This window comes from Motacilla alba, chromosome 1A (genome assembly GCF_015832195.1).
Source record: "Motacilla alba alba isolate MOTALB_02 chromosome 1A, Motacilla_alba_V1.0_pri, whole genome shotgun sequence".
NCBI lineage: Eukaryota > Metazoa > Chordata > Aves > Passeriformes > Motacillidae > Motacilla > Motacilla alba.
This window is the reverse complement of record NC_052031.1, coordinates 49,248,310-49,530,528: the sequence shown is the minus strand read 5'-3', so window position 1 is coordinate 49,530,528 and position 282,219 is coordinate 49,248,310. Positions and strand designations below refer to the sequence as shown.

At 46.9% G+C, this 282,219-nt stretch overlaps 5 protein-coding genes and 1 long non-coding RNA gene across 15 annotated transcripts; 5 read left to right on the top strand and 1 right to left on the bottom strand.

Annotated features, from left to right (window-relative positions):
- Positions 1 to 21,498: 21,498 nt before the first annotated feature.
- MGAT3 (beta-1,4-mannosyl-glycoprotein 4-beta-N-acetylglucosaminyltransferase) lies at positions 21,499 to 44,905 on the top strand. Of its 3 annotated transcripts, XM_038153919.1 has the most exons (3): positions 21,499 to 21,818; positions 38,159 to 39,677; positions 39,828 to 44,905. In XM_038153919.1, exon 2 carries the CDS (start codon positions 38,160 to 38,162, stop codon positions 39,666 to 39,668), a length of 1,509 nt encoding a protein of 502 aa, XP_038009847.1. In that variant the 5' UTR covers positions 21,499 to 21,818; position 38,159; the 3' UTR covers positions 39,669 to 39,677; positions 39,828 to 44,905. The 3 variants fall into 3 exon arrangements, with proteins under 3 accessions (XP_038009847.1, XP_038009845.1, XP_038009846.1); XM_038153917.1 differs by having other exon boundaries at positions 21,501 to 21,818; positions 38,159 to 44,905; XM_038153918.1 differs by lacking the exon at positions 21,499 to 21,818 and adding an exon at positions 32,388 to 36,907 and having other exon boundaries at positions 38,159 to 44,905.
- A 7,629-nt stretch (positions 44,906 to 52,534) lies between these two features.
- MIEF1 (mitochondrial elongation factor 1) lies at positions 52,535 to 62,586 on the top strand. Of its 2 annotated transcripts, XM_038154782.1 has the most exons (6): positions 52,535 to 53,197; positions 54,532 to 54,680; positions 54,790 to 54,970; positions 56,950 to 57,212; positions 57,625 to 57,687; positions 58,294 to 62,586. In XM_038154782.1, exons 2-6 carry the CDS (start codon positions 54,537 to 54,539, stop codon positions 59,098 to 59,100), a joined length of 1,458 nt encoding a protein of 485 aa, XP_038010710.1. In that variant the 5' UTR covers positions 52,535 to 53,197; positions 54,532 to 54,536; the 3' UTR covers positions 59,101 to 62,586. The 2 variants fall into 2 exon arrangements, with proteins under 2 accessions (XP_038010710.1, XP_038010711.1); XM_038154783.1 differs by lacking the exon at positions 57,625 to 57,687 and having other exon boundaries at positions 52,536 to 53,197.
- A 9,573-nt stretch (positions 62,587 to 72,159) lies between these two features.
- ATF4 (activating transcription factor 4) lies at positions 72,160 to 75,219 on the top strand. The gene is made up of 3 exons (XM_038154534.1): positions 72,160 to 72,622; positions 73,455 to 73,769; positions 74,285 to 75,219. Exons 2-3 carry the CDS (start codon positions 73,553 to 73,555, stop codon positions 75,127 to 75,129), a joined length of 1,062 nt encoding a protein of 353 aa, XP_038010462.1. The 5' UTR covers positions 72,160 to 72,622; positions 73,455 to 73,552; the 3' UTR covers positions 75,130 to 75,219.
- A 2,474-nt stretch (positions 75,220 to 77,693) lies between these two features.
- LOC119708312 lies at positions 77,694 to 81,472 on the top strand. Its single transcript, XR_005259034.1, has 2 exons — positions 77,694 to 80,076; positions 80,686 to 81,472. It is a non-coding gene; the product is annotated as an uncharacterized LOC119708312 (long non-coding RNA).
- Positions 81,473 to 83,270: 1,798 nt separating this feature from the next.
- RPS19BP1 (ribosomal protein S19 binding protein 1) lies at positions 83,271 to 85,749 on the bottom strand. 2 transcript variants are annotated; one of them, XR_005259033.1, is made up of 5 exons: positions 85,652 to 85,749; positions 85,423 to 85,563; positions 85,037 to 85,134; positions 83,601 to 83,930; positions 83,271 to 83,498 (listed from the first exon to the last, which is right to left on the bottom strand). XR_005259033.1 is itself a non-coding variant. In XM_038154535.1 (4 exons), exons 1-4 carry the CDS (start codon positions 85,698 to 85,700, stop codon positions 83,796 to 83,798), a joined length of 423 nt encoding a protein of 140 aa, XP_038010463.1. In that variant the 5' UTR covers positions 85,701 to 85,749; the 3' UTR covers positions 83,273 to 83,795. The 2 variants fall into 2 exon arrangements, 1 of the variants encoding a protein (XP_038010463.1); XM_038154535.1 differs by having other exon boundaries at positions 83,273 to 83,930.
- Positions 85,750 to 117,160: 31,411 nt separating this feature from the next.
- CACNA1I (calcium voltage-gated channel subunit alpha1 I) lies at positions 117,161 to 281,708 on the top strand. 6 transcript variants are annotated; one of them, XM_038154692.1, is made up of 38 exons: positions 117,161 to 117,806; positions 117,937 to 117,970; positions 130,753 to 131,054; positions 196,392 to 196,503; positions 197,503 to 197,636; positions 213,892 to 213,989; positions 228,677 to 228,836; positions 231,043 to 231,358; positions 231,987 to 232,079; positions 237,920 to 238,229; positions 240,118 to 240,515; positions 247,498 to 247,649; positions 248,249 to 248,434; positions 249,112 to 249,229; positions 249,690 to 249,845; positions 250,291 to 250,381; positions 252,320 to 252,522; positions 253,658 to 254,074; positions 254,951 to 255,051; positions 256,109 to 256,232; positions 257,095 to 257,163; positions 258,043 to 258,227; positions 258,567 to 258,693; positions 259,751 to 259,876; positions 260,332 to 260,421; positions 260,839 to 261,031; positions 262,132 to 262,283; positions 264,020 to 264,129; positions 264,732 to 264,865; positions 265,572 to 265,642; positions 268,499 to 268,577; positions 269,136 to 269,257; positions 269,945 to 270,283; positions 270,891 to 271,037; positions 275,253 to 275,369; positions 275,744 to 275,912; positions 276,776 to 276,972; positions 278,712 to 281,708. In XM_038154692.1, exons 3-38 carry the CDS (start codon positions 130,774 to 130,776, stop codon positions 279,414 to 279,416), a joined length of 6,582 nt encoding a protein of 2,193 aa, XP_038010620.1. In that variant the 5' UTR covers positions 117,161 to 117,806; positions 117,937 to 117,970; positions 130,753 to 130,773; the 3' UTR covers positions 279,417 to 281,708. The 6 variants fall into 6 exon arrangements, with proteins under 6 accessions (XP_038010620.1, XP_038010622.1, XP_038010624.1 ...); XM_038154694.1 differs by having other exon boundaries at positions 117,161 to 117,970; positions 275,747 to 275,912; XM_038154696.1 differs by having other exon boundaries at positions 117,161 to 117,970; positions 276,869 to 276,972.
- Positions 281,709 to 282,219: the final 511 nt, after the last annotated feature.

The window sequence follows — 282,219 nt, the reverse complement described above, 5'->3', positions numbered from 1 at the left end:
TGTTTTTTTGTAGGTAGAATGCAGGGTTTTCCCTTAATCTAGGCCATCTGGAAAGGTGTAGAGGCAGGTGGAGTTTGTAATGAAGTTGCCCTGTACAGGCAGCTGGTGGTGCACAGCTGGAACTCACAACTCTCGTGGTGCCTGGAAGATGCAGATGGACTCCCTGTGTCAGAGCGGGGAGATGAGCAGCGCCGAGAGGAGGGGTCCTGCTGGCTGCACACCGGCGTGAGCCCAGGCCTGGAATAGCTGGCCGAGGCGTCGGGATCATGGCAATCCTCCTCTTCAGTTCAGATTTCTGACGGCAGGCGGCAAGCGAGGCTCTTCCCTCCCGCCTCCAGCCGTCCCCTCAAGCTTCCCCCGCTCCCTGCGAGCCTTTCCCCAGCAAACACGGGAGGCCTGGGGCATGACCCGCAGCACCCGGTGCCTCTGGGGCGTTGCGGCGAGGCACCAGGCAAAGCCAGGAGAGGGCTAGAGGGGATTAGAGGAGAAGAGGCAAGAGGCAGAACTGGTCGGGGTTTTTTCCTGCCTTTATATTTGCATCCAAGTTCGTCACTTCAGGAAGAGGGGGAATGAGAGGTGATTAGGATGATGCAGCACGGGATGCTGTCATTAAGGCCAGTGTGTAGCCAAGCCCTGACGTGTGGTATGCAGGTTTGAGGAGCTTGTGGCATGACAGCCTGGAAAGTAGGAGAGGAGGATTTATCCCTTTGGATAAATTGAGTAGTACTGAGTGCCCAGGGGCAAGACCTGAGCTCACTGAGAAATATGTGGGCAGGATCAGAGCGGTGGGAAATGCCCGTTTCCTCGGAAGGCACAGCAGGGATCCCTTGTGTGTGTGGGTGCGTGGCTCTCTGCCTGTGCCCCCTCTGGGTCCCGCTGGCACGGCTTTGCCCCGCGGGATTCCGTGTGCTGCCGGACTGCCTGCAGAAGCTTGCGTTTCCCTGCTCCCCCGCGTAGTTCCCAGGAAGAATGGGCGTGCTGAACGTGCCAGCACAGGCACCTCCTGTCGAGACCCCTCCAGCCCTGCCAGGGAGGTGGCGTTCAGTGATGTGGAGGCAAAGGCAGCAGAGTTGCATGAGGTTTGATGCCTTGTCCCCAAGGCTGAACATCACAGGGGCTGGCAGTCCCTCAACCCTGTCCCCTGCCCTTGCCTCTGCCGTGCAAGGAGCAAAGAGTTCAGGTATCTGAGCCCAGCCTGGCCTTGCTGTCCAGGGCTGCTCCAAAATGTCATTTGACCTGGGGGCCCTATCCTCCAGATGGTTGTGTGGCTATTTAACACAACAGTGTGATCCCAGTATGGATTAAGATGGAGTTGGAAAGGTTTTGTCCTATTCTATGTTCCTTACCCTGGCACAGATCTCAATAGCTGTATAAACAAGTTTTTCTTGCTTATTCCCCCATCCCATTATCTCTGGTATTTGTGAACTTATACCGAGAACTGTTCCAATGGGAAATATTCCAGCAAGTGGATGCTCCAGAAAAAAGTTTAAGAATTGCCAACACACTTATATAAAGCAGATCACGCAAAACAAACTGATCCTTAGGCATCATTACCAGTTTAGGAAGTAGAAAAAAATAAAGTGGGTAGGAGCGGGTGGATCACACTAAGCTGTGCCTGTACAGCCTCTGGAAAAATGATGAGGAAGGTAGGTTTTGTGTGCACGTTCTGTGAGCCATGGCTTAGGAGTCCAGGTCAAAGGAACAGACTGAACATTGTGTGCAGGGGCAACAGGCTCATGAGCCAATATCGGTATTTAATATTGTCCCCAGGGAGCGAGGGGAGGATGCAGGTTGTAACAACAGTGGAAAAACCTCCTCTCCCCTGCCCCTTTAAAATGAAGGAGTGGCTGGAAGAGGGCAGACCCAGAGCGATCTCTAGAAACAAGAGCAGGGGCCTTTTTGCATTGCAGTGAAATTCAAAACCACTAGAAATGTAAAGACCTAGACAGCGAAAAACAGTGCAGCTAGGCTTCACAGGACTGCTGGAGAGAAGCTAGCAAATTAAGATCTGAATAAGCAGGATAAGTTTGTCTTATAGGCAGCTAGTATTATTTTTAAGAGCTATCCTCTGGCAAGACAAGGGTTGAAATGAGAAGTTCTATCCCTAGAACAGGAGTAGCAGGAATGCTTTGCATGTCCCTGAGCTCTGGTCACTGGCTGAGGATCATTGGAGGTGCTCAGACCAGTGAGACAAGCCTTTGGATGCCACCTGAAACTGAGGTTCTCAGCATCTCTGTGGCTAAAGGATCACCAGAGACTTCTTTATTTTAAGCTCTCCATTAGCTGAACAGCACACCCATTTATTACAAAATCTTTAAATAGCAGAGAATAGCTAGGAAGGGTCATGGCCAGCAGTTAATGCTCAGCTCCATTACATGGCCTGGGGGTAAGTCACACAGGGTTTGGGTTTTCTTCAGCAGTCAAGGCATCAGCTGAAGCTAAGACAGGCTGGTTTTTTCCGATTCACTTTGTTGCTTTTGTCACACCTGAACTTTCCAACAGGGAAGAGGCATATGGTGAACGAGTGCCACTTGATGCCACCAATGCTCCCTGGATCACACAAGGGTAATGCAGCATCCTCAACCAGAGTCCCTGCTCCCTCAGCCACCATGCTTGGAAGAGGAAGGAACGTGTTCCTCTCCCCTCTCCTCTTTTTTTTCCCCCCTACTACATCAAGGCTCTTAGTGTTAGCAGATCGAAGAGTTTGTGGCACCACTGAAAAAACGCCACAATTGGCCCGGTGTCTTCTCAGGGTGGAGATAGCCATAGCTGAAAGGTGAATCTGCCTAAAAGACATAAATATCATTTAATTCGATAGATAATAGGTAGTCATTTATACACAGAATAATCTGATTTTTCCTTCCTCAGAATGTCTGAGGAAGGGCTTTAGAGTAATCCTGTACAGTTCATTACTCAAGTGACTTGCCTTTCTCTGGTGAAGAGTATCACTGGCACCCTAAAACGCCTGTGCCCTTAACGTGAGTTGTAAATAAACCACCAGGGACAGGTTAGGTATTTTAAATCCTTTAGCTCTTTCTGTAAGTATAGGAATGCTATTCAGAGCATTCTGGCAAAAATTCAGCATGAGTACTTATACTCTGCCAACTCCAATCCCCTCCTGGAGTTTCAAATGGATACGATATTTATCTTCACTTTCCGTCTTAACTATTGTGTGTTGTCACTGTAGGTTGCTAAACAACTGCTGCCTCATCGGTGGCTGTATTTGCTGGCAAATAAAGTGAGCCCCATGTGTGTATGAACCATAAAGCTATTTGGAGCCCTTGCATAAGAACCCCAAGATACGTGTAAGCTGTTAATATTTATTATGTGGAGCTGAGAACATCACTGAAGATGGAGGGATTACAGTAACTGAGTTCAGGCTGTTGAACAGCCAGACAGAATGAAAGAGAAAACAGATGCCCTGAAGGAATAAGAGCAAAATGCATGAGGAATTTTCTGCATGCAGGATTAGACTCCAGTGGAGCATGGAAAAAAAAAAGGCTGGAAATGCTCCAGAGAGCCGGGCAGATAGGACAGAGGCAGCACTACAGCTTCTTGCTTGAGGTGAATCTTCCCCTCTATGTTTCCCTCAAGCAGGCATCAGTTCACCCATGGGCTTGCTGAGGTGCAAACAGCAGGACCCTGTGAGAAGGGACAAGGTGTTTCCAGGGCACATCAAAGAGGATTCCATCTTCTGGGATGTGCAATGCTTGGCCATTGGCCCTCTTGCTGCTAGGTGTTTCAAGAGCATTCTAAGCTGCTTTTTCTTTTTGTCTCATCTCTCAAAAACAGCACGACCTGGAAACTCTGCATTTCTTCTGCTAGCTTTGCCTGAGCTGGGCAAAGAGTTTTTCTCTTCCTTACAAAAAGCAATTGATGGTGGAGAACAACACCAGGCCCTTTCTGCAGAGCAACGTCCTCAGTGAACCAGCTGCTTTGATGTCCAAAGGACTGATAACAAGGACAGTCAAGACTCAGAGAACAAGAGGTTCAGGAAGGGCAAACAACCCTACACCTCCCACTTCAGAAGTTACAGAAATACTTCTGCACAAAACCCTTGTGGTTACTACAGCACTAAGGTGGCCATCACCCACCAAAGTATCTTGGGAAGCCACTGTGGCTTGTTTCCAAAAGTAGACACAAGCCCAGCCATCCAAAACTGAGGTTCCTCGAGGTAGTTGGGCGGTTCCAGACACACAGCTCAGAGAGTTCCGACCAAAGTGAAAACGGGCGAAGGCAGCAGCCTCCAACCTCTGATGAGAGCTGGTTGCTTTGGAAAATTTAGGACTCCTTTCAAAGTAGTGGGATCAAAACTGAGCTATTAGTGGTTTCATGCCTCAGAGATTTGGAAAGTCCCTGACTGCAGCGGCTCCAGCTGGCATTGAAGCACAACAGGTAGCTGCTCTTGTTCGCCTGTGCGCTCGGGGCTCCTCTTGCTCCTCAAGCCCCTTGGCGCCCGTCTTGGCTGCAAACCTGCTCAGCACAATGGCCAAACCCCCGGTGCATCCATGACCTCTGAGAGCCAGGCAGGGTCCTGCTCATACAGCTAGGGAGAGGGTTATCCCATGCACACGGGGAGTGCCCAGGGGGAGGGGAGAGCCCAGGGCCTCGTCTCCATCCAATCCCCAGACCTGCTGTGCGAGGGCCACCAGCCATCCGCGCCAGGAAAGGGATACCTCTGTGCCTAGTTTTAGGCAAAGTAGAGCAAACTGGCTGGGTCACCCAGTGTAGCCTTGGCTAAAGGTGTGGCATGGATGCTGCTGCAGGGTGGGTGTGAGGGCAGAAATGGAAACTCATCTCTGAATGGACTTGCCAGGCGCTGCTTGTTGGCTCAGCGTGGAGGATGGCCCCAGTCCTGCACACACGTCTTACGTAAGGAGAGAAGTGGCTCATCCCTCTCTTTGAAGCAAGAAACATACAGAGAAGCAGCTTCAGAGCTCATCCCTAAAACACTTACAGCTCTTAAATGCAAATGAGAGTCAGGCACTCAGGCAAAATAGGTTTTGATATGAATTCTTCATCCAGGTAGTTCAATAATTTTCTGAACTCCCCACCCCTTAATCCCAATGCATTCTGGAGCCAACTCTGCTTCTCCTATTGTTACTGTTATTACTTCTTCCAGGATTTCTCAGCTGCTGCATTGAGGAATAACCAAAATAGCTCCACAAGGGACTTCTTGGCGATCAGAAGGCTTGAAAGAACAAAATAACAAAGAAAAAAAGAAAAGAAAAGAAGAAAAAAAAGGCTAGATGAGAAATGGAAAGGTGAGGAGACAAAACCAACATGCAGTCAATAAAAGCTTTCAGAGAAGAGATAAGAGCAACGAAACACAGAATGGCATACTGCTTGCTAAAGGTGTGATGGGAATATGAAAAGTGCTTTTGCAAATGTCTGGAGGGGGAAAGAAATTAGAGAAGTGTAACCATTAGTAAATGAGTATGTGAGTGCATTATTCATGGCTGCAAATATCTGATCTGCAAAAGTGCAACATTTTTGTTTCTGTCTGCCTTTAGTGGCAAATTTAAGAATTTTGGATAGCAAGGATGTAATTAAGACCTAGTAAAGCAGCTTGTGCCTGCTGCAGCAAGCAAGGAACGTGGCAGCCTCCCTCCCAAACTCCAAAGGGCTGTTCACCTGCATGAAGTGACTCTGTGTTTGTAAAACTGCAGCTCGATTCAGTATGAAAAAATCCGAAAGAGATACAGCACTTAGGCAGAAATAAGGTACAATATTCAATGATTTAGCTGAGGCACGTATGAGCTGGTGCTCTTGACCATGGGACTTCATTTTTGGTAAGTCACTGAGGTCCTGCAGCTGTCTGGCACCGAGGGGCCCTTGCTGGGATCTCCTTGACCCCGGCAGTGTCTCTTGGAGGGGTGCAAGAGGACTATGCCGTGCCTGGAACAAGGTGGGCGGCCAAACGCGCCTGCAGTTTGCGGCTGCCATTGCCAACCCCACCACGAAGCCGCTGTTAATTGTTATGCTTGGCACCTCCAGACAGCCTGGCTACATCTGGTCGGCCGCCTGCCAAGCGCGCGAGCGGATGCGTTGTTCTGGGGAGACATGTTGCCGTGCTAATGGTCTTATGTGGAGTTTTAAGTGGGCTGGGGACCTGAGGCTCTCCAAGCAGGAGAAGCATTTCACTCTTCTCTAATTAGACCAATTTCTCGAGCCAGAGCATTGGAGCAGGGCTGTGGTTCCTGGAGAAATAGATGGCCCCGTGGGCTGTTCGCCAAACTGGCTGTGGACTTCACGGGATCCTCCATGCAGGGAAGCTGGGAGTCATGCTGCTGCAGTGAGCCTTTTGCTACAGCCCCTCCCACACTTCACTGCCAGATGGACACACGCTGGCTCTGTTGTCCTCGGGGCAGTCAAACCCCATGACACAAACCAAAACATGTGGCAAACATGGCAGTGTTGGGTTGATGGTTGGACTTGATCTTGGAGGTATTTTCCAGCCTAAACGATTCCATGACTCTGTGACAGGGGAGAGGTGTGAGGTCCAAGGGTTAGTAAGGTTCTGCATCCACTGGGAAAGCCAATTTGGTGCCCAGTCACACAGAAATGAGGGTGGTTTCCAGAAGAAGAGCAGACACAGCAAGTGGAGATCAAGGGATGAGAGAAGATTATGTTGTGACAAACTTTGCTTGAGAGGTGGCTGGTGTTTATTGAACCACAGGTGGGTGGCAGCTTCGACAGGAAATTTCAGCAGAGGATATCAGTACTTCTGTTTCTGAAAAAGAGAATGAAAATTGACAAGGCTATAAATACAGCTATGCAAAAACACGCTGCCTGGAGGACCTGGGCTGCGATGATAAATGACTGCTGAGTGCTATTTAGGGCACAGAGGCCTAAGGAAGTGCCAGCAAACTAAATATCCAGTCAAGCCTTGGCATCTTCACTAATGAGTTCAAAGGAGGATGGCAAAGGGCTCCAGGCTCCCAACTTATCCGGTGCTGATGAAGTCCCTGTGGTGGAAAATAGCTCTGAGAAGCATGAACTTCAGCAGTATCACGGCAGAAACACTCCCAGGCAGCAGTGCTGGGGTTGTGATGGCCTCATTAGAAGGCATGTTCACCAAACCATGTTAAGCAGATCATCTGGCGTGGGCACGTGGCAGGGAGGTAGCACAAAAAGGGGCTCTGGCACATGGCACATGGACAGACGGTGGAGACAACCTACTGACACATTAGGAAAATATAATGGGCATCAAAACCAAAAGGAGTTGGTGGGACACCACGTCAAACAACCTCCAGAGAGAAAGCCCTGTGGAGCTGGGATGGTCAAGCATCCTGATCTGCTGATTTCTCCATGCCCACTTCAGTGCCTACATTTATTTTTGCTAGCATGATCAAAAAAACCAACTCACAAGAGGGTTTCCAAATCAGAATAATTCCCTGGCTGAACACCAATAAAATTCTGACGTTTTATTCCCGCCTGGTATGTAAACACATTTCAAAGGGCTTCAGCAGCAGAGGAGAAGCAATCTCTAATCTGAGCAAGCTCCTGTGAGCTGGGAGCAGTGGCCATGCTCCCTGGGCACCGGCTATTCTGTGGGAAGGCGTCACTCCTGATCTGTGGGGAAGAAAGGCAGGAAGTAGCTCCAGAGTTTGGTGTTTGAACTTGCCTTGGACTGCTGACATTGCAGCTCTGTCACTGGTGGGCTGAACTCTGCAGTGTCCCCGTCCTCCAGCCTACCCCCAGGCTGCCCTTTGGCTCTTTTGGAGGAGCCACAGGAAACCAGGTCGAGGAGCTCATCTGGATTAAAAAAATAACCCGGAGGGAAAAAGAAATTTTTTTTTTAAAAAAGGATTTTTTCAGCCAGATCAGTTCCCCAGCTGGGCTTGGCGAATGGACTCACGTGCAGCAGAGCTGCTAGAGGCACGAGGTTTTGGAGTCATTCCCACCGTGGGGGTTGTGCTGTGGATGGCAACTGCAGAAGTGCAGGGGGCCTGGGAAACATCAGCAAGATGCAGCAAACCCCCCAGAGCCTTGCTGAGCTGGTACCTCGCAGGGACCAGGCACATGAGAGGCAGAGCGAGATACACATCTCTGAGGACTGGGGAAACTGGAGAGGAGCCAGCAGGTAGTGGCAGGGTGATGATGTGGGCAAAACTGGGGGTTTTGCTACCCTGAGGGTAGGAAAAGGCTGAAGAGTGGAGAAGAGAGAGATAGTGCTGGCATAGAAAGCTGAGGAGGGACTGAGTGACTGTGCTGTGCTGCTTGTCCTGGTTCTGGCTGCTTCTTGTAGCGTTGGCCGAGGTGCCCTGAACTTCCTCCCATCAAACAGATCCCAGGGCTGGCTCTTGCCAACACACAGGGAGGGATGCAATGTGCTAACAGACTTAGGGAGGCTGAGGATTATGAAATGGATTTAGTCCCCTTCTAATGGCTGAGATCTGAGAAAAGATTTGCAAATCACCCCATCAGAAGCCCCTGTTTCCACAGAACTAAGAACAGGGCTCCCCAGTCTTCTGAACTCAGTTCCCTTGTGCTGGTGGTGTCTGTTTGCAGAGATGTACAGCAATGTCTTGCTCATCCCCAGCTCCCTCGCTCTCCTCTCGAATCCCCAAATACCTCTAGTTTATCACTCCAGCAGCAGTGGTGTTCCCACAGGGGAGCAGGTGCCATCGTTGGCTAACCAAGGCATGCCAGAGAGACACTCCTACTCCCCCTTGTTCCGGTTACACTGAGCCCACAGGCTGCTTGGAAATGAGAGAGACCGGGGGGATCAGCCCCCTGAGGAGTGTATCCTCCCCACAGCTCCCAGGGAGGATCCACAACAGGGATGGAGTCAGTTCTCCATTATGTGCAGCACAGGGAAGGCAGCTGGGGCTCATGAAGAGCTGGCAGGAAGATGGAGGAGCTGAAGGGACACAGCAGAGTTTGCTCTGTGTTTACACAACGTGTCTAAAACACGAGGCCAAACCATTTCGTTATGACCTGGCTGATGTGCAGCATTTTGCCCACGGTGACTGCTGCTGGAGGGAGACCAGACACCCTCAGAAAGGCACCAGGACAAAGCCCCTGCAGTTCCTCCCACACCAGCACAAAAGGCCAGCGCAGCCTTGCAGGAGCAGCACCGCTGCACACAAAGCGTGGCGCAAAAGCACGAGGACGCGAGTGTCAGCAGGAGGAAAGCGTGCCTGGAGCCAAGCTGCTCTCGGCTACTTTGCAGGAGCCTGAGCCTTCATGCGTGTCCTGCTCGGCAGCTCCACAGCTTGTTCCTAAATACCGGTGATGTGCCATGCCTGGCCACTGCCCCGAGCAGGTTACCTGAAGGCAGGAGAGGATGATCAGCCTGAGGGGGTACGTGGGCGGCATGGAGTCGTCAAAAAACACCGCCATGGCCAACAACAGTAATACAGATCTTGCTAATTTAACTAAGCCCCTACATTAATTCATTGATCCATCATGCCTTGAGTAGAGATGGGCTAGAAGGTGTTTGTTTTAGATTATACACAGAAACTCCTGTGCTTCTGAGGAAGCTCTGCTATGTATCACGCCCAGGTGTGCCAATACATGAATTACATTGCTTAATATTCTTGTGTTTGGAGAAAATAGTACCAGCTTTTTTCCATTTGTGTTCTGTTCTTCCAGCCTCTGAGGTGCCTCAGGTAGCCCATCCAAGTGGTTCTTTGCAACCCCCAGGGCCCAGAGTTCCCAGAAAAGCGAAAGGGGCTCAGCAGAGGGGATGCAGCCAACAGACATCATCTCCTCACCTTCCTCCCCACCTCATCAATTTCCCCCATCCCACTGACACTAAATGCAATTTCACCGGGCCTGAGCTTGTTCTGTGCTCGAGGCATCCGTGGTATTTTGGATACACACATGTTCTTCCCACCCTCCAGCTTCCAAGACCCATCTAAAGGGCTGAGGAGGGGGCTGCAGCCACCACCAGCAGCAGCTCCCACAGCTGCTACTTGGCCCTGGGTGGGCAAAAGCTTCCCCTCAGCACATCTGGGAAGCAAAAGCTTCCCCTCAGCACCAGCACATCTACTTAGCCTCGGCTGTGAGCAGTGAGCTTCTTGCAAGCAATCTGGCAGCCCTGGGGAACTCAAACTAAAACTGAACCACAGAACATCACTCTGCATCCCCACCAGCTGCAAGGGCTGGGAAAGACCTTTTTAAATAGAGTCCACTGATCCCTGTTTAGTCTGGAGGAAAGCTCCAGCAACATCTAAAAGCTGCCTGCTTTCACGTGCAAGGATTGTTCACTACAGGAAAAACAGGTTTAAATAAGTAAAAAGAAAAATAAAAGAGCACTTGAAAGGGAAATAGTTCTGCAAATTGAGACCCAAAGAATCCCGGAGGTATTTGATGCTTGAACAGCTGAATGAGATGCCATTCTGCAAGGCGAAGCATTCAGACTCATTTATTTATTTAAATTGGCATGGAGATGCTGCTCAAATTTGCTGCCTGCAGCCATCCATCAGCCAGGATCCAGCAGGCTGACAAAAGCACCTCAGGCACAGGGGGATGCAGAGCCCCCCTCTCTCACTGCCTTCTTCAGGAGGGATTTCTTCCATGAGGTGGGCACGGCGCGGCAGTGAGGGTGGGCGAAGCAGGGGGCAGCTTATCCTCCAGACCCCAGGAATGCACTGCCCTCCACTCCAGCCACGGTTTCCCAAGTCAGATGCACTTGCATGGGTGGTTCTTGGGAGGCCCATGGGGACGGAGCCATCCTTCTCCCCCCCAGGCTGTGACACTTCTGTTATCACATCAGATGCTGTAGAAACAGCCCAGCAGGAAGGGAAGCAATAATTCTCAGAGCGGTTTGGCCTTTGGCCAACAGTGTGTAAGCACAGCAGTGAAACCCAGCTCTGGGGCACCTGTGAGATGGGGCAGCCTGTGGCAAGTTTCCCCAAATTAATTTGGGAGTGGGAGTTAGCAAAAGGCAGAAGCAGCCTGTCAAACCAGTCCTTGGAGGTGTTAGAGTGCCGGTAACACCTGTACCTGCCCAGGCAAGTCAGCAGGCTCCGGGATGGGATGCAGACCCCAAGCAGCAACCTGAAACTCTGGCTGATGGTCCAAACACGCTGTGGTCTGCTTAGAGGGAGTGCCCACAAATTGTATTTCTGCTTTTTCCACCCTGTGGTAAGTGGGGACAGAGAAGTTTTGGCCCTGGCATGGGAGAAGAGCCGAGGGAAGAAGTCAATAACTCTTCTGAGCGTTCTCGTCGCCCAAGCGCAAGGCCCCTCGCAAGGCAAGAGGGCTCCCAACACCAACCCACCAACCCACAGATGGAAAAGGTGCTGGTTTTGAGGGGTGGGTCCTCCAAATGCAGGACCCACTTTGGAGGTACCTTCTAGCCCCCCTCCTGCTCCATGGTCCAAACAGCTGCTGCAGTTGGTGAGGACAAATGGCTGTCAGGGCAGGAAGCAGCAGAAAATGGGAATTCATTGCATGAGGTTTGACAAGTCCACATAGGACCAGACCAGCCCATTTTTGGCCACCAGCCTCTCCCTGGCCCCTCAAGGCTCAGGATGTATAAAACATCCCACGGGTCACTGCAGCCTGTCAGGAATGACCCTCAAAAAATTGGGCAGATAGGAAAAGGGGCCATCATTACCAGCAGGGCCTGAGCTCAGCTGCAGTCAGAGAAGAGGTGTGTTGGTTGAAGCTGGAAATAAACGTGAGCTAAACCAAATCCAGGCTTTGTTTAACTGTGTTATATTCCTCTCTTTAGGGCTCTGCTGACATTATACGTTGTTTTCCAGACTTGCGCCAGACATTTTCTGTGGACACATTCCCAATGGTTTTCCAGATGAAGAGTTGTGATAAAAACCTGACCTATTATGTTGTAGGGCACTTCCTCTTCACCCTCACATATTCCAGGAATGGGATTTATTTCAGATATTTACAGCTGTGAAGGAATGGCACCTGGGTAAAACATCTCACAAATAAAAAAAGGAACCCTCCACAATTAAAATGCAGCTAAAGAAAACACGTGAAACCCGAGATATAGAACAAATCCCAGCTTGAATTATCTGGTTCCAAGACCTGTGAGGAGCCCATTGAGCTTGAGCTAATATCTATTCACAACATGCAGGAAGCAAAGACAAACAGGGGTGGCCTGGACTAAAGTTACATGGGCGCTGCATCCGGAGACGACAGCAGCCCCCTGTTCTGCTCTGACAGCGGTCAGGGCACCGACCCTGCTCCCCCTGTATGTGCCTCTCTGGTGCTGGCACCATGCTGTCCTCACACCTCAAAGCCCTTTTCAAGCAGGGCAGGAACACCACAAATGGGAGCACACAGCCCTCTGCAAACTCAGGAGCTTTTTGGTGACAAGACCTCAGGCTTGGAGGAAAACATCTCGGTGTACTCCAGGCCCTGTGGCAGCCCGGCCGTGCCGGTGTGTGATGCACCCAGAGGGCAAGAGGTTGGGTGAAGCACCTCCTGTCGTCCTGACCCCCAGCTCATCCCCACCAGGGACATCTGGTGACATGGCAGCTCCCGGCCAGGTATTTGTCCCACAGGAACCTGTCTGAGGGGTACACGCAGCAGCCTCCTTTGTGTTGCTCCCATGGAAGTGCCCCAAACACAGCAGTTAATGGTGACACCACACCCAGGAGGCGAGCCGAGGCCCGCCCTGTGTAGCGCTTTGGAGCAGGCAAACGTGCCAAAGCCTCCTTTGCAGCCCTAGCTGACCCACAGGGATCAGCTGGCAGCTGACCCTGACATAAAGCCACTGCTTCCTCCCTCTCCCCTGGCCCGGACAGCGCTGACACTGGCCAACCACCCCACGTGAAGCTCTGCTTGCACTGGCACAGGCAGCACGATCTGGGCAAGCAAAGGCCGGCCATGAAACAGTTGTGGTTAGCCTGAGCTGCTTTGGCAAAACAGGTCACTGACTGACCCAGTAATTTTGAAAGTGCCCAGGAGGAGGCCAAGCCTGCTCATGAGTCGGCTGGTGGTGACAGCAAGTTTGGCTCAGTTACCTTTTAACCCTGCTCAGCTGCAGGCAGCTGAGATTCAATCAGATCTTTCAGTGTCATTTCCTTTCCAGGTCTCATTTTGCTTTCCGAATTTTGTGTTTCCAGGCTGTTGGGAATCTGCCCTGGCTTGGAAGATGAGCAAGTCTCCATTGAGGGCTCTGTGGGGTCACAAGTCCCTGTGCAGGCAGGGACTGCGGGTCTCTGAGAGCCTGCCAGGCCAGGCAGAGTGTGCAGCTCGCGGCAGCACAGCCACATTAGCCCTGCAATAAACCATCCCCCTGAGCAGGGTTTAATGGTTCAGCCAGGTTAATGAGCCTGGGAGAGCCGGACTGGTTCAGGCCTCACACGCGTGGCTCACTCAGTGCAGCCCAGGAGAGCACCATCATTAAGCCAAGGCAGCCAAAGTTTGCCAGCTAAGAAACTGCAGTGTCAGAGCAGTCCTGCGATGGTGGCTCCGTTGGCTCTCCTGCCTGTGCCTGTCACCCCTGCCAAGACAGTTGAAACGGTTTTCTCGTGGATGCTTTGATAAGCCTCTGTATCTCACAAGTAATTCAGGAAAGAGCAATAAAATGAGATGTAGATAGGACAGGCACACAAGGGGGGAGCAAATGGCCCGTGTGTTGTAGTTGCCAGTTCCAGACAAACACAACAGTCCCCTCCTTGGGGGTCCCCTTTGAAGGGAAAGGCAGCTATTGGATTTCCAGGATGTCACTCTGCCCTGTGTCCCCCTCTTCGCCAAGGGTGGAGGAGCTGTGGGTCAATATGACCAAGGTGCAAGCAGGGGTGAGGCAAGCAGCCTGCCAGCACAGTGTAGGGCAGGCTGAGGTCTCCCTCATGTCCTGATTGTTGCCCCCCAGGGGGCTGCCCTGGCTGCTCACTGCTTGTGAGGGATGCCTTATGGGTCTTAAGGGATGTCTTATGAGTGCTGTAAGCACCTTCTGGTACCTGCATCCATCTCCTCTCTACCCATGGTGAAGGAGCAGTACCTTTGAGACAGCCCCACCCAACACTGATAACTCCTCTCCACAGTGTTATCAAAGGCCTTATCAATGCATGCAGCTGGCACCTGGTTGCAATAAAATTGGTTTCAAGCCTGTTTTCTTTACAGTTACCCATCTGGACATGCTTGCTTTAGCCACAGGGGCCGGGAAAATCAATCCCCCCCTTCAGTCAGCAGCAGTTTAACTCATCTGGCTGCAAGTCCCATGGTGCCTTTGCCTGGGCTGGAGGTTGGATGGGGGAAGGTGAGGGGAGCTGTTGAGCTCCCAGGGGAGGTCGGCTGCAATGTGAGCCAGCCTCACCTGGCACAGGGCTTATCAGGGGCTGCAGGGCTTCTGGCCCTACCCTCATTCCCTTCCCAAATCCACTGCCATGTCTCTGCATGTCCGGGTGGCCCAAAGTCCAGCCTGTGACTCTTTGATAGATGTGATCACAACAGACAAGAAAAGATGCTGGAAAAGATGCCAAATCAAGGAAGTCTCAGAACAACATCAAGGCCTAAGAGGGGAGGGCAAGGAAAAGCAGAAGGCATGGCTGGACTGGCACCTCACCTGAGACCTTCAAGGCAGAGATGTGCTTTCAGGGACGCTGTGGTGGAAACCACACCATAAGGAATGTGTCAAAGCTAGCTCCAGAAAACATTGTCCCAGGAGCAATTCTGCAAGTGTATGGAGATGGCCATGGCTTAATGTGTTTCTCCTGTCTCTGATTTATGAGAGTAAAAGTCACAATTCAGAGGTGTTAGGGCCATCCCCAAGCAACAGGCAGCCACAGAAAATCCACAGGTTGAGGTGAGCTCGTCTGGTCCTGGCCCACAGAAAAGGCCCAGCGAGGTCCCTTCTGGGTGCCTCAAGATAAATCTCTCCCGCTGCTGGTGAACACTTCAGGACCCCACAGCATGCACAGAAGAGTTACCTGCTCCTTCACCATGCTGCTTCACAGGGAGCTTGCTGTGGTTTCTCTCACTGTTTTCCATCCATGTCTTCACGGCTATCTCACTCATGTGCTGCCCAAGCAGCTCTCAGCAAACCTCTGGCTGCAAGCTGAGCACTACCGCTCGCTCAGCCAGCGGCCGTGCAGCCAAACAGCTGAGCTGCAGATACAGCTGGGAGTTCTGCTATGGCTCGGGGCTTCGCGTCATGGAGAGGATGTGGGCTCTGGGATGTGGCCATGTCCAGTCTGACAGCACCTTCCCCCATTTTCCCAAGTTTCCTCCTTCAGCCCCAGAAGGTACTGACTGCATTAATCACTGCCATCAGCTCCAGGCTCTGGGTCAGAGGCACGTGCCACTACAGTGCTGTGGCACTGGGGCTTTTCCTCCTCTGTGGGTGCTGGATGTGGGCAGCATCAGACACACTGGGGAGCACCCCAGAAGCTGATGGAGGTGAAGATTCATCTGGAATGAACGCAAACAGCAAAGGAGAACTCCTCTAGGTTACAGCCACCAGACGAAAACCATGCCAGCATGCAATTTTCCTTCCTGCCCTTGCTGGTAAAGTGACACTGACACACATCTCAGTACGCCCAAGCTCGTGGCTGGTGCTGCACTGGATGGGCCTTTGAAAGAAAGCATTTCTTGACAAATCCCTGTCTTGGCTGTGGTTACTGCCTGGGACAATGCTGGGAGGAAATACGCCGAGAGATACCATGACCGGTGAGTAACTTGACATGTAGGTGCTGGAATTCAGGTCTGGAAGAGGCCCCGCAGAGAGAATTAAAGACAGCAAGGCTGGAGAGAGCATATGATGGTCTTGTCTTCCCCCTCAGCACCTCCATGGAACCAGGACTTCCTTTTCTGATTTGACAGCTCCATTTTAGAGGATTTGGAAACTTTACCCAAGTGGCAAATGAGAAAACTCCCTTTGCCTCTGCCTTCCCCACGGTACTTTTCAGCTCTCCTTTGGGAGCTCCCAGCAGGCCAGAACTGCAGCAAGGGGGGACAAGAGGAGCACATGAGATGGGGAGGCAGCAGGCCCAGAGAAGCACGGAGGTGGGCCAGTTTAACCTGGGCCTGGTCTAGTGAGGAGGAACACAGAGTGAGTGTCTGCAAAATTGCGAACCGGGGGCTGGAGAGGGGTGACAGGCGATAGCTGCGGGTGCTGCGTGTGGAGAGAGGAGTACAGTTCACTTTTCTCCAGTTTTTTTTCTTTTTTGTTTTTTCCTCTCATGTTGTGATAATTATGTTTGTAAAAGCAAATTAACACTCAAGTGTGAAGAGCAAAACTCAGCCTTGGGAAGGAGGGAAGGAGCAAACTGTCTCCCTCCAAGGAGGGCATCTGCCTCTCCTTGACTGCAGTGACAGCTCCGTGTATCCCCAAGGCTCCCAGACATTCCTTTGGGGTACACATGGCTTCCAACATGTTCCCAGAATCCTTCTGACCCTTGCTGTTGCATCATTCACATAGATGTGTTCCTTTTGACTTCACCTTCATCTTTGCTTCATCCAGTTCTGCACACTGGTGAAAAAAAAATCCTCAGGCTTATGTGGTTTCCAGAGCCAAACAGTGATTACCTGTTGGTTCACGTTTCCATCACTGGGAGAGCTGGCATTTACTGACCCCCTGCACCCCACAGGGTGCAGGCTAACCCATGCTCAAGCAGTGAAAAGAGCTAGAGAAATGAAAGCAGACAACATTCTCCTTTTCTGTTTGCTGTTGCTCCCGAAGGGAAGACACCAGAAAACACCTAGCCAGGCAGCATTTCTTCCACAAGAAGAGTTTGCTGTCATACTCAGAGCAGGTGATTCAGAACAGGAGCATGCAGTGACATCAGGATTCTCAGTGCCCTGTGCTGCTTATATTCGATTGCTGTTAAAAACCTCCTCTGCCTTGCTGCAGAGATGCCTCTGAAGCCACTTTCTTCTGTTTTTTACGGTTGAGCTTTTTATCAAACTTATGTTGAAACATATCCAGTGGCTGCGAAACCAAACCGAGTTTTTGCTTCACCTTTCCAACAAGCCACCACCGACTTGGTACTACTTTCACTTCCGTTGTTCTTAGAGGCAGTGGTGGAAGCTCTCATACATCAAGTGGTCTGAAACTCTACCACAAAACAGAGCTCCATGCTAAGAAGTTTGCAGGCTGGAGGGGCATTAGCAGGTACATGTGGTGTGAGCTGGGCCTAGCAGGATGCCAGTGGTAGCAAACGCTCTTTGTCTCCATGCCCACTGCCCTCCTTTGCCCTCCCAGGTGCAGAAAGACTGGATTTTTCATGCTGCCCAGAATTGTTCTGTAGTAGGAGACGGGGATGAAATGCAATCTCTTTGCCTTTAAGATTGCAAACTGAAAAACAGCCAAATGCTATTTGCATTTCAGCAAATAATCCAAGGAGCAGGGCTGCCAGAAACCCCTAAATGAGAGCAAACAGTCCTTATCTGGCAAAGTTTTACGTTACTTAACACCAGTGCAAGTTTAAGGGCATTTGTTTGTTTCTGTTGCACACAAAGCATCTTTTCTAGGCGGATCCTGCTGTTAGGGTTAGTCCCTGAGTATTTGTACCAGCACTTGTTCAACTTCCCTCTTGCTCAACTACAGCCTGATTGCTGGAAATGGTGGTTGCCAGTGACTGTAATTTTCTTTGGATACAAGGCATCAGAGCACTGAAGGAGGAGATAAATATCATTGTCTCAGGCCGCTTGCATTGTGACTGATAGAAATGTCACTTTGTTGTTTCCCTCCCTGCCACCAGCAGTGCAAAGTGAACAAGGGCATCGGATTTCAAGACTGGTTGGCTCAAAGGAGAACTTTGTTTGCAGAGTCTAGCTCCAAAGGGCATTAAAAGGACTCTAATTCCAAAGGGGAGGGGGGAAAGATGTGACCTTTTGGTGATCTTCTGGAGAAAGGGCGACACTGAAAGTTTGGCTCTGCCACCATTAACTCTGCTCTGTAACTCACTGCGAGGGAGTTAACCAAATGTCAGTCACTGGCACACAGAGAGACCAAGAATCACTTACCAGCATTAACCACAGGGTGAAGAAAAGTTGCTTAATAGCAACGGAGCACATGCCCTTGGGTGCAAACCAGGTTCACCCCAAAGTGATGGAGAAGCGTCTTGCCATCCCCTGCCTTTGGCTGGCAGGTTGGAGCTAGCAGCTCCCCTGGGTTTGTAAAGCCCAGCATATGTCTGACACCCTGCCTGGAGGGTCTTGCCCACACCAGCCACTTTTGGCACTGCCCAAGAGGAAGAAAATAGGGCACGTCACAGATCATGGCCACCAAAATAGAAGATAAAAACCCATATAGAACAATATTTTGCTTTAAAGCCTTGTACCTGGCAAGGCAGAAGCATGGAGTGAGGAGGCGCACATCGTCACATGAGTGAGAGCACCACCTTGGCTTCAGCTGCAAACACAAAAGTGTCTCAGTTAGTAAACAGGCTCAGCTGCGGCTGGCTACTGTTTTATCTTGCTGCTTCCATCAGAATTCATTTGCATGCAGACGTTTGGATTTTTAGACCATTTAAGGTTAACTCATTGCAATATGTTAATCGGCTGTTATCCCCGGAGGAGCAGCCGGCGGGGGTTAGGGAGCGTGGAGAGCAGAAGTTGCTCTGCCAGCGGCAGGATGATCATCTCTGCTACATTCATGCCTGGGGTTGCTGCATGCCCAGGACGTCCCTGTAGTGTGCTCAGCTCCTTCCTGGCCTTACCAGCCCCACACATCGACCTGAGCTCAATCCCTCTCTCTTGCCCCGGAGAGGGGCTGGAAGCATCGCAAGCCATGCCAGAAGTGGTGCTTGGATGCCATGCAGCCCACAGGCACACATGAACATTCTCTTCCTTCCTCTCTTCCCTCCCCTCTTTTGGCTCATCATGGATCTCATCTGAATTGTTTTGCTATAAAATTCCTTCCTTGCTGCTGGTGCTGAGTTGGGTTGAAATTGGCCAGTGGATTCAAACCGTATCGTGGGCAGCTGATAGACAGGCAGATAGACAACATTATTGTGAGAGCTTCATTTCTGTAAGGAATCGGGCTTAAAATGACTCCTTATCCCAAGGGAGCTTATCCAGCATGTCTCAAACCGAAGTGCACAAACCAGGGAGAAAATGCTCCACAGACAGCAATGGTTGCAGTGCTAATTCAGGATCCACCGTCAGTTCTCTACCCTACCACAACCTCTCTGTTTGGCCTCTAGCAAATCACATAACTTTTCTGATCCTCTGTTTCTTTTATGTAAAACAGTGCCAAAGGTTTGGGGTTTTACCTTTAGGAGAAGGAATGATGACTGAGGAAATTAGAAATCATGAGGTGCTTGGATACTACATGTAAGCCTACAGCCTCACTCTGGTGCCATCAAAGCAGATAATACAGCAGTAAAAATATATAAAACTCCCAACTTCTGTGTCTCGGCCCACAAACCCAGAACCACGTGGCTTTGGAAACCAGGTCCCCCTTTAGAGGAGGTACAGATGCAGTTGCACTGGTGTGGAGGAGATACTAGCATGCTGTTGCATCGGGCAGTGTACTAGCACATGCTGAAACAACAGCCCTCTGCATCAGTCTGCTCTGGGGTTAGCTCAGGAAAAAAAGAGCAAAATCTTGTCTTTTCTCACACAAAGATTCAGAGGTGAAACTAAAATCCCACATTCCCCTTCACATTGCTGCATAGTGTAGCAGAGGGGCAGACACCTCAGGGAGGCTGCAGGAGCCTGTCTCTCTAGTTTGGAGTACTGAACGTGGCAAACACTGTCACAAGACCGAGGAGCTGTGGTATTGCAGGTGCCTCTCTGTGCACACGATGTTATTCTATCTCTAGGTTTGTGGTCTGATGCGCTTGAGCATTTGCAATCTTTGGGTGAGCCCGTAAGCCTTCAGTTTTATCACATTAACATGGAAAAAATGTTAGCTGTATTCACATCACCCCAGGGGTAATATTTGCAGCAAAGGGATAATGTTTTATGAGGAAAGGAGGTCTGAAATAGCAATGTTTTCTTCCCTTTAGTGCCAACCATCCCCTCTGTGATGGGTGTTCGCTGGCTGGGGGAAATGAATTGGTGATGGCTGACCATCCCTAATAGAATTTATACTCCCAGAGCTGAAATCACCCACACATGCAAGGCTAATGCTGTCACTTGCCAGCCATCTCAAAAAAACCCCAAAAAACAAAAAACCAAAAAAAAACCGCCAACAAAAAAACAAACCAAAAAAATAAGCAATCATGGACTCAACGCAAGTTGAATCATGGCTGTCAAATTCTTCACAGGGATGTAGAAGCTGGGGACTCCCTCCAAGCCCAGTTCTCTGCTAGGGACCCATGACTGTCTTGAAGAACATAGTCTTGTCAGAGAGCAACTTCATCCTGGACCCACAGAGATGGGGATGTTGTTATCTTCCCTGTGTATTCCCACCAATATGATATTGCTGTCATTGAGCTGGAGCCTTTCGGTGTCCTCAAGGACTTGTGCTGGTGCGCTGTTGTGTCTGCCACAAAATGACCTCTCTTATGTCGTGAGAACTTCCCTTGCTGTATCATTGTCTTCCTCCTATGTCCTCATTCCTTTCCCTCAATACTTCTACAATACTCTAGAGGCACTTCTGAATCCAGCTGACCTCTGGCTGTCTTTACTCATCCTTCTAGCTGAGTTTGCATCAGGGAAAATTCCCCTTCAGTTATGCTTTCTCTTTGCCTGAGCTCTGACACGTTCTCTATCTTAAGCCTTAAAACTCAAAATGTGGGTGACCCTTTCCCATGGAAACCCTATCTGGTGCTGGCCAGGCAGCAGATCAGAGTGTAGGGCACACTCTTGTGCCACAAGTGCTCAGGAGAGGCAGTGGCAATTTGACAGAGTCACTTCTCACCTTCTCCCCAGCGAGCTGCCCAGCGTGCCCATTCGATAAATGGCAAGTTGGAGAGGTGCTGGCACCGAGGCTTTGTTTGTAATGCGCCGCTTTTCCAAATTCCCATGAAATGTCGAGGAAGGGTGTACTCTAATTCTGCTTCCTTTGACCTTTTGCTCGCTCTTGGCTGCAAGGAGTGAGGTCCCACGGTTGTGTTTCAGCATGTTTGTAGCGGTGCCGTTCAGCCAGGGGAGAGGGGGTGGTGGTATTATGGTTTGGCTTGGCTTTGTTTTCCTTTCCAAAGATGGGCCCAACGTGGAAGAAGGCAGGGAAAAGTTGAATTGAGAAAAGATAGCTTCTGCGGTTAGGGTGCACGACCGGGAGTCAGCAGACGCAGGTTCTATTTCTGGCACCGCAGCAAAACTTCCTGATGTCGCTGGGCAAAGCAGCTACGCATCCCCACCTCGCCTCGCCTCCATCCCGCCAAGCAGCGAGTGCTCCCGCCCTCGCTGGCCCCCGGGGTGCGGGGAGAGATGCTGAGGGGCGGCTCTGCCGCGGGGCTGCGGGCGGCACGGCGGCTCTGCCTCGGCCCCGCGGCGTCCCCGGGGGCACCGCCTGGCCCGGCACTCGCTACCGCAGCCCGCCGGACAAGCCACCCCCGGCCCTGCGCGCCCCGCCGGCCCCACCCGCGGGGCTCCTTTGTGCGGGAGGCGGGGGGCGGCCGGGCCGTGCCCCGGGGGGCGGGCGGCCCGCGGCGGCGGCCCGGGGGGGCGGGCGGGCGCGCCGGGGGAGGAGACAGGCGGTGAGGGCGGCACAAAAGGGGCTGCTGCAGCCCTGCCCGCTGCCGCCGGCGGGGCTCGGCTCGCCGCGGCTCCGCAGCGCAGCGCATCCTTTCCCGCGGCCGGGAGGAGGTGCCGGGCCGCTCCGCGGCGGAGAAGGAGAAGGCAGAGGAAGGCGGCGGGGGGCTGCGAGCTCCGGGCTCGCCTCTCGCCTCGCCGCGGCCGGCGCCGAGCCATGCCGGGGGGCGGCGGGCGGGCTGGGGGCGAGCGGCAGCCTCGCCCCGCCGGGGGCCCGGCGGGCACCGACACTGCGCCGGCCGGGGGTGAGTGAGCGAGCGGGCGGGCGGCGGGGCTGGGGCGGCGGGCAGAGCACGCCCTGGGGGAGCCGCCCCGGGGCTGCGGGCAGCGGCGGCGGGACCCCCATCGGTCCGTCCCACCCGCCGCTGTCGCCACCTGCAAGTTGTGCCTCGGGCCCGGGGGTGCGGCGTCATCCCCTGCGAGCGCTGCCGGAGAGGCTTCCCCCACCGAGCCCCCACCTTCGCGCTCTTTATTTATTTATATTAGTGCTATTTTTTTATTCTCTCCCCCCCCCCCCCCCCCCCCCCCCCTCCTCCCCACCCCCCCATAATCCCGGCATCCCCTGCTAGGGAGCATCGGCTGTGGGGAGGAGGGAGGTGATGCTGCCAGCCCCCTGCCTGCAGCGGAGGGCTCGCCGGGGATGGAGGCACCCTCCCTCCGGCCGGGGCACTGCAGCGAGGGCCCATCTGCTGCCCGGGCTCGGCTCGAGAGGAGGGCACGGGCTGGGGATGCGTGCCAAGCCTGCAGCAAGCGAGAAGGAGTAACAGGAGTGCGTGCGTGGGAGGGAAAACATCCATACAAATAAATGTGTATCGTCAAACGTCCCCCGTGCCCTGCTCTGTCTCCATGTCAGATGGCTGCAGTTCCCCTGTTCGGGGCTGGCCGCAGAGGGACGCGGGCACCCAAGTTCTCCCCGCTGGTGCGGGGCTCTCGGGTTGTTTGTGGGCTGGAATAGCTGTGTGTCCTGCCGGAGTGACACGGGCTGGTGTACCTCAGTCCTTGCGAGAGTTTTGCTCCCTGGGCGAGCGTCACAAGGTTGATGGGGAACGCGGCATCTGCTGCAGCTCTAGAGTTCCTCAGGCAGCTCAGTAAGGGAGGGAGCGTGGCGCCGGATGGAGAGAAGCTTCTCTCAGTGCCTCAGCTCGTGGTTTTCCTTCGGGGATTTCCACATGCTGTGTTTCCTCCAGCCGCGCCTGGGTCGCACGGGAACCCCGCCTATTTCCCAGAAATTGTGCTGGGGTCTTGCATTTCTCCTTTGCACCCTAGGGCAGAACGAGGGGTCAGGAGCATGCCTGCCCTGTCCCCAGAGCATAGTGTGGGCGCTGAGCACCTCCTCCTATAGAAGAGCCCTCCAGTTAATTCCAAATCTCTCTTCTTGAGTGGGAAGTTCAAGCCTGTGAAAACACTCAGTGGCACCCCTGCTAACAAATATGACTTGAGTCACCAGGAACCCCCAAGCCTGTGCAAACTGAATTTCAGATTCCTGAGTACTCTTGCCCCTGTGTCCCTCACCTTGGCAGGGTGTGAGTCAGCAGGAACTTTTCAAATTCCTTCCCCAAAGGGTGTCTCTTGTGCTTTATGGGTCCCTCCTGCAGCAGTGGTGTTTAAGTCCAGCTGGCGCCTGTGATTTAGGAAGCGCTTGCAAGTTCCTGTTGCTGCAGCCTGGCTGCTGCAAATTTCTCAGAAAAGGGCAGAAATCAAGCAGGATCTACCATTCATTGCTTGACCCTCAGGCAACAGAGAGACATTTCTGAGGGGAGGAAGGACTATGGGTGCCCCTACACTCCAGCAAACCTCCAGTTTTCCTAAGCCCTCCTAAAGACAGCTCTATCACCTGTGCTTGTTTCAGCCCCAGTACCAATGCTGAGGATGTGTCCTCCAAGCTAGAGTGGGAGAAGAGCAGTCCTTTGAGCTATTCCTGGGGAGGGAGTCTCCAGCCTGCCTGTAGCACTATAAAACAAGAATTGAATGAAAGCCATTGCAAACTGCAGAAGAGGAGTGAAGCTGTGGCTCTTCTACTGCCTGTTGTAAAAGTCCCTCAAAGATTTACAGCTCCTCTATGCTCTCAGGTGATTTTGCAGTAGCAGTAAGAAATCCACTGCAAGGTATAGCATTCCTCCCTCGAGGACTCAGTTATACCTGCATAGCTTGTTTATTAATGCCCTGGATATGCCAATTATATCCTTAGGAGAGGGGATGGATTCAGGCTGGCTGCGGGTGTGTTTTCTTGCCAAGTTCCTAATTTGGTGGCCCAACTACTGCTTTTTGTCTCGTATAGTTTTGGTCCTAGGTGCTGCTGTGGCTCACCTCCATTAGAAGTGCCCTCTGCACTCTTGTTTCCAAAGTGGTTTTGGTGGCTGAGTTGCCTGCCTGCTTTCCTGCCTCCCTGAAAATGCTGTTAAGATTGGAAAAAGTTGCCTGTGTGGCACGCAGGGATTGTCTTAGTAAGGAGGTCAGGAAGAGCAGGTGGAAAATAGTGTACTTGCAGGAATGTTAGCTTCAGTAGATGCTCACAGCTATGAATTTACCTGGAGCTCTTGTGTCCAACATGACAGAGGGATAGCTGGTCTGCAGGCTTTGCTGGGGCTGCGTGGTGGGCACAGAGCCCGCTGAACCTTGGCCAGGCACATGGCAGGCACAGACACACTCGGCGTGTTTGCCTGAGGAGCGTACCTGTGAGGTTTGTGTACTTGTGGGCTTCCTGTGTGCCTTGTGTTTACCTTTCTCCTCCTTCTCCCACGCACATCTGGCTAAGTGCAGTGTGACACTGGGGCCTGCCAGATTGGTGTAACATGCTTGCTGCATGCCTTTGAGGGATGCTTGTGTGACAAATGTGGGTGGCTGTTTGCTGGGTGCGTGTAGCAATGCACACAGGTCCTGCTGGATGCGCTCGCCACAGAACACAGGCACTTTTGCTGATTTTTATGGCTGCAATAAATGTAGAGCATGTAAGCAGTCATGGGTATGGCAGTTGTTCCGGGCAGTGCTCATAGATGTTGTTGTGCATGTACCAGTATGGGAAGGGCACCTTAGGCTGGACAAGTTCCTCTGTGTCCCTCCCTTGCTTTGACCTGTCAGCAAGCAGAGATAAACTCTTGTCTCGTGGAAGGGTTTATAGATGAGATTTCAGCTTGCTAAGTCTGAGCTTCCTCCCCTCTTGAGAACAGCATCTTTGAGGTGCACCTGCTATCACAAATTGACACCCCTACACCCCCCAGCCTCTGTGCTGGATCATAGAGGTGGAGGAAGGAAGTGGGGGAGTTTGGTGATGGATAGATGGGGCAAGCTGGGCCAGCATTCATTCCTAATGGCTGATTAGGCTTTAGGTGGGGTTAGTTGCTCTAAAATGAGCCCTTTGTACATTGTTGGAGTCAGTGACCCAATCAGTGGGATGTAGCTGGAGGAGGTGGTGCTAACGAAGACTGGTACAGCTGTCAGTAACTCTGGCAGAGAGGAGGGCGTACTGACTGGCACAAGAGATGTCTTCATGACTTTGGGTCAGTGGAGGTGCTCAAAGGGCTGGTTCATGTTACCAGCCCTGACTACAGAAGCAGAAAAGTGTGGGTAGTTGTGCCCACGTGTTTTCTGCTACTGTCACCCATCAGTTCTGCACAAAAGGTTAGGCTGCACTTCACGAGCGCAAAATGCCATCAAGACACTACAATGAAACATTACAGTGGGATCTGAAATCTGGGGAAGGTAGGCATGTGGGACAGTGCCATCTAGGGGGATGTGGGGAGTGCCTTAGGAATGCCTGGTGTTCCCAGTTGTGGATGTTCTTGGAAAGGTGGTGACATATCTGCAGCGCACATGTGAACCGTGCTGTCGTGTCAGTGATGCAGGCTGGCCTTGAGGAGCCATGACAGAACTGCATGGAGGGGCCAAGCCTGGCATTGTGGGCAGTTTTGGGTTGGGTTTGGGGCGCTTTGATAGCATTAGGTGAATTTCTTGCAAGGACTGGGCTGTGCCACAGCAGCAGTGCTGGGTGGGGTGCCAGGACCAGCTGCTTGTGCCAGGGGCCAGGGCAGAGTTGCTGTCACAGAGCCGGTGAGTTCCCCCTTCTCCAGGGGAAAGTGAAGAGAAATGCTGTGTGCTGGAGTAGTGGAGTAGGATTTACAAAAGCACTCTATGCCTGCAACCCTGTGGAATAAACTCCAGCTGCATATCTGATGAAGGCAGAAACATGATTTGTTTACCTTTTTTTTGATTTCTTTGTGTTCCTTGGCATGCAGACCCTTTACTTCCTGAAGCTCTTCCTGAAGTACAACAGGTACCTCCTGCTCTTCATTCCTCTGAACACCTGTAGCATGGTGGGTGTGTTTTTGTGCTCAGAAACTTGCTCAGTAGAGCTGAGAGGTGAAAGGGGGTGCAGCACTGCACTTCAGGGTTTCATCAGGCAGGCTGAAGGGAGCAGGCTGCCTTACGAATGGCAAGGGCTTGTTCTAGAGTTGTGATTTTTGGAAGTGAGTTATTACCTGTTTTAGGACAGCAAGAGTTATGTGAGCTGCTTGCTGTTGAGGCCTTGGCCTTTTGTACCGAGATAAGCTGCCTGTTCAGCTAAGGGGGTTGATGACCTCAGCTAAGGTTCCTTGTTTCCCCACCAAGGGGAGTGACCAGGTCTGTATCTAAATTGGCTTTTTTCAAAACGTCAGCCATGGCTGTGGGGTATGACCACACTGAGCATTGCCTGAAGTTTTCTTCAGCCTGAAATGCTCAAATTGCATGCAAGAGGAGAGGGGAGAAGAGGTGGTTGTGGCTGACCAGAAGAGAGCAAAGCAGAGGGGGCTTCTCGACTTTCGGAGGATCATCTCTGTCTTGCATTTTGACAGAATTTCTCTCCAAGGACCTTGAAGCAATCTATTAAGCTTCTTTTACTTAGGTAAGCCCTTACCCAGAGTAGAAAAGTCTCTCATATTTCCCACACAGGGAAACTGAGGCATGGGGCAGAGCTGTGCTGTGCCCAGTGGCAAATGCAGGGGCTTGTCAGGAGAGCAGCAATCAAAGTGCCACGCTTCCTGTACTTGCTTTGCTGCTGGCTGTCTCAGAAATCCTGGAGAACAGCTGGGTGTGGGTGCTGAGCCAGAGGTTATCGATAACTTTCTAGTCATCACTTGGGCTCTGCAGCCCTTTTCACCACAGATATCGGCTCCTTCTTGATCTGCTGCCTAATCTATAATGCCAGCTCCCTGCTGTCTTTCTCTCAGAGAATCCTTCTCCCCTCGGTGTGTAAATCTATACAGGTTGGGCTGGGGTTAGCGGGCAGGCTCAAACTCCATGCTCTCTTCAAGGCTTTGGAGTAATTTTTATCTTGGGGTATTATTGCTGCATGTCTCCTGCATGAGAGCAAAGCTGCAGCAGGCAGGTTTGGAGCACAGCTGAGACACCGATGCAAATCAGCCCTGCTGCATGGCAGCTCGCAGCTGTGACACCTGTGAGCTAAGCACAGGTATCCCCTGGCTTGGCATGCAGATACGGAACTGGACAGAAAGCCAGGGAGACAGCATGGCAAAGAGTCGTGAAAGCAAGTCTCTCTCCTAGATGCTGAGCCCTTTAAGAAGGGGAAGGTAGGCTAGAGCCCTGAGATTTTAAGCTGGTTGTGCTGAGGCTGAAGAAAGGGCTACGGTAGTGCTTTCAGTTCTTCCTTCCTCTAACACAGACACTTCTAGCTGGGCAGCCGGGAAAAAGAGGAGGATGGAGGCCTGTGCAGGCTGAGCACGTTGGGCACGGACAGATCTTGGAGGCTGCAGCAGATAGGAAAGGTAGGGTTTTGGAAGAAGGATTTGGCTGTAGGGGCTGAGAGTGCATGGTGCTCACTGTGTGTGAGGAAGTTGTGTTCTTGTGGAGCTTGTGGCATGAGGGCTGGCTCTGAGGCAGAGCAAAGGGCAGGGTAAATGAGGAGAGCAGTGCCCTGGGGTGATCAGCGTGAGCTGCACTCTGTTGCTTAATGACCCCATTTCCAAGGGAAACTTTGGAAGCCCTGATATTCAGGGAAGCAGGATCTCCTGACGGCAGAAGATTGGGGCAGCAGAACTGACCATATTTCTCTCTGTCTGAGCTTTCAGCTCAGCCTTCCTTGTATGTTATTTGTGTTATCAAAACTCTTCTTTCTTTACCACTCCAGAGATTTTTTTTTTGGGTTTTTTTGTTCCCTTTTCTCCTTCTCACTTGCCCCAGCAGTCCTTTCTTCCCTGCCTCACCGTGCCAATGCTGTCCAGCTGCAGCTTTTGCCAGCTAATCTGATCCATGGAGGCAAGACCTACTGAGCAGCCTTGCTTGAAGGGGACAAGATTTTCTACAGTTGCTCCTGGGGCCATGTGAGGTCTCTGGAGAAGAGGTGGATTAAAAGAGCTGCTGTTTCCCCATCAGCCCTGTGTCCCCAAATACCTCCTCTCGTGCCGTTGCTTGGTGCAGGCCTGGCTGTGAGCAAGTGGCCAGTGTGCTCTCAGATATGTGCTATTGGCACAAAGCCTCTGTGGCCTCAGAATCCCTATCTAGCAGCAACTTCTGGAGGAAGGGTTGACCACACCTGCATTCAGCTTGGCCGGGGGTACGATGGGATTGCTTTTGCATAATTTAGCAGTCTCTTGAATTATTTATAGTGCAGTTGTGCACTGGAACAGAGTCTTCTCGTTTCCCGTGAGCACTGGGGGGGAGGGAAGGAAGGGGAGTTTGTCAGGCATCCAGAGTCTATCACTTAGTGATGAGGAAGTGCTGTGGGCTTCCTTTCTGCCTGTGTTTGTTTGCATATGGCTCTGTGCAGCTGAATTGCCCCAAAAATGCAGTTCTGGTTTCTGTATCGCTCAGGTGTGTGATACTGCTGACCATCTCTGTGGCTTGGGATTGTGGGTTCCTGAGTTCAGAGCCTTGTCTTTGCAGTAAAGAGACTGTGTCAAGCTGGAGACAGTGAATCTGGTGCTTGGATTTGGTCCCTCACTCAATTACAGTGCTGGAATCTTCTGGACTGTTCTCTAAAATATTTAGATGCTTGAAAGCATTTTTCTTCTTTCAAAGGCCCATCTTGTCTTGCCAAAGTGCTTTTTAGATTTATCATGGCACAGTCCATTGGACTTTGCACAAGATCACTGGGACCCGAGCGCTGCGTAGACCAGGTGGTTGAGTAGCAAACTGTGCAGCTGAAATTCCCATCACTTCTCAGTGATTAAACCCTGAAGAGAAGCTGACTGGGGCAGTTTGTTACAGGCTCTTGCAGCAGTGGAACATCACAAAGATGAGCTGGGTAGCCCAGCCATGTGTGAGTTTAATGCCCTTTGTCCCTCTGCCTCACTGTGGCGGGTTGCTGCACCACACAGGTCGGCTGTCCTGCTTCTGCCCTTCTCGTCCAGTTGACTTCAACATGACCCCAACTCCCCTCCTACACTGCACATCCTTCTTGTTCATAACCAATTTTCATAATGTGCTTACACAAATTCTGTCTTTATCCCTTCCTTCCTTTTTGACCTGTTTGTGGCAGCTGATTTCTCAGAAACACAGTTCCATATCAATGTTTGTGTTACTGAAGACCTGAAAGGGGAGGAAGAGGGCTGAGGGTGGAGAAAGAAAGAAACTGTAATCAAGTGATTGTGGTAGTAAACTGCTCTGTCTATTGTGCAGTTGAGCAGAAATGCTCAGCTTCCTTGTTTTTATTTGCATGGTGTGGCTTTCGTGCTTGGGGCAAAGTTGGACAGGTAATCATCACTGTATGTTCCCAAACAAGCTGTGCTGTCCCATCTTGCCCTGGCCTGGTTCTTGGTCTCATCAGCCTGAAAAGAACCCATTCTTCCATCAGATGGTGTTACCTCTTGTCAGGGGCATCACCATCTGGCTAAACACAAAATTCCTCCTCATCCTTCTCAAGAAATAAGGCAACCTGAAGGAAGAATGTGAAGACAAGTGATCCCCACAACTGTGTGATGTCCAGGATGGCATTTGATTTTGCTGATGAAGACAAACTTTCTCCTTCTTTCCCCGTAGACCTGCTCCTTGTTCTTTCTGCTTGGATTAACCTGGAGATCAGGGTACTGCTTTGCTTAGTGAAAGGGAATGTTTGTGCAGAAGTAGTAAACATATTGTTGAGACTCAGACCTGCTGCAATGCCTGTAAACAAGGTCCAGTTGTCTGTGGGAGGCAGAAGAGAGATTTATGTGACCGTGAGTTAAGTGCATTAGGAAGCTTTTGATTTCGTTCTGGGAAACTGCCCCTTTTCATGGTACCATATGCCTGTTATCGGCATAGAGCTGTGACTGCAGAATTGATTTGTGGGGATTAAATCCAAGGGGCTGCAATGCTGCAATCAGAAGGATAACATAAGCAGGAGGTTGTCTCTGTAAGCCAGAGCCCCTGAGCTCATGCCCTTTGTCCACCCCAGAGGTGGGAGTCTGGGCTGACTTATTCCTGCCTCGAGGCGAGGCACTGAAGAGCTCTCTGCCATCAGCCCTTTCTTTCCGAAAATAATAACAAAGTGAAGTGGCAGCGGGGGATCCAGGCAGCGCTGTGTCGAGGTCTTGCCTAAGTCTTGAAAGAGGAAATGAAGAACAAAGGCAGAGAAGACAAATAAATAAGGGTCTGTTTGTGGTCCAAGAAAAATTCCCATGGGCTTGTGTAACATTCTCGGGAAGATGTGACACTCCCTAGGCTGGAGTTAGTTTTTGAGAAATGAAAGGAAAGGGGGGGAAAAAGGCGAGTGAGCAGCGGGGGTTGGGGAAGGGGAGGAGAGAAGGAGGGAGAGACATCCTAGAGAAACCTCTCTGCATGGAGTCAGGTTTCTGCGTTTGTTCCTGGTGAAGAGGGGTTAATGCTCTTTGCATGGGATTGGCTGGTCACCAGACTTTCAGAGTGGAGGGGGATTCGGGGGCTGCCAAGCAGGACCCCTGTGGCCTGAAAAGGAGGGGAGGAGGGGAAGGAAGAGGCTCTTCCAAACAGTAATAGATCGGCTACTGTGGGAAAGTGAACGCACTGCCAAACCCCGAGTAGTCGGTGATGGATGGGGGAGGAAAGAGGGTGGGGATGGAGGGCTAGCTCTTCTCCTGGCCACTAGGATCTTGCTGCTATTCCATGACCTCTCGTTATTTATTGTCTTCCTGGAGTTTAATTATTCTGCTCCTTGATCCATCTTGGGGACCCTTTATCCTGGGGATGCACAAACAACTGCCACCCGCTTCAAAAATAGCTGGAGTTAATGTGGGTGCGTGGGTCTGTGCGCTTCACCCATCACCATGGCATCAAGTGTTTCTTGCCTCTTTCCTCTTTTAAGTGCCTTGCTCTGGGCTCACAGGACACACACTTCACCTTCCTCTGGGCTCTTCAATCTGCATCTCCCTGTTGCTTGGGCTGTCACACAGTCCCTGCTTTCCTTTGCACAGGGTTTGTGTGCCTGATTTGGTGCATCTGCCATGCGCTCTTCACCCATGGACCTGCAGGTCTGAGGGTAATCTGGACTGTTCACCTTGGAGTTGTTCTCAGGATTTGCGGCTTGTACTCCACTTGCTTGACCTGCATGGAGTGCCTGCCAGGATCTGCGTTGAAAGCAGTTGTCTGCTGCTGCTGGTTCTTCCATTTCCTTCCTTGAGATGTGCTCCTTCTCTGACGCTTCTGGGAAGAATTAGTGAGCTCATGGTAGTTGAATGGGGGCCTTGTTGGAGATTTGGTTAGATGAACAGTGCCTACAGTTCTGTAATTTTGAGTTTCTGAGGATGTATCTACATCTATGTGTTTTGATCAGAAGTGAACTGGTGAAATTTAGAAAGTTTCTGCTGGTCATCTGCTTGTTCCCATGCCTAGGCGTTTTCTTCAAGTTTATTTTTAACCCAGTTAGATCTGCTGCTGATATGGCTGTAAAAGCAGACTTTCATGTGATTGACAACTTGAATTCATACAACTGACAACTGAGGGATGGGTAAGCTGCGATGGTGGTGAGTGAGGGGGGAGAACCTCTGACACAACAGCCTGTGTTGTCACATGCCTCACTTGAAGTCTCTGAAAGCTTTATTTGGTTTTGACCCGTCCCTCTTTGCAAGGCACCAAGGGAGATCTTGCATACTTGTTTGATTACCCCATGGTCTGTCTGAAGACATAAGTTGCTTTTTTGTGTAGTGTTGCCCTTTTTCCCTTTCCTGTTCCTCATGATGGAGTGTCCCTTCCCTGTAAGACAGCAGAAGACCTAACCAGCTCTGTTTTGCAGTGACTGTCTGCAGTGCAGTTGGAGCAGTGAGCAGCAGCAGTGCTGTGTTTGGCTGGGAGAAGGGCCTGGCATCCTGGGTGAGTGCAATGAGCAATGCCTCAGCTTGCCCTCTGATGTGTGGAGAGGCCCAACCTTGGAGCCAAGTGGTGACATGAGCTCCAGGGCCATCACAGCAGACCTTGTGGAAGAAGATGAGATGCCTCATGGAGACAATGAGCAGGGCTGAGGAAGAGTCCTTCCAGGATATCAGACTTAAGTGAGGGAGAGAGGTGCCGCTTCTCCTATAGCAGAAAGAGCGCTCCGACTAGTGACGCTAAGAAATTGAAGGTGCAGCTTCTGAGAACCTCTGAAGGATTAGAGTGTGAAGAAGTATCTCTGAAGCAGTGGAAATTCCTATGGTGAGACTGGATTTAGCTGGAGAGAGAAGATTAGCTTCAAGGGAGCCCAGCATATCTGAAGGATACTGAGAAGAATATTTGATTGATTCCGGTGGAGTTGGAAATCCAGCTTAGTTTCCTTTAGCATGCAGTACTGCACCCTTGTGACGTCCAAGTACTTCTTGGATAAAATTAAATTGGTGTCTTGTAGGCCATTACTGGATTTCACTAGTGTTTTCTAGTCTTTTCAGAGATCTTCTTTTAAATTGGGGGTTGGAGAATTATACAATTATGCTGCTATTAGTAATATGGCAGCCACAGTAAGAACAGTCTGTTTGAGTGGAGGGTTTTATAATGGACTCTGAAGGTGTTCAGATGTTGGTCTGTTCTGCTGACTTCTGGAAGATAAGTCTTGAGACAAAATCCTGTCAACAAAGACTACTTTATCTCCAGGCCCCTTGTGTTCTGTGTGGAGGGTTAAGAGCTGCTTTGTCCCCCAGTGTGTGGCTGTGTTGCTGCAACTGGAGGTGTAGCATCTGAAATAAGCAAGGCTTAGTCCACTAAAGGGCAGGACAAGACACTTGAGAGAACAGTTGAAACAATGAAGGTCCATGGGAAGTGTGGATTATGAACATACTGTGCTTGCAGAGGTGAAGAGGTGAGCAGATACAGCACTTAAAAGGCTGGAGGCTTTGTGTTGCATCCATCTTAGTTTCTGTGTGCAGCAGGTAGTAGCTGCTGGTGTGGAGCACTTGGGTCTCCTAGAGGAATGCATAGAAGAGATACTTGGTTTGTTTGTTTTTGACTGTAGATGCTGCAGGTCTGTTGAGACTTAGCAAGGTCTTGCACACAGTCTGGAGGCTTGTGGTTGGCATGTGCCTGTCTTCCCTGGGAAGGGGAAGGCAATGCCTTTCTTTGCGCTGTGCTGTCACCCTTCCCTGGCCAACCTCAAACCTTAGTTTTGTGTAGATTCACCCTTCAGCTATCTATTTTCCTCGGTCTGGTTTTCTTTCTGATTTGATGAGACCTATTAGTGGTGGGTGGATGGCAGCTCTGGGAGGCAAATGGGAGTTACGGTGGCACGCTGTTGAGTGGTTACCTTACCACTCTTCTTACCTGTCTGCAGAAATGGAGGGAAGGTGCTTGGGACAGAGCCTTGCTGTTCCTCAGCCTGACCTTGCTTGGGGAGTGCCCGTGCTGGATGGCTCCATCCAGCTGTTTGGGCTGGCACCAAGTCAGTGGCACCTTGTGGTCAGTTGCCTTGAGGCTGCAAAGGAAACACAGAGTGTGAGGTATTGCTGTTTTGCATTAGTGCTGTGGGCAGCAGCTCTTGATGAAGGACACAGAAGAATGTTTTATTCTGTCCTTGGAACTTGCAGGGGAGCTGATATGGACCTGCTTACATTGAAACCACCTTGTGCTGTGGCTGGCAGAGCTTCTTGCTGACGTCCTTGTAGCTTGCAGTCCCTGAAAACACCGTGGCTTCCTTCATGTGAGAGATGCTGAACCCTAGCTAACTTCTGGTACATCCTGCTTCTCTCAGATTTTCCTGCAATGTAGGATAATCTTCTCTTCCTACCCTTAAGCAAAGTGCAGTCCTGCTGTGCCTGAGCTTGCTTTAGTTGTTGACAAATACTAAGTTTTATGGTTTCTCCTTCTGTGGATGTTTGCAGGACAAAAGTAACTTGAGATTTTTTGAAGTGTTTAGAGGTACTGTGGCTCTGATGCCTGCTTGGTTCCTGTGCTTGAGGATGGCAGGTGGACCTAGTACTTCAGAAACGTGGAGCCTGTTCCATTTGTCTCTAACTGGAGCAGAGAGAGTTGGGCCCTCTGTGTGGAGTGGGGGGGTGGAAGTCATACTGGGTTTTTAATCTGCCATGTGAAAGCAATTCTAATTTGAATTACTGCTTTGTGTTGAAGTGTCTGAGTGATCTGCAAATATGTTACTGCATGGGTGTTATGGGATAACTTTAGGCAGAGGAGATGAGCATTATGGTATCAGGGGAAAACCAGAAGCTTCTGCTCTGACTTGTTCTCCACAGCTGCGTTCTCCCTGTAACCATGGGAGAGGTCTAAGGAGTCTTGAGTCCCATGCCCTAACAAGATGGGGTAACAAGCCTGTATCCAGCAGCCTGTTGTGTGGCCTCTTGCCAATGTGGTGAACTGCCAGCTCTTATCAGTGCATATCTTTCTCTCTGGATTCTTGAAAAATAAGTATATTATTTCAGGATGGTATAAATCAACTTGTCACTAAAATGGTAACAGGTGCCTGGGGATAACTCATGTGCATAACACTTCTAGCTTTTCTCCTTTTTTGAAAGCACTTCCCCTGCATGGTAGAGAAAGAACTTCAAGCAAGGAAATATCAAAGGGGTCCCTTACAAAAAGAAGCTTTCAGCTTGTCTCTCCAGGACTGTGTGTTGCTGAAGCAGTCTATAACTGTGCACTCCCTAAAGAGCTTTGTCTTAATGGAGCTGACTGTCCATACTACTTCAGGCTTTTTCTTCTACTTGAACATTAAAGCTTTTCTTGCTGCTGACAGCAACTTGATCACTCTCCCAGAGATCAAGTTGACTCTTTCCCCCCTTCCTCAGTCAAAATTGTCAGAAGGGAAATACCTCTTCTTGCTGTTTCTATGTTCCTGGTCGCTGATGCCTGCTTTGTGTTGGAGCAGCTGGGCTCTTCTGTGACAAACTGAGACGTCTCCCTGACTGGTACCTCCTTTTTCATTTCCACCACATGTAAATGTTTTGGATGGGGAGGGTGGGGAGTCCTCCCTTGCTGGCCTTTGTCTCCAGCTAGCTGCCACCAGACATGTCTTTCACTGCAGGGCTGATCGGAGGATATGGGAAGGGATACATGCTTAATGGTGTTTAGTGTCTTGGCTCACCCAAGGGTGCGTGAGTGTTCTCCACTCCCTGGCAGAAGAATCCTTGGCATGTGAGAATGAAGGTGGTTCCCAGGGAAGAGATTTTGAAAAGGACACACCTTGCTTCTTTGCTTTCCCTCTTCCAGGAGGGGTTAGGAAATGGGTTCGTGTTCCCACTCCCTAACAAAACCAACTGAGCAGTGAAAATTGCCTCCTGGGCGGTGTCGGCAGCGGAACAGCAGAGGGTACTGCAGGGCCAGCTGGCTGGGCAGAGCGGCCGGGGAGGGCTGCGCACACCAGCCTGGCGCAGGGGCCGAGGCAGCGCAGCCGCGCCCGCAGCTCCTTGTGCCCGTGGCTGAAGAGCTGCAGAGCCGCATGCCGAGCCTGACAGATACTGATGTATGCTAATGTCAAGTGAGGAAAATATGCTTTGCTTCCTAAGACCATGCGTCCTGCTATGTTGACACGGCGTGCTACATCTCAGAAAGCAGAGCAGTTTGTTGAATGTCAAGAGTTATGGCTTTTTGTCTGGGAATTTACTGCGGCATGCAGAGCATCACAGCCATCTGAGAAGGTGGTATGCCTTGTGTGGTTCCTTCAGCACTTGCCTTCAGCTCTGGGCTGGCCCAGAGGAAGCTGGCTGCCCTGCATATGCGTGTCCTGTAGGAACTGGAGCAAAACCAGCATTACCTGGCAGTCACTGGGATTGCTGTATTGGAGCAGGTCAGCTGTTCATCTTGCCCCGGTTTCAGCATCTGAGAGAGCAGCCTGATGTCTGGAAGGAATGCCTTGGAGAGGTCACAGGACACCTGACTAGAGAAAGCTGTACTCATTTACCAGTGAGGGACACTTTCTACTGATACCCAGTCACTGCTAATTTTGTGGCGGTTTAGCTTCCTTGTGCCCTTCTCTTCCCCAGACTTAAAGACGGACTAAAAACTGGTGATGTGCAAGGAAGAGGCACTGAATAGTCCTCTGTTTTACAAGTGATCTTGCAGCTTCTGCAAGACATTAGCAGAGCCTCAAGAAAAAGCTGATCATGGATAGAAAGAGATGCTCATGGTGTCTTCTGCAGCCCCTTGTTTTGCCCTCATGAAGAAAGCTTGACAGCAAGCCCCAAGATGATCTTTTATGGCTTTTAACAGAAGAACATCCAGCCCCTTAATGGCTGGGCCACTACAAAGGTGATGTCCAGAGCCAGCACCCTGCCCTGCCGCTGACTTGTGTTGTGGCAAAGTATATCAAAACCCCTACTAAACATTAACCAATAGAATCGAGCTCCCTTTCCTTTTTCCTTGTTTATTTTTCTTTCAATTTTTTCACCTCCCATGGCCATGCTGTAACTTTTCTACCAGCTTCAGGCTTGCAGTCCTTCAGTCAGAGCTTAATCTGGCACTCCTTGCCCTGCCACCTGAGCGCTGGGGACAATGTCAGTGGATGGTGACTTCCGCTAAAAATGTGACTGCCAAGTGTCCAGGAATGCTTTGCTGGGCTGTAGGGTATGACTATGGACAGCCCCTCTAACCAAAGTCCGTGTCAGAGCCATTGGTGGAAAGCCAGATACGTTTTTCCTTTGGACAGTTGCCATCTGTCTAAATGCTTTATGGCTTTTCACTTTAGTATTAAATTCTCCTCAAGTTACTCAGTAAACACACTTTGCTGTATTTTACCTAATACCCTCTGAAGCGGTGGGAGCTGGTTGGGTTCTTCTTCCCTCTGCCCCCACACCTGCCCACGTGTGGGGCAGCTCCCCCGTGACCCCCAGGAGCAGGGACTGCCTCCAGTGAAGGTGTTGCTGGCACCATGGTGTGCTGGGTGGAACCTTTATAAGTGATGGTGCCTCTCAGGAACTTTGGCCCTGGAAGGGAGACTGCACCAGGAAGAGAACCACCAGAATGGAGCATGTGGAGGGTATGTGTCACATGCGTGGGGATCTCTGCCTCTTTGCCTGTCACTGCAGGAAGGGTGTCGTGCTCCAGGACAGCCTCTGCCTTGAAAACTACTTTTGGATCACCCTTCTCCCATGCTCACTTTTGCCCCAACTTGCCTTTCCCTAAACAGCAGGTGGTGAACACCTTTTCTACTATCCCTTGGTGAAGCACTGTGTGAGATTGGTTTTTGGTTGTTTTGGGGTTTTTTTTGTTTGTTTGGTTTGGTTTTTTGGGGGGTTTTTTTGGTCCTTTTCCTGAATTGTAGTCTTCAGTCACTTCTCTGCCTGACAGCAGCTCTATGTTCCCTGCCTGGGCTGGAGGAGGGGAGGTGGTGGAGGGGAGGATGAAGGCAATGTTTCATGTTGTTTGGAGGGAAGGGCTCTGCACCGCTGGCTTTTTCCTGGCCTGACATGGATCCATCATGATGGCACAGTATTACTGGCAGAGACAGGTAGGCATTTATTTTTGTCACCGTGATCCAGATGTAGAAAAACCTCAGCATCTGGTCCACAGAAAGTGAAAAGCAAATGGCAACATATGGAGATACAGTGGACTTAAGAATCACAGGTGGGAGAAGAGTAAATGTGACAGGATCTTAATTTTATTTTTGTTTTCCTGTCCTCCATGTGAACTTGGGCAGTATTTCCTAAGAACAAGGGTGGTTTTTTAGGGTGTGTGTTGTACAAACACTGTAAAGATCTGGAGAGGGTAGGCTGCCTCTGGCAGTGTGACTAATGATCTCGGTCCTTTAAAACTGCCTCTCTTGCACTGATCATGTTTCAACCATGCCCCCCCCAACTCCCTCACCCTTCCTGTTCTTTTCATTTTCTCCCAACCCTCTGGTGATGGACCTCTGAGGAGGTTTACATTGATTTAATTTCCATTGGTGAATAGGGGCAAATCTGCCAAGTGTGGTGAGTTCACTAGATCATGAATTCCTGTTATTCTGGATTTCCTGTCTTTCTACCCCACTGCCAGTGCCATTCTTGTCTTTGTGGATTTATGAGACTGATCTAGCAGAGGTTCACCTTGGTGTAACCCAGCTGAAGCAAAAGGCCCACTGAAGATGGCAGGGGATGGGGGTGTAGTTCTTGGAGTCAAGTCTCTAAAGATGCATGCTGAATTGGGACCAGCATTCCTGCCTTCCCCAACCTATTTTTCTAACAATGGTAAACTTTCTGCACCTCAGTAACTACCGAATGTGACTTTCCTTTTCGTGGCTCTTCCACAGGATGAAGATGAGACGCCATAAACTCTTTCTGACTCTCTGCATGGCTGGTCTCTGCCTCATCTCCTTCTTGCACTTCCTCAAGGCCCTTTCCTATGTCACCTTCCCCAGGGAGCTGGCTTCACTTAGTCCCAACCTCGTCTCCAGCTTCTTCTGGAACAATGCCCCCGTCACGCCTCAGGTCAGCCCTGAGCCAGGGGGTGCAGAGTTCCTCCGCACACCCCTGTACTCCCACTCCCCCTTGCTCCAGCCCCTGTCTCCCAGCAGAGCCAGCGAAGAGCTGCACAAGGTTGAGTTCGTGCTGCCAGAAGACTCAACGGAATACTTTGTCCGTACCAAAGCTGGTGGCATTTGCTTTAAACCAGGCACCAAGGTGTTGGAGAAGCCACCCGTGGGAGGTCGGCAGGAGGAGCGAGCGGATGGCGCAGCCTCGGGGCGGCCAGCTCGGAAGCCGCTGAGCGCCAGTGGAACCAAGCGGCGCAAGTGGGTGGAATGTGTGTGTCTGCCGGGCTGGCACGGCCCCAGCTGTGGCGTCCCCACCGTGGTCCAGTACTCCAACCTGCCCACCAAGGACCGCCTCGTGCCGCGGGAGATCCCCCGGCGGGTAATCAATGCCATCAACGTCAACCACGAGTTTGACCTGCTGGATGTCCGCTTCCATGAGCTGGGAGACGTGGTGGATGCTTTCGTGGTGTGCGAGTCCAACTTCACAGCCTATGGAGAGCCGCGGCCCCTCAAGTTCCGCGAGATGCTCCTCAACGGCTCCTTTGACTACATCCGCCACAAGGTGCTCTACGTTTTCCTGGACCACTTCCCCCCCGGTGGCCGCCAGGATGGCTGGATTGCTGACGATTACCTGCGTACCTTCCTCACCCGGGATGGCATCTCCCGCCTCCGCAACCTGCGCCCGGACGACGTCTTCATCATCGATGATGCTGATGAGATCCCGGCCCGTGATGGCGTGCTCTTCCTCAAGCTCTATGATGGCTGGACAGAGCCCTTCGCCTTTCACATGCGAAAGTCGCTCTATGGCTTCTTCTGGAAGCAACCAGGCACCTTGGAGGTGGTCTCGGGCTGCACCATGGGGATGCTCCAGGCTGTCTATGCTACCGACGGGATACGTTTGCGACGCCGTGATTACTACACCATGCCTGGGTTTCGGCAGTATGAGAACAGCACTGGACACATCCTGGTGCAGTGGTCGCTGGGCAGCCCCCTCCACTTTGCTGGCTGGCACTGCTCCTGGTGTTTCACCCCAGAGGGGATCTACTTCAAACTGGTGTCAGCCCAGAATGGGGACTTTCCCCGCTGGGGTGACTATGAGGATAAACGAGACCTCAATTATATCCGGGAGCTGATCCGGACTGGTGGCTGGTTTGATGGTACTATGCAGGAGTACCCCCCTGCTGACCCCAAGGAGCAGATGTACGCTCCCAAGTACCTGCTCAAGAACTACCAGCGGTTCCGCTACTTGTTGGAGAACCCCTACCGAAAGGCAGAGGGCGCTGGGTGAGGCCACCAGGTGGGAAATCGGAACTTCAAAACAAAGGGAAAGAGTCGGGTGTTTTCATCTGTTCCTTTTCTTCTTTTGTTTCCTTTGGTTATGGGCAGGGTGTGCTGTTTTTCTGGGGTCTCTGCCCTCCCTCACTTCCTCTTCTTCCCTTCATCCCAGGGTGATGCCTGGGAACCCAAATTCCTCAGTCACGTGAAGGGAGACCTGGACAGGAGGAAGAGAGATGTTGAGGACCTGCTCTGTAGTAGCATGAAGACTTCCTTGCATCTTCTGAGTCTCTCCTGCTGGCTGGAGAGAATCTCTGCAGACAGCTGGCAGATTTTCCTCTGGGGGAGGCTGAGAGGATCCCATAGGGAGAGAGGGCAGCTGTTCCCATCCACCCTCATCCTTTGTGGATTGGAGCAAGCATGGATGCAAGCCTGGGCTATTCAGTGAGCGTGTGAGTCAGCAGGCACAAACTCTTGTTGTGTGTGCAGATGTGTGTCACTGGCATTTTTTGGATGAGTGAATGTGCAAAAGCATCTCAGTTTTGGTTTGTTGGTTTTTTTGGTGGTTTTTTTTTTTTTTTTTTTTTTTTTTTTTGTTTTTTTTTTTTTTTATACTGCTATATTCAAAGGGTATTTTGGGGAAGGGAAATCCTCTGCTTCCAAGGTGTCCTTCTCAAGATGCAGCCCCTTGCACAGGCTTAATGCATTCTGTCCTGGGCTGGATCTTGCCCCACTATTCTGCCAATCCTGGAGCAGATAGATAGGAAGCAGAGGAGAAAGCTGGGTTTGAGGGTTTTTTCTGCTCATTTTTCCCCCTGCCCCCTCAACACTGCATGGACTTGTCCTACAGAACCCAAAGCATCTTCCCTGCAGTACATGCTTCTGTTGGGGCTGGGATAAGCTGTGGGGGACTCAGTCAGATGGTGGGAGTGTACGTTTGCAAGTGCATGGTTGCCTGTGTGCATGAGTGCTCACATGCATGGGTTTGGTGTGCACCTGGGTGTTTATTACCAGTACTGGGGGGGAGGAGGACATAGTGGGGCTTGGCTCTGTGTGCTTGCAGAAACTGGTGGGATCCAGAAGCTGTGATCTCAGTGTTGGCATGGATGTCTTCTTGGGCAATTCATAGGAGAGGACCAGGGATAGTGTTGGCTCTGCACAGCAGTGCTACACTTGTGGGACTGCTGCATTCCTCTCTGGCTGCCTCTAGACCCCCACATGCTGTGCCTGTAGCAGGGCTGCTGCTTACATGTGCTGGCTATTCCTTCTTACCATGGGGTAATAAAAGGGAGAAGAGGAAGGGTAAAATTCTGATTGTTGTGCACAAACAAAGCCTGTTAAGCACGGTATCCACCTGTCTGCCCTTAGGGTGTGAGGGGGCTTATGAAGAAAAAAGCCATAGGCAGATTCTTCCTGGGGCCTAGAGACTGTGTGGGGACCACAGTGCAATCCGGAGTGTGTGCAGCCCACATCTGCAGCCTGGGCCATGCAGACAAGACCATGGAGAGGAGAAGGGGTTTCGGAGTGTGCTAGTTTGCAGCTGGTTGGGCTGGTGTCTGCTCAGGCATGGGCAGTGAGGATCTGGCCTGCTGTTTTATTGGATTGTTCAGCTCACTGAGGAGGCAGATTCTTGTCTCCACCCTTACCACCACCCTTCCTTAGCAGATGGCTTGACGGGGTGCCCAGAGGCTGGGTCGTAGTGGGCAGAGGGTGAAAATCATAATGAATTTGCTCTCTTAGCCTTGCAGTGGAAAGACTGACTCATGTTCCAAGCAGAAGTCATGGAGGAGGATAAAGAGGAAGGCGTTGGCACAAAGAAGTGTGGCCCTTCTGGCCAGCTGTTCTAAAGCAGGAGGGTTTTCATTGCCCTTAACTCCATCAGGGTTCCATGGTCCTGTGTTGCCCAGCACGTGCCACCCTTGTGCTTCATTCCTACCTATGTCTCTCTCTTTTTTTCCTTCCTAGTCCCCTCTCTAGAGAAGAGAAAATTGTCAACAAAAACAACTTGCTTGCCTAATAAGGCAGAGACTGGAATGAAAAGAATATGAATGTCTTTTTATGATCAAATGGAGATGCAGTTTACCTTAGCTCCTTCCACATGTTGTGTGCCATAATGCTTCCTTAGAAGAACTGAAGGAACCTCTTTTTTGTTATCATTTTTGATTTCTTAAAATTACTGTTCTCAGTTCTGTCGTGTCTTCCCCACAGGCAGAGAAGCCCCTTTGGGAACTGGGTGGACAGACAAACTTTGCTAGGAGAACACTTTTCCTCCAAAGGGAAGTTATGGCTTTTTAAAGACCAGACTTACTGATGTAGCAGGAGGAACTCCTGTCACAGTGATGGGGTTCTGGTGCTGAGCAACTGTATGGAGGTCTTAGGTGTAGAGAGATGGTACAGAAGTCGAGTCCTAGCTGAGAAAGGAGGAGCCTGTATTGAGCAAGATGAAAGCCACAGCACTGAGGATGCAGCATGGGGAGAAGATGCTTTCCCCAGGGACAGCTGGAGGAGAGCAGGTGTGTTAGCTCATGCAATTCAGCAGCAGCACAGTATGGAAGGAAGAAGCCATTTCTCATTTTTACTCTGAGGAGGGAGCCTGAGGTCTGCTCTTGGACCTTTTGGCTTTGCTTTGTCTCAGTGATGATAACACAAGGTCATTGCCAGGCTTTGCTGGAGGCAAAGACAAGCCAGTCTTTGCATGGATGCTTTGGCAGCACCAGAGCCCCCCTTCAGCAGGAGCTGAAGTTCACGTGTGGTGAAGTTCACGTGGGCTGCACCTCCTTATCTCCCACAGTGGGAGCAGCCTTTCCTCTGATATCAGCCCTTCCCATGCACGGCCATCCTTGGGGATTTTTAGTGCACAGCAGTCGTGGTTTCAGTGTTGAGGTGTGGCCGTTGTCTCTTGGGAGTTTAATAAGCCCACAGCTGCAGTATCTGCTTCTCCCATTGCTGAACTACAGCCTGTTGCTTTCCCTCCTCCATTATTTGCTCCACACTTCCTCTTCTCTCTCTGATTTGTCTCTCCCTTCTGCTCCCTTGGGCTGGAGAAGAAGGTGTTGCTGAAAAAGGAATGCTGGGGCTCTTGTGCAGAACTCCTGCCCTGCCTGCCTCCTGGACTTACTCACTTCCTTATTCTTAGGAAATTAAATTGAAACCAGACTTCTGATGTAGTGGGAGGAAGGGGCTTTACAGATGAAATGCATTCTTTATTGTTTCTCTTTCTCAAGAATTGTTTAAGCATTTTTTGATTTAAGGCCAAACCAGGCAATGTTTGTCTAATTTGTCTGGCTAACTCTGTGTTTATTATCCTTAGGGAGCTAGAGTGCTTGTCATTAAAAATCTTCTTTCTTGTCCCTGAAGGGAACAGACACTACTAAGCTGGCTTTCACACAGTGATTTTCCAAGGTGGTGGCTTGCCCTCTGCTCAGCCTTGCCTGTGCTGCCTGCTGGGACCTCTGCAGCCAGCTCCAGGTGGGACAGCCACCCCTCCAGGCAGCTGCCACAAGAGGGAAGTCAAAAGTGTGTGTGTGCGGTGGTGAGAGAGGCAAAGCAGGAGGCAGGTTTGTGTCAGATCCTTGTTTCCCAGTGCTGGACTCTGAGGTGAGCACTGAAGCTCCTTCATTTTATCTGAACCAGGTTCTGAGATTTGAGAAGGGAAAAGCCAAGAACCTTGTCCTGGCCCTGGGCTGGAGCTGGGATCAGACTATCAGAGCCTGATGTCTGTAGGTTGTTGCAGCCCATGGGGGCAGTGGGCAGTGAATCCTGCTGTCCCTCTTGGACCAAACTGTCCAGTGGATGGAGGGAATACATCACCAGCCCTCTTCAGCCTTGTGCTTTTTCATTCCCAAAGCCTTTTTTACCTTCAAATTGGTAAAAAGTGGGGCCAGGAAATAGGTGAAGCAGTGTGTTGCACACTCAAGCCTTGCACTTCTTTCTGTCTGTCTTTGTGCTTCACACCTAGAAAGAGATTGTGTGCCTATGCATGGCTTTGGACTGGAGAATGCCTCTTCCTCTTTTGCCCCAAGGGAAAGGAAAGACATGGGCTTTGGTGCACCTGCAGCAGGTGAGCTTGCTAAAGCAGAGGGAGTAGGGCAGGTGAGACCTACTTGCCCATCTGGGCGTAATGCCACACCCAAGTGACAGAAAAGACGCGGTGACTTTGTGCCTGTGGTTGGTATGGAGGATGACATGCTCAAGCCCACTCTTGCTGTTGCTTTCTCTGATCCCTGTGTCCTGCTGAGGTGTTGTGGTTGTGCTGCCCAGGCCAACCTACTTTGTGTCTCTGTGACGTGCGAACAAGGAAACCGAGTTGGCATGGAGGGAGAGTGTCAGAGCAGAATGGGTTTTCATTCCCCTTTGCCTGCCTTGCTGTTTCCTTGTGGGATGGTGTCTTTTCCCCTCCTCGGTGTCCCCGGGGCTGTGTCGCTGTGTCCCAGCTCCTGCTGGCAATCTCTGTGGCTGCTATGCCTCTGCACTGTGAAGACGAGTGTCCAGGGTCGCTCCTGGTTCCATTAGTGAACACTGGTGGTGGAGAGGGAAGGGACGGCTCATCCTGGCTTCACTGACCTGTAACCTTGGTGAGAAAGGAGAGAAGTGACTGGGAGAATGGATCCTGTATCTCTCCATCATTGTGTTCTCCCTACCCTCCCTAATCCCCTCCTTTCTGATTTCTGAGACATTGGACAAACTCACTCCTGTTACGGAAAGGGAAGGGGAGCTGGAGGGTAAGGGAGTGGCAGGAGGTCCTCAGATCCAGCATTGAGAAAGAAGAACTGTTTCTAATGCAATACACTGACATTTTAAAGCTTTGGGCACTACAGGTAATGGATTAAGAAGGGATCTGAAATACTCTAAGAATTCAAACAGCTGTTTTTTCCTGCCTGTGTGGATGATGATGCAGTATCATCCTGGAGGTGGTCCAGCAGCACTTCTGAGCCTGGGGTCCACCTGGACCTACTGCTGATGTTGCTCCTGGAGGGGCTCCAGGACACCCTGCTTTGGAAAAAGAATGCGTGGACTTGCCAAAAACTAAAAAGAAAAGAAGAAATAAGAGCATCTGCAAAGCTCCTTTCAACTCTGTAATTTATAAACAGCAAGTAATAATGAACTTTTTGTAAGGATAAATCAAATGTACATTCTGAAATCATTTTCTCTGTAAATGGTTGGATTTCATTTCACCCTTAAAGGGATGTTTAAAAGGAGGAGATAATAATAAAAATTTTAAAAAATTTACAAAGTATGAAAAGAAACCAAGATGTGTGTGACAGCTTTTGTTTCTGATTGCCTGGCCAAGGGGGCTGCTTTGAAAGTAGAGTGAGGGAGCTTCCTATCTTGGTAGAACACTGTTCCAAGAAGGGAGATGGAAGGGGAACCTAGCTGGTCTGGGGACTGATTCCTGATTTTGTAGGCCCCTGTCAGAGCCAATCTGCTCATTAGGTGAGTATGAACGTGTAAAGGCCCATGAGTGGGGAACGATGGCTGCTAAGTGGCTCTCAGCTGGTGGACGTGGGAACCAGCATCATCTGATAAAATGGTCCCTTGACACCATCTTTGCTCCTTTAGATGCATCCATTTTCCAAGTAAAGCCCTAGAAACCCCAGAGCCTCAAATCAAACCTTCCCACTGCAGAAATGCCTCTCTGGTGGCTAACTTTTGGCACGGTGCATGAGAGAACATGACCTCCTTGTTTTGGTTTATTTTTAAATCTGTCTGCTGTAGTTTTGGCTGTTCCCATTACTTGGTATCAAAGCCTGGTCCTGCTCTGAATCCTCCTAACCATCTGGCCTCTGCAGTGCTTTTGGCAAGGGCCTTTTGCAAGCTCATGTGCCACCTACAGCTATTTAATTTTTTACCTTTTGAAGTGTCTTATGCTTCAGGTTAATTCCTGATTCCATTTAGAGATAGTGACTGTAACATCATAGGTTATTTTCCTCATAATTATTAGCTCCAGTGAATTCCCTTGTTTTTCTTTCATCCATACCAGTCTAATGTTCTCAATTCTCCTTTTGTGGAAGGGTCTCATCAAACTGGAGGTTTGTGTTGTGCATTGCTGAATGCAATTCTGCTGTTTCCATGTCTGGATCAAAGGGTGTGAAAGAAACCTGCCATTCAAAATTAGCAATTAAAATTCTTTATTTAGAATTTTTAGCATTCTTAGTGATCACTGTATTTTTGTGCCTGAACAGGGGCTAATCTAAAAATAGCTGATGACCAGCATGCTTGAAATTTCAATTTTTCAAGAGGAGAATTATAAGTCTGTAAGCACAGACCAGTGGCAACTTAGTGAGACAGTTTAGGAAATTACTTTGACTAGGTCAAAGGTTTTCCCACGTTATTTTTCTTGCCTCTAACACAAAATCCTTACTGACACTTATTATTTTAAAAAGTGACATGAATGACATTTCTTTTTGTTTCTTGTGAAGTTTTAAAAGACCTTTATCCCTGGCAAGTGTGAGCTTCTGCTGCAGGAGCTTCAAGCGCCTCTGTGAGCAAGAAGAGTTGACTCTTGGACAAACCAGTCTGGGGTGGAGACATTCATTTGCAGGGGCAGGGGCGAAGCATGTGGCCCTACCACAAGCCCCATTTTCCATGTCAGAAGGTCCCTCAACACACCACTGCAGCACGCATCCTGGGTATGCATATGGAGCCTTAAGCACCGTGTGGAATCAGGAGCCTGCAAGCCATCTGATGCCAAGCAATCCTACGTGTTTTGCAGGACTTCAGTACCCCAGCAGGTGTTAGATGGGGTGGTGCATCCTGGAGGAGCTCTGGTGTGACCTGCCTGGAAGTCAGTGGTTTCTCCCAAGCGCTTGCTCTTTGTCATGGATGTCTGGTGCTCATCCTGGGCATTGTGCAACACTGCTCAGTGGGGAGGCTGGCAGGGACCCTCTGGCTCTGGCTTATGGAGGGATTGGCTCCAGCTGATTCCTTATTGATGCCTATCCAGGCTAGCTGATAAAAGGGATAGACATGCTGTTTCCAAACACCAGGGTGCTTGGAAACTAAGTGACTTCATTATAAACTTAAGACACCTTTCAGAAAGCTGGAAGGGGGATACCAGACCCCATTTTGCCAGCTGTTTGTTTTTGTTGCTGGGATACGTTTGTTCCCTGTGTAAGGACATGTTTTAATGTGCTGCTTAGCAGGGACAGTTAATTTCCAAGTATTAATCCAATTTTATATTATGCTTCTAAATCTTGCCGCTTTAGCAGCTCAGCTGGGGAAGCAGTGAGGTCTCAGCTGGCTGGCAGGCAGCCCGTGGAGCAGCCAGGGAGAGTCACCCCAGCCCCGGAGAGGAGAGCGTCACCAGCAAATGGCTTCATGCTCACGTGCCCCGAGCTGCAGGCACTGGCTGCCCTGCTTTCCAGAGCACTGCCACGGAGAAGATTTGGCCATGGCCATGGCAGAAGGGAGGCATGTTCTGCTTCCTGGCAGCAGTGCGTGTTCCTGAGGCTCCTGGGCACGCTGAAGGCAAACCTTCACTGGGGTGAGCTTTGCAGGGCTTTGCTCTGTCGCTGCAAAACTGTCCCATCTAGAGGAGGGGCTCCAGATCACTGAAGTGAGAAGCTGACATAAGGAATATAACCCATGGATGCTTGGTTGAGGAGCCTGGCATGGAGCCAGGCTGCTGCAAGCTCTGTCTTTGAAGCTGCAGCAGGGACAAGCATATCAGCAAAAAGATAAAAGGATCAGCCCTCTTCAGCTAGTTTTTGGGACATTGCTGTAAGCATCTCTGAGATCCCCAGACATGAACCTTTACTTGGAACTAAGGAGAATCTGGCAATCCAAACATTTTCAGCATTTCTGTGTGTGCTTATTTTTTTTAAGCAAAGTGAGAAGTGAAAATAGTCCTTACTGTCTTTTAAAATATATTACAGCTATGTAAGAATACAAATCTTTCAAGGCCATATCTCTCCTCACCCTGCCAAATGAAACACAATATAAAACTCCATTGTTTTACTCTTGTGTTTCCTGTGCCTTACGGCTTGAACAATGGATCCTCTTGGCTGAAGTCCATCCCAGTAACGATTTAATTTGGGAACACATTTCACCTTTCTAAAAATAAGGAAAACTGAGAAGAAGAGCAAATAAGCTGAGCTGAATAAAGATCTGAAATGACTTCTCCAGGATCTGAAATTTAAGAAAATATGTTATCCAAGGAATGCATAAAATAAAATAACATAAGCTTGCCTCTATGCAGCAAACTCTTTCCTGGCATTTTAGCCCTGTTCTACAGTCTGGACTTCTTCCAAAGAGAGAGCAACAAATCATCAGTTATATATATATTTTTTTCCCTCAGACACTTACTAAGAACCAGGCATAGACACAAAAATAAAAGAATGTAGAAAACATCTACCCACTTCTTTTTGCTTCGCAGTGTTTTTAAAGCTTTTGTCTCAAACTGTTTCCCAGAAGTGAATGTCAGACCACGGCAAAGCCAAAACCAGGTAAATGGGACAAAAATAAATCTAAGGGCCTGTGACTTAATGGGACAAGGTGTGCAATCGGTGCCTTTGCTTAGAAAAAGAAGAGAAGCAGCAGGATACAACAGCCATGCCATTCTCAGGTGGTTTGTATGTACATGGGATCAAACCACACCTGATGCTAGAGTCCAGGATACCCTTACACAAACCAAAATCCCATGTTCACGCCGAGAGGGCTTCATCCTAGCACACAGCAGGCGAAGGAGCACAAAAAAGCCTGAGGTCAGCATGTGCAGCTCAGCTCAGGCAGGTGGTACCACCACTTGCAAGCCCTCTGCTCTCTGCTGACACTTCCCCTGCAGAAAACAGGGGCTGTCGTAGGGATGCAAGACTGCAAGGACAGCAGCGCTCACCAAAGCAGGGTCTCTGAATGGCTCTGTAAACCTCCTGCAGCATGCAGCTGGTGCAAAGTGAAAAATGGGGTGGGGGAGGCTGGGGGATAGAATCTTACCAGTCAGGGAATAATGAGAAAAGTCTCCAACAAACCCAGCCATGGAGAAATTTGTTTGAAGAAACGTGAGCCGTGCTGGGAATGAAGGTGGGCACAGACCAATTGTAAAAGCACTACAGAAGCAATTTCAATGTGCTAGGTAATGAAGCTGAGCCTCCTCAGTGGCTGTCAGTGCAGCCCCTCACAGGGATGGCAGCTCTGCTTCACACAGGAGATCACCTGCTGCTGATGGTGTTTGCAGCCCCCTGCACTGCAGGGATGGAAGTCCATGGGTCTGAAAAGCCCCACTTCAGCTGCAGCAAGGCTGGGACCTTTCCCTTCTTCCCCCTGTCAAAAACACACCCTGAGCATGGCTTCCCAGATCAGATATTTGTTGTCCCTACTAAAGTGTGGGTTTCAGCTCTAAATCAGGAATGGTCCTTGAAAGGTGGCTGTGAACCAGTGGTCTCTCCTCCCTCACCACGTTTTCCCACATGCACTCAGCATCAAAGCTGCTGGGGCTTCAGGAAATGAAGCCACGTGTGCCACCCTTGGGCCTCCGCCCCTCCTGGCTTGTCACAGCTGGAGAGCAGGATCTCAAATGTCATTAATCCTTGCAACTGCTCAAGAAAAGTAAAGAAACAGAGCTGTTGAAGGGGGCTGAGACTACCAAAAGACCTCCTACGAGGTCCATTTACTAGAAGACACTAAAGATGTTAAGCTCAAGCTCAGATACCGTTGCTGGGTCACTATCCATCTTCCCCCTCGCATTTTAGAACTGCTTTCTGGCTCCTCTAAGAGACCAGCCTTCTGGTTTGAAGCACAACTTGTTTTCCATCCCTGCCCAGCCCCTCCAATATGCCATTTGCAGCTCCGAGGCTCATATTCACCTTCCTGCTGCCCAGGGAGGGTTTGCTGGCTGGTGACAGGCAGCACAGGGAAGTCTCCCCTGGCTGGGAATGGTCCTGCCCTTGCAGAATAGGTGGTGGGAAGCCCTGGGCATGGCACTTGGTCCCCAGGAGCAGAGGCTGCAAGCCGGGCTAAGGGCCAGCCATTTGCTTTTTTAAGTGGCCACCAAAGCCTGTGGCAGTGGCTGCTTGAGTGGGAGGACTGGCTGCAAGCATGAGAAGACCAGCAGAGGAGTGGCAGCTCCAAAGACCCCCAAGGAGGCAGGGGACAGGAGGGGAGGCCGTGGTCTTATTCCAGGTAACAGCACGGGTTACTGTGCCCTGTCACACATACTGCCTTTGAAATTTCAAGCTCACTTGGTCATTTCAAGAAACAAAGGTTTTTATTGTTCTCCAGGAGCACAGCAAAGGTCTGCTCTCTCCTCTTTGCCTGCACCTGGCCCTGTCAGGGCAAGTAAATTCCCCTTTGTACAGGGATACAGGCTGGAATCACAGGAGGAACCCCGTTCCCAGCGAGTCCATGGACAACAGGGTTCTGCAGGCAACGGGGCCCTGGGGCCCGCGGGGCAGCACAAGTCTTTGGGGTGCGGGGTGGGTCCCACCAGCTGTGTGCAGCGGGTCAGCAGAGTTTGGGAAACCCTGGAGACGGGGGATCGTGCTTCACTGCCTCAAGGCAGAGTTCAAAGGTACAACCCCCAGCGTGCCACCAGAGGCCGGGCACTCGCACGGCACCCGGAACGGGTCAGCCGTGTGCTGCTCGGCCCTGGCGCTCGCCCTCCTCTTTGCAGGAGAGAAGGGCAGGTTGAGGCCCCTGCCCACACAATGCAGGCGTGGGCAGCCCCGAGGGGGCAGCGGGCACGGCTAGTGAGGTCCCCGCAGGGGCTGGGGCACTTGGAGACACTGCACAGAGTGAGTGGAGGAGCTCTCAACGCGCACACACAGCTGCTGGCGAGGGGCCCGGGTGCTGGCAGCCAGCCTAGGGGGGAAAGAACAGAGAGAAACACCAAAGCAGGCACAACCCAAGGGGCTGGGCTGGGAAGGGGGCCCTTATGGAGGTGGCACTCTTTGGCTGCCATGGCAGGAGGGCAGCAGGGAAGTCCATCACTGCTTGGCCCGACCCAGCAGATCCCATCGATAGTGCTCCAGGGGCTTGCCACATGTGGCTGCTCAAGTTTTGATCCAGACTTGGGAGTTTTGGAGACTGGGCTCGTCACCACACCTGCCCAGGAGTGACAGAGCCCGCTTGTGAGAAGGGAAGTATTTCTGAGGATTAACAACCCAGGGAGGAAGCAGGAAGCCGGGAGGAAGGTCAAAGATCAATTTTCATTCTGGCAGCAGGTTAAGAGTAGGGAATGTGAATGCTGCCTCCAAGGTCTCAGATAGCCCAGTGCAGGAACTGATGATCTGGAAACAAAGATGAGCAATATACCGAACATTTTTAAAAGTTGACTCAAAGCTATTGACTCTGGAGGAGATCAGAAAGGACTTAGTAAAATGCAAATGTGGCAAATGGGGAACACCACATATTTGCCAAGGATCAACTGGGTACGTGCAAGGTCAGAAGAGGGAAAAAAACTGCACATAAGAATTACAAAGCTCCAGATGTTCTCTAGCAAACCAAGAAATATTATGGATGTCATACAAACCCTGGCTCTGAGAGTAGCTGCAGGTTAAAAAAAAGCATACACAAAATACTAGCATGCAGAAGGAAGAAGGAGGGAATAATATGGAAAATATGATAATGCTATTATGTAAATGACTAGCGCGGCCTCTCTGGGAATACTGTCTGCAGTTCAAGTAAGCTCTTCTCAGAAAGGGCTGATTAGGGGCATGGCAATTTCGCTCACAGGGAGATCAAAACGATTGGGGTTGTTTATCTCAGAAAGGAAATGAACAAGAGGAGATTGGCATGGAGTGAGCCAGTCCAGAGCTTCTGTTTTTCTTCCTGTTCAGTTCTATCACTGTCATATCTGGTGTCACTGAGAATCGTGTGAAGTGATGTGGCTTTCCTCTGTTACACACCATTTGCTCTTTCTCTCACCCTCCCTTCCAGGGGAGGCACAGCACATTATGTTTTATATTTAGGTAGGACCTGGGGAGGAGGAGATGGCTAAGGAGAAATATATATGCCCCAGAGACGCCTTATAGTAGAGAAGGTGAGAATGGAAAAGTGGGGTTTACACCTGGACAGTGGAGCAAGAAGTTCTGGCTTTGGGAGTCTCCTTCTATCAGCTCAGGCAGACCCCAGAGAGGCTGCCAGCTACTGCCCTCCCAGAGCCTCGAGACTTCCTGGCCAAGCCCTGGTCTCTGGGGGTTCCTTGGAGATAAAGAAAAGGAGCTTGAATTTAATAAGTTAGTTTGTAAAAAGCATCCCAGAAGTCAGAAGTACCTTGAGGTGCAGCATCGACCCACTGCTCTCTTCCAGGGGAGGGTCAGGTTGGACATTAGGGGGAATTCCTTTGCAGAAAGGGCGATTGGACATTAGGGATGGGCTGCCAGGGAGGTGGTGGAGTCACGGTCGCCGGAGGTGTTTTAGGAAAGACTGGACCTGGCGCTCCGTGCCATGACGTGGTTGACAAGGTGTTGTTCAGCCAGAGCCTGGACTCCGTGACCTCAGAAGTCTACTCCAAGTTAATGGAATCCGCGATTCCGTGACCGTGGCACACGGCAGACACGTTGCCTCTCGGGGCCGGCAGCCCAGCGCGCTGTGCTGCAGCACACGGAGCCCCGGGCAGCGGGAGCCCCACACGGCACACGGAGCCCCGGGCCAGCGGGAGCCCCACACGGCACACGGAGCCCCACACGGCACACGGAGCCCCGGGCAGCGGGAGCCCCACACGGCACACGGAGCCCTGGGCAGCGGGAGCCCGGGCTGCCGAGGAGCCCTTCCCGGCCGGGAGCATCCTGAGCTGCTGGGGTGGGCCGGGCGCGGGCAGCTCCCCTCCCGGCCGCCAGGGGGCGGCATCGCCGCGCCGCCGCCGCCCCCGGCCCTCGCGGCTCGCTGCCCGCGGCGCCGGCGCTGCCATTGGCGGGCACGGGGCGCGGCCCGGAAGCGGAAGCGCGGCGCTGCCGGGTGACCCCGGGAGCGGCCCCGGAGCGGCCCGCGCGCAGCCCGGTGAGAGCGGGGCGGCCGCGCTCCTCCCGCGGGGCTGCAGCGGCCCCCGCGCCCCGGCCCGGCCGTTACCCCGCGCCGTTGGACAGGCGGCCCCGGCACCGAGCGGGGCCCGTCGCGGAGCGGCAGGCGGCGGTCTCTCGGGAAGGGAGAAGCTGACCCGGATCCCGCCCTCGGTCACTCCTCTGCAGGTCGCCCGCCCGCGCCGCACAGCTGTCCCCCATGGCCGCGTGGTCCCGGGAGGCGGTTCTGACTCTGTACCGGGCTCTGCTGCGCCGCGGCCGCGGCCTGCGCTACACCGACCGGGATTTCTACCTCGCCTCCATCCGCCGCGAGTTCCGCCGGAACCAGGGGCTGCAGCGGCTGGAGGACAAGGAAAGGCAGCTGGAGAAGGGGCAGGCTTTCCTGGAGAGCAGGCTCGGGGGCCTAGTTTAGAAATTCCCTGTAGCTCCCACCGGTCCCACGTACCTCCCTCTTCTTTCCAAAATCTCCTCGCCAGAAGAGATGATTAACACTCACTGCCCACCACTTTCTTGAAGAAGTCCTGAAGGTGCTTCCACAGGCACTCCAGGAGGGCTCTCCTGTTCTCTTCACAAATGCATTAGGTCACAGGTAGGTCATTTACAATGATGTAGCCGTGTTCTTCTTGCTGCTGTTACAGTGAGCTTTGTGAAAGTGTGGGGTTTTTTTCTGCTTTGGGATGACAAGTGAATCTATTCTTGGTTCATCCAGGCAGGAACATTCCTGCTAGCTTGGCTTTAGAAAAAACAAAGGGCAGTTTTCAACCAGCCAGATCAGGCAGGTAGGCTCTGAGCCTTGGACGCTGACTCAGAAAACAACCCTAAAGTCACAGTGCAGGAGTTTCTTGGTGTTTTCAGGCAGGTTCACTGGGGATCCCCCTACAGCTACAATGATGGTAAAGGGTGTTTTACAGGATCACAGAATCATTTAGGTTGGAAAAGGCTTCTGAGATCATTGAGTCCTATCCTTGACTGATATCCACCTTGTCACTAGAACATGGCACTGCCTGTCATATCCAAATTAAACACCTCCAGGGATGGTGACTCCATCACCATACTGGGCAGCCCATTCCAATGTCTCATCACCCATTCTGTGAAGAAATTCCTCCTGATGTCCAGCTTGAGCCTTCACTGCACAGCTTGAGGCCATGTTGGCCTGAGAGACTCTTTAAATTTGAGTCTCAAGGTCAGGTTAAATGGAAATTTGAGGACACAGAAGTACACATGTAAGAAAATATTCATGTCAGTGTTTTACATGATTTGTCTGAGAGTTGAACCCACCAGCCTCGAGGGCAGGAATAAACATCAAATGAAGGCAAGGGAGCTGTTCCTTTTATGATGTGTTGCAGTCTCTGCTGTTGATTCTTGGGCGTCTTTGAAGTATCTGGGATTGGACACTGTTCAGAAATTAATCTGTGAATGGAAGCTCTAAGACTGCCTGTCAGTTCTTGGGGAAGATTCCACTTTGTGCCAGACAGTAGACCAGTCCTGTATTGCCTTGTCTGTAAGCAAAATCACACTTGTTACATTAGAAATTACTACGTAAGTTGGATGTACTTTGGTTGAGAAGCACAAATTGCCTGAGAAATGCCTGGATAGTTAGAGGGTTTTGCTTAATATGCAGGATTTTATTGCAAAATACTGTGGGAGTAAGTTTTACCTTATTTTATTAAACCTATTCAATCATTAGAGACCTCACATCAAATTCGGGTGTGTTCCCTCAGGCCCTGGACCTTGCTTGGTCAGTAGTGTCCTGGCACTGCAGGGAACGAGCAGCTCTTTGAGGGAAGGTGATTGGAGAGGGTGCAGGGTTGGGTGGTCGTGGTAAAACCCGGGAGCAGCGGCGGGTGTGAGGTGTGGGAGCAGGGGGCGATCCGTCAGGGCCGCGCGTTTTGTCCCGCTGCGTGACGCTCCCGCTCCTCGCAGGTGAGATGGCAGGCGCCGGGCAGCGCAAAGGGAAGAAGGATGACAACGGCATCGGCACCGCCATCGACTTCGTGCTGGCCAACGCGCGGCTGGTGCTGGGCGTGGGCGGTGCCGCCATGCTGGGCATCGCCACGCTGGCCGTCAAGCGGGTGAGTGCGTGCCGCGGCTGGCACCGGGCACAGCTCTGCCGGCGCGGTGCTGGCAGCGGGTAAAATGCCAGCGCTGGGCCCTCGGTGACCCGAACTCTTCTCGATTTAGATGTACGACCGGGCAATCAGTGCTCCCAGCAGCCCCACTCGCTTGAGCCAGTCGGGAAAGAGAAGCTGGGAAGAGCCAAACTGGCTGGGCTCCTCCTCACGCCTGCTGACCCAGGACATGAAGACCAGCCTCAGCCGCTCCCTGCAGACCCTTCCCACTGATCCTTCAGCTGCAGACACTGGTAAGAGGCATGGTCATCCTCCTGCATCACAGAGTCATCCAGGCCAATAAACCCTGTATTTGTTTATAGGAATGCAGAGGAAGGAAATACCCTGTGCGGCCCAGGATTTTTTATGTTTTCCTTTTAAGCAGGTCCACTGGTAACTTCAAGAATCAGAACTGATATTGGGAACTAGTCAGTAATGGTCATCTATTTGCACTCTTCATTCCTCTCATGACTTCATGGTGTGAAGCTTTATTCTCCCTAATTTTTGCTCTTTCAATCTGAATATCTAATATTTCCTGATAGAAAGCTATTCCATTTGTTTCAAGCAATCTGCGGCCTTTCTTTGGGTCATTCTAGTTTGCTTGCATCTTTTTAAGGGGAGAGTATTGGAGCTGTGAATGTACTAGCAATTTATAACAGTATTTCCTGTATTATTGCTACCATTTTCCAAATGATTTCTGGATCGACGTTTCCCTGTTTAGTGCTGCTTATCACTGTGTTTCTCTCTTATAGTCTATAGGAAGTATCCTGTAGTTTTCTTTCTGGGTGGGATAATCAGTAATTTAGAATCCAACCATGTTTTGTTACGTGTGGTTGGTTCTTTGTTCTCAATGGTTTTACTTTCTATTCCAAATCACTCATTTCAGGAGATTTATACTAAGAGATTTAAACTAAAAATCAGAATCAAGCTATTAACTTGATTTCCAGATTATTTTAAAGAAAGTTGTCTTTGGGATGGCAATAGTTTTTCTGCTGAGGAAACATTAAAAACTAGACAGCTGTGTTAAATGGGGTCTAGACAATTTGATTGAGGTCCCCAAGCATATGGGCATTGATGATGATGTCTTAAATTCTTCAATTAGAAGTAAATTTAACTCAGTTTGGAAAAGTTTTGGTTTTTTTTTTCATAAATAGGCAAGGAAATCCAGTTCCCTATGGTTTAGTGCATTATTTCCTTTACACAAAAAAAGCTCAAATCTGTCCAAAATAACACAGTGGGACAAGAGACAGCAGCTGCTGAGGCTGGGCTAGATGGGTTAGTGTACAGCTTGGTCAGCCATTCCTCACATGCTGTGTGGACAAATCATCAAACAAATCTGCAACAGCCAGTGCCAGTGGGGCCACTGACTTGGGGATTTCTCCTGCACCCCTTAGGTATCATAGCCCTTCCAAAGTTCTCTTAGATCTGTAGTTCCCCTTTAATTCTCATTGTTAACTTCTGAAACTCTTCGCCCACGTTAAGAGAAATCTGAAACAGATGGGAAGCACTGATTTTATTTCTTTGGGAAACCAGTCAGAAAAGAGGGGATTCAGAGAGTCTATGCAGGTCAGACATTGTTTAGTCATGCAGATGGCAATGTAAAGGTGGCCTTGTGTTGTTGCATTGTGCCTCTGAGTGGGCTCTCTGTCTTTTTGCAGTGAGGGTTTCACGGGGGTATCACTGGAGCTGAGATGGCCCCAGGATCTGTCAGCTCATCATCCTAATAACTGTGCTGATCAGACTTCCTACAACTGTTTCATTTCCAGGCGGCACAGTCTTCTCTGATCTCATATGCTAGTCAGGACTGGGTTTCACTGGTAATTTGTAATAATCTGTTTCAATGTTAAAAACTCAAAGATATATGGTGGTTGTTCACAAGTGTTTTATTCACTCATCTGGCATCACACTGAAAGCTTTTGAACTGGTAACAGCACTGAATTTTTGATGAAATTGAGCTGAGGTATTGCCCACGTAGCCATTAAAATTACATCCTTTTATACAGTATTAGACTGGCTAAATTTCAAATCTAGTAACTTGTTTTCATCCATTTTGATGCTCTTACTAGTATGTTTTGAAGTTCCCTCAGCATGCCCCTTTGGAGCGGTAGCTGCGTAAAGCCTGCAAAATGTCCGCCAAGGGCTTTTTGAGACCTTCCACGCCGCGGATTCTGTTCTGCGCAACGCTTCACAGCGAAATCAGCTGCAACCTCAACAGTTTTCCTTCTGTCTTGCAGACTTCTTTCGACCCACAAAGCCCAAGCCATCTGCCAAGAGGAGTCAGGTGGAGCTGAAGAAGTCTCGCCTTCGCCTGTCCCTGCAGGAGAAGCTGTTCGCGTACTACCGGCGGCGGGTGGCGATCCCGGCGGAGGAGCAGGCTCGGGCCAAGCAGGCGGCTGTGGATATCTGCGCGGAGCTGCGCAGCTTCCTGCGCGCCAAGCTGCCGGACATGCCCCTGCGGGACATGTACCTCAGCGGCAGCCTCTACGATGACCTGCAGGTAACTCCTGGGGACGCATCGCGGCTCTTGTTCAGGAGGCTGACCACGCCGGGGCGTTTCGGGCTTCCCTGTTGGCACTGCTGGCTCAGCACAGCATTCCTCAGTAATAAGGCCCCTGGTGTTGCCTTTCCCACTGTGGAGCCAGGCGCTGATTTTCACAGTGCTGTTTGAGCAAGCGTGACCAGGCTGCTCTGACATCGTCTGCAAAGCCTTTGCTCTTTGCGGGTTAATTTCTCCAGAATATCTCAGTTTCTTCTTTTAGTTGTGTTTTTCTTGCTGTTTCTCTGCTACACATCTGTTTTCTCTCCATCCCTCTGTAACCATCCAAATACATTCTCTTAGAACTCCCATGTATTCATGTAGGTCTTTCCTACCCTTTTTTTTTTTTTTTTTTTTTTTTAATGCATGACAGACCTGGATTGGACAGCAGTCCCTGCTGCAATATCTCCCTGATGGCAAGATGCCCATGGCTATAGTGAGTGATTCAGAGGCACACTTCTTTGTTTGAATCAGAGCTCTGGAATGGAGCATGGAATGTCCAGTGAAACTTAGACCTGGGGTCTTAATCACATTGATGAAAAGGGATCTTTAATGACCTTTTTCCAAACAATGTGGCAGACCAGGTGAGGGCAGTGTACCTAGCTGTAGCATTGGATTATTAAACCATGGCAACGGAAGCTTGTCAAGAAACGTAATACTCTGTCTCCTGTTTGAATTGTCATGTGGTGTTGCCGTGCCCTAGGCCAGCTGCACCTCACAACCAAGGAGCAGACTTAGAGCAATGAGGCAGAATGATTCATCTATATGCAGTCCATGTCAGGTCTCTAAATAGTACATACCACGTAAGCACTAGCTTCAGCTATACCTTGGAATTATCCCTGATGATATCACTGATGGCTGGAAATAGTCCTTCAGAATGCCTTTTAACAAAGGGAGGCTGGGAATCCCACGCAGAGAGGAGAGCGAGACAGCTGAATCCTTATTCCAGGTTCCTTTGCACAGAAGGCTATCTAAAGGTGGTGAATAAAATGAATGTGGAGAGAGAAAGCTTATTCTTACTGACTTTTCTCTCTTGTGAAAGGTAGTGACAGCTGACCACATCCAGCTCATTGTACCTCTCATGCTGGAGCAGAACCTGTGGTCGTGTATCCCCGGGGAGGACACTATCATGAACATTCCTGGCTTCTACTTGGTGCGTCGAGAAAACCCAGAGTATTTTCCTCGCGGGAGCAGCTACTGGGACCGCTGTGTGGTGGGAGGTTACCTTTCCCCCAAAACTGTAGCAGACACCTTTGAAAAAGTTGTAGCTGGGTCCATCAACTGGCCAGCAATTGGGAGTCTCTTGGACTATGTGATCCGTCCAGCGGCTCCCCCAGCTGATTTGACACTGGAAGTCCAGTATGATGCGGATCGGCATCTTTTTATTGACTTTCTACCATCCCTGACACTGGGGGACATCATCCTCGTTGCCAAACCTCACCGACTGGCCCAGAATGACAACTTGTGGCGACTGAGCCTGCGGCCAGCGGAAACGGCTCGCCTCCGCGCCCTGGACCAGGGGGATTCTGGCTGCCGCTGCTTGTGCCTCAAGATCTTCAAAGCGGTGTGCAAGTTAAACCCAGCTCTGGGACACCTCACTGCCAGCCAGCTCACCAATGTCATCCTGCACCTCTCCCAGGAGGAGTCAGACTGGTCCCAGGACATGCTGGCTGATCGCTTCTTGCAGGCACTGAAGGGGCTGATCCGCTACTTGGAGGCAGGTGTCCTCCCTAGTGCCCTGAACCCCAAGGTGAACTTGTTTTCAGAGCTCACCCCCGAAGAAGTGGATGAGTTGGGCTACACCCTCTACAGCTCTCTGTCGGAGCCAGAGGTCTTGCTGCAGACGTAATGGGGCCTTACCTAGGGAAGTGCTGATAGGGTTTAGCCAATGCAGACTTCGATTACTGCGAATTATGTCTCCTCCACTTCTCCCTGTCTCCCTCCCTCTCTCTCTTCACCACTCCCCCCTTTTGGTTCATTAGTAATTCCTGCTGTGGAGTTGGTGCTCCCACTGAATTTCTTGGTGCTACTGGTCCATTTCCACCATCTCTGCCCCAACAGGTACCCATTGGCTAGGGAAGAGAGGCTAAAACTGCAGCTCTGAGATCTTCACATAAATTCTGCTGAGTTTTAACTGTCTACCAAAAAAAAAAAAAACCAAACTATGCACTTCTTTCTTCTGTAGTACACTTACTGCAGCAAACCCTTTTTGGTCTGAAGAAGGTGGAACTGGGCTGGTAAATCCAGTGATGATTTTAGCAGACTTGCACTGAGGTTAATTTCCTCCAGCCTGATTTTGCCCTATGTTTCTTTTTCTCTGCTGTCCCACACTGTCTCACTTTCCTTTCTTTTATGTCCTTTTGGCCCAGTCATGCAGGGCAGACTGAGTGAGATACTTTGGATAGGATTCTTTTTGTATTTCTGAGTGGATAATGATTACACTGGCAATATTTAGGGCTGTAGAGCTTGAGATTGGAGAATTCCCGCAGCTCCTGCTCCCGAGGAGCCTTCTCATCCTTTGCAAGCTGGGTTCAGGATTAAGGGCCAAAATTTGTCCAGTCTGCTGCAACACAACGTCCTGTACAGGCAATTTTTGTTGAAGCTGTCACAGGGGAGGAAGGAGCCTTTGTGGTCCGGCTGTGTGATAAGGCTGAGGGAGCAGATCTTGCTGTTCCTGCCTAGCCAGATCTGCTGGGAATGGCCTCGGGAGTGGAGAACAAGGCAGCTCTTCAGTTGTCTCTGGCCTAGAGGAAGAGAGGGTGGTTATAGGGGAGGGGTAGGAGACACACATGGGAATGGGGATTTTTTTTTTTTTCCATCTTTGTCCCAAGAGCTTATGGCTGTTTTGGTTTACTGGAGGTGGAAACAAGACTGCATGCCTCAAAAAGGGCTTTGGAATAAGCACACACAAGCCAGATTCTCACCAGCTCTAAAGGCTGTGAAGGCAATAAACTGAACTGGTGACATCAGCAAGGTTCTGTCCCATACAGTAGTATTAGGGTACATATACAAAGCTGGCATTTAGGGATATATTAGCTTTGCCATCTGCTCTGTGTGCTTTAGTCTCCTCCCCAGAACTGAGGCTGTCCGTCCCCTTCCTCATTCCCACGTGCTGACTTTCCAGTGCTCTCATTTTACAAATACTCTTAGAAAACTGGTGAGGGCACACCTTCCCATTCCATCTGCTTGGACCTGTTGGCAGTGCAGTTCTGCTCACTCCTGTCCATGGCTGCTCTCAGGCTGTAGACTCTTCATAGTTGCATTCAGCCACCTGCTGTCTTCAAAAAGTGGGAGAGAAGGTGTCTCCCCGAGTGTGGATCTCTGTACATATCTCAAAAAACCAGCATAATTATTGTTTCAGAAACATGTTTGCCTTTTCCCTGCTTTAGGAGCTTTTTTCACCCTTGCTGTCCAGCCTCCTTAGCCAGTGGAGAGGAGTACTGTAGCAGCAGAGTTTGGAGGGAGCAGGAATCCTTTTCTCCTTTTCTTCTCCCTTCCTCTCAGGACTTCCCCCATCTTTGACCAAGAAGTTTCAAGGTGAATTTCAGGAGTGGAACCACGGAGGGAAGTCTTTCACCCTGGGTTTTTTTTAGAGGCAGTGCTGGTGAGGTGAGGGAGGGAGCAATTTCTCAGACAATCCGTCCATTTTAGCCGGTGTGTCGGATAGCATTCTGTATACAGTGATAACGCAACGTTGCATTTTAAATTATTTAATCCTTAGGGTACTGGTATTTTCTAGACTGCCAGATGTGTACTTTGGAGTCTGTGTGTGTGTATATAAAGTCTGTAGTCTATCAAAGGTTAACAGGAATCTCATGTGTATGACTTTGTGTTTTGTAAGTTTTGCAGCAGTCAGTGTTGTTCACCTGTTGATTGCTCTTCACTCTGGTTCCCAGATTTTTTCCCCTCTTCCTTCCCTTGCCCCCCACTGCCTTTCTGATGTCAGCCTTCTAACCCTAAAAGCAGACAGATGAGACTTGGAGCCTATAGGCTATTGGGGGGAATTCCCCTTGTTTTTAATTACTTGAAGGTCAACAAAAATATTAAAGTATCTGGGTTGTCAGGAGTTCCCCCAAAGATAATTTCTTCAGTGTGATGTCACCCCTCACTTGGTGCTGACTCCAGTACTGTGGTCTTTACATTTTAACAGCAGTGTGGTTGAAAATTATTAAAACTCTAGATACAAAAAAGAAAAGGTGAGATATGACTTGAGAATAGTTGTCACATCCATATCTGTATATATAATTTTTTTACACGAATGCTTTTACTTCTTCCTGGCAACCTAATGAATTAATATTTTATGGCCATTTTTTTGCTGCTATTGAGCTCAATTAGTGTATCAAATGGAGACTGAAGCTGCCTTTTTGCCTTTTTTGTAGACTCTGCTCCACTTCACTTGCATCAACCATCTCCATCATTTCTTCCCTTCACTTTTGCCCTCCTCTGAGCTAGCCACGAGCCTGTTCTCAGGAGGCAAATGATCACTTCCTACAGGCAGCCACCACAGCAGGCAATAGCTGCCCTGGCAGTGGCAGTCTTGACAAAGGCCAAAGATGGGATGGGTCACAGGGACACTGCAACTAGGAATATTTTAAGAGCAGAGTCAGGTGTAAGAGGCAATAGAAGCAGGGAAGAATGTATAGGGAAAGTGTGCAGGAAACGTCCGGTAATGCTGCACCCAGCCTGTGGGTCAAACAGAATGTTGCAGAGTCTTTCAAACTGGCACCTTTCAGTATTAAATGCAGTACATGTGTTGATGTACAGCCTGGAGGGCTGGCTTACCTGCAGGTAGGCTCCTTCCTGGTCAAATCTGTAGCACAGAGCAGGAGAACCTAAAGCTGAATGTGAAAAGGGCAGCTCCAGGCCACCTTCCTGGCAGAGTGGCTCAGACAGATTGATTGTAAGAGGCCCAGGGCATGCATTGGGCTGGTGGCTGCCTCAGCTCCAAGAATGTCTCCCTGTGTGCTGCTGTAGCTTAGCTCACACAAGCTTCCCATGAGATTGTCGTCTTATTCTCTGTAACCACAGGGGGAGGACCAACTTGCTCAGCTGTGGGTTTCACTGCTGCTGAGCTCCACTGCTAATCTTTCAAGTCAGATGGATTTATTTTCTTGTGTTTAAAAGCAATTATGGAAACAAGAGGCTGCTTTCTGCCCCCTGGCAAGCTGCCATCGGGGCCCTCATTCTTAGCATGTGGGCACGCAGTGAGAAGCAAAGAGATGATGCCTCATCTCTCCCAGGCCTGGAGGCTGTGGAGTTGCAAAGGGGAAAGTCCAAGTGCATGATCTGTGACAGAGTGTGTGGAATTCTGAAATAAAATTACTTTCCACGGTAACCTGGTTGTCTCTGGCATGTTTATAAACAAAGGAACATCCCTCTCTGCTTTCATCTTGGTGCATCACCTTCATGCTGATATAATTCTGCACCACACCAGTGCTTGGGGACTGACTTGCCCCTTGCTGATTCACTTGCTTTCCCTGTGCAGCTCTGGGCACTCAGCACTTTGCAGCTTGTCTCGAGGGAGCAATCAGCTCGGTGCAGCAGCCCCTGGCAGCTTTCACACCAGTCACAAGATGATGCGTAATGGTGGTGCTGAGCCTCTCATCCTCTCCAGCAGTCTGCGTGCCCGGACAGGCACCCGCTTTTCATGTGGCTCCCCAGACTTCAGAGGCTTCCGTGCCTCTGAAATATTAAACTTTCCTGTGCAGGCTCCCCCACCCTTGTTCAGTCACACCCTGGTTTTTGTGTGCCAGGCCTCTCCCCTGCCAAGTGCACGCCTCTCTTATCCAGGCATCAGCCTTGAGGCACTGAGGAAGCTGCTTCGCCAGGGGCCCCTGTCTGGTGTGGTGAAGTTCTTTACAGTAAGACCCAGTTTTATGTGCCTGCTTGGGAAGGTGGAGTGGAAATGTTGGATGTCAAATAACGTGTAAAGTCGTGCTGCTGTTGATGGGTCACAGGCTTCTTAATTCTTGGAAGACAGGCTACTGTGGCAACATCCTGTAACACTTGTAATGGGGACTCTGTAATTAACTGTTTTAGAGGGTATTTTATGATACAAAGGGAGTCTACATCTCCAACTTTTTTTCTAATATCCCGTGCCTGTGTTGTTCTGGGGTTTTTTTTCCCTTTACTCTGTTCTGTAGAAACAGATCAGATGAGATCAAGCACATTTCATACCATACAGAGTCTTACAGGAGCAGCTAAAATAAGCTGCTCTGTGAAATCTGTGACGGGTATTACCCCCTCAAGTTAAAGCCACTGGAATGCCTGGAGCCTGCAATACATGGCTAATAGATGCAGTGGTTTGCACCTTTGCATAAAAGCTGTCCTGGCATGAATAGGGAGGAAAGATCAAAAGATAAGTGTCTGTTTAATGTAAAGAAGAAATAATTGAGGGGAGTGATGATAATTATTGCAAGTATGGAAAAAGTTGCTACAAAGAAGAAGAACACAAGTAGTTCTCCAGGCTGCAAAGACTTAGAATCTCTTTTGTTCTTAGCCTAAGGAACAAACACCCTAGGAGGAAAGTGAATTTTGGAATAAGTAAAATATTTTGCCCACTTTGTTATATAACCACAGCCCTGTCCTGGATGTTAATGTAGCTGAGTTTACGTTTTACTTATTTACTTTTGCATCTCTTAATTTTAAAAATAAAGGCATAAATTCTAGCCTATTTTTTATCTAATCTTGAACTGGGGAAGAAAGGATGACTGAACTCCAGATTTGAGATTATCATGCTAAACTGTTGAACTGCATTAATAATGGGGTTTTTTTTATTCCCAAATACTTTGTTGCATCCACAGTTTTTTAAGGTTTAATATTCTAAACTTTAGAAAAGCTGCAGACAGCTGCTGCTTTTTAAATTTAGTCTCACAGAAAAAAAGAAGAACCTCTTCCAAATGAGGAATTTTTCTTCCAGATAAGATATGTTTGCTCACTACCTGCACTATTCAATGGCTCCAGCATGGCTCACTGAATCTGGGACTGGATCTTGAAATGTGGGGCTTTGCCCACAGATGCAGCAAGGAAGAAATGGGAGATTCTTCCTCCTACCAGTGAAACCCAGTATTGGCTTCCAGCCCCAGGAGAACTGCTGCTGTCCAGACTATCAGGGAACTGTTTGAGATATCTGGATTTTATCTTCTTTATCCTTGTCAGGCTGAGTTACCACCTAAGTTTAGGACCTGAAGGATTCAAGAAATATCCTTCCCCTCCCTTTTATTCTTTTTTCCCCCCTCTAATTTTTTTTTTTTTTTTTTGTAACATTCAGCACCTTCTTAGAATAGGTTTAATATCCCTTGCACAATCAAGGATACCTTTTTTACTAGCATACTTTGAGAAGGACAGCATTACTCACAACTCAAGGACCCAGAAATGTGCTGGTGAGAGGCTATTACTTCTTTCTTTACAGTATGTGATCCTGTGGAATACACTTGCAAACAATAAGGCAGAAGAGGGTGGTAAGAACAATGGGTAAGGCAGGGAAGGTCTGAAATCATTCTGTAGATAGGAAATGTTCTTGTCATTTTACAAAAAGCAAAGAGAGTGGGACACACAGTTTGACTCAAGGAACTCAAACTTCTCATGATCTTAAGCTTTCCTCATGCAGAACTCAGTTCGGAACCAAATCACACTAAACACACCAAAAGTTGGATTGATTTTTATTTTGCTGCCCTGGTTCAATTTCCCTGGCTCCTGTGGCTAAGTAGCTCTTTGATCTGTCTGTTAACACTCAGTGCTAAGCTTCTCAGGGGAAAAAAAAATATAAATTCTAACCACATTCTTTATGAAAAGCCTTCTCCATATAAATAAAGGACAAAAGTGGCTCGCTTGTGTTATTTGTTTTGTTTAGGATTTTCTTTTGTTAGGCAACAATTCCCTGGCTTCAGTGTAATTCCACCTTTCCCCTTCCTCTCTCTGTGGTAGAATTGTCACTGTTCTACAGAAGCACACGGGTGATACTGTCCCATAAGATATCCCACTATAATGATCCCAGTCCTGTACAACCCTCTTGTCTCGTTCTCCTCAGCATTGTAAAGGACAGGCCTCAGAGGCAGCAGACACAAGGGCACAGATGGCAAATGTTGGATTGTGTCGGCTCTTTACCTCTCCCACAATGGGCATTACTTCAAAACTCCTAGGGCCCTGGCGGGCTCCTTACCTCCCTTGAAAGGCAAGAAGCAATTGTTCCTGGAAGCAGTATGGCAGAATGACATTTTTACCTTCAGATTCTGCAATTTATTTAGCACAGGGGACCTTGGAGACAGTAAGTACCAGCACTTACATGGATAATAAGATGTGAATCATACGTAGCTGCTGCTTGTTTGCAGCAGCGGTGAAGCGCTGGCAGAGGTGGGCTGCAGCCAAGGCAGTACAAGGCACAGCAGTCCCGGAGGCTGCAGAGCTGCAGCTCCCATGGTGCTTGTTAGAGAGCAGGCTGGCAGGGGCCCAGCTCCCTGGCACTCACAGGAAGGCTGCTTTCTGCTGAGGCAAGGACGTGACCAAGGCACAAACCTTCTCTTTTCCAAATCACTGCTTGTGGTTGTGAGAGAGACAGTAGAAAGCACCTAGTCTGGTGCCTTTTCTTAAACAGGGAGCAGTGAGCTTATGTTTTGGGCTAGGAATCTTTCTCCTCTCTCTCTTTTTTTTTTTTTTTTTAATTTTGTATTTTTATTTCTTTTTCTATGTAAAACAATATAATGGATGAATAATGATGTGTCTTCAGTCCATCACTTTGCACTGCCAAGGAGGATGTTTGGTGTCACCAGCAGACTGGTGACTCCCAAGCTTTGTGCCCTGGGACAGACTTACCCTTTGTGAGCCTGCCCTGCCTAGGGGAGACCTGCATTTCTGATAAGTGCTCAGCATCCAAACTCCTCATACTGAGACTGCATGACTTAGGTGAATGGCTCAAATGTTACCTTCCTGAATAGCACCAGCATTGCCTCAAACCCAGAGATGTCTCCTCCTGAAGCCTGGACACAGCCTCAACAGTCTCACCCTCTGAGTGCCAGAAGAGCAGGCCAGCTGTTCCTCCCCAGCAGAGCTGGGCTGCTGTGGGTGGCTCCTGACAGACCTGGGTTTAGTCTCAAACCAGTTCTCTCTGCAGTCAAGCACAGAAACCTCCTCCCATTAAGAGAACTGCAAACCTCCCTCACCAGGCACCACAGCAATGGCAAGAGGGCAGGTGGTTGAGAAGCCACAGCACCTACTCAATATGGTACTTTGGCTGCAAAGTCTCCTTTGGGGACTATTATCCAGCCTGCCTGTGGCCAGTCCACCTGTAACACACCTGAGGAGGCTCTACTGAGGCCACCCGTCAGTCCATGTACAAGTGCAGGGAGCAAAACAGGCTGAATCAAAGTCTTCTGAAAGAATCTTTCTGACATAATTTGCCAGATCCCCTAACACAGAGACCTTAGGAGGGAAAATGGCATTCCTTCAGGAAAATCTACATACTCAATGGTATCACAATTGTGTCAACATCCGCCAGGATTTTTTCTCTCCTCCTTTGTAAACAAATATATATTAAAACAGTACAAAGTCTGCTGGTAAATCACTGAGGAGCTGCTGCCTATGGAGAGTGGAAAATTATTACTGAATAATGGCTGCAGCATTCCTCCCCAGGGACCTGGGCAGCCACAGCCTCAACAGTGACTTACCCTCAAATGAGTTTCAGAGTTACATCTGAACACTTATTGTGTCAGTGTTCTTGCTGAAGCTGCCTGCCAGCACCAGAATCAAAGAGATCTCACACATCCCCAAAAGATCCCTCGAAGCTTCCCACCTGCTTCAGCCGAAGCTGCCGGTTTCGGCACCGGGTTCAGGAGTGCAGTGTAACTGCTGCTGGGCTGGCACAGCAAGGGGCCCTCGTGCTGACTGCTCTAAGGGCCACTGAGACACTGAAGGAGAGCTCCACTGAAGTTAACTCACTCATTGGTGTCTGGGCTGAGATGCTGCAGTCTCATAATCCATACCTGCTTGTCAGGCCTCGGCTCTTGCTAAAGTCACACTGGTAGAAAATAAGCAATGTGCATCGTCACTGTCCCTCTTCATCCTTTTGCACAGAAGGGCACAAGACACCTGGCACGTGTGACTCCAGCAGATGCTGATAACCTGCAGGTGCATACATTTTGATAGACACTGAGCACACAGTCTGCAGGGGGGTCACATTAGCTACAGGCCCATGAAGAACAATAGCTGACATGAAATGTGTTTCTGTTCTTTTATTGCTTGGATAACTGGAAGGCTTTTGTTTGTGTGCTAAACTGACACATGAAGGATTATTCTTAACCCCCAAGTCCTTTCATCATGATAAAATAAGGCTGGACAATGAGACAACTAAAAATATCCCCTAATGGTCTGAACAAAATTCAGCATCCCCTCCTCTCCCTCTTTCACACATATTTTTTGCTAAACATCATTTTCAGCCAGTTGTAGCTTTGCTTAGGAAACTCATGCTTGGGCAAGTTACAACACACCTCCCTCTTACCAGATTTGCACAATGTTTTTACTTGTGGCAGCTGGCCACAGCCTGGCTGATTCTGAGTAACTGAGCCTCTGGAGACAAGTATTTGGGAGCCATCAGCATGAGCTTGGCATGACCAAGTTTGTTCAGTAAGAAAAATGTAGATGGACAACCAGGGTTGTTTCCATAACTGTGTGAAATAATTGAACTGTAAGTTGCAAATGTAAATTGCAGATTTAATCCTCTTTTTTATTAGTCTCATTTCTAATGTCAGGGATGTTTACATAGCAGGATGGAAACAGAAGACAGTGAGGGAGTGGGTAAGCAGTAAATGATTTATTAGAGATTCCATTCGGTGTACTAGTCCAGAACAAATGAGGCAGAGCATATGGATAACTTATTTTGTATGTAATAAAAGATGGATGTTAATACCTCCCAGCCTGATCTTTAATCATATATATTTGCTTTTTGATCTAATTTTAAAATGGAACATCTATAAAGAAATCCCTAAAGAGCTTACAGTGAAAATCTAGCAGAAAAGATCTTTCATATATCTGTTTGTACCACATGAGGAAAGAAGCAAGCCAGCACTGTGAATTAGTCTGTGCCATAGAGGTTGTAGGTAATTCTCCCTCAAAATTGCTCAAAATGTCTCTCTGCTTTGCCTCATTCCTCCCTTGTGTTTTCCTCAGCACTCTGTCTCCAGGAAAAATTCCTGCTAGTGTCTGGAAATGCTTTGTTCATTGAAGTGCAGGGTAAGGCTTCCTGTCCCTCCTGAGGGAAGGTTCAAAGGACTCACAAGAATCCCCTTGTGCCTTGCCCTCACATTCCCCTTCTGCAAAGCAGGCAGTGCCCCCTCCTCCCCAGCCACCCCAGCAGAGCCCAGGGCCAGCAGCAAGCCCATCTGCTCCCCCTCCGGGGCACTGAGGCTCCGTGGGGGCCCAAAGCTGCCTGCCCAGCGCCACCATGGCCACCGTGCACTCTCCCAGTGCAGTCAGCCCACCTTGCCCCTGGCTGCGGCTTTCCCAGCACCCCGGAGAAGAGCAGACATCTGTGCTGCTTTTACTTCTGCTGGTTCCCCTCCTGGCCCCAGCCGCTCCCACTCCTCCCAGCACCCTTGCTCCCCTGCTAGAGAGGCCCACCAGCTTCTCTGCCGCCGCCCGTCCCTGAGAGCATCCTGTGAAGCCAGTCTAGACTGTGTGAAGGGATGTTACTATGGAAACATTTACGTCCTCGCTGTCTTTGGTATGCTTACTAACAGCATTCAGCATGTTTATCTCCTGTATTCTTGCTGGTGGAAGAAGAAAAGCTTATTTTCATTGCAATGTTTACTTTTAAAAGTAAAAAAAAAAAAAAACAAACAAAACAACAGCAAACAAAAAACAAAGAGGTTATTAAAGCCCATATATTGACCTTCCATCCTAATGAAGGAGGAAGGACAATGAAGAGGATTAGTTTTCCACCTCCTGGTGATGCTGTTTGCTGGAGGTAGCTCTCTGCAGTGCTGGATTTTTCAGGGCACTTCATTGCTTCCCAGCCAGGCCCTTGGCCCCTCTCTTGCAGGGAGCTCTGGAAGAGCAGCTCCCTCCTCCTGCAGCTGGCCCCTCATTTCTGCGTCAGGATGGATCTTGCTTATCCCAGGAGTTCCCTTTGCTGAGGCTCCCAGGGCAGGAAAATAACATCCATGGTGATAAAGCTGTTAACATGACAGCAGGACTTGCGTGCAGGACTCACCATGCACACAAATTGGTGTTCCCTCAGAAGCCACCATTTTGTGCTGGAAATAAAATTTTCTTCAGAGCTGCTTCAGTCTCTGAGCAACAAATATATTATGTAATATTGGAAAGAAATTATTTTTAGACACTTTTGAGTTCGTAAAGAGTAGCTAGTAATCCTGTGCTTAGAAAATACTTGTAATTTCTTTTGTACAAAAATTCCCAAAAATTGTTATTTGTGCTTAAAAAAGAAGTGTCTTCTACCTTGGTTAAAAAATCTAGACACAGTAGAGATATCACTGACATAATGTCTGCAAAAGAAGAAAGATAATTTATGAAGGAGTTGGTGTTGTATGTAGGTCATTAAATGATTTAACAACAGTTATTCTGCAGTGCTGCAGCAAACAGGGAAAGATATGCTTTTCTCTAAATGGCTGGCTTCTGGTTGATTTCACTTTCTGGATTGGAGATTGTCACAGAAAATCTGTCTGGAACTCATAATACAGACGAATTTCCACCTCAGTTCACACACAAAAGGGAAAGCAGGCAGCTAGGAAACAGGCAGATCTGGGTTAAGTTCCTCATTGCATACTTCATTTTTGCTTACGTGATTCTTGCGCACACATTCCCAGAGTCCTTTCAGAGAAATCCATAATTATCTTTTCAGGATGAAGGATTGGGTGTATAAATATTGGATGCATTTCTGTTTGTTTAGCTGCTGTTATGGTCATAAAATCACCCTTTTCACTTACAGGAGGGGAAGGCAGGCAGGGCAGTGGATGTGAGAGCTCTCCCTCATCCAGTGAGGACATGGAAGTGCTGTCCACCCATCCACACAGCCAATCACCCACTCAGCTTCTTTAAAAGCTGCCGCATCCTCTCAATTTTCCTTTGAGGCAAGATCTGCCTCCTCCATAGTGTATTTATCAGAACAGTTATCTCAGACTGCTCGACTGCTACAGTGGTGTTTGTTGGCATTAGAGGACATTTTTCTCTGCCTTCTCTATTTTAATGAGTCATCTCAAAATATGTGCTTGCAAAGAAATAAAGAAAGAAAGAACCAAAACCAACCAATCAAAACAAAATAGCAACAAACCAACAGGTAGGGAAAATTGCCCTTTTTAATTCAGCAGCCAGTGTTCACATTACAGATGTCATACAGTGACATACTCTGCTTTGTAGTGACAGTGCTAAGACCAGACTGCTAAAAGGAAAAATTGGGTCACATTCTGTCTTTGCAAATCATCAACCAGTTTTTTAAGACATTCCAGGCAGTTAGACCTGAGCAAAGAAGGCAATGGCTATGGCTTTACCCAAATACTACTGAGGCCTGAACTGGAAAACAGTGGAGCCTTTTCCAGAAGTAGCTGAGAGCAAGTTGAGCTGCAGGACGATGATGCTTGAAAAAGCAAAGTCCTACTGCAGCTCTCAGAGCTGATGGTGCTGTGAGGCTGGCAAAGTAGAAAAATCAACCTTTTGAAGCTGGGTAACTCTGACACAGTGAGGAATGACACAGGTATTGAAACTCCCAGCTCACCAGAGCTGTCCAGAGCTTGTGTGAGCCCATTGAAAGGATGATGAAGGAACCGAAGCCAGTGGAAAACTGTTGACCCCTGTGAGTTTCTTGCTGTGAGCTGTCTCAGTGGGGGCCAGGCCAGATGGTGGAACTGTTTAGCAGGAACTGCGTAGGGAAAGAGTTCTGACTTCTTTCCTAGAAGCGAGCTGATTTGGGTCAGATAAAATGCAAAATCGCACTTTGAAAGCTACCCAAGGTGACACTGCCCTTTGTAGCCGCGAGGCTCTATAGGTGATCAATTAATGCTCACACCAGTCGAACGGTGTCTGCAAAGAGAAGCAACTGCATCAGCATGGAACTGCACGGCAGGAGACGACATTTTTATTCCTCAGCTGTGGAATAACCAACTTAATTTTCAGCCCTTGCATGGGTTGAAGGCACTAGCTTGACTGATACTGTCGGCTGCCCGGCAGCGCGGCTCTGCAGCCGCGCTCCTCAGAAGCCTCTCAGCGTCGGTGCGGCGCCATGGCCGCCGTGAGGCCGGCAGGCTGCCGGCAGACGCCGTCCTGCACGCACACCAACAGCCCCGGAGAGCCCCTAATCTACGCGCTCCATGTGTGGGGCAGGCAGGGAGGGAAGGCAGCGCGTTATCTAAGGGAGCAGGAAGCCATGGCAGGCTGCCGCCGCCTCAGGGGCGCCATGCCAGCGCCTCAGCCTGGGTCGCAGCCGCCAGTTCCCTCCTGACCTCAGCGGGGCTTTGTGTGGCGAACAAAAGGAGCCGTTGGAAATCGAAGTGGGGAGCACACACTGCTTCGAGAGGGGCATGTCAGGGGAAACGCAAGGCTGCCGTCGGCGGGCGCCATTTCCCCGCCCGGCCGCTCGTTCTCGACCCGTTCCCAGCACCATCCTTGTTTCCCCCTCCCCGGCCAGCCGCCATTTCTCCACCCCGCTGCTCCTTCTGCTCCCCTCCGCCTCCACATTGGTCTCCTCCGAGCCCTGGCCAATCACAGCTCACGGGGCACGTGAACCACTCTCCCGGTAGCCAATGAGCGCCGCCTTTCCCACGTGGTGAGCTGCGTGACGTATTCCGCGCGAGCTCCGCGTCTGTGTTGGCGGGTAAAATTTCCCCCCCAACGCTCCCCGCGGGGGGAGCGTCCTCAGTCTCTCCGGTCACGTGGCACAGCCGCACCCGAAGTGGGGGTGTCAAGCGCGCATGTATACATCATATAGTCCCTTCTTGACTGTCCCGTCGTGGGGCTGTGGTGTCTTGTCGGCGGCTCCTGTGTTTTAACTCCTAGCAGAACGGCAGGAGAGAAGCCCACAAAGACAGGCCATAGGCCCTGAGCTGCTGGTGACAGGCAGGTGACGCTTGGCGGAAGGATACCTCATCGCTGCAGCGTGTCTGGAAAGGCGTCTCGTATATAAAAGCGGAGCGGCGCGCGTGCCACCTCATTGTTTCCTGTCGCCGGAGCAGAAGGTTGTGTGCGTGCCTCTGTCAGTGTGCGCAGCACCTCCTGCGCGGCGCGGATTCGAGCAGCCACCCCCCCCGCCCCACTCCCCTGGCCGCCATGGCTCATTAAGGCGGCAGGGCCAGCGGCGGCATCGGCCAGTGCAGCAGGCGCAGCAGCAGCGGCGGCGGCCTCAGCACATCCCCGGCATCTGCAACCATGGCGTGAGTATCGTGTGTGAGGGACGGCTGCTCCCTCTTCTGTGTGTTCATAAGCGCCCTCTTCTTGAAATGGGCCTTTTGGGTGGGTTTGTTGCGCGTGTTGTGTTAGTTCGTATCTCACGGGGAGCGGGGGGAAATCCCTAGGTATACCAAATTTATACTTTATTACATAGTTACGCCAAAATGGGTGCGAGGTGGGGAGACCTTTCTAGAGCTCAGTACCCCCCGGGTGCGGCGAGTGTCAGAAATAGCAGGAAATGCCATTTCGAAGGAATTTACGAGGAGCGTCTAGGTTTCCCATGGTTCGAAAAACCTTGCTTTCGAAAAAATCTGGCATTTTATTACGTAGTATTTTTTCTCTGGGATTTTTATGGGCGTACAGGGACTTTTCCAACGAGGGTTTCTTAGCTCTCTCGAGGGAAAGCGCTGCTGTATGTAAGGGAAAATGGGGCATTAGCGGTGGTAGGGTTCTGAGTCTAAGGATTACGTGCTGGAATCGCAGATAGATGGATGGGGGTTATTAACATTACTAGCGGAGCCAGACGAGTAAGTATTGTAGTAATGTAGCGTTAAGTCTGCCCCGGCCACCGGGGCGCAGCCCTGCGCGGCGCTGGAGCCGCGGTGGAAACGTGGCAGGACACAAAATGGCGGCGGGAGCGCGAAATGGCGGCGGTGGGCGGGGCCGGCCCCGAGGGAGGCGGGGGACGCGCTGCAGCCCAGAAATAAAGAAGTGACATAATCTGTGGAGTTCCGCCGTGTTCGCTGGGGTGCCCCGGTAGAAAAGGCTACTATGTTGGTCAAACCAAATACTGATGAGTGTAAGTTCTGTTCGCAGGTTTTTCACGGCACCGCACAGCAGCATTGCTGTAGTCGACGAAAAAACCTTCTACGTGTCCACATCCTTCGACGTCAAAGCATTAAAAGCTGACGAAAATGAGCTTCTTGAACAACGAGATGCTGTTGGGGGATTCAATATCCCCCTTCAGCCAGCCGTGTTCGGTGGCTGAGGAAAGTCTGGGACTCCTAGATGACTACCTGGAGGTGGCCGAGCCCCTCGGTTCGCATGGGTTCTCCAGCGACAAGGCTAAGGCAGTCTCCTCCAATTGGCTTGCTGTGGACAGTTTAGGCAACACCATAGATAGCAGTCAGGGTAAGGTATTACTTATTTTCGTAAAGGGCATCCGTTATATAGTGCCACAACATTTAAGTTGAAATTAAACTGCTAGGTTTTCTTAAATCTGAAGGCAATCTCACGTGTGTAACCTGGGCTTGGAAAGAGTGTACACTACACTGCTTATCCTACACATGGTTGCTGGTTATAGTAATGTGCCTCTTGTGTTTGCCTTAGAATAGCATGGCAGCTGTCAGTGGTACGGTTTCTTGGCAGAGGTAACAATAAGAAAGCATAGTTATGTGTTGTGAATGTCCCTGAATTCTTCTGGTACTTAAATAAGGGGGTTGGAATGTCACAAGAGCTGATTACATTGTACCTGCAGTTTTTAGGAGATTAATGAAAGTATTTTTTCCTGATGGTACACTCTTTGTGCTACAATACACAAGAGAGGAAAGATGCTGAGATGATGAACTCATAGATTGTTTTCATAAGCTTTAGTTGCACTGCGTGATGGTTTACTGAAGTGGTAATTTATTTTCTGTATTGTGCAGAGGATGCCTTCTCTGGCATGGAGTGGATGGTGGAGAAGATGGATCTGAAGGAATTTGATTTTGATGCCCTGTTAGGTATGGAACATCTGGAAGCCACCGTCTCACCAGACGAGCTGATGGCCACGTTGGAAGACACGTGTGATCTATTTAATGCTACCATCCAGGAATTTCACAACAAAGAACTTCCACTGAATAACATAATCACCCATCTCCCCGAATCCCCCGTTGGAGCAGATCCAATGGCCCCATTGGCTTCCCTTTGGTCTTTTCCCCTCTCCCCAGGGTCTCTGACTTCCACTTCAGACCACTCATTTAGTTTAGAACTAGGAAGCGAAGTGGATGTTCTGGAAGGAGAAAGAAAGCGGGAGTACCCCACTGTTGTGGTGGTGATCACCAAGTCTGAGAAAGAGGATGAGAACCACTCTGATGATAGTGGAATATGCATGAGCCCAGACTCCTACCTGGGAACCCCCCAACACAGCCCCACCAATTCAGTTGGATCCCCCAATAGCAACCAGTTCCCTGCAGATGCCCCTTGTGGCTCTGTGCGGTCCAAACCATACGATCATCCTGCAGAGAAGGTAGTGTCAGCAAAGGTGAAAGGAGAAAAGAAAATAGATAAGAAACTAAAAAAGATGGAGCAGAATAAGACTGCTGCCACGCGTTACCGGCAGAAGAAAAGGGCGGAACAGGAGGCACTGTCTGGGGAGTGCAGAGAGTTGGAGCAGAAGAACCAGGCCCTGAAGGAGAAAGCAGATTCCCTTAGTAAGGAAATTCAGTACTTAAAAGATCTGATAGAAGAGGTCCGCAAGGCCAAGGGCAAAAGAGCTAGAGTCCCCGAGTAGGCTAGTCAGCAGTGTTGTGTGCATGTATATAAGCTTCCTGCTAAAGCTGTGTATTGCTGTCTAATAAATAATTTTGTAGTAAATGTGCAATGATGGTGTGTGATGAGTGGTACCTGTAAAACCAGCATGACTTGAACCACGCCTAGGTGTAAGTACAAGCACAACAAGCTATTGTGTGTCTGGTGAGTGCAGTGTGTCACTTGTGTGTGTGCTGCTTGTTTTGGGTATGGATGCAGTGTGAGTGTGCGGAGTGCTTTGAACTGGAGCGTGTGTAAAGAATCTCAGTTGACCTGTCCCCTCCATAACTATCCTAAAGAAAGGGCATCACACTGAGGTGCCTCAGGGGTTTCAGCAAATTTTTAAGCCCATTGAAACAAGTGAGATAGGGGAGTCAGTGGACAGTAATATGTGGTGGGAGGTGCTTATTTTCATTGGATATTTCTCAGAAGGGAGGAAAAGCCTCCAGGGACAGGATGAAGTTGTGAGCCGTGGTTAAAGAAAGCTTGCTAGTAGCTAAGTCCAGAGCAAGCACCAGTGCTAACTGCCCTTGGGTTGCAGTTAACCCACGGCCCTGTGGGTCTCCCTGGTGGCCGCACCATAGCGGGAGCTGTTGCCTGGCCCTGTCAAACTGGTGTGAACTGGGCTAGGTGGATGGGCTTACTGTAATGCTCTCACTGATGGGTTACGTTCCTGTATCAGTGTGAAAGTGCTTCAGCCAGCCACTGATGAGTCAGATTTTAAACTAAATATAAATTTGCCTTTACTTAACCAAGGCTATAGCGAAGTTTGTAAAACTACTTCAGCTCTAGTCCTACCTCAGCTGGGCAGGGAAGGCACTGGTAGGCTGGAGCAGCACCTGTGTTAGTGTGGGGGTATTGGGTGTTAAGGACTTGGGATGTGCCATTTTTAACTACTTCATGTGTGTTCATTTTTTTCCTTTTTTTTTTTTTTTTTTTTTTTTTTTTGGTGCTGATACTCCCTTGTAACACTGCTTAATCCCTTTGGCATGTGGACACGCCACTAGGGTGGCTTCCTGAGCAGCTGTGCTCAGATGCCTGGACATCTGAGCCTGGCTGGTACACACATATGCAGTGCAGTGACATTAGGGCTCCAGTCCGTGCTGGAGTGGGGAGGGAAAAGGTCCTTAAGGGAACCTTGGAGAGTGGTTTCTCCAGTTGTAGCCTGCTGGGGTCTCATGGTCTCTTCCATTTGAGCTCCTTAAGCCCTCAAGTTAGGGCTGCAGTGGTTCATCCCGGCTCCTTGCTTAAGCCATTAGGTGAGGTGGGATAAGAGCTGTGTGCTGGGGGCTCTGGTGTGCCAAGGCTGCTCCTGCCGATGGATGGTGCTGCTGGCAGCAGGATGGTTGCTGCCCTGTAGGGCTGAGTGGGCCAGGCCCTCAATGGCACCTGTCTGTGCTTACAGCTGTGCCTGGGTGCTGTTTAAATTACAAGAAGGCTCCCCATCAGTTAGGGCTCATGCCATGCTGTGAAGGGGGCGGATAACTAAGACCCTCCCCTGGGCATCATGAGACAATTTGAGAAGTCTCAAACCTCCTGGGTAAGGGCACTGGTGACCAGCTACTGCATGGATGGGATGCACTGCAAACTGGAGACTGCAAGCAGGGACGAGGGCCTCTGTTGTGGTTTAGGAGGTAGACCAATGTAATAGGTTTCCTTCAAACCAGCTGCATCAGCCAGGTTGGGGCTGGGGATAATTAGAGGCAGAAAAGCCCCAAGGTTTTAGTCAAATTTGCACCTGAAATGTCATTGCGCTTAGTCTCAGCTGAGCCACAGAAAAATGGCTGTGAATCTATCAGCTGGTGGTTTCCCTGTGCAGGGAAAAACCCTCCTCTCCTCATACTGATTCCCCCTTTCCCACCACAGGCCAACCACCTCCTCTTCCTTAGAGCCATAGCAACTTCTGCTTACATCTGCCAGGTCTGAGGGACCATCTCCTGTGTTCTGCTACCCTAACTCAGTTCTTCTGAAGCCTGAAAAAAGTGGCAGCACTTCAGCACATTTACCCCCTCCCCACCCCCGTCTGTGGGGTGTGGAGGGGATAAATGCTCGGGCATCCCTGGCAGGACTGCCTGGCAGGACGGCCTGTCTGTGAGCTACTTGTAGCTAAAACAAGTTTTTCTCTGCATTCATGCTCTTCAGGCGGATGAGGCAGTGTTTGAGCTGGCCACAAGTACACGATTCTGCTTTCTACAGCCCTGCAGAGGGTACGCAAGTCCAATTCACCAAATGACGCTCACTCCAGGGAAGGAAGATCAGAGCTAGAACAGCTGAGGAGGAATGCATGATGCATCCGTGCTGCTTTGCTCTCTGCAGCTGTGTGTGTACTTTACAGAACTCCTTACAGGAGAGCCAGAAACCTGCCCTTAAAGAGCAGCCAGCACTGTCAGTGCTTGCTGAGCTTGTGGCTTTGTGGAGGCAGCCCATATGGCAATCTCCTGCAACGCCTGCTGAAATGACGCTGTGTTTCCATATTTAGTAACTTAGTTAAGATTTTACAGGGGCTGGAGATCAGGGCTGACTCTTCCTCTGCATTTTTTATCTAGATTTTTCCTCCAGGCTTCAGTTAGGCACAGCAAGCATCACGCCACTTGGCTCTGCAGCCCAGCAGCTTGTCCAGCCTGCAGCAGGAGCCAAGGAACGCCCAGGACACCGTCACAAGCTCCAGCCCACAAGGGTAAAACCTCTGATAGCCTCCTGCCTAATACTGATTTTATACTTTGTGAACTGCAGGAGCTCTCTCCTTTTTCTCACAGCCTCACAGAACAAATGTGCTTCAACTGATTCCTTGCAGCTTGGCTAGAGCATGATACCATGTCCAGAATGAGATTGTAGCACATGAAATGCAGGCTTTACCTACCCCTGCAGGAGGCTAGTTCTTCTCCATCCTTGGAAACAGCAGAATTCCCCCAATCTGCATTATATAAAAGCTGTTTGAATCTGAATTTGGCACAGCTGATGGGATTTCTGTCTCAGTTATTTTTCCTCTGAATTAAGGGCAGCGAGGTAGACTTCACAAGCACAGCGTGCATGACCCTCAGGCTCCAATCCCTCAGCCAATTTTGTGCTCCATGGTAAACAGGAGTCCAATATTCCCCCCACATCACCAACCAACCTCTTACAGTTCACTGCTTGCAAAGCCACTTCTCACAAGCTTGTTTCTGCTGTTATAATATTTATAACTATAATATTTTATAATAATATGTTATAATATTTTATAACTACCTTCCTCTTCACCCTGCCTTTAGAGAGATGCAGGTGCATGCCCTTCGCCTTCAAAAGGAAAACGGGAAGCCACCACTGCAGATAACTTCTTCACATGCGTGCGTGGAGAATCAGTTGCACCTTTGCAGCAAGCTTACAAAAATAAATCCACAGCTGCAGTGTTGGGGAACGGAGAAAGAATGATGATAAAATCTTTCAAATAGCTTTTGCCCTGGCAGAAAGCCCAGAAATAGCTGCAAGGACATGCTGTCCTTTGGGAGATTAATGCTCCTCCAGTGCTCCCAAGCTGGACTATAGAAAGAAAATGTGGCTTATTCTGATGCAGTTTCACACAGTGCTAGTTCATTCATAGCCTTTTTTGGGGGGTGGGAAATCTATACATTTTTGGCCAGAAGAATACCAGTTTTCTTTATCTTCCCATAGACTTAGGCCTTCAGGGAAAAAAAAAAAAAACAAACACAAAACCAAACAGAATCTCTATTGTCCTTCCTATAGGCATAATTTCCATCTTGTGCATACTAATTTTTTTCTCAGTATGGTCCAAGTAGCTTCTGGGGATATCCTACCTTCCTCTGTCCTGCTGTATTCACAGCCTTGCCATGCAGTGCTGCTCATAAACTCTTGTTACACTTCATTTCCAGTGCAAAGGCCATCTTGGGTTCTTAACATGAGCATCCCTTGCTGGGCCAGAAGTGTTCACCTTTGCTGGCTTTCTCACTGAAATGCTTCAGACCCCGTGAATTAACTGAGGAATTCAGTCCCCTGACCTAGGCAATATTATTTTGGCTGCTCAGGTATCCCAGGTATGCAGTCTTTGTATTATTTTCAGTGCACTCATGCAGTCAGAAGTGAATGAAGTCACTGAATAAAGGAAGCTGGCTGCACCCACAAGCTCCTGTTTCCCTATTACAGAGATGCATGTTCTCCAAGTGATGGCCAGCCACCTCTCATTTCTCCTTCAGCTGCTCTCTTCCTCTCTTTTGCACGCACACACCCTTTTAAGGAACGGCAGGAGCGAGTTCCAGGCACAGCAGATGCATCAGCCTAATTTATATACGGCAGAGAATCTCCTAGTCCTGAAATGCCTCTGCATCTCCATTGCAGTGTGCGGGCAGGTGGAGAAAGAGCCCTGGTCTTTACCTCCCATTAAAGGAGATAAATGATCTTGCTGGCATGCAAACACTGCAGCTCAGGACAGACCAGCTTGGCTATGTTACTGCTTAGCCCTGCCAACAGCTTATTTCTTCAGAAAAAGGTGTGTGTAACTCTCTAGACAGCTGCAGAGCAACCTTCATGCTTTTTGTGTCCCCCACCCCCACCAGTTAGTGGTTGGCTCTGTTAATCCTATTTAACATAACTACAGATAGACATGCAAGCGTTTAATCCCTCTCCAACCTACCAACCCTTCAGCCTGCCTTGGCTGGAGTTGCACATTTTGAGCTGTAAGCAGACAGTAGACAGTCTGCCTTCTTTCACACTCCTCATTTTGACTTGAATTGATGGGTCTTTATGTCTCAAAATGAGGAACTTCCTTTCGCTGTAACTTTTCTGAGTTATTCAGGGCCCTGCTGCCATGTATCTGTTTTTGCATTAACCAGTCACTTCCTGAAGCGTCCAGGAGCCTGTAAGTGCTGTAGGTGCTCATGCTGTGTTGATCACCAACAAGACTGAAACGTAAGGCAGTCATGGAAAAAAACGCCAGAGGGTAAGATTGGCTAAAGTATTTAGGACTCTCCCCCTACCCCTTGATTTTCCCCTATAGCTTTTTCAGGGTTTTCAATCTCATTTGCCTGATCAAGTTGATTTGCAGCCAAGTTTGTTACTGCTATGTCATTTCAGAGGCAAGAAGTTGGTGTCCTGAACAAACATGTTTTCTTGGTTTACATTTGCAGTCCTCCCCTCTCTGAGACACACATAGTGCTGACAGTAGCTGTTGTTGCTTTCTGTGGCAAGGAAGTGGAGACTTGCTGATACAGCAGAGGCTGTATGGGCTGACATTAGTTTGTACCCACCGGAACAAATTTCCTTTTTTTGCTTTCCATTCGCATAAGAAGGGAGCAATAGGCCATTAAGAGGCTTGATGAATCTTATTCACACTAAGCTAGCTCAAGGCTGAGCATCTGGAACTATTCTAAACAGTTTCCCTGGAAAGGTTCTACCACGCTAATAACACTCCAGAGCTTCTATTTGCATTCATATTAAAGCTGCTGCTACTGCTGCCCATTCTGACTCCCTGCTTTGTGTGGGTGGAGATGCCCTGTAAGATGGCACCCTCACCAATCTCTAGCTCAGCTCCCTCTATTCTCTGCTGCAGGATGCTCAGCTGGTGTCGCAGAGCTGGGAAGGGAGCCAGCAGCCTGATGAGCTCAGTGAGCACGCGGCGTTGGCCCAGCAGCAGTGGGACACATCCCTGTGCCACGGCTTGCAGATGCGGGGGAAAGAAATGCTGTCCAGCAGGTCCAAAGGTTGCTGTGGCCTGCAGCCCGTCAGCTTCCAGCGTGGGAAACAGGTTGGAGGCCAACTAGGAAAAGCAGCCATGGCAGCTGCCACTTCCCTAACCCCTTCTTGTCTCTTCCATCGGGCAGAGCAAGATTATGGAAACATAGAATGGCTTGGGTTGGAAGGGACCTTAGAGATCATCCCATTCCAACCTCCCTGCCAGGGATGCCTTCCTCAAGAGCAGGTTGCTCGAAGCCCCATCCTGTCTGGCCTCACTTACAGGGATAGGGCGGTTGCTCCAAGGTAGCCACCTCCTGGGGTCCCAGCGCAGCTGGCATCCTCTGGGCGTGGCTAGACAGACAGCAGGGAGTATGAGGAGGTGCCTGGATTCAGCTTAACACCAGGCACGTGCAACAGGCTGGAACTGTTCTTCCCTCTCCTTTGAAGACATTCCCCTCACGGGCCACCACCTCTCCTTACCTACCCAGTATTCAGGTGGCATTACTCTTCTTTCCTAGGAGGTCATACCCTGCCGGAGAGGGGGAAAGTCAAGGCTGCAACATACTAGATGTTTGCCCTTGCAGACGGTATCTCTACCAGCCACCATTCACTTCTGCTTCTTTTTCTTCCTCCCACAAAATAAAGTTTAATTTATTTAAGGATACTGTTGACTCTACAATCAAGTTTAGTTTCAAATGGCAAAATTCAGTCTGTCAGGTAGCTTTACTCTCCTTGACAACATAATGCCTCAAGAAGTATGTTTATTACTTGTGTTGGCCCTAATAGTCTTTCCAGCAGGTAATAAGAGCTGCCACCCAATTTTGAAACTCCACTGATCTGGGTGTTATTATCTCCATGGAGAACTGCTCTGGGCCCCACTTTAAAGTTCTGTATTAGCTTTGAAAGAAGAGCTTTTCTGTTGCTCACATTTTGCAAACAAACAGGCTGGGTTTTGCACAAAGAGAGTGAACCGCATTACCCTCCTGCCCTTTTCTGGAGCAAGGAAAGATGGTTTTGCTTCCCTCAGCCTGCAGAAGGGCCCAGGAGCTGAACAACCACAGAAACAAGGGTGTGTAGGAGGAATGGGTAGAGGAAGAGCAGGAAAGGACATGAAGGACTTCTGTAGGGTCATAGGAAATGCCAAATACCGAAGATGAAGGCTTAAAACAAAATAACACCCCAGCAATCTACCTCCTTCAGTCAAGTTGTGGCACAGCCAGCTTTTCCACACAGTTAATTATCCTCATGACAGCTCCACACAGAGCTGCTTGTGTTAGGCCAGCTCACATGCACTGCAGCAGGCCCACAGTGCAGAAGTTCTAGGGAGACATGTGCTGAATACATATTTTACTCAACTAATTTTTCAAACAATAGTGCTTCCATTCTTTTAAGGTTTGTTGGATTTTTAAAATTTTTTAAAACAATTTTTGGAAGTAAGAACAAACTAAAAAAAAGGGGAATTGTTTTTTGAACTACTTACCACTTTTGGCTGCAGATAGTTGAACCTGATCCAATTAAAAGAAATCCCCTCCCACATGCTATTACCCAATTTCCAGTACACACACTTCAGTACATTCACTATTTATTTCCCCTGTCGGGATCTCATATATCCAAGTGACCTTTCCTCCTATGCAGACAGCAGGAAAAGAACTCAACAGAGGAGGCACAGAGTTAAAACGACAGCACCAGGAACTATAATCAAAGGGCAGAGAAAGGATAAGTGAATTCCTGCCTGTGCTGGCATCAAGCAGCTGCTGCTCAGGTCAGACAGGCCCCTTGTAATCAACTCCTGAGCTTAACCAAAGCTTGACATTAGTCCTTCTCCTTACCTGTTGTTTTTTTCTCCAAGGGAAAAAAAGGGAACACATTTTCCATCTTTTTAGGTAAGGGGCAGGATAAGGCAGTGGCAAAGCCACCCAAGAAGCACATTTAGAGTGGTTTAGCGAGGAAGTTTCTGGAACAACACTCCCACCTGCAGGGCCTTCTGTTTGTTACAGCTGGGAACTTAGTGGGTGTCTGAGAGAAAATAACTTCCCTTCAACCCAGCACCACAAGCTCATGCTCAGATTTTAATTTGATGCCAAGACTAACATCTGGGTCACAAGCCCTCCTGCCTACATGACCTGGCAACACTCAGCAGTGATGCCCTGATGGCATGGCTATATCTTGGTGGGACACTCAGCTATAAACATTCAAAGGACACTTTCTCCGTGTGAGAGCTCCTCCTTGGAGAAAGGGAAGATTGTGAGTAGCCAAAATGGAGGAGTCATCTCCATTCCAAGCTGCACTCTTTGAAGGCCTAAGCATGTCAGAGAGATGATTTAATACATGTGTTAACATAATTGGAGAGGCCATTCACACAACTGTGTCATCCTAAAGAGAGGAATGCTTAGATCACAGCAGTTACACAGCTTGTCTTCATCGCCTGTCATAATAATCACTACTACAAAGGCAAAGAGAGACAGTGTCTGCAACAATTATTTAATCAAACGACATATAAAAACTTTTTGCAATGATTGACAGCCCTGACAGGGGCTGTAATCAGAACCCAAACTGCAGGGTTACTCAAGTTTAACAGTCTTTCAAAGCATCCTTCCCTTCTTGATGCTGGTCTAAACATTTCTCCATTCAGATACAGTACTTTCAACACTCCCTGCCAAATAACACAGGTAGCAGGAGCCTTATATCCTGAGGAAGGGGAAAAAGATTTTTATTTGGCTTGGTCCACCCTTCTACATCAAGAATGCAAGACATGCTGGCTGCAGGAAGATAATTATAAGGATAACACACCTCAGAGTCAAGAGCACCTCCGTGGCTTTAGCTGGCCAGTAACAAGCTCTGCCCGGATGCAGAGCTGCTCTGCAAGTCCAACACAGAGGCACATCCCCCATGTGCCATCTCAAACATGCCAAGGAAATGCCCAGGCCTGAGAGCCAGACTGGAAAAGCTGCAGAAAGACTGGAGCTGCAAGAATCCCCACAATGTTTATGGGATCCCAAAGTATTCCCTCTCAAATTTACGGAAATCTTCCTCAGTAAACACAGTGCCTTCGGGCTTCTTCTTTTCTGTCTTCTCTGGAGGCTGATCTTTGGACTTCCTGCCTCTGTTCTGAGCAAGAACCTTCAGACAATACAGAAATGGAAAAAACCACAGTCATTGTTATCCAGACCAAACCACAAAACAGTGATTTTCAAGCTCACCTGCAGCATCCCTGCTGTTCTACAAGAACCCTGCTATTTTCCAGAGTGCCTCCAAAGAAAAGTGAGAGGCAAACCACTGATGTTAACCAAAGCAGGTCACTGGGACAACAGCAGATACCAATTTGTTATTTGGAGTCAAATATGAAAACTATTTTCTAGTAATTGTCACAGAGATAAGAACATGGATTTCAATTCAGAACTCTCTGAAACTATTACCTTCTTTTTTATCCCCTCTCTCCATGACACAAACTGAAAAACCAACAAGTTGGTGGAATTCCCTCAGCATTTTCTAATACACTGTCACCTCCTGTCACAATCTCCAGCCTGAAATACACTGGCCTAAATCACCTTCTTTGTTTATGTAAGTTAACAGCCTCTATCTCATAAAAACAGCCCAAGATTCTAGCATTGTCACTATTATTCTCTTCAAATCCTGGAATGAGACTACCTTTTGGGGAAGACCATTCAAGAAATTCTCAAGTTATGAGAAACACCATTTAGGAAGCTGAGTAATTCCTATTAGATGAGCCAGCAGCACATCTGCTTCCTCATTAATCAGCCTCCAGCTACAAAGAAGGCCAGTTTGATCAACAGTAATGAGAAGGCCCAAACAGGGCACCTCTGCCAGCTGAAACCCTGAAATATTTTTGGTAATTAAGAAAAGCCAACAGCTGTCAGGATATTTTGAGGATACTGATGTAGTGGGTGGTATTCCTGCCCATGGCAGGGTGGATGATGAACTGGATGATCTTTTAAGGTCCCTTCCCACCCAAACCATTATATGATTCTATGATTTTGACTAGTATCAGAGAACATTATAGGGGGTAGCATTTCAACATCAGTTTAAATCTTACTAAGTTATTTTGCCAGTGCACACAGAAATATCTCAAGGCCATCTGTAGACAGAAACTTAACTTGACTCTCTTGTGTAAGGTATAAATCTGGAAGATCCAGGGATGATTCCCATTCCCCTGTGTCCCTCAGTGGAAACAGACCCCCCATCCCAAACAGAAATTACAGTCTTACTTGTTCTGTGACAGCTTTGTCTGCAACACGTCGTCCCTTTAACATGTATTGCAGGTTTTCTCTCAAGTGATTCACAGGCTTCTTCTTATGGTACTCCTCTGGAGCAAAGCAGAAAGTGACAAAACGCATGAGCGGCTCATCCAGGCAGCTCACAAGGAGAGACATAGGAGGATCAGCAAAGTCCCGGGAGAAAGAGAACGACACCGCTACAGCTCAGGGATAGGGGTGCGCCCACAAACGAGGCTGCGTTTAAAGCGAGCGACACCAAGAGGGCATGCAGGAGAATGGGACGGGATGGGGACGGGATGGATACAGCAACCGGCAGCGTGGCTACGGGATACCACAAAGGTCCCCGGTGCGAGGGCTGCGGAGGGGTCGGGACTCACCTATCGCCGACTTCACGACTCTGCCCTTCACCGTGGCCTTGTTCCTGCCGGGCTCCGGGGCCCTCTTCCTCCGCCTCGCCGCGCCCGCCGCCCTGGGGCCGGCCCGGCCTCGCTGGAGTCCCGGCGGCGCCTTCGCTCGGCCTGCAACGGGAAGAGGGACGGAGTCCCTGCAGCCCTACCGAGGAGCCCCCCTCCGCCCGCCCGCCCAGCCCCGGCCCCGCGGGCTCACCCGGCGGCTCCAGCAGCTCCAGGCCGCGGCGCAGCAGCGATGCCGACATGGCCGCGCCGCGCGCCCGCCCGCCCCGCAGCGCCCCGCGCGGCCCGGCGGGCGCGCGCACCCCGGCCCTGAGGGGCGGCTGCGGCCGCAGCGCCGGCTCGGCGAACCGCGGCCGGCAGCGAGGGGACGCTGCAGGGGACATGGGCTGAAACGTAGGAATTGTCACCTCAAAACGAGAACTTCTCCGCGGTTAGGGCGGCAGAGCCCTAACCAGAGCCAGGCTGCACGGGAAGGTCGTGGAGACTCCTTCTCTAGAGACATTCAAAATCATCTGGATATGTCCCTGTGTCATCTGCTCTACCTGACCCTGACTTGGCAGGGACTGGGGCTAAATTATGTGAATATCCTGATTGTTTTAACCCAGGATGTTCTTTGATGCAAGATCTTTGCATACTTTCAATGCTAATCAACAACAAAAAAAACCAAAACAAAACAACTTAATTGGAGTAACAGGCAGCAGCCAGCATCCCTTAGTCAAGGACATCCAGGAACTACCAAACTTTAAGGATGTAGTAAGTCAAGATGTTCTGTATCAGTAGAACAGATAGCAGTTAGTATTCCTTACTCAAGGATATCCTCGAACTAACAACTTTTTAGGATGTAGTAAATCAAGATGTTGATGATGTATGCCTATGTATATTTTACTAACTTGGCAAAATACTCAAGCTCCATGTATGCTCCCTATAGTGCTAAAAGTCATGCTGAAAGGTCCAAAAGGGTGAGGCCAGGTGAAGGCCCTTTCCCGGAGCCTGCACAGAAATTAGCTGGGGTTATGTAATTACTCCTACTAACTCATCACAACACAGGGGCTGTAATTGGAAAGTTACAAACCCTGAAGTTCTGCATATAAATGATAGTGTGGAAAGTCTGGTGGGTGTGCTTGGTTTGGGGAATGTCACTGAGCACCTGGGCTCACACAACTCTGAAATAAATAATCAAATTTCTCCTAAGCAGGTAATTATTGGCTTTTTGCACACCGGGTAATGAATCTGATTTTGTGGACAACACAAGGGGTCCTGCAGTCTCAGGGGTCATCACAGGCCAGGAGGAAAGGGGATGGTGTCATGTTTTGTCTCAGCAAGGCCCCAAAATTCAGATTTAACTGTGCTAGACTCATCAGGCAGAGAGGTTGACTTTGCCATAAATTGCATATATTATTCAGGGTTACTTTAGTCTATTTGTTTAAAGCTTTCTTCTCCAGTTTTCACCCCTCTAGAGACTTCATGCTAATATCTGCTAAATTTAGCTCTCATTGGAATAAAGCTTATTCAATTATAGCCAGCGCTGCCAGTAACGAGCTCACACTGGAGGAGGAAAGCGGTTTGTTCTCCCTCAGACATGTCCTGCAGGGAGAAGGGGATACAAATGGCTCTCATTGTTTCTCATAGTAATGATCTGTAACAGACACCAATAACAGTTAAACCTCTGTGTATTAAAAGACAGTCATTCTCTGGAAATTGTTCTCCAGCCCCTGCAGATGTCACCTCAATGCCTGTCTTTTATTGTTCCTTTGCTTCTGAATCCCTCCCTGAGTGGATATCAGCGTCCTGTGTCAGCTTCTGCTGGTGCTGCTAATTCATTTTTCTGGACAAGACTTACGTGGTTCCTATTCCTGGCTTCAGAGCTGGGGAAGGCTAACCATTTACTGCTTGTTCAGCATGTCACTTCTCACTCCTAGTTTTCCCTTTAATGAGCTATATTTTTAAAAATTAATTTAGAGGGACAGTCACTGGATATGTAACACAGAACACTTATCCATTTTCTTGTCTTCTGTTAGTAGCTGGGAAAATTGAACCTGTTCAGCTCTTATTCCCTGCCAGATTTGTCCTTCCAGTTGTGTGAAAGCTCACACAGTTACAAAGAGGTTATTGTAGCTTTGTGAAGAAGCTGAACAAGCCATAAGTTAATAGCCTTTTGCTGAAATTGAAGAAAGCAATAAAGAATATTGTAGTCAGCAAAAAAGTTGTTACTGCTTGTATATGCATATTATCTTCATCTTGGTCAGAGTGAGATAAATGATAGCTGCCAATGCCATGGGGAAGGTATTTTCAAAATACTTCATCAGTCAAACACTCTCTTTTAGCTCCTAAAATACAATTTACAGGTTCTCTGTAAGCTGTTCATGGTTTCATATCACACAGTATATTCAAGACAGCGTATTCTAGTGATTAAACACCACATTTGTATAATTTATTAGGAACACCTCATACATTGTTACACATGCCTTGTGTCAGAATGGTGCAACCTCATAACTGCCTTATGCAAGCATGTGATGGAAAATCACCTTTTTTACCAACACTGCAAAACATGTTTAACAAATTAGTGTGATAGAAGCTGCACTGATGTATTATCCTGTTCATGGAACACATATCCCCTTTTCTACTTCAAAAGTAAACCATTACCATCTCATTTCCATTTCTGTTGTGCCAATTAATAATGTTCTCAGTTATGTAGATGTCTCAGAAAATCTGAGTCCCTCATTAAATACCTTCAGTAGCAAGGATCCTGGTCTTCCTTTGACCAGCAAGGCTGGGTGCAGACTTGCTGTGATTTTAGTCAGCAATTACCTGCAGAATAAAATTTAATGAGCACACAGGGGTCACTTTGCTGAAGAGGGAAGGCAAGGCACTTTCTTTAACTGCATTCACAGTCTCCTGCCTCAGAGTGTGGTCAGGCTCTTGAAACTGGTTAGTTCACCAAGAGGTTAAATGGATACACACTTTGTGGTTTGACATATTCCCCAGGCTTGGATCCGTTTCCAAAGATCATGGTCTAACAGAGGCTGCGGGGTTTTTAACATGGTGAAATCACACACCTATTATTAATACATTACGTTTCTTCATCTCCTTTTAACAGGATCTGGCAGCTTTTCTCAGGGCATGATCATTGCTGTTTCTCCTGACTGTGTTCTGGAGGCAGCTGTGGTCTTACCAGACATGGTGATTTCAGCATCTGTCCTGTTCCTGCTGGGTGGCTCTGGTACAACCAACACTTGCCATGCTCATGCAGACAGAAGTGCAGAGTCTTCCTTTGCTCTTTGACCTTAATAGACAATTATGCTCATATCTATTCCCTGCACTGCAAAACAAGATAAATTTTTTGGCTTATATTAGGAATGTAAAATCATCTCTTAATATGAACTGGGTTTTACCTGTGTAGGATATGCTACTTCTACTATAGCTGTAGGATGTAGGCATTTGGATCACATGATGTCTTCTCCGTGTTGTAAAATGTAAAATATCCTCTGCTGACCTTAGATTAAATCAGCTGCCTGTTTCTGATAAATCTGCTTTATGCTGAGCACAGCATATGAAATGCTATATTTCTCTTTACAGGAGCTTCCATGGCTTTATCAGTCTTTCAGTGGTGATATGCTCCTTGTGTCATCATGATATATACATTTAACTATGCCTTTCTTTTACTCAGTCACTGTTGAAAGCAACGGAGCAGACCCTAAAATAGCTTTTTCCAGACAAGTATGTACTATTAAAAACTTAATGTTATGACACTTTGTCTATGTCAGTACAAAAAAGAAAAAATCAGTATTTCATTATACTGTTTTAAGGCTTCTATTCAAATTAAAATTTCATCCAAGATGAATAAAATTAAAATTTCATTGCTTTGCAATCCCTCAAAAATCAGTTCAGTTAGCTCTTTGAAGCACTTTGGGGACAGAATGAATGCCAAATGTTCTTCATTTAAATGTATAACATCCAAATAAATCACTATCTTAGAGCCTGAATAATCTGAGTTTAGATGGCAAAAGCCACAGGTGCTGCATGTCAGATTGAGAATGCCTTTCTTTCTGAGATTTAAGATGTCTTAGAAAGCTTCCTGACTCTAATGTTCATGTTTTATAGCTTTCTTTAAATCTCATGCCTCAGTGGGTAGCTGGCTTTTCAAGTACTAAATAACCCAGCCTACAGATCAGTTGGAGTTTTAAGTAACTTCCATATGTGAATATTATCAGTTCACTTTCTGCTTGCTTTCTTATGGCATAGAAAAATGGAAATTTTTCCTGCTTGAATATGTGGATGAAGTTCCTGGTTCGTTTTGGAACAACTATTATTTTCCTATTATTCTGGGCTTTGGAAGACGTCTGATTTAGCTTGTTCCACCTTATTATTCTGTGTTACATGCTAACAAAGATGTACCTGATATTCATGTCTAACCATGCTGCTGTCTGTAGCAGTTCATAATAGCTGTCTGTTTGCTCTTACTTTATGTTCCAGCTTCTGGATTCAGGGGGTTATGTAGGAGTCTCAGTCTGAAGGAATGTTGTGAAGGATGTGAGAAGACAGATGCTAAGGGCAGCATTAGAAGTAAAATGTAACGAACACAAGCATTTATTTAGTTTAGGGCTTTTTTAAAAAAACACAGTTTTATAATTTTGGGAAATGAGATCCTGATGTCTGAACACTTGGTACGGTCCACACTGACACATTTATCTGTATTGTCTCTTCCAAATGAATCAGACTGATTTTCAAGCTGATTTATAGCAGGTTTTCACCTCAGCATGTTTCTTCATGTGTGGATTATGGAACGTGCTTTGCTTTAAGCAGCTGTCCAGTTTTACCACTTCCCATATTCCGTATTTTCTCTTGAACAGTGATACCCAATGCTTCTGTCATTAATATTTAGCTGTGTTTGCCAACTTGAAACAGTTTGTGCTGTGGTCACCATTCCTACAAAGAGCCATGGATCACTGTACCTCAAGTGCACAGGAACCTTTGTCCTTTAACAGTGTGACATGCCTTTGAAAAGCAATTTAACTTTCCAGCCTACTGAATTTGAACAAGGGCTGGGCAGAGCTTTGATTCATACACTTGCATGGAAAATATTTAGTTATTTTAGACTGACAGAAAGTCTTTTATTCTGATGGGTTTTTTTGTTTTGTTTTGTTTTGGTTTGGTGTTTTTTTATTTTTTTTTTAAACCAGTGCAGACATCTACCTCTTCCATTCACTTTTCAGTGACCTGTTCCAGTTCACCAAGAATCTGGCTCTGCCTTGCACAGGTATGTGGATAATGTTGGAGCAGGTTAAGATTAAATCGACTTCCCACTGTACAAGATGACAAGAAATGAACTCTGCCCCTGAAAGAGACATCCTATACAGAAGATATCAGGAAGCTCAAAGATTAAGCAACTCTCGACATCCTTGTCCTGTACCTGTTGTTTTCTTTTGCTCCAAATGGAAAGAGAACAAGCATCAGTAGCTCTGCTGGTACTGTAAGAGCCCACTTTGTAGATAGAGGAAATATTTTTAAGCTCATAAAATGTTGTGTTTGGAAGAAAAACCCAAAAAACAAACAAGCTCCTATTCAGGGCTTAGAATACCAGAAGAAAGCACTTTACTAGTAATAATTATAAAATACAGAGTTGGTGTCACAAGGTTTTTGTGGCCAGAAAAATGGGTTTTGTCATCCAGACTCACAAAAATGCCTGAAAGTCCAGTGCCCTCATACTTTCTATTTTTCCCTGAAGTGAAAATTCTCTTCAGAAGAGCATCTGCTGGTCTTGCACACCTCCTAGAGTGAAGCAGGCAAAACAGTTCTGCAGCTGGAGGGGAACGATTTTTCTCTCTCTTTCCCACTGCTGTTCTTGAATGTCAAAAGGATGAAGGAGTAGAAGGATCCTAGGGCTCAGAGTGATTGACTTTGCCCTGCTCCTTCTGTGGGCCATGGACATGGTTTCTGGGTCTTCCTCCTACCCTCCCCACCTTCTTCATTCCAGCAGCTTTGGCTCTGGGAGAAAAGCGCAGACCTCACTGCCACTGTTACCCTCAGTTTGAAAGACCTAAACCTATCCTGCTGTAGTTGCTTTTCTCTTTCCCTAAAAACCTAGGAGAAGATGCTAAAGATCTTTAGGAGCAAGGATAGGCCTGAGTGAACAAAATATACAGGAGCTGTGGAACTGCTAAATGCTGGAGAACAAGTGTAACAGATGGCAGACACAGGAAGGGGCAAGGGCAGGGCTTGGAGAGAGTACAAGTTTGCTTTGTAGATTTTCAGGCTGAATGAAAAGCATTGTAGAAAAGTGAGTGAATTATGTACAACACTTACTGCCGCATGTGCACATTGGGAACTCCTGAAAACTTGAGAGATTTAGGCCCCTATAGTCCTTTTTGGGGATCTGACTTATTGATTTTTGTGGTTTTGTGTCACTGGTTTTGTACTGCTGGATAAGAAATTTAGAGCTGTTTCATAGAAGTCTTTGCAGACTCTTCCAGGGTGTCTTCTCTTGTTAATTTCGAACTTACAGTCAGTGTGGGTTTGATGAGACTTCCATCAGCAAGGGCAGATGCTTGCAGTCTTGTGGAGTGAGCTGATGTTACTCTGCAGGGGCAGGTGCTTGAGGCCTTCTGATGTGGTATGGTGTATGGACAAATGGGTTGAAGCTTTCTGAAATTGTATGGTGATACTCTGTGTATTGTGGCTGTCTCAACTGTGACATATGCTGAGACATACCAGGACTTTTGTTTTCCTTTTAAATCAGCTTCAAGCCACTGGACTGTTACCTGCTGACTTTAGTTTTTTGCTTTCTTGCCTCTGAACTTCAGCCTATTTTTTTTCCCTTTTGTGCTTCTAGAATAGATCTTTCCTTTTTTAAATTGCAGACTGATCTCCCTGGTTGACACCTGACCTTCCTCTGTTTCACTTTTGGCTTTTCATTTACTCTTTATTCCTTCTTTACCTTGTTTGTTTCCTACTTTGTGACTTTCTTTTGTGTTTTAGTCAGAAATAAAGGTCTTCCATGCCAGAATCTGAGAAATTCACCCCAAGAAAGTTCCCCACTGAATACAGAGAAAATGGATAGAAACTGAAATGAGGATTCTGGGGCAAGGTTCAGTGTATAACAATCTTTAACTAGAGGATTTGTAAAAAGGCAGTAGTGGTTCTCTGTTCTGGAAATATTGTGGACTTTGATGAAATAACAACTTGTTTCTTCCAGGAAGGATGTATTCCATCCTGGTTACAGTGGAATTAATGACTTCTCATGTAAAGAGCTTGGAAATACACAGAGAAGACATTGCATTAGAGCTGAGAGCTTATGTGTCCTCATGCTGTGTAGATGTGAAATTTGGAATGTCAGTGGCTGCTGAACATGGCTGCTTTCAAAGCAGTGACGATGAGGTGGAAGGCTCTGTGCTTTGTTCCCAGCCTCTCTGCTCCTTAAAATGTTTACAAGCCCCAGAGCTGGCTCAGAATGCAGCAAAGTTTAGCTAGTTATGCTTGTCATCAATTATTAAGGGTTTGGAGACAGACAGGAGGTGGGCTGGGGCCATCACGGGTTTTGCTGCCTTAGGCAGGCCTTGTTAGAGGATGTCTGTGCTGCTTGGTGCAGAGCAGAGCCAGGGGAGCTGGGGCAGCATTGCTGCCTGCTGCTGCAGCTCCTGCCTGCTCTGTCCTCTGCTGGCACAGCCTGATCTTCCCATGGCTGCAGCTATGTTGTGCATGTCCCTGCTTCAGTTGCTAAAGGTGGAACATCTTCCCTGCTGTTCCCCACTCCCTTCAGATTTGAAGGGCTGGATGTTTATAGCCACAGCACACACTGTGGTCTCCTAATTTCTGGGATTTTTTTTCAGACTTGCTCAGAACTGCATGGAATAATTTGTGAGGCTTCTCAGATCAAGGGAAGATATTCTGTCCAGTGGCTGGCATGCTGCATTCATCAGTGTAGTGCCAGGCCCCTCTCTCTGCGCTCTGCTTTTATGATTTTTTTTCTCTTTCCATTTCCCCCCTTTCCTTCCTTTGCTCTCTCTCTCTAGTAGCTGTATTTTGTCTTTCCTTGCCTTATTCCCTGCTTCCCTGACTGCTGTCACTTTTTACTGCTTTTGCTTCTCCAAACAGGATCTGCAGTTTCTGAGGCTGTGGGAGGGTGACAGTTCAACCTGACTTTTTACTGTTTATTCTTGACTCCCAGCTGTTGAGTCTCTCTAAATGGTATGTTTGGGCCTCTCCTCTCCTCTCCCTTTCCTCTCCTCCTTCCTTTCCACCCATCTCTCCTCAGCACAGTGTAGAAAGCACTAAGGCTTTAAGCACAAGCACTAAAGTAGGTACTTGGGGCACTCTCACTCTCTTGGGGTGCGGGGGCAGCCCTGGAGGTGCTGGGTACCAGACAACCATACACTGTGACATGAGACCCCCGCGGGCCAGGCTGCCTTTGCCAGGGCCACATCTCCTGCTCCGCCTCTGTCCCTTGAAGTCCGGGGAGCAAATGCCAGCGGGAGACGAGGCTGCTGCCATTACTTGCATGGGTGCACGGTGCCACTAGGGCTCTCTTCACTAGATGTCACTGTGAGGCTGAGTTTCGCCTGCCACGAGCACTGCAGCCAGGAGAGACGGGTGATGAGTTGGAGTGATGAGTTTTAGGAAGGCCATGCCAGAAGCAGGGGGAGGGCACAGAAGAGATTTTCAGGACAAACGTGGAGTTGCTGTAGGTTTTACCCATCCCTGACAAGTTTTGGGAACAGAACCAGCAAGATACACAGGGGCTTTGGGGTGCAAATCCATACTGCCATGGAGCACACATCCTGTGTGACAGTCACCAGGGCATTAGGGTGACTTTGGTCTGAGTCGTGCTCACCTCCTGTCAGTCACCATACTGATCGGACGGTAAGTCTCTTGCTAATTAGTGCTCAGCCCTGGATTGCTGTTTATTGTCCCATCTGCCAGCACCCCTGTGTAGCCCTGGCCCCAGCACAGCTTTGTACTCTGAGTGGCCACAGCGCTGCCTCTCCCACAGGGCTGCTGTGGAGAGGAGCCCTGGGAGGCACCGTGGTAGCCCCCAAAGATGGTGGGGGTGATTGGTGGAGGGAGGCTTGCCACGGGCTGGTCTTTCCTCTTTCTAAGGAAGCTAAGTGGCTGCAGCCATGGGCCCCTGTTGCTGAAGATGTGGGGTATAAGTGCAAGGTGGGCCTTTTATCTCTTGATCTTGACTCCTAGCACTTGAATTTCTCTTAATCGAAAGACCATCTCTTTCCTTTCTTGTATTCATTACTTTGTTTTTTGTTCCTTAAACTTTGTAAACTGGACCCTAGGATCATGTCTGCAACCTTTGAGAAGTCCCTACTGAGCAGAACCTGTGAACTGTGGGAGAGTAGCTAACTAATAAATGTCCCATGAACCAGTGTATCAGTGGCATAGATGGTATTTAGGAGAGTTAGTTTGTTTTATTTTTAAGTTAATCAACTGCAGTTTGAACAAGGGTTATGTGGAAAGCCATCAGCTCCAGGGAAGCATTTTGGTCTGGTTGTGTGTAGCTGTACAGCCTCTTGTCCCACTGGGAACACCATGATTTTTTTGTGGGATGAGAGCACACCCCATATACATGTCAGCATCCACATGAGTGTCTCCCTGGGTGTACTTGCATGAGCAGAGGCAGTGCCATGGCAGGTACAGTGTGCCATGCTGGTGCTGAACAGCCAGATCACTGTGTACGGTTTGGATGGCTGTAGGTGACTGTGTGTGTTTGTGTGCAGCCTGGCTGTGTGCATTTACACGGGCATCAGTGCTAGAGGATGGGAAAGCAACTGGATCCAAACCACCAGGACCTGCATCCTTTGTGGCCAGCCAAAAGGGCTCTGTGGGAGCCACAGAGACTTCTCCACTGGGCTCACCTTGCCCTGCACTTTTAGCTGCCGTGCTGCGCTGGAGGCTGAATCCAGCTCCACTTGTTACCATGCCAAGGCACATTAACAGTCACTTTATCACAGTGCAGCCCAATTAATATTTGATTCTGGTGAATGAAGGAGGGCAGAGAGATTAAATGGGTTTGCTGGCTGGGGTGGTGGGAGTGGTGAGAGGCAGACATGCTCTTTTTTGTGCCAGAGGAGTAGGACTAAAATACTTTCTAGGAGGAGGAATGAGGATTCCACCAGGCTGACTACTGTGTGGGATGATGGAGGACAAGCCATGAGCTGCTTGAACCCTCTGGGCCCTAATCATACAGATCTAATAGAGGGGACATGGCTAGTTAGCCAGTGCTGATAGAAGGTACAGGACTTGAAGCAGACCCCTTGGAAAGCTCTCTGCAGGAAGAAATGGACAGATCCAGGCCACAGAGTTCTGAGGAGAAACTTCTGTGTCGTTTTCTTGATGCATTGGCAGATAGCAACTCAGTGTCAGTGGTGTGCTGTCAGTGCTGCTCAGCAGGATGTTTGGCTTTGCTTTCACAGCCCAGGCAGGTGAGTTGAGGCAGATGGACTCTGCCTCGTGGCAGAGGTGACTCTTGTGCCATCCCCTTGTTCGCAGAGCTGCCTGAGGTCCCCTGAAGGCTGGGTGGCCCAGTGCGATTCAACTGGGTCAGGAGAAGCTGGTCTGGGCTGCTGCTTGCTTTAAGACTCTCCCAGGTGTGATTGTCCCTACCCAAGTATACATCATTTCACTTCCCAATTGAAAAACCAAATGAAGTTTCCAGGCAGTTTGCAGTTTTTCTGATTCACTTGTTTGCTTTTCTTCTGTTCTTTCCTTTTTTTTTTTTTTCTTTCTATCTTCTGTCTGTATTCACTCCTGCCAGCTGCCTGCTTGGAATTTAGTTTGTTTCAAGGGCAGGAGAAATTAATTTTCTGATTTCATATTTGGTGCAGAATAGCTTCTCCCCCTCCTCCATTCCCTTTCTCTGCCTTTTGCTGAAGTAAAGAAAGATGTCTTGACAACATTTCCTTTTTAAAATCTCCTTCTGCCCTCTTGTAGCTATTTGGCCTCTCGGCTGACAGTGAGGGACAAGTGCTACTACCAGTGTGCTCCTTTCCTGATCCTAGAGCTGGAGAATGCACTGTTGGGCATATTGCAGAAAACTGCATGAGAGCACATCTCACAACAAATTTAGCTAAAAACAAAAGGAAAATAAATATTAGGACAGTTGGAGAGGGAGAGGTTTTTCATTGTCCCTGGGATATCATCTCAGGGGCTACTGAGCCCCTGGGAGCTGTCAGCGAGTATCTCAGGGTCCAGTGTTGGGACAGCAGATATGGGCTGACCCTGACCGGACCTGGGAAGACTGAACAGGAGGACAGCAGCCAGGAGGTGATAGTCAGTTTGCAGCAAACATCTGGTAACTCTAACATTTTGTTCTGGAAATTGTGGGGATTTGTGGTGGATTTAAAATTTCCCAGCTAGGCATGAAGGAATTGAAAGCAACTTCCCAGCTCCCACAGCCCAGTGATGTATAGGCTCTGTGTGTGTGTGTGTATGTGCAATAATTTTTGGTCGAGCATATTTGTGAGTTGCGGTGTTTGTTACCTTTTATCAAGGAAGAATCGTTTATCTCAGCATTCTAATTATGTTCCATTAAAATGCAAATTTGGGTTTATGCATTGAAATTGTCAGTACCATTGCCATGGCAACAGGCACTTGAGGGAGGGGAATTGGAATAGGTGGGACTGTGCATCTCACTCAAAATCACTCTCAAATATCTCCATGTAATTGAAATACAGTGCCCTTCCCCAGGAATGGTGGCACTTTCCCTCTAGATAATTTGAGGCGTCGCTGAAGTTCTTCACAGAGTTGTTCTAACAGGGTAAATGTGTGCGGGTCACCAGGTAACTTCCACCAAAGTGGAAGAACTGTTGCACAGGTCTGTCAGAAGGAAGCGAATCCTTCCCATTTGACCCCCACCCCCCCCATGTGATGCTTATTTTGAGGTATCTCACAGGAAAGAAGGAAGAAGAGATCCTTAATGACTTCACAAATCCCACCTGGAAGCCCTTAGATGCTGCCACAGTTACTGGAAGGTTTAAATGCCATCTATGCTTTTAAATCCACTCACTTCCAGTTAAACGCCCACTCAAGCTGCCTGCACTGACAATGTCCTTCAGTGGGGAGTTTCCCATGTCAATCATCCTTGCTGCAGGATGAGTAGTCTTCTCCATACCGCTGTCTTGGGGCCCTGCTCCTTTCTCTGTTTGTCTTTATGTCAAGATGGTGTGAATCTGTGTCTTCCTCCTCCCTTTACCAAGTACAGATGGAACTCCTGAAGCTTGTCTCCCTCCTGTTCAAGAATCAAGTGAAAGGGTTTAAGGATGCTGGGTGGAAGTGAACGCTGAGAGAGATTGAGACATGGCTGAGTACATTTTACAGAGGAAAAATGTGCCTTTCTCTTCTGCTTGTTGACTGAAAATTTTGGTGATAAATAAAGCATGGTAAGTTAATTCCCAAACTGCAGTGACAGCTGGGCAGGAACGACAAGACTAGGTCTGTTTTCTGGCTCCCCATCCCTGATGAGAGGTTCACAAAATCATCTGATACCTCATCCTGGTTTTGTCAGGGAATTTTTCCCTGTGCATTGGGAATCTGATTTGCTGATAGTAAAATCTAGATACAGTCTTATGAACTTGGTGATCCAAACGGCAGTTTCTATTGAATATAATTGACTTGGATAGCCTGAGGCTGGTTATCATCCATTTAACAGTAAAACAAGGAGGAAACATTCAGAGCAGGGTTTAGTTCAACCTAGGGAGATCCCAAGCAAGGAGAGGTAGACTCAGATACTGCCTCTCCACTGTGAGACAGAGAGTGGCAAACTGGAGTGGGCTCAGTGGAGGGCCATGAAGATGGCTAAGGAGTTGTAGCACATAACATGTAAGGAGATGCTGAGAGTGCTGGCTTTGTTTAGCCTACAGGAAAGCAATTTAGGGGATCTGACTGATGAGGCAATGGGGGATGCGTGTAGAGAAAATGGAGCTGGACTCTTCCCAGAGGTGCGTAGCAATAGGCTGCAAAGACAAGTTGCAACTTGCAAAATTTCAGCTCTATATGAAGGAAAACCATAAACATGAGGGTGGATCTGATGTGTGATGGTGACCCAGAGGTGTTTTGGGGTCTGCCTCCTTTGAGGTACTCAAAACTCAAGCAAACAAGGTTCTGAGCTACCTGCTGTGGCCTTGAACTTAGCCCTGCTTTGAACAGGGATTTGGACTGAATGCCTCCTGAGATGCCTTTTGACACCAGTCATTCTGTGGGCTCCCACTGGGGGCAGGTTCTGTGACGCACAGTGAAATGGGGAGCCCACACTGTTCTGTCTTCGAGGATGAATCACATGCAGAAATAATCTGTTGGCTTCTTTTACAGCAAAAAGCATGACCCTACTGTGGACCATCAGCTTCTGCACTGGGGGAAGTTATGTTTGTGCAGTAAGCACAAAAGGGATGGGGTCTGGGCAAAGGTCTGGATGTCAGGGGGACATGGAATATATCACTTGCTACCTCCACACTAGGCAAGCCATTAACTTGAGGAAATTGGCTTTCCCAAGAGAGACATCTGACTGGGAATGAGGGATAGGACTAAAATAGTCCATTTCATCTCAGGCTTTCTCAAGGAGCAGATTAAAAATATATGGTAGAGAATGTCCTTCCCTTCCAAGTGGAGAAGATGGTAGAGGGGAATAATAAAAGGTGATATTTGAGTTTCTGCATCTGAAGTGACAAGACAAGGCATGGAAGTAGCAGGCTGGTACCTTAAAGCAGACCATTGAATAATTTGTTTTGGTGTGAAAGAAACCATTTCACCATGTTCAGCTTTATCATCATTACACTGATCAGCTTTACCAGCAAGGAGGGTAACTCAGAACGAGAGAAAATATTGTAAGGAGTGTAGAGGAACACACATTCAAAATAAGTGTGCTTTGGGGAAGATTTGCCAACAAGTGATTACAGAGGGAAAGACAGAAGGTGAGACAGAGACCAGAAGAAAAAGCGGAGAAGAGAAAATGACAGGGCAGAGGAAAGTGGGAGAAAAGAAAATTTCTATAATTTCTGTAAATCTCTGCATCCTGCTCCTTCACACACAGAAGTATCCTCCCCTCCCTCAGCTGCGCTGAATATTTCCCCTGGCACCATTCTGGTGGCACTGTTTCCTCTGATGATGACCTGAGGGGCTTCAGCCCAGAACCTCTGCTCCACATCCTTGCCTGCAATTCCTGACTCCCACCCTCCTCTCCACCTCCCCAGCCAAGCACTCTGCTTTAGAACAGAGTGTTTGTGCCACATGTCCTTCTGACAGTCACATCAATGAGCAACAGAGGCTTCGTCTCTTACTGGGCTAGGATTTTACTGACTGGGAAGATTTGACCCTGTGTCAGCTGATGTGAAGGAGCTTTCCAAGATGAAGAGTAAATGCCTACTTTGCTAACATTAGCAAGAGGTGGTTTTTGCCTCACTGATTTGAGGAAGAGCAAACTGACCCCATGTAGTCCCTTGTCACCCCACACTTCTGTAGTGATTCATGTGACACTGTGTGAAAACAGCCTGTGACCCTTGTCCTTGCTGTACGGGCTGGCATTGCAAAGTATGATATTTAACCTTGCCTTTCCCAAGTGAGGACTTCTAGTGGCAACCAGGGCAGAGATGCTGAGATCTCTAGCAGAGGTGGCAGAGCCAGGTGATGGTGATGCTTTCCCTCAGCATGTGCTCTGCCCCTTCACCTGCAAACCCAGGCTGCTCGTGCACCTGCACACATCCAGACTGGTGGGGATGGCCACACTGCACCCTCAAGCAGCCATTCCCTCGTCCTTCCTTCCCTCTGTCTGCCAGAAACAGATCGCCATGGGCTGCTTTCCTCTCACACCCCTGGCTGTTCTAACATATCCTCAGGGAAGGTGTAAGACTGGCTGTGGCGATGAGATTGTGATCTTTCCTTTTTTATTTTTTTAAAAGATTGTCAGTGGAGTTTCCCTTGCCATTTTCAGCAGATCTAAAAAAAACCCCTTCATCGAATATTCAGCATCTTCCTGGAGCTCGGCGGTAGCCAGCGGGGGCTGTGGGTATGCAGGGGATGACTCACCAGTCCTGTCTTGTTCTCGGGCCCCCAAGACTCCTGTACTTCTCTCCCTTTCTCTCAGCCAGCAGTTTGTGCTGATTGGCTTGTGGCCGCCAACTCTGACAGGACTCCATGCGCATCAGAGCTAGGAAGAGGGAGGAAAGAGGCACTGCTTACAGGCTGTGGAGATGGGATGGGAAGAGAAGTTTTTACTGGAGTATGGGGATTATTGAAGGAGGGTGCCTGGAGGCTTTGCATGTAATGCTGGGGGTGGCCTAGGGAAGAAATATGTTGGCAGATGTGGTGATTCAAGAGACCCTGATTCAAAACCTCCTGTACAGATCCCCCTCAGCTACCCCAGGCAGCTCCCCCATTCCCTCCCACAAGCTCATTCCTAATAGAACCTGAGCCAATGCTGGCTCATTTTCACACCCTGTTGTTCGGTCATTGACTAAATTAAATTTCAATTACTTTTTTCTTGTTTAAAAAACTGGTGAGAACAGCAGCTTTTAATTGGAAGCAGCTACTTGGCCTGTTGTAGCAGTGAAGGATGTGCAGGTGGTTTGATGAGGAGGAGGAGGAGGCAGGGGGAGGTGCTGAGTCACAGGAGGAACCTTTGTGTGGACACCTGAGAGTGCACAGGAGTGCCTGGGTGTCTCACCAGGAGATGTGGCATGACCTGCTCTGCTCCTTCCCAGGAAGGGAGGCTAAAAATGCCATGTGCTAGCCCCTCACTTTGGGGTTGTGTACCAGCTGCCAGCCCTGGGAAGGGGAGCCATGCTGTAGGGTGAAATTTGTCTTCTTCAAGAGATTGGTCCCTTATGGGTGAACATGAACAGCTGGTTTTGATACCCTTGTCCTGTTGGGCTGCTGAGAGTGTAGCTTGCTTGTCAGGAGACCTGGCACAGCCTGACCTTTCCTCTCTGGGAATATGTCCTTCATGGCCCCGCAGCAAAGGCTGAGGAAAGACAGTGAATGTCTTCACTTATGCACCTGCTGGGACTTGGGGAAGAAGTGTGTCTGTCTGAAGGCACACATTGCTTAACTGCTCCCCTGCCCCTCAGATGAGCAGAACAGGAGCTGTGCAGGAGGCAAAGCTGTCCTGGATCCTCTGGGAACCCCAGGAGTCATGACAGGTGCATTGTTTTAGATCTCTGGTTTCTGCTGTTGCTCAGGGGTTTTTTTATTCCTTTTCCCTCTAAGCTCCTCACTGCTTTCCTCTGAGAAATGTAACCTGTGACCTCAGCCTTCATAACTGTGTCAGCCATGTGGGTCAGGAGCACCTGGGGCCCCTTTTCTGCTGGTGACATCTCCTGGGTACATGTTGACAGGTAGTCAGGACTCATTGTCTCTAAAAGAAACCAGGATTATAAGCTTGTGTTTGAATCCCAGGTGCAGAGAGGGTCTGCCTGTCACAGCCAATTCAACTGCTGCTCTGCCTGGCAGTGTTGTTCTGTTTTATGGGCTCCTACTCACATTGCTCTGGTTTTGTTTTGCTTGCTTTCCCCCTCCCTCCTCTCTTTCTCTCCCCCTCTCCTCCCTAAGCTGCCTCCCAGCAGAGGTTGGCTATTAAACCAGCTGTACCGAGGCTGCGAGATGCACACGGGATTAGGAACAAATGACACTGAGCGCTCGCTCCTGGTGCAGCAGCTGGACACCAGGAATCTCCGGAAGCATGGTCTGCCAGGGGAAGGTGTGTGTTCTCGGAGAGTTGATAAGCTGCCCCTTACATCCCACCAAGGCCAAGGTGTGACTCTGCACTGCCTGAGCTGCCAACATATGGGTGTGCAAATTTCTGCCACGGTCCATGGGGCGGCAGCTGCTGTGTGTCAGGGTGTGTTATGTACGGACTGCTGGCAAGGGAGGAGTTGCTCAGCTCCCTCATGCAGCTGTACAAGAGCGAGGGTAAACACTGTCAGCAGCTCTGGTTTCCCCTCACTTGTGGCCAAAATGTAAATGCAGATGCACTTGTGGTGTCTTCTGGCATTATGGGAGCACTGGTTGGAAGGGCGACGGTGTAGAGGAGGAATTACAGGTGTGTCTGTCAAAGTCACAAGAGCATGGAGGAGGGGAGGTTTGGAAACACCAGAATTTGGAGAGCTTACAGCAGCTCTCTTTGAAGATGAGAGTGAGGTTTTGGTGTAGTCACTTTTTTTCCCTGAGAAGATTATTTTCATTTCATGATGGCAATTTCTCACATGTCTGGACTGTGAAGGGTGTGTGGTGGAATTCTTTGGTGGGGAAAATAAGGGTTAGAAGGGTGAAAGTCTGGGCACTGGCAAATAAGGACATTATCCTGGAGGAAGAAGGTACAGGAAAGAAGATCATCAGACAAACAGACTCAAACAGATTTTGTGAGTTATTTTTTATCTGGGAAATTAAATGCCTTTCCCAGATAGACACCAGTGATTTGGCCATGGCTGTGTTTAGAAACTGTTGAGATGGCCATGGTTGCCATGGCTTCTCAGCACAGCAGTGCAGGGTGCTGATTCTGGGAGAGCTAGGGAGAGTGACACAGCTGTAGTGCACAGCCAGCCATGCTGGTGGCAGGCAGGGTGCCCACAGGCCTTTGCAGGGGACAGAATCAGCTGAGGTGGGGTCATTCTTTGTGCACCAAAGGGTCAGTGCCTGCTTGGAGTCTGTCTCACTTTAAGACTGTTCCCCTCACAGTGGTTCCCCCTCACTGTAACTTGCTTGACTTCCAGGGATTTGCCCAGGAGTGGGTTAAACTTCCTCATTAATAACTAGACCGATAAAAATAACTGGAAAAGGTAAATGAAATGCTTCTCTGACACATCTGATGCAGAGGGGGAGGCAAATTCTCCAGACTGGAAAGCCATTGTCTCCCAGGGGTTTTCAGATATCACATCCTCGATGGAAGCAAATAGGACATGCCAAGCTCCTTGAGAGCATCTGGTAATGTAGCATGGAGGGAAGATACAGGGACAGATTGGGGCCAACACTGCTTTTTGATTTTATTTTGGGAGAGAGCTTCACAGGACAGAGGCGGGCACTGTTCTAATCCTTGAGCTGAAGAATAAAGTGCAAGGGGCAGAGACGAGACCAGCTGCAGGGCTTCTCTGGGGGGGAGACTGTGGGCGATGGGCTGTGCAAGGGAAGGGTGAATCAGCCCCTGCAGGATGGAGTGATAGACCCAGGCTTGGAAAGATCAGCAGTGCCCAGTGCCTGAACACTCAGACTTTTCCTTTAGCATGAGCAGCACCTCCAGAGACTTAATTCCCTATGATATAGCCTACAGTATTAAACAAATGAAAAAATGGTGAGGCAAGTATTTCAGCTACCTCTTGCTGTTGTCAAGGCAGCTTTGTTGCAGGCAGTGGTGAGGACAGGCAGCAGAGGCTGACTGGCTGCTGGGCAGAACATCCCAGTGCGAGGTCACAGAGGAGGGAGTGGTGGGCCAGGGTTTGGAGCAAGAGGTCCTGCTATAAACTCTTGAATCTTCATCCTAGTGCTCACCTTTGTCAGTGGAAACCAGGCAAACTGCGGCAGATCCCTCCCTTTCTCCTATGCCTCTACTCTGAATCTGTTCAGAAATAAAAAAGAAAAACATGTTTGACGGGGGAAAATGTGGGGAAACTGCCTTGGAAAAATAACTCTGCTGTAATATAGGAAAAATTGTGTCTTATTTTGTTGAAACAGGCTCGGTTTAGAAGGAGGAACATTAAGGAACACTTCAGGGAAATCTTTAATCTGGTTGCAGCATCCAAGAGAAACAGTGTGGGGGAAAAAGACCTGAGGGAAATGAAGACATGGAGATGCATTAGCAGATAAATAGCATGTAGCAGTCTCTGGGCACTTCCCCATAGCTGTGCTCTGGAAGGACCATCTGGGTTTCCCTTCCAGCAACTCCAACTTTCCGGTACAGGCAGAGAGGGATGCATGGCTTAGCTCTCCCTGTCCTCTGCTCAGCAGCTTTCCCTTGACCCGGTGTCTAATTCTAATATCCAGAGCTTGTTCCTTTAAGCATTTATGCCTCCAATCAGGCCTCCAATCCCAATGCCATGTGCAGCCATAAACAGGGATAAACACTAATTAGTATGGTAAATAGCTTGGCCTTGTGTTTTCTGGTTACAGTATCACGGTAATTATTTCCGGCTCCCTGCCTGTGTACTCCTGCTGCCTGATTTTGTGCTCTGTACATCCTTGCCATCCTGATTATTGCTGGTTGCATTAAAATTGGCAATTGCCCTCTCCTGTCTCCCATCCATGTCTTGGGGAGGGGACTGGCCTAAGCCAGTTTCACTGAGGTGATCAGGGATGACTGAGGGGCGATGGGTAACATCACTCAGCTCTCTGTCTTCTCCAGGCTGTACCTCAATGTGCAGGATGTGGGGTCATGCTGAGATCACACAGCACAGCATTTTCAGGGAACCCACTGCTGCTCACTAGGGCTTTGTAAAATATGGGAAGAGAAATGGCCAACTGGGCAGCTCCTACCTGTGACTCCCATTGCTGAGGTTTAGTCTCTCTCCATTTTGGCTGCCTTGCTTCAGCAAACATCTTTGTCTCTAACAGAGAGTCTGACTTCAGCCTGCATTTTTGCCCAAGAGGGACAGCTGTGCACATGCACACGAGTGCACATGAGGTGGCTGAAGGTCCTGCTCACTGGGGAGGGACAGAGCAAAGATTCCTCATTTTGGTCTCTTGACAAGCATCCCAAGGCTAGCTTTTCTCTAATGCAGTGTAGTTGCCTTGGCATCTACATGTACGGGCTTCAGCCAGTGGAGAACACATGGGTTCAGGGGCTGTGACCTTCTGACCACTTGTGTGGAGCCTGCTCCAGCTTGTGAGCCAGGCCTCTGGTTTCTTTCTAAATTCCTCTGGGTTAAAAAAGTCTCTGTATTGCAGTATGATGTGCTTTTGTCTTGTCTCTGCTCTTCCCCAACATTCCTGACTCATTTTTTCCTTCTGAATGTTCCTCCTTAGCTACCCTCCTGCACACTGCAGTAGGTAGGGGTACGTGCCTCTGGTTTATTTGCACCCAGCCCTTCCTGATATATATGCACCCAAATTGGAGGCACTGGAGGTAGCTTCTGGAGCTGGGGTAATTGCACATTCTTTCCTTCTCTTCCAGTGGCCAGGATATTAGTATGAGCAATTTGTTAGAGCCCTCTCTCAAGTCCTGATTTATTCATTATTTCACCTGTGAAATGTCACTAAAATGGTTGTGTGTTCCCAGTTATAGATGATCTCTCCCGTCTTTCCCCTATGGAGGCACGTTGCCTTGTAGTCCCTGTGGGCCTGGTGGGTTGGATTTCGCAGCACTGTAGGGCTCATTGGCAGATGCATTGGCTGCTCCTCATGTACACAGGCATATGCCTTAGCTGACCCAGTTTTTTATTTTGCTGGAGATATATGAGTGTTATTATTCACAAAGTGTTGCAAACACATGCTGGGCTCTGTGAGGCTCTCAGGAAGACAAAATAAATGGGTATTGCTCAGGAAGAAATGGCCAGGGGAGGAACAGCTGCTGTTTCTCCACAAAAAGCACCACAATAGCAACACTTGATTGTGGTGGTGGCCACAGGCTATTTGGGATTAGACACCCACAGAAGACAGGCCTGGCTGTGTCCTCAGGATGTCACTGACTTCATAGTCATCCCAGGATGATCAATGCATGCATTATTCCCAAGAGGTTTAGGCTGGCCTGATTTCAAAGCCCTGAAGTGCAGGATGATCCTCAGGCAGTCTGAGTTTTGCACACCTTGCCCTCCTCACCACTAAATGCCCTGTACTGCAGTGTAACCTCATTGTTGCTTCTGTCCAGTGTGGACACTAAGAATTGAGAACTCTCCTCCTTTTTTAGCAAACTTGTATGCATCTGAGGATGGTTATTGCAACCCTTCTCAATCTTCTGTAGTCTAAACAGCTTCATTTCGCTCAGTACCTTTCTGGTAGGTCATGCTTTCTGCTCATGGTGGCATGATTCTCCCAGCTATTTGGAGGAGTGCTGTGCTCTCCTCCCCCATCACTCTCAAGAGGATGGAAGAAAACCTGTCCATCACCCATGGAACTGTAAGTCCTTACAGAGAGGCATGCTATCCTTCACTCCTCAAAATACAACTTTGACTGCATGTCATTTTCTGAGACAACCAAAGTCATTCATCAGATTTGCCTCACAAGGCTTGGATTGGAGTGCATTGCTGCTCACTAAGGCAATTAATTCTAGCTAAGTCTTGGCTTAGATGTGAGCCAAAAAGGTGTCTAAAGGAAAACTGATTTTATGTGTGTATGTGTCTCCTTTTGAACGTGTCTGTGGTATTGATCTAAGGGGCGGAGAACCTTTCAATTCACTCTGTGCAAGCACCCATGCTGCTTGGAAAACCATCTCAGCACTGGAAACCCACTCTACTGCCTGCAGCCAGCAAAGAGATGAGCTTTCCCTGGGTGGCTGCCTTCAAAACCAACCTTTAGATCCCCTCAGACAACACATCTGCATGGTCAGGATTTTGTTTCCTCCATCCAGGGTGCACAACAGCACATGAAAATGACATAACAAGATTCTGCCAATCTCACCATTCCACAGTTTTTTATCCCCACAGTTTTTTATTCCCCCTGTCTGTCCTATGGGCTGTCAGAAACTCATTCTCCTCTGATATCTCATTTCATTCAAGCACCTCTCTTTATCTTCATCCTCTTTCTGCCCACTTATGGAATCATAGAATAGTTTGTGTTGGAAGGGCCTTAAAGATCCTCTAGTTCTCTGGGAGAGGAGAACATCCCCTAGCCCAGGATACTGAGAGACCCATCGAGCCTGGCCTTGGACACTCACAGGGATATGGGGCGTTCACAACTTCTCTGAGCAACCTGTTTCACTGCCTCACCACCCTCACAGAAAAAAAAATTCTTTATGTTCAAAACCATTACCCCTTGTCCTATCACTATGGTCCATAGTAATGAGTCCCTCCCCATTTTTTGCAGGACCTCTTTAAGTACTGGAAGGTTGATGGAAGTTCTCTCTGGAGCCTTTTGCTGTAAGCCAAACAACTCCAACTCTCTCAGCCTTTTCTCACAGAGGGACTGCTTCAGCCCTTGGCTCATCTTTGTGGTTCTCCTCTGGACCTGCTTGAGTGGGTCTGTGTTTTTCTTATGCTGGGAGCCTCAGACCCAAACACAGTATTCCAGTACTTATGGCTGTAGGCTCTGCCTACCTGCCATGGCTGAAGTCTTCTCCTCAGCCTTGGTCTCATCTCCCTGATGCTACAGTTCCCAGCTTTGAAAATTATTTCCTCTCTGCTTGCTTTTCCTTAGGCTGCCTTCTTCCTTGGGATCTCACCCCAGTGGCTGTGAGAGCCTAAGCTGGCACTTGTATTTTGGGGGCCACCTGCCTGCACCTCTTCACCACTTCTGCTCCTGCTGCACACAGCTGAAATGTCACCTGTCCTCTCTTCCTCCCTCGTGTCCCTGGCTGCTGAAGGCTCAGCTCATATGCAGTGACGCATGCAGAAGCAGTGAGCGTGTGCTCAGGACATATAATAAGCACTTGGCTCCTACAGGCTGCCTTTCAGCCTTGGGCTCCAACACACTTCAGCAAAATGATTGAGATATTGCCCTCTGCTCAGAGGGGGAAGGTGACTCACACAGAGGTGCCCAGCCTGTCTGTGCCTGAGCTGGGAGGAAAATGCAGGTAGCCTAAGCCCTGCCTGATGCTTCCCCTTGGGCAGGCAGTCCTGCCTGTCTGTGGCTGTGCTCGCCTGAGAGACATCCCGCCACCGGTGATGTCTGTGCATGTGAAGATGTCCCTGTGTGGGCACAGGCTGACCTTGTTCTGGCTGTGAGTGCTTGTGAACAAGTGTAGACAGGTACGTGAGTGCTGGAGGGCATTTCTAGGCATAGACAGGCCTCCTGACCCTGGTGGCTTTCACAGTATCTGAACTCTCTGCCTGGCTACTTTTCAGACCCATGGTGGCCAGGGAAGGGAAATGAGGAGAGTCACCAGGAACAGATGACAGCAAGGAGGTCGGAAGGGAGTGGAAGACAGAGTCTGAGCCTGCTACGGCACAGCAGTTTTCTGGCTAACAATGGCTCTATCCTGCCTCAGGGCTGGCTTCTGAGAGGTCTGTATTTTGCTTGGAGAGCCCCAGTTAGTTAGCTTGATAGACAGGCTAATCAGCAGTCACGGGTCTTAGATGAGCAGCCTTCTCCCTGGAGCTGTGTGGCAGCCTTTTTAGCTAGGGAGGATGATGTTGTGCTCTCTTGATTTGCAGATGAGAATAAGCATTTCTGAAATGTTCATGGCCCTTAGGAGTTAGGAGGCCCTTGTCTTGCTGTCCAGTTGACATCAAGGCATCTCCTCTTTGAACTGGTGGCTCTGGACTACTGATGGGAGACAAGAAGCCATATACTTTTTCTGTCTACACGCAGGCAAAGTATTTTGTGGGTATCTTCTTGGTGTGTTGGGAGTTGTTTCACATGGAACTCATCTTACTCTTCATCTCACAGTTTAAAATGCTGGAGTCCTTTCCTTCCTGTCAAACTTACTAGCACCAGCCTGCTCTGCACATTGCTGGGTCTGACCTCGTGTCCCAGTGGGCTTCAGAATGGAAGAAAGCTTTTCCCCCTCAAAGTCTGTACATCAGAGAGGGCAGGATAGGGTGACCAGAGTCATGCTTGTGCTGCAAGCTGGAAATAAACCCTCCTGTCCTTGCCCAGGCCTCCTGAGAAGCCCTTGGGCATATATAAGGCACACTCCAGTGCCATGCAGGTACTGCCTGGGTACCCGCACTGGAGCAGCTGTTTCAGCAGGACAAGCTGGTTTTGGCTGACTGTGGTGGCTCTGTGCGTGTCCTTCAGCTCTGGCTGTCCCATGCAGCCCTGCGTGCTCACAGAGACCTGTTCTCCTTGCTCCATCGTCAGCCAGTGCAGAACTCTTCCTTCCAGTTTTGGTGTGCTCCCAGCACTCCCTTCCCAGCCCGTGGTGGAGGGCTGCCCGGCGGATGGGTGAGCCTGGCGGGTGAGAAGCCTGGCATCAAATCCGCAGCCTGATGCGAGGTGACGGAGCAGAAAGGGTGAGCGACAGGGAGACTGGGAGGCGGGATGGGGGAGCTGAGGGAGGGGAGTGAGAGACTGGGCTCTAGCCTGGGAGCAGAACAGCAAACTGGCTTATTATTAACCATAACCCCTGTCGCTTCCTAACCTTGCATCTGATAAACTGTTCTCTGATTCTTTTTTTTGTTTGTTTCTTTTTTCTTTTTCTCTCCCTGAGGCACTGTTGTAGCTCAAATTTAGCCTCGAATATTTATATCTTTCTGTCTCTTCTATTTCCTTTCTTATTTAGAAAATATACTCAAGAGGACTGTAGGACTTGGGAAGAGTTAGAAGCACGGGGTATGCCCATTGGTTTAGCTGATCTACTCCAAGATCTGAATTTCTGCCCATACCCTCCCTTCAAAGAAAAATTAAACCACCTATCCCAGTGAAAAACACAGCTGTGTGATGGAAAGTTTGGCAGAAAACCCCTTCCTCACCCTCCCCATGGCAGTGCACACCTTGAAGTGTCAGATTTAGTTTCCATTAGATGATATTTGGTAATCAGGGGGTCTCCCAGCTGGCTGCTGGTAGAGGATGGTCCACCCTGTGGGTGCTGAGCTGGGGCTGGGCAGACCTAGATTTACATCTGCTCTGCAGGGTGATCTTGAATGGATCACCTTCTTTCTCTGGACCTCAGTTTCCTTGTCCCTGAGATGAGAACTAACTAAGTGGTTATGTAACATTTCTCCAGCTGAAAAAATGCTGGAGGAGATGCCTTGTTTTATACTTCAGCAATAGAAGAGAAAGTATATCAGCAATTTCTAGACCTGGAAAATTCCTTGCTGGTAGCATCATGTACCTGGAAGGGCATATTCCCCCTGATGAGGGAGAAATCAGTATTCACTGTGCTTCAGATTGAGCTGGAAAGAGAAAAATGTTGGGGAGATAATCACCCCAATGGGAAAGGTTCCTCTAAGCTTATGTCCTGGGGATTTGATCTTGTTTCTTCCTGCTCCAAAGCCTAGAATAAGGATCATTGGATGAAATAAATTTTCACTTATGTTGGAGAGCAGGTGAGTCTCAAACCTTTCATGTTGTGCCAGTTTATGCTTTTGATTCAGCAAAAGGCATCTTTGCAGCTACCCCTCCACTGCAGTGGTGAGTCCTACAATAAAAAGCACATTTTCCTTTTCATTCCTATATTGTTTTGTTCCTTTAGTCCATAGCTTCTCTGCCAGAGGGTACAGTATGATGGAAAGGGTTGAATCCATCAGTGGTGTAGGTGTCCTCTATCATTTGTGCTGGGAGTTATCTACTGCCTTCCCTGGGCTTTTGTTGCTCTCAGGGAAAGCAATGTCTCAGTCAAGGTCATGCCTTTCCTGAGCTGCAGCAAATGTGAATGGGTCTCGCTTTTTGTTGATCTTAAACCATATCGACTTCCACCTCAGTACTTTTCCACTTCTGCCCTTGGTCCCAGGACTTCTTGGCCTAGGCTACGTTGTGCAAATCCATCATGAGGTGGCACCACAAGATTGCCTTTCTTTTTATTTTGCCTTTATAAATCTTCCTCCTTTACTCTTACTGGCCCCAGCAGTCCTCTTGGTTTTCCACCCATTGCTGCTCCCTACCACTCAGCTGAGTGCAGATGCTTGCCCTGGCTCCAAAGCCAGGTGAGACAAAGCAGCTGTGCAGAACATGGCACAGAGCCTCAAAGAGTTAAGGCCAAAGGGATGGATGGATAATAAGAAGGACTAGCTGTTATTTGAGGTACATATTTTCTCTCTTCTTTTTTTTTTAAGGAGCAGTGAACATGCCTGAGAGGAGACTGCAGTCTGCCCTGGGGTGCTCCCTAGCCCTTGCTGCCTTTTTCTCTGCTTCCTGGAGTAGCTGCTGATCGCAGGATGCCTCTTGCCTGTTCTGGCCTCCCTCTGGCTGTGTGAGGGCAGACGGAGGCTGTCTGACAGAGCCAAGGAGCACAACTGAGCCAAGAGAGTATTGGATCTCTTGGATGCTGTTGACCTCAGCCTACACAGAGCCTGTCCTTCTGCAAGAGGCATTTTGCAAACACACTTGTTAGATTGCCTATGCTCTCCAAATGAAGTGCTGGTGCTTCTTGCATGGAGAATACACAGACTCTCCATGTTGTCCTTTGGATGATCCGTGGGGTGAAGCAGGTCAGAGTGGCTCAGCTTTGATACTTGCTGGGAAATCAACTCTTTAATATTTTGCATGAAAATGAGAAGGTTTGGAGCAAGATGACAAATAGGTAGTGTATGAGACTGTCTCTTAGGGACTGATGTACCAGAGTCTAGGTCCAAACCCAAAGGATGCCTTGGGGAACCTCAGATCCAGGTTTCACCATTGGGTCCCACAGACTTACATCTAGAGAAGATTCATAGAGGGCTTTTGAACACAATGCTCCTCTTCCCAGCATCTGCCTCAACTGCAAAGGTGATCTTCCTTTCCTGGATTGAGCTGTTGTGTTAAATTGAATTTCATCCCTTGGAGACCTCTCTGTCAAATACCCACTCTCTCATTATGCTTTTCTTCTCTACTGTTGCTTTTCATAAAACCACCTTTTTGTAAATGGTCTTTGTTTCTTATCTCGAAACTTGTCTGCCCCCATAGTTCAGAGCTGCCCTTTGGGGTGGAGATTCTTTTTTCTCTTGCACACTCTTTGTTTTTCTTCTCTGCTGGAGGGATTAATTCATAATTTCCCTCTTGCCTCTTTCTGAACTCTTTTTTTTTAACATCCCCTTCTTTGCTGTTTCAGATGAAGAGGGATGAGGATATTCCAACTTTAGGATGTTACAGATCCACAGTGACCTCCTGTGCAGCTTATGGACAGTTTGCAGCCCATGTCTGAAACATGATGATTGGCAAATGGGAGAGTGCCCAGGGTGCCATTGTGCCATAAGTGTGCAAGGTACGAGTGCAGGTGTGAGGGATGGTGCTGGGAGTGCCAGCCATGCTCTGGCAAGTGAAAATATTTGTGGAGCTCTCACAGGGCTACCCTTTGCTGATGACAAAATCTGTTTTCTGGTCTCAGAAGAGGACAACAGCTGGCAGTGGCTGTCAGCCTTTCCTCATGGAGCACCTGCTAGTGGGACAGCTAGGGCCTGAGGAATGATGGCAAAGTGACATGATGGCACAGGGTGGTGGGCTGGAGAAGACAGCACCCTGCCAGCCCTGGGACACGTGGGTGGGGTCAGGAGTGGAGCTCCATGCTGGAGCAATGGGACAAGGGATGCCTGGGAGGGAACTGGTGCTGATCCTGTGAGCTGTGTAGCTATCAGGACCAGCAGATCAGGAGGCATCACAGGGTACGACTGCCTGCGCTGTGGCTGGGAGTGCTGGGCCAGGTCTGGAATGCATTGGCAGTTCTGTTCGAGGAGCTGTGCTTAAGAGTCAAAACACTGAATCATTTCCCAGAAATCCCCTGTCAGTCTAACCATAAACACCGGAGTGGAAGGTGAGGGCATGTGTTTCTTCAATTTTCTACAATAAAGCAAGCATAAAGGGGATTAGGAAGGCAATGCTGGGGGAAAAGAGAGAGAGATTTAATAGGGAAGGGAACATTAAGATTAAGATGGATAAAATGCAGATTGAAGTTGTTGGGCCAGAACAGAAGAACTTCTCAGTCTACATATTTAGCTCAGTGTGGTATATAAACAGAAACCTACAGCCAGCTCAGCCACTTCTCCCCCAGTGGAGTGAGTCATCAGCCCTTGGATCTAAAGTTAGGTTCACGTCAGAGCTTACACTCTCTCTCTCATTTTATTTTTCTCTTTCTATTTTGAAGGATGTGGGAAAAGCTGGACTCTGTCTCCTGGAAGCAGCAAACATAAACCCACAACAGCAACAGATGCAGGACCTGATGCCCTACCTGGGAGCACTGTGATAAATATTGCTTTCTGTCTGACTGCTCCTCTTCCTTGCTGCATGCCCAGGGATAAGCTTAGACAACATGCAGCCATGGCTAATTTGGGCACACAGTGGACCCAGCTCCAAGGGGTTCTGTGCACTGTGCAGATGAGCTGGAGGATGGAATAGGATGTGCAGCCATTCCTGTGGCCACAGCAACAGGATTCCCTGTGTTTGGCTCCCATGTGCCCTGCAGGGGAGCAGGATCTGTGGTCAGGGCTGTCAAAGAAGGGCTGGGGCTGGCTCAGCTTGGCAGGAGGCAAGATGATGCCTGTGAGACTTGGCTAGAAGATGCCTTTAAATCCAGTGTAGGTTGCTGCCTGGTGGGCTCAGCCCACAGCCACCAGCAAACCTGCAGAGGGGAGGGCTGCACCTCACTGAGCTATCTCTGCAGTCTCTGCTTTGATATGGCTCCCCCTTTCCTGCTTGTTCCCTCTCCCCCGGTCCATCTTCTTAAGCAGCTACAGTGAATCACGTTCTTTCCTTACTAACTCACCAGACAGTGCTGCTGGCTCGGGTAGTGACAGGAACAATGTGGACTTTTCTGTTGCTCTCAAAAATGGCAGAAAGAACAGAGGGGAACTCTTGGAAATGCTCTGGATGCAACGGTAGGACCAGCTTGTGCCATGCTTATAGCTGGTGTGATCTACCCCAGGTCACTTCCAAGCGAGCCCATCTGTATTGCTCAGGGCAGATGACAAAACTCCCTGAAAGTGCACTGGGGGTGGAAGAAGGAGCCCTGTCAGCTGCAGGACAAAGAGACCATCTTCAGTCCCTTCCCTTGTGGATGGTGGAGAGGCAGGCCTTGGCCAGGGAGGGCAACAGCTTCCCAGTCCAAGGCTTGGAATGGCTGCTCTGGAGGGATGCCTGTGGTGTATGTACCAGGAAGCCCGTGGACATCCCCCCAGAATGCATGGATGGGGAGGGCTGGGGGGATGAGGGGGCTCTGCTCTGGAGCATGAGCTGCCCTAGGCTTGCTCTTTTCACCAGCTCCAAATCTGTGACGTGTTGACTGGCGCAACTCCATTTCCCCACCCAGCCTCTTTCCCTCTCCCTTCCTTCCAGGTTTGTAGCATGTTTTTATCAGTTTGTAGGGTTTGTCCGAGTGAGACTTCAAATGTCTCTTCATCCCTGGGCTGTGAATGTGCTGGAAGGCAAACAGATATGATCCTAGGATGAAGTTGTGAGAGGTGACCCACAGATTGTCCTGAGCATGTGTTTATGTGCTTCTGTCCTGCTGTGCCCCTCTGCATGTACTCTTTATCTCCCTTTAACATTTTGTTTCTTTTGCCTCTCCTTATCACCCTGTTTCTCCACCCTGCCTCACTCTCTCCCTCTCTCTCCTGCCCTCCTCATTCTCTTTTTCTCATTTGATATTCATGCATGAATAAATTCAATTGCATTTTTCCCTGTTTCCCCTGAAGGGGCTTGTTGGTGAATTACAGGCATCTGAAATCATATAATGCTCAGATTCATCATTTCTGGGGCAGAATTGAAGCCCTTCTATTTCTTGGGAAGGAATAATTGATGATTTTTATGAGGAGAGGGAGTGGTGAGAGTCTTGCGGCTGGTGAGGAAGAAGCCAAGGAGATTAACCTTGGCAGCACAGAGTGGACCTGCTAGCAGAGGGGACTAAAAGGTCAGCCAGCCCCTCCTCTGTTTGCAGGAACGGGGAAGGCATATGTAGGTAGGTGTGTGTATGTGGAATGTGAGTGCCTGTGATCGCTGCATGTTCGCTGTGTGGTGTGAGTCGGGCCCTCAGGGAGGAGGAAACCTCTTAGGGGACTGCCCAGAATTGGTTGAGGAAGGAGTAGCCTGACACCTGATTAGTTAGAGAGATTGCCTAGAGTTCTGTTTGGGCATCTGCCTCAGCCAGCTTCTGGGACACTTACACAGTTCTGGTATCACCCCAAACTCTACTGTGGGTCTGTGGTTGTGCCCAGCACCACATCCCCATCACACTGAGAAGCTGAGGTTGGTATGTCCCAAAATCCTTCACTTTCAAGGGTTTCCTGCTGTGTACAGGCTCCCTCCTCCTGGTGGGAGCCTTCCAGTTCATGCAGGACAATGAACTCAGGGTAAGCACAACCATCTTTGGGGCCAAAGGTGATCAGAGATAGTGTCTTGCACAGCTCCCATACAAACAGCCTCTGACCCTAGGCAGGGAGAAGTCTGACCACCACAGAAAATTATTATCCTGGAGTAAAATCTCTTTCCAGCTTGTGGAAGATGCATGGGTACACCACAAAACTGCAGCCCAGGTCAGAAGCTATGAAAAAAGACAGGCTGGACTCGTCCAGGGAAGAGCTGCTTTTCACGGAAGCTGTTAATCGGGTAACATTTGATGCTCACAACATTCCTGATGTTTATAAGACCGCTCTCCTTTTTTTTTTTTTTTAGCACTTCTGGAGCAGCCTGAGGATCCTCTAAGGGATGAGTTTACCTTTCAGGAGAGGTAACAAGATTAGACACTTTAAAAAACACAAAAGTGTTGCGATAAAAGCGGACAGCTATTGTCTTTGTTCCAAAGTCTTTTAAGGGTCTTGTGAGAGACAGTGATGGGGCCAACCATGTTGCTGAAGCTCCAAGGAGCCTGGCTTATGTGATGTAAGTGGCTAGAGGCTCCCTGACTTCTGCCTCAAATCCCTGGCACAGCAAACCCAAGCCACATGGAGATAAATTGCAGGGGAGAGGAGATTTATAGGATGTTTTTCACTGTAGGTGGTGAACATGTGTGAGTTACCTTAAGGTAAAACCAGAGTGGTCCTGACTTTACCAGAAGGTGGGCTTGCTCCATTGCCTTCCTGTGGAGAGCTAACATCCAAGGGTCTGTTTCTCAGTATAATGAAAGTGCTTGGTTTCCCGGCCATTTGTAGTTTAGATGTATTAATTACCTTGACCCAGCTATTCTAGCCATGCACTGCAAAGTCTGTGACGTCTGGAGTGGACATTGTCTTGGTGAGGAAGGTTTGGAGAGGCTTTGTGGAACACTTCAAGGAAGCAGAGGAATTTCTGGGCTGCACTGTTGTGGCAATACCCTAGCGGGCAGTTGGGCATACTTTTTAGCTTCTCATTTACAATATACGCCCATGGTAGAAGCAAGAATGTCTCCATGTCTTGTGATATGTGGAATTTTATAGGCCTGAACAGGAAAAACTCATGAAAAGCCTTGAGGAGTGTGGTGGCTTCCAGTAGTGTCTCTTTTCCAGAGTGGACTTGGGATCTCCACTAGGAAAACTGAAGGTTGGTACTTCAAGAATGAGGGGCGTGTGCTCACCTGGGGTAGGGCAGCCCAGCCACAGAATGGGACCAGTGAGGGCAGATGGCTGTGCTGGCCCTCCATTGGATGAGGCTCAGGGAGGCCGTACTCTGTTCTGGCCACTGGAAGGTGGGATTCCTGCATGTTATCCATCCCCTTCATTTCCCCCTTGCTTCACAAAGCGCCAAGGGAAACTAATTTGCAGAGAGTTGTTCCCACCCCCTGAGTTCCAGTAACAGATCTGGGAGTAGGATGGGGCAGAGAGGAGGGCTTGGTTTTGAGGGAAGGACTTTTGGGGGAGGGTTGTTTGTTTTTTTAACTCTTCCTAAGTGATAATTCTGTAACCTGCTTGACCTGTGATCTGTGGAGGGACACATGCTTAAAAGTTCAAGGAAAGGCAAGCATGAAGCACTGCTGAAGGCAGCGTCCCCCCCAAAAGGAAGGCTGAGTGGGCTGAAGGAAGGGGCAAACCAGCTGTCCTGAGACCCCACTGTGGATGCAGATGTGTGTTGGTGCACAAGGAGATTTCTGCTTTTCCTCCTGTGTTGTAAGAATTCCTGCATTCTGTGCCTCTAATTGTAGGTTCCCCTAAAGACATTTGGTGTCACTGTAAGGACGGTGTTTCACTCTCTCTCTGCCTGTACAGTTATTCTCTCTCTCTGTGCAGTTCGCTCCATAAGCCGTTGGTGAACATACCATGAGACAGAGAGAGAGCGAGACAGACAGAAACCACACACCAGCCCTTCCTCCTCACTTTCCCACCATGGAATAGCTTACCTTGCCCCTACCCACACCTCCATCATTTCTCAGCGTCCTGCAATGATTTTGACCCTCTCTCTGGTCTTTTTGGAAGGAAGCTTCTGTCACTTCTTAACACCACTCGCCTGGAAAAACACACAGAGGCAAAACCCCCCCAAGCCCTCCTGTGAAGGAAGAGGTTCTTTTTTTTAACCTCTTTTTGTTTGCTCTGACTCTCGAGCTTCAGACTCCAGCCTGAGCAGCCACAATTTCTTACCATGTATTCTCCTTTTAAACCATCTCCTTCCTGCACACGCTCAGTCCTTGCAGGCACGGATCTAACACAACTCCCCGCTTGTCGCCGGCAGGTTCTTTGCTCCCCATCACTCAGCTGATCCTGATCTTTTTTTCTCCTATTCTCTCCACCCCGGGCACCGAGGTGTGTGTGTCTGCGTGTGAGTGTGCCTGTGTGCAAGGGGGGGAGGTGGGGGGGCCTTTTTTTTATCTTGGTGGGGGAATTTTTTCAAAGCATCTTCATTATTATTTTGTTTTGCTTCTCTGACTTGGAGACTTCTCCCTCGGAAATTTCTTTTCCATGCAAAGGTAGGTGAGACGCATGCACACCTGGCTAACCTTGTGTCTGTCATGTTTTGCTGTCCTTTTAATAGAAAACTTGTGCCCACCCATGTACCTGCATCATTCCTGTTCTGTTTCATACCTGTTTCCTCTCTGGCAGAAGTAAAAGCTGAGGGTAGACATGTCTGTAATGGGAATAATTCTGTCTTTCCAGAGAGGAAAGTTGTTTCTGTGTGCATGTCCGGTGGTACGTGTATGTCCGAGTGCAGTGCCCATGTATGTAGAACTGCCTCTGTTTACCCAACAAGTAGCAATCATTGATTTTGGTGTGTGTTTTGGGCAGTGGTGGTGGCGGAAAGGGAACAATTGTGTCTCCAGTAGTTCATGTTCATGGGCAATTGCAGCAGGGAATGTGTATCTCACAGATAATCAGCAGCTCTTTATACATGACTGTAAATGATGCAAGGAGTGTGAACAATTCCAGGAATTTCAACTTTAGCCCTGGTTAGTTTGTCCTGTTATGATGGGGAAGGATGGTGGGAAAGAGGGAGGGTTACAAAATCTCCTCCCTGGAGAGGTAACTGCCTGAGACTTGTAAATATGTAACTTTTCCTAAAACCTTCTCACTGTTTAGGGTCTTCTTGGGTTTGGGGTATTGTGGTTTTTTGTTTTGTTTTTTTTTTTTTTTCAAAGCAAGAGTTCGGTCTTGGATTCAGGTTTCCTAAATTGTCTTTTCTTGTTTTGTTTATGGTTATTATTGCATTTCAATTGCATGTGCAACATCCTGAAAAGGGACATGGAATAGGATGTACTTTAATTCAGCAAAATGCATCATCTTCTGTACATCACTGGAAGCTGTTGGCTGGAGTCAGGGGGTGGAGTGGGGTGGAAACAGAAAAATTAGAAAAGAAAAACAGAAATAATGTTAGACCTTGTTGACTGGCAATTATCAGGCATATTTTCTACCAGTACTGGTTTTTGTAACCCTCTTGATGGTTACCTTTTGCTTCTTGGTAACAGCAGTTGTGTGAAAAGTACCGGTGGCTTTAAAAAAAATAAAAGGCCAGAAAGAAAAAAAAACCCCAAATATATATATATTTTTTTTTCCCTGCAAATTATTGCAGAGGAAAATGGTAAATATTTAAAGCAGAACTTGTTGTGCATTTTCTCTCTGCTAATAGAAGGTGTTTATCTCATTGATCTGGGGGTTGCTGCTGCTTCTGTGTCCCCGTCGCTTGGAAGACTGCTATGTAAATTGTCAGTTGTTTCTGTGTGCTATTGCAGAGCTCCTGATCTTAGATTTGGGCTGGTGACTGAGGACTTATTATCTCAAAGAAGGAAGGGATCTGCTGACCCTCCATCTCACTTACCCCTTAGTGTTTTAACTCTGTCACGCAAGCTTTTCTATCATTGGAAAGCAATCCTCAAGCACATTCTTTTCTCAACAGCCTTCCTACAAAGAAACTTTTAATTGAGAGCGCTTCAAAAGGAATCCCAGAGCCCCATTTTTGCCCCCCTTCCCCTTTATATTTTAAGGACACCTTCTGAGCAGCTCTCCCCCAGCCAGCACTGCCCCATCCCTGAGGTCTGGGCAGGCACACAGCCTCAGGCAGGAGGGAGCTGCCCGCTGCCTGCAAAGGGACTGAGAGCAGTTATTCCTCTCTCCATTAAATAACAGAATAGTTTCATGGCATGGCCACTGGATGTGAGCTTCCTCAGGAGGGCTGCAGTGCATGCCTGTCAGTGAAGGTCTGGTGCCACGATCCTTTCCCAGGCAGGCAGGGATGGAGTCTGGGCACGGCACTGTGTTGCCTGCCCACTTCCAGGGTGCTTGCACCAGGCTGGCTGGGCAAGGGTGCAGTACCTGTTTGGGAAAGCCTTGGCCCTGACTGCAGCAGGAAGGTGGGGAAAAGCAGCTTCCCTGCAGATCTCTCTGGAAAGCTGTGTCTTAACAGTGGCCACCTCGATGCACCAGAAGATGCACACATGCCTTGCCAGGAGATCTGGTAGTGAATATCTCAGAGGAGAGTCAGGGGGACAAAGAAGAAGCTTTGATCTGCCTCATCTAAGGGGTTTGCCTTGTGAAGCCTGGATCAATCTGACAGTGCCTATTATAAAGGGGGTTATGCCAACCTGTTTCATGTTTTATCTTTCAAAATCTCCCCTTGTTGCTGCCTTGGGAGTGTTTTCAGGCTGTGAATCTGGCTGATGCAGGGCCAGGCCATCCACAGCCATCAAGGGGGTGAAGGGAAGCATTATGTGAGGGGGATGCTGTCTCACAAGGAGCTCAGTGCTTGTCTGTGGGTGTTTCTGGGTGGGCACAGTGGCCTTGACTGGGGCATGAGGAGATCAGCTGGGCTTCCTGGGGTCTATCACAGTGCACCTACAATGGTGGGTGAGCTTTCCTGTGTCCTCACTCTTGTCCCCACCAAGAGCAGCACCTTCCTTGATGGTCCGGTCCTGAGCATCCTCAAGGTGCCAATAATGCACCTGTGCCCCAGGCTGCAGTTCAGGCATCTCCTCTGGTCCTGGGCTTGCTTGCTTGCTTCCTTCCACCAACCCACTTCCCACCTGGCTGCATCTCTACTGCTTGATCCGCTTTTGGAGAACCCGTGTGTCTACGCCCAGTGTGACATGGTGCCAGCCTACAGCCCCATTTAATCTTAGAGCCCTGCCCTGTCCCATGACAGCAAGTCCCACGCCAGGAGGACGTCCCACACCAGGGTGGCTTATGCTGAGCCCTGGCCACCTCTGATTTTGGGAAAAGCCTGCAGTTCCAGGCTGTGCTGCAAAGAAGCCACATGCTTGGTCAGCCTTTTTTTCCTAGTGAAAAAAAAAAGTTGAAACTAATTTTTATTCATTTTTCTCAAAGAGAACAAGTGTCTACAGCTGGAAACTCATGAAAAGCACACACAGTGTTAGGAATCTTTAAAAGAATGGGGCACTGATTTAAAATAAATTTAATCTTTTATTAAATTGAAGTCCCAGTCCTGCACACTCAAGCAAGCAGGTGAATTTCTGCAGTCTCCCAGAGCCTTACTAGAACCTCTGAGTCCGTGGATGGGTTCAGAAACCAAGTAGTGCAAATGGAACTGCAAAATCATGTAGTACCCTTTCTTAGTTATATTTAAAAAGAAATTATTAGATGGGATAATGTACAGCTGATTTGAAGGGTGTTCAAGATCTGTAAAACCTCAAACTGCTCTTGGAAAGTAGAATTTTCTTGTCAGTTATGCAGAGGTACATTGCTGTTTATAATGACCTAATATAGGCAGCTTACTTGGTTTATTCATCTGTGTCTGAAGTGCATATATTAAACTCCTAGAAATCACATAGTGGTTTGAAAAATGTCTTATACTGATACAAAATTTATTTAAGCCCTCTAATCATAACTCAAATTGCATAAATCAACCCAGTAACTTTGTAATAAACTCTCTCTGCCGGTACTTGTCAGGCCTTGGTGTTTGAAGCGCCGCAGTGTGCCCTGAAGAGCAATCAGCCCAGTGGATCAGGGACTAATTGCAATGAGGAGATGTCAGAAAATGCTTTCTCTCTTGCCTTGAACTGGAGGTGTGTGCCGATGTGGTGGCACAGGGGGGAGGTGGCTTTTGGGCCACGCCAGCCTCAGTCACCAGGGGCTTTGCAGATTCATACCAGTCCTTGCAGCCTGTGGGCTCCTGGTGTGGAATCCTGCAGTAGCCTGTGCTTCCCAGCACCTGCAGAATGCAGTGTAGAAGCCCTATCTCTGTGTGATCAAGGCAGGATTGGAAGGGTGCCTTCAAAAGCAAAGGTTGTTACTCGCTTATCAAATGTGTGTGTGTATGAAAAAAAAAAACAACCAGTACCAAGGGTACTGCTGGTCTCTGCAGCATGGGCACCACGTCCTGCTCCATTGTGCCTTGATGTAAAGCTCCATGGGGGCATCTCTGGAGGGCAAGCAAAGGGCAAATCCTTCTGAAACTACTGGATTTGGGGCTATGGCCGTGGGGTTGAACAGGGTGCTGACCTGTGCTGTTGGTAGCTGGTGAAGTGATAAATGCCAAGGATTTTGCTGCTGTGATGTGGCTGCTGAAAGTGCTCATCTGGTGTGATCATTAGGATGGGGGACAGAGGGTGGAGAAGGTTTATATTTCCTTTCTCTGAGGTGTCAGAGTTTGGCCGTGGCTAAAAAACACTGCTGTATAGAGGGCACAGGTGGGGTTAGTGGTGTTAAACCTTGCTCAGGTGTTGCCTTAGTGTGTCTGTCTGACAGGCTCAATTAAGTTGCTTTCCAGGACAGAGTTTAAGAATGGATTTTCCTGCAGGTCAGACTGCCAGGGGTGGTTGGGATCCTGTTTCTGCTGCTGCATGTGTGTGTTTGCAAGTGTGTGCATGTGTATACAAGTGTGCAGTGTGCCTAGCACTATCTTGCATCTCACCTCTGAGTGGGGACTTCTGGCAGTGTTGATGCCCTCAATTGCTTGTCTTCCTTGGGCATTTTTCCCCCATTATTTTGCCTTTAAACCCACTCTGAGTCTGGCAGAGGGGATGGGTGGGGGTAGGGGGCAGAGTAACTCATTATGGACTCTTTCAGACTGGGTTTTCTGGCAAGGCTGCAGGGGTTTGGCTTGGATATAGAGGTCCATTTCAGGTCTGTGGTCAGATATGCTTGCACTGGTGTCTTTGCTGCTTTTCAGTGATTGCTATTCAAGCAACTGTCCTAGCCTTGCTTTTTTTTTTTTTTTTTTTTTCCCTGGTGACAGCAGGGAGAGAAGGGGACTTAAAAACTTATGTAAATGAGCAGCAGTGCCAGTAATCAAGTTGTGCAGGATGCAGGGGAACCATCACAAGGTCCTGGTCCGTCTATTGACCTGAGATTGAACAGTTTGTAGGCCTTTGTAGAAGAGTTAGCAACATTGTGTCTTCTCTGCTTCTAGAAGGTTCCCATCTTCAGAGCTACATTTCTTTCCCATATCCTCTCTCCTTTCTGGAGGCAGAGCCTGGGGCATCATCACACTCCACATAGCTTTAGCTCTCTTCCTGTTTTTGTTTTTGCCAAGAGTTAGTTTGCTCCAAATACATAGCTGTGTTTATGCAGATTATCTCCTTTGGAGGGGTTGAGGGGGAGCAGTAATTTTTAGGGACGAGAGAGGTTGTAGATGTAACCCTTGATGCTCCCCAAAGCTCTTCATATCATGTTCTCTTTAGATGTGCTGCTTACTGTCTCCACCTCCCCATTTCTATTTTCACCCCAGGGAATCTCCTCTCCAGATGTGAGTGGTGACAGTGAGTTGGGAAAAAGTCTGGAGGTGGTGAGGATGCTTGTGCAGAAATGGGAAGTTGCATTCAGTTCTGTGCTGTGACAGGGACCAGGGAGTCTCCTGGGGTCTCACCACTCCTTGTATGCTGCTGTTTTCCTACTCCCGCTCACTGGGTTGGGCTGGCCACTGGGATTGAGACAAAGAGGGCAGAGAGGTTGCTACAGGAAGAATGCTGTGAAACAGCAGAGCTTCGTACTGTTGGCTTAGCCTCTGTGGGAGCAGCCCCAGGATGCCCTTTTCCATCCACTTGTAGAGGTGCAATGCTGGCAGCTGCAGCACGGCGCACCTGTCCTTGTGGTGGGCAGGAGCTGCAGCTCTGTTCTCCTGGCATGGGCTTCTCTTGGAGGCACAGCTGAGGTATTTGCACATTTTCTTTCCAGCTAGCACTTCAGGATCTGGGTCCTGAAGGGCTAAGAGTGTGAGGATGGCCTCAAAGCCATCATTGCTGGTAGCCTATGTCACCACTATCTTCCTCTTCATCATCCTCATCTGACCGTCTCAATTGCCATGCTCATTGCTGACCTGAAGGAGAGTGTAAACAGCACATTAATGACTTCCCTGGCTGATGAAAAACCAGGTCTTTGCCTGCCAGTGGAGATGCAGGAAAATAACACAAAGGGAACAAGTAAGGTCGGGAAGATGGGTGGAAAATAACTTACTGAGATTAACCTTAGGAAAAATGCAAGCTGATGCACCTGGAGGCAATCAAAAATCTGACAACCTGGTGAGGGGCAAGAAAGGGACGGCTCGGGCCACAAGACCGAGATATGACGGTATCATCAGACATGGACTCGCAGCGTGACACGGCCAGCAAGAGCCACACTGGCCCGAGCGCCAGCGCTGCGGGCAGGCGGCACTCGGCGCATCGGTCCCGGCACAGAGCTGCTGGGCGACAGGCGGCTGCTGCGACATCCACGGGACTAAGCAGATTAATTTGCGAGCGAGGATTAAGCGCTAAAGATGTGCGTCTTGGCTAAGTGGTGGTTTTAAGTGAGAGGACATGACAGGAATTCTCCCACGTGAAAGGTGTCCGTGTGCACGAGGGGGAGGCATCGCTGGGAGCTGTGCTGGCCAAAGCAGCGCACGGGGGCAGCGGGGCAAGTTTGAAAGGGAAAACTGACTCTGGGGCAGTCTCCACATAGATGGATCTGTTGCAGTATGGAGTCATCCCCAGAAGGAGGTTTTTAGAGTCTGTTCGCTTGGAACACCAAAAATGAAAATGCTTTGTTGAAAACAAGTGTGCATATCCTCTGGGAAGCAGTGGGATAAAGGTTGGGGTCCTCAGCAGCACTCATCTCTGGGTCTCAAACACTCCACATAGTTAAGGTCAGGTAATGATTTTCCAATGGGAAACTTCTTTCTCCAGTGTATTGCCTACACCCAAAGTGACCATATTACTCCTATGCCTTTTCTTCTAAAAGTTGTTTACTTTTTCCTCTGTCTCTCCAGCAAAATTTTTACTAGTCTCCATAATATCTCCTTTGGCTTGGCCAAAGGCTTCTTAGCAATGCAAGCAGATCCCCACTTGGCTGTGCCAGGGGCAGGGACCAGAGGTATGGACAGGATTGGGCTGACCCAGCCACACATCAGGGAAGCGATGCATTGGACATTGACTGTGATGATGAGGATGGGAGTGGCCAGGAGATCAGGGCTTGCTCTTCCTACAGCTGCAGAATGCTGCCTGCAGTACAGGTTGAAGGCAGAGCGTTGTTGAGACTTCAGGACAGATAGTTTGCTTATTTTGTCCTGTGCTTGCTGGACTGCTCCTTCCCCTGCTCAATGGGATGCAGGAATTTCTTCTGCTCTCTGTCAGGAATCGGGGTGTAAAATGACCAGGGTGAAAAGGGCGAGGCTGTCAAGTGCTCAAGCAAATCTAGCAGAGGATAATAGCACGTGTGGAAAGAAGGCACAGCAATCAATCAGCGTGCAGCTGCAAAGGCAACAGGTCATGGGCATTTGACCAGGGCAGGGAAGCTGGGAGACCTTGGCTCTGGTGCGGGCCATGGATGTTGTGCTTCAGGGGTGTGTGGGAGCACCAGCATCTGCAAGCAATGGGTTCGGGCACCATTTGGAACACTCCGTGCTGGCTTTCCACCACGTCCCATTGTATTTGGAGGTGCTGAGATGATGGAGATGTAAAAGCCCCTGTTTCAAATTCAGTGCTAAGAAAAGTGACCCTGCTCCTTACTGGCACTTGTACAACCCCCCCCACACACACAGGCAGATGAGAACAGGTGCTGTCTCACATGACCAGGCAGAGAAACACGCCAGTGCCAGCTGAACACAGACACAGGGGGAGCTGGGCACCACTAATTGTACTGTACCACGATAAACGCTCCAAACGCGAAACCTGTATGACTAACACATCCCTGCAGCCAGACGCAAGCATCAAAGGTAACACTTGCCAGTTATAGCAACAAACAAAGGCAGGCTCACCACCATGCTCAGCAGAGCACCCCGGGAGGCTCACGAAGCTCCTGAACGGGGTCAGCCACACACATTCCAAAATATGCCACACAGGGACCTCCTGAAATAAGTCTGGGCCTGTGCAAAGCTGGCTGCAAAAGCCGTGCCCCTAGACGCTTGTCAACTTTTGGATGGATGTTTGGAGATGATAAATAAATATGTGTGCCTCAGGTGCTGCTCCAGCTGATGGGACCATCTTGATCTCCTCTGCAACATCGGCTGGAGGTTGTCATTTTTGTCCCTTTTCTGCAAGGGTGATAGCAGGACAGAGTGGCTCCTGTGCTTCCTGCTGCTTCTGAGTAACGGGTGACTGATGGTGATGGATGGTTTGGAAAGGACTTGTGTGCCCTCAGAATGGGAGGTGCTGTGTTTACATTTAAAGGAAATACAGTCTGCACTTTCATTTTTTTATGTGGACCCCAGTGTTGTCTGTGTGAGCAGTGCACAGGCAGGAAGGAAAAACTCTGAGGCAGTGTGGGCTGGCAAGGGATACAGGGTTAGGGATAATGGTGGGGAAGATGAACTCTGAGGATGGTCCCACGTGAGAGTGGAGTTGTATCCCACTGGACTCTGGGTGGATCAGCTCCAGCACTGGGACAGTGCTCTGGGGACCTCTCTGGTATTTCCCTCTCCTGGCTGGCTGCAGAAGGCCCTTTCACTGTCCAGCTGCAATAGTTCAGAAAGGGCTCCATGAACCTTGTAAAGGTGCTATCAGGCCTCCCTCACCCATGGCCCCTGTCGGCCCCTCTGGCAAGGGGGCAGTGAGGAGCTGGGAGGCTGCTTTGGCTGGAGTGTGGTGCCTGCAGAACACCTTGGGCTGGCTCGCTCATGGCAGGTCATGGCACTGACAGACAGGGGATGCCAGCTGAAGCCCTAAAGGGGGAGTGTGTCTGAGCAGAGACTTCTGCAATGCATGCCAGGAGGTGACATTGGCCTTTTTAGACAGACACCCCTAATCTGTCGCACTTCTCCTGCATTGTGATATTTTCTCCTTTTATTCCTAACCAATTTTCACTTCTCATTAAGTCCACAACTTCTCTTGCTGTTTTAGAGCATCCTTCTCCCTTCCTCCTCAGTAGTCTGGCAGGACCAGGTGCTTCTGGGGAAGGGTTGAGCCAGAGGCTGTCAGCTTCTCTTGTGCTTGCCAAGGCAATGTGCTCCCTGCCAGCACACATGTCCAGGGCAGGTGTGCGTGCCGGATGCAGCACCAGTGGGTGCTCAGCTCAGGACGGTGGTGGCTTTAAATGGTCCTTGGGCACGGACACTGCAGACTTAAGACCTGGCTCCACAGAAGGGTTTGGCACAGGCTGTACAGGGAGAGAAGCAGGAGGAGCTGCCAGCCCACAAATAACTTCCCTTCCCCTGGGAGGGAAGTGCAGCTGGTGTAGCATCACTCCTCCAGTGGTATGTGACTTTTGCAGCGGAATGTTTTCCTGTATTTGGGGGACATTTGGCCAGATAAGTCCAGGGTGGGGAGGATTTGATTTTTTCTGGTGGGTCTGGCCTGCTGTACCTGCTGGGGCTAGGCTTGCCTGAGCAAAAGGCCGAGTGAGAAGAACATGCTTCTGCCCACCCCATAACCCTTGTCTTGTATCCTTATTGCCCTTGTCACAGTAAGCTGCACTTGCACAAAGGGGAGGTTAGAGGCATCCCAAAGACAAATTTATAAGACAGATTTATAATTCTGTTGAGTCTTACTATAACTGCCTTTTATCTGGGTAGGAACCCTCTCCATTGATGCACATTTTTTCTGTGTATGCAGATAAATGCATTTGCCAAACTCATTCCTCATTTTGATTTAAACAGGGCTCCCCTGGGTTGAAATACTGTAGCAGGCTGACTCCAACCAAGTTACAGAGCAATGCTACAGCAAGGGAAGGCTACTGATTGCAAGCCCAGAGGAAACAGTTGTATTGCATGAGTTGCAGCCTGACCAAAATAGGGAAAATAGCTGATTCCAACCTCCATATCTGAAATGGTAACAGAGACAACCCTGGACCTACCTCTGGCAGAAAAACCACTCTACTCTTCTTTGAAGTTGAGATGGGAGGACTGACTGTGAGAAGAGCTCGGAAGTGCCCCAGTGCTTGATTTTCCTCTCTCTCTCTTTTGACACAGAATATTAATCCTGCTTAACGTAGGAAATACATCGTGATCACAGCCTTGGGAGGCAGAACAGGAATTAATCTCAGGAAGGTAACGGGTATTACTCACATCTCCAGTGGGGCAGCTGTCATTCAAGGACTGCATTTAGCTTCAGGACTTCCAAAGGGATCCACCTGGCCCTGTGTCCATATGAGCCCTAATGAGTCAGCCTGACCTACACAAATTAGAGTGGTGAACTGTGATAAACACACTACCCAGTTTGTGCATGTGTGTTTCACATGGGCAAGCAGCATCCCTAAGTCCCAGCTGCATCTAGCAGTGGTGAGATGGAGAAGAGGCCCTGGATGCTTGCTGAAGGGAAAGCAGGGAAATGCTGATGAGGTTGTTTCTCCTATTCCTTTTCTCAGTTGTACTGGTAATTATGAAGCTTTGTATGCTGCAGTTTGGAACTGTCATGCCCTCATCAGTGTGCATGCTCTGAGCACCATAATAAGTAATTCCTCCTGGCTGTCTCTGCTAATCTTTCTCCTCTGCGCTGTAATGGGAGGGAAGTTGGGCTCAGCCACCGCATGTTAATAGACTGCAAGGGAGCCAGCTCAGAGCAGGCAATGGGGAGCTGGTGGGAATAGGGAATGGAAAAAGTGGTACAAGTAGTTGCATGGGTGCCCAGAGTGAGAAATCTACTGAAAGTTTTTTTTGAAAACAGTAGTGATAGATGGTGAGAAGGATGCACTGTAAATTTTTTCACAGGGCTTAAAAAATTATGAACAGCATCCCAAAGCCAGTCAGGAGACATGGTATCTGTTCTTTCCAATAGCTGCAGGCCTTTGGGATAATGAATTCGAAGAGTCTCTCTGCTGTCCCCTCAGGGACACTGTGTCTGCTTTCTAAACCCCTGCACTTGCTGCTCTTTATTCTGACAAATACCAAGCCTCGAAGAACAAGCAAAGCTTTGGATCAAAGTGTGTGTTGGAAGTAGGAGGCTGAGAAAACAGGATAGGTAGGCAGAGGTTTCAGGATCTCATCTGGGAATGATGGGGCACTGCAACCTAAGGTGGAGTGGTTGGCAAGCCTGACAGATGAGTGGCGTGGAGAGCATTGGAGATCACAGATCCAGCAGTGTGAGCATCAAAAGGGTCACAGGCTGAAATGTCAAGGGCGCATTGCTAAGGCAGAGCAGTGTGAACAGAGCTGCTCACGGGCTTTGTGATCCTAAGCGAAGAGAACTGAGACAAGGGTCAGGGAGGATAACCTATGGCCAGTGTGTGAGGAGACAAGGTCTGGACAGACACGTCCTTTCCTGCTGCTCATCATCCCTTTTCGTACTGCAGTGTGTCTGAGGGCTCTTGTGTGGCTTTTAAATCTGTACTTGCAGCATGGGCACTCCAGATGGTTGAACATGCCAACAGGGTGAAGGGAAGAAAACGGGCAGTCACTGGCCAAGCTCTCTTTCCTGAGAGTGTCTGTGTAACACCCCTCCAAAGCCAACCCTTGGAGTTTATTTAATTCCCCTCAGTTTGACCAGCCACTTCTGCTCTGCTATTGAATGCACAGCACCCAGGCAGCAAAATTATATTTTTTAGCAAAAGTTTGGTGCTCTGTAGTGTGCAGGAGTGTTGTGGTTCAACCCTGGATGGCAGCTAAGCCACACACAGCTACTTGCTCACTACCCTCCAGCTGGAATGGGAGGAGAATCAAAAGAGTAAAAGGGAGAAAAAGGCAAAAAAGTGAGATAAAAGCAGTTTGATGGGTAACACAAAAGTTGTGTGCTCAAGTAAAGCAAAAAAAAGGAATTTATTCACCTCTTCCCATGGGCAGGCAGCTGTTCAGCCATCTCCAGGAAAGCAGGGCTCCATCATACATAACACTGACTTGGGAATACAAATTCTGTCACTCCAAATGTCCCCCTTTCTTCCTTCTTCCCCCACCTTTATGTGCTGAGAATGATGTCATATGATATGGAATATCTCTTGGGTTAGTTGGGGTCAGCTGTCCTGACTACGAACCCTCCCAGCTCCTTGTGCATCCCCGGCCAACCCACTGGTGGGGTGATGTGGGACACCGAAAATGCCTTGGTGCTGTGTGAGCCCTGCTCAGCAGTAACTAAATCATTGGTATTATCAACAGTGTTTACAGTACAAATCCAAAACACAGCCCTGCTTCAGCTACTGTGAAGAAAATTAACCCTTCCCCAGCCAAAACCAGCCCAGGCTGCCAGTGAGCTTGAGACCTGTTCTTCTCATGCCCACCCATGCTCTCTGACCACTCTGTTTGGGCAAAGAACTTTTGCAGTTCGTGTTCATGGCGTTTCCACTGCTCCAGCATAGGAGAGCTCAACAAGCTCGAGTAAAAGGAGCTTAATGTTTAATCCCACTTCTGGCTTGTGTTACAGCTCACTGAATGAGTGACTGCTGTGTATGGGTTTGACGTGCATTTCTCAGTGTCAGTCTGATAGAGCCTGTGCGATGGTGTGACACAGAGCCAGCCCAGAGTGCCCTTGGACAGAAGAGCTGAGCCAGCAAAGCTGCACCTGGAGTTGGCAGGACTCTGTTAGGGAATGCAAGGGCAGGATGGCTCTGTTGTGTCAGGATGGGCCCGTACTGTTAAAAATATTGTGCTCTGTTATGGTGCTCAGGCTGCCTCTGAAAGAGCTGCCACCATCCTCTGAGATGGTGAAGCACTCTGACAGGGTGTCTCAGGGGCTGCAGGGATGGTTTAAATGGTGATGGAGAGGAGCAGCCAGAGGAGTCTTGGTGGAGAGGCGACTGGCAGAAAAGAGCTTAAAACTGCTTCAGTACCAAGTGGTTTATCATTTGTCACAGCTATCAGTCCTGCAGCTCTCCCCTGCTCTGGACTTGGTAGGAGAGCTCAGATGTGCTGTGCTTTTGCTGCTGATTCCTTGTGGGATATAATTTCTCTTTCTCGCTTCCCCTCCAGGGGTTCTCGCTTGTGGCTGGCATGGCAGAGTACATCCCCCAGCCTCCCTCCACCTGGCCTGCAGGCCCACAGCCCCCTCACACTTCTGCCACCTGCCCACTGGAGCCTGCGGATCTGGGCATCTCGGAGCAGCAAACACCACCAGAGCAGCCACCGTCCTCCCTGGAGCTGGGTGAGGATGAAGAAGTCACCTCCCCTCCGGATCCTGATGTCCCCTACCCAGACTTGGCCCCAGTTGTATTCTTCTGCTTGAAGCAGACCACCAGCCCACGGAGCTGGTGCATCAAAATGGTGTGCAACCCATATCCTTTCTGAGCTGCCCCTTCTCCTTCCCCGCCTCTGGCTCCCTCCTGCCCCGTCCTCCCCTCATCCTGCCCTCCTGGGGAGCCTTGCAGGTAAGGAATAACTTCTATTACATATTTAAGACCCTTCTTTCTTCTTTGCTTGTGTTTAAACAGAACCTTTGCTGTTTTAGTGTGTGATTAAAATATATTGATTATGAAAGAAGGGACTTCAGAAAGAGCTGCTGACAGTCCCAGGCACAGGGACTGGGTATAGAGAGAGTGGAGGTGTGAGGAGAAGTATATTAGAAAGTCTGTTCTTCCCCTTCCCAGATCCCTTTTTGTCTGGGAGACAGTAGGATTTGCCGGCCCAGGAACTTATCGGACTGCCATGAACAGTGGAGGTGTCTGAAAACACAGACTTTACTGAGACCTCACCTTGGGTTAGTGAGGGAACGACCACTCCTTCTGCACCCTGATTGCAGGCAAACCCAGGCTCCTTGCCTTTCTATCTAGTACATGTCACTGTCCTGCCTGTGTCTTGTTGGGATGTCTGGCCAGGAATGAATGGGAGAGTGTGTGTTCCACACAGCCTGGGAGAGATCTCTGGGGCATAGGCATGTCCTCCTCTCCATGGTCAGCAGTCACACACAGGTGTTATCACTCATGCTCGGTGCCTTGATGGCAGGAGGGTCCCTGCAGCCCACCAGTGCCAACGCTGGCCACCTGCACAGCTCATCACCAGGAGCCTGCCAGCTGCACTCTGCAGCTCCAGTGGTATAAAAACCAGGCAGAGAAGAGCTGCTGTTCCTTAAACTGTGGGATCATTGATGGTGTGGAGGAAATGGAGAAGAAGATGAGTCATCAGAGAGGCTGGTCTGAGATTTTACGTGAATGTTTTTCTAGCTGGAAATCTCAACTGGCAGCACTTCCTAGTGGGAAGTTTCTTAGTTCCTAGTTAGGTGGGTATTAGCTATGAGGATGCCTGCTCTGGTTTTGATGTATAGATTAAATCTGAATGTCTGGGCATACAGTGGAGACTAGCAAAATGTTTCCAAGAGTATTTTCAGCTGCAAGAGCCTAACCCCAGGTGAGGACTTGAAGTAGTGTCAGCAGTAACAGCTGACCTTAAATGGATGAGATTTGTTTTAATTTCGAGTGTAGGTAAAGGTTTGTGTTTGAGCTCTGAGCTCTTGTCTTAAAGTTCAAAAGCCACTGAAGAGATGTTGCAGTCTCAAACACAGGTTATGGCTGAGAACACATTGGAGATTTAGATATTTTGCTTTCTTTTCCACTAGCTGCTCCATAAAATTTTAAAACTTTGTATTGAATTATGCATTGCTTTTCTATCACATTGTGCCTGTGCTAGTTATTACGTCCTAGGAATCTTGTCCCAGCATGTGGTAGAGCAGGACTCAGAGTAAAGCGCAAGACATTTGTGTCACGATAAAAGGCTAGATTTGGGAAGTGAAAGAAGAGCAACAATGTGGGTTTGGGATGAAGGCTTACTTTTGGATGAGGGAAGGAGGTTGTGGTGGAAGAAGACAAGAGCCTGTCCTTATTGCTGGCTAAAAAGTCACTCAGAGTAATCCCTCCAGTTTGGTATATTGCAAGGAGTTTGCTTTAAGTTGTTGGAACTATTATTCAAGAAATTGGGCTGTTTTAGCTTTTAAGTGTTACTTTTGTCCTAATATGCAGACAAATGTGTTCTTTAACTTAGAAGATGACTTTTTCCTATTAGCAACTAGATAAAGAAGGAAAAAGCCTCATCCAATCACCTGTTGATGAGCTTACATGTGGCTACAGGTGCCACCAGGGAGTGAAGGGCAATGGTGAGGCTGCTGGTAACCTCTTGGAAGGGTTGTGTCAAACTTGAGGTTTCAGCTCAGCTGTGTGATGTTGGGAGATTACATGACTAGTGGAGACTGGGAGGTGAGGATTCAGTCCCTCCTCTGATTTCCTTTCAACCCCTTGTGATTCTCTTTTTAAAAGGCTCATGAAATATATAATTACCTTTTTTCTCAAATGGGGGGTTGCTTCTGCACCCTGAAGGCATTTTCCATGTCATCATGTGCTCTTGGCATCACACTTTTTTTAACAGCATCATGGAAAGGATACGTTTATATGGCTTGGTGGCAGATGCCTGGCTGGGAATCAGACCCCTCATAAGAGATACTACTATGAAAATCAAATCATATCTTCTAGGAATTTATACACTTGCCTGCTTTTCATCCTTGTTATACTGAGCTATTGGGTCTCCAATGTGCTTAAGCTAAGCAGGGGCAGGATGAGTCACTGTCATAGGTTAACGCCTGGCCTTTCCTGAAGATTCAGCAAAAAGATGGGGCATTAATTAAATGCCTATTAATCTTCTTGTGGAATTTTTTCCTAGATTAGAGCTTCATGATCGCTGTTATGGAAGTACTGTCAATGAGATTTAAAAAGGCAACTCTGATACTTAAGGACTATGTAACAATTTTTTTTAAGCATGAGGTCATTAACCACCAAATTTCAATTTAGGTAATTGCATTCTAACTACTTAAATCCCCCTCTCCTGGAGATTATTTTTCCTTTTGTGAGCAGTCCTGCAATTTTGTTATGTGCTGTTAAACAGCTGCCATATTGCTTTGCTGCAGTGCAGTAATAGGAGAAAGAACCATTTATTTCTTTGCTTTAAAATTGCTTCTGGAAGCATATTAGTGTAGAGGTGTGTGATGCTGTCATTGCAAAAGTTGTAGATCCTAACTCCTTTTTAAGAAGAGGACTATGATCCCTGTGAAAGTCCATGTGTTTGGCCCCAAAGGCAGTATTTGCTGTGATTTTGCTGTTGCAGTGTGTGGTGAAAAAGGGCCTGGTGCTTTCAAGTTTGGTGATTTGCATGTTTTTAGGATGGTTTTACCTACAGCTCAAGTGAATGCATGAATAACTTTAGTTTATTGGGAAGTCGGGTTTTTTTTTAAATTTTATTCCTAATATAACTTATTAGAGACAGGTAAGTGCTGCATCAGCTGGGTGAGCAATGCAACTCAACACGTACCTGGAGCCTGGCTTGTCCCCTGATTAGAAAGGAGTTGTTGTGATGCAGCACATGAGCAACCAGCCAGCTGGTTTGTTTAGGTTAATTTGTGCTTTGATAACAGAAGGCTGGACCACTTGGAGTTGTAGATCATGGAGCTGTTGCAGCTACAACGTTAATACAGTCCTTATCTGAGATATGGTTATGAGAACGGCTGCAAGTGGTTTTTTTCCTTATATAAAACCTAAACTCTGTCATGTAGGATTTGAAGTCAAGCTTGGATGGGGAATAGGATGATGAGAGTAAAAAAAAAAAATGTTTCTAAACCAACTGCATAGCATTTAATTTATGAATTTATAAAATGTTTGGGACTAAATACTGGGTATGCCACATGGCACCTTACAAATGGATTCTCATGAGAGGCTCTGCAGTTCACTACTCTGTCATTTTCTTGCTTTTTATGTATCAACCCCTTGGTGAAGCTATTGGCCCTTTGGGCTTCTGTTTTGCTCTCAAGCAGTGAAGTGTTGCATTTCCAGCTGATTTCAGTGGTGTAGGAGCAGCAGGTCAGGTCCCAGATGAGCAAAAGCTTATGTGCACACTTAATTTTTATTACTGGGAGATGTGCTTTACAAAGTATTGAGCAGGGTGACTTCCTACAGCTGTGGTATGACTGTGTGTACTGAGGAGCTGCCTTGTAGCTCATTAGCTTTAAATTCCACTGAACGGGGGCTTTGCCATTGTACCTGCTGCCAAAAAATCCCACCTTGCTTCTGGAGATACCTTTCCTCTAGCTTTCACTGGTGGGATTGTCAGCTTGGACTGTGTGCTCTGTGCTCAAGGAAACAGGACTGACTGGCCTTGAGCATTTTGGTTGGGAGGAAACCTCTGATTTTTCCCCATTTATTTTTCTACATTATTTCCCCATAGGGATAATTTAGGCATGAGTCAGTGGAGTATAGGATGGCTTGTGATGGCAATAGTGGTGTTTCATGCTGGCAGTGCCCTCTGAGAGCCAAGTGCAAAATCAAATGTTGGAGGAGAAAAAAAAGAAGTGTGAGTGGATTGGTACTTTTATTGGTGACAGTGGCAGGAGGTGCCACAGTGCATGGGGACTGTGGGCTGCCAGAATCGCTGCTTTTTGAGTGCTGTGTGGTTAAGGGGTAACGACCCCATTGCTCATTAAGCTTTGGGTGAATGTGTTATATATGTAAAATATGCTCATGTCAAATACCAGTTTGGGCAAATAGTTTATGTCCAGTGAAGTTATATGTGCAGATTCTGTTGTATGTTGTACTTGTTTCTGCCTTAAGCTTGTACACTGTCAAACCCTGGACACACTGTTCTTAATGACTGGCTGTAGTTATATAATAAACAGGCATAATCTGCAAATTTGTTGCATATCTTGTAGTACTTGATGACTGTAATCATTTGAATTTTACTTTTCTTTTTCACGTGTGTTTGTATATATAAATAAAAGATCATGCTTTTCTGCACCTCTAGTAAGTAGAGAGAAGCTTGGAAATGTGACCAGAAAGTGTAATAATACATTAAAAATTGAGTGGCTTATGAATTTTAAGCAGCATTCTTGAGAACCTGGGGATCATGGCTTTCTGCTCTTGAGGTCATCAGTATCAGATTTTAGGTGCATATTTGAAAAACTGTAAAATTTATATGTTGTTCATGTGTCTCCATTTTAAGGGCAGCTCTCCTGTCTCTCTTAATAAGCCTCTCTCAGAAGACACATGAAGAGTCTGGCTTTAATTTGAGGACTTTTGACAGCTTTGTATCATTCTAGGTTTCCAGGTGTTGCTGCTGTGCCCTCCTTCCAGCCAAGATGATATATCTGTCCATCCAAGCCCCACCAAGTGCACGATTTTTTTTCTCCAAGAGATTATCTAACCCCTCTGCACTCCACAGCATTCTTAGTCAACTTTGCAGTTGCTGCTGTTGCATGGCAAACTGAGATGGCCAGAGCTCTCCAGTGGGTGTGCAGTGTTTGGGGCATTGGTGTTCCCATGGGCATGTACCAGATGCTTTTCAAGCTTTGAGGGAGCAAAACTCCTTCAGGTTCTGCTGGGTTTTCTGCCACTTTGCCAGCCTCCCTGCTGGAATGAAGCTTGCTATTAGCAAATAAGGGTGACTTCTAATAAGTTAGTTGCCTGTTATCTTGATTAATATTTGAAGGCACTGAATGCAGTGTATCAATCTCTCATCAAATGCTCTCCTCCCCTTTTGTGTCAGCAGTGTGCCTTAAACCAGACGTGTCTCACCCTTGTGAGCCGACTCCCTGTTAATTCTCCCCTTGGAAAGCTGATAGGCTTTACTTCATCTAACTCTACCTGTCTGAAAACTGTCCCAGGTCTCTATACATATTTGACAGACTGCAGCAGGAAATTGAGTGTGCCTAACTGAACCTCTCTCTTTGGAGGGGGAAGCAGATCTCTGCAAGTTCCCGTTCTTCCTTTAGCAAAGAAGCAGTTGCTGGATAGCAGGCTGTAGTGTTTGCATTTAGGAGTGCTATGCTGTTTGGTTTCCCAGATGCTCTAGAAGAAGGCAAAGAGAAAGATAGGAAGCATGTTTAATTTTGGAAATTGCACAGTCTTAACGTTTTAATGTTTCCATAATGAAATATTGGGTAATCTTAGTTTTGTAGGAGAAGAACCCCATCCACCCAGACTCTGGACTGGGGAAAAGTAATTCTCTGAATTCCAGCTTTTTCTTAGGATAGCTGTTTCCTGATTGTGGTTGGTAGGCAGGTGGCAGGGGAAGCATGATAGAGCTCAGGGCCTTCACAAGTAGTTGAGAAGGAAGTTGTCTCCACAAAACTAGTGACAAGGGAGTGCCATTAGTGCGGGTCATTTGATGTGCAAATTTACGAGCGGAAGTTTAGAGGAACCATTTGCACAGTCAGATGTGGTGTAAATGGAATTTAAACTTGTGCATTGTCATTAGTAGCACACAAGGGATGGATATGTTTGAAGGGGATTTGCATGCTTGAGATCTGTAAGAAATTGGCTGGGTTGTGTGTATGTGAGATGTATGCAATTTCAGGCAAGTGGGCAGATGTAAAAGGATGAAGTCTAAATTTGGCTGGCTTGCAAGATGGCCCTGGGTATCTAAGAACAAATGTTGAAACAGGATAAATCCCTGCGTCCCATCCCTTTATCTTCTTCTCTGGAGGCTTTTTTTATAGTGAGAACTCAAAGACCATGGCTTGGAAATGAGCAGGACGGCAGCACATCCAAAACTAGGGCTCTTACTGAAGATTTAATGCTTGTGAGGTCTAACACAACCAGAAATAAAGCTGAAAATTTGTGGCACATTCTTACTGTCTTCATTCAAAGTTCTGAGCATTTTTGCTGTTATTGAAGGATAGATTCCTACTGTTGGAGGAAGGGCAATGACTGCAAAGCACAGAGGAGCCTGTGGTTTAAGAGAGGGGTGTTTCTGCTGTGTGTTTGTAATGCCCCATTTCCCTAATATGTTTCAAACCAAATAAAAGACATTGTAGGACTCCATGCTCTCATGCTTTAGGAAATCAGGGCTAGGACTCTTACTGCAACAGCTTTTGATGAGGTGCCTTACTATGGCACCTGGGTTTATGGCCAATGAATGTGGAAAGTGCAGGGAAGCAGGGGAGAGAGCATAGAAGATGCAAGTCATAACATTGACTGGTGTAAATCAGTGTTTTTCTGTTATACCTAGTAAGAACAAGCCTGTATGCACCAGCCATTGCTGTTCAGGTGAGGCTGGGGAGATTGGTCTTGTCATGCAGCACTGTATATTTGTGGCCATCTGGGGGTATCCGGTATTGCTAGGCCAGAAGAGAGGGATGGTGCGCTCAGCTGGGATGGTAGCAGTGCCTGTGCTGAGGGACATCCCCATCCCTCTGAGGAGTGCATTACTGAACAGAAACAAATGCTGAAAATCCTTTCTGGAGCATATTGTGCTTATTCACTGGAATATATTTTGCCTTGGAGATGAGAACCATTTATTCTTTGAAAAATGGTCAGTTTGCCTTTTTCAGCCTTTGTGAACACTGGAGCAGGGTGTGTTAGAGCGCCAAAGGGGCTCTTGCAGGAATAGAAAGGGCACTAAAAATGCTCCTTTTGAGTTCAAGACCTATAAAATACTCTGACCAGACCTCTAATTGCATGTCTTGTTATAACAATGTGAATTAATAGAATTAACCACTAACAAATTGATCAGCTGCTTATTTGAGGACTTGACACTCTTCCCACCCTCGACCATGGGAAAGGGCCTGCAGCTGTGGGTTGTGAGCATAGTACTTGACAGGAGCTGCTTCAGGTGAGGAACAGTCAACAGAGCTGCAGCTCCTCTGCAGCAATTGGCCTGCAGCTGGTCCCAGCATGGCTAGGATGAGGCTATGAAACAGTTGGCCCATTACAGACCTATGGAGAAAACAGGAGCAAAGAGTCTGCCAAGCTGTCAACCTCTAAGCTGGAAAGATCTTTGTGGTCCTGGAAAAACACTCTCTTTGGATAGGCACTGAATTCTGGTGTAGGAAGGCTCTAGTCTGGTGTAAGATGGACCAGGCTCAAGCTTGTGCCCACTTCTGTCCTGTGCTTGCTTTGCCCACTGGTCCTGGTTGGCACGGAGCACCTTGGTCAGCCCCTTCCTGGAGTGCCTCTTGTGTCTGTGCCAGTGCCTCTCCTGTGCTTCCCTGTCTGCTGAGGGAGGTCCTGTTTGACAGGTGCTTCTCTTAAATGGAGTTCTACAGCCTCTGGCTGCTGGGGGTGATGGGATGAGAGCTGAGAGTGGTGGGAAGGGCCACCAGCTGGGGCTGCCTGTTCAGAGGGACAGATCTGGTGGTGGATTGGGCTTGCCCTGCTCTTTGTCACTGCTGCTCCTTGGGCTGTGAGTTTGTGCTGTGCTATCTCCTGCCGGCTGTGCTTCTCTACCAGGAAGGGGCTGCTGTCCTACCCGCCTCTCCTCCTTGGAGGGGTTCTCTGGGCTCAGCTGTGGAAATGAGAAGAAATCATCTCAGGAAAAGCTTTGGAGAAGGAGAGAGGCTGGGGGAGGGGGGGGGGGGTAGATTTTTATCCCATGTCAACAGAGCTGTGACCAGTATCCAGGGAATGAGGCTGAGATGACCAAGGAAAGCAGATGAGAGTGCAGCTGGACTTGTAAAATGAGAGGTGAAGTGTGATGATGAAGATGTAAGATACTGATGGGGAATGATACATGGAGGTTATCTAGGTTGGGAACAGGTGCTGCAAAATCCCTGCTGACCTTGGCAGGCAACTCACAAACCTTGAAATCAATGGTATTGAAGGCAACTGATAGACCTGAGACAATCTGCATGAGTGCTTGATCTCTGGCTGCCATCAAGGACTGATGAAGTAAGAAGGTGGTGTGATGGCAGTGTGAGCTTTCTGCTAGAGAGCCTGCATAGCTGTTTGGATGGCTTGGATGCTCTGAGGGATGGAGTTGGTGAGAAGTCCTGCGCTCACTTGCCCATCCTGGCTGCAAGGTCAGCATGTGAGGATGGAGATGGAAAGCTTAACTTGGCCTCCCTGCCTTTCCCTTCTCCAGCTTTCTCCATGCCCATTGCATCAGTGTAGACTGGGGAGGGGAGCAACTCCCTCAGGCAGGACGGGGGATGTGCCAAGCTGTGATGTGGGGGACCATCTGTCCCCCTGAGACAATGGTGCCATTTACACTTATGTACTGCGATTCATCCAAGAAGAAAGATAAATCTGTCCTGGCTAATGATACATCACACTCTTTGCTTATCCTTTCTTCCTTTAGTTTTCTCTCCCCCAGTCTCCTCTTGTCATCACCTACTGTGCTTCAGTCTATAAAAGAAGCCATTGCTCCTCCTCCTTGAGTATAATTTGATGTTTGAGTCCCTGCAACTCCTCTAGTAGACTCCCCTGTGACTAGCCACCCTGTCTATCCCTTTTCCTTTCTGTCTGTGGCAGTTTGTCATTTTCCCCCTTTTATTATTTCCCTTGCTGTCATTCCTGGGTTTTGCTGCTAGCAGCCTGTCTGCACTGACTGCTCCTGCCCTTGAATTGGCACCTTCTGTAAAGTGCCTCTCTTGTCCAGTATTGGGGACACCTGGCTTCCTGGGGTGAAAGGTCAGGGCTTAAAGGGGAGACCTGCAGGTGGGATTTAAACGGAGGACATCACTCATTGGCTTATTTAGAATGAGGAAAAAGGCTAGGGCTCCGCAGAGGTGTGAGCTTACCTGTGAAAATCCCAGGTTTCTGCTATCTCTGGAAGGGATTTCTACATGGCAGGGTGGGATTGCTTCTTCCTTGTACTCACAGGCTGTTTCCATCCCCCTTTAGAGCATTCCAAGCCCAGGTCAGCTGCTATCTTCCTGTGCTCTCTGCTAGTGGCACCTCTGACGTCCCCATCCTGAGCTGTCAGTGTGCAGGAGCACTGAGCTCATTTCTGAGCTGCAGAGTCCAAGGGGTGCATCCACCTGGGAGCAGGGACAGGCTGCTGGAGGTGACCACCTCCTGAGCCACCTTGGATGACACTTGCTGCTGGATCAGCTGGCCCTGGCCTTCGCTGGGATGTAGCTGGTGCTCTGCTAATCCCTGCTAACCAGGTCTGGCTCTTGTGGGCTGGCACAGACAGATGTGAGCTCAGCATGCTGGCTGGGAGCCGTGTGGCTGCAATCTCCTGGACCTGTGCCCCAGCTTGGAAGCTGGGCAAGGTGCTCAAGGATTCACTTGCAAAAGTTGAACCAACAGTGCTGTCTCAGCCTTGTTCCTGACCCCTGGACCTTTGTGAGGTGTGTTTCATCCTTACTTTAATAATTTGGTATTGTTTGTCACTACTTCCCCAGGGTAGCAAAAAATTGCTGAAATACTACAAGGACTTTAGGACTGCTTGTAGGAACTGGAAGCTGTGAGAGGCAGAGTGAACCAAATGTATCTCTTGGGGGATTTCTCAAAGAGTCACGGATTAAAAAGGCTAACATCAGTACAAATTCATCCAGGAGAAAGCTGCTGAATCCAGTGCTTGTAATGCTAGCTCTGAGATTTGCCTCAACAGGCAAGAAGGGAAAGAAGGAAAGAAAACACATGGTAAAATATTAACCTCCCTATTGGAACAGGCAGTTTGCAACAAACAGCAGCTGTTCTCTTTCATGGCATGAAAGATGTAGGAGCTCAATATTCGAGGGTGGAGAAATATTTTCTTCCATGCAGAGGTTGATAGTTTCTCACATCAAAGATCCAAAATATCTGCTCATCTTTCAAGCCCTGCTTATTATTTGGAAGCATACTGAAACATCAGTACTTGGCAAATCTGCCTTGCCCCATCATTCACACACTCCAAAAGGAAATCTCCCTGTCTTTACCTGTATCCTGCAGCTTGCTTTGCAGCCAAGAACGCCTCACTCTAGTGTTCCCCTAAGAATACCATGTCCTTATTTTCTACAAAATGTTCTACAGATCATTTACCAGCCAGCTAGCAGATGTTAACAAGAATTGTTAACAATAATCAAGCTAAAACATATTTGAGAAAAGTAGTTTTTTTATGTATTGCGGTTTTAATGTAATTATTTTTGTTCACGTATTTATCAACTTGTGATGTAATTTTTGCTTTGAGTAAGTCCTCTTGGGTTTGTAGGTGATTTTGGAAGGGTGTTCTTTGTCCACATGTGAGATTCAGGCCAGAGCTTGAAAATGTTTGTCGTGAGCGAGTTATACTTAAAAAGACAGGCTTATAGAGCAGCAGTAATAATATATTGCTTTTGGTACTGCCTGATGTTCAGTGCCACTGGCCAACTGTGATATTTCTTAATGAAGGAATTTTTTCCCTCAAGGCAATTTTTTCTTGCTATTTTCTTTCCCTATGGCTCCTTTCTGATTAATTTTCTTGATGGAGGAGGATCCTTCCCAGCTTGGGAGTTTGCTCCTCTCTTCTCTGTTCTTGTTGACCCACTGTTTAGCAGCCTTGTGCTGGCAACTGCTCTTATCTTCCCATCTGGACCCCTCTCTGGAAGAGGGATTTTAGTGAGTGGAGGAGGCTCTAGATGTTATCCCACTTGTTTTCTACAAGAAAGTCCTTTGGAGACATTGGTCTTCTCACTGTTTGTTTGTAGCATTTTTTTCATCCCATACAGTTTCTGGGATGCTGTTTCCCAATTTTCTTTTTTCTTGTAGGTTGACCCTGCTATCTGTCCCTGTGTAGACAAACTCCTCATATTATATGTTTTCTTCCTTGCTGGGTGCTGAGTAATGTTTTTCCTTCTTTTCCTACCCAGCAGGATCTCTGAAGAATCTCACACAGTTCATACAAGGGCCAGAACACGAATAGAACTGAAGAAATGGAAGACATAGTTTCCATTGTTACATGAGGTAGTAGTATGGTTTTCAAAATCAGTCCCACTTTTCCCTTGTAGCAGTCTTTTTATCCATTAATAAAACCTTTATTTGAGGTCTGGGAGGCAGGGACCAGGTGAAACTCTGGAAAGGATACTGAAGTGGGGGACTGAGAAGCCGGGGAGGAAGATAAGGCCATTGGGTCAGGCAGCCAGCAGGGATCTGGAGTGGAAAGCTTATCCACCAGGTATCTGCCCTCCAGAGTGGAGGGACTGGGCAGCAATGGCAAGAGGGAGCAGCCTGGAGAGTGGACTGGTTGGGCTGGGTGAGGGTAATGGAGGGGTGGGTGAGGAGGTCTGGATGGAAGAAGCTGGCTGAGAAGGCTGGGGCAGGAAGCCCAAGTGGAGCCAGGGCTGGAGGGCTCAGCCTGCAGTAGGAAGGGGTGAGATGGGAACGCTCCATGGAGTGAAGCTGCGTCCCTACCCTAGAGCCTTCATGCTTTGAATTCCTACTAATTTCTGTTTCCCTGCTGCCAGCAAACTCCTGTGAGCTCACTGGCTAAAGAGGTGTCACATTACCGTGTTCACTGATGCCCTCCCTCCTGAGGGTGTAGGGATCCTGTGGGGAAAAAATCAAACCTGAACATGTGAACCTGCAATGAAAGGTTGTGTTGTGAAGGTGGTGTGGAGAGGGAGAAACTGAGATTCCACATTCATCCTTAATTCTGTCTTAATTTATTGGATTGAGTCATATCAAACAGTCTCTCCAGAGCATATTCAAAGCACAATTTTTTTCTTTTTTTTTTTTTTTTTGCTGTGGCAGCTGCTAATTTATCTCCATTTGGATGGGTTATTAGAGGACAAGTGGAAGGGGTCTTGGGTTACCCTGCTGCCCAGCTGGAAGCAGTGTTTCAGAGCATCCAGCAGCAAGTGCGAGTCAAAAAAACATCTGGGACACTTAAAAACAGGCAAAATAACTTTTTAATTTGCAGTCATTGACATTCAACTTATGTTTTCCTCATAGCAGTCATACCTGCTATGTAAGTCTCCGCTCAAGCTGCCAATCAAATGAAGCTCCAAGCAAATGAGACAGGGTGTTGGAAGGAAGAAGAGTTTGTGGTAGGATTAATTAAAATTAGTGTTATCAGTGTGGCTGCATGCAGCCTTCCACCATATAGGTCAGCTTTCTCTGAAGCCTCAAGTTTCCCCTACAATGCCATAATTAACTATTAAAGTAGGTACTTAAAAAAACCATTCCTCCTCCAGAAAACCATAACTCAGGATTTCTTTTTCAAAGCACAGAATTAATTGCATCCTTCCACAGTATCTTTGAGGTGCTGTTATTTCTTTAAAATGCATTTACAGCATATTGTGATATATCACACATCCTTTAAATATCCAATAGCTTTTTAACTTTTAAAAATCTATTTCACACTTAGTGGCATGTCTGTAATGCATTTTTCTGGAACGTGTGGCAGATGTCTGGGGAAACTGTGTTTGCTCCCATATGGGGGTTATTTTACTGGAAAATGAAAGAGGGTTGACACTTCATTTGATTTTCCTGAGCTGTCACATCAGGGATCCTCTATCTGGGTGTGAGACATGAATCCAGATCGCACATAAACTGCAGAAGGGAAGATGTGCTCCCTTCCCTGGCTGAAGGGGGCCTTCCCATTGAAGAACATCCTCTGAGGGCTATGGGGGTTGGAAAACAGGATGGGGAGGTCTGCTCTAGGATACCCTGCTCCATGGGACTTTCCAGCATGCTCTGGACATACAGAAGTAACAATAAGTCTGTCCTTGGACCTTCCTAAATGAGAAGGAGGCAGGGGGTAGCTTTGGGTACCTTAAGAAAACTCCTGATACTTGTGACCCAAGTTCCTGAAGCGAGCTGGCACTTGTGGGTTGTGTGGTGCTGAATTTGACTCCTGGAGAGGCATCGTACAGGCCAGGGCTGCAATCACTTTAGATGTGTCAGACCACCATTGCACAGTTATGGTTTATGGACAGACAGAAGGGAATTTGTCATCTGTGTTGGCCAACAATCTCTTTCTGCAGATCTGCTTGCAGATCTGTGTTTCTGTTCTGACTCCTTCCTCTCTACTCTGTCTGAATGTGGCTTTGTGTCCCCTTGTCCTTATGCCGTGGTGAGTTGTCCCTGTGTTTTCTTTCCTGTTCCCAGGCTGAGCACCGTGCTTGGGGCAGGTCCCTCTGTTTTTCCCCTGCAATATCGGGGGGAGGGGAGGAAGCTGAGCAGAGAAACTGCTGAAGCCCCTGAAGATAATGCTTGTGCCAACATCCCCCTTTACTGAGACAGATGCAGTGGGGATAAATACCAGGTGTCTCTTACAGAGTAGTTAAATGCACCAGCAGTCCCTGTTTTGCCATGTTAGGACAGAAGAGGCTTCGAGCTTTAAAATTCAAAAGATTGCCAGTGGCACTTGGCTCATCCCTCCTGTGCACAACCTGGGAGACACACTCCCGAGTTTCTGGGCAGTACAAATGCCCAAGAATTATTTGGCTGTGGTAGCAGTCAGTGCCCTCACTACTGGTATGTGTGAGCATGGGCACATGCTGTTGAGGCATTTCTGGACAGAATTTCCTAGGGACTGAGGAGCAAAGCCCTGGGGGAAGCTGTCACTGAGGACACAAAGCTGGGAAAGCAGGAAGGTGCTGGATATCCCTGGAAATACAGACATGGAGGCATGCATCCCATGTGGAAGCAAGGGGATGGGGGTGGGGTGTGAGCAACCTGGAATGTCTCCCAGCAGACTAAGGGTGTCAGTGATTCCATCAGTGGAAGCAAAGGTGGCAGGTTAGACAGATCTAGCAGGAGAGCACTAAAGTAATTATTTCCTTCCCCAGCCACTTGTCTTCTCTGGGTGCTTCTTGAGCACGATTAAGATGATTAGTGTCATGCACTTGAGGCTTTGTCTTGTACTCATGGCATTTCCCATTCTTGTTTGCATGCGTGAAGGGTTTTCTCACCCATGGCTGTGACTCCTCTCCCCCTGGACTCAGGATTATTCTTTTCTGATGATTAATGCTTTCATGGGTCTCAGCTTTTCAGGAACACAAAGACATTCCCAGTGGAGGAACTGATGCCAAGTCTTTAGTTGCTGGTTTTAATAGTTACACCTGGGATTATTTCATCCCACTGAATGACCTCTTCTGAGACACTGGTGCTTCCCCCCTATTTATAGGCTTATCTCTGCACCCCTTTCCCACCGAGTGTGCTGCTTATGCCTGGTGCCCTCAGGCACGTAGCTACAAGCTTGTGCTTGAAAATTGTGAGAAGGCCTCATGCACCTCATGGAGCCAGAATGGTTCTCTGAAATGTGGGCAAGCAGCAGTCAGAACACCAAAGCACTGAGGATTGGCCAGAAGAAAAGTGCAGGAGCTGTCAGTACAATGCATGTATTGTTTTTATACTGTTAATTCCTGTACTGATACGCATACACAACAAAGATATTTGACTAAGTAATGCAATTACTACATAATAAATTATCTGAGTTCTTTATTACTCTAATTTATATGCATCTGTATAAATCAGAGGTGTACTCGCGATTCCTTTGCCATCCCTGAAAGATGCAGGAGGATTAGAAAACATTTGCATTGATGAATCTTGGGTAAATATTTGACCTACTGGTGAATTCCTCTGCAATTATCTCTTGGAGAGATTTGCTGTGCCTTCCCCTGTGCATCTATCTGGGTGATGCCAGAGGGATACAGGGAGAAGAGGGAGAGCCTTTCACTGGTTTTGAAATCCTGGGGGAACTGAAAAGGTTTTGAGGGGAAGGTAAAGATTTAAACTTGTTTTTACTGATCTAGTGGTAGAGGGAAGTTTGGAGTTATGAGAAGGGAATAGGTCGTGGTGTTAGAAATCTTGTGGGCTGCTGTATGTTGGGCCATCTGGAGATCACAAAAGGCATGAGACAGTGAAAATCAGTGAGCTCCCAAATGCTCTTCAGGCGTGTTGAAATCCCAGTGTAAATCACCAGTTCAACAGATTTTGCTGATCGTGGGAGCGAAGTCCTCCCAACTCTTTCTGGGCACCTATCTGTGGGATGACATACCCCAGCAGCCAGTGAAGATGAGAGGTGTGATTTGGTTAAAAAATGGGGTGTGCTACAGGGACTGGAGTTCATATTCAGGAAGTGGGCTGCTAATGAGAGACCCTTGTTGAGGCAGAGGTGGGCAAAGGGCTGCCCCTGCCTGCTGGCTGCATGCAAGGTGTGTTGAGCCTCCAAAGCTGCTGGGTTCAGTGCAGGTAGGTGCTCAAGCATTTGAGTTGTATGTGCTGTGGTTAATGATCTCACACCAGTCCACCGACTTAGAGTTCTCTTTGCTAACCCCAGTTCAGGGCCTCTCGGGTTTCTCAAACTGGGTGTAAATTTTAGAACAGAGAACAAGCCCTCTCTTGCAGAACTTTGGCCACATTTCTTGTTTTGGTCAGGGTGAGCATGCCATAAAGAGCAGCCTTTGTATCTGTGCTGGTTTCATGCTTCTGTTCGAACCAGGCATTTACTGAAACAAAATTAAATCTGAACTGGCAAGTCGAGTTTGAGCTTCGGCTTCAGTTGGCCTGTGCTTTGTTCAGATTAATTCTCTTTTCCCCCAAATGCTCGTACCTCCCACCCCATCCCCCAGACAGGGAGGCAGCTGTTGAGCTGTTGTCATTTCTCTGCTTTCACAAAGGCACAGTGGGAAGAGGAGACAAAGCAGAACATCATCTGCCTTCTCCTCTGGTGGCAGGCAGGGAGCTGAGCTCCCAGAGGAGCTGGTGCCTAGCTGCTGCCTCTGCATCAGTGGGATGCTGCCCATGGGGATGCTCATGGGGCAGGTCTTGCTGGAGGGAAAGGTCCATGACAAGAGGCAACAGTCCAAGCATTGTGAAGGTTCCCAGTTTGGGTACTTCAGTGGTCCTCTGTGTAGCTGTCTGAGGGAGAACTGCTAGGGAGAACCTGCTGGGATAGCCAGTCAGCCTGGAGCATGGATACAGCACAGGAAAGAGGACCTGAGGGATGAGGGGAAGCAGTGTGTTAGTGCTCCTAGGAGCTGGAATGTTTTTAAAGCTGATGTGTTGCCATGGTGTGCCTGGCAGTAAAGCTCCCTTGTTGCTTCTCTAATTCCATTCAGGTAAAGAAGAATGGTGAGGGGATTAAAAACAATGCAGAGCAAAGGCTCTGTCTCCTGCTGTAGTGTGCTCTCCTTGGCTCCTGCACCCTTCACCACTCAGGCCTCTCTGCAACTCAGTCCCCCACAGGGGCTGGGTGAAACAGCTTCCCTGGTACCTGTGCCCCAGCCTAATACATTGCTTTCCCATGCTGTGGGAGACTGGGAGAACACCAGCCACAGCTTCTGCATGAACAACAAAGCAGAGAGAGAGAAGAGAACTTTCTGGAAAGCTAGGAGTGTGGGTGTAGGACTGAAGGCAATAGAACCAGTGGCAGTACTTCCACTACGGTAAACAGGAGCAGAACTGGGTTTGTGGTGGTCTGGTGTTAATCAGCTTCCTCTTCAGCTGTTTCTGAATGTGTTAATAGTCCCGTAGCAGAAGTGTCAAAAGATCCTTGACTACAAGATATTACAGGTAACATCACCTACGAAGATTAGTAGCAAGGAAAAGACACAGGATGCCACTTTAACCCTGTTCATCTTGCTTAGCTCTGTCTCTTCCATAAAATTTTCTCACCATTGTCCATCTCACATTGCCTTGTGATCTGACTGTCTCTAGACCTCCTGCCTTCTGGATCCTTTGCTGCCCCTGCCTTGGCCCCTCAGCTGGGTAAGCCACACTGTTCCATTGCAGGGCCAATCCTGGGGACCAGCCCTATCAAATCTCACTGTCTTCACCCCTTGCCCATCCACAACTTGCTCACTCCAGTCGTCTGATTGTGGCCTGATGTCTTGCCCCACTACCTGCCATAGTCTTTTTCTCCCTCAGACTTGCTGTGACACAGTAGCCCCTGTGCAGCCACAATGGCCCTCACTCGTCTCTGCCTACAATCATCCTCCATCAGCAAAATCACTTCCTCCTTTCAATGCCCTTGTCTCTGATGGCGAGACAATAGTTGAGTCACTATTCCTTCAGCATCTAATACGGGGGAAATAATGTCTAAAGAAGGAGCTGTGGGGGTAGAGGGAGAAGCTGCTGTCGTTTCTCTGCACGGGGTTGACCATTTTACAGTTCTTGAGCAGTTCAGGTAATGTGGGATTCCCTTCAGTGGGATGGAACTGCTGCAGGGGGTGAGCCAAACCCCTGTTCAGGGAGGGAGCTCTGAAATGGTGAAGAAACAATCCCGTTTCTCAGAGTGCAGCACGCTGAATCTCTCCTTGCTTTAATAAGCAGCTGCTTCTCCATGGAGAGGTTCCCTGTCTTGTGCCAACTCTCCTTTCACAACAGCCAAAAATACACCTGGGTTAGGCAGAGGCACTTTCAGTGAAAAGAAGCCCTTTCCTGTCAGAGTTCAGTGCAAACACCATTTGCTTGGGAAAACTGGACTTAAGTCTTGTCACAGGTGAGGTACCCCAGGTGAGTCCTGTTGTGGAGCCCTGCTGCTTTCTTGCCCCCTTCAGCTCTGGGGGGTCCCCAGGCCCCTGTGCAGCTCTTCCAGTGGGTCATTCTCCTTCACAGTGAACTGCCAGGCTTCTTGTGCCCACACTTGGTTACTGATGGATCGAAGGTGTCTGAAGTTTGGGTTATTAATCCTGACCTAAGGCAATATCTCAATAATGAAAATAAAACTGAAAATTAATAGAAGAGGAAATAAAGAGGTTGAAAGATGATGAAAGGGGAATTGTGAGGGAGAAGAGTGAAAAAAAGGGATGAAGATATTCAGTTTGGGACTTTATTTCTTTGGACGCAAAGTGAAGAGAAGAAAAAATCCAAATCTTAATAGGGCAAGAGAGCACTGAGAGGTGGATGGAAAGAAAAGAGGGTCAAAGGAGTCCTTGCCTAGGCAGTCTGCCATGGGCCTGCTGAGAAGTCAGCAGGGCCAGGCTGAAGCAGATGGGGAGCAAAGGATTGCAAGCCTGAAGGCTGCATGAAATATTTAAGACGCTCTATCAAACTGTCTTCTCAATGATGGTGAGATTCTGGGTGGGAGGGACAAGAAAAACTTGGCTGAAAAAAAGAAATAATAATTTAAAAACCCTGACAACACGTAGCTCTCTTTACATCTCTCCTCCTTATCTTTGGGGCCCTGGGCAGCCTGACCTAGAGGGTGGCATTTGTGGGAGGGAGCGAGGGCAACTGGAACCAGATGATCTTGAAGGACCTTTCCATCTCAAGTCATTCTAGAATCTTACTTTCTCCAGAGGTGAGATGTCCAGTTATGCTGGATACAAGTCCAGGTTTCCTCAACCTTTGAGGCTTTAGTTTGCTTTTGCTTTATGTGTCCTCACATTCTTCCTCTTTTCCCTGTTCCCCAAACTCACAGCACCTGTCACACAGTAATCAACTTCAGTCTAGCTGGGTCTTACTCCTCTCTCCTACTGCTGGGGTAGGGTGTAGCTCTGTCCCCTTTAGAAGTGTCCCCTTTAGACAGAAATGTGTTTTCCTTGAGCCTCTCAAGGCCTTTTCTTCCTCCACTTGGTGCCTGGTCCTTTTGACATCTGCTCTTGGGAGTGGGACGACTTGACCTGCATCTCAGTTCAGTGAAGCCTTGAGCTCAGCTGAGGTGATGCAGAAACAGAATCTGGTTGTAAAAGTGTCCACAAGGATTTCTGACTTTATCCCATGTTGAATGACAAAGGCAAAACTTGAAGGGTAATGGACGTCACCGAGTGTCTGAGGAATGGCAGAGCCCAAGAGAAATCAGAAAGCTCAACTGTCTCAGCTCATGAGGTTTTGGACCACTGTGTCCTGCATTCTGCCTATATACAAATGCCATTATGTAATTCCATCACCCTTTGCTTTTCCTGCTTCCCTTCCTTCCATGAGAGCAGAGAGACCTGTTGCCTTTAGACTGGATGTGTGTAATCACCATGACCTAGTTTAGGAGCTGAATCTAGAAGGAGAGAAAACCATGTCCATTAAGTTAAAAAATACAGTAAATAACAACTGTGTTCCCTCCCCACGCCCTGCAAATCCAGTGTTAAATTCACTCAGTAATTTAGATCAGGCTTTGGTTATGTTAAAAAAAAATTAAAAATCTCAACACCTGTAGCAGATGCTGTTTTTAAATGTAGAAAGGAGTTCAGACTTAATTCTGAATGTTTCAGCTCTGGAGACCTCATTTAGGGGTGGCAGGTACTGCATCTTTCTTTTGTGATCTTCCTGTGCATGATGTGTCCTGGCCACTGTTTGCTGCCTCCCTGTCCCTGTGAACCATGCCTGATTTTTTCTAAGATGGTGGAATTGTCTGTTCCTGCTCTCATCCAGCTGAGGTCTGCAGGTGACAGGTTAGCAGGTCCATGGTAGTTTTTGGGTTTTTTTTTGAGTGGGGCAATAATGGGAGGAAGGATATGAAGTACATTTGACATGGTTCATGGAGCAAGTGAGCCTGGGGCTGGTCTCCAGGTTTTTTTGATTGCTCTCTGTCTGGCATCAGAAAATATCACAGGACACAGACAATTGCTATTGCATTTAAAGGCAGGATGTGCTACAGGTCTATACCAGCATGAGTTAATAAATGTGGAGTGAACAAAAAGTAAATGTTATCTCAGACGACAAAATAACATGCCTTCATAACGAACTAGCATCCCTTCTTAGGATTGATGGCTTCCAATAAACCTGAGCTGGTTTCTTCCACCCTTTGGTATTCACAGAGAGAAAACATTCAGAAAACCTTTTGGGTTTTACCCCCATCATTTTTGTAAATGTTTCTAGGTACTGAAATATGTGGTTAAGACTAGTGATAAAACAGCCACAGTACAAGACAGCAGCATTTCATCTGATTTCTTCCAAAGATGTGAAACATGTATTTTAATTTGCAAGAGCACTATGGAGTTCATATCTGAGTAGATTATGCATGGGAAGCCTGCATGTTGATGCTGTCTCTCTATAATCCTGTATCAAGACTGATATTGAGCGTTACCTTAGCTCTCCTCAAATGTCGTGATTCTCTTTGGCTGTTCTCATTCCTCCCTCATGAGGAGGAATCCATGAAGGAGGAGTGAAAAATATAGAAACCTGATTTGGCTCAGGAAGTCCTTGAACTGAGAGTGGTTGGCAGCTGGAAGAGTGCCTAAGGGAAGTATTGTGTCTGCTCATCCCATTTTTACACACTTCTCTGGGCAGCTGTGTTGCTGCCTGGTCTGGGCAGATGTTTGGTCCAACTTGAGATGCTCATTTTTAGTTGTTTTTGTTATATTATTCTGATGCTCCCTGAATTGTGTAGGCTGTAGGGAGTCTGTAAACTCTTAGGTCAATTGTGGGTTTTGTTTTGTTTTTAAACATCTTTTCTGCTTAATTCTGATTACCATCTGCTATCGCCCCTTCCCCTTTCTTTCAAGACAATTGTCCTTTTGATGGGTGTTCTCATTTAGGGGGACATGGGAACTCCAGCTCTGGAGGAAACAGGATCTGCTCGACTCAACAAATCTTGGTGGGGATTTCTTGCTCACGATCAGTGAGTGTGTGGGGTTGGAGATCACTATCTCAGCAGCTGGTGGTGTCCACCCCATGTTTTTACCTGTTGCCTAGAGCACTGAGGAAGCAGGCTGGACACATGTCCCTGTCCAGGCTCTTTGGTGTCCCACCCTCCATCCCTCCACTGAAAGCAGATCAGGAGTAAGAGCTCACCCATAAGAGGGAGGTAAATATAGGCTGGGAAAGTAGATGCAACATGGAGATGAACTGCTTGCTTTGAGAGGATGGAATGCCCTCCAAGTGGGGCACCCTTGGTTGGACACATTAGCCTGGCTCTGATTAATCTGTGCACTGAATTCTACTTCAAGGCTTGCTTCGTTTGTCATCTCCTTCTCTTTTTGAGTGTATATGAGCTTTTGGTCTAAACATTTAATTGTGGTGACCTTTTCCTTCTAGGTTGTGATAGTTACAGTCCATGATTATAAAGAAAGATCTAGACCAACTTATTTACTTGTTGGAGGTTCAGCTAAGTCTTGAAGCTCATTTGAGGACAAATCTGTAGCACAGCAATCAAGTACACAGGTGATCCACAGCCTGAGGCTGCTGAAGGAAAGCACTGGCTGGGCAGAAGTTTTTGTTCCACTGCACAAAGGCACAGACCTGTTGCATAACCATTGCATTTCCCATTTGTGGCTTTACACCAGATCTGCAGTATTTTCTGTACTCTCACAACAGCTCAAGCTCCCACAGGTTGGAGTTATGATTTAGTCAAACACTAATATATGCCAGCAAGAGATGCAGCTGACTTAAATGGAACTGGTTTTCTTTTGCTGTTGGATGGGTGTTTGTGTGAGAGAATCACTTATTTCTGACTTTTCTTTAAAATGATATTCAAAGTAACTTGTGTTATTTTACATAAAGTTGTCCTCCTATCCCCCCACCCAACATTTCCTTGGTAATGGATTTAGCTGCGAGTGCTGCTCCCAAGCCTCTTTCTTTAGACTCAACATAATTTGAGGTTTTAAGACCTCCTAAGCTGTTTTCTAAAGTCATGCTTACTGTTCAGGACTACACCTCATAAAATACTGCAAGCATGAAGTGGTCTGGAATGAAGAAAATGAGATTAATGAATACAAGCTTTGATGGGCATCCAAGAAACAACCCTGTGAAGGACTCAGGGTCAGGCAGGAGTGTGATTTAACTCCTTGAGAATGACAAGTAAATGCTGTCAGCCTTGGTCAAGTCTGCTATTAATCCCCAGGAGCTAGTCCTTGTTCACAGGTGTTATACTGACAGTAGCACAGAGCAATGCTAATGGAGACAAAAGTGATTAAGGCTTTGGAGGGGTGGGTCATCAGTGAACACACTCCCCCTTCTTCGCAGAAGCATCCTGTACACCTAAAGAAGTCAAAAGGGAAAACGAAAAAAATGTTTGGGCACAGCTGATGCTTGCAGTTTTGAAGGGAATTTAGGTTGAGGGCAGGACAGATGTTGAGGGGAGGGACTAATTCAAACTGGATAAAATGCCTAATTTGCCTAAGAGGTTGCTTAAAGAAAATGACAACTTGTAAAAATTCTGCCTAGCACTGGGCTAGAGTTTAGAAGGTGAAAATGATTGTTCAGCAGCCGTTGACCACACGGAGGGAATTCCAGAGGTGTTCACTTGCCAGCGGGTGGTGCAGCCTGATGGGCAGTGGGGTAGGGACACTGGTTCATTTATCTATCATCCAGCTGAGTTCTCCCTTGTGGGTTATCCCTGTCTGGGCAGAAAGCAAGATGAGACTCTGTGAAAGAGCCCTGATTAAAAGAGGAAGAAGGATGAATACTGTGCTCCTTAGAGAGGGGAGTTTGTAGGGAAAACACTCCGGTGTATGTGCAACATTACCTTGAAGTCTCCTGTAGTAGAATATAAATGTGCTTGCCTTCTTCCGAAACCACTCTCTCCATCTGTTTTGTGTTTTAGGCACCTTGGTCCCTATCTAATGTTTTATCACCTTGATAGCTCTTGCCTTATTAAGTATGTCTGCTTCTATCTCTCTAATCTCTTCACATCACCTCCCCAGGGTGCTTTCTCCTTTGTCTCTTACAGTTCTCCTTTACCTGAAGCTATTTTTTCCCACCCCTCGGTGATGCACTGCAACCTCAGTTGACATTTCTGCTTTCCCTTGGAGCAGTGGTGAGAAGCGCTGCTTGGTGGATACAGGAAAGGGATTCAAAGTATTCAGGGTGCAGCTGCAGTACCCTGGGGGAACTGGACATCTGGTGTTTCCTGGCTTGGGAACTAGCCCCTCCAGGCTCCCTATGTAACTTAAGTCAGCTCTGACCTTTGGTGGCGTAGAAAAGCCAGTCTTCAAAACCTTGACTCTATGTTCATGCAAGGAGGGGATTGATGGGGCTCAGAAGATTTCCCCAGTGTGGCAGGTGATGCTCGGAGATGTTGCAGCAGTGAGCCTTTTGCTCCTGCACTGGCTCTTCCCATGCATCTCATCCTCTGGGTCCTGGTGTACAAGGGCAGTTTGGGTGGCAGCTGAGGGACAGGAAAACATTGTATGTCAAATGGAGAGAGGGCTTGACAATGACGGCAGAAGATAAAGCAACCAGGAATATGCATGGATTAAAGCTGCTTGGGGCCTGGGGACAGACACATATTTCCAAAATGGTGCCACAGGGAACTGGCCAGAAGGATGTGAAACTGGCAGAAGGGCTGATGATGCTGCTGCTCTGCAAGATGGTTTTCTATCCACCTTCAGCAGAGTTTGCCTGTGTGATCAGCCAGCTCACCTGAGAGGCAGAGAGCCCTAGGTGTCTCCAGCCTGTGCAGACCTGTTCTGCATGGGCACACCAGAACTGCTGTGAGAGAGAAGTGCTAACAAGAGCTGCTTGGATAGCAAAGGGACTGTGGTCAGCTGCAACCTCATGGTGGAGCATCTGCAGGCTTCAGCATGTATCCAAAGCACCTTGGCATTGCAGTGGCTCTTGAACTTGGGTGAGCACTGTGCTGGTAGACACAAGTCACTTCAGAGAGCCCCATCCCCTAGGAGTGGGTTTATTTGTGTGAGAGTTGATTTCTCAGTTTGACAGGCTTTCACTGGGGGTGAGATGCAGAGATGAAAGCCCATGGAGATGCCAGTACCCCAACAATGACTAGAATGGGAGCCTGATTCACCAGCTTGGACTGCATCCCTACCTTCCCACGGGTTCCCTGTCTCCTGGCTGAAGGGACGTGAGGGGAATGTGAGTTGGGGGTGTGTGTGTGAGAGCTATCTACCATTATCCCATTATTTGTAATGAACATGTATCGTTTGATTGTTGTCCTGCTCTCCTGGACTGCTATCAGCCATAGTGCACCATCTCTGTGCTCATCAGTAATGGCATCCTGTCCTCATGGGGTGCTCTCATCAGGGATGAGGCTGGCATTTTGAGTGCTGGCAGTCAGGCTTTGTTCCCTGGTGCTGGTTTCTAGGAGGTGATGAGGCTGTCAGTGGAGATGTGTGTGTGTGAACGAGTGGCTGCTGCTCAGGCACAGGGACACAAGGAACTTTCTCTAACTCCTGAGCTCTTTCTGCTGTTGCCTTTACTTTGCCTTCACGCCCCAGATCCTCTCTATTCTTTGCCTTGGCAGGAAGAGGTGTCCCAGTGTGCACAAGGCTTAAAAAATGCAAGAAAAATTGGAAGTGTTTCAGCTTTTTTGTACATATTTTAATTTTTCCTTACAGTTTACAGTGCTAGACGCACTGGATCTTATTATATAAAGATGTTTTTTCTTGTCATTAATCCAACGTGTGGTGGCTGTTGGCACTCTCCTAATTCTCCTTGGTGAATAGATATCTCATGGCATGTACAGACTTGCTGTAATAACCCTATTGAGAGCGCTTGCTCTTTAACCCTAGGACAAGAGGAAGTATCCTTTCATATTTTGGTTTGTTTTATCCCCCTAATTTTTTTCATGATATAAAAAACAACTCTGGCTGAAGCAATAGAAGTCCAGCAAAACCTGGACTACTTTTTCCAGGGGGCAAGACTTTCCAGGTTTGTCCATTCAGCTTAGGCAAGAGTCACAGCACTAAAATTTTGGGTCCACTGGAACTGAGCACTGGATTGATGGCCCCAGTTTTGTCTGGGAAATGCCACTTTAAACTGCTGTGAGGATCATTTTCCACAGGAAAAAAAAAACAACCAACAAACAACTGTGGGTGCTCAGCTGTTCCTTCTCTTATAACTGTTACTAGAATGTCAGAATTAATGTTTGAACACTTTTCCCTTTTTGCCTGAATGGGGATGCAGAAAGCATTGTCATTGCAGCTTTTGTGTCCTCAAGCCTGATGTTTCAGTCAAGGATCTGACTAGAGCATGAGCTGCTGTTGTGGCTAAATCCCACCTGGCAACCAAGTACCGTGCAGCTGCTCACTCATTCTGCCCCAACCCCAGTGGGAAGAGATAGAACTTGTGGGCTGAGATAAGAACAGTTTAATAATCGAGACAAAGTAAAATAACAATACTAATACTGCTAATTATAACAATAAATGTAATGAGAAGGAGAGAGAGGAATTACACCTGGCAGAAAAAAGGAGTGCACAATACTGTTGCTCATCACCCCATGACAAATGCCTCACCTGCTCCTGACCAGCTACTGGTGGCTTCTGACCAGCTCCCTGCAGTTTATATATTGGACAAGGTGTTCTATGGCATGGAATATTGCTTTGTCCAGTCAGACCAGCTGTCCTGGCTGTGCTCCCTCCCAGCTTCTTGTGAAGCTCCTCACTGGCAGAGCACAGGAAACAGAGAACTCCTTGGCTCAGGGTAAGACAATACCTAGCAACCACTGAAACATTGTTGTGTTATCAACAAGATTCTTGTACTTAATCCAAGACAGCACTGTACCAGAAGAAAATTAACTCTATTCCAGCCAAAACCAGGATAGCTGTCCTGCTGTGAAAATTTAAGGCTGAAATCAGCCAAACTCTCCCTTTCTCTCTGAGGCTGACCTTAGGTGTGTTTCTGGATGTGTCTATATTTCTCGCTCACCTGAAAATAAAAATAATTGTGCTTTACTACTTGGTGTCTAATTAAGGCCTCCTTAAGGAATAGAAGGAGAGGAGGATGGAAACATAAGGAACTGTTGCAGAACCAAGTCCTCTGCTGTTCAAGGGGGCAGCATTAAATAAGTTGGATGGTGCCTTTTCTTATGTTTTCACAGACCGTGTTTTTTCCCATTGTTCTCCTACTTCTGTCAGGTGCTTGAAGGATGGTGTTCACTTAATGAGCAGCCAGATTACACTTTGTTTTCCTATGTTTGTTCAATGCGTGGCTCTGGGCCTTATTGACAACACACTGTGTAAGTTCTGCTCTGGAGATAGGGTTATTGATTTCCTCATAGTCCTTTTTATTTTTTTTATCACAGAAGTATCTGAGTGCTCATCGCTATAGAACCCAAGTGCTTCACAAACATTAATTTATCTTTACAACGCTCCTGGGAGGAAAAGGCTTTTCTTGGCTCTCAGTTTATACAGAGGAGATGGAAGTGGGCACAGATTGAAATCAGAAGCATTCAGTAATTTTGAAATCCTAATTAGAAGTACATGGGATTAGTAATTTCCAGAGTCTGTGGAGTGTAGCACTTGCTATACTCAAAGTGCCTTAGATGCAGAAGTGAGCTGTCAGTCAAGCTGTACTTGGGATTTCTGGTCTGCAGCGCATAATGAAAATAACCAAATTAGTGACTGCATGCTTGAAATCACCAATCTTAGAATCATAGAATCATGAAATTTGAAAAAGACCTCCAAGTTCATTAAGTCCAACCTTTGACCAAACCACCATCATGTCAATTAAACAACAGCACTCACTGCCAAGTCCAGTTACTTCTTGGGCATTCCAGGGGAGGTTATTCTACCACTTCTCTGGGCAGCCTGTTCCAATGTTTAACCACCCTTGGTGGTGCTTCACACCACACTGGAATGAATCATGTGCTGACACGGCAGCTGCTCCCTCACATTACAGTGGTGAGACCCTTGGCTGTGTAGCTCTTGCTGAATTTCAGCAGGGCTGGGAGCTGCAGCCTCCTCAGGGACAGCTGATCACTGGGATTTTGCCTTGGCACTTGGTGGGAGCATCCATCAATTGCTGTTTTGGAGCCAAACACCTGTGTTAAACTCTTGCCAGTTTTGCAGCAGGGAAATTTGGTTTCTGCTTTTCCCGTACAGGGAATATTTGGGAAATTCCCCATGGGGGAAATATGGTTCCACTGAAGGAATCCCATTTTGGTCTATGTAACTGTTTGAACTTCTGTCTGCTTTGTCTTGGGTATTTCAGGTAAATATTAGTTATTTGCTCTTCTGTGCCTTTGTATTTTCATCTCTTTCAGAGAGATTCTCATCACAACTGTCTTTCAACAGAAAGTAGTCTTCTTAATTTCATGGAAGCTTTGCCATGAAAAGAGTCTCATTTTCACAGAAAAGGCTTATGTGGAGCAACAAGCACAACACCACAGGGCCTGCAATGATTGCTGTAAGCCCTGAGTATCCAGGCTCTGCAGTAAGTTCTGGCTCATAACAGAGCAGGTCATCTGCAGGGTATGACAGCAGCCAGACACCTGTTCTTGATGATGCCTGGCTGCCAGGATTTGCTACTCCTGGCTGCCAAAATAACTGCCCTGCTTTACAAAAGTGGTATGAACAAGGACCAAATACAGGGAGAAGTCCAAATGCTGAACAAGTGGATAGGAGCCCCATGGAGCCAGATTTCAGAATTCAAGTAGTTAAATTTTTTTTTTCTGTAATCAGTGTGTTTTGATTTAATGTCAAAAGTAAAGATTTTTCTTTATTTTTTCTGTCCTGCTGCCCTCTGCAGTACATAATTGCACAGCTAGCAGGGCTAGTAGCTTTGCTTTTTCACTTCCAGATGTAACTGTTTGATCTCAGCCATACTGGTTGATTGTCTAAATGATGGTTTTGTAGTCGTAGTAAAATTTTGGTTTATTTTGTCTCTCGCCCAGCTGTGTTTGCAAGTCTGGGCTTTGCTTGGATTTGGATAACTGATGTCTTGTGGGGGATAGAAGTACTTGTTTGTCTACTTGTTGGCATCTGTGATGGGAAATCTAATCTTTCCATTGGTATATTTCTAGGATCCAGCAGAGATAGATATAGCTCTTTATTGTCAGTTTTAGCTTCTTTTGGTGGTAATGTATTTACTGTCCAATGGGATGTCTGGTTCTCTGTGTGCATCTTGATGAGGAAGTAAAAAGGTGAAATGAATGTGGTTTAGTGTAATTAGAGAACTTCACAGCTGAGAATTGGTCTCCTGTGTTTCTGTTTGCAGTAAATGATCTAGTATGCTGTTTGAGCTTTCCTTTCCATTGTAAAATGAAGTCACTTTGTTGCCTGCATTTTGTTTCCGAGGCAGGAGTGACCACTATGCATTTCAGCAAGTGTCTCTTTCTCAGTGTTGCTCAAGTCATCTGTCTTGCTTCATGTGAGAACGTTCCTCTCACTGATCTCTTCTGTCAGTGGCCAATGCCATCCCAAGTTGCATCTGCTGTAAGCCATCTCTGGGAAACTGCTAAGTGCTGCTTATGCAAAACAAGGCATTTCTTTGTCATTTGGCTTGAAACGCTGCACATCTGGATGTGGAGAGACAGCTGCTTTCCTGAGGCTGTGACTGCCATCCTTTGGATGTGGGCACAAACCCACATGAAGTGGCATTACTTGTAGCACTGAAATAAAGCTCATTGAGTGTTTCCCTGTGCTCAGTGCCATGCTTCTGGTGTGGGCACAGCTTCCCTCTGCTTCTGAGCATAAGTGTGGGGTGTGCATTGCTTGCCATACGTGGTGTGGGCATAGCTTCTGTATGGAAAGTCTTAGAACTGAGCAGTAACAAGGCCAGGCCAGGTTTTGGTCCTCCCCAAAGTTGTGAAAGCGCTGCTTATGCAAGTGCTGTCATCTCTGAGTATTGTAATGCACACACAAGCAGTAAACACTAAAAAACACCTTTAGCTTTGAAGAACGAATGTGCAATTCTTGTTCTTTTGTTATAATGGTGCCAGTTTTCAGAACTTTTTGCTGAAATTGGTTGGGGTGTCCTTTGAGGCGGCAGATTTTCTAATGAAAGCTGAAACAGCCAGTTGTAACAGTTGCATGAGAACTGCAAGTCCAAGTGTTGGTGGGAAAGTGCTCTTACTCTACCTGTGCGAGCAGCTGGTCTGCTATTACCTCCATACTGACAGATGTCACTCTGAAGCAATTGCTGATGTGGGTGTGCTCAGCTTTCTCATAAAATCACAGAATGGCTTGGCTTTGCAGGGACCTTTAAGAACATTTAGTTACAAGCCTCCTGTCATGTGCATGAACACCTTCCACTAGACCAGGTTTCTCAAAGCCTCATCCAGCCTGGCTTTGAACACTTCCAGGGATCAGGCATCCACCAGTTCTTTGGATAACCCGTGCCAGTGTCTTTTCACTACCCTCATAGTACAGACTTTCTTCTATTGTCTAATCTAAATGTACCTTCTTTCCATTTGCAGCCATTCACTCTTGTTCAGGTGCTACATGCCCTTGTGAAAAGTACATCTCCAGCTCCCTTCTAAGCTCCCTCTCAGGGACTGAAAGGCTGCAATGAGATCTCCTCAGAGCCTTCTCTCCTCCATGCTGAACAACCTCAGCTCTTTCAGCCCTTCCTAACAGGAGAGGTGCTGCGGCCCCCTTATCATCTTTTTGTGTCTGTCCCCTGGACTCGCTCCAACAGGTTCCAGTGTTGGGGGCCCAGAGCTGGACACAAAGTTCCAGGGACTTTCTCATGAGAGCAGGGCAGAGGAGGACAATCACCTCCCTTGATGTGGAGTTTTCTCTGTTTCTATTCTACCTGGAAATGAAGGGTAATTTTTTGCTACCTCCCATGTATCACTACGTAGTTGTTTTTAGAAAAGCAAAGTGGATCTGTTAGGTGAAACAAGCTCCATCATCTTTTCAGCTTTGGCATTGTATATTGTAGTCTAGGTGCTGCTCCAAAGCATGCTCTTAAGAGGAGCTCACAGCCATCTGTTTGATATTTATGAGACTGTAATTTTAGATCAGGGAGTTTATTATTCTGTATTAAAAGGTAAGCATAAAATAAACTAAGCTAAAGGGCATACAACCTTTCAAAAGGTTTTCAGCCAGTTAAATCTTTCTCTCCCTCTCTCTACTATTTAGGACTATGCTTGAAAGCAAGGTTACAAAACACCTGGATGTGCTTTCTGTTAGCTCTATGTTGAGATTGCAATCCAAATGCAACTGGCTGCTGCTCTTGAGGGAACAACATGCCTTCCGAACCTTTGGGGTTGTTTTGGGATCAGGGAGGGAAAGGTATAGATGGTGCTGGCATTACAAATGACTTATTTAAATTACAGTTTACAGCTAGCCTATTGACCAGTGTGTTTTACTGTTCTACATCCTTCAAACCACCTGCTGGAGGCAAGCCAAGTTCCAGCACTTTTCTGGAGTGTTTCTATTGTTTAATGGTAGACTTGCATTTTTTTTGTTCAGTTTTTATCGCACTTGCAAATCTTTGCAGATTAGATTCTGGTATGGCTGTTTCTCCCATAGCCTTTATTCTGTTTTAAGCTGTCTTTGTTCACTGCAAGTCAAGTTTTCTATAAAAGGGGATGATCCAGGTCTTGGCTGTTGCTTGGCTTCTGGCTGGGCATAGGTAAAGAATTCTCCTCTGTGATATCTGCCTGTATTTCACCAGGAGCTTGTGTGTGTGCGTGTGTTTGTCCCTAGCTGGGCTTTTGAAATGAAGATGAACTGTGATTAATGTGCAGAGATTAACTGTTTGCCCTGCAGAGAGCAGCACAAAGGAATGCCCATATTGTTTTCTGAGCCAAAGTGCTGCTGGATGCTCCAGCAGATGTGAAATGTATGCTTTCAAAGCTTTGCATATAAATATATGTCCATTCATATTAGCTTTTCTGTGCACATGTAACCATGAAATAAAGCTGCTTTCCACGTATACATGCAAACCCTGCACACAAGTTTATCACGTGGAAGATCCATCTCTTCACTTTGTTTCTTGCATGGGTGAGTGCAGCTGTGATCAGCCCATAGCTTATGGAATTTGCATGTGGGTTACTTGAGTTGAACACACGACGAGACTTATAAGCTTGTATGTGACCATTGCAGCACCAGAGGGCAGCTATGCCAGCATGCTGATGTTCTCAGCACCTAATGAGACATGTGAGTGGCCGTCCAGTTTTTCCCTATAATCCCCTCCCCGTCAACAAGTAAAGGTTCAGCGCCTCTTGGGACCAGAAAACTTCTGCCACCCTGTAGTGTGAAGATAGGTAGATAAGTGAAGCATGATTAGGGAAAACCACTGAGATGTGTTACTGTGGCAGAATACTTTAACATCTGCGACCTTTATCTCAAAAGGTGGGGTTGAGTGACCTTGGAGAACAGCAGGAATCTTGTCTTGGGAAATCTGTGATGTGGTTTGGAGTTGAGCTAAACTCAACTTGGAGTTGTGTGGCTTGCTGAAAGCTGTGCCATCTCATGAATCTCAGCTGCAGAGAGCAAATGGCTTTTTCTATTAAAAGAATGCTTTTAATGCATTTACGAGTTAATGCATGTGTATTTGTAGCAAAGCTTGTCTGTAGGGTGCTCTTTATCACTTGTTATGTTATGTTCATGGCAGAATCCAGGAGAAGTGAAATAAAAGAGGGAGAATTAGGCCCTGTTCACTAATTGTTCCTTTAATGGATTACCCTAATTAGAAATTCATTATTTAATAATTAAAATGCACTAATTTGTAATTCTGTAACGATCTAAGTAGTCAGTCTTTGCAAGACCTGAAGAGGAGATTTAAAGCCAGTTAGAGAGCTCTCATATGACATCTGAACAACGTGCATGACCATTAATTTAAGCTTAATCCTTGCTTTCTGCCAAAATGCTTGTATGCACCTGCATATATAATGTCTTGTGTCTTTTGGGAACTTAGCCCACTGCTGAAGAGAAAAGCCTTCTCAGGCAGTGTTCACACTTTCAGTAACAGACATAAACTAGCTTTACAGGAAGGTTTACTTTTTTTACAACTCTTCAGACTTTTTATACTACTACAGTTTTTGCATGCTGGGAGAAATAAAATTTTTAGCTCTGTCTCCTTGAGGAAAGCTCCTAGGTGTCTGTACCATCCATCTCTTGAATCCCTTGGTCCTACTTGAGTCCCTGTGGGCAGAGAAGCAGAGATATCAAAGCAAAGCTGTTGCAAGGTGGTCGCATGGATTTAAAAGACCACGCAAAGGTCTTTGCAGCAGAAATCCTGCTGTGTGCACTCAGTTTGTCAGGCAGCAGGGACTCCCTGTGGCTCTTCAGCCTTGGAACACATGCATGCAAGGGAGTCCCTGCTCCCTGCAGAGCTCCTATGCCTAGGGAGTCTGCTACTCATCTGCTTTAATGTCAGCAGAGGGGAAGCCCTCATCCCTCGGCTATCCATGCAGCTTGGAAGATGAATATTTGTACACAACAGAGGTGAGATTTTCTTCAAATTTGTTTTTAAAAGCTACTTTCTCTACAGGCTCTGCCTCTGAAATGCATCTGACAGCCGACCTCCAAGTCTAAAGGCTGCTCCCACCTCCTCTTCCTCCTGCTTGGAGTCTGTTCCCCAATCCCATCTGAGTGACTCAGTGGTGATTACCCTCCATCTTAATGCAGTCCATGAAGGGAGGGCAACTCCACAGAGGAGCCCTGTGTTTCTCTGCAGAGCCTTGCAGGCGGCTATGCTGTACCAGAAGAGACCTGCAGCCCGTGTCCCCGTGTCTGGCCCTGCAGTGACACAGCTGCCCAGGTACAGCACATTAATCTGTGCGCGCTGTATGGAAAGTTGTCACCAAGTGCCACTGCTAATTTTTTCCTCTGTGACCAGGGTGGAAATAGTTATTTGCACTTGTACTTCGAGCCCTGAATAAGCAGCATGCCTTGCCTTACAATTTCTGTGCATTTTCCTTAGATATGCTATTTACTTTCGATGATTAATGATGCTCAGAGCACCGGTGTCTGGCAGAACAAGATAGAGTTCTGGCTCTATTCAGCTGTCGCTGCAATCACAGCATCATAGAATATCCTGAGCTAGAAGGGGACCTGCAATGATTGTAGAAGTCCAACTCCTGAAGCAGTTTATACTGTGGTCACCACAGTTACCAAAACACGAGGATCACTGTCCCAGTGCTGACCAAGCATGCAGGAAGTTTTGTCTATAGCTGTAATGTAACTTTGAGATTGAGAAAGCATTTCTTGTGTGTAAGCACTGATGATGTAATTGACTAAATGCTAAGTGTTTTCTGGTTTTGTTTTCCTGTTTGTGTAAAGCTTGCTACAGCTGCAGAAGAGGATCTTCTTTTGGCTGTGATGAGGTGTGGAGTTGGTCCTTTCCAATTCTAGTTTAATCTGTGATTGCTTTAGTTTTCAGTATCTTTTGGCTCTGGGGATTTCTTTGTCTCTTTTCCCAAAGATGTCACCTGGATTAGCTGCTTCTGCTGTCTCAAACCTAAATTTGCATTTAATTGTAAAATTAATTTGCATTTCACAGATAGTTTTCAAAATCTCTGTGGCTTGGGTTAAGGTTAAATCAGCTTTTCACATGAGTCTGTGACTTGCTCGGTCCTTTTGTATTCTGGGTATGAGCCTAATCTCTTCACTAAAGAGCTGTATTTCCTCAGACTGACATATTTGAGCTTTAAGTCTGTCATATGCATCTACTGATTCATCTTTCCATTGATGAAGAACAAAGGAGGAAGGTCCCACACTAGTACCTCTCTGCACAAGAGGCTCCTTGCCTTGCCATCTTTTTGTGCCCTGTGCCTTGTTTTGTCATCCTCCCCTTCATCTGGAAGCCATGCATGCCTGCTTTGCTGGGAGCCTGCTGCGAAGAGGGATTGCATCACCTGCTCTTAAAGGTTGCAGAGGAACACCCACCCCTTCTACCCCAATTTCATATTGCTGCTGAGATTTGATTGGTGGTTTGTGGTGGAGGGAAGGCATCATCTCTTTTTTTCCTTTGCGTAGCACCTGGGATATGGGCCCTGACTAGACCAGGGCATGTAAGCACTGCAGTTGTGCAAACAATTAGCAGTGCTAATTGCAAGGTCTCAGGCAGCAGAGGAACGCTTTGGAGTTGTATGGCTGGCAAAGAAAGGCTTAATTTTGTGACAAGAAGTACGTAGAAGCTGCGAGTCTATCCCGGCTACCATCCGCATGGCTTTTTTGCAGTGGTGCCAGCTTCTCTTTTATCTTGTGTGGGCTCTTGGCACTTCTGACCTGTGACTTGGGAGGAGCTAATTTATTTTAGCCTACTCATAAGATTTGTTGTGTGCTGTCCCTAAAACTGGTGCTCTCCTCTTCTGGTCGGGTTCTCCAAATGAGCTTTGCACCTCTTGCAGAGGGCAGCCCAGGGCTGGGGGGGGGGATGCTGGTCTCTTGATGTGAGGTGGTCTCTGTATGGGATGAGCTCCTCCAGCCCCATGTTCTCTGGCATGTCACTGCCTGCAGGTCTCTCCCTGCTGCCGCCTCCCACCTCAGTGGCCAAGGATATGCACCAGACCAGGCACACTTGCTGTTGCACCAAGACTGACTACCAGGCCTTGTCAGGTGAACTCGAGTGGTATTGGGGGGACATGTCCAGAGCAGCAGAAAAGATTTCCAGAATAATCTGGGTGAGATCCTTTGTTTTGTTGCAGAAAAATTCAATACGTCCTTTCCCTCTTTCTGTCTTCTTGGTTTCCCTTTTTTTTTACTTTCTACTTGTTTACATTTTTTTCCCTTTCAGTCTATGTCCTCTTCTAAAAGGAGCTAAAGAAAATGACCTCATAAAACCTTTGCTCATGATTGACAGAGCTGCCTTGACACTGAGGCACAGGGGCCTGATTGAAGGGGGGGGGAAACCAATGGTGTTCTGGTTAATCCGAGAAACAAAATTATTTTCTTTTCCTTTTAAGCCTGTGTGAAATGGAAAGGGGGAAAGGTAAAATAGAGGAGGTTGAATTCTGCACCAGGGAAGATATTGGTGTGTTCTGTCCCTGTGCACAGTGTGTAATTATACCCAAAATAGAGCACTGAACTGAGGGAGGGAGGTGGGCTGGAGGACCAAGCAGGGAGGGGGCAGGTTTACTCACTTCAGAAGCACTATCCAAAAATAAGTCTCTATTTCTTTCCTGCTTTGTTTGATAAATGGGCTTGATCTCATTAATACCATTTCTGGTTTGCTCTCTTTCCATCTTCATCTGCCCCCATTCTTTCTGCTATGTCACCATGGGATGTGATGTCCCAGCTCGTGCTGGATCTGCTGTGCCGGGGACGCACCTGCAATGAAGGAGACTGGCAGCTGTCTGGGAAGCACTGGGGAGTGATGGGCTCCAGGAACTCCATCTCTGTTGATTGTAGCTTTCTCTAATATGTCTTCTAATTAGCTCTGTAGGCTTGGCTTTGTGTTGTCTCTCCTGCCCCCCACACTGGAGCCTTTTGCTCTTGGTCCATATATATATATTTCTGTAACTCTTCTTCGATCCACTGCGCTCCCATGACTTTTACCAGATTTACATACTTTGCTTCTGTGCCTTATTTAGCTTTGATTTCCCTTCACTTTTTTCCCTTTTTCTTTGTTCTATTACACATTTTCCTGCTTCTTCTATCTCATTTTCCTTCCATTTATGCTCTCTGCTTTATTTTTCTCTCATTGCATTGCATTTTTCTAGGGCATCACACTTAGAATATTGCCATGAGGTAAAGGCCAACGGGCTTGCGAAGGAAACTGCTTTGCAAGAAAGTGAGAAATTCAGGTTAATTGGATGCAATCAGGTCAAAATTTAGTTAATCTTTGAGTGGGTGGGTGTGTTAGCACAAGGCTGTGTGTGCATGCCCAGTCTAGGGGCTGATTCAGGCATATTCCTTTCCAACTTTGTATGAATATGCACATTCCCTCAGACTGGGAGAGTGATGTGCATCTGGGGAAAACGACACGAATACAAAAGTGACATCTCTTCGTGTCATAGCAGAGAAACTTCTTCCTTCTCTGGCAAGAGAGTGAGGCTGTCAAATCATAGAGTAAGGATAGCTGTAGAGCTGTAACACAATAAACAAGAGTGAAAGATCAAATAGTGCATCTGTCCTCAGGAAAGGATGCTCTCTGTAGAGGACAGAGGGACATTGCCTTTGCGTAGGATGAAGAGAGGGAAGATTTCCTCAAATATATCTATTGATTTTTGTGTGTGTGTGAGATTAAGGAACAGGTTTAGTTTTTCAGAACTGTCCCATTTTATTTAGCTGTTGAGATATTCACTGTATTTGAATGTCTGAATGGGATTAAAAGTTAAGAAAATCAGTGCTGTATTTTTGAGGAGAAAAAAAAAACATTGAATCCTTTAGACTGGAAGGGTCCTCAGTGCGTCCCTCAGGAGTCCAGTCTCCTGCTTAAAGCTAGGTGGGCACTGAACTTAGGCAGGGCTTTGTCCAATTGGTTTTGAAAACCTCTGTGTGTGGAGTCTGCACCACCCCTCCGGGCAATGGCTGCAATAGCTGCACTATCTAAGTAGGGAAGACTCTTTTCCTTCCATTTCATTTAAAAACTATTGTTTCCTTTTATCCTTCTACATACTGCAGTAAAAAGCCTGGATCCATCTCCTCTTTGTACTGGATAGAGGGCTGTTCTGCTGTTCTCTCAGATTTCTCCAGGCTGAGCAAGCCCCAGTCTCTCAGCCTCTCCTTGCAGGGCAAGTCCTTCAGCCTCCTGAAGACCTTGGTGGCCCTAGACTGAACCTGATCCAGTTTGCCAACATCTTTCCTGTGCTGACAGATCCAGAGCTGATCCATGCATGGTCTAGCAAGTGTTCAGTATGAAGGGAAAGAAATGCTTTCCTTAACTTACTGCTGAAAGTCCTGCAAATACAGTCTTGCATGTTCTTTGTTGGCTGCCTCTACTGATGGGCAGAACACGTACTCCTAAACCTTTCCTTGCTGTAAAGCAAGCTGTCTGATGTGGCCAGTATGGCATCTGAGTAGGGATCACCCTGCTTGACAGCTGGCTGTCCCCCCTCCAGGCCCTAAAGGAAAAGGATATAGCTCATCATTTCTGCTATGAATTTGGCATGTAAGAGAGACAGTCTGCTGGGAGTGGTAAGGGCTCTGAAGGTAAGGTGGAGCTGCTGACCTTGTCATCAGAAATAAAGGGATGATTTGATACTGGGTGGAAGCTATTGCAAAGGAAGCAGTCACTTGCATAGGAAAAAAAACTTGCCTCTTTTAGGGACAAGAAAACAAAACTCCCCACTTCTCTTATTCATTGGGAAATAGTGACAGTCTGGCTTCTATCATTTAGTACCATTAAATCAGGCCAATTAGAAGCAAAGCACTCTGAGTTTCTATGGCCACGTACTCCTCATGGCTGAACATGTGCTTCAGGTACTGCTAAAACACTGGAATCTTGTTTAGGTCTGCAGAGTAACTGTCATGTTGTCCATCTGTCACACAGGAAGGCACTTCGAATAATTTCTGTCCTCCTGCAGTCTTAGGCCTTGCTGAGCGTGGTTAAGGGCAGAGAGCATGCCTGCAAAATTGGTGCTCCACTGATCTAGGCTCTGATGTGTACTTTAAATTCCGAGTCCCATTGTGGTGTGACAGATCTTTGCACTTCTTCACACAGTGGATGCTCGTGTTCATGTGAGCAGCTGTCCTCACCTGCGTGGCTTGGTGTGACCAATGAGCTTGTAGGTTCACAAAAATACAGCCTGTTCAAAAGCTCTTTTACTTGCAGTGCTGGTTTTGACTGTGTGATTATGGGCTAGAATCATTCACTTGTACATCTTTGCATCTCAGTAGCTGAAATATAATATTGATTAATTAAAGGGCATTTTGGAAGAAATTTGAATATTCAGAAATAAGGTAGAAAATCAGCAAAAGGAATAACAGATAATTTGTAGGGAGAAGCCGCTCAGAACTGTAAGCTGAGTTCCCTTTCTTTTGAATTTTGTTATAAATCATTCATTATTAGGGTCTGTAGGAGGATGCTAGAGAATGGAAATGCAGGAAACTTCTAGGAAGCTGGAAGGAGTGCACTGTCCTGATGTAACTTCAAATTTAATAAAAATATTGTTTCAAACGTGCTCTGATCACATTTGGGGGAATCTTCAATGGAGCTAAGGACTTAACGTTGTAAGAGAAAAGGGCCCAGTAATGAATCAGCTGGTCCAACCAGTGGCCCATAAACAATGAGCATTCATGTGCTTCAAGTGATTTCCCATTTTGCATCTATGTCAGAGCAGGGTTTGGAGGATGACAGAGCTGTTGCACAAGTCATGGCTTCAGGCTGGGGTGGGGGTGAATTAGACACCCTCCCTCAACAATGTGGTGGCTCTTGGCTGTCTGATGTGGTGGGTTGCCGTGGGAGCTTGGAGGTTGTCCATCTCCATGTTGCAAAGGAGATACCCACTCCATATCCTGTTGATGCACAGTCTGGAGACTCCCTTACCTAGGATTGAGGTGCCTTTGTGTCAAGGTGGGAGCTAAGATTTAGTCCTTGAGGAGTGAAACCCTGATGCTTTCTATGCCCCCTCTTAGGGCCCTTCAGCCCCTAAGGAAGGTGGCAAAGCACTCAGGCAGAAAGAAAGGTGGATGTGATGTTGCATCAATGAGGGACTCTGTACCTTTTATCCTGTAGCTGTGCAAAGGCAGCCCACAGGCCCCTGGCTGAAACATTTTCAAACATCTTTATCTGTAGCATGCTAAATGCTCGTGATTAGTTTTAATTCCAGCTATTTTCAGCTATTAAAGTGCTGCTTTCCTTGCATGGCCTCGTGCTTTTAATTAGCCAAAGCAAACCCATGTGCTACAAAATCCTTTCCTTCATCCAAAAGGAGTAGAATTTTATAATTTCTGCCACAGCTCCTCTTTCAGACACACAAAACATGATCCAGTAGCTGGGCAACCCTCTGAGCTGCCAGGAGCCTGCACTGCTGCAGACTGTTTCCCTGGCACTGGAAGAGAGGGAATACTTTTGCTCCATGTATCTGCTCCTTGACACTCATCAGTGGAGGCGAGGGGACCGAGGATCTGCAGTACAGACATGCCGTGTCCCCTGGGCTGCTGAGTGGCACGTGCAGGACCATGAGGCAGTGCCCCCCTCATTGCTCTAGGCCAGGTCCCCTCACAGACTCCCACCTGCTTTTCCTGCAGGCACCCTCTCTCCTCCTTTCTCCTCTGCTTTAAGCACAGATTTGCAGATAAGTGATACAATATCATCTTATTTTGCGTGCTATCTACTGTGCTAGCTGTGTTCTCTGAACACAATAGCACAAATTACTTTACATAACAGAAGTAGGGAATTCAATAATAGCAACAGTAGAGGGAAGGGAGAAGTGAACCACTGACAAAAACATGAGATGTTTCCAGCAATGAGCTTTAATATACACAGGAGTTAAATTCAATGCAAGATTGATTTATTTTTTGTGGGCCAGTTATGAAACAACAGAAACACCTGGATAGGGAGTGACATGGGGGGAAATCCAGGTGTCAGTTTTTCCTGAAATGCAGTGGAGAAACCAGCACAGGGGCACAGGGAATGGCCTTAGGATGGGTACTCAACCTGCAAGAGCTGTCAGTGTACCTCGTCCAAAACTGCAGAGTGGGATCATGGTCATAGCTTTATTTTACTCACCCTCCCCATTTAATTTTTTCCCCATTTTCCCCCCTTCTTTGAGATGGTGATCATCATTGCATATAATAATCTGATAATCTGAGTGTGATTCTAGCCCTGAATTATAGAGGGCTCAGCACAGTCTTTTATTTCTTCATCCTGTTCCTCCTGTGTTCTGACATCGTGGTTGTTTTCTTTTTTTTTTTTTTTTTGCCACAGCTGCACAGTAAGCTGAGCTCAGCATTCAGCTGTTCCTATTGCCATCTAGATTCCTTTCTTTGGTAAGAGAGTTATTTCATAAATTTGAAAGATGTGTGAATAATATGCAGTTTTCTCCTCTTTAGAGGTATTATTTGCATTTAGCAACATTGAATATAACTTCTTATCACAGTCTATTTGCTTGGGTCTCACTCAGGTTCTTCCCTATTCCTTTTGGTCCTGGCTACATCAAATAACTTGGCGTTGTCTGCAATTTTGTCACTTGCTGTGTGTTCTTATTTCCAGCTAAGTGTATTTAAGTAAAATGTGACACAGCCTAGAAATGAGTCTTTATCTCTCACAAAATTCACTGCCATAGTAAGGATTTTAGCACTGATGTGGTACAAACACTGACCAATTTTATTCATTCACTAGCTTGTCACCTTTGAAATATTCAGAGGGTGGTAAGACAGTGGTTTCTTTAGTGTATTAAAAAAAATAGTTTGTCACAGCATGTTCTTCCAGGTGTTTAGATATTATGCTTTCTAAAGTTTATTTTATATCAGTTGTGAGGCCTAACTTGAAATTGTATAGAGGTTTCTGAGATGCTTTCCAAATGCAAAGTGTGGTCTACTAATTGCCCAATTTGGTTTATGTTACTGAAGTTTTTAGTGATGTAATTGCCTCATACTGCAAGTTATTTAGAGATCATTGGTGTAATATTTGGGAGTAGAAGCTTTTGGGTTTTACCATGTTGGTTTGTTCCTGAGCTGCTTTTCCTCCTGGCCCCTCAGCCTTCAGTAGCGTTGTGCAGAAACGAATGGAAAAGAGGCCAGAGACAAAACTTTTAAAAGGGGAAATTTAAACTAGTTTCTTCTAAATGAATTGGAGATTAATGAATCTATTTAAGAGCAAGAAAGATGACACTTTTCCTTGTACAACATGAACAATAAGAGTGATATTGGGGGCATGGTCGAGTGAAGTGGGACTTGAGGCAAAGTAGGGAAATGGGTCAGGATAAGAGGAAATGAAAGTGTGGATGAAGGTTGCAGTGAAGAGAGACTCAGGAAAACTGTAATGATGATTAATTAGGCTTCTCCCTAAATAACTGTCCCCATCTGTACATCTGAAAGCCATTCAGATGTACAGCACACGTTTGGAGAGTCCTACAGGTTATAAAGGTAAGTAAATTAGGTATGAAGTTATGAATCAAAGTATCAGAAAAAAAAGTTCATTGCAATTTTGAACTGCACTGTTAATGCTATTACTACTGTTATTTTTAGCACTGTTTCCTAAGGAAATGAAGGTGATCAATGCCCCCCTGTAAGAACCTTTTGGCTGATTTCAGTCTCAGGTGGGTGGATGGAGGAGAGCAGTCATACTAATGCCCTCACCCAAGGAAGGATGAGCAGAGCAGAGATGCTGTCTGTTCTGCTTGATCCACCAGATGCTGAAAGGCAGTGACCTGTGCAGGCAGCTGGCTGTGCCAGATGGCCAAACAGCCCCCATGCAGAGCAGGAGCACCTGTGGTGGCTGCCAACACTTGCCAGGCTGGGAGGGCATTTTGTGCTGAGTAGGGTGCACTGATGGCAGCAAGGAATGGACCTAGGTATGGTGGCAAACTCTTGAGGAGATGTTGGGAACATTGCGAGGAAGCATAGAACGTTGTGGTGTGATGAAGAGTGCATGGAGTTGTAGGAGAGTTTGACCTGAGATGTGCTTGGTAGGTGGGCAAACCCAGAGAGGATGGAGAGATGAGTTTTGTGAGCAGCAGAACTAATGATGTCTCATGTTTGTGTCTCAGCTGGTAGGAGGGGCCATTCCGAGGAGCACGGGCACAGAAACCTGTTCCTGAAAAGGGGGCTTCTGGAGGTTAGAGACAAAAAGTGCAAAAGCTTAAATTCTGCAGTTCAGAGCCCCTTGCTCTTACTGTTATGTGGGAGGATCAGGAAATGGCTGTGGTAGACCTTGTGTAAACATAGGAAGAGAAAATGGTCCCTGCTTTAAACAATTTGTTTAGGTGCACAGCAAGAAATCACATTGTAGACCTGGCATGTAGTCCTCCTTTTTCCTGTGTGATTGCAGCTGTTACACGTTGAGTACTCTGAGTTCTGGGAGGGATTTTGGGAAGAGCAAAACAGAAAAAGCGGTGAAAGAGAAAACAAGGCAAGTGCCAAAGGATCTGGATGGATTGATTTCCCCCCGCCCCTTTTAGCAGGAAAGAATTAAAAGTTCTAATTATGGGTTGTCCAACTTAGCAACAAGTCAAGGGGAAGCCTGGAAGGAATTTACAACAATAGCAAAAGTTTCTGTCCCAGGGATGAGGAGAGATTTACTTTAAGGCTGTAGAAATGCTGGAGGCTTTTGGAGGAGGAAAGGGACAAAATATTTTGAATGCTCAAAAGAGCTGTGTGCATGTGAAGGTGTTAGGCTGATGAATGTCTCGTTGTGGCTTGTGGCACTTGCAACCCAGCTCAAAGGCACTGGGAACTGTGTTGCTAGGATCCTTCAAGGGAAGGGGCCTGGCTGCTGCACATCTCTGACACTGCTGACTTGCATCTTAGTGCTGAGATAAGCTCAGTTGGTTAGAGCACAGTGCTAATAACAGCAAGGTCATGGGCTTGGTCCCGGTGTGGGCTACTCACTTAAGGGGTGGACTTGATGATCCATCTGGGTCCCTTCCCACTCAGAATATTCTGTGATTTCTAGGGAGAGAAGCATCAGCTCAAGCAAAAAATTGAGAGAATATGCTAATTTCTAGTCAGTCAGACTGGAAGCCCTATCACTGTTTCCTTGGCTCTGGCCCAACCCCACAAGCAGGTGTATCACAAATGAGGGGAAGCTGGACAGGAACAAGAGATACCAGTGGTGAATTCCAGGAAGATGGAGGTGCTCAGCATATAAGGCTGTGCTAAGGTCAAAGAAAATGAGCCAAGAGAAAAACTCATGGTTTGCTTTGCAGAAGAGATCATTAGCTATCCCAGGCAGTTCCAGTGCTCTGGCTGTCAGAGCCTGATCTAAAAACAGGCTGGGTTTATGTTCTGTATGAAAATGAGAGGCGGTGTTTCCCTCCCCCCTCTGCTCTCCTGAGAAGAGGGAGGGCTGCAAAGTGAGAATATGTTAGGGTAAAGGTGGAAACATGCAGGAATAAAAGTAGTGACATCTACCAAGTGGCAGGAGAGTAATGGAGGAGAAGAAATTTGGAATTGTCACAGTGGGGCAGGGAAAGTAGGTGGGGGGTGGAAAAAGTGGGAAGTGATGCAAGAGGAGAAAGAGATAAGGAATACCCTGAGGGATGTGAGAAGGAATAAATAATATCCTGGGAGCAATGAAAAGCAGCAGCAGGCAGGGAGCGACGATATTGAGATTTAGACTAATCTTACATTGAAAGGAAGCAATGTGCTCTAGCTGCTCACAATACTTGTGTGTAAGCTTCAGTCCTGCACACATACACCTTTTCAATGATAACCAAATGACTATCAAATTAATTAGTAATTGGGAGCATTGTTCTCATTGTCTGGCAATCCATAAAGAAAAGATGGTCAAGTGCCATGGCTGAAAAGGAGCTGGAAGTTCAGAGAAGGCTCAGGCATGTGGCAGTCAGGCTAACTGAGCTAGATAAAGAAATGCAGAAAAAAAAAATTGGCTGGCAAAGCAATCTACTTATCCTGAAACTGGCTTGTGTCACTTCAGCAGTTCTCAGTGCAATACCATCTTGTAGCTGCATTTTCCTTGGACACAGAGCTAAGCAAACATTCCTCTGCCTGTTTATCTCACAGAAGAAGCTGATGTGGAAAGGGATAAGGATGCTGGGCATGTGTGGTGCTGTTTTGAGTCTGATATGCTGCTGTGGTCTCTCTGACAGTGACTGGTGTGGAAGGTGACAAGTGCCTGGCTGGTGCCTGAAAGGTGTTTCTACCTTCTGGGCTGTTAACTAGCATGGGAAGCATAGCAGTTGTACTAACAGAAACTATGTTTCTATACATCGAAAATGGGGTGTTAAGCAGGGTTTGCCGGCCTGATCTGTGAAGGTCTGACTCAAAATAATGAGAGGAAACTGATCCTGGAAGCAGAAAAATATTCAAATGAGCATCACAGAAGTTCATGCTGATGCCCACTTTATCTGCTGCGAATGATAGCTGCCCTTTACTTGCTTAGTTCTCTGGCTCAGATGTTGCTTTTCTGCATATGACTCCAATATGCTTAGGCACTTCAAAAAATCAAGCAGTAAATGTGATTGCCTTGATTATAAATGTCATCCAGCTTGGATGAAAGAGGAATGGCTGAGCTGGTGTAGTACATAACTGCTGGTAATTAACCACAGCAGGGAGCACCTCACAAAAAGGTGTCCAGACCTTGCTGCAGGCAAGTGTGGATTTGTCCCCTGTGTATGGGTTAGAGATGGGTGTAAGTGATGGGACTTTGAGTCTCTAGTAATGATAACTCTGCATATGGATTTATTTCCCTGTGAATTTATTGGTTCTGTATTGAGTGATGTGGTGATTCTGGTCTTGCTGCCTTCTGTGGCAGAGTTCTGCTGTTTGATCATATATTGAAATTGGGAGGAGGGGAGTGAGAGCAGAGCAGTATTTAATTTCTGCCAGGTTGGATTTGCCATCTTCTAATGGCTGTGTATCACCCTGGCCCTGTGCTGTGAGCACAGAATTTCGCCCGTTATTTGTTTTATTATTTCATGCACTTCTATATTTTTTTTTTCTGTTCAGATGAGCTCAGGGCCAAAAGGGATGGCTGGAGTTGCCTTATCAGGCACCCTGCAATCATGAGCCCCTGTGCTAAGTCCAGAATGAGCTGCCAAAAATGTACTCTCACATGTCAGAGGCTGTGAAATATGTTTGTGTGCTTTACAGCAGATGTAGGACCAATGCAATAGCAGATCAAAAATCTCCGACAGTAATACACTGTGGTGACAGCCCTGCCTGGCAGGAATCAAGGGTATTGCTAATGCACTTGGTGCTTGTAGTAGGGAAGAGGATTTCCTTGGTAGAAGGGACAAGAAACCAACCCAAAGTTCCCCCTCCTTGGAGACATCAGTGTTCCCAGGCTGTCCATCACTTCTGCCACCTTTCTCTGAACCCTCTCAGGTTCTGCAAAAACTGTTGGAACCTGAGATAGCCAATCCTGCTTATTTTCTGTGTCCCTCCTCCTTCTGGTCCTTTTGCAGCTGGGCACTTATTCTGATGACACTGTGCTTGGCTGGGCAGTGCTGAGCTCTCTATCCCAGCTCCTGTGCACTTGCCTCTCAAAATCCTGTGAGAGGACTTGGAGCAGCTTTAATGTGGGTTTTCCAGGATGATCAGTTTGTTTTAATTTACAGTGTCACTTATCATTGTGTTGGCCATCTGCCTTGCTTTGATTAAGTCTCAATCCAATACCCAAGAACTCTCTCTGATCTTGAAAGGCTGTTTTGAACTCCCCAAAATAACCTGTATCCTCTACAGACTCTGTGACCCCACCACGAGCTCTCTTCCCACATAATTTATATATTATTTAAACCATCTGTAGAGCACTTGCTTCCTTTACTCTGAATTAATGTCCTTCTGAATGACTCCCTTTGTGCTTTGAACAGTCTTCTAAAATCTAGTGTCATTTGTGTATCTCTTGATTCACTACCTCCTCCTAGGCCACTGAACTTAATTACCCTGTGAACCATATTACTTAAGGGCTCAGATATTGTCACTTCTTGATTTAGTTCCTGCACGTTGCTGAAAATTAAGTCAGGAGTTGCTGCTTTTCCTTGTGGGTGCTTGAAATAGCTGCTGAAAGAAGAAGAATTGTTTAAAGAGCTGAGGAGCTGTTGGGTTCTTTGTGCCAGCTTACAGGTGAATTCCACCATCTTAATTTTTCAGAAATTGTGTGTTCTTTCAAAACTGCATACCTAGCTGTCTTTAGCTGCAGCCCTGATGATAGATGTGCAGTATGGGATTATAAATGTGTTGTAACTCCTGGGGTTGTGAATTCATGCAGAGTCGATGGTATGATCTTCTGCACATATTTTTCCCCTTAAGAGTTTTAAGGTTTTCTGAATTAACTCACCAAGATATTGAAAAGACTGCATTATTCCTTCAACCCTTTGGCTTGAACCCACTTCTCTGTATAACTTGCTTCCAGGTATTATAACATCTAATTTGCTTTTTAGTGTTCCACCAAGTTTCTGTCATTCATAGTGTATTAGTCATCATCCATTGCCAGGATATCTAGTTCACCTTAAAATCAGCCTGTTTTGAGATGTTTAAAGCTAGGCTTGAAGGGGAGAGAGGGGAGTAAAAAATAAAGAGAGAGGTAGTTGTAGAAATGCTAATGTCAAACCTTGCTCCCTTGTTTAAGTCTGGGTAAGGTGTTACTTGATCGATCTTTCCTGCTTCTGTCTCCTCTGACAATGCAAGAGGTGCTGAGGGAATGTGATTGATTCCTGGGCTTGGATTTGCTGACTAAATGGTTTGTTTCTTTATCAGCTCCAATGAAAACAAGCAAATTGGAGTCAGCAGGTGAGAAAGGACTGTCAGTAATTCCCCTTACTTCACCCTGCTGTGTAAACTTGATAGGTTTAAGGGGTTGAGGGCTACGGCGCTATTGCTCCGTGTCCCTACTACCATAATATACTGTGCTGGGAGCAGGGCTGCCAGCTCCAGGGTATGGAAAATGAATGCAATCTCCTGCCCCACCCCACCACTGTCCTTCAGGATTGGCCCTTCCCTGAAAGGGGAGGGTGGGCACTGCAAAGCAGCCAAGTCCAGTTTGGAAAAGGGGATTGAGCATCCTGGGGAATCAGGTAGCTTCCTCCTAGGGGAGCATACGCCATAGGCTCTGAGAGCTATTTTATGATTATGCCAATCATAGATTATGCCAATCCTTTGCTGTAGGACTCTGCAGGGAAGAGGCTGAGGGGACCTCCCACCGATTAATCTGGTTAAACTGTTCTTCACAGGGTGGATAATCTCTGTGTCAGCATTTGTGAGTTCAGACCCACTGATGAAAGCTCCTCTGCAGCCAGCTGGGAGCTGGATAAATAGGGCAGATGCTGCTGAACATGATGGCTTTCAGCACTCTGTACAAACATTTGAAAGTCAAAAAAAAAAAAAAAAAAGGAACCCAGTGGAGAAAAAGGGGCCAAAATTGGGTGTTTGAAACTGTCCAGCCGTAGTGTGTAGTGTCTCAGATGAACACTGGGGACAGCATGACAATTCCCAATGGTGCTTCTGGAGAATTTTGCCCTGGAACTGGGTTCAGTTGGAAATTGCTGATTCAGTGAAGTCAGCACAAATTTATTGTCATCTTTCCGCCCCCTGGAAATGATGTGCATGTTTTAATCAGCTCAAAACATTTCCTTTGGCTTTATATGTTAATGTAAAAGTCAACATGGTAATGGTGACAGTCAAAACCCTTAGGTCAAAACAAATGTACTTCAAACAAGTCAAAGCAAAATGCATTCTTGAATACATTGTTTCAGGCCATTGCAAATTAAGATGACACAGGCTTATGGCCCATGACGTTTGACTTCCAACAACCTATTAGGAATCTGTGGCCTTAATGTCCAAACAAATGTTCAATAAGATTCAGTTTGCTTCTCCTATTTTTAACTGAGTTCAGTTTTGATAAAGGCTGTGGGGCTGACAGCTCTGAAAAACCAGCCTTAATGCATTTCTGCAACTCACATCTTTAAAACTTGATGTGTCCTGGCAACTCCTCCCCCGTTTCTGAAGCTATCTTTTATCATTTTTTTTTCCTTTCAAAGCTTCTAATGTTTCCTAGGTAGACATGAACTACATCTATCAAAGCCCCAGTTTAGCTGCGAGGTGGATGCAGTGCAGCCCATGTGGTTTCCCACACATTGCTGGCTCCAAGCCCACCCCTTGTGCAGGCTCGGAAGGTTTGTAGCATGCTCAGGCTGCCTGTGACAGCCCATCCAGACTGCACAAATGAGAAGAGACAGTGCAGGGCTGAGAGAGCAGTGCCTGGGCTGGCACAGGAACTTACTGCAGCCACCAGGTTTGCAGGAGGGGTAAAGATGAAGCCTAGAGGGGATAGTGGCTTTTGGATCCCTGTGCAACCCACCTGTCCAAGACATGTGATATGCTTTCAGGTGGTTTTGGATAGGAGTCTGCTTCCAAGCTCACCTCAGAACAGGCACAAGGAAGGGACGAGTTCCCAAGGCTTCCTGCTTGTCCTCCTGCCATCCCTGTAAGAGTGGAGAAGGCAAGGGGTGAGCGTTCCTAGTTGGCCTCGCTCTTTTGTTGGCTGCTGTTTTCAGAACAGGCGTGCCAGCAAGGGCCTGTGCTGGGAACCAGGCAGGCGACAGACCCGATGCCTTCCCCTTCATCACAGCATGGAGGGAGGGCTGAGAGACAGGAGCAAACGTGCCAGGGGTCCTCGCTGGGCATAAGCAGAGGTCTATCTCACCAGAGACCATGGCAGCATGAGCCTTGTTCCCATAGAGGAGAGCCTGTAGTGCCCCTATTCCTGTATCCTCCCCGAGGCCAGAGCAATGTGGGCCAGCTGGGGGGAACCAGAGTACAAGCTCTCTTCTAGAGCTGGAGTGCTGTGAGGAGAGAAACAAGTAATGGAAATTGAAATGCAAATTCTTTTTCTGAGTGTAGAAAAGGCCCCCATAAATCAGGAGTGACAAGAACACAAAGACACCATCAGGATGCATTTGCACAATCAAGGGATGTTTCATATATCTGAGAGAACCAAGGCACAACCTCCGCTCCTGAAATAAACCAAATCCATTTTTTCTCATCAGTGAAGCAGTCTCTGAAATTCCCTGTTTGAAGAGCAACAGAAAAACAGAAAGGAGATTTGAGCTAAATTTTACTCAGATGAGGCATGTTTTCTAAACCAGACAGGAAAATATTTGTTTTAAAGGGTCAGTGATGAATAAACAGTTCTTCTCTCCCTACACATCCAGCAACATAATAGGGATCTGCATTTTTTTTCCTCTAGATTTGTCATCGTCAAATAAATGGTACAGCTGGTGAGAACCTTGATGATATAATTGTGTAGTCTAGAAACAGAGTAACTTCATGGCAAGAAAAGACAGCAGAAATGCTAGAACAGAGACCCTGTCCACAGAACACCAGAAAAGGAGCATGGCAGCATGGAGAGCTTTTTCCAAGGCTTGAACCTAAAACTGTAGCTAAATGTTTCACTAACCTGTGTGTAAGGTGAGGCAAGCTGGAGGTGCTGCTATAGGAAGAGGTGGAAGTTTTAATGTGAAATCAGAAGTGACAGAGCTGAGTGACTGAATTTGGTCAAGCAAGCCCTGTCCTGAATTTTAGCTTCACTCTTCATCATTCTGTCACAAGCCCCAAATCCATCTGTCTTTCGCTGTAGTAACTGATAAAACCCCTGTGTCTCACTATCTTTCAGGTAAAACTTGAGACCAGTCTTCAGTCTTACTGACTGGCTTTCCTGATACACAGTGTGTGTTGGGCATCTCTCTACTTCCATTTATAGATTCCTGAGGAGCCTAGCTCCCATGGGTGAGATATCTTTATCCCAGCCTTGCTGTGAGGAAGTGTTTTGTGCAGTTTTCAGCGAGTGTCTTAAAACCAGGTTGAGCCTGCCCAGCCCTATCTCTGCATCACAGGAAGCGTGATTAGATATGTGCAAGTGGCCTCATGAATCAGCCCTGACAGATCTGTGCTCTGCTTTTGACTGCAATTGTGTGGTCCTGTCCCACAGGTAGTGTTGAGTCACCCTGGCAAGACTGAAGCAGTTGCCATCTTCTATTCCCCTGGTTTAAGGCCAGATTGGATGAGACCCTGAGCAACCCGATCTAGTGGGTGGTATCCCTGCCACAGTGGCTGGAACTAGAGCATTTTAAGGTCCCTTCCAAATTAAATAATTAACTAAGATATGATTCTGTGTTGATATGTTAAATGGGTTTAGAGCTCCACAGGCTGATGGAGTTACAGGCTATTCCTGCCCAGTGTACAAATATAGGACCCTTCTGAAAAGCCACTGCATGGTAAGCACTGGAGCTGTCCCAGTTTGTATTTCCTTCAGCTGAGCCATCGTCCTCTGCTATTCCAGCTGCAGAATGGGGATTAGGCAGACAGGCTTTACTGACGTGATTTGTACTGGGTTAAAACTCACAATTGAGTTATGCAGGTTCTGTGTTAATAAAACCTTTCCATTATGCCACCACATGCTCTAAAGCACATTAGAAAGCGGCTGCATTGTGAAGGGCTTGGGGAATTCAGATCTGCTTTCCTGCAGCTGTTTTTCTGTCCCTGCCAGGGTTAGGTGCATAATGTGCCATTAGTTTCCATCTGCTAGGGCTGGAAAGAACCATCTCTGCTCCTAAAAGATAACCCATGAAAAACTCCTCCAATGCTAAACTGGGGTTTTTTTTCTTTTTTTTTTTTTTGGAACCATTTCACGACTAAAAGGGAAGCAGGAGAATTGCTAGAATGTGGGAGGCTCCTTCCTATGGAAGGGTGATTCTCCCTGGATCAGGTACAAAACTGGTTGTGTTTCCATAGGAATGCCAAGTATTTCATGGATTCCTGCTCTCCTCTGCCTTGGTTGCTTTATCCCAGTCTTGTGCTGTGTCTCACCAGCCTGAAGCGAGAAGCAAAACCTCACCCAGTGAGTGATCATAGTGCCTGGGTAAAAAGGGAAGGTTATGCTACTCTTGGCCCAAAGAAGCAGACAATCCTGCACATGCACATCCATGCTGCTCCCTCCTGATGTAATATGTAAGAAAATAAGCATGGATTCCCAATTAAATGCTATTGAGATTAGAGGTGAGGTAGCCAATATTTGATGGGGTCTGGGAAGGGGAGATGGTTGTCTAACCCTAAGTCAAGTAGTCAGGGTCTTACCTGTGTTTGGAGAAATTCTCTGTGCCGTGGACTGACAGGTGGCTGCTTTACTCAGGACCCTGTCTGTGAGGATGGAGGGATTTCCTGGCTTCAGTGGCTTTGTTTTGGACCTTGATGGTGCTAGTTACAAGAGAGGGTGCTAAAGGATCACTGCAATTCCTTATGCAGAGCAGAGGGTTTCAGTGCAATGAAAAATGATGATTGCTTATTTCTCGGTTTCTTTTAAATTAGGGTTAATTGAAAAAAATTGGGCAGTTCTCAAAAATGGGAAGAAAAGGCCTTCTCAAGAGAGAGATTAAGTTTTCAAATAGGTATGAATGGTTTAAAATAGAGGACTTTGATAATTTAAAAATAAGTGCATCAAATATGTCACCAAAAAGCCTGGGCATTCTACTGAAGAAACAACTCACTTGACAGACTATCAAATCACCTGAGTGTAAATGCCTTCCCAGTGAAAGACCTGTATCAGCTGATGGTTGTCCTGTGTATGTGGCCTATATCCTTGTCTATGTTACATTTGCACGGGTTCAGTGCTTCTTGCTTTGGAAAGCTGTAATGCAGCAGCCAGTAATGGGACCAACATTAGTCTATAATTTCTTTTTTATCCACCTTCAAACAAAATCCTGTCAGGCAGCATGGGGAAGTTGAAAGGAAGAGCGTGAGGGAAAAAGTGTTTACTAACAGGAGAGGGAAGGATCGGGCATGTATGTGGAAAGTTTGTGGAAATGGTCTTAAAGCAGGGAGGTAGACAGGACCACTAAAAGCTTTGTACATCAGAGTGCAGCCTGATGTGCAATTGTCATTTGGAAACTTATGGCTCTGTGAGGCTGAAAAGTTTTTTTGAAGTGCTGCTAAAACTAATTATCCTAGAGAAATGAAGGTAAACTAAAACAAAGAAAAAAATATACTATGGGTTGCTGTGCATAAAACATTAGTGCAAATTTGATTTTCCTTTCTACCCTCCTCCCCAGTTTTTGTGGCACGTGGGTGGGAAGAGTGCAGAGTGAGGCAGAGTGGTGTGGGGAAAATTGCTTTATCAGCCTGGTGCAGCCTGCAGGGGTTTGAGTGGGTGTTTGGTTCCAGACTTGGCACACTCTGACTGCCCTGGCAAGGGTGCCCGCGGGGCTGCAGAACCTCAGCCATCTTACTGTTAGCTGGGGATTTGCCATTCTTCCTGATGGCAGGGGGGTGGGGAGTGGAGCTGGCTGTAGGGACAGGCTGTTCTTTCCGTGAAAGATGGGAGCTCTTTTGCAGTCGCTCTTTGAGATTTACTGTGGGTCCACAGTGGCTGTCTCCTCACCGTGTGCCAAGTCTGTCTTTACTATCCTGACCTATGCTCTGGTTTTTCTTTCCCTTCCACTCACTCTCACAAATAACGTGGAAGCTCTTTAAGCGCAGTGCAGTGCCTGGCAGGAGGCTGTGCTGCACACACTGTGCTGCACACCTGCTGCACGCGCTGTGCAGGTGCTGACACCTCCTGCCTCAGCCTCCTGCCACAGGAACAGGTATGGCAGCTCCTCTTCCAGAGACAAGCAGTACCGCAGAGGGGGTTTTACTTTTTTCAAAGAGGTGTTATGACAGAGCTGTCCCTTCTTTTCCTCGCTGAAAAATTTTAAATTATTTTTGACCCTTACCTGACTCAGACCAAACCAAACATCCTTCCTGCACAGCATTCCATGGGGATGGGCACTTGAAGCAGTGTGCATCCTGGCAGCAAAATGGATGAGTGCTTGGGGCATGTAAGAATCTGTAGGAAGTAAGTCTTGAAATATAAGGGTAGATCATGAGTAAGGAGCCTAAATCTTCTGCGGTAGTTTTTCCTACTACACCTCTGACTCCATGTCTGATTGTATCTGGGTAGGAAGAATCATTCTCGGAGAAACAAAAAGATTGTATAGAGAAGAGTTTTATTAAGTCACTGCTAGGTGTGTTTGAAAAAGGATGCTGCATGTAGGGTTTGAAAAATAAATTTGCAGACGTTGATGGGTCTTTCAGCTGTAGGTATCCTGACTCTAGTAGGAGATGGTATGTTTTCTCAGAGAGCAGCACATCAAACTACTGCTCCTGATGGGTCCTCTGACAGGGAAGGAAGCAGCCATCCTAATCCACCAAGAACTAATTTATCACATATATCTGGTCACTGATGCTCCTCCAGATGACACTGACAATGTCTCATCTTGCTGAGCTGGGCAGATTACCAATAATTTTATGACTCTTTGCCTTGGTGATCTGCTGATCCAGGGGCTGAAATGTCTGCAAAATGATGCAGCCTTCTCTGCAGTGGACCTTTGCAGGCTGCTGAGACCCTACTGGAGCCCTGCCCTCTGGTTAGGGGAAGACGGCTGGGTTTTGTACTCTGCTCACCAACATTTTGTACTAGCTACGTCTCAGCTAAGTAATCATCTTTCTTCCAACCTCATGGTAAAGTCACTTAATTGTGAGAAGCGGAAGGGAAGTTTTGGAAGTGTTCTGTGGAAGTGATGTAGTTAAGTATCATAGAATGGTGTGAGTTGGAAGAGACCTTACAGATCATCTTGTTCCAACTCCTCAGCCAAGAGCAGGGACAACTTTCACAAGACCAGGCTGCTCAGAGCCCATCCAATCTGTCCTTGAACATTCCCAGGAAAAGGTACTGCTTCTTTGGGCAACCATTTTAGGTGCCTCACCACCCTCGACACAATCATAGAATAGTTTGGGTTGAAAGGGACCTTAAAGATCAGCTTGTTCCAACCCCTCCGCTGTGGGCAGGGACACCTTTGCAGTGGCAGTATTGAATCAGTGTGCACTACGGAGAGGAGGCAGGAATGTGAGGGCAGCTGACCTAGTGAAGGTAAGGGAAGCTGCATGGGACAGAGGAAATGCATGTGATCCCTTGGTGTTATTTAAAAATTTTAAATTCTTAAATGGATGTCTAGGAGGTACCAAACAGCAACCTAATAAAGAAGTAGTTCCTACAGAGTCAGGCAGAATGGAGATTGGGTGTTAAAACTAAAAGGCTCATGAGAGACTCTGAAAAGAGAAAAGGAAATATTTGGCATGGCTAGAAAGTAAGGATGGGGTAATGGGCAAGGCTATCACCTGTGTGTCCAAAATGAAGTGAGATTAATGCACAACTGAAATTTCTGACTGGAAAGAGCATGGGGAAAAATAAGTTAGACTGTAAATAAGAGGAAGAAACATGTATTTCCAGAGGCTGTCAAAAACTCTAGAATAAATAGAGTGTGAAGTTGAATATATATGAAAACAAATAGGTCACAGGAATACAAATGTGGTACCAGTCCTAAATCTGAATAGAGGCGATGAAGACAACAGGCAGAAAGACATCAAAGAGGCAGTAGAACTATGCTGCTCTGATTGATGAAGGCTTTAGCTAGCCTGCCCTATTAGCAACATGCTGTGTAGGACCTGCCTTTTTCAGAGACGGTTGGTCTGCAGTGAATTGTGTTGGTAACCCGCTCTTATATATTGTGTTTTCTGTTCAAGGAACCTGGAGTGCCCTTGGAAGGTAGCAAATTCTTTGGCAGATTGGAAAAGAGAGAGATGTGTGGGTGTTAGACTGGTTTTAGTGTCACACAATCAAAACTATGGGCTGAATTTTATCTTGAGGTCCCAGGGAAGGTATCAGTGGAAGATGAGGTAGAGAGCGTGTGTCTTGTGGCTCTTGCCTGTTTATCCTGCACACCTGAACAGCCAGAAACCTCTCTGAATGCAGGGAGACCTGCATTTACGCTAATCTATTTGCAGTACTTTGCTTGCCTCTACATGTGGAACTTGGACGCTTCTCCCATTGTTCTTAGGAAAGATTTTTGGGGAAATAATTTTCCTTGTGAGCACTGTCCTCATCAAAGGCTGTAGTAGTTGAGATTGAGAATGCTCTGAAGTCAAAGATGCTGGAGAACAGTTTGGGAGACTCTTGCTCAGCTCTCAGCTTTGCCCCATGTTTCCTGCCTGCTCTTTGGTAAATGCATTCACTTCTCTGTGCTCTTGCTTCTTGTGTGTGAAGCAGAAATCATAATGCATCGTTAGCCTGTCCTGTTCAGTTAGATTAAAAACCTTTTGGAGCAGGCAGCATGTTCTACTGCATGTTTATGTAACATTTTGCATAATTTGATCTTGGCTAGCATCATCTAGGACACGTGGAGATACCTCATAAATAATACTAATAATATTTTAATATTGTTAATGCTTAGCACATTCACAGCATTTAACCTCCCCCTAAAACAGCACTCAGCACTGTTGACATCGCAGTGATTGAGCGTGAGTCATGTTGGCTCCTTTCCCTGGCGTGGTTCAATCTGTCAGCTAGCCAGAAAGCTGAGCCTTTAGTGAACATGCACTGGGTGTCAGGAACACCTGGATCTCAATGCAGCCCTGGTAGTAACTTACTGTGTCATTGCTGGGTGATGTTGTTTCTTTTGGTTATTTTTTATTTAAAGTGAACTCTGGTCTTTGGCCATCTCACTTGAGATAGTGGGAGCAGAGCTTTTCTGTGTTAGAAATTAAAAGTATTACACATCCTGAAAACCAGTCTCTAAGAAGCTCATGCATTGGAAAACCCGAACTAGGGACACTTTTGAAAAACTCCGCTCTTCTTGTGCTGGCTGTCTAATCAGGAACAAAGGGGAAGGATTTATGTACCTTAAGAGGTAGGTGTGGAACTCAGTAGAAGTTCACATGGTGTCTTGAAGGAAAATACTAGACAATTTATATAATCTCGTTTTCTCTGACTGCTCTTTGTTGCAGGATGTAAGAGGAGGGATGGAAAAGAGACCAGATGTACTAGGAGAGTGCTGACACATCTGCTCACCCACCACAGGGTCTCTTTTCCTCCTCAGATGAGAAGCTTAAATACTGAGAATCTCTCCTGCCCTTTGTCACACAGACACATCAGGACCTTCCTTTTCAGGAGTGCATCCACAGCCCAGTTGTGTGCTTGAGGAGGTTCCAGCAGCTGCTGTGAGCCTGGCTGGAGCTCCTAGCTTCCAGTTATCTGCTGAGACAGATTGGCTCAGTCATCTGCAGTCTTTTCTCCAGGCACGTGTCCTGCAGGACATTGGTGCCAAATCTTCCAGAATACCCTCAGGGAACCAGGGCAGAATGGCCAGCTACAAGCCTTCAAAACAATTAAAAACTGAGAAGAAAAAGGTGTGCTCAAAATAGGGGGTGGTGCCAACTTAAACTCTGAAAATTTCTTTAATTACAGCCAATAAATGAAACAAGCAACAGGAGTTTGTATCCAGCTCTCTGTTACTGCCCTGGATTTTTACCTAGACTGTATGCAATTTCTTCTGAGTGACCTTACCTGAGCACTCACTACACTTCTGAATTAATCTTTATTTACTTTGCTGCAAAGCTTTGTCCCTGCACGTTTTTTTTTTTTGGTTTTTTTTTTCTGTTCTGAAGCACTTGTCAGAAAATCCTGCTAAGCTAAGCACCCAGCATAGGATTTAGTGATGTTCCAGCCGCTGAAAACATCACACTGCTGGGAGAAGAGAGAAAGAATAAAGCCACTCTGCATTTCTTTCTGCCCCTCTAATCTAGCACTTCTACTAGAGGCAGAGTACCCTCTAAGATAATTTAGCCTTGGAAACTGGCTGTCTGGAGGAGCAAGGTGCTTACTTCCACATCCTTCGCCAGGTGGTGTGCTGGGGTACGTGATACTGCCCTGAAACCTGCAGAGAGAAGAGCCCCTGTGCAGAAGGGCATACCCCCCTTTTAAACTGTGAGAAGGTCCTTAATCTACCTTTTGTATTTTCATTGTCATCCTTACATTCCTGCTAGGCAAAATGACCTTTTATTAAAGGTGTCCTGCACTGCCTTCAGACATATTTGAGTTGTACATCCCTCTAAGCTCAGCTTGCACTTGTGTGGCCTTTGACAGGGATAGGTGGGAAGCTGCAAAGAATGGAAAAAGTAGTTTTTAACATCTGAAAACTACTATGGACGAGAAAGATGGCAATGCTGAACAAAGAAACCAGTGCAAGGAAAAGGAACAGGAGCACAGTTATTGTTTGGTGGGCTTTAGCCCTTTGGTGCTGGTGAAGTTTCTTCTACCCTATTTCTTCTCCAGGGGAATGGCTTCTTATTCAAAGACATTCCATCCTTCCTTTGTATTTGCTGTAAAGTTCAGCACCCAGGACCCAAATCTCTGTCCTTCATGGTTCTGTGCCTCCAGTCTGAGGGTGGTGACTCCCAGCTCAAGCCTGGGCAGTGGCTGGGAGCTGCATAGCAGCACCTACTTCAGGAGGTTCATTGGAATATCCTCTTCATGCCCCACAGATGGCTTCCCAAGGTATACAGAACCTAAAACCCATAACAAGAGGACAAACCCTACACCCACCCATAAGCAAACCTAACAACATTAGGAGCAGTGAGGGGGCATAAAAGTACAGCTTTCCTTCTAAATTTCTCTTCCCTGCCTGTCCCAAGGCATCCACGCCTGCCCTCCTAAATCTAACATTGCTGGTTCTTTCCTCTTTCTTCCTTGAAATTGAGTCACACAATCACTGCTGTTATGGTGCTGTATTTATTTAGTGGTTATGTCTAGTGGGCCCACCCAAGATGAGGACCCTGTTCAAACCTATCATGGTTTGATGGTAAAAGAAGGGACTGCAGCACTACCAAACACGGCAGGACTGTTGCATCAGTTTGACAGGTGCTGAGGAGCACTCACACAATTTTGGATGAAGCTGCTGGGTCACAGGGCAATGAAACACAGAAGCAGAGGGAGGACTGGGGGATATTTTTTCCTTTCCCCTTGTAAAACGCTTTTTTTATACTTTAGAAGGAAATTTCCACCAAGTAAGCTTGGCCACAGCCAGATGAAATCTGATAAAAAGTGGCTTGGGCTCTGGTTAGAGAATGGTGACTCCACCAGTCTCTCTGATCATGTCACTTCCTGGGATCATGGAGGATGGGGCACTGTACCAGAACATTCAGCTACACTGGTAAAATTCAGATTTCATCATTCTGGAGCACATTACTAATTGAAACCACTTCTGAACTACAAATACCTTCCTGTTTTGGCCTGCCGAGTTCAGCTCGTCTCTGGAGCAGAGGTCCAACTGAGTCCAAAATCAAAGACTAGCTCTTCCAAGGTCCCTACTTTGCCGCTGCTGTCAATAGGGAATTGCCTGTGTTATGTGAAATATCAGTAAACAATAAGAACTTTAAAATTTGGACCCCAGTTTTGTGGGTCAGGTGGTTTTCTCAGCTGGTCCTTCTCTGGTGTCTGTTACTCCTATGACTCCATTTGCAGCAGGAAGCAACTGCTGGATCTGTCACTCTGACTAGGAGATTTTGGAGCAAAATTCTTTCACCTGTCACACAGCATATCAATGGTCCAAGCTGCAGTCCTATAGCCTCATGCTGTGACCTTGTTGAAGCTCCTAATGTGAAGCCAGGTCAGATTTTGGATAGTTATCTGCAAGGCAGAGCCAGAATGCTGCAGGAGGCACCATTTGGGAGTCAGCAGGAGGTGTGATTCCTCAAGTCAGTCTTGAACTGGTTCCACAGCATGGTGGAGTATTGCTTTCCTGGCAGGAAAGACAGGCAACCTCAATCCCAGCCATCTGAGGGTATTAAAAAGCTCTTTCTCCAGTTACAGTCATTATCTCTAATACCCTGCTTAAGTTTAAACTTGGATAATTACTTTCATCTGACCTAAAAAAAAGGTTCTCAGGTGGGTTTATTCCTAGGTACAGTATTTTTTCATGCTTTCTGTAGTAAACAGCTTTGTAGGAATGCTGCACACTGTTAAACAGATGCTCTGTTGCACCCTGAAAGACAGATGCAATTTGGAGGTGGGTCATTATCATTTGAGAAGCTCTGGGGCTCAGCTGCTACAGGCAGGAGGTAATCATTAATAGCAGGGCTGTGCAGCAGCATGGATGAGGATGCATGGTTTTGTGAGATGGAATTAGTGGTGGGATGCACACACCCCTCCTGGAGAAAACACCAAGCTGCTTTACAACACCAGCGTGTGTCCATGTAAATGGTGTGACAGACAGACAGAATTCTTGGTGTAACTCATGCTAGCTTTAGTACCAATGAGTCCTGGTGGTCAAGGGTATCTGAAAGAAGCCTTGCTTTTCCGTGTAGCCTCCTGTTTGATTAGGGGCCCTATATGAGGTCAGAGTCTCCTGTTGTCTCCCATTTCTGGAGTATCTGAAGACTTGTCTCATTGTGTTAATACCTCTTTTTTCTTCAGGTTCTTTCTTAGCCCTTTAATCTTCACTGTGTATTTTTCCTGACAGAAATTTCTTACTACTATTTTCGGTTTTAGTGGACTTGAGAGTTTAATGGATGCATTTAGAACATCTGAATAAATCATTATGGAAAGAGTTTTAAGAAAGGAGATATTTGCTTCATCTTGTTTCTGTAATGAAAAAACGCAAACCTAACAAAATTTTTCAAAACCCATCTTCAATCCTTGCCAAACTTTGAAGGGGAATATGATATGGTGCCTGAGAAACAACTGACTTAAATTCAAATTTAACTGAGAACTTAATGAAAACCGAGCTATGCAGCCAAAAGCCTGTGCGGCCTCATTCAGGACCCACTTTCTGAGCAGCCCCTGGAAGTATGATCAGAGGGTCTGACCAATGGTGCTTTGGTTTTTTTGGTGTTCATCTGGTTTAACATGGGAACAACTGAATCTTTGACCTTTTTAATGAACCTGTGCTTGATAGAACATCCCTTCCAAAGGGCAGAAACAGAGGAGCATTGCCAACCACTTAAAATTTCTCTACTGCATCCCCCTTCTGCAGTTTCTTGTCCTGCCTGCCAGTAACACCAACACAAGTTAAGCCTTCCCCAATGCCTCTCAAATCAATGTAACAGTGCAGTTTCTCTGCACTTGGCTGTACCACAGTCCTTTCCTTGGCATCAATATTGTTGAAGGCTTGAAGACCTTGGTAATGCTTATGTCAGGTGTCTGAAGTTCAGGTGCTGCTCTTTCAGAAAAGTGTACAAATGATGGTGGGATGAAAGCAAATGTATACAAGATTGCGCTACATGGGAACACCCAGAGCATGTCAACCTTGAGTGCTTGCAAGAATGCTTTATAAACTGCCCTTGTGGCTTGGCCACCATGAAATCCCAGCACTGCAATGCTGGGTGTTGGCATTTGATTTCCAACAGAAACTTAGAACTCCAAACAGAACGGGGTGTTCTGTTGGGTCAGAAAAAAAACCAAACCAAACAACCTTTTTTTTCCTGTTATGTTGAATTTTTTTCTTTGCACTGAAAAAGACATAGAAGAAATTCTTCAGTCTTAACAAAATGGGATTTTTAAAGTTTCTTGTTTGAAAAGATGTTTTGATTGCTTTGATCTATTTGAACACAAACAAATTTTGAGAGGTATTTTCCTTCACGTGAACACAGTGTTACATTCAATTTCTTCTAGTGAGTTAGCTCAGCAGACTGAGCTGAATAGAAAGAACCCTGTTGATTCTGCCAGTTTATTTTGTAGGAAAAAGACAAAACTCCCATGTATCAACCCGGAAGGGAAAAAAACCCACAAAAGCTGAGTGTTGATAAGAAAAAGTGGGAGGGGGCAAAGAGTGAAATTTGCCTGTGAAAACATTTTCAAAAGACAACAGCAAGGAGGTAGAGAAAATGAGCATTTCTTTCCTCAGGGCTGTTGCCTTCCCTGACCTTTACAACAAATCCCTCCTTCCATTATCATGAAATATTAACTGTCCTGCTTCAAGTACAGCATCCTACTGGCTTCTTGCAGGACAGTCACAAAGCAGGGAAGGAAAGTAGGGAAGGAACATAGCTCTGTCCTTAGCTTGTTTCAAAAGGTGGGCAAGAAAATGTAATCACTGCAGACTGGAATGACAGGGTGAGGCCATTTAGCTGGTGGGAAGGAAGGTGGGATGAGTGGTAGGTGGGGAGGAGCCCAAAGGGGAAGCAGAGAGGAGTGCTCATGCAGATGTGATGCAGAGAGTCCTCAGCCGAGCCTGCAGCTCAGAGATGGGATGCCACAAGTGTTTGCGATGCATTGCATGGGGCTCCATGCTCTCACTTGAGTCACTGAGCTGTTCTCTGTTGGGGTAGGAACAGGTTCTGCCATGACCAGCCATACCATAGGGCTGGCAGGATTTTCCCCCTTGCTGGAAATGCTTTGTAGTCAGGCATTTCTCTGCACATTAATCAGGTCTGAGACATTCAGGACTTTAATTGGCACAAGGCATATCCTAGGAGTAGTTTGGAAATAGCAGCAGGAAACACTGAGGTATTGCCATGCTTATAAAGCTTTTATATTTTCTCTGCTGTTAGAAGTGCCTGCCAGCCTCTGGGAGCTACTTGTGCCTCTGCAGCTGATGACGGAGGAAGAAGAGAGGGGTCCCCAAAGCACTGTTTTATTTTGCTCTGTTGTGTTTTTGTCAGTGATAAAAAATGGAGATTAGGGTCAATCCCAAGAACTTTAAGTGGTACTCAGCTTTTTAGGTGCAAGGTATTTACAGCTGCAGCACAGCAGACGTTTCTTCTGCTATTTGTCATTCAGAAATTGAGCCCAAAAGCTTTGCCTGTCTCCCATCACCTGTTTCTAACATATTTTTCCATTATGCACAGTTGTGTTATCAAGCACTACCACAAAACATGTCCCAGAAACATCTGCATATCTCCTTAAGTGTTCTGTAGTTTGTGGCTTTCAGTGCATCCCAGATGGTTTGGGGTGTGTGCTGGTGATGCATGTCCCTGTTGAATGTATCCTCATCCCAGAGTTGCCCTGTCCATAGGGTGTGGAGGATCAATAGATTGACAGTGGCTGTCTCTGGCCAGCAGCTGGCCAGGCCCTGCTCGGGGTGCAGAAGGACAGGGTTGGCACCCAGCAGCAAAGAAAACTCTTGCTGCCACAGGCAGGCACCAGCTATAGAACCAGTAAAAGTTTTTTAGGCAAAATATAATCTAGATATGGATCTTGATGTCTCCAGAGAGTGCTGAAATGACCAAAACTTTTTTAAGGGGGAGACACTTCTGTGGATAATGAGACCAGCCCATGGTTACTCAATGATCATTGTGGATCCTCCCAGCTGAGAATATTCTGTGATTAACTCAGGAATTACTTCTTTTGCTGTATATATATATTTTTTTTTTCAAATGAGGGCCATGGTTCTTTTATCTGAAAGGGTTTGAATCAACTGTGAACTGTAACAGTTAGTGGGGAAAAAACCCTCCCTTTAAGGGCAAGTTATTACATAGTGGATTCCTGTGAATTTTCTGGTGCACTTTGTGGTGGCTGAGGAGAGAAGCTGACCATGGGCAGAATTTGTGTGGGTCTCCTTTTAGTTTTTCAAACCATTTGCAGGCCCCAGAATTCACTGGGAAAGATATTGGGAATGAGGCTGTGGGAAGGGAGAGGAGCAGTGAGGAAGGGCTGGAGCGGGGCGGGGAGAACATGTGCATGGGTTTGCTGGTAATTAGGAGATTTAAACTTTGAAAGAAGTTAATTAATAACGAAACTTCTGACTGAATGATGCAGATTATGAAGACTGGCTTTGTCAGCAGCTGCAATTAATTACAGGCTCAGGCACAGGGAAAAGGAGGGGGGTGAGGGATGTGGGAGAGGGGAGGCATCACCAAAAGAAAGATGATAAACCTGGCTGCAGGCTGTTGCTGTGGTGACAGGAGGCAGTAGCTGTGGTTTACAACGGTGACACATTGAAGGAAGCAGATAGTCCTAATTACCCCCTCCACCGACCCAAGCAGGCAGCAAGCCCTTCTGATTCAGGGTAGGAGATGCTCTGGTTTTCTCCTTGCACTTTGTTCCTTTCTGCTGTAGGTTTGATGTGCTTTTTCAGTGTTTCCAGCTGCTCTGAAAGGAAAACCGTGGGGCAGTGGCTTTCTCTAATGCCACTGTAATAGCTTGGGAATGGCCAGTGGTTCTGTAATATTGTTGGGAAGCCTGGACAATGCTGGCAAAACTCTGAGAGCTGATATCTAAAAAGCAGGGGAGAAGAAATCATCTGCAACTGGCCATGGCATTTTGAGCAGGAAGATGAGATGAGATTGCACAGCTGGCCTAAGTTTCATGCTTTTTGGGAAAGCTTGCCATGTCTTGTTAGGTCTTGTGCTTCAGGGTCCCACCAGAAGTTGACAGCACCCTGCCATGGTCTGCATGGCCTTGTGGGGGGCTCTGCAAGGGCAGTGAGAGAAACATGGAAGTGTGCTGCCCTGGCATTGCCGCTGCCAAGGCATGTGCATAGAAGTGTACATCTGTGTTAGATAAAAACTCCTGACTTTCCTGAGTTGGGCTGTAGTCAGAGTAACACTCTCTGCCTCCAAACTCTCTTGTGTCATGCTTTCTGGAGGAAAAAAAAAAAAAAAAAGCCAACTGGCTTTTAAAACAATTTCTGCTTTTCATTTGCCACGCATTAATTTATTCCAGGAAGGTTTGAGGCCCTGGTTTTGTCCACATATCTTCTGACCTCCTTATGTCCAGACTTTTGCAACCGTTGGCTCTGACTGGTCTGAAACTGTTTTGGCCCCTTGAAGAATGTCATTCAGCACTGATCCCTCTATCAGGGCTTCACTGGTGCTGCCTTTCCAGTAACTGTCAAAGCACCTGCAAAAATGGAAAGGCTGAGAGACCTGGGGCTGCTCAGGCTGGAGGAGAGATGGTTTAGGGTTTATCCATGTGTATTGATACCTTATAGGAGGAGTAAAGGACACAGACTGCTCAGTGATGCCCAGTGCCAGGGCAACAGGTAATGGTCATAGCCTGAAAAGTGCGATATGTCCTATTTTAACTTATTACTTTCTGTGTAAATAATCGAATGCTGGAGCAGGTTGCCCAGAGATGTTCTGGTGCCTCAATACCTGAAGATATTCAAGCCCCAAGTGGATGCAACCCTGAGCAATCTGCTGTAGTTGATGCTACTTTGAGCAGGGAAGTGGACAAGATGACCTCCAGAGGCCCTACCAACGTCAACCATTCTGTGGTTCTGTAAGGGAATGGTGACACCAAACAGAGTTTGAAGAGTCCAGAAAAAGAACTGCAGTCTTATCTAAAATCCCTGTGGGAGCTAATGGAAACCTCTCAAATTGCTTTCCTGGGCTTCAGATCTGATCATTAAAGAAATGTGCAAGAGAGAGGAAGGTGGGAAGTTGAAGTTGTGTTGCATACACCCTGAGTGAAAATACTCGGTGCCCTTTTGGTGCATTCCTCTCAGAAAAGGGCCTGGTTTTGAAGCCTACATCGAGGGTGGGCTTCATGTGCATTACTTTGTAGAGCACATGGGATTAACTTTGTGAGGGATAGTGATAACACATTCTTGAAGTCACCTTAGAGCATATTTGGAACAGGAGAACTAGTGCCCTGCTCTTGTCTGATTTTGCAACTGAAGGTAGCTCACCACAAACCAGGTGGGGGAGAAGAGAGAGAATTAATAATCTTCTAGATCAGATTGTGCAGTTTAGTCATAAATCACTGTCAGAGAATGAGCATGGAAGAGTTGCTCAGAACAAACCACAGAAGCTGAATGTCTTTCAGAAGTGATCAGAGATACAGGCTGCCCTTTCAGATTCAGTACTGAAAGGACTGAAAATGGATGCACTCAGTGGGTTGTATTTTAAGTAGATAATTTTGTGCCTCTTCTATTTAAAAAAGATTAAATTGTCTGACAGTGGAGACTGGGCAGATATATTGTTGTGGGGTGTGTAAAATGCCCAAGAATGTTTCTGCCAGAGGCTGGAAGTCTATTTAGTCTACATCACAGCTTTGCAATGAGAACACTGGAAAGTACTGCACAAATGCACACACTTTTAGAGCTAAAATACTGTAAATGAGTTCTTGGAAAAGTGTGTATCAGGCTTTAAAACTCCTTCAGGAGGAGAGGGATGGTGAGAGGGGGCAGCTAGAGCATGTAGAGTACAAAGGTCACACAAATACACCATTTTTATCTACTTCTGTGATACGTAAATGAAGTGGCACTTGACAAAATTATAGGACAACAAATTAATAATAAATAGGAAGGAACAGTTTTTAATGTAAAGTATAATTAGCCAATGTAGCTCCGGGCTGCTAACTATTATCAAAGCAGATATTTTAGCAAGATTATCAACAAAGGATTCAAATGAATAAGCAAAGCATCTGCAGGGACACCAGTGTAGCTGAGAAAACAATTAAAAGGCCTATCAATCCTCATGCTTTAGGGCATAGACAGATCACCAGCTGGGGTCAGAAACACTAATTCTCCTTATAGTTAGTGAGTAACTTGGGCACGTTGTGGAGTTTCATGCAGTGTGGTCAGTGCTGGAAACAGTAACAGGATCAGCAGCACTTCTTTACCCCCAAGAGGATCAGCGGCACTTTACCACCAAGCTTCTCTGAGAGGGGACAACAGAGAGTTCCAGCCTCATCTTGTACCCCCCTCCCAGAAGGGCAATAATCACGTAGAGATCAATCTGCCCATTTTGATCTTGGAGGTCTGTGACACGTTTAGGTATAGTCCACCTCGGAAAGTCTCTTCCATGTATTTGGAAGATGGAGTAAACCAACGAGGGAAGGGACTCTGCAAACCAACAGGAGAGGAGCAAGCGTGTGTTTGACTATGGCAATGATTTGACTTGTGTAAGTACTTTAGGCCTTTTGCGCTACCTCTGCTTTCCCTTTATAAAAGAGTTTTGGCTTAATCAAGGAACGGAGCAGTGATGAACTGGGTGCAGAGAATGTGGGAATGTAATTAATCAGCCTATCAGCACTTCTTTCCCTTAATCTTCCTACTTTGTTACTCAAGCCTAGAGCAAGCTTATCTCAGCCATGATGCTTTTGCAGAAGTTTTCCTTGACTCTTTTCCACCTGGTTCGAGTGTGTCAGCATGATGGTGATTCTGCTAAACTGTGTTACCCTGGGAATGTACCAGCCATGTGAGGATATGGACTGCCTTTCTGACAGGTGTAAAATCTTGCAGGTAAGCAGATTTCCTTCTTGTTGTGATGGTGCTTCATTCCAAGTCACAAATTTTCATGCATGCTTTCCTCCAGCGTGTGGGCGATACCCTCCCAGAGAGGCTGGCAAGGCTGTCCCTGGCAGTGAGCTATCCTGCTGTAAAATGGCAAGAGCTTGCTTTGAGCAGGGGAATGGGACAAGAGAGAGAATGAATGAACTTTACTTGTGACTATGCAATACTGAACACTTGCTAATATTCCTGAACCTGCACGTAAGCAGAGGTTTCCTGACACAGACACCCACAAGACACGTAGGTCAGGGTTAGGCCACAGAGAAATAACTTAGGTTACACAATCCAGGCAGGAGGGAACAGCAGCTCCCAATGCATTTGGTAGTCTGGGGATGTGCAAGACTATTACTGATTCAACAGATACTGTGGAATTCAGGATGCCTAAAGGGAGAGGAAATAAAGAGAATGTTTAGAAGGGCCATGAGTACATCCAGACTGTAACACACCAGCTGTGCTTGATGCTTCCCCAAAGAGAAGGTGACAGCAAAGGCTGTCATCCACAGTGGCTAAGGCCTCCTGGTATCTGAAGCTTCTCTCTGTGATGGGTGTGTGCTGTCCAAGCTGTGTAGGAAGCTGCACTATGTCCTCAGCTGAGCCATCTGCAGCAATGTGATGAGGAGTCCCTCCCAGGGGGATCTTGGAAAAGCAATGTTTTCCTGGCCAGGTTTAGATCTGCTGGTGCTGAACTAACACCACTTTTCAAGTCTATGTAAGGAGTCTCTGAGTCTGCATCAGTTACTTCACCTGTGGGTGAAAAAATTATAAAAGCCCTGACTGAGCTTGAGCAGCAAGGAACTGTGATGGCAGGGCTACATGGAAGAAACTTTTCCAGCCCTGCCTTGATCTCATTTTCAGGAGTACTGAAATTAATATTTTTTTCTCACATTCTGTGTTTGAAAGTCCAAGGCAGAGAATGCTTGTCAAATATGCTCTTGGGTTTCTGTTTGGCAGGTGTTTGATGATTTCATCTTCATCTTCTTCGCCATGGAAATGGTCTTGAAGATGGTGGCCCTGGGGATCTTTGGCAAGAAGTGTTACCTTGGAGACACCTGGAACCGCCTGGATTTCTTCATTGTTATGGCTGGGTAGGTTGATAATTTCTGGGTTGGTTTATTCTGGGTTTACTAGAGTCTTGTATGGAACAGAAATGATGTAACTGAGAAGAAAGTGTCCACTCTGGTGCAGCAACCAAGTGATTTGGGCTGGGGGTTAACCCCCACTATGCTGGAGTTGGCAGCCAATGGAAGAAAGAGCAGACAAGGTAGCTCAACTCCTCAGCTGATGTGCAGCCATCTGTCTAGCACAACTTCAGCAGAGGATGTTCATTTGTACCAGCTGAAGAGCTTGTCCAGAGACGTTTCTGGGGTTTTGTGTTTTTATAATGTCTAGATAGAAGAGGTGTAACCTTTACCAGAACCAAACTAAAGCTAGCCTTTCTGTTTCCAGCAGCAGTGTTTCAAGGGTAGGAATGCAGGTTTTTTATTCAGGGCTTTTTGTTTTTATATTGTGCCAGCATTACCCCCAGTACTATTGGGACAAGTTGACATTTGAGGGTTTTTACAACAAAGTTGCTATGGTGAAGCTTTGATTTTCCCCTCTGCATGTATCAAGTGGAAAGTCTACCACAATTTGCCGGCTAAATCACAGCAAAATGTCCATTTCTGATAACCAGTGGGATGTGCTTTTTCCCCCAGAATTCTAATTTTCAATTCAAATGCCTTGTGGGATAAAAAAAAAAAATCAGAAATAAATATGATATATTGCTCTTCTCACAGAAAAAAAAATGAACATCTTTTCAGATGGAAGTCCTCAATTTTATTTTTCTTTAGCCAGGAATTACCAGCTCCACTGTTGCCTGGAAGTGCATGTATTACTGACTGAGCTAGCAGTGAGTTTGAGCTCACTTTGCAGTTTTCCTCCTGGAGTGGAGCAGCACTGTCTTTATATTTGCTTTTCACAGAGTTCTTCTACAGCAAGACTTGAAAGTCATTCCCTCTGGAGAAGCAGATAATTGTTTGCTTCTGGGAGGAGCAGAGATTTTCAAACTCGGTGCAGCTGTAAAAATTTGAAGGCTGATTCTCAGACAGGTTGTTCATGAAAGAGGACAGGCAGATGAAAGCTGTAGGCTTTTCTAAATTAACACAATGTGGGTGAGATGGGAAGACCTTTCTTGTAGTTGATTCTGCTGTGGTTAACATCTGATTTAAAATGGCCCCACATGAGAAGTGCCAGTTAAAGCCCCTGAGACTTGATGCTGAGGAAAGCCAGATCACTGTATGTTCTAGCCTGAGCTCCTGGTGGCTAAATTGCTGGAGACTGGATGCAGGGAAAGCAAAGACCCTAGCACAGTAGCCTCTGAGGAAGGAAAAGCTGGGTAGGTTTGAAAAGGGGACGTCGGAGCCCATGGTGCTCCTCCGTGTGGGTGATGCGCTGCAGTGTGCCGGGAGAAAGACTCTGCTCCAGGGGGACACAGGAAAACCAGCATGAGGTGAAAAGGCTTGGGAACTGGAGGGTCTTGCTCTGCCTGGGGTCCCTGCAAGCATGGTATGTGAGTGGTGCTGTCTGAAGAGATGGTGGGGAAATACTAAATGAAAGAGGGAGAGCTCAAATACATCATGCAGAAAACAAATGAAATCCACACTACCAAAAAAAAAGTCACCATTGCTGGCAGGAATTTGAGGAGACAGTCTCTTGTGCATCTGATAGCAGAACCAGGAAAAAAAAGCTCATATCTGAACTTCTTTTAATGTCAAGGAGACTTTCAATCAACCCCTTAGATATGAAATAGTCTGTGTGGAGGATTTTTTTATTTCAGGTCCAAAACTGAAATAAATTTGTTTCCTGATTTCTATGCAATTGTCCTTATGAGGTGTCAGAATGAAATGATAGTAATCTCATTAGAATATCTGATCTCAAAGGACTTCTGCTAAAGAAAGATTTTCCATTTAGTTATATAGAACTAATGACTATATAATGTATTTCGACTTAAAAAAGCTTGTGGTTATTAATTCATTATTCTTTGAAATTCATTAAAATTGTCTGCACAGTTTAAATCAAATCCAAGGCTTTAACTTGTCCTTACATACTGTAGACTTTTGCTTAGCCTCAAATGTAAGCCCCAAACTTTATCCTTATTGATTCCACACCTTCAGCTTAGTGAAGTCATGTTGTCCAGATGCTGCCTTAGCATTGACTTAGGGAGGACACCTAGCATTAAGTCTTGCACATTTTCTCCATGCCAGGGAGCTAGATCCTGATCAGAGGCTAATCAGTTTTCTCTAAGAGCCTTCTCCTTTTCATCATCCTGGATTCTTGTTTTCTGTAAGGGAGGTCATAAACTTGGCTCCTAAGGAAACACCCCTGATGTTGGGGAGCAATGCCCAGCCTGGAGTCCATGCAGCTTCTCTCAGTTTCAAGAATATGGACTGTACTTCCTGGCCCTTTCTCCTCCCTTCTCCCTTTCCAAATAAATACCAGCAAGGCAGCAAAGGTTGCAAAGAATAGACTGTAGCATGGAAAAGTGAGGTGCAGGCAGGGCCCATTCTGTGGGGCATTCCTGGGCAGCTGAGATGTCTTCACCTGGCTCACTGCATGACAGCACATTTTATCAGAGAGCATAATGAGTGTTTGCTGCTATGGCCCCAGACTGTGTTTTGGTTACATAAACCATGTATTCAGGCAATCATTTGTAGTTATTTCCTCACTTCCTTGGAAAGCCAGAAGCTATAGTTTTAGTTAGCTGAATTCCCTCGTGTGCCTTTGCCCTGCTTGCCCCTGCAACCCAGCAGCTCAAGGAGGAAGACTCCATTGTCACTAAAAATGTTCAGTTTCCATGGCAATAGGAGCTGACATCACCAGAATTTTCTACCCTCTCAAACACTCCCTCCCCTAACCACCTTCAAAATGTTTTGGGTTTTTTTTTTTTTTCTGAAAGGGTTAGGAAAAAACCCAAAACAACAGTTATTAGTTAATGTTCTCCCTCAGTGTTCCCTTCAGACCTCCAAAAATCTTATGAAGCAATTTGGTTTGAAGAGTGACAATGCCCCTTGTGTGCACAAACAACCAGGGCTGCGGATTCAGCTTGTTGATGCTCCCATTCCCAACTGCTTGTGGTGACAGGAGGTTGCAAGCTCCCAGACATTCCAAGCAGACTGTGCTCGTCACCACCAGCTGTCCTGGTGGGAGTCCCTCTTCCCTTCCCTTCGTGATTAGGTATGGTCTGTCGTCATTCGTTTCCCACAGTGATGGGTATGTTTGGAGAGCTTGAACTGAGGCAGCTTCAGAGGGCAGCTACCTCAAGTTGAGAGCCTGTGGTGGTTTGAAAGTTGAGAAAATGAGAAAGCTAATAAGATTGGAAATGTCAGCCAGAGTCTATATGTGTGTGAATTTAGGGGAAGAGTCTTGTTTCTGGGCTCATGCTCATCAACTTTCTAAGCCAGGCAGTTCCCTAGCAATGCAAGAGGGAACAATTGCCCCTGTTCGCTCTATTCTGTGAAGTTGCATTCACATGTGGATGGAGATGATGCCACTGTCCCTCTAGGAAAGGAGATACCATCCTGTTATACATCTGACCTGAGGGTGTCCCTAACCTTGGGGGCATGAATTCCAAGTAGGGAGAGGTTGTTCTGCCTCTCATGATCCAAGTGCTGTAATTAACCATCTGTGGTGGGAATTCTGTCTCTCTTGCCCTCTTCTGTGGCATCCTTGAGACATGTTAGGTAAATTAAGGGGCAGTGGACTTCACTATGGTGGGGTTGGGGGGGTGTCAGTGTTTGATTGTGATTACACACGTGTCCCCAAAAATATGCCCAAAATCTTTCTCTAACTCCTTGTTGCTTGAATTCCATTGACTGAGGAGTGGGTCTGTCTTTCACAGAATGCTGTCTTTACCTCTCTCAATTATCACAGTGGAGTTTGCCATGTAGATCTCAAACTGTGGTCAAATTCCATCCTGTCCTTACCTTTGGTGTGAGGAATGGCATTTTGGTTGTCATTTTGAGATATTCTTGTGGTGTTCTTAAACAGCTTTTAAAAGTGGTGCATTTCAGAATAAGACAGAGCATTCTATCAGTGCTTCAGTCTGTTTCAGTGCCATTGGTTGTAAGTGTCTTACTAGTCCTGCCTGAAATTTCCCGTTTCCTATAGCCAAGTATTGCAGTAGCCTGTCCGTTCAATCACAGCACCTCACAATCAATTCATTCAGCTGCTTTCTTCATGGTCTCCTTGACTGGTTGGGATTTTTTTTTTCCTGTCTCCTCTTATGAAGAGAGAAAACCCCTTCCTATTAGTAGGAGCAGTAAACTTTGTTCACAGGTGTATGTTGGTTCCATTTTTTTCACACTGGAATACTGGAATGCATATTATTTGCATTTCCAAAGCAGTTCATGCTGTTCTATCCCTGACTTGTCATCTTCATTTCTTTTCTGTTCTCCCAAAAATATGCCTCAACTGCAAAATCCATCAGTGACTTTTTTTTAGTTTTCTGTCAGGTTGTGATAAATAAATAAAGAACAGAGTGGCAAGAATTGTGCATTACAGAAGTACATCTGCTCACAAATGAATCCCCATTTAGTGTTGCGTGTAAGGTTTATTGCTTAGACAGTTTTTCTCCAGCTAATGTATGTCATGATGATTACATATCATTCCAGCCATATCAACCTAATTACTTGTGTGAACCAGACTTGTAATCTCATAAGAGATTATAACACATTAGTTTGATGATGTCTATTTTTCCTTACACTTGTATTTGGTATGGTTAATTTTATTAGCCGCCTTTAATCCATAATCTATCCAAGATGCATATTGACAATTTCATCACTGTACTGTTACCAGCATCAGTCCTGTCACTGAGATCACTGTGTACTGGCACAACATCAGAATTCCTTTGACCCTTGGATGCTTTCCCAGTTTTCTGAGTCTAATCAAAAATTATCAGTACTGGTCCAGATCTTTTCTGGCCGTCTCTTTTAAAAGTCTTGCATAAAAATTGTCCAGACTTACTTGCTTATCTTAGAAAATCCCTATTTAGACACAGCCTGAAATACTTGATCACAGCTGGAGCTGAAATTAGCTCATTATGATCAATGGTGCACTTATATCATCTGACCTTCCCCAGAGGACTTTTATTTTAACTGATGTTTTCTGCCTTTTTTACGCTGTTAGCGACAATTCTGTTTTCTTGTTCTAAAATTTATAACATTTTATGTGCTCTTTCAGTTCTCTTACAAATTTTCTACAAATCCATCTCCTAATTTATATTCATCAGTATGATCTTCCCCTTTCCTGCTATTATGTTGCTGCTTTTGCTTTTACTCATGTTGTACTATCTTCTTAGCCTGTTCACCTTTCTTGTCTTCTCCTGAAGCTTCTTGGACACCAGATAAATATTCCTAAACCCCACTTGACTGTACTCCACAGCTCATGAATTGAAGTCTGACTAGTTTGACACTTTTAAAAGGCATGTAAATGTGACTGGTGCTTAAGGACAGGGTTTAGTGGTAGGCTTGGACTCAATGATCTTAAAGGCATTTTCCAATCTAAATGATTTTATGATTCTATGGCTGCTTCTGTGTGCTTTCAAATTCATGAATATATCCTCTCAAATCCACCAGATGTACCTGGTATTGTTGATGACCTTACATGACTTGGACATAACACATGCAATCAAGTTCTATAATTTCTTTTTTTTTTTAAAGAACTTGATAGAAAATCTGTCTTCCATTCTTGAATACAATTTTCCGTCATTTGTAAGGCCGGGAACTTCCAAGGAGATTTAGGTACCCCGAATGCATTGCTCAAATTTAATTCTTAGAGGTGAACTGGGAGAACGCTTTTATTGACAGAGCTAGTCAGCCTGTATTCTGGTGTGATCTGGACATGCCTAATCACATCCACAGGATCATAGGTAATCAGGGTTGGAAAGGGCCTTGTAGGGTCTCCACTCCAATCTTGTTCAAACGAGAGTCAACAGCAAACTCAAGTTAGAGTTGTCTAGTCAAGTCTTGACAATCACCATGGATGGAGATGGCTCCATCTCTCACCATCCCAGCCCTACTGCTGATGTATCTCTGTAACTAGTCTGACCCTCCCTTTCCTCTTTGTATTTATATTTGTTGTGTCTTGTTCTCCTGCCATATTGTACTGTGAAGATTCCGGCTTAAATCTCACTGCCTTGTAGGTACCAAGGAAGTGCTGTTAGGTCCCACCAAAATCATCTCCTCTTCTTACAGGACAAATGCTCCAAGTCCTGAGCACCTTGGTGAACCTCCACTGAACTTGCTTCAATTTACCAACACCTGCTTTTATTGGAGGGCCAAAAGTGAACGTGATATTTTAGACACGGTCTACTGAGTGCAAAGTAAGGGGGATAATCCCTCCCTCATCTGCCTGCTGCAATCTGACTGGTGCAGCTTGGTGTGTCATTGCTCTTCCCTGTGTGGACCTGTCCCCCAGGACTGGCAGCTCCTTTGCAGCAGCACCACTGTCCATCAGTCCAGCCCAAATGCAGGACCTAGCATTCATCTATTGAATTTCATGAGGCTTCTGTCAGCCTATTTCTTTAGCCAGGAGGAATTCTCTATATGGCAGAAAATTAATCCACAAGTATTTTGTCACTGACTGTACTAGAAAATGCCATTTCTAGTGACAGAGTGTGTTACTCCCCCTCTCTTTCTGTCCACTTGAGCCTCCCGACTAGGTTAAAATCCTTGATTTTAATATTCCTTTCATGCAGATTTTCCCACCAGGCCTTCCTAATGCCATTTAGGCATTCTGCTCATAAAATGAACAATTCTTATTCTCTTTATTACTCAGGCCCCTGGCACTGGTATATAGGCAACGCTATTTTTCTCCTCTTTACATCTTTTAGTGCCTTGATTAGTTTTGTTCTTTGACATGGAGGTTCAGTAAGAATTAACTCTTTTCCTAGTTTTATCACTTTCCCCTTTGGTCTTTTATTTAATCTTCTGACTGGTCTTTCAGGTCTCTAAAACCTAATTTTTCTTCTAATTGAATGCTGGTTAATATTTCTGCTTAGTATTAGCCCAGTTCTCTGCCAGTCTCATGCTCTAGGTGGCTGGCCAAGCCAGCACTTTGTCACCAGATTCCTCCATCACCTTTTTGCCTGTTGGCCAGAGTGTGCCACTAATGAGTTCAGCTGAATATTTCTTGTCCAGCTTTTTCAGAAAGGTTCATAAATTCAAGCCTATAATATGTGGTAAATCTCTCATGATAAGAAAAACAATTAGTTTTGAAACACATCATCATGGGTAAATACTGTCCTTGAAGTCTGAATGCCTTCCTAATTTTGATTTTTAATTTCACCTATAGTATGGCAGCACAGCTGCCCTGGAGCTCCATTTCTTTTCCAAAGCACCCTTAACTTTCTGAGTAGTTATGCAGCCTTTGGGGAGAGGGTTTTGCACAGCTGAAGAGCCCTTTTCAGGCAAGCCTGGCGGCCCCTTAAGCTGAGCAGAACGCTGCTTCTCATTCCCTGTCCATTTTGGCTAGTTGCTTCTTCAGGAGTGCTTTATGCAGCTTCCACACTGGGAGTCTGGAAAGTATTTCTATTAACTGAGATATTACTTTCACGTTTTCTTTCTGATACTTCTCTACTGTCCTTGAGTTCTGTTCCCCATAATTCCCTAGATATAGCATCCTTTCCAAAAACCTGGAGGGATGATGCCTCCCAAATCCAAGCTCTTTTCAGACATGTGCAGCACCACTGTGAACATCAACTTTCTCTTTAGATGGAAAGCACTTATAGCCCCAAGTTCATCCCTCTAAATTTCAGCTCGGAAAAGGGAACTGGCAGCTCTCTGAAGGATGTGAGGTACCAACCCTCCATTCTCAAATGCCCACCTGTTTCCAGGAAACAAATCCATCACTGCGTGGTGCCCTTCCACACTGGGAAGATGCCTCTTAACCCAAAACACACCAACTGGCCTTAATCTCACAAGATGGGGAAGTGTTGCCAATCTTCTGCTTTTTCTTTGCTTTTAATTAACTGCAGTCCTTCAGGGACCTGGCCAGAATTTGCATAGTTATGGCTTTAAAATCTCAGATCATTAAATACTTATTAGCAGCAGGGTAAACAGCAGAATGCTCAGAAAATCCTAGTTAGCTAATGTTCGATGCCAAATAGAAGTCTCTGTAAAATTATGGCAAGTCAAAGAAAACTGTAATAAATATAGCAATTAGGTGTTTCAAGTAGTGATCAGAAAAAGATGGAAACCAGCAAGCAGCAGGCTAAATAGCATCTTAACCAAAGGTAGAAATAGCAGCAGCACAGCCCTCCCCTCAAACATGCACTCGCTTTTCCCTCCTTAATGATACTAATTATTTCATTTGCTTTCTCCCAGTAAAGCTATCCCTAGATGTGCAACATATTGAAATGAAAGCAGTCATCAAAACGAAATGAATCACACCAGAGAAGAATCAAAACAAGGAGGCAGCGCTACCCTGCCTGCGTAACGGGTAGTTCTCAATTATTGCCTCTGATTTTTGCCTTCCTGAAAGCTAATTCCCTACCATGTGAATGTTAGATTTCTTTAAAAAAAGCAAAACACAAAGCCCCAAAAAAGGTAAAACCAGCAGCCTTATAGGACCAAAATGCAGGCATTCTTTTTTATTTTCTTTTTTCTTCCCCCTAAGCAGTGAAATACAGAGCTCAGCCTGTGTTCTGACCCTTGGTTTTTAAAAGTGAGGCCCCATCACTCGCATTCAGTCATCTGAGCTTGGCGAGTCCTTCTGGCTTTCTTATCACAGTGTGAAAACCTGCTTATGTCTTTTCGTATCATGTCTCTGAAACTATTAAGAAACTCTGACATTTTCTCTTAGTACACAGTTTGGAGAGAAATCTGAGTGTTCCAGGGTGTGAAATAATCACATTCCAGGCAGCAAGGGACTAGTCTCACAGGCTCTGGAAGCTTTCAGCAGCTTTTGCTTGCACAGCAATATTAAAAAAAAAGTAAAAAAAAAAATTTTGTACTGGAGGGGGGAGAGTTGCAGGTTATTTTTTTAAGAATACAAAGCATCACAGCTCAGGAGCTGACTGTGTAATTAGTAATTGATCTATAACTCCCTGAGGAAATGTCTTTTTGCTAACAGAATTATAGACTGTTTATTATTATTATATTTTATAAACGAGGAAAAAAGAGTGTAATTTTTGCATTTCTTGTTTTACTAGCAAGGCTTTTTTTTTTACTTCTGTGTTTCAGTTTTTGTGTCAGCAGAGAGTTGTCTTTTTGCAGCATAATGAGCTCTAAATTTAAAAGAGATAAGCAGGACTACTTAGCTTAGTACACTGTGGCTTGCAGAGCAATTTGGAGGCCTACTATGTTATTCCATTTTTTCTGTGGTAGATGTTAAATGGATTTTGGATCATCTGTTTAGGGTGCATGTTGAAGCCTGGCCCCAGAGGCACCAAACTGTGCAAAATGGGTGCAAATGCACAGCTTGTTCTTCAGGTATCTATATCTATATAGACATACCTATCTATCCCAAGCGAGCTGGTAGGAGGGTCAGTGCTGGGATCTGCCTGGCAGCCCTATGCCTCCTGCACCATGATGTCCATACAGCAAAAGATCAGGTCCAAATAATGAAAGAGTCTTTAACTTTTGCCACAGCCTGCTGGACCTTTGGGGAAAATAAGGATGTGGCTCCAGCTATAGAGGAAAATGGTGGGGGCATGGGGCAGAAAGCTTAAAAAAATAGGTCCTGGCTGGGAGCCTTGCTGGTCTGGCAAGTAGCATGTGTGCATCTGCTGGTTTGTGTGCATCCTGTGGCTGCAGACTCTGAGTGGAAGCAGCAGTCCTTCACTCTTGCCCAGTGTCTGGTCAGGCCTCATCAAAATCTCCTGGCCCTGCTTCTAATGTGTCCAGATGGATTTACAAGAGCTTGGATTCATCTTCCAACTCTCCTTGGGTACAAGCTCAGGCATGTCCAGGCTTAGCAAGGGATGACAGGAGGAATCTTGAATGGGCCCCATGTGCCCCATGCTCTAGACTTTTACCGGTGTGCTCTTTTTCCTGCCTATCTGTGCACTCCTCCTCCTGCCTCATTGCTGTTACTCCAGTGCTGGTGGTCCCCACTATCCAGGCAGTTGGGGACCCCAGTAAGTGGATTTTACTGCCTGCCTTCCCTTTCCACAGCACAGATTCAGCTGATGGAGTCTCTGGGGTAGCCTGGCCAGCCCTGTTCTCCATGTTCCCTGCCCATGGCTACACCTCTGGCCACAAAGGACCGGGGCTGTGTGGATCTAGTGATGCACGTGCCTTTTTTTACTTTCCTTTCCCTAGGGTGGATCAATAATGTAAGAGGGGAGATATGGGACCACTGGAGTACATTGCCCCATGCAAATACCAGCTTTGCTCCTTCTTTGTATTGTAGCCACAGTCTTTGAAGCCAGAGCAGAGGCAGTGAGACCACCTTCTCATCCTGGTATGTATCACTGAAGTGCAAGAATTTAGGGGTAAATCAGTCTCCCATCACCCCACAAACTTCAGGTGGAAGATTTGAGCTCATGCATCAGGGGCTAGACATCTTGGTAAATGGAGAAAGGTCAGCTCCAACCTTTGGCATAGATATCCATATCAAATTTCAGTCAGGGAAAACTGATGGTCGTACGTTTTTCCTATGGACTCCAATGTTCTAGATCTTCAAAGTGGCAGAAATTCCAGTTTGCAAAATGTGATAGCCAGATCAAGGAGCCAAGGACAGAAAGACATATTCCTGAATATAGAAGACATTGATTAATGTCTTCTAAATCCCATCAAGCCATGGTATAGGTACTCACCAGTCTTTGAGCCCTCACATAGCTGAGAAGCAGAAGGAATTCAGAGCAGAGGCCAGTCAACGTCTTCTGACCTGGTCATATCAGGTGCTCATAGATGTAGGGATCAAATGGAAGTCCACAGGCAGAAAAAGCTTCATTTCCCACAGAGACCCATAGCAAGTCTGAAATTACAGCTAGAAAGTCACAGCCATTAAGTTTTTGGCTTCAGTGCCAAACCTAAATTTATTTGACAAAAAATATGAATTGATTAGTCTGCAGTTAATTAGATTTCAATTGAAAACTTCTATCAGAGAAGGGGAATTAGGCAGCTTTTGAATTTGACAAAAACATATTGGCTTTGTGTCATAAGAAAAATACTGCCTCAGTATTTTTCATGAATGATTTCAGAATAGGTTTTAAATGTCATTTTTTGGCTGCTAATTTTAAGCAAATAGAAGTTCAGAAGCCAAGACTAGGAAAGTTAATAAGTATTTAATAAAGGTATAAGGAGATGTAAATATGAAGAGGTAAATGGTAATATTTGAACTGCTTTACTAATGGATTTCATTGAATGTAACTGCTAGGTAGCAGCTAGCCAGGCATTGCATAAGTATATTATCTTGGGTCACACGTGCAGCAAATAAAGTCTGAATTTTCTGGACTCCTTATGTGGCTTTTGTATTGTCACTATGTCTATTTTAGATAGCCTTAGCTTTATTCTCCCTCCTGCTGGTCAGTCTACTCTCCTGTGCCTGGCACAGAGCCACGCTGGCCGTGCATTTCTGCTGTTGGACAACGAGGCCTGCTCCTGCCGATTGCCAAGGCAGATCCAAGCCCACTCTGGAGCTCACAGGTGCACAGGACCAAAGAAGTGCCAAGCTGCAGCTGATGAAGCCGTTCTGGTGCTGTCGAGGCCTTGTGAGCATTGAAGGTTTCCATGCCCCCGTGTCCCTGTGCACTCGCTGTCTGCTCCAGTGGCGTGACCCGGGACAGAGAGACAGGAGACCAGGCACATTCTGGACAGGGTCAGCGTGCTAACAAATTGCTCACTTGTTCTGCTGCAGTTCCTCTGTTTAACTCCAGGTCCTTTGTGAGTTCAGCTGAGCAGATTTACCTAAATGGAGAAATACGAAGGAAAGTCAAGGGGCAAATGGAAAAGTAGGAATTAAGAAGAATGATTGAAATGAGAGGTGAAAATGTTGCAGGCAGGTGTGCGTTAGAGGGATGTAAAGAGGCAGAGAGCAGGTGGGATGCCTTGAGAGCTGGGAGGGAGTCAGAGCTCAAGCAGAGAGGTGTTCCTTGCCAGGCATTCCCCTGCTTCTGCAGGATGAACACCATGCATGCAGGCAGTGCCCCTGTCCCTTTTCCCACCCTGACAATGATCCCAACATGCATCAGTCTTGAGCTGTGTGGTGTGAGGACAACTGCCTGTGCCAATCTCCTCTCCTTCCAGAAGAGTTTCATGTGGAAGATTTTGAAAAAGAAAACCTCTAGCAAGGGAAGAAGAATTACTGTAAATATGCAATTATGACAGCTCAGCGCTCAAATTCCATCACAGATGAGAAGTTTGTCTTATTTAGCATAGTTTAAGCTTCTGAACCTGTCCTTCTACTCACCCATTCACACAAGAGGCCAGAAAATAGTTTAACGATGCCAGAAATGAGCTGCTGTTTCTCTCAGAAGAGATGCATATCGTTCTATTCCCTCATGATAAAGGGGAAGGACTCACACGCAGCACAGTCTTTTTTTTTTTTTCTTTCTTTCCTCCCCTTCCCACATCCTAGATTTTGTCTGACTGCCCCCAAACATTAATTTATGGTGTTTACTAACAAGACATGCCTTAAGCAGCCAAGAAGGAGAGGAGAACAAGAAAAAGGGTAGTCAGGTAATGGGGACTACCACTGCTCATGGCACCCAGCTGCTTCAAAGCAAGGACAAGGAGCCTGGGAGTCTCCTGGAGCTCAACCATTTTGTACTAGCTGTAGCCTAAACTTGGTTTACAAACACCCAGCAAACGCAGGGTTCTGCAGGTTGCTGGTGTGATAAGGATCCAAAACCCAGCTGCCCAAGAGTCCAAACAAGCACAGTACACCTGACCCACCACCACAAGGTCTCTAGACACAGGAAATGTGAACCTCCTGAAATAAACCTGCTGGCAGCTTTCTGACTAATCACTTCTTGCAATGAGTCCTTTTGACTCTGTGTCAACCTGACGTTACCCCCACATATGGCATTGGGAGATGGGGTTCAGCCCAAACCTAGAGGGGGTTGAGTGTCCAGGGTTTCCAGGCTGCGGGGAGCCAGGCTGGCTGGAGAATGATAATAACAAAAAGAACTGGGCTAGCAACCCCTGAATTGCTGCAGATGCTGGGAGACTCCAGCAGAGTCACTTAGAGATCCTATTTCATTAGAGAATGGAGGCAACATTTGGATTTTATCCGTTTTACCCACACAGAAGATGCGTGGGTTTTTGATAATCAATGCAATTTCACTGCACCTTGGTCACCTGCATTGTGTGGGCATGCCACAATTGCACATAGAGAGGAGTGAACATAGGCTGATGCTGAAGTGATCACTAGAAACGAAAAGGTGAAAATGAGCAGCCCTAATGCAAAATTACACTGGAATTACATCAAAGTTGTTTGGATACAATCTGCATGACTACAAGAGTCATATCTCATCCACAGGGATTTAAGTACCCTGGATTTCTCTGCTATTACAGCCAAGACCAGGAGGCCTCAGGAAGAACTGTAGGCAGAAGGGGTCTGTTAATCAAGCTGGAGCCTCCTAGGGCTGAGTTCATTTTTGCTACAAGTTTCTCTCTAAAAGATTCAGCGTTTGCCCTTTTCTAACCCATCCTTGGGAACAGCCTGCTGTTTTCCCTGGCAGTGTGATTGTCTGTTCAGCTTTTTTATCTGGCTACACTGGAACATAATGGCAGTAAATCTGTGACTCTGGCCGCTGAGGGCTGCAGGAGGCTGGCTTGCTGCTGTCTGAACCACAGGGTTGAGTTAAGGCAGCATTTGTCTTGCGCTGAAAGGACCCACGGTCACTACTTGGATGATTGATAATTTTCTAGTGACACAGGAACTGTACTATATAGGTGGCAAACTCATTCCAGCTAGGAGAAGGCACTGATGTTCAGGGTTACGGTTACTCACATGCTGTAGCCACAAGAGAACAAAACCCAAATGGTTTGAAAACATTTTAAAATTAATTTTGCATGGTTAAGGCTAAAAGAAGATGTCGCCTCCATTTCATGTCACCCTGTGCTTTTCCCCTGTGCTTGGTTTCTCTCAGTATTATTCAGGACTTCTCATTTGGCTCCTCGCAGTTCAGAAAAAATAATTTTTGAAATTAGATGTATTTTGGGCCAACAGCTTACTCGGCATTTGACTCTGTTTCAGGTTGTTCTGCTACTGCTCAAATTTTTTTTTTCTTTTTTTTCCTTCAGCGGTAACCCAGTTCTCTTAGGAGATAAGTGTTTTTAGGGGAGAGGAAAGGAAGTTCAGTGGGACTTTACCAAGCTTGAGGCCTTTATCTTTCTGCGTGTATACATACCCCCACAACAGACTGCAGCATGGTGGTTCCTTCAGTCAGGAAGCTGCTTCTATGTGTCAGCTTTCTGTGAAGAGCTGCTAGCTCATGTCATGGGAGCAATACAACTCTGTCTTGTCTGTAGTGTGCTTTGCCTCTAACTGTAATTCCAAAGTCTCAGCAGGTCTAATTCTGAAGCAGCAACGTGCTGATGAGACAATCTTGCTTTGTTTGGAGCAAGGTTGGTCAGTGCTTACTCAAGGCCCTTTCACCATGTGCCTTTGCACCAAATAGGGATGTGCTGTAGTCATCTCCATGCGTGTTTATCTCTGTGTGTTCCTCCTCCTTTCGTACCTGCTTTCCAATTTCATCTGACTCCATCCTAAGCCTCTGTCTATCACTAATTCTTTCTGTAGGCTGGTTGAACATTTCTGCTTGGTTTGGGGTCGGGGCTTTTTTTGGGCGTGGGAATATTTTGATTATCTGCATGAAATCCCTTGTCTCTTCTTCTGCACTTGGTATATGTGGAACTGACAGCTCCACGGAGGTAAATGAATGCCACTGCATTTCAGGGGAAGAATTATTTCATGCAATTACCCTAAAAGTGCAGGAGAGAACAGACTGAAAGGAATAAGGGAGAGAAAGAAAGAGAGCATGAGAGAGGATAATCACAACACTTCGACAGGTTTACCCCATCGTGTTTGAAAATCTATCACTCTGACAAGTCCCCTTTGTGAAAGGTGTAGACAGATAACCAGGCATTAGCTCTTCAAGGTCCTCTTGAATGGAGGGTAATCTGTAGAAGGATCAGTCCACTGCTCCATTTCACTCAATGCCTCTCCCTGATTATTTTCTACAGACTGGCTGTACCCCATTTCCCTCTCAGTGTCTCAATTAAGCTCTCATTTAATTCTCAGTGATCCCTGGTCAGGGGGATCTGGGTAAACTTTCAGTTGACTTGTGGGTCTTTCTGTAAAAATTATGCTTTTGTTCTGAAAAAGGGTGCCGTAACAAAAGACTGTCGCCCCAATCCCTTCCTGTCTCTCGGGTCTTGTTAAAAGGCCAAGGAAAAGGGAACTTTTTGTAGTTTCATTATTCATGTCTGAGAAGAGATTCAGTAGAAGCAGTTCCTGTCCTGACTCTTCTGCCATTTCACCTGCCAGCTTTGTCACCCTCTTGATACCATGAGCAGACCCAAGTTACCCAAGGGAAGCTGGTTACAACAGCCCATGTCTTCCTGGAGACCTCATGCATCTCTGTTCAAGAAAACATGTTTGTGAAAGACGATTTGAGGTCCTCAGGTGGAAATTTCTGGCCAGGATTATTATTATACCATTATAATTATCAAATTATAATTGCAATAATTTCCTGCCATGGTTTTAAAGAGACAGGACATTTGCCATACTGGGCAAGGAGAGGATGCTGGGCTAAGGATTCCTGGGCCAGATCACTTTTTGTCACCTGCACCTGCCGCTCTTGCAGCAAAGCCAATGCATGAGTCACACCTATTTGCACTTTGAGGTTATTTACAGCACATGTTGTTGGGTTAGGAAAGCTAAGGTCTAGCATATGTCCTAAAATTAGGCTTTTCTCCTTTTGGTTGGTGTCAAAAAGGAGTGATTCACAGCCATGGGGGAAGCCTTTCTACCCAGTCAAAGCAGTTAGTGCTTTAAGTAAGAGGATTTATTTCTGAGTGAGATAAAGCAGGTTTAGCTGAAGCTGCCTCCCGAGACCACACCCTGCAGTGGGAGATGAGGGGAAGACAGGGAGCACCCCGCTGTGCTGCAGGTAACTCCCAATAAAACTGGCCACACGGCTCCTGTGCTGCTGGCCTTGTGTGCAGGGGCCACCCCACATGTGTGCCCTGGCCAGAAGTGCCAGGACGAAGCTCAGGCTTCGCCCCCATAACTTCAGAAACTCTTCAATGAAGAAATGATAAACCTGAGGCTCAAGCCAAAATTCTGGATTCTTTTAAACTTTCTTTTTCTCTCTTTCTCTCTCTCTCTCTCCCTCTCTTTCCCCTCCTGCAGGATGGTGGAGTACTCCCTGGATCTCCAAAACATTAACTTGTCTGCAATCCGTACTGTCCGTGTCCTGAGACCCCTGAAAGCAATCAACCGCGTGCCCAGTAAGTCGTGCTTCCTTCTCACACCTCTCAGCTCTGCTTGTGGGGAGGTCATGATCAATAAGGCTGCCTGTGCTGGTGGTGTCCCAGCAGGTACAAAGTGAATAGAGGCTTCTGTGGGGTGTGTGCAGGTTTCCCTCATCACAGGGCCCAGAGGTGTTGTTGGATGGGCAGGAAAACAACAGTCTCCCAGCATATCTGCCCTGGTCATCCTTTCTGCAAGGCCATGTTGATGGAACTTCAGGAAGCCACGGTGAACAATATGCAGTAAAGGGAAGGGGTTTTTCTTTTGTTTACTGAAAGACATCACAGTTTTAATGATGTCTGTAGCCTCAAAAAGGCCTCTGTGTGAGGTCTGGAGAAGGATGAGCTTCAGGAATCAGGGAGAATTAGTTTGCTCAGGCTTTCACAAGACCTTCCAGATCCTCTTCTCTGAAAAATCTTCATGCCGTTACAGGTTAGGGGCATGTAGCACTGACTCTTTTTTTTTTTTTCCCCCTCCTCACCTTGTGCTTTGAATTCTCTCTTTTGTGCCAGCTATCCCCTCTGTGAGCTGCTGTGTGTGTATGAGCCAGGCCTGGGGCTGCCGGGGCTGTGCCCAAGCCCAGATGTGTCAGCCCTGGGAGACTTCAGGCATTTCCTCTGCAAGTTTTTCAGTCTTACAGAATGGCAGGACGTCTCTTCGCTGTTCTCCATAATCTCCCTGATCAGGCTGTCTGCAGTGACTAAGACCTTGCCAGAGCTCTCCTAATCCTTCTCTCAAACTCAGATGCTCCTTTTCCTTTTCCAGACCTGAGAAAGTTTGCACAGTTGACCTCCTAATCTGCATCATATGTTTTCCCTTGTGCCAAAGTAATTTTCATGATGTCACCTACTTCTTGAACATGCTGTGGAGGTGGATTTCAGAGACTCTGGCTTCATGCAAAGCCTTTCTATAAGAGGATCTTGTCCCTCTTCCTGGATGTGCTTTTATCTTTGAGCGATAGCCTTGAACAGAAGGTGCTGAAAGGCGTAAAAGAGAAATTGAGGCACTGTCCTGTGTGTCCAGCATGGCAGAAGGGGACCAGACAAAAGAGCCACTGGTTGGGGCACTGAGAGAACCACCAGGAATGTGACAGGACCATCACGGGATGATAAAGATGAGGTTCAGGAGAAGCTTTCGGCTATTCATGGTCAGCAAAACAAACCCCCCAGTCTGTCTCCATCTCTCTGGCCCTTCTCCAGAGAGGAAAGGACTGGGAAAACCAGCCCTGGTCCTGAGGTTGATGCCTTGAGAGGCTACCTAGAACAGAGGCTAGATGGTGTTAAAGGAATAAAGTAGGTATTTATTAAAAGGCCTCCAAAAGATACACCTTGGGCAGTACAAGAGCCCGGCCATGGTTCCACCCAAGATGGACGCGCGGTCACGAGGTTTCACACTTCTATAAGTTTTGGTCCATTTACATATTAGGGTTAATTGTCCAATTTCAGATTCAGGTTATGAAGTCGCATCCTCCCAGATTGCTCTCCTCAATTTGCTGTTGTTTACACTTTTTGGGCCCGAAGCTGCAACGGTATCCTTGGTTCTCAGGCTGGGAAAGGATTGCTTTGTCTAACTGCCCTGTGAAGAGAACTTGCTAACACTTCATATGAAGTGCAGAGTTATACACTAAGGCAGTATAGAATCTAGAAAATATGAAAGCTAAAACTTAAGGCATCACCTTTCTGTGAAGGGGTGGCCTGGAGGCTGTTCATGGCAGACTCACCCCTTCCAGGAAGATATGGGCAGCAATGTGAGAGCAGCACCATCCTCACGTTGTGCAGCCTCCTTTCCTCCCCGCTTCTTCAGGTGTGCCATGAGTTTGTGCTCAAAGACTGCTTGGAGAGACTGATCCCTGTTATCAGGGCAGACTTAACCTTGGAGGCAAATGGAAACATCTGGAATGACATCCAATTAACTCTTAGAGGTGTCTGCCATTTTAATTGCTGGACAAAGGTGGTCAGGAAGCGAGCTTGCCGGGCAGAAACCTAAGGCTTTCTATTAGTCCTGTTTATCTCCTGGAACAGCCAGAGCTGCCCCAGGGAGGAACAGTGTGAGCCATGTCAAAACTGACCTGCTCCATCCATGCAGAGGCACCACAGATGCTTTCCATCATCTTTCCTCATCTTTGCAGAGCAGATGCCATTGAATTTCTCCTGGCTGTCCTGGCCCTGACACTGCCTGTTTGCTCTTTTCATCAGTATAGGACTATACCTGTATGAAATTGATGCTGTTTTAATTTCCACTCGGTGGTTAAACCTTTATGTATTTTTCTTGCTACATAAATCTGTGGTTATATGCAGAGAGTGTTTTGGAAGAAAGACATCCTGCCATTAATTAAAGCAAAAAAAAAATAAAAAAGAAAGAAACAGGATTCCCTGGGAGAGCAAGCATTGACTTGAGGGCTGAAAACTAGCGAAGAGGCTGTAAACAAAGGTTTGTGATAAATGGGAATGAGCTGCATTAGAAGAAGGTGCCTAGTGGGCTACAACAAACATAATTAATGGGACCTTTGGCCACAAATCTTTTTTTAATGTCTTTTTAAAGTTCTTCATTACTAATCTGAAGCAAGAGGAAAGTCTATTAGTGAGATCTACTGAAGATACCAAGCTGGAGGTGTTGCAGGTGCTACCAAAGAAAGTGGGAAATAGGACAGCAGGAGGTAGAGTAAGATTAAGGTCATGGCTGTGAGTGTGAGATGTTTGGGAGAGGCAAGGAGTTGATCCCAAAGGCAGATATCAGATATTCGGCCAAGTTCAAAAGGCTGTGATGGGCCGGGGGGCCCAGTGTTCACCTTGGGCATTTGAAAGGCTTCCACATGGATACCCAGGTAGGGACTGATTTCCACAGGGGAGTCTGGCTGTGTGGACTAAATAAAGGCAGTTTATTATCAGGAGAATGGACAAAATTATTAGGAACCTGACTGATTAGAACACGAATGGAAGAGTGCTCAAGTGGTCTGTCAGGTAGATTATTTAGTGCCCAAAGAACTCTACTGATCTGCCAGTGTTTGAAAAGTCCACATACTTATGTGGAAATTTCTGATGAAGCAAAAAGAAAAAGGCAATAACAGAAAACTAGAAGAGAGGGAATTCATAAGGAATTTCTAAGGAAACAGTAGCAACATGGCCGAGTAAAAAGTTAAATAAACTTATTTTATATTCTTAGCAGGCGGGCAAGGCTGAAGCTTAAATGCCCAAATTCCCAAATTGGATGTGTCTAAATTCTGCTTATGTGTGCTCATTTGCAACATGAAACTACTGAAAGCCCTTCCTCACAGTGACACTCCTGAGGCTTTGAAACAATATCCCACAAAGAGCTGTCAAATTCTATTTACTCATTATCTGTGGTACAAAGGATGCATGGATGGATGTAAGCCTCTCTGAATCATGACAGAAGAAGAAAGGGACAACCAGTGTAACCAAAAGGTGGCAAATGTCCATTAAGAATGACAGTTTCTACCCAGTTTGTAGTTAGGCTGTAAAACTCGCTGCTACAGGAAATGGCACCGTGCAAGTAAAGGAAGTAAAATGGGATTTTCCAATGGGATTTTCCCATGCTTGGAAGTGTTCAAGGTCAGTTTGAATGGGGCTTTGGGGGACTGGACTGGTGGAAGGTGTTCTCGTCCATGGCAGGGAGATTGGAAGTAGATGATCTTCAATGTCCCTTCCAAACTCAAACTATTCTTTGAGAACTCACATGGAGTCACTTCTGGATTTCAAACCTCCTTTGGGGTTAGAGCTGATCTTTAGCTACCAGTAAATCAGCAATTGACTGCATTTCTTGCAGTTCTCAGCAGGATGTGCTACTGACCATTTCAGGTTTCCTGTCTGAAGCAGTCTGGGGTTCTGCCCTGCCTGATCATTCTTCCATCTCCATTCTCATGCCATCTGTGGAGCATGCTAGACAAAACATGAAGCACCCTGGTCTTGTAATAGGTATCACACCTTCATTAACATTCCCTCTTATTCTTGCATTCCTGACTACAACCCCAGGAACTCTGTCTTTTGGGGTCGTGTTTGAAAATGCAGGAAATGAAAAATCAGAGATTGTTCTGGTCCTATTGCCATGGGATTCAATTCCATGGCAATGAGTTGGTGTGACAAGCCCTGCAAATCACTCAATCAGTGTAAAGAGTAAAAAATACCCTCCAGGTCTCTGTCAGAGGTAGCTGCCTTCTGCTCTGGCCATGTCTGTGTCCTGGTCTTGGGGTGAAATTCCACATCCATTTGTTGTTATCCTTTTGTGATTGTGTTGCAGATTGCTGGGTGAAATATTGCTCTTTGCACTGGCTCTTTATTCGTTGCTTCTTCTCAAGGCAAAGCACAAGGTTTGGGGAGAGAAGCTGGTATTGTTTTATTTTTGCCTGCTTTTAAGCAGTGAATCTGTGATAATTTCTGATAATTTGAATTTCTTGCTCTTCTTTTATTAAGTTTTTTTTGACATTGAAGAGGAAATGTTTCTTCATTTTACTCTTTCTTGTCACATTTGCCTTATGCAAAGAAGAGCCCTTGCATTATGTGTGATGTCTTCCAGTTTCTACTTACAATTTAGCTGATTCATCATTTGGAAGCAGATTTCTTCAGCTGGGTGCACTGTATGCAAATGAAGGAAGCTGTTGCAAAGCAACTTTACAGAGTAGAAAGTATACAGATCTGATAATACTCTGTCTGTACAGTAATATTTATGTGGAGTTATAAGTATTAGAAAAATCACATTATATGCTTACTATTTGGTGTGCAGGAAATAAAATTTCAGATTTGTGGGGAGTTCTGCTTTTTCTAAACGTGCTTTTTTCAGTCAGAACAAAAAAAATCTTTTCCCATCCTTTTAAATACAGCTTTATGATGCCAAATTTTAGAAGGTTTGTTTCATTTAATGTTCTCTCTTACCCTGGGTCCTGACAAAAAAGTCTAAAAATCAGATCAAATCCTTAATCAAAAATCAAATCCTTAATCATGCTGTTCTAGTATAAGAATGCTTTCCTCTCTTCTTGTCCTTGTTTCTTTTTGCTAAATGTTTTAATGACTACTGCAGTGTTTTTATTTCAATCAAATAGCAGGTTTTTTCCTAGTACAAGTGCTGTGTATAAAAAAATCTTGATCTAGTTCCATTTTTTTTTAATTATTGTAAATATAGTAGCTCCATGGATCCAAATAGACTGGAGTTTTCTCCTTTTCCTCTATGGATCTCAAAGATATAAACTATGGCTTGTTATTTTTAGTCTTTCTTATGTTTCACACCAGGTTAGTGGGACCCAGTGAGTGTCACCAGCAGACTCAGGAATACAACTGACATCCCCTAACTCCTAGCTCTGCACTCCTCTCACTAGACCAAAGCCCCAAAATAAAAATAATCTGAAGCATCTGAGCGCTGAAATGGGAAAAGCAGATGTTTAACCTGTATATGCCTGCTTTAAATCAGTATTCCACACCAAGGTACCTGTGCTTGGCACTGTAACAGTGCCTAAAACAGAGTAAGCTGGCTACGAACCCCGCACTTGGCATGGGGGAAAAGTGATGACATTTACTTCTCTAAATGTGTTTTTTAAGAACTAATTTCACTGATGAGCGTGTGTGAAATGAGCTTCTGACTGAGATATATGAGGCTGTAAAACAGTCTCATTTACAGCTAGATCAGACAAAAACCAAGCACATTTGACAGGCACAGTCCTGCCCTAGCAGTTGGAAATGCAAACTGATTATGAAATTCCTCTTCTAAGAGCCACCCATGGCTGATGCTTCAGATGCTTCAGTGTTTTTTCAAGAGGACTTGCTTCTTCTCTTTCAAAACTGATTCCCTTTCAAAAATGGGTACTCTTCCAAATGACTTTTTTGGAAGTACATTTTTCACCCCTCTCAGCTTTATTTGTGAAGCAATAGCTGGAACTCAGATACTGTTGATTTTTCCAAATATTTAAACTTACCCAACTCACAGTTCTTTGTATGCAGTGCTCTGTAAATACTTATTATCACACCTCAGTGACAAACAAACCACACTCTCAACCATGTGCTAATGTGTATACACATAGATTTATCCACATACAGCCTGAGCAGGTTAGTAAGGGCTCAGGAGTGATGTTCTCTGGCGGTACCCATACCAAAAAGTTAAGAGGTCACAAAGCCCTGTTCATTCCCTGATCAGGCTGTATGACTGAAATGTATCTAAAGGTGAAGCTGCCAGCTTCCTGTGGGGGACAGATCAGAGATGGAATTGTACTCAGAGCTGCACTATCCTGTATGTGCAGCACTTGATAAAGTGTCTTTATCAAGTCAAGCCCTAAATTAGATGGGCATGCTCAGGATGAAGGGAAACTGTGTGAAGGGGAGCAGAGCAGAATGAAGACCCATACAGATGAGAACAGAGAAGAAGGGGGGCTGGAAAGAGAAATGCACAGGAGGCAAGTGGTAGGGTTTGCCAGGCACAGCACACGAAGGCCTGGTGCACCTCTGTGTGTAGGATAATGCAGAGAAGTGGCGGGGAGGAAATCAAAACTGATACAAAGTCAAGGACAGTATAAAGAAGATCTATTGACTCACAAATATGCTGGATGGGTTTGCAAATCAATGCAACTCTGAAGCTTTTTAACAAACCAACTGGTCTGTAACCAGACCCACATTTTGCAGTGCTGGAGAAAGCCTTCACAGAAGCCTAGAATGGTTTGGGTTGGAAGGGACTTAAAGATCAGGGACATCTTCCACTAGAGCAGGCTCTTCAGAGCCTCATTCGGCCTGGCCTTGAACACCTCCAAGGATGAGGCATCCACAATTTCTCTGGATGCTCCAGTGCCTCACAACTCACAGTAAACAATTTTTTCCTGTACTTAATTTAAGTCTTCAGTCACTGAAGACAGGCTCCAATTTAATTTATTTGTTGTCCGATCTCAGTGCTGTTTTTCGTGTGGATTACAAGTGTGCAGTGTATTGCCAGGTGTTTAACTGGGTAATCAAAGTAAATTTTGGAGAAAAACTCCAAAACATAATTAAAATTATATTCCTTTGTTAATGTAGCATTATGGCAAGGAGCTGGGAAACACTGAAATGCAGGAAACAGAGACCTGCAAATGCTTTGTTTTGTATGGTACATTGATTATTTTCTAATTTTGTGGTCACAGGTCATGGGAGAAAGTAATATTCCTTCTCTGAACCAGTCCACTTCATTTCAGGATTATTAGCAAGTATTCAAAAGTCACTAATTGTAGGCTTGTAGGTTTTTCAGATGGCTTTAAAGCCATGAGATTTGAAAAAGGAAAAACAATCACAGATTAAAATTATTTATTTTTCCTGTGGCTTTCAGGCCTTTTTTTTTTTTTTAGCTGTAATCTGAGATTTTCAAGTCACAGCAACATTTCCCACCTGAAGGTTTCGGCCATGCATCTAAAGACTGATGATAAAAATCACAAGAGTCTGTAACAACACTTCAGAATTTGTGTTACTGAAAGTAAAGCAAGCCTGGAAAAAAACAAACCAAAACATTACAGAAACCAGTCATAGAAAGACCTTTGATGGAATCTTCTTCTGATTTGTCCTTTCTCCTGTAGGGGAACCTGCAGAGCCAGAATTTTAAAAAATGCTTAGTACCTCACAGCTTCCATTGTGACAATTCTGCTGCCTGTTCAAACAAGCTCAGCCTCCAGTGTACACAGCAATCATGAAAGCCCAGCCATGTATTTTGCTGCCTAAATGGGAGCTGAGCTGTTTTGCAAAATCTGTCCCATGGGACCTATAAAGTAATGGATACCATGGAAATGCGAGCAATAATGACAGTGTATTATGGGGTGAATGATACTGTCATATTACACTAATGTAAATTAAACTTTGTGTGTGTGGGCAAGGCAATTTACAATCATAACCCTAAATTTTTCTATCTTTGTGTATTTTGGGACCGATTCTCCTGTTCACACTCATTTCACGTAATGTCATGTCATTGCCTGCAGTAGAAAGAAACGTGATTCATGCTAGTGACAGCAAGAGGAAATTATCCCTGTTAAATCTTACCCAGAAGTTGCATTAATGCTGTTTTACATAATATTTTGCATTATTCTGTCCCACTTAGCACTAGAGATGTGTAAAGAGCTTAAGGATATTTATAGAATGGAGGCAAGTGGCTCGCAGCCACAGCACTGGAGTTGACTTTTGTCCCTGGTGTTAGGTGGCTCCTGCAATTCTGAAAGACAAGCTGGCACTGTATGTTTTTAATAGACTCTTCACCGAAAGTGAATGCAGTCATCACTGCAGTGATAAATGGGGGAAAAAATGAGATGATCAGTGAATGAACTACTGTAGCAGGTGGTTGTAGGTGTTGCTTATTAGATGTTCAGTATTACAAAAAAGAACAGAATGACAGTAATCCCCCAGAGAGACACCTCTCTAAGAAATAATCTGACACCTGTCATCACTTTCTAAGACAAGGTTGCTTAACAGTCCAAAGCTTGCAAGGGGATAATGGCCAGACAGTGAAGAAGGGGGCTACTGGCTGGGACCTTTGCCTGCATGCATTTCTGCTCATGTCACGGATTATGTGGCTACCAGCCATGCTGTGGTGGCACGTACTGAATGTGACTGCTTGTGGAGGAGGAGTTTTTGGTTGTTATCTGCGAACCTTAGCTGGGCTTACAGCATCTATCATAAGGTGCAGCCTGCTGCAGAGCTTGGGTGTCTCCTTTTTGGATGACAGAAAAGCTTGGACTGCGGCCACTCTTCTTCCAGAAATGTCAGCATTTAGGTGTCAAGGTAAATGCTCTGGATTTTGCTCTGCTCTCTTTCTTGAAGCCACTGCAACTGTGGGGTCAGGTCTGCAATTATGAGGCTTCACTTCTGAGCTTGCTTCTTCACATCACCTGGCAGCACCACCTGAGCCCCCTTTGGCAGCCTGCTGAGCACTGTGGCTCTGCAGTGCCTGTGTGTTTATTTGCTTCTCTTCCCCTCCAAGGAAAAGAGCTTATCTCTGGTTTCATTTGTACTCTCTTTTCAGGGGTTGTTTTAGCTGAATGTCTGTTGGGAAGCATTTTAAGTGGTGCATTTTTCTTCTCTTCTTACTTTCCTTTTTCATGCTCATGACCTGTTCTGGTCCATGTCTTGCTCTGACTGAAAAGAGGTGAGGTCTGTGTTAGTCCCGGGATCCCAAGGGAATTGTTTCTAGAGCCTTGGAGCAAGTTTAAAGAGATTATTTTCCTCTTATATGAGTGTACTCTAAACCTAGTCTGGAAAGCTCTGTTCCAGCAGGGTGAACCTATGGACAACAAGTTTTTTTCTGGAGTTTCTCTCTCTTTTTGGCTACCTCAGGCTTAAGCTGAAAAGTACCTTGAAGGTAAGGAGTAGGGGCACCTAATGTTTAAACTTGAGTATTCTAAGAGAAGTCATGGTATGAAGATGAGGATTGGTATGCCCATGGTACTAAGAAAATGAACAACAGCTCTCTGTACTGGCTGAAGCTTTGTAAGTGCTGGAAATGTCATGTTTTGATCTCTTCTGTGGTTACATTGGGGAGTGACAAAGATAATTTGAGGTTATGTCATCAACAGGCTGTGTAGGATGAGGTGCCTGAGCCAGTCAGGGATGCTAAAAGGCCTTGCTTGTCAGTAAGGCAAAAGTGGGGATTTGGTGAGGAATTGACCAGTGCTCCTGAGCTATGGATCATGCTGACCATCTGCAAGTGCTAAACCCCCAGCTCTAAATGTACCCTGCAAACACACCCAGAAGCTGACAAAGAGATTGATGGGAAGACTTAGCTTTTCTCTGAATGAGCCCAGTGTGTCTGGGGCAGTTTTTCCTTAGCGGCAGAACTGGCTTAAGGTCTCTCAGTACCTCATATTGTCTGTCAACTGGACCAGTCTTTCCACAGAGTTGATTTAATTTGGGTCTGGCCATCCATCTGGACATGCTCTCTCTCTTGCCTTGGTGCAAAGCAGGCGGTGCTGGTTTGCAATGTGAGTGAGGCTGGCTTTGCAGCTTGAAGACAAAGCATCTGGAGCTGCATGCTGGCTCTTCCAGCTGAACTCCTTTAGCTTGCACATGTTGTTTGCAGAAGAGGCCTCGGTTAGAAGAAATGCATCAAAGAGAAAGGATCTGCATGGCAAGGGAAGCTGTGGGTTATAGTATAGGTCAGCTTGGCAGTGTGTCTGCTGTTGGACCCACAGATGATTGGTGTCTCTTGGTAGTGTTTGGCCCAAGCTGGAGCTGATGTTTATGAATGCAATGTGTGAAATGACAGCTAAGCCTTCTCAGCAGGAGAGCAGTGAGGATGGCCACAAGTTGGAGCAGCAGCTTGCATTGTGCACACAAACTGAGATTATTTTAACTACAGGGGTTGGCTGCAAAATTGAATAAAAGAAGAAGGTGCGCCTCTCTTGCTGTGTACTTTCTGCACAATCTATCTGGAATGGTTCCTTGGTTCTGAAAATTTCCATAAAGGAGCATGCACAGGAGAATCCTGCCAACCCCATGCTAGCTGGATGGACTGCCATGTGTCCTGGGGCAGGGGAGGAAGGAAAGAAGGCATGCTTGGACAAGCCGCCTGGCTGAGGGACATAATGACACTTCAGTTTCTGCATTCTGCAAAATGTCCTGCCAGCTACAGTCACAAATGCTGACGGGAAGGAGATTTGTTTTTGTTCCAGTTAAAATGACAATTGGTAGCTTGGTCCACGATGCAGATGAGATGGGAGCTGAGAATTACGTTCTCCTCCATCTGCTTTACCCCAAGCGAGGGAACGATTGCCTCAAGCCGCTATCTCCTTTTGACTTCACATGCGTTGGCTTTGTCCCTCACGCTGAAAGCCTCCGCGGTGAGAAAGAGCAGGGTTTCTCACCCCTCCTCAGCCGGTCCCCGTTCGTATCACAGGATGGTGAGCACCACGGAGTGAATCAGCTCAGCTGTCCCGGCGCTCGGGAGGAGGCAGGCGGGGAGAGGGCGAAGTGCCAGCGCTGCCGAGCCCCGGCGGTGGCGGTGGCGGTGGCAGTGGCGGTGGCGGTGACGGGCGCGTCGGCCCAGGCCGCGGGCTCGGCTGCCCGGGGCTCGCCTCCTGCCCCGCCGCTGCGCTCAGCTGCGATAGCCAGGCTAATCTGGGCTGATGGCAAGAGTCTGGAAGGAGGTCGGGTCATTGTAGTGTCTGCTGAATTTGTCAGGAAGGGCCTCTGGGTGCCATCAGGGTGAGACAGACGATTTACTTCTTCTGAACCACGGAGGGAGCTCAGAAGCTTTGCTCGGCCCTGTGTTTCCTTCTGACGGTCACTTCTGGGCACTTCTCTCGCCTTCCCACCATTTCTCATCCCTCTACATACTTTTCCCCCAACTCCTGCTGTGTTTGAGTGATGAACGCACATGTGGCTTTGCTCATGCGGGATATCTTACCAGAAGCAGCCCTGCCTTCGAGGCACCATCGAGCACCCTTCTCTACCCCTTGCTCAAGGGCGTGGGTGAGCAGCAGAGAACCAGTATGTGAGCATTGTTTCCTTCCTTGGATGCCCACAGACTAGGCCATTTCATTTCCTCCCTTCCCCTGGTCAGAGTGAGTGGAGAAAAGATCTTTGCGAGCCCACACCTGGCACTCATGAATATTTAATGTTTCTAGCTTTTATTTCCCTTGAAGAGCAAAACCTTTTCAGATTTGATGCCCTGGAAGGCTGTTTGGTTGTTGAATGTTGTTTCATCAATGCTCTCTCTCCGTGCTTTTCCTCCAGACTGCCCAGCCTCTCTTCCTTTCTCTTCTTGAGCAGCATTCCCTTTTTACAAAGGATGCTTCAGAAAAGGTCACTGTCCCTTTCATATCCCCTCCTTACTGTGAGCCAGCACGGCTTCTGCTCTGCCAATGGTAAAGGACAAATGGGGATGTGGGGAAAGGCAGCAGTGGGGAGGGAGGCCGGGAGAAGCTGAGGAGCAGCACAGAGGCGGAGAGGAGCTGTAGGCAGAGCAAGAAAAAAATGGCTGAGCAGCAGGTAGAGGCAGCAGAAGGTGGGAAGGAGGCAGCAGCAGGATTTTCACAAGGGGCTTTCCAGTGCCTTTCAAAATTTGTCATTCAAGAAGCACAGGTGTTGCTGTGGATGGCAGCTTGGGCAAAGGGCAAGGGCCCTTTGGAAAAGGGAGGCATCCCAGTTCCCCAAACCAGAATACTCCCAAAGTTGCACTTCCTATTTCTACTGTCAGGCAGTTGCTTTAGAGACCTCATTATTTTGGTCACCAGCTTCTATGGTAAATCATCACCTGTTGGCCTTAGGCCATTCAGCCTTTCTCCCTCTTTCTCCTGCAACTGCAACTGATGTTTGAATGCTTTGATGGGTGTAGATTCAGAATTACTGCTTTTGAAGAGCCAGTCTCATATCCACAGTCAACATCAATGGGAAGAGAAAGATGAAGCTGTCTAACTGGAAAATAAAAAAAAAAACCCAAACTGGTTTCTTTTGGACTTAGAACCTGTTGATGCTGAAATTCTTTGTGATGTGGAAAAGATGCCAGATGGTGGGGCCACCTGCCAGTTCTTGGGTCACGGCCCCAGGTACTCCAGAGGGCCTAACATGGGGGCAATAGCTATAATCTTGGAGCTGTGGAGAGCATAATCTTGTACCATCAGTAGTCCCTATGAGAGTCAGGATGGGGAACGTATGGGCAAGCAGGATGTTTCCAAGAAAAAGGCAGACAAGTTTTGCACATAATTTGCTTTCTCTTGGAACATAGACAAAATCAATTTTTGTAAATTCTGACCCAACAAGGATGCTGTCTGTAAAATTCTGGTGGGAATGTCTGTTTTGTCTGTTCTGCATTTCAACATAAGGCCAACCTCATCTGTCCTATTATCCAGTTCTGAAAAGGAGCTAGCATCAACTGAACTGAAAAACACCACCCCCTCTTGCAGCATTACTGGCACAGCTTCCCGTGTCACTTGACTCTCCCTAATGTACTGACCAGGACAGTTTGTGGGAACTACTGAGCTCCTTCTGTGACCCAACATTAATGCAGGGAGCACCTTCACTGCAGTGAGGGTGCACAGTCTTGAAGTCCCAGTGCTGTCCAGAGCATTTCTACAGGGCCCAGCAGGTCTCAGTGGCTGTGCTGTTGGACTTGGTGCACTGAGAGGTCAGAGAGCTGTCAGTGACTCGGGGCACAGCTGCGATCCCCAGCGAGTGGCTGGAGCTGTGTCCCTGATGTACTCATCTAGAAGCTGCCTTATGCAGTGACTGGTGACACAGCTGAACAGGCAGGCAGCAGGGCTTAACTACTGCTCCACAGCCTGGTCTTAGAGCTAGTGCCATCATCCTTTATCCTTCATGTCCCCTGTAGGCACCAATGAGCATCTTCTCCTTCCTACACCTCACATACCTGTAAATACCACTCCTGTCTCTTCCACCCCGCTCTGTCTCCAAAGCATTCTCTACTAATCTAAACCAGTCTGCTGTTCCACAGCAGGCACACTTCTCCCTCTTCCTTCATTGTTTGTGTATTCCATGCCTGCCTGCCCCACCACAGGTGCCACTTCCCTCCCCTGTCTGTGGGGCGAGCAGTCTGGGGAATAGACATGGAGCATAATGTATAGTATTGTGTGGTAATTACTTGGTGCTGGGTACACAAGGGAGATTATCTTGTGCCTCAAAGGGCTGTCAGAGAATCCTAATCCTATCTTCCCCTCCTCTCTCCCCTTCCACTGTCATCTGAAGCAATGAATTGGTTAATACCTAATTAAATACCTAATTAGCTAATTACTTGCTGGCCTACATGGAATATCTTCAGTGAAGGAACTCTCTTGGTATCTGAGGGGGGACCTCCATGGAGACAAGGATAGACAACCTCGTGAGGTGTGCACAGGGATAAAGGCAGTACTGTGATGCTCAGAAGAATTTCTAGGCTTTCACCATCCCTGGAGAGCAGAGGAAAAGCCATTAGCTCCATGGAGAAATGGACTATGTTTACCCCTACGTGTGGCTGTGCACTAAAGAGCCAAGGGGAAAATAAAACCACAGGAATAATTCATTAGGTAATTAGTTAGTAAAAAAAAATATTTCTGGAAACATTTGCACTGGGCAGAGACTCTGTGCTGGAAGCTTTTTGGGCTGTGCCTGCTACTTGTGTGCTCCAGCCCCACTGGGGCATGAGGACTAGCCGGGGGAGGAAATAGTGGTTTTCATGACTGTCTCTTGATGATACTGTCACTGAAAAAAACCCAATTATCTATGCCAGTTTATATGTTCTGAAAAGGTTCATCCCACTGGCAGGCTGGCCTTGGTCTGTCCATGCAGGTCTCACAGGCTGCAGCATGCAGTTGCTGTACTGGGATGACTTTCAGTTGGAGCCATTGGATAATGGGGCTGTTGTCACTCAATTGTCCTTCTGCAGGGAAAGGGGAGGGAGGTATGTCAGTCAGATAGCTGATGGCACCAAAAGTCTCATTCTCTTTTCTTCTCTGCCGCAGATGGAGGCCTAAAGTTAAGAGATCACAGCATCACAGCAGCTCTGCTGGCTGCCTGTCTGTAGAGGTTAGGATGAGAAAGGGCAATATCCATAAATCTGGCCAAGTTTGGACAGTGGTTAATTTCTGACACTCTGCTTTTCATGGGGCTTTTTGCTTTTATTATGCATATCTTGTAAACTTCTTTCCTTTTCTTCTCCTTTCCTTCCTCTCCCCCTTTCTCTATCCCTGTGCCCCACACTTGTTCCTTCTGGTTCTCTTCTTCCCCTGCAGGCATGCGCATCCTTGTGAACCTGCTGCTGGACACCTTGCCCATGCTGGGGAACGTCCTTCTTCTCTGCTTCTTTGTCTTCTTCATCTTCGGCATCATTGGGGTGCAGCTGTGGGCTGGGCTGCTCCGCAACCGCTGCTTCATGGAGGAGAACTTCACAATGTGAGTGACTGGGAGACAACATCTCCTTTCTTCTTTCCTTGTGTGGATGTTTCTCTTTCCCTCTGCCTGCTCATGTCTTCTGCCAGGGTCTCTGCGCATCACTTACTCCCAAGTGTGGAGTGATAGTGTGAGGGTGTTGGTCACATCTTGCAGTGGAAGGGGAGGGTGGGCAAAAACAGCTGGTTTTCTTCTGTCTTCACAGCAGGTGTCTGGGCTCATTTGGATTTGATCAAGGCATGGGTTAGCATGGCTGTCCCCTCCAGCCATGCCTAGTAATACAGGATAGCGCTCCTACCCCCAGAAAGAACTGAAACTCTGAAACATGCTGCCGAAAGATCCTGAACCTGCTTCCTCTTGACAGAAAACAACACTCAACAGAGTCTTACAGAAAGCCATAGGGCTGCCTGATGCATCCAGGAACATCTTTGATGCCTCCAAAATGGAGCTGGGGTCTCTGTTTCAACAGTAGTGCATTACCTTTGGAGGGACACTGAGAAATTTCCAGAAAACTTCAGGAGTAGAATTGCATGTGGCCAGTGCCATGGGGAAGGGATAGATGGCTGGCGGGAGAGGTGTCCCACAGCTGGGTTAGTAGAAGTGAGAGCATCTGAAAGCAAAGAATTAATGTTTGAATGGGACAAAAAACTCATGGGGAAACATGGGAACACATCTGGCAAAGAGAGCCTGAAGCCGCACAGGGGTCAATTACAGGTATCCGAGGTTTGTTTGGGGGTTCAGGGGGGAGTCTGCAGTGCACAGCTTTACTCCTCCTACAGGCAGTGGGGTGGAAAAGCTCCTGCCTGCCATGAATTCTCCGATTACCCAGTTTCAGGACACAGCTCTTCCTGTTGACTCTCTGGCTTTAGTAGATCTCAGGCTTTAAAACGTTTTCTTAAAACCGTATGCTAATCCCAGGCGTGCTATCAGTGTAGACTGCTTAAAGAAAACCTAGAGCTGTAGATCAGTTTAAACTGATTAAACAGTTCTGAAGCTTTAGAGCATCTCAAATTGGAAAAAAAAAAAGTGTGAAAATACAATGTGCAGAACAGCAGTGGAGTTGCAGAGTAGGAGCTGCTTAAAGCAGGCATTTCCTGTGTTTATTTATTCCTTGGGGAAAAACCACTGTTTAGGATGATTGTCCTTTATGTAAATCAGGAGTAGCACTTCTTTAATGAGTGTAATTACATCCATGCAGAGTTGATGTAACTGAGAAGTGAATTGGGGCCACAGCCTTCACAATGACAGATAATAGAAAATATTTGGCTGACCATTACTAGGGAAATCAGTTCTGAAGGTCCCCATGCACCAATGATGAGGATGAGTTACAACATACCTTTGTAGTTTAGTCCTGCTTAGATAACAATCAGAGCCTGTCTTTTTCTTTTTCATCAACACCTGTCCTCTTCCAATGACACTTAGTGAAAAGCATTTGCACAGCATGAAAGTTGTGCATTGTAGCACTACAAGGAATACACCAGATAGAGCTTAATCCTTTTTTTTTTTTTTTTTTGTATCTCCACCTTTCACTTTTCTGATATTAGCTCATCTCCAGCTAGGCAAGCATAGATGATTTTAATTATTCATGCATTTGGAAGGTGCTTGCATTATTTGGAAAAAATACATGAACTTGTCATAAAACATTGCACCCGTAATGCCAGCTGTCAAGGAGGAGTCAAAGTTAAGGTTAAGTCAATTTTATCTTTCCATTTCCAAATTTTAAGGCTTATCTGGGCAATGTTAATTATGCATGAACTGGATTTTTTTTTAGAAGTACAGAAGGTTCACTGCCAAATGTTATAAAACATGTCCATCAGCAGTTACATATATGAACATATTACAGTAAAGCTTGATGAACTTCCTTAATGTCATTGCATCTGATTTAGCTTTGATGTTAATGGGGAGAATATCAGACTGCAAATCTCTGCATTCCAGCTTTTTTTCATCTCCATGCAAGCAGATTGTGCAGTTTGGCCTGGGGTGATCTGATGGCAGGAAAAGCTCTGAAAACTGGGGGCTCACCCTGGAAATTTGCTGGTTTTTGGGATCCCTGTCATTCCTCCCCTTCTCCTGAGTCAATAAACCTGGAAATCACCCACCCAATGCAGTCCCTGATAAACTTCAGAATGGGGGCTCCCAGCCCCACCAGTATCACTGACAAATAGGAAACTCTTTGTCACAGGAAATTTGACTGTGGCTTCTTTTGCAGACAAGGTGACATTGTCCTGCCCCCTTATTACCAGCCAGAGGAAGATGATGAGATGCCCTTTATCTGCTCGCTGTCAGGAGATAATGGAATTATGGGCTGTCATGAAATACCCCCGCTGAAGGAGCGAGGCCATGAGTGTTGTTTGGACAAGGATGATTATTATTATTACAATTCAGTCCGACAAGAGTTTAATGTCAGTGGCATGTGTGTGAACTGGAACCAGTACTACAACGTGTGCCGCACAGGCAATGCCAACCCACACAAGGGTGCCATCAACTTCGACAACATCGGATATGCCTGGATTGTGATATTTCAGGTAAGTCTGAGTTAGCCTCCTTACAAGGCTCAAGCTTATATTTCTGTTTTTCAAGTTCAGTCCTTCTGGGCTCCAGTGGTAGTTTCTGCAGGGTGTGGCAGAGATGCAAAGTAAAGGGCCTCGTAACTCCCCTGGTAAGGGAGACAGTGCACACATGAACCCACTTGCTGAAATAAACTCCACTCTTCAGGCTGACTTGTACCAGTTTCCTCTCCATCGAGACAGCTATAGTAAAGGAATCCTTTTTTTTTATTATTAATTCCCAGCACGTCTTGCAGATGGGAGCTAAAATCCATGCCTTTTTTCTTTTTGTCCGGCTGTACGCGGTGTCCAGTCCAAGGGGCAGAGCAACCTGCTGTGGGTTTGCCCCTGCTGTGATCCAGGGAAATGAACTATTTTAATGAAATATTCCTGCTGTGGACTAGAATGATCTCACAGGCTTTGACAGTATGCCAGTGTCACCAAACAGTACCATGCTGATTTCCCAAAATGGAAATTTGGCTTCGTTGAAATGAATTGTTGTTTCTCACATTTCTTGGGTTGCACCCATCCTGCCAGTATCTGCTTGTTATACACTGAGGAGTGAGCTCTGGAATATACCTCCTGTTTCTCTTGTTTGTCTTTGCAGGTGATCACACTGGAAGGGTGGGTGGAGATCATGTACTATGTGATGGATGCCCATTCCTTCTACAATTTTATCTACTTTATCTTGTTGATAATCGTAAGTATAAGGTTTGATGAATGTCAGCAATGCAAGCTAAGAGCTGACAAAAAACAGGTCTTAGGTCAACATAGATACTGGGGAAACAAACTTCTAGAAATTTCAGAAATCCAGCTAGTTGATTTTCACCAAAAGTCTGAGGCAGGATCACATATATAGTTGTCAGCCACGTTATTAGCCTTCACTCAAAAATATACTTAAGATTGATTTTTGAAGTTATATGTGCCCAATGTAGAACAATATTGTCACTGGCAGATCTTCTTGCAAAGTAAATTCCCCAGACCAGTTGACTTAAAAGCCAGTTCTTTCTCTGCCCTTCTACTAGGTCTCCACACAGTTTAAGCTCTTGAGTAATTTTTGAGCCATGTTGAATGAGGAGCTTTTGGCAGCACCTGGGTTTATCAAGTTGAGAGTCTGAGATTCACATTTTGTTAGATTCAGGGTCTGTCACGCTGAATTATTTCCTCACCGCGAATGAAAAGGAGCTACTGCTCCAAAAGTGTCAGCAGTCCAAAATAAACTGGCTACAGGAGATCCCTTGTGGATGATAGGATGGAAAGAAAGAAGCGTGTCAGCAATGAGAACTTAATAAGCAGTTTATAAGCCCTGCGGATTTATACAAATGAAGTTTGAAGGTTGGTTTTCTGCAAGGATATGCATTATCAGCACATGGGACGAGAGCTGAGAAACATGGTGCCATTGCCTCCCCGTTCCTCAGGCTTCCCTTGCATAAGTGCGTTTTCTTGGAGGGAATATCCTGTTTCTAACAAGGCAGGATTTTGTTTTTTATGAAGACTCTTGCACGTTGCTCACCTGGGGGACCAAAGTCAAGTGTGAAATGGAAAGACAGGATGAATTATGGGAAGTATAAAATCTGTATGTGGTAGGATCAATTTAGTTTCAGGTCACTGAGTAAGGACCTCAGTGTACATTTCCAAGGTCAGCGTGCATTCGGATGAATGGACCTGGCCAGGACTCTGATCTTCATCCAACACTTGTCCTAGGCCCATGCCCTTCCAGAAATAGGATCTCTAAAAGCAGTCACCCAGTAGCACTAACAGACTGACCTAGTACAGTCTGTAGTTTACATCAAGCTGGCATGCAACGACTTGAGACAAAGCAGACTTTACTCCATTTCTGTGAGAAATTCTGCAGCCTGTACATATGAAGAGTGGCCCAAAAGAAAAAAAAAATGTATTGGCCCATTCAGGTCAGAACACTTAAAAAAATCTTACTATATCCTTGATTTCACCCTGCCTTACAGCCTTCTATTCTCACAAGGAAAAGACAAGGAGATAAAAACAGGACTATGACGTACTCCCTGTGGAGAAGCATGAACCTGGACAGCAGAGGTGAAATATACCTTAAGGAATGTTAATTTTACTTTGATGCTGGAGAGTCCCAAAGAGACAGTGCAGAGATGTGATTACCCAGAATGGGATGATGGGAGGGAGTTTCCACAGGCTGTGTTCTCAAGGGCAAACTGGATAACTACAGCTTTTTGGGAGTTTAGAAAATAATAATTTCCCATTAATTTTGTTTATTTACCCCACAATGCAATAGATATTTAGTACCCACCTGCATTTTGACTTTGAGCAGCATGGTCAGGATACCCCAATTTGTAGAATATGCAATTAGACACAGACTTTACTCCTTGTCCCACAGTTCCAGTTTCTCCCCGGGCCAGGAAGCCAGGGTCAGTGTTTAACCACTGCAGCACACATACCCAGTCTTTTGTAGGCCAGTTCCAGAAACTGTCCTTCCCCCCACATTTCAAACTACATAAATTCTGCCAGCATATTTTTGGTTTCTAAGTATCCTTCTAGTGCTGGCTCACGTCATGTGGATTCACAGTGATTCAAACTGTGTCTCTGAATTTGCAGGCACTGAAAACCCTCAATTAAACACTCCACCTGAGATGTTACTGCAGAGTGTCATTGACATTTCTAGACACTCCCTCCTCATTTGCAGAAGCCATATATGTTTATTTCTGTCAAACACAGGAGAACATGAATTTCAGGTTACTTTGGGGACTGCTGAGAACAAAGGAGTCATATGCTAGGTGGAATATTTTCTTTACCTTTGGTGGAGTTAGGCCAAAGAAGTATTTAGTCTTCCTGCTACCTCCTTGGTGTGTGATGCATCTTTCGCAGCACATAGCAATGCCATCATGTCTAACTTGATATCATTTGGCTGCATTTTCTATCTGAATCTTCATATAGAAATGATGATCTCTCTTTAAGTCTCATGAAGTACAGCCCTTCCAACCTTTATCCTTCCCTCCTTCTCCATGCTTTGAAGGCCTGGCTTTCTAAGCAGGATTGTTCTGACAGACGTGCTTTAAGCCCTGACTCTTTGCTTTTCCACTCACATTCTAGCCTTGACTCAGACTTACTCTTCTGGGGCTGGATCTCTGCAGCTTCTGTCTAGAGCTGTGCTTTCATCCATGACTTCTTTTCTACAATGATATCTGCAAACACCTACATAAAGGCATTACCTGCTACTGCTCATATGGCAGGAAGAAGACTCCACCACCTGGATACACTCCCAGCACAGTTAGAAATCCTGCACAGATATGCTTCTCTGAGGGGAAGAGTGCTGACTGAGCATGGCACTCTTGAATGGCCTTGTAGAACAACCTAGGAAAAGCATTTTATGTGTTCAGCAGATTTTAAAATGCTTCACCCTTGACCAGAGATCATGGATATGACATGAAGGAAGGACTACTCCCTGCTCTTGGGTCAGTGTTTCACTTGAGTTTTCCTGCTGGAGGTCCAGGTGTCTCTTTGACATCTTTCCAGCTACTTGGCCACTGCTATGGCTCCTGGACTGGAGCAAGCTCTTCTGAACTCTTACACTGGCATCTGCAATGCAGCACTCAGAGGCTCCTTGAAGGGCTCTGTGCTTACACGTGTGGGACTCAGAAGGCAAGCTGGATATCCAGGCATAAGTAGTAAAAGTAATTGACAAGTCAGGATTTGCAGCACTAGTCAGATTTTGTCAGCTATTACAGAGATGGGGCTTGAACTCTGGGCTGAATGAGGCCAGGGTCTGCTTTATCAAAGCACAGCTCAGTCTCAAGGCTGAACACGAGCCTGTGTTGGGACTCGGAATCAAGGGTCTCCATCTGCTTCTCTCAAATGCTTTGACTCCATGTCTGACTCTTTCTGTCTCTCTGCTCAGCCAGCTGAGATGAATCATTCAATTAGGAGCCTTCTGGGACCCTTCCTGTCCTTCTCCTAGCTGGGAGGCAGTGCCAAGCTCAGCAGAGACTGAGAGTTTACGGACTTGCCTGTGGTTTTAAGGATTAACCAAGCTAATTTGCTTTGTGTTTGATGTTTCTAGCTAAAAGAATAAGGACTGGGAAGTAGTTCCCATATCCAGTCTTCTCACTCCCCCCTTTTTGTTCATCTGGTGGGAGATGGCAGCAAACGGTGCCTATGAGGACAGGGCTCAGGGATGTGAACCTGAACCCCACTCTAGATTCAGCCCTAGGCTGACAGTGCAGTCCTGGTGAGGGAATCTCAGCCCTCAGCTCTTCCTCTTGTGGCCTAGAGAGGTGTTGCAAGCCCTAATTCTTGTTTGGGAGTTGGGGGAGGTTGCAGAGTATGGGGCAGTGTCACAAGTGGTGCTTCAGAAATGCTCACACAGCTGGTGTCCCACTCCCTGCCCTGCCTCAGTGCCAGCAGAGACATAACCAAAAGGGAAAGCCCAGGTGAGTATCAGGCTGCTGAGCAGAGTGCATTGGAGAAGAATTTAGATTCCCAGTAATATGCTCATCAGTTAAAATAAAACATGCAAGACATCACAGACTAGGGAAAATGTTGGGTGAAGGCAAAGGAATCTGAATGATGCGTTATTTTAATTTTCAAGGCTGCATGCTGAAGCTGAAGGAAAAATAGGCTGAAATATGGGGGAAGGAAAGAGAAGAGAAGGGTTCAGTGATGAAGGGAAACAGAATTAGAACAGCTTTGAAGGATGCTGAGAGGAGGAGGGGGAGAAAAAAAAGCCCTTTATTTTGAGATACTTTATTGTCCTTATGTTGAATCTGGTTGGAAAGAGCTTCATGTTTCAAAGGGTTATTGAGATGCTAGCAGGGAAACGTCCCCTTTGAACAAAGGGCACCCGTGTCCAAGAGAAAGGGTCACCCAGAAGGGCACACTGGTCAGGGGGGCAGTAAGGGCTATGAATTGAGGGACAGGCTGCTTGGATAAGTAAAACAAGCTCTGAGGTACCTGCTGAAATAAACCCTTTTTCTATTCACAAGCACTGGGGTCAGGTTATCACCTGATGGTCCCAGCTCTGTCCCCTTTGCTGGAAAGGCTTTACAGGAGAAGAGACATGTAAAGACAAGGTCAGGACTGAACCCTGCTCTCTGTCAGAGCTGTTTGCTTGCAAAGGAAGGACAGTGAGGGGAGACGGGTCCTTGTGGGTTCATACAGGAGAAACTGGTGCCAGGGTGCCCCTAGCAGGGGTACTCACAGGTCCAGGGGAAGCAGAAATCTTGAGCTGGTGCTTAATCTCCTGCCAGGGGCTGCCCCACGGAGTCTGTTTCAGAGCACTGCAGATGCAGAGTCCTTGTCCAGAATTTAGGCTCTGCATTTTATCAATGCCCTATTGACACAGCTCTGCAGGGAGTAGACCCCAATCAAGGTGTCACAGCTTTTGAAAATGATTTTGAATGTAGTTACTAGCCCTTTTATGTATGAAATTCTTATCATATTGAAGGCCAGGATTTACCCTCTATCTATTTATCTATCTATCTATCTATCTATCTATCTATCTATCTATCTATCTATCTACCTATCTATCTTTGTCTATCTACCTATCTATCTACAGATAGATCTCCTGGTGGAAATTAATCTCTAATTTCATTGTATGTAACACAGGGTGAGTTTATTTTGCCTCTGGAACTCTTAGCACAAAGAAATGCTTGCTCCATTTTATAAATAGGAAAACTGGGGTTTAAAGGGGACATGCAAGTTTTAAATTAAGCCTGGTAGACATTTGGTCTTCTGTATGGAGAATAGGGAGAACTTGGGCATTTTTTTGCTCTTTCTAAGAAATTGGGAGTGTGTTTTTTGCAGTTTTTGTGTTTGAAATGAGAAGCCTATGTAGGCCAGAGGACAACGTAAAGAAGAACTAATATGATATGTATTGTATCAGAAGAATAGAAAATAAGCAAGGAAGCCTGGCTTTACCAGACTGCTCAGTGTCCTTCTAAAAAAGGACACATTTTATTTGTAAAATCCTGTTTGATTTCAAAAGCTCACTCATTTGAGGAAAGCCCCATCTCCCTATATGGAGAATTAAGGTGCACATGGTAGAAATCAATAGTATGCCCCAAGTATACTAGTATGGCATTAAAATGATCTGAGAATACTGACATTTCTTCCAAGAGGTGGAGACTATAAATGGCAGTGCATGATTTTTCCAGTGGTAAATTAATTAGCAGAGGAGAAATCAACCAAGCTGATTCTCTGTCTCCTACCTTTTATTTAACACAAAGAAGAGGGGAAAATAAAGTCCAGTTTTCATCAAACCGTTTGTATGTAACTTATAAGTCATTGCTAAGGGTCCCAAAATCTGCTGAAAGCTTGACCTATTTCCTGAATTTCAATGCATAGCTTTAAATTCTGCATGGAAATTATGTTGAGTGAGCTATCAAAACCAAGCTCATGCACTCCTGTCTTTCTCTGAAATCTCTTCTCCATATGCAGACTGATTCCTACTTGTCTGTCTGCCTCCAGTCACTTTCCTCTCCTCTCTCCTCATACATTCCTGCTCCCACATGTTCTTTTTAATGCTGACATTGGTCCCTTCTTCTCCTTTGCTGCTAGGTGGGCTCCTTCTTCATGATCAACCTGTGCCTGGTGGTCATCGCCACGCAGTTCTCGGAGACCAAGCAGCGGGAGCACCAGCTGATGCAGGAGCAGAGGGCCCGGTACCTCTCCTCCAGCACCGTTGCCAGCTACATGGAGCCGGGAGACTGCTATGAGGAGATCTTCCAGTACGTCTGCCACATCCTGCGCAAGGCCAAGCGTCGCACCCTGGGGCTGTACAACAGCGTGCAGAGCTGGCGCCACGGCCACGTGCAGGAGCCCGGCCATGCCAAACCCGGCGGCAACAGGAAAAGCCAGCGGCACTACAGTAAGGATTGCGTGGGTAAAGCTGGAGATGCCGGTGGCGGAAATGTGGCAGTAAATGGGAGCGTCTCCATGTGCCAGCTTGCCAAAGGACCTGTGCCTATAAAGCACAGAATTAGAATTAACATTGGCCACTGAGCGTGGCACCGTGGCCAGCACACCAGACCAGCAAGGTGGTGGTGACCGGCAAGAATGGGAATGAAACAGGGCTGGCCAGCAGGGAGCATGGATAATCCAGATCTGAAACCCTGAGACCATAAAGAGATAAAGACATTGAGGCTTGTAAAGGGTTCCATGTCTGGTATAGCCAAGTGTTGATAGCAGTTTGGGAGAGAGAAGAATTAGGGGATACAACAAAGTGGGGCAAAGGATTGGGGCCACAGCAGGTCTCCCAGAGCTCTCCTCCCAAACTGAGTTGCTTCCAGACCTCAAGAGACAGGCAAAGAGAGTTGAATTGCAATAAGGTGTTGCCTGAACCAAAGAGTGATGCTGAAGAAGTCTGGTTGATATGCAAGGACAATGGAGACAATTTCTCTTGATGGCAGCACATGGTGTTGTGTAAAATTAGACGTGAGATATCATTTAAATTGTGTTCCTGGCTGGAAAAGTCACTGTAAAAATGGTTTTATAGAGTTAGTATTAACTGCCTGCTGATGCCTTTCCTAAGTTATGCTCCCATTAACAAGCAAAAAGGCAGATTTTCCTTCAGCGTGTCTTGCATACTCAAACTTCCATTTTCTTTACTTGCTGGGAGAAAAGTTTCTGCAGGCTTCATGCGCTGTGTTAATGAATAAATTGCTTCATTTCCCTCAGTGTCCATTTGATCTTCCTGGCCAAAATGGAGGATCAAGGAAGACAAATTTAGATTTCTCTGGTTCATAGTGCATACTGTCAGGAGGAAGTGTTCCTGTGTTACCTCTTCTGGCTTCTTGAGATGCTTTGCTAATGTAGTTTCTCTGATTTAGAGAGTTCAGTTCTCTGATTTTGAGAGTTCCGTTCAGCATGGAGGTTCTCAGACCCCATTTGTAGCAGTTCACGCCAAAAGCAGCTCTCATGACCACTTTTCCCCTCAGGTCCTACTTAACACAAGCTTGTGAGTCTCAAGCTATGATTTCTGCATGAGACAAAGCAGTTCTTTCTCTGATGGACATGAACCCCATTCAGCCTAATCACAGGCAAGCTGAACAGTACCGTGTGCTTTGGAGACACAGCCTGTCAGCATAGAGCCCCCAATGGCAACAGCTCCCATTGTTGCCCTTGAGATGATGTGTCAGTGTTTAATTGTAAATCCATGTCTCTCGGGCTGTTGAGGGTCCACTCTGGCTAGCTAAGGACTCCAGCCCACACGGTCTTACATGGACAAAAGTAAAAGATGAGAAACGCTCTTCTCCATGCGGGGACGAGGGTCCTCCTTTTATTGACTTGAGAGGGGACACCTCAGACTCTGGCGACCCCCCAGGTAGAAAAGAGGACATTCCCTTCTTGCGGGAGACTTTTATACCTGAGGGAATGGGGGCAGGCGAAAGAGGATCGCAGCCAATGGAATACCACTGAGGAAGGGTGAGGGGAGGGGTAACCAGGGGACAGACCACCAGGGGGTACAGGGCAAAGGGGTGGATGAGGGAGAGACCATGTGATGGGAGAAGGGAACAACAAACCATGCGGTACAACACAAACCATTCCACGAAACACAAGGACCACTCAGCGCAAATTCCAAATCACCCAGTGCAAAATAACAACTAAATAACTATTTCATGCAACACAACATTTAATCATCCTCACAGCTAAAAAGCCCAGTTACCCTGTGTAAATACCCAGAAGCCAAGCAGGTGTCCACTTTGAATGTCTTTTTCATATCCTCCTTCTTTAAGCAACACCATTTCTCTTTCCAGGGCTTTGCCAGCAGCACAACTCTCTTGGCTGCCCTCCTCAGGGCATCCAGCCCATCGCTGTGACAGCAACCTCTGATCCCACCAACTGCCCCCGATGCCATAGGGCAGAGCACGAAGCATCCAGAAGGCTCTCAGTCCTGGATAGCGCTGGCTCAGACCAGGAGGATGGAGGACCCAGTGAGGGGGAGGGGGAAGGCAGCCAAGAGGACCAGGGTGCCTCAGCGCTGGAGAAGGAGGAGGAGCTGGAAGAAGGAGGACGGCTGAAGCTCTGCAGTGACATGTGGCGAGAAGTGAGGGTCAAGCTTCGAGTGATTGTGGACAGCAAGTATTTCAACCGTGGGATCATGATTGCAATCCTGGTGAACACCATCAGCATGGGCATTGAGCACCACGAACAGGTAAAGCACCTCAGGGCACAAGGTGGGCAGCGTGGACTCCCCCCTCCTGCTGGGGGTTATGGCCTTGCTAAGCAGCTGATGCAATTTGATGGAGGCAGAGACTGAGCAATTTGGACCTCAGTCTGCAGCACAGATGGTCCCAGCATGACTTTGGAGAAAGCCTCAGGATCTTGCAGAGTCTCTTACTTTCTTATACCTGTACTTAATTGCTTTCTCTCTCTCTCCGTGTATTTTCCTCTCATCTCTTTTCAATGCCTTTCTTTTCGTCCTCCCTGATCATTCATCCCACTGTTTTTCTTTTTTGCCCTGTCTTCACATTCTGTCTGCTTCTCTCTCTGTCATCATCGTCTCTTCCATCTTCCTCATCTCTCTCACTCATTTCTCTCTTCATTAGCTTACTGAATCCTTAGTCTATGTGGTTAATTTAATGTGCCCTCTGGGGATGTCAGAGGCACTTCACCAGCATCTCAATTCAAATCCATCAGCTTGCTAGCCTTCCCAACTTAATTAAGAGATGTCTGAGCACATTCTATCTATACAAGAAGGCTAGGAAAGGCACCACCTCCAATCTCCAGTCATTTTGGGGGCTCAGGCTGCTTGAGCCTTTCCTTTGCCCTGAGAATAAGAAGTGATAGATAGGTCAGACACAAGCAGCAGGTGTGGGCACAGGCTTGACTTTCACACCAGTAGTTTGCAGGCAGCTCTGAGTCAGCCGTACACTTTATCCTAATGACAGACTTGTGAGATGGAGAGGAATTGTGTGCCCTCATTTTATAGCTGGGAGACAGAGACTGTGTCTACACTGTGATGTGCAGTTCCAACGTCAGAGGGGGTTAAGCATGCCCATGACCTTGCATCTGCATTGCTGGTTGGTATCTCTTGCTTTGAATAGTCCATGCTATACATCCACATCTCAGATCTATGCTGCCAGTCTGAATGTGACCAAGATTCACTCCGTGTGTCTGCCCAGATCACAAAATAAGAGATTGCTGCACTACTGAGATGCTGACTGTATTGAAGCTCTGGAGCCAAGGTGAAGTCTAGTCCTGAGCACAGTCTCAGGCAGCAAAGAGACAGGCAGTGAGCCCAGTTCAAGCAAGGCACTCAGATTTGTCCTGTGCTGTATCAGAATGAAGATACCTTCAGACCCAGAGTATCTTAAATTCCCTGTTTGAGGCAGCGCAGTGTCTGAGGCAGTATTTGAAGCCTCAGATGTCTGGATCCCACCCACGTATCAAGCTTTAAACCAATTTTCAAAGCCCAGCTAGTTTCTGATACAAGGCTGTGACACCTTAATTTGATCCCAGAATTCAAAACAGCACTGGCTGCTTCAGTACCAGAAAAATACTGGCAGGAGCCCAGAAGAGAGGAGAATGAAGAAGACGCTGGAGGGGTTGACTCATGGAAATAGATAAAAAAGAGCAAAGTATTTATCACGTAGCACAGAGATGACTAAAGGCTGGAGCCCAGGACAATTTGAAAACTGCCCACTGGTATTTTAAAGATGTGATCACTAAGCAGGGAGAGCCATTGTTCATCCTGGCTTAATGGACACAGCGTGAATAATAGTTTGACAGAAGAATACTTGAGCTGGAGATAGAGAATTCACTCTCATGTTCTGGCTATTGTATGCGCAGATTTAAGCCTTCTGGGATGCCTCTGCTGTGTTTGTACAGCCTGCAGCAGAGTAGGATCTGCCACTGCAGCCTTGGGGTTTTTAGTATAGCAGGTTCTTAATGATAGTCCTTAAAATTGTACTATCACTTTTTATCCATAAGTAGTTGGGAAAAGCTTATGACCCTGCATGCTGTTTCTACCAGAAGAGCTGTCAGCCAAACTGATCCTAACTGAAAAATGTGGTGCAGCCTGTTTATTCAAAATGTGTACTCAATTCTGTTATACTGGCACAAGAAGACTAAAACATATTCAGACCATACAGTGAATTTTGGATTCTTTTCTGTCAGCAGTTAACTCAGAAGCATGCAGACATTTGTACCTCCCTTTGGTCTCCTCAAGTTTTTCTCAAACCAGTACATCTTCGGCTGGTGCTTCATTGCCTACTTATTTCTCCTTTCTTTCTCTTTTCCCTGTTGTCTTTTCTCCCAAAAGCACAAATTTTCACAGAACGAAATTCAGCAAAGCCCTTCTGCCCACCAGGATCTGTGATTTGCAGGGTGACTGTGATTTGCCATCCTGTGATTGAAGAAGCTTCTGTTGTTTCAGCTATTTCATCATGTGATGTCTTCTGACCCAGAGCTAATGCCTATGGAGACCTCTTGAGCTTTTAGTTTCTGGTACATGGGATATCACAAGCCCAGCCACTCTCTAGGGACATACCTGACTGGGCAGCTCATGGCATGCGTGTCAGCAGCTTGCCACTCCACTTTTTTATGGGCTGTTCACCAGCAAGCGCACCAAAGCACACACAGCCATCAGGTTGAGGGGTGAGGCACAAGTTTCAGGCATATAAACACAGGAACCCAGGGGACAGAGCACACACGTGAGTGTTTGCCAGTCTTGACCAATAGACAGAAAAACATGAATTTAAACTGTTTGTTATAATTCAGAGGTTTAGTATTCATGCTGGTTTTCTTTCAGGAGACTTAACCTCAACAACTCAAATAACTTTACTCATATTCAAATGACCTTGGAATTTGGCTTAGTTTGGCTTATTCATCCAGTCCTGATTGTGTGGCCAAGGCAGCTTCCATCTGCATATATATTTCTTGTGAGGGAAATCAACTCATTTTAGGAGAAACTGCATTCTATGAGTCATTTTTAACCCATGATCTTATAACAAGATATCATTTGTAAATAGCTATGTTTATTTAAATCCATCAGTTTGCAATATACCATGTAATATTCTCAGTATTAGGCCTTTAGATATTGCTGAGACATTGCATAAGTCAAGCCCCATCATTTCAAGCTTTGTCCTGCTTGAAATCGTTTTAGCAGTTCTTCAGATCTGCCTCTATTTGGAAATGTCTATTTTTAAAATCCAGTGTAGAAAATATTAGATTCTTGTGGCTGTCCAGAAGAATTCTTTTAAGAGGCTTATTTTCTTCTTAATATTCACAGTGGGTCTGGTGCTGCTGACTTTTCTGCCTTATTCAGCAAGAGAATGAAAAGCTCGTCCCAGCTGAATCTCCCAGACTGCCTTTCTCATCATGCATTTCTTGAATGGCCTGTTGGACTCAAGCCTCTCTGCCATTATCAGCCATTTTAGACAGCTGAGTGGCCTGGTTTATCTTCTCCCGTATCTACTTACAGTTTTCCTTCATACATCAAATCAGTACTTTATGAGGTCTCTCTGTGTGGATTAGATGATGATCCCCTGTTTCCTATCTAGACCTATCCTGTGGATCAGTACCCTCATATCCTTTAGCCTATGTGATTTCACTTTATACCAGCATTTATTGCATTCACAAGTTCGTATTTTACAATTATTGCTTCTCTTTTTGTTATTTGCTCCTTGTCAGAAATATTCAGCAAACGTCCAAGCCAGCTCATCATACTAATGTTTAGTGAGGATGGAACAGTCTCCCTGGAGTGGTGATGAAACCAAATTACCTCAGCCTTGTAGAACCTTGTAGAACCAATCATGTAATCCTGCATTGGTTGTGGGGTGATGATTAAACTTGGTATGCCCTGTAGCTGATTTTTATGGCTCTTCTAATTGTTGCCAAGTGACTTTGAAATTGTGAGTAAAAATAGGCTGGAGAGATCTCCTTATGGAATATTTGGTTTTTGTGATCTCATCACACAGGCGGTGATGTGTAGGTTCAGTAGGGCTGGTCTGCGTAGGTCACATCAATTACTCCTCAGTTTCTAGACAGTTGCAAATTTACTCCTGGTTAGGAGAAATTTTTTCTGCGGGGGCTTCATGGTGATCTGTATTTTCTTAGCCTTTCCTATGATGTAGGAGTTTCTGTCTCCTGCCAGATAATGGACTAATTATATTTTCAGTCAAATCTGACAAAAGAGCTCCAAAGTTAGTAAGAAATTGAAAGAGAGAAAAAAGCTGAGCTGCTGCCCTCTATTGCCCCAGTTCTAGTTTCTGATCCTGGGACAAGAGTGCTGAAGTAAATCTGAATCATGTCTTTTACTCTCAGTATTTGATCTACTTTGTTAGAGACAGAGGACTTATTCCACAAACATGTGAATTGGATTGTTTCATGGATTGGGAAAGAGATCCATACACAGGATAGACTGACCATTCTGGTTAAAACACTGGCTCTGGACATGCCTTGCCCCCTGGGATCTCTGCCCCTTCAAGCCATCCTCCTTACCCCAATACTCAGCTCCCATAATTATGTTCAAGTTTCACTTCTAGTGTGATGGGTAAATCAGTCTGTCCTGTCTTGGCAATGTGAACAGACTACTTGGGGGGAGATTTCTGGTGTTCCTTTCTTTTTCTTAGACTTAAGTAACCTTGAGTTCAGTTCTTTCCTTGGGGACTCTTCAGTTTACAGTTTCTAGGTAAACCTGGGAGGAAGAAGGGTTTAGATGCTGAGTGCTGTCTGTGGAAGCCTGGGGAGACCTCACAATTGCAAGGTGACACATCCGCTGTGTTGGAGAGCCCATGTGTTGGTAGGAAGAAAAGGAGAGAACCAGTTTTCCCCTTTGCTTGTCCTCTTCATCAAGTTCTCACTTCCCTGGCCAGAGAAGGTCCCCGAGTCCCAGACACTCCCCTCGTCCATTGTCACTCCCAGCCACACCACCCTAGGAACAAGGACATCTCCCAACAGGACACAACCCCTGGTGAGCCCCACCCTGCAGCCTTGGCCCCCTATGGCTCTTTGCACTCTGTCAAATTAGCTCTATCTCCAGAAATGACTGCAATGCTGGATCTGCCTTAGTGCCTCTCCATCTGGCTCCTCTTTATCACCTCTTTTTTTCCTGAATTAATTTCTTTTGTGTTGCTTTTCCTTTCCCAGCATTTACTTATTTGCTACACTATTTAAAACGACTCTTTCATTCTCTACTTCTTGTGGGTGCTAGTGAGTTTTCCCCGCTTTGTTTTTTGATTTCTCTTTTTCTGCTTTTATCTCTGCTTATCCCTTCTTTCTGTCTTTCTTTCTCCCTAGTCTTTCCTGTCCCTCTGTTTAGGATAGATGCTTTGCTGGGGCTGATTGATGGTCCATTAGAAACAGATTAACAGGTGAGGATTGACTAGAAAAACAGATGTCAAGGAGGGAAGGAGAGACAGAGGAACAGGTGATCTTTTCCACAAGCAAGATGCAAGCATGGTTTTTCAGACATCATTTGCTCCCTACAAGAACACAAGAGAATGTATGGAAAGCAGAGAGGAGGCACCATCATAACCCGTTGCTTCTTTGCATTGCTTATTTTCCCTGACATAATGGTTTGATTCAGACTGAAATTGGCATCTCAATTTAACATATAGATCTCATGTTCTCAGCAACTGTTACTGCTGGGTCTCGGTGAAATGATCCTCATCTCTCCCTTCTGACAAGCACTTCTCTCTCTTCTCTTATTTCTACTCTTTTCTCCATCATTTTCAGGGTGGTTTTGCTTTTCAGGTGTAACTATGGATGGAAATTGATCCATCTCCTCTTCTTTCATTTTTAAGACATGGACTATTTTAATAAAAAGCTGCAATGAGGAGTGCAAGGAATTAACAAAGGGCATAGGAAGCCAGAGATGTGAGGAGCAATTTCCAGATCAGTTGTTCACCTGGAAGGATACTGGCCCCTGGGGGCCTCAGAGCAGGGGTTAAAGCAGACCCCACCTTCAGGCAGAGAGCCAGAACCAGAACTGCATTCCTCCCTCACTTCCCTTTCCACCAGCCTGTTACCAGTATAGGTAAAAGGCATGGCCAATGCAAAGGCCACCCTTCAGCAAAATGGCAATTTTGCAGACCATGGGGAGAGACCATGACTTCCCTTCCTTGTGGGCACTAATATTGATTTAATGCTAAAAATATTGGCTCTGACCTGCGGGGACTCACTTTTTCGTTTCCGCAGCAGCAGCAGGAATGTCTGTCCTGTCTTGCTCTCTACAACAGGCATTTGTAGTTTTCTTGTTCCCATCCATTTTATGTGATGCTTAAAAGAGTGGCTTGGTGGTCAGGCAGAGCTCAGGCCAATGCAAAGGAAGATGCACCCTATTTATTTTTCAACAGTCATCTTTTGCCATTCTTGGATTTTTCACCTTGTGCACTTGCCTTTCTCCCCTTCCTATCCATTTCTCTGTATTCTTCACCCTGTCCTTTTCTCCCTGTCCCTTATAGGTTTTAGCAGTGTGGTCCTCCTTGTTGTTGTCTTGTCTAGTTTGATATTTTCTTGGGTAATTATTGACACCACAATGAGGATAGAAGCATAAGACTGATGGAGCAAGACCAGGAAAGTAATGCATACAAGGGTTTGGTGGGGAAAGGGAGAGAGAAAAATGGGGAAGTGAAAAAATAGAGGGGAAAGGGCAGATTGGTGCAATGATATTTAGATGAAGATGGGGAGATGTTTTCCAATCATTTATATGTTTTCAAATTTTCAGGAAAAAAAAAACAAACAAAAAACCAACCAAACCCAAAAAAAAGCACCAGCTACCTGTGGAAACCTCAGAGGAAGAAAATCTTGAAGGAAGAGCTTGACTGCAAATCAGCCAATTTGGCTCTCCTTCAATAAATACTCAAGTTCTTTGCCCAAAATAAAGCAGCCCTTAGCCGGGGGAACGAGATCTGGGGTGGGATGTAGGAGATGCTTGGTCAGCCTTGGCTGTGTGAATGGCTATGAGGCTCCAGATTGCCGCTGTTAAAAAAAGTTTTTAAGGATCTAATCTATGATGAAGGTAGCAAATCTCCAAAGGAATTGGAATGTGTCACTATCCAGCTCCATTCTAGTCTCACCCATGGATATTTACAACTCCCTACCAACCCTGTTCCCTGGGAAGAGTAACACTTTATTTCCCATAATTTCAAGGCTCTTTCAGTTCTGACTCTCTGAATTTGCATTCTCTCTAGCCAGAGGAATTGACCAACATCTTGGAGATCAGCAATGTTGTCTTTACAAGCATGTTTGCCCTGGAGATGATCCTGAAACTTGCTGCTTTTGGTCTCTTTGATTACCTTCGCAACCCCTACAACATCTTTGACAGTATCATCGTCATCATCAGGTGACAAGGGCCTTGGGGATCAGCTGAAATACACATAGAAAAGAGTACCACAGAGCTTGCAGAGTATTTCAAAAAGGATTTAGCAGCTACACTGAGAGGAGCTGTGCTGATGCACAAGGCCAAGGATTGAGAGACCAAGATGTCTTTTCCCAATGCTTGGTGTTGGTGCTATGCAAGCCACACAGCATTTCTGTCCCTTAGTTCTCTCCTCTGTAGAATGGAGGCAGTAGGAACTGCCTTAAGTTCACAACAAATGTTAGCTGTGAAATATTTTGAAAATGCACAAATTGAAGATGTTACAAAGGTTTAAAGTGTGATAGAAGAACTTGTCTTGCTGGAATTTGATGCCGCAAGCCTTTACTCATTCCTGCAACATGTACTGCCATGTTCATGTTCTTAAGGCATAAATGCAGCTTTCAACATACAAGGATAAGCCTGTAGTTCATGCTTCTGCCTTGCTCAGACAGATTTTCTCTCCCATCCCTTTGTACTGCCAAAGACAAGGTGAAGACTTAGCATTGTTATTCCTTGTTTTCTTCTGTTTGTTCACTTGTATTTTGTTTTGTCCCTTGTACTTCCTGTGCCTCTCTGGACCACAGCATCTGGGAGATCATTGGCCAGGCAGACGGGGGCCTGTCTGTGCTGAGGACGTTCCGCCTCCTCCGGGTGCTGAAGCTGGTGCGTTTCATGCCGGCGCTGCGCCGCCAGCTTGTGGTGCTGATGAAGACTATGGACAATGTTGCCACCTTCTGCATGCTCCTCATGCTCTTCATCTTCATATTCAGGTGAGCAGGCAGTCAGCTCACAGTGTGCTGGAGTGGCACTCTGTGGCTCATGGGGACAGCAGCTTCAGAGCGTGACTGCCTAACTCATCTTGCTCATTGCTCCAGGCCAAGACAGTACTGACAAATATTTATTTTTTCATAAGGGCTGAACTTGCTCCTGCCTTAAATTGGATTCAGCAGCTGAGGATTTTGGCCTGGATGGGGCAGTGAAATACTGCCAGCAAATGCAGACATTGAGCATAATGTCCCATTACAGGATAGGTGAAGTCTCCTGCTAGTCAGGACTAGCTACAGGAACAGTTCAGTCAGGAGGCTGATTCTGGCAGAAGAGCAGCAGGAAGCAACCAAGAAAGTTTATCTGTGCATGCCATGGATGCCCTGATAGCAAGATGAAGACATGTGAGAGCAAAAAGGACAATAGAAAGAACAGATCTGACTGACAGGTTGGAGGGAATATATGAGTTCTGAGTCAAAAGAGATGGAAAGCAAATTTTTTTGTGACCTACAGGGTTGCAATATGTAGTTCCTTCTCCATAGATAGCTCCCAGTGGTCTGACTGTGTTGCTGTATCCCTTGCCGCTGTGATGTTGCATTAGATTTTCAGGAGAAGAGAATTATTCTGATGAGTTCATTGTGGTGGCAGAAATATTTATATTTGACATCATCTTGTTCCAAAGCATCCTGGGAATGCACATCTTTGGTTGCAAGTTCAGCCTCAGGACAGACACAGGAGATACAGTTCCTGACCGGAAGAATTTTGACTCCCTCCTGTGGGCCATCGTCACCGTCTTCCAGGTGAGCCCACTTTGCTCTCTATGGGTGGGCCAGGGCAAAGTGAAGAGGATCAGGAGATGCTTTTTCCTCAGTGAGGAGCACTGCACTGACTCCTGACAGCACAAAAGGTTGTGGAGGAAGAACAATTGTATATTGGAACCAAACGGCTGGTGTATACCTCAAACAAGGGACCTTCTTCCTTCCAGGAGACGGTGTGCAAAGGTCACTCCTGTTGTGGCAACTCCCAGGTTTAACACTCTCACCTCAGCACATGACTGTCCTAATGGTTGTTCTTGTTTCTTCTTGCTCAGCTAAGGTTTTTGGTGCAGTGCCACAGCTGGACAGTGACAGTGGGTGTCTGTTAATGGGGAAGGTTAGAGGCCTGGTCTGGTCCTGATGTGTGTTCTTTGACTGATCTTTTTTGGGAATATGTTTCATGTTCTTTCTTCATGCTTTCTGACTTTCTCATCCTCTCTTGCAGATCCTAACCCAGGAGGACTGGAATGTTGTACTCTATAATGGCATGGCCTCCACCTCGCCATGGGCTTCCCTCTACTTTGTGGCTCTCATGACGTTTGGGAATTATGTACTCTTCAATCTTCTGGTGGCCATTCTTGTGGAGGGTTTCCAGGCTGAGGTGAGCTGCTTCCAAGGCTTCATCAGAAGAGGAATAGAGGTGCTAAAAAGGGATCTTTTGTGACACTTTGAGAGTACTGGACTGGAGGGCTTAAAAAATATCATCCCTCTTTAATTTCACTCATGAAATAACCTTTGTTAGGGTAGTATTCAATGAAGCAAAACAAAAAAAAACAATAAGTGTTATTCCTTGCAAGGAAAGAGACTCTTTGGAAGGGGATTCACAATTTCTGTTCTGTGTAACACAACAGAACCTACCTTAGGGTGAGCCCTTTACCCATCCAAAAGCAGTCTATCAGATATCCCAAATCACAGGAGACTCTTTCCAGTGATCACACTGAATGCCCAACTGCCAAGGACAATTTTGCAGTTGTTCCAGAAATGAAAGACAAAAACAAATGGTCTTTTGTGTTTGAGTTTCCAGCTTCTGAATTTGTGTGTTCCAGGGTGATGCCAACCGGTCATACTCAGATGAAGATCAAAGTTCTTCAAACATGGAGGAGTTTGATCAATTCCAAGAAGTCCAGGAAGGCTCAGGTACAATGGCTCAAACAGTCTTGTTTGCTTGTGTCCCACTGCTGTTTGGTGAGAATCCTAAAAGCAGATTCTACAGAAAATTTACTCCCACTTCTGAGAACTTGCCAGTTTTTATTTTGAACTTTATGCCAGTTTGTGATGTTATTTGTGGAAAAACAGAGACATGTTGGCATCCTGAGGAATGTGGTAGCTAAGTGGAACAGTTCTTGAATGACCTCCAGAACAGCAACTGGAAGTGAGAAGTGAGGCTGTATCTGGTTATCTTCAGGGTCACTATTTCAGGAACACTGTATCCAAATCTGAAACCCACATTTGGAGAAGGGATACCAAGATGGTAAAAAGGACTCGGGCAAATCTGGAAGCCTTGCCTCATAGTGAGAGACTAATGAAGCTTAGAGAAATCAGGAAAGTTACTTGATCACTCTCTCTGTGGTTGTAGACCTGAAGGAGGGGGTTGTGGTGGTAGATAGCTCTTTAATTGAGCCGAAAAAAGCATAATGAGATTGGAAAGGTCGGAAGCTCAAGCTAGAAAAATTCAGGCTAAAAAAAAGCCATATATTTTCAAGGACAGATAATTAACAGTGGGAACAACCTGAGTATAAACCACTTGGTAAGGTCTCTATCCCTCGAAGACTGAAAGTCTTTTACAAGAGGTATTATACTTCAAACAGGACTTGGTGGCAGGGAGCAGTGAGAGTAGCTTGCTTTGCAATGGATGGTGAGCCAGGAGTTGAAGGTGACAGAGAGCCAGGTAGGAGGGCAGGGGCCATGCTGCACACTCTTGTACAAGGTGAGCAGAGCAGGTCCTCTGACAGTAGTAAGGGTCTGCCAATGGTTCAGTAATTACCAGGCAAAGCCACAGTGGTGAGGGAAGTCTAAGGTCAAGCCAGTAAGTCCAGTCAGCAAGACAAGATCAGGATCAGCAAGGTACAAGGACAGGCACAAACATACTCACAGCACAACTCAGACAAGCACCACGGGCACATTTCTGAGCATAAATGTAGCTCCCACAGCAGGGATCAGTGGCTCAAGTTTTTGGCTCACAGTTTTTTCCTGCAACTAAGCTCTTTTCAAAGCAGTCCTATCCTGAATTACATGGCTGCACCATATCTGAGCTTATGCTGAATGCAGGCAGTCAAACCCCTGAGGTGGCAGAGGAGGAAGAGGTTACAGAGGTGTTAGTGGACTCATGGCTGTCTGTCATGCAGATGTGGATAGGTGACCTTCATTATGCAATAAGTCAAACAAAAATGATTGCTCCAGTCCTTTCAGGCATCAAAATTCAACACCCTGCCCTTTCCATGCATCTCAAAAAATGCTGATGGTCATCTACAGGACTTAAGATTTCCCTCAAAAGTGTCCTAGATCTTAAAGGTCAAGGATCAGTCATTTGAAGAAGGGCAGTGTAGCAGGATAGACTGGGATGCAGTTTTTGTATGCAGTATGATTGCAGGAATTTTAAGGTGACCTCAGTACATGGATGGCTGTGGCTATCCCTACATCTTAGTCTCTTGCCCAGTGTTTCAGCGTAACTGCTTTAAGTAGCCAATCTGACAGCTGGTGGAATTTGTTCAGACCTGAAGATGGTGGTGTCTGCTCTTGGCACGCAGAAGCATGCTCCTGTCCCCTCTGTTCGCCTTCGTGCTCTGCCTGTCAGTCTGAGGCTGCCTGGCCACCACTCTGCTCGTCTCTCGGTCCCCAAGGAGAGATGTGATTGGTTTTGGAGGCTGAGGAAATGACTTTAAAGCCTTCCCAGCTTGCACTGCCTTTGTCACCACACCCTAAATCAGAGAAATTGATGTTGATTGATGCTAAAAGGCTAACAATCTGTTAGCTGCTGTTAATATGCTAAACTGCTTAGGCATCAAAACAGTCACTGGATAGTGAGGAACCCAACTTCTTCTTTCCTCATTCTTCTTTCTGCATCTTTCCACTCAGATCCCAAGCTCTGTGCAATTCCTGTGACACCTAATGGGCACCTGGACCCATCCCTGCCCTCTTCCAACCCACCAGTGGCTTCTGGGGGGGTCACCAACTCTTCACGCAACTCACTGCAACTTGACCAGACCCGTGTTGCTGTTGGCTCCCGGAAGAGCAGTGTGATGTCCCTGGGGAGAATGACTTATGACCAGCGGTCCTTGGTGAGTGAGGGAGTAAAAATGTGTGTCATACCCTTCTTTTGAAGGCCAAGAACTTTGTTGGTTTTCTGCCATCATCTGGGGATTTCTGGGAAGGATTGCCCTGCTGCTGTAGGCTTCTGACACAACTCGATTGCCTGTCTTTAGAATCCAGGCCAGTTCACATTATTTTTCTAAATTTCCAGATTTTTGAAGTCTATTTCCAGATTATTTATCTATATTCCTTTGACTGTGGGAGAGGGAGAACACCAAGAAGACTGTCTCCCTTTTACAGTGGAACATGTTTTTCCTCCTTGCCTTTTCCTTGTTTTCCTAGATTAAAGGACACAAAATGTTGCCTTGAGTTAAGAAGTGATGGCAGAACCACCAAGTCCCATTACAGATGGGATTGTATCAGAGCTTTTGTAACAGTGGAAATCTTGTCTTTGAGCTCCCCATGGCAGATTCTGCTGCCCCATAGCACTTCCCCAAGCATGCAGGTTTGTCTAACCAGTGCATCTCAGACCTACCCACCCTGTAACATCAGCTTCTGGGCTTTCTACTCACTAGCATACACAGCTTTGGGGAGCGCCTTGGTGCTTAAAGGGTTCATGCCCCTGTTATTTCCAAACAGGGAGTGCTAGCAGCCATGTACTACATGATACCTTGCTGATGTGGTTGGACCAGGCTGTAACCAACAAGCCTGTTTCTCTCATTTCTCTCTTTTACTAAGACTGGACACAAAGATGGTGTGTCAGATGATCCATCATCCTGTACCTTGTGTTATCCTTAGCCCCAGGGCAGTGTAAAAAGCTGCCAGTCAGATTCTTTGAGAACTTTACTCTTGCTCTGTGCTGGTGTAAGTAACAGTATCAGGCACCTGGCCTTTGGCTTTATTACTTACCTTCTCTGAAAGTCCTTTGCACACAGATGGTGCTATAAAGTAATCACAGTCAACACCATTGCTAACTCATTACCAATTTATTGTCAGATTTACCGAGATTGCTGCTGAATTCCCACCATGCAACTTGCTCAGTGTCTGATAAATGGCAGCCTTCTGGCTTAGGGGCTCAGGGAGAAGTCTGTGGTCTGAGAGAGAGGAGTACATGCTCCCTCCTTGTGCCCAGAGTCACTGAGTTCCCATCCCACTCTCTTACAGTCCAGCTCCCGCAGTTCCCACTACGGTGCCTGGAGCCGCAGCGGAGCCTGGGGAAGCCGTCGCTCCAGCTGGAACAGCCTGGCCCGGGGACACAGCCTGAAACATAAACCTCCCTCAGCTGAGCACGAGTCCCTCCTGTCTGGGGAAGCACACAAGGCAGCAGATGGGGAGCCGGATGGGACAGAAAGGGTGTTTCATCACCGCCGGACGCTCTCTCTGGATAACAAAGGCTCCTGTGACCTGCTGGAGTTGGCCTCGGTCCCTTCTGGCCACAGAGTGACCCACAGGCTGGGAGCACCACCTGGGGCCAGTGAGCATCAGGACTGCAATGGCAAAATGCCCAGTATTGTCAAGGAGATCTTTCCAAAGATGAACAACCACAAAGAACGGGGAGAGGATGATGAAGAAATAGATTATGTGAGTGCTTGGTGGAGGACCCTGGGGTTACATCACAGTGCTCTGGGATACCCCAAATCCATCCTCAAATTTCAGTCTCCTTGCATGTCGATGGGAAAGCTTGCAAAGGTGCTTCAGGAGAGCTATAGGACAGCTGGAGGACTAAATGCAGATAGGACTTTCATACCACATTATCAGGCTGCTTACAAGGCAGGTGGGTGGTGGGAGGAAGGCAGATGTGCGACGTACATGTGGTCAGTCATGGGCTGTTATTTCAGAGCAGTGCAGCTAGCGATTTCTATAAAATAGGGGAGATCAGGCTGTGGAAGAGTGAGAGTTTTGGGTGGGGAACATTGCCAGACCTGAGCAGGAAGCACAGGCACCACAGGCAAGGCAAGTAGGTTTTGTGGTATCAGCCTGGGGGACAGCAATCTGTGAGCAGATCAGAGAGAGGAAACAGTGGAGTGAGGGTCAGTAGAAATTTGAACAGACATAAATGTCTGTATGAAATTCTCAGCCCAAGTGCCAACAGAAAGCCTTCTTGTCCTGGCTTCTCATTTAGCTGAGGTAGGGAGGAAACATTGCCCTCGTGTAACACAGTCCCTCCAACACCTCTAAAAAGGCATAATGGGACAGCATCCTACTCTAGAAGGGACACCAGCAGTTTTATTTTCATTATCTGGGGAGGAAACCAGATGCCAAGAGGTAAACAAGGCCTGGGAAAGCAGCTTCTACCTTCTTTTCCATTTCTTGTTGCCTTTGAGTTGGTTTTCTCAATCGAGGGATTAAAGAAAAGCAAGTAGTGGTGCATTTGAGTCAGATGTGAAAGGAAAAAATATCTCTCTCAGGCAAGTGGGAAGGTGACCAGTGGCAATTTCTTCTGCTACATCCCTACAGAGCCTGTGCTTTCGCATCCGGAAGATGATGGAAGTCTATAAGCCAGACTGGTGTGAGTTACGGGAAGACTGGTCCATCTATCTCTTCTCTCCACAGAACAGGTTTGTGCAGTTTTTGCCATGAGAAGGTTGAGAAGATGGGGCAGATTCTGTTGCTCTGCTGGCTGCATCCCCTGATGCTAGGTGGCAACTTCAAACTTAGCAGCTGAGAATGCGTATTTTCTCCTCTGTTGTCCTTTCTACAGCCAAACGGCATTTCTTTGCCTAGATTGTGGCAATGAAATGAAAGTTGAGCATCCTAAATCGCTATTGTGATCTTCCCTCCCTTTGGAGCATCCCATTTTTATTTTCTGTAATCATAAATATTTATAGCAAAGCAAGGCAGGGAATAATAATGTTAACACAAAGAGGATAAAGAATGTATTATTGATGACACCATAATACTGATATTTCCTCCCCTGGTACCAGAATAGCATCTTCATTTAATTTACAGTACCAGTACCAACTTACTAGCAGTTATATCAAGCCTTTTAGGGTAAAGTTAGAACCCTTGTTGCCTAAAAAAAGGAAATTTGGGTTGAATTCTTGCTGTTAAAGAGATCTCACCAGGAGAAAATGTCCACGTACCCCAGCTAACATTATTGTCACTCATTCATATTGCACCTTGAAAAGAAAGGGCTTTCATTTTAGGTCACGGGGGAGAGCTTTTTTTGCTCTGTGTGACACTTATGTTGATGTACACAGTATCTTTCAGAAGTGTGGTCCCCATGACTGCCAACCTACCTGCCTCTCCTGAGCTTTCACTATGTGGCCTCTTTGCTGTGGGGGGGGTACCAAGTGTGAGTTTGGGAGGAGAACTGGAATTCAGCCTCTTCACAAGGCAGGAGAGGAGCACAGGGTCATAGTGGTGAGGATACCACTCTGGCACTAGAGAAATCAATGGAGGTTCAGCACATTGCTCTGCCCTTGCTCTGCCCCAGGTTCCCTGTGTGAGCATGTACCACCCTGGGCTATTGCCATTCCAAGGGACATCAGTATCAGAGACAGGAAAGCTGCTATATCAGAGCCCAGTTTTGGCCAGAATACTTCATTCTGTGTCCTCTCTGCTCCTAAATCTGTTCTGCCCAAGGCACAGGTGCCTACTGGAACTCTCTTGCAGGTTTCGCCTCCTCTGTCAAACCGTCATTGCTCACAAGCTCTTTGACCACGTAGTGCTGGCCTTCATCTTCCTGAACTGCATCACCATTGCCCTGGAAAGACCCCAGATTGAACACAGAAGCACGGTGAGAACCATTATCTGTCACCCACTTTGTAGCACAACCTCTAACAGTGACTCTTGAGTGTTCCTGGTATGATCTCTGGAAGAACTTCAGCATTAAACACCAGCTCTGACTCATCTATTCAAATACCTAAATATTAGTAATTGACATAAATATGTGTTTCCCCTGCAGGCTCTTATAATGGGGCAACTCACTTTATAATACAGAAAGCCTTGTTTCTTGTGTCTTGGAAACTAAGAGTCTTCTCCAGGAACCTGCATATAAGGGATGAATGGCAAAAGGGACAAGGAGTGAAACTGAGAGATAGAAGTAATTTCCGTGCTGTAGGAATGGCACATCATCATTCATGTATGCTGCTCTTGAGCTATCTTGGAGGTGGCTCAAGCTGGCAAGTGAATTTACTTTTTCTGCTTGTCTGCCTTAGCTGACTCCCAGACTTTGCTGCACTTGGACACAATCAGTGGTCTGTGCCCAGCAGCTCTTCGTGAAGGAGTGCCAGGTCAGTGCAGCAGGTTAGGCCTGAGCAGCACTGACAGAAAAGGGCAGAGGCTGCCTTGAAACCAGATCTGCAGGATGCAAAAAAATGCCATCCACTATGGTCTGGCAGAGCTGCATAGGATCCTGTCCCAGCCAAGGTGTATGAGCTGAAATCTGCCGAACATCTCCCTTATTTCACCAACTTTCAGACCCTTCATAGGAATGCAAAAATATCAGGATTATCAGAGGGGACTGACAGAGTAACAAGAAGTAGTCAAAATACATTTAAGGTCTTTCTGTGTTTTGTTTTGGTTTCTTTTTGTTGTGTTTTTTTGTTGTTGTTGTTTTTTGTTTTGGTTTTTTGTTTGTTTGTTTTGTTTTTTTCTAGGAAAGAATCTTTCTCACTGTGTCCAACTACATTTTCACAGCAATATTTGTAGCTGAGATGACATTGAAGGTAAGTTACTGGAGAACAGCTCAGAGCCTTTTTCCAGTGTCAAACACTGTTCGTGTTTGCTCAGCGCCCTTTTAAAATGTGTTCATCTTTTTGGTGTGCCAGTCCTTCCCTCTACCTTCATAAAGGCAGATACTGCCTGGGGTTCAGTCCTGTCTAGTTAGGCATAGAGGAGATGTTTATTGTAGGCATTAGATCCAGTTGGATCTTAGTATTCATGAAAGATAGCTGGCATTCAAGTATGGATTTTGACATCAAGTAATGATGTCAAATGTCCATTCCCTTTCTCCTGAAGCAAGAATAGGGGACATTACAATATTAATTACATGCTCAAAGTTGAGATAATTATTCAATAGATGTCAAAGTACTTTGCAGCAATCAGAAAACCTTGTTATTCCTTTCTCATGTTTGGGAAAAAGTCCTAAAACTGTGTGCTGGAAGTTAAACCCCTAAAATTCATATCTGAATTTTACCGTGATTTGCAGGATGTTAATATCTCTCCATGGCCACCGATTTCTGTAACACCCACTTTTTTTGAGAACTGTTGACAAACAAGTTACTCCTTTAAGAGCCAAAGTACGGATTTGGTGCCTGATTTTACCTCCCAGGTGATCTCTGAACCGGGAGACTTTCCCCAAGTCTCTAGTGTGGCAGGGAAAGGTTTCCTGTGTGTCTCCTACAGCAACATGTTACTCAAGGAGGCAGAAAAAAGGTGTTTTCCTTCACATACATCCAGGTGAAAGGAAAAGATTATGAGATGACACTTCAGTGTCATGAGGAGGAGTTGATAACTATTCCCCCTCCTCCCATTCTCTCTATAATTGCCCTCTGCCAGGTAACAGAGGAGCCATTTCACCCCCTCTTCTCTCCCCTCTCTTCCAGGTGGTCTCTCTAGGCCTGTATTTTGGGGACCAGGCTTATCTCCGCAGCAGTTGGAACATCTTGGATGGCTTCTTGGTCTTCGTGTCTCTCATTGACATTGTGGTCTCAGTGGCCTCTGCTGGTGGTGCCAAAATCCTGGGGGTGCTGCGAGTGCTCCGGTTGCTGCGCACCCTACGTCCCCTTCGGTCAGAACCCCACTGAGACCTGCTTGGCCCCCTCTTCCCACTGATTATTCCCAGGAGGGGTCCCGGGGTCAGATCCAGCTGTGCCAGGCAAAGTGTGGTCTTTAACAAGCAAGAGGCCACGAGGAGGTCCCGCTTAGCCATAATGGGTCTGATGCTGGAGGTACCTCATCAAAGAACAAATCCATGGGAGAGAAAAGGCTTTTTGATCATGGGGGAGGGATCTCCACTGAGGGGTCGCTGGACATGGAGACAGGAGTCTGCTGCTGCTGAAAATGGTTAGCTTAGGTCAAACGTCCCTGCCCTGTCCCTCTGTCACCCTTCCCCTTTCTTCCTTTCCAGAGTCATCAGTCGAGCCCCTGGTCTGAAGCTGGTGGTGGAGACACTCATTTCTTCCCTCAAGCCCATAGGAAACATTGTCCTCATCTGCTGTGCTTTCTTCATCATCTTTGGCATCTTAGGTGTGCAGGTAGGTTGTTACTGTCCATCAAACAGCCCTTGAGCCCCCACCCCACAGGCACTTGTACCCCTAGGTCCTATAACAGACACAGGGAGCCAAGTAGAGCAGGAGAGACAGCAAAGCCAGTGGATTTTCTGTGTTCACCCTCTTCCACAAGTCATCTCCATAATGACACAGCCTTTGGCAAGCACAGACAGGTTCTCAGCAAGTGCAGGCATTGCTGGACATGAGAGACAGGAGTAAGTGCTCACACCTGGCAGCAGCTGGATCAGGGTTTGGGTCAGTGTCATAGTGAGAGCCCAGGGCTGGCACAACACAGGGCTCCCTGGCCCCATCCATGTCACCCCACAAGGGCAAGTAGCTCAGTGCCTGCTCGCATGAACCCTGCCCCCAGTCAGCTCTCTTTCTCCCCCTCACTCTCTGCCCTAAATCCACCCACAAACTTCTTTAATTTTTTTATTTAATCCTCCTTATTTTTGGCTGTTGCATTGCAGAGGAGCAAGGGTGTGGGCGTTGCTTCCATCTCAGGGAATGCGCTATACTTAGTTTGCTCTGATGCCTCTGTACAAATGCACAATCCAGTACCTTCCATATGGGGAAAAGAGCCCTGGGCAGAAGAGTCGCAGAAGTGCAGTGCAGCTTTGTGAAAAAATATATACGAGAAGAAGAGGATGTTTTTTTTCTGGTTCTTTACCCTCAGATGAGATCTTCTTTTCCCATCAGCACTCAGTAACTGGGAAGCAGGGAGTGAAGATTACTCTAGGGGACTGATTAGAAGATACTTTTTTCCTTTGTATCCAGAAAGGCTGCCTTAAGGGCTTACAGTCACTGCTGGCCTGGAGCAATGGAGGAGGCTGAAAAGCCAACTGTGAGCTTACAAGGGTGGTCCTGCCTCCTTTGCAATGGTTGATCCTGTGCTGTACATTGTCTTGGTGGTGTCCCTGTCATGCTCTATGTGGCTTGCAGTCTTGCAGGCCATGCAGCATCTTGGCAGCTTCTGTACTTCCCAGGGAGCATGGGGAACCCTGTGGGGAAAGGGGCTGATGGGGTCACTCCCCTCCTGCAGCTTTTCAAGGGCAAGTTCTACCACTGCCTGGGGGTTGACATCAGGAACATCACCAACCGGTCTGACTGCGTGGCAGCCAACTACAAGTGGGTGCACCACAAGTATAACTTCGACAACCTGGGACAGGTGAGTTTGCCCACATCCCCTCCCTCTGATGGGAACCCAACACAGGGTTTGTCTCCTCCCCAGGGAACAGATGCAGTGCCTAGAAAGCCAGAAGGAGCAGTTATTTGGCACGCATGCCCATGCAGAAGCTGTGTCACTAGTTGGTTGGTATCAGAATGACACTTACAGGATGAGTGGGCAAGAAAAGTGGTGGCAGCAGAGAGCTTGATTTTCTCTTTTCTCCTGCCATGAAGATTATGTTCTTCACAAACTCTCTCCTCTGGTGGGTCTGGCTGCACAGGGCTCCCTGTCACCCCATCCCTGTCCTCCACGGGGGAAAGAGCAGGTTTTGATGTGTGCAGACACACAGGAAGAGTATTTCAGTGCTGTGTGTGCTAGAGCATAAACCCACAATAATTTTTTTTCTACATGCCAGATACACCTGCTCCACATCAGCTTTGCTTTATATGTTGCAGGCTCTGATGTCCCTCTTTGTTCTGGCTTCCAAGGATGGCTGGGTCAATATTATGTATAATGGACTCGATGCTGTGGCTGTTGACCAGCAGGTACATAGACTTTCCTGTGAAAGGACCTTTTCACTTTCCTTGTGCCTGTAAGACAGAAGCACGCTTTAACATCCTGCCTTCAGTACCAACCTCAAACCAAAAGTCCTTTCCAGGCCTCTTCTGAATCCTTTGCTCACCTATTTGCAAGGGGTCAGGTCCGTGGCCTTGTCTAGTCCATGCAGGAAGGTGTAGCTGTGGCTATGCTGTGGGTGTCTGTGGTAGGATCAATGGGCCTTGATCTATTTGTAATGAAGAAGTAATAATGCCATGTGTCTTTCTGGGCATGCTGGCTCCCTCCTGGCCCACTCATGGTTGTTTCAATACCTTGTAAATCAGGATCTGTTGGGCTGCCACCCACTGCATCCCTATTTCTCTACCGCTAAGACAATCTCTGCCTCTGTTCTCCTCCCACTCCAGCCAGTGATCAACAACAACCCCTGGATGCTACTCTACTTCATCTCCTTTCTCCTCATCGTCAGCTTCTTTGTGCTCAACATGTTTGTGGGGGTGGTGGTGGAGAATTTCCACAAGTGCCGGCAGCACCAGGAGGCTGAGGAAGCGCGCCGGCGGGAGGAGAAGCGCCTGCGACGCTTGGAGAAGAAGCGAAGGAGTAAGGCACAGCCTAAGTGTTTGGTTGGTTCGTAGGCCAAGGTTTTTTGAGAAAAACCTTTTCCTCTTATTTTTCTTTCTCAATGAGCTGGTCTCCAAAATCCATCGCTCATGGCCGTGCTCTCAGCCTTTCTCCCCGCACCACTGCTGTGTCACCACACACCTCACTGGGGCGGTCTGGGGAAGAGGGGTGGCTGAGGAGGTCTGCTGGGACTCCAGGGAAGGCACTGGGGAAGGGTTTTAGCACCCTGCTCCTCAGAAGATAATGTACCAAAAACACCCCTGTGCACATGCCGACAGGCAGTGTTGGCATGGGGCGTGCACACATTGATATGCTTCCTGTGCTTGGGGTAGAGTCCCACCTGGTTGAAGAAAAACCTGGACAGACCATTCTTTGTGTTTAAACCCAAATCTAAATAAGAGGGGGAAAAAAAAAAAAGAGGAAGACCCCTGTGTTTTGTGTCCCAGTGACCCCAGTGTTGCAGTGTCACTCCTTGGGATCTAAAACCTCTGTGATGAAGGAAACCTTCTATTCCTAGTGTTTCTGTCCTGTTTTGTGTTACCTTTAGATAAAAGTTGCTGAAGCATACTTGTCCCTGGAAATCATCCCTACTACCCAGACTTCCATTCACAGCCTATGGGCATGCTTTCCTTTCCTCTGCTCCAGTTTTCCCCTTCTCTCCTATAACACCCCAGGGCTGCTCCTTGAACCATCTGCTCCCTTTTATCAAAAGTGATCTTAATTTGTCAAGACATGAAATGCTGATTTAGCACCATTCCCACAAACACAGTCTAACAGATCTTTTTCCTAATATTCCGTTCTTTGTCTTTTTTCCTACATATAATTCCCCGTTTCTTCTTTCGGTGGGGTTTTTTGTTTGTTTCTTCCCCCCCCCCCCCCCCCCCCCCCCCCCCATTTTTCCCCTCCTCCCTATGTCTTTACCTATTCTTTTCTGGTTTTTCTTTCTCCCAGCTACATTCCAATTTCTTTCAAGACCTATCACCAAGCTTACGCCTTCTCCCTCCTCAGTGTTTCTTACCCATTTCTCTCTTTCTTCTAATTTCTTTCTAACTCTGCCCATATCCCTCTTTCCACTGAAGAGGCGCAGCGTTTGCCGTACTATGCTACCTACTGCCACATACGCCTCCTTATCCATTCGGTCTGCACCAGCCACTATCTGGACATCTTCATCACTTTCATCATCTGCCTCAACGTGGTCACTATGTCCTTGGAGCACTACAACCAACCTGTGGTGAGTGAGATCATGGAGATAAGTCCTGCCTCCAGACACTGCCATTTTGGTACAGCTCTCTGGTGATCACTGCCCACCAGCATAAATAGGACACTTGGGTGTCTCTAAAAACTACTGTTAAAGTTCTGTAGGAATTAGTTTTGTAGTAGGCAAATTTGTGTGAAGATTTTCATGTGTATCCAGAAAGGTGCTTTCTACTCAGACACTTGTAATACATTAAAATCCATAGAGAGCAGGTGTCTGGGCAAAAGTCAAGCCCTAAAAAGCATGGTACCATTAAGTCTCTGTGCTTTATATTAGTTAGTGGATATGTGGGTCACCCAAATTTAGCTGCATGCTCTGCTTTTTATATTTCCCTTGTTCCTATTAGGAGTGGTGGAAGCAGCAGTGTCCTGAGAGCTTCAGGCTTTGCATCAGATTTCCGAATGTCAGCCCAATTCCCTTGTGTTATGACCTCAGCTGAGAGAACCAGAGTGGCTTGTTGTATGTCATGGGATGGGCCATCTTTACCAAGCCACCTTTTTTCATAAGAGAAACTGCAGGGCCAAAGTGCTGAGCAGAGCCTCTCTCAGCTGCAGGGTGTGGTTCCAAATATAGCACCTTGGGGGCCAAATAAGTTTTTCACTTTGCTTGGGTACAGACCATGTACCTCTCAGTGTTCCTGCAAAAGCTGCAGATGCCTTTGGTGGGAGAAATGTATACTGCACATATCAAAGGAGCCTTCTGCCTCCATATGTAGACAAAGTATTCATCATGACATCTGCCCAGCAAAATTTCAGTTTTCTCTTCAGAAGACCCTTGGTTTCAGTGACAGCTTTGGTGTCTGAGAAGTTTGCCTGAGGTAACTCAGGCTTTGATCAGGAGCTGAATCTGTCCTCATTCAAATCTATTGCCAGGCTCCTCTGTCTCCTGCCCACCTTGCCTAACTGCCCAGCTCTCATCTTGCCCTAGATGGTGTCTAGCTTTATATTTGAGGAACTCTCAACCTTTATCTGTTGGCGTCCTCACATCAGATCTTTGCTCCTCAACAAGTCACTCCTCTTCCTTATTCTTCAGCTCCTTTTCCTGGAACACAGCTCCAGCCAAGCCAGCGTGCTGTCAGGCTCTGTTAAACAATCTTCTCAAAGCACTTCAAACCCTTCCAGTACAAAATGCTACCAAAAGCTGCCCACTGCTCACACTGGTTCTTGGCCGTCGTGAAGGGGCAGCACGTAAAAGAACCAGAAACCAAACAGCTCAGAGATGCGATGTGCTGGCACCAGACCAAGGCACAGCAGGGTTTCCTCTGGTCAGACATGACCTGAATCCACAACCAGAGTAACCTCTGTGCTTCACTCCTGGTTGATAGCTATGCCAGTGCCATTAACAAGGTGTCATTCAGGTGGCACAGGCTACTGGCAGAAGAAAAGCCTGATGGTGTTTTGTGGATTCTCTTGCAATAGCCTCCTCCTCTAGATTATGCTGATCAATACAGAAGAAAGGAGCAGTAACTGATCCTGAGAACTGATGCCATCTCTGATGGGCAGAGGGGCTGGCTGGTGGTTGCCCTTAGTAGGCGACCTCCACATTCAAGTAGGTAGGAAGCATGGGGCAGCCTCCCAACCCCACAATGAATACCTGGGGCAGCTTCCGCACCCCAGGATGAGTTCCTGGCACTTAGGAGAGTCCCTGCAAAGGGGGGTTACGTTTTTGATGTTGCTTTTGCCTCAATTCTTTTCCCTCTCTTTCTGTGGCAGTCCCTGGAGACCGCGCTCAAATACTGCAACTACCTGTTCACCACTGTCTTCGTGTTTGAGGCAGTCCTCAAGCTGGTGGCATTTGGTCTGCGCCGATTCTTCAAAGACAGGTGAGCAGAGGGTTGTCAGCTGTGGCTGTGGGACAGCTGGGTTTGGGGTAGAGGTTTGGGAATGGTGCCCTATCTAGACCATGAAGTGGTGGCAGAGTGCTCCAACTGCCTCCCAGTTCTGCACTGCATGGACCTAAACTCATTCTCCACAAGCTGCAATGCCTAGGCAATAGCAAGAGTTGTCCAAAAATTGCCTCTTGGCTGCAGTCTGCTGGTTAGGCTAGAAAGCAAAGGAGATGAGGTTAGAGAAAGACATTTTATTCCTGCCCTTGAGGCAAACTGTGAGCATGCTAAAGCAGAACATATATAGCAAAGTTGATTCAAGGTAGTAAGGCCGTAAAAAGCTGAGCCCATTAGTCAAAGCGTAGCGCCATAGTAACACAGCTCCATGGTTTCAAATCAGGCTGGCTTGCCTCTGGCTGCTCAGGGTGTGTGCAAAGTGAATCTGTTTCTCTGGAAAAGCCCATATAGGCTGACTTAGAGTGGGCCTTGAACTCATACATAAGGAAATGTTTAGGATGAAGTGGAGACAAGTACCTTTCTTTCTCAGGAAAATGGAAAAACTCTATCTTCGTTTATTCTCTTCAATTTTTCTCCTAAAGATGGAACCAGCTAGATCTGGCCATTGTGCTGCTGTCTGTCATGGGCATCACATTGGAAGAGATTGAAATCAACGCTGCTCTCCCAATTAACCCCACTATCATCCGGATCATGAGGGTGCTGCGAATCGCCCGGGGTGAGAGAGACGCTGGCCAGAGCAGGGGTGTATGTGGCTAAAAAGTGCAACTTGGTGCCAGGACTCATTGAGCAGTGGCTGTAAAGTTGTGAGCTTGCGCTGTCCCCAGCCCTTGAGAAGCCTCTGGGGTGTCCTTCATCACATCCCAGCAAGGATTCTAGGATCTAGGACAGCCTAGAAGCTCAGGCTTTCTGGTTCCCTGGGAGGTGAAGCACTGGGAGGGTGGGCAGATCATGTGAGAGCTGAACTTTCTCTGTTACTCATTTCTGGAGTAACTATAGTAGTGGTGTGGGGAGCAGAGGCCACTGAGCAGGTTGAAATTTGCCAGGTAAGGTGGTGGCCAAGGTGTTCCAAGATGGCATAACAGCGATGGCTGAAGGGAGAGAAAGTGATGGAAGGAAAAAATCAAAGCAGAAGGACAATTAGGATATACATTCCTGGAAAGAAGCATGTGGCTGAAGTCTCATGCAATCCAACAGACATGGGTGGCAGAAACAAAATATTTAGTAAAAAGGATACCAACTTTAGGAGAAGGAACAGCTGGAGTTGTACCATCAAAAGCAAGAAGAGGAATGAGGGAAAATCCAGTTCTTCTAGGGCAAGGAGAGACGGGACATCTGTCTTGTGCTACTGTTATTAGTAAGTCACACAAAGGATGCCTCTGAGCTCAGTCTGGCTGACACTTCTCTTTTGCTTGTTGTGGCAGTCCTGAAGCTACTGAAGATGGCCACAGGAATGCGAGCTCTGCTGGATACAGTTGTTCAAGCCCTGCCACAGGTAAAATATCTTCCCAAAAGACTCTCCTCTTCTGTCCCTTTTTTCCTAAGGGTTGATTCTTGTGGGGTGTCAGTGGTGGTGTCTACTGTGGTGTGTAGGCAACTGCCTGAAGGTCATGTCCAAGTTCTTGTGTCATTTCCGGGGTTACAGCTCATCTCGCTTCTCTGTTCTCCAGCATGTGAAAGAAATAGGGCTTGACCCCTGGATAAGGGTAGGTTTCTTCCCATCACATCTAGTTAGTGTCTAACTGTTTGCAACTAGTCCTTGGCTCCTTTCTTCCCTCTCCATAAGAAGGAAAGAATGATTGGAAGCTATTTCAGGAGGAAAGGACATCTTTCCATCAGCTATCACCCTTCCCCGAATGTGTCACCTTTTCCCTCCTTCTCTTTCATTCACACTCTTCTTAGCCATTGCTTCCCCCTTCCTATTTTTTCTTCTTTCCTCCTCCTGGATCCCTTTGTGTTTCTGAGCATCTCATGCATGAGAAGCAGTGACACGCTCTGTTGTGGCTCACACAGCCGGCAGTTAAGTGTCTGCTGCAAGACTTCGAGACAGAAGGATCTCATGAGCTGTGAGTGACAGCTGCTCCCAAACGACATGCTGACACGGTGCTTTACACAGGCTTCAAGCCCACTGTGAGCATCCTCCGTGATGGATGAGCAGTCAGGGAGCCTGGTCCCCTTCCTTTTGGATTGTTGAGGGAGAATTGTTAAGCAAGGAGTAATGGCACCAAGTGGCTCTGCCGATCATACATCAGACTGGTCCCCTGGCAGGCCCTGAGAAGGCGGCTCTACTGTGTGATATCAAAATGCACAGGCATTTGTCAGTTGATTTATCAGCTAATGTGCCAGTGCTGGTGAGTGATGATGAGCTGGGAATCAATCTGAAAACAGCATGAGTAGTTACCCAGGGAATTTACTTCTGGTGTTGGTGACAATAAATGTCAATCTGAATTAGTGGAATATGATGGCACAAAAGTGAAAAGGAAACTCTCTGATCTTTTATGGATCCTGAGCTCTGTCTGGTCTTCCATGTTTTTATTAAGCAATGATTATTTGTCATTTATTATAATAATAGTAATAAGAACAATATTAGTAATTTATTTGTAGGATATACAACATCATTCAGGATAGTTGGGGGCTGAGATACACTGGACAATAGAAGGAAGGGGAGATAAAGGATGTTCTTAGTGCAGGCAGATGTGGAATGTAAATTTTTATTAGTTCTGGTTCTGCTGCCACAGACTGGCTCAGTGCAGCTTCTTTGCACCTTGCTCTTTTCCGTTCCAGGAGCCACAACAGATGATTTTTCTCAGGAAGGGATCTGGGACAGAGCAGGTCTTCAGATCCGGTGTCTGCATGTCTGTGGCATGTTTATTCTGAAACCCAGACAAATGCACAGAGATACTAAGAAATAGTATCCAGAAATGGTTGGGAAGAGGACTCTGCAATATATTTGCACTTAAATGATGAGATTCAACTTCTGCCCCCAAAATACAGATAATAAATAAGAGAGGAGGAAATATTCATATCCCTGTCATGTAAACAGAGAAACAGAGTTATCACACAGTTAAGTGTTTTGCTCAAGATGGCAAAGAGCACAGCTGGGACCTGTGAATCTCTGTTTCTGGTCCTAGCCAAAAACCAAAAGTATATTCTTCCTCACTTTCTCATTTCTGATTTTTCTGTCTCCCATTTGCCTACAGCTCCTTTGCTAACCAAATTTGTGGGCCAGGTCTTTTGGAGGTCGGTACTACCTCAAGCAGATGTCTGAAAATTTGGTCTCTAGGTATTCCCTGGAAGATAATAACAAGCAGTACTTAATCCCTCCAGTATCAAAGCCTATGACTTCCTATTGACTGGCTTTTGCTACTTCCTATAACAGGTTGGCTTTGATTAATAAAGTTGTGTAGCAGGGATAAAAAAATCTCTCCATACTTACAGTTGCATAAAAATCTAAACTTAAAGGTCTAAAATCCACTAGTTTCAGCATTAAAAGAATGAATCTAGTCTCCATATTTTATACACTGGGTCTTTGGGGAACAATTTAATTATCTGTAATATTATTCTCTAAGATCTATTGGCTTTGCCAAAAGAAGTAGTTTAAAATAAGCTGTCCTTTCCGCTGCACTTTCCCCTCTTCCTGACCTTTCTCTTTTTGTTCCTAGAGCACAGACTCAAATCAGGGATTTTGTCTTGCTAATGGCATACAAGGCACCTCCAGTTGTCCTGTTTCAATTCCCTTCCTGTCTTTGTTACACTGCAACAATTCTTAATAGTGAATAGAGCTTTAATTTTAAAGGGCCCTTTGGAAATGTAGTCCTTGGCTAAGTTTTATTAACTTCCTTTTCTTAACGCCCTGTAGACACAGACCCAGCACTGTGCTTTAATAGCATTTACTATGGTGTCTAATTTAGTCATCAGAAATAATTCCTTCCAGTGAGTATGTAGGGAGCCAGGATGTGGCAGTCCAGGGGAGTGGGTGGGCTGAATCATTTATTTCTCTTCTGAATTCGGATGGCACAGCACTTGCAATGACTAAATTAGATTCCTGAAGTGATGATCCTAACATAGGCCCAGTGACCATATGCATTCAGACCAGAAACTGTTTAATGTTTCAAAAAACCCATTAAGTCCCTAATTTTTCCATGCCTTCTCTTCCCACCTTCCTGCTCCTCCCCCAGCCCTGATGGCAACTGGAGCCATCCCTGAACACTTCTCAAGTGTTGAGCAATTGTTTGGTTGCATTTGTATACCGGGATTTCACTGCTGTTCTCTTCAGACTTGGAAATACAGAAACACTTTCTGCACAGATGAAATAGGCTTTGGGATAGGCTGACAGTGCCTTTGCTTTCAGGTGGGAAACCTTGGACTCCTTTTCATGCTCCTCTTTTTCATCTACGCTGCTCTAGGAGTGGAGCTCTTTGGAAAATTGGGTAAGTCTCAAGCAGACCATGCTTCAATGTGAGCCATAGACATGCTGGTTGGGGTTTCTCAAAATCAGAACTCTTCAATAAAGGGACTGAGTTATTTGATGCACTTCATTCTCCCTTCTGCATGATTGATGTAAGAGGAATTTCCCTCTAAATTATTGTTATCCTAGCAGGCCAACAAAATAAGAGCAGCCTCCATTTTCTCTTACATTCTTAAACATTTGCTTTTCCTGCACTCTGTCCCTGACATTGCCTTCAAGATTGCAAGAAAAAGTTTGTGAAATTTTATTTACATCTCTTGCCATGGAATACTGATCAAGAAGAAAGGCAGCACAATGACATGCTGGGAGGATCCCCCTGAGCAGTAGTTACACTGCCTGATATCCTGGGGCTGGCCCATCAGGGATTTTTCCATATTGATGGCAAACAGCCAACAGTTGGGCAGGGTGCTGATACTATTCCTCACCTGAGGTCTTCAGGTTGTGAGTTCATGTTGCTGGTCTCAGGGCTGGTAGTGTGTCCTCCCCTGAGTGTAGCGCTCTGCGCTCCCTTGTTTTTCAGTGTGCAACGATGAGAACCCCTGTGAGGGCATGAGCCGCCATGCCACCTTTGAGAACTTTGGGATGGCCTTCCTCACACTTTTCCAGGTGTCCACGGGTGACAACTGGAATGGGATCATGAAGGTAACTGGGACTTGGGGCAAGGATCTCCTGCTTGTGGGGAAAGAGAAATTCTGATGTGTGGTCTGTTCAGCAGAGCTTGGGCTAGCAAAGGGAATGGAACAGAACACAGAAGCTGGGTTGCTAGATAAGGTCCCTTCTTGGTCCAGAGTCTCTCTCCCCACTATGGTAATTCATCTAGTCCTAGAGACATCTGATTGAGAAAAGTGCCCATTTTCCTTGGGGGAGAAACAAGAAAATCATTTCGGCTGAGGGAATATCCAGTGTAGTCAGGACTGCACAGGACATGTACGTTGGACATGGCACTCATCTGCAGAGCTACCAGGAGAACACAAAATAAATACTTCCTTCGGACAACATGGAGAAAGGAAAGTTCTTTCATCACAAATGGTGTTTTGAGAATAGATGGGAGAAGGTAGTACCAGCCTGCTCATTTTTGGTCTTGTTCACATGTGTGGGGCTACAGTGGCAGCAACATGTCATGGTCTGAAAGTTTGCTTCATATGCCTTTGGATGGTGTCCCAGATTCTTTGGGGAATTATGCCAAAAGGTATGGGGTGATAGAAGTGTCCATCTTGTTCTTTCCATTAGCATCAGTGTTTTTTGACAGAGACAACAGCCAAGCTTCTGTTCTTACTTTAGTCTTTCCTTCCTTCCATTGTTCCCTCTCAATCCCAACTTCCCCTCAAGGATACCTTGCGTGACTGCAGCCACGATGACCGGAGCTGTCTCAGCAACCTGCAGTTCATCTCCCCACTGTACTTTGTCAGCTTTGTGCTCACAGCCCAGTTTGTCCTCATCAACGTGGTGGTAGCTGTGCTCATGAAACATCTTGATGACAGCAACAAGGAGGCCCAGGAGGATGCAGAGATGGATGCTGAGCTTGAGATGGAAATTACTCATGGGCTGTGCTCCCACAAGTCAGGCTCTCCAAATTCAGGACAGGCAAAAGGAGCAGGAGCAGGAGGAGGTGGTGGTAGAACAGAACCCGAAGGACATCTGTGCATGAGATGTTACTCTCCAGCCCAGGTGAGTACACCTTTAAACTTACTAACCAGACTGCAGCAAGGAGCTGTGGGCATTAGCTGGGCAGCTCAGATTATTGAGGGCTTAGCAGTAGCAGAGTCTTCCACCTCAGGGTGAAAGGTTTGTTTTCAGCAGTAGACTTCTGAGTTGATAGGATCATGTAGGGACAAGGCTATGACAGCAGTGTGTCCTGTTCATTGTCATCATGGTGTAGGAACCTGAGGGCCAGCAGAGGAGGGATGGAGCAGATCAGCTAAAGGTGTGACAGGAGCAAATTTGAGAGGGGAACTCAGGAGAAGAGTACAGGAGAAATGGCAGATCAAGAGTGAGTGACTCCAGCAGAGCTGGAAGGGAGACGTGAGCACTGAAAGTGAGTCAAGACTGTCCCTCCTTATTTTTTTATTTTTTTTATTGAACTCTGGCACCTTTACACACCCTGTGGAGCAAATGTTCCCCCCAGTGACCCTGTGCAAGTACCTGCAGAACAAGATGCTGCTCCAGATGAGTCAGGGTGGAGAACCCAGCCCCAAATTCACATGAAACTTGAAAGCAAAAAACTCGACATTCTTAAAATGATCTCTCCCATCCTCCCCCCTTTCTTGTCCCCTAGGAGAACTTATGGCTGGACAGTGTCTCTTTAATTATTAAGGACTCCTTCGACGGGGAGTTAATGATCATCGATAACCTATCGGGCTCCGTCTTCCATCATTACTCCTCGCCGGCCATGTGCGAGAAGTGTAACCATGACAAGCAAGAGGTAACCTGCGTACGAGGATGTGTGAGGGGACTCTTCCCCCCAGACCTGCACACCCACACCCACGTGCCCGCAGGTCGTCCCATGTGTGCTCCTCGCTGTAGATTGTGTAGACAGTAGAGCTTGTTGACCTGTGTTTGTTATCTGTTGTGAAGTGCTGGTACTGCCTCTAGTACAGGCCTGCCCTCCTCAGCCACACATGGATGTTTGAGGTGGTGGAAAAGTGAGACGTGACAGGACATGTGTCAGGAGGGACTGAATGACCTGTAGCGAAATGACTATGAAGGCATCCCTTGGCAGCTCTTGTTGTGTTCAATTCTGCAAAAGTCTAGGTTCAGGCTCATGTTGGACAGAGGACTTTAAGGATCTCACCCCAATGAGACCACTCAGGAGCAATTCAGTGGGAGATTTAGGCTTGTGTTTTGTCGTCATTTTAAGCATGTGCTTGCTTATTCCCTATTGAGGTCAGTTGTGGTAGATCAGTTAAGCACATGTTTAAATGTTTTGTTGAATAGTGTCACATCTGTGAGCAAGGATTTGTTTGTGGTGAAATTAGTTAGTTAGTTTGAAATCAGTTAATTAGTGAAATAAGTTAATTTGTTTGAGCAAAAACTAAATAAAGTGAGCCCACTGAGAAAGTTTGTTAGCTGACAAATGGGTTGTTGCTAAGAGCAGGACCAAATGGCTTAGACTTGAGCTACTAAAGTCGGTAGAGGCTTTGGAAAACTCCTTCCTAAGCAATTAGTCTTTTCACGTTGTGAAACTTGAGGAGCAAAATAGTTTGGGAAGGGTTAAGTTAGTAGCAGAACTAATTTAGTTCTGAAATCATTTTATTGTATGTAGGTGCTCTGATTTTCTGTGGTCAGACTTGTAGCAGTGGTGTGGCTCTTCTGACAGTAAATTGGTACATCAGTGGCAAACTTCACGCTCTCCTTCCCCATAACTGACTTGATATGTTGTTATAACTTATAAAGGAACAAGGAAACTTGGGCAAAGAACTCTTATTGGCAGATCATTCTATTCATGTTTGAAGAAGCAATATTTTGTTTGGTCTCAGATGCCTAGTTCTGATGCTCTGATATTTTTCCAGCTTCTCAGCTGTCTGCTTTTCCCCATTACTTCCTTTTGAAACTATAAAAATGCAAACATTGCTGTAGTTTATCCTTATTGAGACACTTTGCAAATGAATTCCGCATTAATGCAACCAAATAACTAGTTTTCAATTAACTGCAATTTTCACTGCTTTACTTAAGTCTTTATGTTCAGCAATTGGTGCTCAGCTTTCTCAGCAAATGAGGTATAAGGCAGTCCAGAATGATTGCCCCCAAGTCATGTCATTTGCAGCTAGTTTGCTACATTTGAAAACCTCACAGATAGTCTTCAGTATCAAGCCTACGAGTGAAGACAACTCATTTTCTTACCTTTCCAGCAAAGAAACTTGATTAGCAAAATCTTCAAATGCAACTCACAGCCAGAGCAAAGAATTTGATGTAATTATCACAACTGAAAAATTATTCTTAGATCATACTTTCTAATGGGTGTTATAGAGCAGTAAATTACTTTCAAAAATGGTGTTTCAATACATCTAAAATGTGGAATTGAAAAGAACTTATCTATGCAAGAATCGGTTTAGTAATAAAATACAAATTCTTTATTTTGGATTATATGATTCAAAGTGATACTTTAGGATTTTAAGCCAGGACTGACCATGACCTTCTCTTCATATTTCAAAGTAGAAAAAAGAAATTGAGGAAATTTAAATAGTAAATCACTATATGGAGTCATAGCTAACATCAGCAAAGCACAGAGTCATTAAATTCTAGTGTACTCTGGTACATCAATATACCCAAATGAGCATTGTACACAGACTGAATTGTACAGTCCCAGAAGAAATTGACAGCAAGTTACATAGGCAAAACTATTTATCCAGTGCTCTTAAGCGTGCATGTGTGTGTTAGAAAAACCAGTATGCTTGCTGTCCTCCCGATCAGCCTTAAGCCACCCTTCTGACAAAAATCACATATTAGGCAGAAATGTCCACTCCAATTTCATTGGTAGTTTAATTCACCAAGATGATGAGCACAGTGGATGGACACAACATTTAAACGTATGCTCAAACTTGTTAATGTGTGCTAAGCTATCGTGGCATTGAGCAGAAGTGCTCAGTGGCTTTCCTAATTATGCTCCTGATACTTTATTTTCAAACCAATTATTTGTACAATTAAGGATTTTTGTGATTGTGGGTCTGTTCCTAAAGATATATCTGCAAGTAGTTGTTTTCCAAGGGATATCTGTGCATTGTTCAGCATCTCAGGCTGATGCTCCTGGCAGGTTTCATGGATTTGGATCTATTCAACAGCCCTTTCTTCCTCACTGCAATTTAAATTATCTTTTTGTTCCTCATCTTTAGTCAACAAATTTTAAAATTTTCTACCATAAGGGAAGCAAAAAGATCAAAACCTCCTTTTTTTCATGGTGCTAAACTCTTCTCTTGTCATTTCTATCCTTTCACTCTTGGGATGGTTGACAGACTTCTGTACATGGATGACTGAAGTGTGTTTAGCCATGGTAGGAGTTTGTCAGTGAGCACCAGTGAAATGTGTTTTCACACCTGCAGTTTATTTAGTTGTGACGTTGTTGATTGTGGGTTTTATGTAGATCTCAGGGTGGTCAGAATTTTCAAGCAAGTGGTTCAGTGACAAACTGACTGTTCTGGCTTTTGTTGAAATCCTTTTTTATGGATGGCAAAGGTAGTCACAGATGTTAGCGCATGTCATGCTCGCGTCTCTACAAGCACAGCTGCAAGGCTGCTTTGGTGTAGCAAGCATTTGGGAGAGTAATAGATGAGTACTCACATTAAGTGGGACTGAATGAAGACTCTGCTTCTCTGCAGCAGTTGTTGCTGACTGGCAGTTGTGTAGCATCCCTGGCATAAGTTCATTGCGGGCTCTCTATGTGTTCATGCTCTGAGGAGCAGTTGTTGGTTTTGGGCTCTCTCCGTGTCTCTCTCTCTGACACATGTTCCTGTGTAAGAATAATATCTCAAATAAGGATGTTATTTGTACACTTTATTTAAATCCAGTTCCGGTTTTCCATTCTGTTTGTTTAAAGTGCATTATCCCTCTGATGGAGACCTCTTCCAGTCTCTGGCATTGGCAGAAGCCACTAAACTTCCAGCTCAAAAGTCATCTCTCCAAACGTTTCACCTGCTGTCATGGTGCAAGAGCTGTACCTGCCTCTTGCAAACACAAACACATGGCCAGAAGCTGTCCCGACTGAGACTACCCAGATACAGCCCTCAAGAGTTAGCTGCTGGTGGTGCAAACTTCTGGCACTCCAGAGACCAGTGATGGAAATCCAAGCACAGGAGGGACAGAGTAACTGCTTAGGCTGGTAGAAAAAGATGCTTTTCAGGCATTGTGAGAAAGAGTTGTCAGGCAGAGGGGATTTAAAAGCTTGGAGGAAAAAGGATGGGAGAGGGGCACATGTGGTATGAAACAGGCCAAAAGATGAAGCAAGGTCAGGCATGGGACTGGAGCAGAGCTGAAGCACAAGAATGAGAGAGATGCAGTGGTCAGACTTGCTTTCAGAAAGCAGGAGAGCTCAAGTGTGGGTGTGTGGGAGGGGGCTGAGTTTAGAGATGGAGAACAGAATGGAAGACGGTGCTAGGTAAGATCTTGGGTAGGTTAGAGGAGAAGGGAAAGGCAAGATGCAGGAAAGCTGGAGAGAAACAGGGTTTCAGTAATGAAGGTAAGAGAATATGAAAAGCATGATACTGGCATGGATTGCAAAAGGCATGACTTTCCCTGGAATGAAAGCCCCTTCATGTTTAAGCAGGGCTGTCTGTGGTGCCTTCCTCAGCAGAGCCGGTTGCCCTGTCACCAGCTGAGGGACCCCTCTGCCTGCCTGGCTTTTTTTCCAGGGCCTTGGGCAAGCTCTACCACTGTGACAGATACAGGACTCGTTCCTCCAATTCTGGCACTAGAGGAGCATGGACTGGTAGCAGCCTGCTTGCAGATCATGTATTCAACCTTTCTTAAAAAATGAATTCTCCTGCCCAGCCCAGTTCTGGGTTAGACAGTTCCTGATATATCCAAGGAATATAACCTAAAATTGATTTTGGGTCTACAGGCTCTCACTTATCCACCATCAACAGTGTGACTGCTTGAAATGTGGATTCCAGGCATGACCTGTGACAGCTCCTTTCCCTTCCTGCAGGTCCAGCTGGCTGAAATGGAAGCATTATCCCTCAACTCAGACAAGTCCTCTTCCATCCTTCTAGGAGATGAGTCAGACAATCGAAATGCTGCTCAGCTGAATCCTAAGGAGATCAAGGTTAGCCTCAGACAGCCATGGGCATCTTACACCCTGTGCTGTACTTACGCCCCTTCTCATTTCATGTGTTCTGTATTCATCCAGGTGTCCCTGCTGAGGAACATAATTCTGGTCATTTTTCAAGAGCTTCTCCATAGAGACATACTGTGGAGTAGGATTTGAGGAGAACAAAAGAATACATGTATTTGAAAGTTCTCTTCAGTACTGTTAGTAGCTTCCTCTGAATTAGTCAAAATGCAATTGGCCTGGAAAATTGAGCATCTCTTAGCTGGGTTGAAGAAGTTATTATCAGAAACTGTTCTTCTTGAGGCTTTGAAAAGTCTGCTCTATCATCTTCCATTAAAATTCACTTTGTCCTCACTTATTTTTTCCAGCAGGATGGCCAGGACAACCCTGACTCCACTGGGGCAGACAATCTGGGGGAATGCCTGCTTCCAGCATCCAGTGATGATGGCTCTACAAACCCAGACAGTTACCTGTGTGAAATGGAGAATACACCTTTCGACTCAGTTCAGTCTTGGCTAAAGCATGAAAGTACCAAAGGTGAGCAGGGCTCTCATTCTCCAGGTCTGCTGAAACTGTGGGTTGATTCAGCTCTGTTTTTCTCCTGCTTTCCCTCTGCCAGGGGGAGAGTTAATGTGACTTGGGGTTACACTAACCAAGAATTAGCTTTCAGTTCACTAATTTGCTTCAGGAATGGGGGGAGGAGCAGTTCCTCCATTTTTGTTGCTAGTTTTTATATCTTCCCTCAGACATGACTCTGTGCAATATTGTGAAAGTGCTGATCTCCATTTGCAGTAGTGCACCCATGCACAGTCAGAAAAGAGTGAGGACAGATTCTCCCGACGTGCCAGCTGGGTGAACTGTGCTCACTCAGCCCAGAAAAACACTGTTGCCCCCTGAGACTAAGTAAAGGTTCAGGGAACACATAACACACATCTGCCCTTGGTGGAAGTGCTCCAGTTCTACTCTTGAGCACGCCCTGGTCTCCTGTGGTCCCCAGCTTTCCCAAACCACCACTTAATTTATCTCCCTTCATCCCTTGCCTTGCAGGATCTGGGATGAATGTCCTCAGGCAGCAATATATACTTGAATCAAGGCATTATAGCTCAGCATTTCTCTGAGAGAGCAACGGCAGAGCTGGCCTGTTAGCTTAGGGCTCTGAGCTGTGTTAAGTCTTCCTGGTCTGGTGCAGGTTTTTGTGCAAAAAGTGGGATCCTTAGACTGAACACCAGACTGAGGCTTCTTGGCCAGGAGTGCATGTTCCTGAATATCCTTTGTTCACTGGACCTGAGACTTTGCTCAGTGTAATAGCAGCAAAGACACAAAATAAAATCAGAGGACTCTTCAACTTTTTTTTCCCTTCTATTTCTGTTCTCCTCCCCTTTCTTTTGATGCTCTGTCAGTCCCTCCCAGCCCCTTCTCTCCAGGTGCATCTTCCCCTCTGTTACCTGTACCAACAGAATTTTTCCATCCAGCCATCTCTGCCACCCAAACAGGGCCTGAGGAAGTCTCATGTCCAATCAACCTTCCTAAGATCTCTCTGCAAGGCTCGTGGGCATCACTGAGATCTCCAGGTGTGAACTGCTCACTTCTCCATCAGGTGAGGAACCTCGCTTCTGTCTGCTAGGAAAACTCCATTTTCACACCCAACCAAACAGAGGGGGCTGAGCAAGGAGGAGGGCAGAGGCAGGAGAGAGGCAGCTGTGCTCACGGGACGGGTAGCCTGGATAACCTGGGTCTGTAGGAGGAGCACAGTGGACTGCAGAATGCAGAAGGGTAGGGGAGGAGAGAGGGTAGTATAACAAAGTGGTCTTGGATAGCTCTCACCCCGTGAAGTCGTTTGTTCTTCTGCTTTGGATCAACTAATAGTTTGACAGCTGCAGTGAGCCCCACATGAAGATGAAATCACATCACTCTGTAGCTCCCCTCTGGGTCCCTGGCACTGGGTGTGCTGCATACACCTGTGTGCACAGCAGCCATGGTGTGGGCCAGGGAGGTGACAGCTGCACGGCCACCTCGGGTCCTTTTAACACTGTGACTGCAAATCGCGTACCTTCTCTGTTGGAATAGGCCTCTTCCCACCTGCATCCTCCACATCCCTTAGTGCCCATCCACACACTGTGTCCCTAAGCTCACTATTTTGCACTGCCCACTTAACTCTCACATCCCAGAAAGGTGCTATCTCTTTCTGAAAAGGCAGCTATTTCTCACTAAGAAAAGAGAAGAACAAAAGCACTGGGGGGGACGTCAGGTGTCTCTGCAGTGTAGAAGATGCAGAGATGAAAGCCCAGTAGAAATCCCTGCTATTGTTCTTGGAAGATACTCCATGAACAGGGGCACTCTGTTCCAGACAAACTGAAAAAATAAAATCAGGTGTTATTCAGCTATATATGACAATACAAATGTGTATAAATCCACCAAGGATAAATTTAGCCTTGGTCTGAGATTGAGTTGTTGCAGTGTTGAAACTTCTGGTTTAAATTAAGACACAAAAGAGGAGCTGGCACACCACTGGGACAAAACTACTGAATTGTTGTAAAGGAGAAATTAGTAAACTTCTGATTATTTGACACAGACTGTGTTGAATAACTATGGAGACTGCTTCAGGAGACTGCTTCCAGTCCTACATGCATCATTCCAAGTGTAGTGTCCCAGTGATGATCACACAGTGCAGATCAATTTCCTAGAAACAACTAAAATGCAGCTCAACTAGATGAGCCCTGATACAAGAAAATTAAGGCTGTTTCCTCTTCCTGCTGGAAGAGGACTGCACCTTTGTACCTAAATGCAAGGGTAGTTCCTGCTAGTGCTGGTCCAAAGAACCATGGGGCCTCTTTTCTCTCCCCAGATATTGCTGATTTTTTAAATGAGAGGAGGCCTGTACAGAAGCTCCTTGATTCCTGTGCAGCTGGTAGATGTGTCCCCAGTCTGTGTGGCAGGTTTATAGGCAAGCCATGAGTGAGGACCTACAGGGAATCTTTGCTCTGGTGCCTCCTGGACCATCAGGGAGAGCATGGTGGTGGGTGCTGCAGGGCTCACAGACACAGCATCCCTTCCCTTTGGTGGAGCAATTCACGTGGGAGGGGCAGATTCATTCTGAATCCTTTCCTCCTCCTTACCCAGGAAGAAATCCCCGTGGCAGGCTGCACGGCTAGTGCTTTGTAGCATTGCTTGGTTTATGGCTCCCTTCCCAAGCAAAGGAGAGCGGAATGGAGCTTTCCCCCTTTCTGTAACGGTGGCTTATTTTCACACCCCTAAGCATCCCCCAAAACCAGTAAGTCTCTTGCCCACTGCCCATCTCCTTCCTGAGAACTGTGTTTTCGTGCTGCCGCTCCGCAGTCCCCCGAGAGCGACACGTCGCTGGACAGCCGGACCAGCAGCTCGGCCGGCAGCCTGCAGACCACGCTGGAGGACAACAGCCTCAACCTCAGCGACTCCCCGCAGTGCGCCCTGGACCTGCCGGTGGCTCTGTGCCCCGTGCCGGCGGCGGGCAGCCAAAGACCCCTGGCGGCCCTCCAGTCCCCCGCCTCCCGCCGCCGGAGCCTGCGGGGCCGGGGGCTCTTCAACCTGCGGAGCCTGTGCCGCCACCAGCGCAGCCACAGCAGCGGCGGCAGCACCAGCCCCGGCTGCACCCACCACGACTCCATGGACCCTTCGGATGAGGAGGGGGCGGGCAGCAGCCTGCGCGGGGGCGGCAACAACAGCGAGCCCTCGGAGACGCTCAGCAGCCTCTCGCTGACCTCGCTCTTCTCGCCGCCCCCGCCGGGGCTGACCGCGGTGAAGAAGTGCAGCAGCACCAGCAGCCTCCACGCCAGCCCCTCGCCCCGCCGCGCCGCCGCTCACCACGCCAAGCCCTTCTACACCGTTGACCCTCGGGGCTTCCTCTCGATGCCCTCCTGGGTGACGGACTTCTGCAAGGACGCCCCTTCGCCCAGGGAAGGAGACGAGCCGGATGGCCCCGGCAGACTGGGGACAGGGGACCGCAGCTCCCCGCTCCCTTCCGAGCTGGAGCTGGGAGACGGAGTCAGCAAGAGGAACAGATGAGGGTCCCTGAGGTGCAGGGAGGGAGCATTCGGCCGCTGGCATGGGGAGCATGTTTCACGAGCTTCTCCCTGGCAGCAATTCCAAAGGATTTGCAAGAAAAAGAAAATAGGCAAACAAAAATTTATAAATATATATATATATACGTAAATATATATATATATATATATACACACATATAAATATATAATAAATATTCTGGTACCGTACCTCAGAGGTGTGGGAGAGTGCAAGCAATACGGGAACAGTCCTGCCTGAGGGCAAGACCTGGGCCATCACCCCAGAGACTATAGTGACAAGAAAAGGCCATGGGGCTGGCAAGGACAGGACCCTCCAGCCAGGTGACTGCTATGTGGCAGCTGTTTAGTTATATACATATACATATATAGAGAGATCGATTTATTTATTTTTTTTACTGAAAGATTTTGAATTTCAGAAAGTGCTAGGGAGGAACAACAGAATGGGGGGCCTGGAGGAGCTGCTGCACCAAACCGTGAGGGTGAGGTGAAGGGAAGCAGGGTAAGTGGCAAGAGAAGAGCATCTGGGGCTTGCTTTGTGTGTTTCTGGAAACTTCTTTATTGTTCATGCTTCCATTTCCAAGGTTAAAAATTGTGGGCCAGATCTTCAGGATGAGCATAAATTGGCAAAACATGCTGTTGGTGTAAAGCAGCAGAGTTTTGGCTTAGGGTGAATTCATGCTGATTTACAGCAGGTGAAAATCTGGCCCCAGCAACAGAGAAAAGCAAATAGCCATGGACCACAGGGAAACGTTTTGAGGTGAAAAGCCTTGCTTTGAAGGGAATGTGTGAACACTGCGGGCACGCTCATAGAAGGAGGCTACATGGCTTATTTTTGTTGTTGTTTTGCGGGTTTGGTTTTTTCATTTTCCAAAGAAAGAAAACTACAAAGGGAAAAAAATTACAAGGCTCATGCGGATATTTGGAGTGGGAGAAGTAGGCTGGAAGGGAAGGGGGAGGTAAAAAGGGGAGAGGAAATTGAACTTTTCCCCCTTTTATTTGCAGTAATTGTGATATTTTATTTTAGAAGCCCAAAGGTGCAAAAATTATCCCTAGAGAAACCTATCTGTTATTTTTGTATCTATAGCTATATATATTAAAAGAATACAAAACCTAGAATATTAGAAAAGACATAAAAGCAAAGGGGCTTCAACAACACAAAACACAGTCAGTCCCTTGACTGAGGGCTAACCCTGTTCCAGGTTCCAGTGGGAAGACCCTGCAAGGACATCCTCAGCTCAGTGGTGGTTCTGTCTCCTCCCTAGCATCATCCTCTGGCATTTTCCTGGTTTGCATCAGTGTAGCTGGGACCAGAGTCCTAATCAGTGCCAAACGTGGGCATGGAGAGCAGCGAATATTGATTGGAGAGTGTGGGTGTGTTTGTGTGTGCATGCCATTGTAAGGATGCTGATGTGTGCTGTGCCCAGGCCAACGAGCTCACCAGCTGGAGAGATGGGTGAGAGGGACAAGGAGAACTGCAGCTCTCCTTGTCTCTGCCTTGCAGGGCAGTAGGAATGGGGAGGATTGCAGAGAGTGAGGGCATGACCAGCCTCAGGTTCCAGGATTCTATCCAGTATGATCCTCTCCCAACGTGGTTGCAACAAGGCTTCCAGAGGCTGCATCCCTCCTTGCTTTTCCAGTGGTACAACTGCACAAGTCTCCTTCCTGGCAGGGCCAGCCTGAATCTCCTCCTGCAGCAACTCCAAGATTTTGTACCCTTCCCAGATTAGCAAGTGGGTAGGAAAACCGACCATCCGGGGAACAAAGGATTCTGGATGTCATGTACCACCCCAGGGATGTTCCACTCAGGTGTGTCAGAGAAGACAGATTGAGAAAGGCAGCAGGGAGATGATAGCAGCCTAATGGAGACAGAAATGTTTAGAGCACTGAGGAGAAGGAGCAGGGCTCCCTGTCCCATTTTTTTCCATCAGACCAAGAGAGCCTCTGCAGCCCTTCCAGAGGTCTCCCAGCTGGCCTACGAAGCATTGTGAAGAGGGCAGCACAAAAGATGTTCTGATTTTATTGTGACCTGTCTGACTTTAAAGCAGCTGTTGCATCTTACAAACCAGGGTTGTAAACAGCGAGCACATCACTTGGGACCAGCAGCCAGGAAAAGGATAATTACTGTGGGGACTTAATTCATTTGCTCTGTTGCAAGTGTGCATGCTGACTGCAGGGAGGTCAGACCTGTGAGTAGAGGACAGGAGAGCCTGGGTCCTTGTCCTTGCAGAAAGGATGCAAATACAGATTTATTAAAGCAATAATAAGGGTCTTTAAATGCTTTTTTTGCACTGGTGGTTCTTTAAGTGAGTTGCCCCTGCTCACTGTACCGTGGGCAGAGAGGAGGGACACGACACAAGGTTTCACGTCCTCAGGGAAGGAAATCAGTCCCTGAATGGCTGAACAATGAACTGGGGTTGCACAAGGCTTCGACCCAAACCCAGAGCTGCTTTGAAGCCAGAGGTAGGGCTTACCAAAAAACCCAAAGATTTGAAACCCATCCAAACCCCAGACACTTCAATGCACAGGATGCTCCTTGGAAGTTTGTCATAAGAGAACACAGAGGTGGGACTCCAAGCTGTCCTGGCAGTTGTATGGGCTGTGAAATGTTTCAACTGAGCAATGGGAGAGACATCAGATACTGGTGGAGTGCTAGAAATTACTCCAATATTTGGTCATAAGAGAAGCATGGCCTGCACTTGGGATAGCTGGGAGGGAAGAAGGGTAAATGGATGGTGGTAGTGACCTCATGGGGTGACTACAGCCCCTTGGATGGATACCTCTAGGCT

Excerpts from the sequence above, each read along its gene's own strand:
- MGAT3 (XM_038153919.1), top strand. The coding sequence starts at position 38,160 with ATGAAGATGAGACGCCATAAACTCTTTCTGACTCTCTGCATGGCTGGT.
- MIEF1 (XM_038154782.1), top strand. The coding sequence starts at position 54,537 with ATGGCAGGCGCCGGGCAGCGCAAAGGGAAGAAGGATGACAACGGCATC. Across the intron at positions 54,681-54,789 it reads CCACGCTGGCCGTCAAGCGG|ATGTACGACCGGGCAATCAG; the intron begins GTGAGTGCGTGC and ends TTCTCGATTTAG. Across the intron at positions 54,971-56,949 it reads TCCTTCAGCTGCAGACACTG|ACTTCTTTCGACCCACAAAG; the intron begins GTAAGAGGCATG and ends TCTGTCTTGCAG.
- ATF4 (XM_038154534.1), top strand. The coding sequence starts at position 73,553 with ATGAGCTTCTTGAACAACGAGATGCTGTTGGGGGATTCAATATCCCCC. Across the intron at positions 73,770-74,284 it reads CACCATAGATAGCAGTCAGG|AGGATGCCTTCTCTGGCATG; the intron begins GTAAGGTATTAC and ends TGTATTGTGCAG.
- RPS19BP1 (XM_038154535.1), bottom strand. The coding sequence starts at position 85,700 with ATGTCGGCATCGCTGCTGCGCCGCGGCCTGGAGCTGCTGGAGCCGCCG. Across the intron at positions 85,564-85,651 it reads GGAGCTGCTGGAGCCGCCGG|GCCGAGCGAAGGCGCCGCCG; the intron begins GTGAGCCCGCGG and ends TTCCCGTTGCAG. Across the intron at positions 83,931-85,036 it reads ACAAAGCTGTCACAGAACAA|GTTCTTGCTCAGAACAGAGG; the intron begins GTAAGACTGTAA and ends TATTGTCTGAAG.
- CACNA1I (XM_038154692.1), top strand. The coding sequence starts at position 130,774 with ATGGCAGAGTACATCCCCCAGCCTCCCTCCACCTGGCCTGCAGGCCCA. Across the intron at positions 213,990-228,676 it reads AGCAATCAACCGCGTGCCCA|GCATGCGCATCCTTGTGAAC; the intron begins GTAAGTCGTGCT and ends CTTCCCCTGCAG. Across the intron at positions 268,578-269,135 it reads GGAGCTCTTTGGAAAATTGG|TGTGCAACGATGAGAACCCC; the intron begins GTAAGTCTCAAG and ends CTTGTTTTTCAG.